Source organism: Elephas maximus, chromosome 2 (genome assembly GCF_024166365.1).
Source record: "Elephas maximus indicus isolate mEleMax1 chromosome 2, mEleMax1 primary haplotype, whole genome shotgun sequence".
Classification (NCBI taxonomy): Eukaryota; Metazoa; Chordata; class Mammalia; order Proboscidea; family Elephantidae; genus Elephas; species Elephas maximus.
In genome coordinates, this window is record NC_064820.1 from 17,777,461 (window position 1) to 18,065,818 (window position 288,358).

Consider the following 288,358-nt stretch of genomic DNA (forward strand, 5'->3'; position numbering starts at 1 on the left):
GAAGTTGGCATCTAAAACTTTCTATTAGAAATTTAGTTTCAAAGGATGTAATTTCCATTGTATTATAAATAAATATTGACATTTTAAAACAAAATTATCATGATTTCTTAGTTTCTAAAAAAAAAAGTTTCTAGTAGGATCTAAATATTTATTAAAAATACTCTATTCATTCAAAAAAAACTGCGATTTTACTTTATTCCTTTTTCTCCTTGAATTCTTATTTACCGCTCCATTTACATTCTCAGAATTTTATTTAATGTAATACAGTCTTTTGTCATTTATAATTATTTAAAAGTTTTCTTATTACAATTATTAGCAGATAGTCCCTGACTTACCACAAGGTTCCATTCCAACAACTCTGTCTTATGTTGGTTCTGACATAAGACGAATACCTCATTCAAAAATTTTTTTCACTATTCTTAAGTTTAATTATCAGTAACTTTATAAATCTGATCTTTATTGGTCTTTCGGGATTAGAAACATTACATTAAACTCACAGATAACATCAACAAATTACGGGCTGCAACACTGTATGGAGTACATATCATTAAGATGTACAAAAATAAAAAAGGTTGTAAGAGTGGTTCGTTGTAACTTGAATACCTTCTAAGTCAGGGACTACCTATAGTAAAAATTTGATCAAAACAGTATAAATTTTGGTAATTATTGAACATAACTTGTTAAATTTTATTGGATACGTCTCTTTCAAAATCTATTGATGAATGTTATTTATTGTTAGGAAGAGGTAGGATGTAATTTCAAATCTATTCCCATTTTTGGATTTTATAGATGTAAGTACTGAGAACACATTGTTCTCACAATTAGGTAGGTGAGCATGGAGTTTTCTTATAGCAAGATGATTCACCTCCTTGAACTTCTGAATTGCATGCCAAAAGTAGTAATCTCTCATTAACTATTATTTTGTGCCATCAGCTGAGAACCCTAGGTTCTCCTTCAAATTTGTTGAAACCAAAGAATTAGAAACCAGGTGAATTACAAAAGGATTGAGCCAATCACCTTGTCAGTTTCTGGGAAGTGCGGTCAGACAGCCGTCATACTTGTAAATCCTTCTAAGACAGAATGCTAAGTAAGGCAGAGAGCTTTGCCATCAATTTGTCTCCCAGATGACATGTAATACCTATATTCTCTTTGTTTTCTTCTCCTGGGACTCTTCCTCAGGAACGATGCTTTCTTTGTGTTAAATCATCATCATCCTTATCACCCAACTCTACAATGTATCTGAATTCAAATACTGGCCAAAACATCTCATTAAATATCAAAATACCACTCTTAAGAGGAGAATAGGAAAGACATGAAGCCTAAATGTATGTTCTTAGTGCCTTATCTTGAAGGCTTCCCTAAAGCAATATTCAAAATGTCTGTATGTTTTGATGCTCTCAAACAGCGCCGACCAACAGAAATGTAATGTGAGCCATACATGTAATTTAACATTTTCTAGTAACTATGCAAAAAAACTAAAAAGAAAGAGGCGACCCAGAAGCCAGTGCTGTCTAGTCACATTAAATTTAATTGTTTAATGCAATATTTCCAAAGAATTATCATTTCAAAACATAATCAACATAAAAATTACTGAAATATTTTGCATTTTCTACTTATTTCAATTTGGTACTAAATCTTTTTAGATTACAAAGGCCTACGGGTGGTATAAACAGTTAAGCACTTGACTATGAGCCAAAAGGTTGGTGGTTCAAACCCACCCAGAGGCTCTTCTGAAGATAAGCCCGGTGATCTGTTTCCAAAAGGCCATGGTCTTGAAAACTCTATGGAGCTGTTCTATTTTGCATGCATGGAATCACCATGAGTCAGGATCGACTTGACAGCCACTAACAGCAAGAAGACTGAAATCCCGTGTACTTTATGCTTACGGCAAATCTTCATTTGGATGAGCTACATTTCTGGAGCTCAATAGCCACATGTGGCTACTGTATTAGAAGTGCAACTCCTGAAGCACACAGTGTAGTAAGATTTAGGATGGGTGACAGACGTCTTTGTGCCCACTCCCAAGAAAGGTGATCCAACAGAATGTGGTAATTATTGAAAAATATCATTAATATCACAGGCAACTCAAATTTTGCTGGAGATCATTCAAAAGTGGTTGCAGCAGTACGACGACAGGGAACTGCCAGAAGTTCAAGCCGGATTCAGAAGAGGATGTGGAACCAGGGATACCATTGCTGATGTCAGGCGGGTCAATTTCAGCCTGCAGAAGTTGGTAAAAATCTTCAGTTTCCTCATTTTTGGCATTGGTGGTTGGTGCATAAATTTGAATAGTAGTCATATTAACTGGTCTTCCTCATAGGGTTATGAATATTATCCTATCATTGACAGCATTGTACTTCAGGATAGATCTTGAAATGTTCTTTTTGATGAATGTGACATCATTCCTCTTCAACTTGTCATTCCCTGCATAGTAGACCATATGACTGTCTGGTTCTGGTTCAGAATGGCCAATACTAGTCCATTTTCAGCTCTCTAATGCCTAGGATATCCATCTTTATAGGTTCTATTTCATTTTTGGCAACTTCCAATTTTTCTAGATTTATACTTCGTACATTCCATGTTCAGATTATTAGTGGATGTTTGCAGCTGTTTCTTCTTGTTTTGAGTCATGCCACATCAGTAAATGAAGTTTCCGAAAGCTTGATTCCATCCATGTCATTAAGGTCAGCTCTGCTTTGAGGAGGCAGCTCTTTCCCAGTCGTATTTTGAGTGCCTTCCAAACCTGAGGGGCTCATCTTCTGGGTATATCAGACAATGTACCGCTGCTATCCATAAAATTTTCACTGGCAATTTTTTTCAGAAGTAGACCACCAAGTCCTTCTTCCTAGCCTCACTTAGACTGGAAGTGCTGCTGAAATTTATCCACTGTGGATGACTGGGCTGATATTTGAAATATCAGTGGCATAGCTTCCAGCATCACAATAACGTGGAAGCCACCACCATACCGCAAACTGGCAGACACTTGGTGGTTATTTCTTGCAGGGTGATGGATGGTATCCTATCACTGACGGTGCCGTACTTCAGGACAGATCTTGAAATTTTCTTCTTGACAACCAATGTGATGCCATTCCTCTTCCATTCATCATTGCTGGCATGGATTCAAAACGGCCAATACCAGTCCATTTCAGCTTGCTAATGCCTAGGATATTGACCTTTACGTGTTCCATTTCGTTTTTGATGACTTCCAATTTTCTTAGATTTATACTTCGTACACTCCACATTCTGATTACTAACAGATGTTTCCTGCTGTTTCTTCTCGTTTTGAGTCCTGCCGTATCAGCAGAAAAAGACCCTGAAAGCTTTATGCCATCCAGGTCACTAAGGTTGCTTTATTTGAGGTGGTAGTTCTTCCCAGTTGTATTTTGAGTGCCTTCCAACCTGAGGGGTTTATCTTCCAGCACTATATCAGACAATGTTCTGCTGCAATCCATAAGGTTTTTCACTAGCCTTTTTCTTTTTTCCAGAAGTAGATTGCCAGGCCGTTCTTCCTAGTGTGTATTAGTCTGGAAACTGCTGAAAGCTGTCCACCATGGGTGACCCCGCCAGTGTTTGAAACACTGGTGGCATAGCTTCCACTATCACAGAAGCAAGTAAGCCACATAATATGACAAAATAACAGGCAAGTTTGGTAGTAGCATGGTGACATTCTTCCCCTTTGACTGTGATGAAGATAAGATGGGGTTATATGAGAATCAAAATGGTTAAGTGCTCGGCTGCTGACCAAAAGTTTTGGGGTTGGAAGCCACCAAGCTGCTCCACCGGAGAAAGACGTGGCGGACTGCTTCCATAAAGGGCACATTCTTGGAGACCCTGTGGGGTGGTTCTGCCCTGCCCTGGAGGGTTGCTACGAGTTGGAGTTGACGTGACAGGAGTGGGATGTGAGAGTTATCCGTGTAATATCAGGCTGTTTGAGGAGGTGAAGGTTTCCTGCGTTAAGGCACAGAAGCGATGAAGAATCCCTTATTTATCTTCATATTCTTGGAAAATTTATATGATTTGCTCCTCTAGCCCTTTCTAAGGTTTCAGTGTACAGTATGAATGACAGGCTTCCTTTCTAAAGGGACCCATATCCTTATTCTAAAAGATAGACGTAAGGAAGTATTTTGTGACACTAAGGTAGTTTATAAGGTAAAAAGGGCATGAAATCCCATTCAGAAGCTCACTAAATGAATGCAGAATATCATCGCCCTGTATGAAATTCCGTTTAGTTGGGAGGAAATGACTGGTTTAACACTTTCCAGAGCTCTAAGACTGAATTATAACAGCACTATTCTCTGTCAGCTCCTTTTGTATGCATGGTTTTATTTTCACGGTAAGACAAATTTCACTATGACCCATACTTTTCCCAAGAGAAACTCTTGGGACAGTTTTGGGGGTTTCCAGGTAAATAAACTAATATTACTGCAAGATATTTTTTTCTATTGAACCATTTCCTCTATTTTTTTTCGCTATAAAATTGTTTCCTCTAGCCTCAGAACTCCGAAGGCATAATGTTTTGAGTTTTTTTCCTAATCCTGTTGGAAAACAATGAGCATTCCACAATCAAGAAAAGAAGCGCCCTGGAAAAAAAGAGTCTTACAGCTCTTCCGACATAATTTCTAATTGTAATTCGTAATACTTCTTTCCAAGCATGAATACAGTACATGAACTTATGAAACTGAAATTAATAAACTAGAAAGTACCTTTCCTGTGAATACATACTTCAGAAATTGGTGTACAGAATACACCTGAAATCTATTTTTTATTTCGGTGGTAACTGGGAAATTCCGGAGTAAAAATACACAGTGCTTTGATCTTGCTGGGAAATACGAATTTATAGTATTTTGTTTACTGAGTAGAAAATAAAAATGCTATAACTGGATGTTCTTCATTATTTTGGAAAGTCTTGGTTTACCGCTTTGCAACATGGTGATTTGAGTTCCATTCTTGACTTTTTTAAAAAGCATTATAGGCTCCTCTTAGCTGTGGTGATGTCTCAGACTTTTCTTGTTTTGATGACCTTGACACACTTTTGAAGAGTCTGGTCAAGTATTTTGTAGGGTATCCCTCTACTGAAATTTGTTTCACGTTTTTTTCATGGTTATCTAATGATAAAATGAGTTTTTGAGAGGAAAACCACAGAACTAAAGTGCCATTTTAATCATAACCTATCAAGGTCACGTACTATCAACACGACTTGTCACTGTTGATGCTGACCTTGATCGCGTATGTGAGGTAGTGTTTGTCAGGCTTCTCCTCTATAAAGTTACACTTTTATTTCCCTCTTTCCATATCAAACTCTTTGGAAGGAAGTCATTACATACAAGCCACTCTCAGAGTGGGGATTTATGTGCCCTCTTACCCCTCCATTAAGGACCCTGGTGGCACTGTGATTAAGGGCTACAGCTCCTAACCAAAAGGTCAGCAGTTTGAATCCACCAGCCACTCCTTGGAAACACTACGGGGCACTTCTACTCTGTCCTACAGGGTTGCTATGAGTCGGAATCGACTTGATGGCAACAAGTTTGGTTTTTGTTGAGGGCAGAGATTTACGTAAACTATTCGGAATTCTTCTGCAAGGAAGATTTGTCTCTTCTTCCCCCTTCATTTACTTATTCATTATTTATTATCAGTATGGGCTTGTTCATATTTATTTTATACTATAAATATAAACTATAATCCAGTCTGACTACTTTATATTGTTGCTCAAATTGTTCCACCTTTGGCCATTGAGCACTCTTTCAGTTGGTTCCTGTGTGCCTGTGACATACCTCCATCAATGTAATGTTTTTTTCTTTTTAATTTTAGTACTTCCTTAGTTTCTGATACTACAAGAAACCCGGGATCATCTTGTATATTTCCTGCCCCAGTCCTAGAATCAGCCATTTCTCCCAGGGCTGTCACTACATTCATTGGAGAATGATATTAGAAACCAAAACCTAGGTACTAAGTGTGCTCACTGTTACTGAGATGTTAATGCTTCTAGATTCTCTCAGCTGGCGGAGGAAGGAAATATGTGTATGAACCCATGTGTGCACACATATCTATAAACATTTCTATATGTCACCATCTCTATCTGTATTAAGCTAAACATGAGTTCATACTGATGTCTCCAGTTCTAATCCATTACTATGTGATCATGCTAGCCTCCTCCCCTCGCTTATTTATAAATTCCCACTCCCACACTGAGAATCCTGGTTTCTCCCACCACCATAGATTTGTTTAATTGTTCAATTCCAGTGTACATGTACAGATAGCACTATGAGAATTGTTAACCCATACCTTAGTGGGGAACAACTTTATTAACCAGAGTGCAGTGCTATGTACAGTTCCTTTTGCCTTTAGTTTTACAGACTCACTCATTTTCAAAGTTACTTAGGTAAGCACCTATTACTCCCATCCCCTCAGTGAGGTTGTTTCATGCATTTGTAATAGTTATGTTCTCTTGTCACAGTCTACATTCTTTCCTGGGATCTCCTGACCACCTAAGTGACTGAAAACATATATACCTACATTAAGGTTGAGGCTTTGTGCTGTAAAACTCTATGGGTTCTGAAAAATGCATGATGTCATGTATCCAGCATTACAGTATCATACAGAATAGTTTCACCTCTTCCCAAATCCCCTGTACTTCACCTATTCAGCCCTTTCCCTAAACCCTTGGCAACCACTGATCTTTGTACTATCTCAGTAGTTTCACCTTTTCCAGGATGTCATATAATTGGAATCAAATGTAGCCTTTTCAGACCAATGTCTTTCATTAGCTAGATACACTTAAGGTTCATCCATGTCTTTTTGTGACTTGATAGTGCATTTCTTTTTATTGCTCAACCCTATTCCATTGTATGGATATACCACAGCTTGTTTATCCATTCATCTGCTGAGGAACACCTTGGCTATTATGAATAAAGCTTGCTACAAACGTTGATGTCAGGTTTTTAACTGGACCTAAGTTTTCAAATCACTGAGATAATTATCTAGGAGCACAATTGCTGGATCGTGTAGTAAGACTATGTTTATTATGTTAGCTTTGTATGGTTATGTTTAGCTGTGTACAAAACTGCCCAACTACCTTTCAAAGTGGCTGTACCATTTTGAATTCCCACCAGAAATACATGAGAGTTCCCACTGTTCCACATCCTCACCAGTGTTTGGTTTTGCCCATTCTTGTGTGTTTTAGCCATTTTTTTTTTAATAGGTGTGTAGTAGCATCTCATTGTTGTTTTAATTTTCAGTTCCCTAATGACAAATGATGTTTAGCATATTTCAGATTCTTATTTGTGATCTGCATACCTTTGGTGAAGTGTTTGTTCAGATCTTTGGACCATTTTTTAAAAAAATCAGCTGTTAGTTTTCTTACTGTTGAGTTTTAAGAGTTCTTTATATATTTTGGGTACAAGTCATTTATCAGATTTATGTCTTGCAAATATTTTCTCCAAGTCTGTGGCTTGTCTTTTCATTCTCTCACTCGTATCTTTCACAGAGCAGAAGTTTTTAATGTTAATAAAGTCCAACTTATTAGTCATGTTCTTTCATAAGCTGTGTTCTTGGTGATGTATGTAGAAACTAATCGAGCTCAAGGTCATCTAAATTTTCTCCTGTTTCCTTCTAGAAGTTTTATAGTTTTGCATCTTACATTTAGGCCTATGATCCACTTTGAGTTAATTTTTGTAAAAGGCATCTTAGTTGCTGTCTTAGTCATCTAGTGCTTCCATAACAGAAATACCCCAGGTGGATGGCTTGAACAAAGAGAAATTTATTTTCTCACAGTCTAGCAGGTTACAAGTCCAAATTCAGGGCTTCGGCTCCAGGGAAAGTCTTTCTTTGTTGGTTCTGGAGGAAGGCCCTTGTCCTCAATCTTTTCCTGGTCGAGGAGCTTCTCAGGTGCAGGCACTTGGTGTCCAAAGGACTGCTCTCCTCCTGGTGTTTTCTTAGTGGTATGAGGTCCCCAACTCTCTGCTTGCTTCCCTTTCCTTTTGTCTCTTGAGAGATAAAAGGTGGTGCTGGCCATGTCCCAGGGAAACTCCCTTTACTTTGGATCAGGAAAGTGACCTGAATAAGGGTGGTGTTACAATCCCACCCTAATTCTCTTAACATAAAATTACAATCACAAAATGGAAGACAACCACAGAATACTGGGAATCATGGCCTAATCAAATCAGTACACACATTTTTGGGGGGACATAATTTAATCCATGACCGATGTGTATCTAGATTTTTTTTTTTGCAAATGGACATCCAGTTGTTCTAGCACCATTTGTTAAAAGGACTATACTCTCTCCGGTGAATTTCCTCTTCTCTTTTGCGAAACATGAATTGCCTATATTTGTGTGGGCATATTTCTGGTCTCTCTATTCTGCTCCATTGATCAGTGTGTCTATTCTTTTGTCAATATCACACTGTCTTGATTACTGCAATTTCATTGTAAGTCTCGAAGTTGGGTAGTATCAGTCCTCCAACTTTGTTCTTCTTAATGTTGTATTGGCTATTCTGGGTCTTTCGCCTTTCTATATATACTTTAGAATCATTTTGTCATTATTAACAAAACAGCTTGCCAGATTTTTTATTTTGATTAGGATCACAATTGAATCTACAGATCTGGAAGTTGACAGATTAAAAATAATCAGTTACATTACAAAATGACAAAAAAAAAAAAAAAAAGAATTGCTGAGGCTGCTTATGTACCACCAAACACCTCATGGGATTTGGCTCCTTGGTTAGGAGGTTTAAGGTCATGGTCTCATGGGACCTCCTAGTTAACTGACCTAATAACACATTTAGTCCTTCTGTTCTACCTCCTAGTTCACTGGGTGGTGCCTGGAGTTTTAAAAGCTTGCAGTCATCCAAGGCAAAATTGGTCTCTACTCACTTGGAACAACAGAGGAAGGTGAGTCAGGAATACGGAGGAGGATATGGAATCTGTAACCAATTGCCTCCATGAAAAATTGCCTCCTTTGTCATGAGACCAGAACTGGATGGTGCCTGGCTATCATCACTGAACATTTTGATCCAAGATTCCATAGAAGAATCCTCATCAAAAGAAGGAAGATGCAGAACAGAATTTCAAATTCTCATGGATTCTAGACTTTTTGGAGCTATGGAAGGTGGATGAACCCCTAAAACTATTGCCCTGAGATAACCTTTGAACCTTAAACGTTAAAAAAAAAAAAAAAAAAAAAAAATGCTCTTAAGTCATCTTAAAACTGAACAATAGTTTACTTAACTAGTAAGGAAAGGTCTGCCTTGACCATTATTTTCTTTTAAGAACTACCTATATGGGATCAAATTGACAACAGCAATTCGAATGATTAGACAGGAACCTTAGGGGCCAGTGAGTTTAATGGGGGAGGAAAAACTAAGAAAAGGAGTATAACAAGAATTGCCGCATAACTTGAAGTAATCAATGTCACTGAATTGTACATGTAGAAACTGTTGGTGTATGTTTTGCTGTGTATATTCTCAACAACATAATTTAGGAAAAAAAATAGTCTCCTAATCCATGAACATGGAGTATCCTTCCATTTATTTAGATCTTATTTGATTTTATCAGAATTTTTTAGTTTTCTGCATATAGATTCTGTACATATTTTGTTAGATTTATACCTAAGTATTTAATTTTTTGGGTGCTGTTATAAATGGTAGTGTTTTAATTTCACATTCCAATTGTCCATTGCTGGTATATAGGAAAGCTCCAGGACTCTGGCTTTTCTGTGTGTGTGATTTCCTACATAGGCATTCATGCCACCTGTGAATTAAGTTTGAATCTCTATTTTCTTTCTTTCTTTTTTGAAACTAACACATATATGGTACATACCAGTTTACTTAATCCTTCACTCACTGAAAGATATCTGGATTGTTTCCAGTTTTGGCTGTTGTGAATAATACTATAAACATTCACGCACAGAATTTTGTGTGAATATAAGGTTTCATTTCTCTGAAATAAATGCCCAGGAGTGCAACTGCTGGTTTGTACATACATAGGTATTAATTGAACTTGGATATTTTTGTGTTATATTATGAAACTTTAGATCTTATTTAAGTCTAGTTTTGACTTTGACACTTCTTCTGTAGAGGAAGGGGGCATAGAAGTCCACGTTCCTCACCAGGCCTCCCCTGAGATCTGCAGAGAGCATCTGTGGTTATGGCTGGGTAGGGGTGCAATTTCTGAGTCTCCACTGACACTGCGATGAGGCTGGCCTTGTTACCACTGGGCACTGGTGAAAGTCCCGGCTCTCCACTACCTCAGGGGGAAAGTGGCACAGGCATCTCATTTTTGGAGGGTAGAGGAGTGGATGTCTAGTCTGGTCTCCCACATGGTTTCCACTGGGGGTAGGAGAGCTGTTGACACTGGCCAGTTGGAATAAAATCCTGGCTCCCTACCTGGCCTTCTCTGACACTACCCTGGTGTGGGCGTTGGGGTATCTCATTACAGCTTTGCAAGGGCGGAAGCCTGCGCTCCCCACTGGCCTTTTCTGGTGTGGGTATGAGCGGTGACCACAGTTTTTTTCTGTGATGTTCAGCTGGAGTAGAGCACTTCTTGTCCAAGTTTTCTGTCTTGCTAGATGGCCCCTTTGCTGATAATTTGGCTACAGTGAGTACGCTTTTGTTGGTGCTTTTTTCATTTGCCAAAGTGTCGGCAGTTTGAATCCACCAGGTGCTCCTTGGAACCTCTATGGGCAGTTCTACTCTGTCTTATAGGGTCGCTATGAGTCGGAATTGACTCGACGGCACTCGGTGTTTTTGGTGGGTTTTTCATTTGTGCTTGCTGGCATTTCTGACTGCCAGATTTTTTAGCTCTAAGTCTGGATACATGAAGTAAAAAGAAAACCCAGAGAACTCACTACCATGTCATTCCTTGGGCACTGAGGTTTCTAGCTAGTCTGTTGTTTTCTTTCCTTTCACAGTCTTGTATTTGTCTTACACATAATGTGCAGATTTTCTAGATGTAATTAGTAGAACATCATACATGAAGAAAGCAAAAGGTCATTTAAAAAAACAGGAAAGAAAAGACCAAAAATGGATGTCAAAACAGACTCTGAAACTTGCTCTTGAGCTAAAGCGAATGGAAGAAATGATGAAGTAAAAGAGCCGAACAGATTTCAAAGAGCCACTCTAGAAGACAAAGTAAAATACAGTAACAAAATACAGCGAAGACCTGGAGTTAGAAAACCAAAAAGGAGGAACAAAGCATTTCTCAAGCTGAAAGAATGGAAGGAAAAAATCAAGCCTTGAGCTGCAATATTGAAGGACTCTACAATATTGAGAAATATTGAATGACGCAGGAAGCATCAAAAGGAGATAGAAGGAATACACAGAGTCACTGTACCAAAAAGGACTGATCAGTGTTCAACCGTATCAGCAGGCAGCATATGATCAAGAACCAATGGTACTGAAGGAAGAAGTCCAAGCTGCACTGAAGACACTGGCAAAAAACAAGGCTCCAGGAATTGATGGAACACCACCTGAGACGTTTCAACAAGTGGAGGCAGCACTGGAGGTGTGCACTTGTCTATGCCAAGAAGTTTGGAAGCAGGTACCTGGCCAACTGACTGGAAGAGATCCATATCTCTACTCATTCCAAAGAAGGGTAATCCAACAGAATGCAGATATTATCCAACAATATCATCAATATCACATGAAAGTAAAATTTTGCTGAAGATCATTCAGAAGCAGTTGCAGCAGTACACTGACAGGAAAATGCCGGAAATTCAGCTGGATTCAGAAGAGGATGTGGAACCAGGGATGTCATTGTTGATGTCAGATGGATGTTGGCTGAAAGCAGAGAAAACCAACAGATGTTTACCTGTGTTTTATTGACTACGAAAAGGCATTTCACTGTGTGGATCATAACTAATTATGGATAACAATACAAAGAATGGGAATTCTAGAAGACTTAATTGTGCTTATGAGGTATCTGTACATAGACCAAGAGGCAGTCATTCAAACAGAACAAGGGAATACTGCATGGTTAAAAACCAGGAAAGGTGCACATCAGGGCTGTATCCTTTCACCATACTTATTCAATCTGTACGCTGAGCAAATAAGCCAAGAAGACGGACTGTATGAAGAACATGGCCTCTGGATTGGTGGAAGATGCATTAACAACCTGTGATCTGCAGATGACACAATCTTGCTTGGGGAAAGTGAAGAGAACTTGAAGCACTTACTGATGAAGATCAAAGACAACCGTTTTCAACACGGACTACACCTCAACAAAAATCTTCACAACTGGACCAATAAACAACACAAATGGAGAAAAGACTGCAGTTGTCAAGGATTTAATGTTACTTGGATCCACAATCAATGCCTATACAAAGAAGCAGTCAAGAAATGAAGTAGTGTATTGCATTGGGTAAATCTGCTGCAAAAGACCTCTTCAAAGTGTGGAAAAGTAAAGATGTCACTTTGAGGACTAAAGTGTGCCTGATCCAAGGTATGATATTTTCAATTGCCTCATATGCATGTGAAAGCTGGACAATGAATAAGGAAGACCGAAGAATTGATGCCTTTGAATTATGGTGTTAGCAAAGAATATTGACTATACCATGGACTGCCAGAACGAACAAATCTGTCCTGGAAGATGTACAACCAGAATGCTGCTTAGAAGCAAGGACGGTGAGACTTCATCTCACTTACTTTGGACATGTTATCAGGAGGGACCAGTCCCTGGAGGAGGACATCATGCTTGGTAAAGTAGAGGGCAAAAAAAAAAGAGGAAGACCCATGATGAGATGGATTGACACAGTGGATGCAATAATGCTCTCAAATGTAGCAGTAACTGTGAGGACGATGCAAGATGGGAAGTTTTTCACTGTTGTACATAGGTCACCATGAGTTGGAACTGACTTGATGGCACCTAACAACTCTATTTTCCTAAAAGCCCTGATTCTTGATTTCAACAGCTGCCATGGCTGAAAAAAGGCTAGCTTACAGAACTACTCAAGCTCAAACGAAAGAAGAGCATTAATGTTTCCACTTGTTAACAATATGTATTTTGAAATTCCAGCTATGAATAATGCAATTTGTTCTTGAAATTCCAATAAATGTCCACATTCCTTTATGTTGATTCTTCCATCTAAAAGATGTTGTATCTTTATGTTTTTAACAAACGGGTTCAAAACGCACAGAGCTTTTTTTTCACCTTCCAGTGCACACTCTGTCAGGGTTCAACTAGAGAAGTAGAACCAGCAGGACACATATATTAAGAAATATTTTAGGAGGAACTGGCTTATGTGACTGCGGGGGCTGGCTAGTAAAGTCATACTTCCAAACAGTACAACTATCCTGCTTACAAACACATCGACCCTTTCCTGGATGAGGCTGCCAAATCCTGGAATGATGTTAATCTTCTCTTCCAGTATTCTGCAACTTAAATTTTGAGATCTAAAGTTAACTATTAATACATCTTATGTTCAATGATAAGGGAATAAGAGAGGGAAGAAAACAAAAAATATTTGGCTAATACAAACATATTCATAGCAAGATAAGAAAGAAATACTCATCAGTATTACAGTTCTGTTTCTGCAACTAGTCATGTGGTCTTCTAGGGTTGACCTGAAGACAGCTAACAAGATCTTTCACTGTGGACCAAGTGCTAGCTCCTTAGGTTGGCTAACATGGCTCTTCACGATCTGGCCTCCAGCATACCTCTTCCAGTTTCACCTTTCAATAAAATGCCGTTACCCACCTCTGGGGAAACCCTGGTGGGTAGTGGTTTAGAGCTATGAGTGCTAACCAAAAGGTCAGCAGGCCCTCCCTGGAAACTCCACGGGGCAGTACTACCCTGTCCTATACGGTCTCTATGAGACGGAATCAACTCAACGGCAACGGGTTTTCCCACCTATGGAAACCCTGGCGGTGTAACCGTTAAGAGCTCAGCTGCTAACTAAAAGGTCAGCAGTTCGAATCCACCAGGTGCTCCTTGGAAACCCTATGGGGCAGTTGTACTGTGTCCTATAGGGTTGCTATGAGTCAGCATCAACTCTACCACAACGGGTTTGGTTTTTTTTTGGTTTACCCACCTATTCCTGCAAATGCCATCTCAAAGTACTTGGAGGTTTGTGAACTGCTCTGTGCTATCCCATTCCTTCTATTTTTGGTCCTGTACTCTTTGAGTAATGCCCCTTGCACCCATGATTGCCACTCATCTGTAGAGGCTACTCCTCAGTCCCCCTCCTCAGAAATGAAACGTTTCACCTTCTGACCTTTGAAGTCTGTTCATGTTTTCCCTTCCCACTTGCTTCTCTTAAATTTCTATTCGAAAAAATATAACCTAAGACGCGAGTCCCTAGGTGACACAAATGATTAAACGCTCTAGTGGAAAGTTGGCAGTTCAAACCACCCAGATGCCTCAGGAGCAGGGCTTCCAACTAGTTAGTTAGGGTTAGAACCTCTGCTGAGAATTTGCATTTCTAATAAGTTCCTACGCCATGCTAATGTTGCAGGTTAGGAACTAAGTCTGAGAACAACTAGTACAGCAGTGGTCCTCAAAATTATACATAAGACTCACCTAGGGATCTTGTTAAAATGTAGATTCTGATTCAGTATATCTGGGGGAGGAAATGCAAATTCTCAGCTGGGGTCGGCACCTGAAAGAACCTGTTCAAAGCCCCGGCAATCTGCTTCCAAAAGATCACACCCCTGAATATCCTATGGAGCAGGTGTCCTCTGCACAAGTGGGGAACTGACTAGAGGGCAACGAACAACATAACCCAAGAACACACACGGCGCTGCGCCTGCTCCCCCGCGTCGAGGTGAACCGGTTCGCCGGTCCCGTCGGCTCCCGGTGTGGAGACGGTAACTCCCCGCCCTGGGGTCACGTGGCCTCACCCCAAGGCCAAGCCCGCGGCTGGGGGCCGGCTGTGGCCAGAGAAGAGCAGCCATCGCTCCTGCCCACATCCCTCGCTCTACAGCCAGTAAACCCCGCCCGCGGACGGCGACGCTCGAAGCGGAGTGTCACTGAAAGTCGCCCAAACACAGTAGCGCCCTTCACGCTCAAAGCCGCCTTCCTCCTGTTGGCTAGGACGCGTCCCACCGCTCTGCCCGGCTCCCTCCCGCTCCCGCTGACACGGATCTCAGGCACCGCCGCGGCGTCCGGGTGGCCGGCGGGGCCGGGCGGAGCATGCGCGGTGGCCAGTGGCAAAGCCTGCGCAGGCGCAGACGCCGGCGCCGCGTCGCAGCCTAGCGGCCCTCGGCCCCTCCCGCCGGGTCAGAAGCCGCGAGGCGCGCGCGGTGACGCGCGCGGAAGCGCCCTGCGGACGCTCTGACGGCGCCGGGAGGAGAGCGGCGGCGGCTACTGCCGGGCGCCGGACCGGAGGGCTGGGACCGCTCGGAGCCGGTGCGGCGGTGGCCGCATGAGTCGGGGGGCCATGCCCCAGCCCGGAGCGTGGCCGGGCGCGAGCTGTGCCGAGAAGCCGGCGCGGGAAGGGGGCGCCGCGTCCCCGGGCCCCGCGAGAGGTCCGGCGCGCGAGGGCTGGAAGGCGGCGGCCGGCGGGCAGCCCCGGCCTGCGACGCGGTGCCTGGCGGAGCAGTGAGTGCGCGTGACGGGGCGGGAGGGCAGCGGGCCCGGGCCCCTCGAAGGCTGGGGCGGGCGGCCCCAGAGGACAGCTGTCGGGGAGCGGGGCAGGTCCGCGGAGGCCGCCTGGGCATCCTCAGGTCTAAGCTCGGTCGTAGGCGACTAAGGAACCAGAGCTCGTGTACAAATGCTTTTCGGAGTGCCCCCTCGGTTCTGGCGACCAGTTGTCCGCGTCTGTGACATCTGCCTATCTGTAAAGTTGCAGAAAGCCCCAGAAACTTGGGAAACAAACCCGAGAAGCGTTATGTAGCTAACTCGCAGTAGATCATTTCTCCAGCCTGGTACGGGAAGAGAGTCAGGTCGCCCCTGTCACAGCCACGTGAAAACTGAGCCACAGCCGTGTTTGTTCTTGGAAGGCAAGTTGGTGCTTGGGGACCGTCCCACCTGTCGGACGGACTTTGGAGCTTGACTGGATTCCTTTGTCTCCTTTATTTTTAAATAGGAACGTCAGTGCTGGTTAATTAAACTCCATACTGAACTGTAAAGAAAAATGACAAAATTTGGAGTGTAGTGTTCTGCTGAAGGTCTGGGGATAGAGATAGGAGCAGAATATAAACTTTCCTACCGTTTGAAGTCCCAGGCACAAGTTTAGAATTCTAAAATTGACGAAATTGCTCAGGTAACTAGTTTGACAGATATCTTAATTGGCCTGAAACTTGAATTGTAAGGTGTGTTCATAGAAGCCTTTTTTCCCCCTCTGTGTTTCCTAATAAGGGGTCTTTGGAGGCCCGATATGCAGATACTGTGTAATAATAACCTTCATTTGCATATGACCTTACAGTGGGCTTTCAGATTCTCCTTTATTGAGCTCCCAAACCCCTTGGGATGGTAGTAGTTACACTTAATAGGCTAACAGCTACTGGGAAAGAAAGTCTTAGAATAGGAGGTCTCCTGCCCCTGAAACTAGGCAGGTAGCCTGAGGTAGTGCAGCTGGCCAGGTGTGGACCTTGGTGACCTGAGGAGCTAGTGCCCATCTCTGTTGGGAACTGGGTTCACTCAGCCTGTTTTTGCTGGGTCATCTATATTTAAATTATCCGGATATCCTGACTTTCATATGAAATCTCCTGACTTTTAAATAACCAAAAAAAAAAAAACAAACAAACCCCAAACAGTTGGTTCGGGCTCACGGTGATCTCCATGTCTGTCAGCTCCATAGGGCCTTTCAGAGGTAGATCACCAGGCCTTTCTTCTGAAGTGGCCTCTGAGTGGGTTCAAACTGCCAACTTTTCTGTTAGTCTTTGAACAGTTAACCATTTTCACCCACCCAGGGACTCTTGACTTTTAAATCGTGGCTGTAATTTTTTTTTTTTTTTTTTTTAGTTGAAAACACTGTGCAGGCCAGGTGTGAGCTGATTCAGCCTGTGGCTACCAGTTTGCTCTCTGGGTTAGACACTTACCCCAGACCCTGCCTGGGGCTGAGTAGGAGAGTCTATGCCTCTGCCATTCCACGCTGGCCAAATGCTGGTTCCTAACTGCTGACTAAGCACCTGGCTGCTGCTGCCTTCCTCCTGTCATATTCCCTTAGGTACTGCACACTCACCTCGGCCTGAACAGTTCCATGCCCCGAGAGACGTAGAAACAGTGATGCCAGGACCGTGTTCTCCAGAGTACATAGGCAGAGTTACATGGCCAGTGTTCTTGCTCAGTGTGGTTCCCGGAATCTGAGTGTCTGGGGAAATGGGCCATGATGGGAAGGAGCGCTCCTTCCTGATAAAAAGTTTTGGTGGCAGAGGTGCCTCTTCTGTCTACTGTCAGTAAAATTATAGACTTAGAGCTGAAGGGAGTCTAAACATCCCAGCCTAGGCTTCTCATTTTACATGTTAGGAAACTGCATCTGAGATTCATTAGTGCAGCTTGTCCAGGGCAACACCAGCAGTGCCCTGATGCCTGGGTGGGAGCCTTTTCCCACCCTCCGCAGCTTCCCCAGCAAAACCAAGCAGAGTGTCATGATTTATTGTGGTGGCATACTTCATGTTTTTCATTCTCGGAATGCCTGTTTGACTTTGTGGTTTATTTAGCAGCTCAATTTCTTTTTCTTCCTGCCTCCGTTGCCTTTGATTATTTCATTCCCCTTTAACTCTCATGGAGCGCTGGTGGCGTGGTGGTTAAGAGTTTAGGCTGCTAACCAAAAGGTCAGCAGTTTGAATCCACCAGCCATTCCCTGCAAACCCTATGGAGCAGTTCTACTCTGTCCTGTAGGGTCACTATGAGTCGGAATCCACTCAACGGCAGTGGGGTTAATCCTCATAAGATGGTAGAAACAAGAGAAAGGAGGTGAATATAATTTTCGGATACTGACTTTTGCATATCACATCTTAAGTTTTGGACTTTCAAACCTATTTCCATCTTTCTGGGTCAGCTGCCTATGGGTATTGGGCTTTTTCTCTTTGCTTTATGATGTTTTCTCAGAAAGACTGTATTGTGTCATGTAAATATATTATTTACTTTGCAATATAGTACGTGTACGTCATTTTCTACATGATGATATATGCAGCCTAATAGTTGAGCGTAAATTTTAAGTAAATAGTACAATGCCTTAGCTGGGACTTAAAATAGTTTTTCATTTCTGTGACTTTCTGTTTTGGAGTCAAGGCCTTACTTCCCACCCAGAGAGTTGAGTTTGCCTCATATGGAAATTGAATAAGGTATTCACACCTGGAAATGTGAAACACCATCTGACTGAAAATATTTTGAGATATCCCACGGAGTCATTTTTAATTCATTCAGTGGACAATAATTATGGATATAAATCATAACCTAGCTTTTGAACTGTTAATACATTTTGAGATGTGACTCTTTGAAGGGTGTGGTGATGGGTAGGGGAAGGGATGGCTCATTTCCTAGGGAGTACAATAGGAGATTCTGGTTCCTTTTGACTAAGCTCACCACATTTCTTGAGGGAGAAAATTAGGGGGAAGAGAGACATAAAAATCTTGTAGACAAGCTGTTTTCTAAATCTCCTTCTTGATTTGCTCATCAGAGAGCTGTGGTTGCTGGCATAGCCGGCACAAGCAGTAAGGATGACTCACGAGATGACTTAGGGTCCCATTTGAAGAAGTCTTAGGTCAGATTTAGTTGTCTTTTCTTCTTGAAGCTCTCTCTGCTCCTATCAGCTGGTCTCCTATGCTCTATCCCCTGCCTCTCTAACCGCCCGTATTTGACACTCATACTGTATATGGGCCTTGCTCTCAGCTAAGCTAATCCATACCAAGTTGCTTGAGGACCAAGATGATCCTTGGGCATCATTGGTGGCCAGGCCAGAAATGCTCAGTGAAGAGAACTTACTTCGATCCTTCTCTGTCTACCTGACGGTGGGACAGGGTTTGAAGCTGGGGTCCAGGGCTGGCTGTGTGTGTGGGCATATGTCTGTGAACCCCATTGAAATTGAAGGCAACCTTTTATGTGTATTTATGCTTTGGCGTGAGGTTCTGATGAAACCTATGGCATCTCAAAGAGACCGTGAACAAAAAGCATTATACCGTGGTTTTTGGTTGTTGCTGTCCAGCTGTTCACCTTAGCAGCCACTGGAGGATGGGGATAAGGTATGTTTGATGTGGAGGTAACAGCTACTCCCTCCTGTCCTGCTCCCCACCCTGCTCTAGAGTCTGCCCCAGGGTCCAGAGCTGCTCCAGGGCCCAGATATCTCTGAGAATACAATCTCATTGTTGAGGGTGGCTGGGTTGTCCTCAGGTACCTCTGGAAGTCACATGGAGTAGCATGAGCCAATCATTGAAAGCCCACTGACAGAAGCGGGGTGGAATTTTGGCCTTAGTGCTGGTACTTTCCTGCATTTGATGTGTTGTTTACCCATCCCTACAACTGCCAAGTGGTGGAGAAGAGCTGGGCTGAGTGGTCTTTGCTTTTCCTGTGCCTGTGTAGGAAGGTGCCTTAGTGTCACCCTGGTTGGTGCTGCCTCATCTATGCTACCTGGGCCATTAGTCTTCTAAGACAGGCCAAGTTAAGTCTCAACTGAAGGATTCAAGTCCAGAGAGCTGAACAAAACCATACTCAGCTTAACTTTTTAGACAACTAAGGGGAATTTGGAAACCCTGGAGGCGTAGCGGTTAAGAGCTACAGCTGCTAACCAAAAGCTTGGCACTTGGAATCTACCAGGTGCCCCTTAGAAACTCTATGGGACAGTTCTACTCTGTCCTGTAGGGTCCCTGTGAGTTGAAATCGACTAGATGGCAACGGGTTTGGCTTTTTGGTTTTAAGGGGAATTTGGTGCAAAGGCTATAATGTTGTGTTATTGTGTGCCGTTGAGTTGATTCCAATTCATAGTGACCTTATAAGACAGAGTAGAACTGCCTCATGGGGCTTCCTAGGCTGTAATCCTTCTGGGAGCACATCACCAGGTTTTTTCTCCTGTGGAGTGACTGCTGGGTTCAAACTGCTGGCCTTTCAATTAGCAGCCTAGCGCTTAACCGTTCCGCCCCCAGAGGTCCTATGATGGTGTTATTAAAATCCTGTCTTGCTAGCTTGGCATATATGTTTGAGTTGATTTTCTTTATATTATATGTCTACTTGAACCAGGAATTGAAAAATTGATTTCATAGAAATGTTTTCTGCTTCACTGAACTCTGTTTTTAGCATATAGTTCATGGGAAAGGTATTAATTTTGTCCATATGTAGTGCACATTGTTTTAATAAGTTTTCAAATATGTATATCAGTTGTCTGTCATTTCGTCGTACTGTGGCGGCTTGCTTGTTGCTGTGATGCTGGAAGCTATGCCACCAGTATTTTCATATACCAGCAGGGTCACCACTGGTGGACAGATTTCAGTGGAGCTTCCAGACTAAGACAGATGGAGAAGAAGGACCTGGCGATCTATATCAGAAAAATAGGCCAATGAAAACCTGATAGATAGCAGCAGAACATTGTCTGATACAGTGCTGGAAGATGAGCCCCTCAGGTTGAAAGGCACTCAAAATACAACTGGGGAGGAGCTGCCTCCTCAAAGTAGAGTTGACCTTAATGAAAGGAATGAAGTTTTGGTACCTTCCTTTGCTGAGGTGGATGACTCAAAATGAGAAGAAACAGCTGCAGACATCCATTAATAATCGGAACATGGGATGTACAAAGTAAGAATCAAGGAAAATTGGAAATTTTCACAAATGGAATGCTTGCAGATCGATACCGTAGGCATTAGTGAGCTAAAATGGACTGGTATTGGCCACTTTGAATCAGACAGTCTTCTGGTCTACTATGCCAGGGATGGAAAATTGAAGAGGAGTGGCATTACCTTCATCATCAGAAAGAGCATTTCAAGCTCTGTCCTGAAATACAATGCTGCCAGTGATAGGATAATATCCATACACCTACAAGGAAGACTGGTTAATATGACTATTCAAATTTACTCAGCAACCACTGATGCCGAAGATGAAGAAATTGAAGATTTTTACGAAATCGGTCAAACATGCAGTCAAGGTGCATTGAAAAGTACTGGTGATTGGAACGCGAAAGCTGGAAACAGTGAAGAAGGATCAGTAGTTGGAAAATGTGGCTTTGGTGATAGAAATGACACAGGAGATTGAATGACAGAATTTTGCAAGACCAACGACTCATTCATTGCAAATACCTTTTAGCGACTATACACGGGGACTCCACTGGATGGAGTGCACAAGAATCAGGTCAACTACATCTGTGGAAAGAGACGATGGAGAATCTCAATATCATCAGAACAAGGCTAGGGTCAAGCTGTGCAACATGCCATCAACTCCTCACATTCAAGTTCAAATTGAAGCTGAAGACAATTAAAACAAGTCAACAAGAGCCAAAATACTACCTTGAGGATATCCTGCCCGAATTTAGAGACCATCTCAAGAATAGATTTGGCCCATTGAACACTAATGACCGAAGAGCAGATGAATTGTGGGATGACATCAAGGACATCATACATGAAAAAAGCAGAAGGTCATTAAAAAGAAAAGACCAAAATGGATTACAGAAGACACTCTGAAACTTGCTCTTGAATGTAGAGTAGCTAAAGCAAAAGGAAGCAATTATGAAATAAAAGAGCTGAGCAGAAGATTTCAAAGGGTGGCTTGAGAAGACAGAGTAAAGCATTATAATGAAATGTGCAAAGACCTGGAGTTAGTAAACCAAAAGGGAAGAACATGCTTGGCATTTTTCAAGCTGAAAGAAATGAAAAAATTCAAGCCTAGAATTGCAATATTGAAGAATTCTGTGCTTGCTGAAAGCAAAGAGGACTTGAAGCACTTACTGATGAAGATAAGAGACCACAGCCTTCATTATGGATTATACCTCAACATAAAGAAAACAAAAATCCTCGCAACTGGACCAATAAGCAGCATCGTGATAAATGGAGAAAAGATTGAAGTTGTCAAGGATTTCATTTTACTTGGATCCACAATCAACAGCCATGGAAGCAGCAGTAAGGAAATCAAACGATATATTGCATTCGGCAAATCTGCTGCAAAAGACCTCTTCAAAGTGTTAAAAAGCAAAAATGACCCAAGCCATATTTTCAATTGCCGCATATGCATGCGAAAGCTGAACAATGAATAGGGAAGATCAAAGAAGAATTGATGCCTTTTAATTATGGTGTTGGTGAAGAATATTGAATGTACCCTGGACTGCCAGAAGAATGAACAAACCTGTCTTGGAAGAAGTACAGCCAGAATGCCCCTTGGAAGCAAGGACGGGGAGACTTCCTCTCACTTACTTTGGACATGTTATCAGGAGGGACCAGCCCCTGGAGAAGGATATCATGCTTGGTAGAGTGTCAGCAAAAAAGAGAAAGACTCTCACAAGATGGATTGCCACAATGATTGCCACAGTGGACTCAAACATAGCAAGGATTGTGCGGATCATGCAGTACTGGGCAGTGTTTCATTCTGTTGTACGCAGGGTCTCTATGAGTCGGAACCAACTTGACAGCACCTGAGAGCAACAACAAAAGGCGAAAAATTGAATGATGCAAGAAACATCAAAATAAGATGGACTACACAGAGTCAGTATACCAAAAAGAATTGGTCCAAGTTCAACCGTTTCGGGAGGTAGTATATGAACAAGAACCAATGATACCGAAGAGAGAAGTCCAAGCTACACTGAAGGCATTAGCAAAAAACAAGGCTTCAGGAAGTGGCAGAATACCAATTAAGATGTTTCAACAAACGGATGCAATGCTGGAAGCGCTCACTTATCTATGCCAAGAAATTTTAAAAAGATCCATATTCATGTCCGTTCCAAAGAAAAATGATCCAAAAGAATGTGGATATTATCCAACGATTCCATTAATATCACACACAATAAGATTTTACTGAAGATTGTTTAAAAAGGGCTGCAGTGGTACACTGACAGGGAACTTTGAGAAATTCAAGCCAGATTCAGAAGAGGTCGTGGAACTAGGGAAATCATTGCTGATGTCAGATCGAGATTGGCTGTAAGCAGAGAAAACCAGAAGGATGTTTACCTGTGTTTTATTGACTGTTGGCTCTAACAGTTGATATGCAGGTCTTTGGAGCAAGAGGCCCCAGTTATAATTTAGTACGCACATCCTATAACTTACTCAGCCTGGTATTTAACCTCTCAGTGGGAACCGACGGCAGTGGGTTTGGTTTTGGTTTTAATGTGAAGAATAAAATATTTCATCTGTAGCTTAGGAGAAAATGGATAAATCCCGTTTGTGAGAACTTGTAAACACACATTTTAAGGTATTCTTCTACAGCTGAATTGGAGCCCTAGTGGCTCAGTGGTTAAGAGCTCAGCTGCTAGCCAAAGTTGGCAGTTCATGTCCACCAGCTGCTCCTTGGAAGCCCTATGAGGCGGTTCTACTGAAATCGACTCGACGGCAACAGCAACAATGGGGCTAAATTAAGAAATTTCTAAGGAGGAGTTTTTAGTATTGTGGTTTTAAAAATTTAACTCTGTTGTGTAACTAGTGTGCTCACGTGCTGGGATCTCCCAGGTACATTTAATGCTTTGTTTTACCTGTGTTCTTTATTACGTTTCTAGCTGCCTTTCCTTTTTCTAGAAGGACAGGTTTTGCTGTCTTATTCTTTCGTTCCTCTCTAGGGAAAGGCAGGAGTACCTTTTGGAGATGATAGAGACTTTTTCTCCGGCTCTCTTCTGTGTCAAATAGCAGGCATCCACCCAGCCCCCACTTGACAGCTACTTGCGAAAGGTTGTCAGATTTCTGAAACTGCTCAGCATCTGTGATTTTATCTTATCTTGTAAATATCCTTTTCCTTTCATTGTTTCACTGTGTTCCCAGAAAAATTCAAATCAAACCTTTATTTCAGATTCCAAACTTTAAATGTAATTTGTTTCATCTTTTTGATACATTTATTATTATAGTAGCTCTGACATCTAAAAATACTAAATTAAAAGTTTATTGGATTATATGTTTTTAAAAGAATTGTATCATTTTAATTTTTCTCATCTTTTTTTCTATTACTTTTTTTTCCACAATTGATTGGCCTTAAATTAGATGTGTGACTATTCCATTCTGGCGGTTAAATGTCTTCCTTTCTGACCATATTGTTTGGGCTTTGTTGCTTAAACTTAAAATTTATCGTTTCTGCAAGGAGATCCAGCTTCGGGATCGTTTTAAGGGTTGCCTTTAAGGCCATATTACAATTTCGGTGTGTGTATGGTGGTCAGGGAAGTTGGCAAACGCTGGTGCACAGGGTCTGAGCGAACTCTAGTAGTGGCTAAAGTCATTTGAATATACCCTGGGCCTTTGCTGATTTCTCTTTTGCTTTTTTGCATACCCTGAATCACTGCTTTCTGTTTCTGATAATCTCCCATTCTACTCTGTCTTCTCTTTGCATTTAGTTTTGCTTGTTCTGCTGTTCGTCGCCCTTCTGTCCCCCCGCCACCCGCCCCACCCTGCCTTGGCTTTTGTGAGACTTTGTGGCTGTCCTGAGAGGTGCCTGCTTAGAGGAGCTCCTCTGGGCACTGGCCTTGTGATTGCGTTTGGGTTACTTTGTGGAGCAAAAGAGGACAGCAGTGGAGCCGGATGTGCACGCGGGATAGCCACGGAATTCTCCTCAGGGCAGCCCTACGGACAAACAGGTTCACAGGCTGCTAGAACTCAGAGCTGAAAGAGAAACCGTGCCGGTCACATAGGTCGTGTCCACTCCTGTCCTTCTGAAAATGAGGAAACCGAGGCCACGATTGTGGAAGTGGCTTGCCGAAGACATACTTCTGCTAGTTATATTATGAAAGCGATCCACTTATGTGCCTACTTGAAAGGATCAAAATTTTCCTCTTTCTTTGATCAAGCTAGAGAGAAGGCTGAAAGATGTCATTAAGTTAGCAAGGGAAGAATTAACACGTTTAGTCACTTTTTATTTTAGGTGTTTGAGGCACGGTTGCTGTGAATCTGGTTTCTGTTTGCTTTTAACTCTGGCACTGGCTCCATGGTGTCATCACACGTTTTACTTGAAATCTCACTGGAGTCAGAGCACATGGAAAGTACCTTTCCCTGACATTGTCACCTCACCCCACCACATTAAAAAAACAAGCATGCTATGCTCATCCTCACGCCTGTACTTAGTGAGGAAAGAAAGTATAAGAAAGGGTCTTTAGCCAATTCTTTAGTTGTACTCTGTACCAGTGGATATCTGTGACGATTAATAACAGTACCTTTTTTGAGGGCTCAGTATTTTATGTGTGTCAATTTATCTCTCACAACAATGGTGTGAAGTGAATACTCTTGCTGTCCTTTTTTTTAGGTGGGAAACTGAGGCGCTGAGAGGTGTAGTTACTTTAGTTACAAGGCTGGTAAGGGCTGACGTGAGGAGTGGTGAAGCCGAGTCCTTACTCGCACCATTGTGGTCCACACAGGGGTCTTTCACACAGCAGGCGTCATGACGGGTTAGGTGAGAGGGGGCTGGGGTATGTGAGCCATTCCAGCAGAGGGAACAGCCAGAGCAAATTACAGGTGTAAAACCGCAGGGTCAGGGGTCTGGACTGAGTGTGGGTTGTGTGTAGGGCAGTGGTGAAATTCGGGCTAGCACAGTGGGTGAGGTCCAGATTTAGGCTTTAGTGCCCTGCATGTTTAGTTCCCCAGCAGGAGGGGGCAGGGGAAACATGTTAGACTCCCTGTCCCAGCCTCTCTCACCACACGCCCTTCTTGTGTCTCTCTCCCCCTTCTCTCTCTTCCCCAAGCTGTGCAGGGTCATGTCCTAGGAGTTGTAGTGATAAGGGAATCGGAGCTGGGGGATCTCAGGTTTCTACTTCATTCCATTTTTTGCAGCCCGGCACCTCCTCCTCCCTGTAGTCCATTCTGTCAGGATCCTCCCGTTCTGTGGAGGGTAGGGGTGTGCTGTCATGGGGAGGAAGTATAGGGAATTGGCGCTGAGAACTCCCTGTGTGACGTCAGCCAGTCCCCTATTTTCAGCTCTGTGTGTCACTCGTAACATCTGAAGTACTTGGTGCCCCCATTCCCTGAGCTTTTTGGGGGTTCTGCTGGGCTTACTGGTTCTGCCTTCCAGCAAATGCCCACCCCACCACCATTGGCATTGAGGCTCCTTGTGCTGCCTCTGGTCTTGCCTTCCAGCAGACGTCCACCCCACTCCATTGGCATTGAGGCTCCTTGTCCTGTCCCTGGCCTTGCCTTCCAGCAGACGTCCACCGCACCCCATCGGCATGGAGGCTCCCTGTCCTGTCCCTAACCTTGCCTTCCAACCGATGCCCACCCTACCCGCATTGAGGCTCCCTGTCCTGTCCCTGTCCTTACCTTCCAGCAGACATCTAGCCCACCCCATCGGCACTGAGGCTCCCTGTCCTGTCCCTGGCCTTGCCTTCCGGCAGACGTCCACCCCATTCCATCTCAGCATTGAGGCCTCCCCGTCCTGTCCCTGACCTTGCCTTCCAGCTGATGCCCACCCTACCCGCATTGAGGCTCCCTGTCCTGTCCCTGGCCTTGTCTTCCAGCAGACATCTACCCAACCCCTTCGGCATTGAGGCCTCCCCATCCTGTCCCTGGCCTTGTCTTCCAGCAGGTGCCCCTCTGCTGACATTTACCATTCCTTTTGTCCACTTCCTGTTTTCAGATTTCAGCAAAGATAGAAGTGGTATTTCTGTTTCCCGTCATTGTCATTTTGGAGTGAATCTTGAAAGGAGAATGGGCCTTCATAAAACCAGGAGTACTGTTCTTCAGCTTTGTTGAGCATCTAGTGGGAGTTTCTTCCTGTCTTGTTAATACGCTAAATGCGATTGGAGGCTCTTTAGGAAGCTCATGGAATGAGTAAGAAGTCATGAGTAGTAATGGCAGTTATTCAAAGGGAGGGGCCGGGTGTGGGGCAGTGGAGATTGACTCCACAGCGAATGGGTCGCTGCTTGAATGTGTGAGGAGGGGACAGGAGGACCCTAGAGGAGGTTTTCAGCTTGGCTTAGAAGAATTGAAGCTCTCTTATCCTTGTTTTCTAGAGTAGTTATTGTAGAATTTGCTTCTGACGTATAAATGCTTTTGTTAGCACGTCTCTGTTCTTGGACCGTGGTGGAATCACTTGCGGAGGCTCGTTAATGAGGCCACATGCTTGGATGCCTGGATATATATTGAGGCCTTAAGAGAGGTTGCAGTGAAAATGGCCTCAGCCATGTGTCGAGTGGAGTGACGTGAGGTGTCTTATTTAAAATAAGAAACGTGGAAGTGGAATAAGGTGGTGAGATAGAAGCACAAGCATCTAGGCCCCTATTTTATCCCATTGTCATCCGCTCATGTGAAAAAAGTTAAAACTTTAGTGTCTTATAAAATTTTTAAGCAGCTGTATATTGTGGTAAGAGGGAAACTGTCAGTGCAACACATTTTTGAAATGTCTAATTTGGTGTGATTTCAGCGAGGAGGACATGTATCGTGCTGCGGATGAAATAGAAAAGGAGAAAGAATTACTTATACATGAAAGAGGGTCATCAGGTATGTCTGGAATTGTTTTATTTATAGAGTTCTTACTGTTTATGATAGAAAAGTGACATTAAATTGGTATTTCCATTTTTATAAAATATTAGGTGTACTTCCTTGGGAACATTTTTATGCATGGTCTTATCTACATCAGATGATTTATTTTGCCAGAGGACGTCGGGGGAAGAGTGTTTCCTGAGGTTTTGAAATTTTAACACCAGTGTTCTTCCTGTGTTCTTCACATTCCTATCTTTTCTGCACCTGTGAGCATTGTTTTCTTTAATGTCTTGACACTGTCCTCTCTCAGTTCTTGATTTCCTTATATTTTTAGAGGGAGAGATGCTTTTTGAAGTACACTATTCATTTCAAATGAAGGGCTTGTTAAGAAGTTGGGCTCGCCCGTCTTTGCATGCAGATGGCCATGTGAATCTGATTGATAAGATGGGACGATCCTGCAGTTGATAGTGCCCTTTCTGTCATTGTTTTCTGATTTAGGGTTAGAGCTCTCCTCTGCCATGCCTTGTCTTCTCACCCCCGCCAGGCCCTGTCGCAGCTAGGGCGGGCATCACTCCTGGCCTCCACCCTGCAGGTTCCGCGGCGAGGGTGCGTGTGGGCAGGGACATTCTCGCTGTCTGGCTGCTTCATGCAGGGGCTGAGTTGGGGGTTGTCCTGATTTGGGAATTGTTGTTGTGTGCTATTGATTCAGTTCCCACTCTTAGATACCCCATGAGCAGAGTAGGACTACCCCATAGGATTTTCTAGGCTGTAATCTAACAACAACAGTCTTTACAGAAGGAGATCCCCAGGTTTTTCTTCTGCAGAACTGCTATGTGGGTTCAAATCGCCAGCCTTTTTGTTAGCAGCCAAATGCATTACCTGTGTGATATATGTGTTCTACTGGATTGTTTTGAGAACTAGCTTCTGTTTGCTTTGTGGTTAACAAAAGCTTTATCACACGTGTAAAGGAACATGGTACGCGGGGGGGTGGTTTGATAATAATTTCCGAGTCTTCCTCATTAGCAGTTCATGAAACTCTTCCCTGTGATAATCAAAGGAGATATGGCTGCAGCAGTGGGTACAAACATAGCAACGATTGTGAGGATGGCACAGGACCAGGCCGCGTTTCCTTTTGTCATGCATGGTCGCTGTGAGTTGGAACCAACTCAACGGCACTTAACAGCAATTTTTAGTAGTGGCCCAAGCTGGGTGTGTCTCCTGGGCCACACTCTTGCTGTCCCATGTCTGACTTCAGAGGCGCTTGTCTCTACTGCTGTGCTTGCTCAGGATTCGCTTTCAGGTGCAGAGCTTTGTTGGTCATATTCCTATGGAGACAGGGCTTCATCGGCTGTTGTTGCGTACCGCTGTGTTGGCAGGGTCTTCCTGTTCCTCTCCCATCCTGCAGGTTCTCTGTCGGGACTCTCTTGTGTCCAGCATTGTAGCCCTACACAGGTGTTTGAGCTTTTTGGTGGCACTTGTAACTTCCAGATTTAGTCTAAGATTAAAACGGAGCCCTTTGCATTCCTTCTTGCATCTCCGTCCTCCTGGGTTCACGGTCCTTCCTGCCGTGCAGCCTTTTGGAACTGCCTGTATCGGGTCTGCTGGTGGTAAGCTCTATCTCAAGATTGATTTCTATCACCTTTTTTTCTTGAACAATAAATAACTCCAGATGAGTTGTTTTCTTTAATCTTTTTGAAGATTTTAATTTCTTACTTTCTGGTTTCTTTTGTAGTTGAAAGTATTGCTGTCAGTTGAATGCGTGGTAGACAGTGCATTTTCCTTCTGTCTTTGCCTTTGGTGTTCTGCATTCTCTCCTTAATGTCTCTAAGAATGGACTTTTTATAAACGCATTGCCTGGGATATTTTTTTCTTCTTGAATCTGAAGATGCATCATCTTCATTAGTTTTGGAAAATTCTCAGCCATTGTCTCTTTGAATATTGTCTTTTTTATACTCTTCCTGTTTACTCCAGAACTCCAATCAGATGTCTGTTAGTCTTCAAACAATCACGCAAAGCTCTTAATCATACTCTTTCACGTACACGTCTCTCAATGTCCCTGATACATTCTGTGAAATAGGATGTTATGTGATTTGGGTGTTGCGTGAACACCATATTATATTCATGTAGTCCGCGGGTTACAAACACCCAACTTACGTACAATCCATAGTTACAAACCAACCCCCATAAAGCCCGTTATATTGGAAATTCAAGGTACATACAATGGTTCGTAACAACAAGTAGGCTTTACTTGCAACGTGCACCAAAATGTTGTTGTATGACTGTATTATTTGTTAAAGATGTTTTAGTGTATTGGGAAGTGTTTCTTTGATTTTTTTAGGCATAGGAAGGTACACTAAAAAACCAAACCTGTTGCCATCGAGTCAATTCAGACTCATAGCGACTCCATAGGATAGAGTAGAACTGCCCAATGGAGTTTCCAAGGAGCTCCTGGTGGATTCGAACTGCCGACTTCTTGGTTAGAAGCCATAGCACTTAACCACTACGCCGCCAGGGTTTCCATAAAGGTTGTCTTGTCAGGAGTGGGATTCGAACCCGTGCCTCCAGGGGAGACTGAGGCCTGAATGCAGTGCCTTAGACCGCTTGGCCATCCTGACATTAGATATGTCCTCTATGTCCCACTCTCGCATCAGGATTTCTGAACTCTGTTATAACCTCAGGGGACCACAGATGGACGTGCAGCTGGACGTTGCCCACATGGACGTTAGATGGCACGTGGCTATATGTGTTTTATCTGCCGTGTCCTGGGCAGTTTCTTTAGATACGTTTTCTTTCTTTTTTAGAGAAGTTGTGTTTTCCCTCCAAATTTGCCTGGTCTTTTTTGGTGGTGCATTGCTTTTCACTCATCTTTCTTATTTCCTTTTTTGTTTCTTTAAGCATTTTAAACACACTCTTCTGTATCTCATAATTCCATTATCTGATTATTTAATCATGCCAGTTGTTATTTTTGCTTGTTTCTATGCTTCTTCAAATTTGGGGTAGCAAGCTCAGCTTCTGCCCCTCTATGAAGAGCCTGTGTGTCCTGGCTTGAGTGTGAGAGAATTTGGCCCTGTTTCTACCAGGCACCCCAGGTGTCACCTACATTGGACAACTTTATGTTACTTTCTAGACTTGAGGGCACACCTGTGATTATAAATTCTCAGGGAAACAGAAGTTTTCTTATCTTCTTTACCAATGAAGAGATTCTTTTCACCTAGTCCGGAGGTCAGCAAATTATGGCTTGTGAACCAAATTCGACCTGCTACCTGGTTTTAAAAATAAAATTGTATTGGAACATATTTTATTAGACCATGTCTGTGACTCTTTCCTGCTACAATGTGACAGAGATCTTATGGTCCTCAAAACCTAAATTGTTTACTCCCTGGCCCATTACGGAAGAAGTTTGTCCATGCCTGCCCCTAATCCACCTTCTGATTGAGACCCTCAGCTTTCCATAGGGGGTCTCAGTTTAACTCCCACCTTCGGAGGGTCTGAGTCCTTGTCTCTCACATACATAAACAGTTAAGGACTAAACCTCTTGGTTATTTCACCTCCTGCTTAGAAGTTTGGTTTTCAGCTTCCGTTTTTTTAGAGTGGGGGTGGTACATTAGAATGTTCTTTTCTGGAAACACCAATCCGAGTCTGTGTATTTTGCAATTAAACAAAAAGAGGAACTGTTGTAGACTGTAAGCTGCTTGAGGTCAGGCGCTACCTTGCCCTGGGCCTCCAGCTCCTAGTCTAGCGTGTGGCATGTCCTCCCGACGGACAGTAGCTACCTGGGAATTCAGGTAGCTTACCAGTAACAGCTGTGCAAAGTGCTGCATTTCCCACTCTACCGGGGGGCCAGGTCCTGTCTCCGTGTGGGCAGGAATGAGGACCGCAGGCCAGGGGAGCCGGAAGCAGGACTTCCTTCCTGGGAGGCCCTTTCTGGGTGCACGTGTGAGAGGTACGCGTGGTGTTGTCCTTTCAGGCTCGTACCCCATCTGCTAGGAGAACGCGGCCACAGATGTCCTGGACCCAGGACAGCTCAAGTTCCTCGTACGTGATGAGGCGGTGCACAGAAAGGCAGATACAGGGAGCACTGCCCTCCACTGACTAGACACTCTGAAAATAGTTCTTGAATTTAAACCTTGACTTTGAGGGTCGGCTCTGCGGCCTGGGTATTTGTGGCCTCTGTATAGTATTATGGAAACCCTGGTGGCATAGTGGGTAAGTGCTACGGCTGCTAACCCAAGGGTTGGCAGTTTGAATCTGCCAGGCACTCCTTGGCAACTCTATGGGGCAGTTCTACTCTGTCTTATAGGGTCGCTATGAGTCAGAATCGACTCGACGGCACTGGGTTTGGTTCTGGATATAATATTGTACCTTAGAGTTTGTTTCACTTGTAAGCCAATCTTGACATATATCACAGATAAATGTATCTGTGCTATCTGCATATGTGTTATTTTCCCTTTTATGTAAAAGGCTTATATGCCTTTGAAAAGGATTCATGGTGAGATTTTTTAAAAAATAGGCAGTTCTTCTAGTTTACTTAAAAAAAAAATTGATTTTCCTCCTCCTGCTGGCGACTGCAGCTCTGTGGGCTTGCCCCCCGACCTGTGGCTGTCATACCTGGTGTAACTGCTGTTGCCTTTTTTCAGTTGTCTGTAAACCCACTCAGGACAGAATCAGTGTTTTCCTAGTCTTCATGTCCCCAGTTTCTAGCTCATCGTTTGGCACGTATTAGACACTGAATAACATTTGTTGAATTGAGTTAAATATAACATTTTCGTTTTGTGTGTAACTTCCTCAGGAGTAAATCTGTTGTAAGCTCTTTCTGTGTTTCTGGCCTAATTTCACTGCTAACACCTACATCTTCAGTTATTTAAAAAGGAAGTCAAGTGTGCCCAAGAGTTTGCCTCACTTTCTTCCTAAAACACATGCATTAACATACCCATGTGCGTGCATATGCGTAAACCACAAAATAAGCCCCAAACCTCAGAAGTTGAACAGGGAAAATCTAACAGCTAATCTTTACTGCGTTATTTGGCTGTCATAAGTCATGTGTTATTAGAGTCAAATGAGGCCTGTGGTTCAGCTGATGTTGAGAGCTCCATGAAAGCTGGTTTATTGTTAACAGCTCAGAACCATTCAGGATCAGTAAAGACAATTCAGTATTACTTTGTTATAGTAGGTATTATATTTTTGTGTAATGAATGTACAAATCATTAAATGTATTTTCTCATAGCCTAGATTATTACATGTTTGATTTGGTAAAAAAAAGTATTCATGGACACCTGTGTGTCAGTGCAGTTCTAGGTGCTGTGGACGCAGCTGAGAAACCAAACAAAGCCCCTGCTCTCGAGAAGCTGATGTTTTACTGTGTGTGTATGTGTGTGTTGGGGGGGGGCAATATAGAAAAATAAATATGTCAGGCATTGATAAGTGCTGTCTTGGAAGAAGTACAACCAGAATGCTCTTTAGCAGCAAGGATGGCGAGACTGCATCTCACATACTTTGGGCATGTTATGAGGAGGAACCAGTCCCTAGAGAAGGACATCATGCTTGGTAAAGTAAAGGTCAGTGAAAATGAGGAAGCTCTTTACTGAGATGGATTGATACAGTGGCTACTGCAAGGGGCTCAAACATAGCAACAATTGTGAGGTTGGTGCAGGACCGGGCAGTGTTTTGTTCTGTTGTGCATGGAGTCACTATGAGTCGGAACCGACTCAAAGACCTAACAACAACAACATTGATAAGTGCTAAGAAGAAAAACAAAACATTGCCAGGGGACTAGAGAGTGCAGGTGTGTGTGTGATGTTGCGATAGAGGGCTCAGGTAACATGTGAACAGAGACCTGCGTGGAGTGAGGGAGCAACCCTGCGGCACTCTTTGTGTGTTGGAGGAGCACCAGGGAGGGCTCCAGGTGAGGGGCAGGAGCAGCTTCAGTGCCGGGCATGGTGGGAGCTGAGGCCAGAGGGGCCGTGGGGGTTAGGCCAGGCCAGGCGGGGCCTCATAGATGAGAACATGGATCTCACTCTGCATGAGATGGGAAGCCACCAGAGTGCTGCACCCAGCAGTGCTAGAGCTCAGCTGACTTGGGTTTTAAGTGGATCGCCCTGCTAGCACATGGAGAAGGGTCTGTAGGGTGCAGTGATGGGGGAGACCCATTGGGAGACCTCCGTGGTTATCTAGGAGAGAGGCGATGGTGTCTGGCACAGGGTGTGGGCAGTGATGGGATTCGGGATTTTTTTGGAAGTGAGGCGTAAAGACTGACCCCTAAGTAAAGCAGCACCTTCTACTGGTGGTGCTTTCTCATTATTTTCCTGTTTTTTTTTTTTCGTTCCATAACAGAACCCAGATTAAGTGTAGCTCCAGAGATGGATATCATGGACTACTGCAAAAAAGAATGGCGGGGAAATACACAAAAAGCAACATGCATGAAAAAGGTATGACAACTACGTCCACGTATCACAGGGCTTGCAGGTAGTCTGTTATCAGTTGTTATTTAATATGTCCTTTTATATTTTATAAAGTTAGCCGTGACAGCTGCTGTTTGACTGTATAAATATTGTTGTTCTAATGGTAGACATAAGGAAACAGACCTCAAAGATAAGGGACTTTTTTTAGGGCCACAGTACAGGCAGTTCCCGACTTAAAACCGGGTTCCGTTCCGACGACTCTGTCATAAGTCAGTTCTGATGTGAGTCAAATCTATTTTTTTTAGTTTTCATTATTATTGCCTTTTATTATCAGTGTCTTTGTGCTCCTTGGAAACTCTGTGGGGCAGTTCTACTCTGTCCTATAGGGTCGCTATGAGTCGGAATCGACTCAATGGCACTGGGTCTGGTTTGGGTTTGGTTTATAAATTCGATCCTGGTGCATCTGCGAGTGAACATCTGAGAATGATAGCATCAGCAAATTATGTGCTACAACACTGTCCATAGTACGTATTACTAACGATAAGATGCACCCAAAAAAGTGGGGTCATAAGTGCAGTTCATCATCACTGAAGTGGAAGTCGGGGGCTGCCTGTATTAATGGAGAGTCAGGACTAGTTATTCAGGAATTGGATTTCTTTGTAGAACACAGAATGATTCTGCAGTTCAGACCTGGGCCAGCCGTTGCTCATCCTCTTGGGGGCGTTGGAGACTGGCCTTCTCCGCCTGGTGTTATCGGAGCCTTGGGTGGGCACTGGAACTGTTCCTGGGACCAGCTGAGTCCATTCCCCCACTGCCCAGCCCCTTTTGGATGCCCTGTGTAGAGGGATCTGGAATTGGCCACCTTCACTTAGGGTGTCCCTGGAGCTGCCCTCCCAGTCCTGTTGCATAGATTGGGACCCTAAGGTCATGCCAGGGGCTGTAGGGCAGCATCAGTGATTCCCAGAGTGGTGCTGCTGTGACTCTTTGGGCTGGTTCCGTTCAAACAGAACCAGTGTCGCTCAGGTCAGACACCTTGCCCCCTCTCACATGGCACAGCCGATCGAGCAGTAGATCCTGTTGGCTCTACCTGCGAGATGTGTCCTGGATCCAACGTTCCTAATTATCAGGTTGAACTCTGTGAAATTGCTACTATTTGACTGCTTTTTATGAAAATGGCAATTTCAACCTAATACTTAGCCCCGTCTTGTTCACTTCTCTATTGGAATTATTTAAATTATGAATTTAAGTGTATTTCTTCTGTATTACAGATACTGATCTGTCATTTTTGAGAGAAATATTTTTCAACTATTTTTTTTGTTTGTTTTTTTAATGCTTAAAATTTTCCATTTTTTTAATGTTTGAATACGTTTATTCTTTTCCACAGAGCTTGTTTTTGTAGAAAATACTGCATCCTTCAGCAGGTACTTCAAGCACGCCTGCCTGTGCGAAGTGGGCTGGCCTGCGTCAGAAGGCAAGCTGCCACTTTTAAAACTCCAAGAGCAGATGTCAGCTCTCAGTCCCTGCAAGTCTGGTGTCTAGACTCTTTGCTTGCCGGGCACTTGCTGGGGGCTCAGCCGTGAAATACCTGCACTCTCCACCCTTGCCAGAGGTTCAGAACGTTTTATCTTTTTATGGCTGTCTGCTAAGTAGGCTCATCAGCCACTCTTAGATGTTCCTCCTTCCTGCCCTGTATCAGTTTAGATAACCAGGAAGCCAAGTATCTGAACTGTTTCCTCAGCTTCCCCAGAAGTGCTTTCACTGACTTGCGATTCTCCTTTATGACCTTAGCCTTTTTAGAGGATCGCTTATAGCAGTTGGTGACTTGAAGACTGTAATTGAAGATTTCTCCTAAATCATCCAGATATTCCACATTCAGGGGCTTGGGCTAAAATCATGCCTCTGTGGGTTTCATGCCAGGAAGACTTGACCCTGTAGGTAGAGTCATTCAGTGACAAGCAATCACCTCCACGTCAGAAAAGTGCCACATCTGGACCCACCAGTGGTGATTGGCGCATCTCTGGTGCCTGACGACAGCTTAGCTCTCGGTTCTGTATTAGTCCTTGTTTGTCTACATGTATAGTCTTTATTTTGGATATTCTTTTGGAAGTAAGCACGTATGGATCCAAATTTAATTTACAGAGTTTGTCTCCCCTCTGACGTAACATGAATAATGAGCACATTTGGAAAGTGCAGTGTCTGTTGAACAAGCCATCCTAAGTCCTCTGGGGGGAATGTGGGGTCCGCCATAGGGAAGGAGTGCATGTGGCAGGTGTGATAGGCCCTCACATCCACAGTGGTTGGATGACTAAGTCAAAGTGCTGCTCTCAAAATGGTATTATTGGAAGGAAGTGCTCAAGGACCTTTCCCTGTCATACTCACTTAGAACGTCATCCTCTGATTTGCATTTGAGCAGGTCCGACTGGAGAAGTCAGGTCGTCACGGGTGCCTGTGTGCCTGTCACTGGGATTTCCTCACGTCCTTTTTTTTTTTTGTGTGTGTACGCCTCGGAATTGTCCAGTTGGTGGCTATCTTTGAGTGACTGAGTATGCCACTGAACATTTTCATTTCCTCATTTCACTTTCAGACTGAGCAAGAATGGCACTTCCATCCACGGTGTTATTTATTTATTTATTTTAAGTATAAGAATTATCTGGATATCTCCTAGCTGTCAAACCAAAAACCCATTGCTGTCGAGTCAATTTCAACTCATAGCGACCCTATAGGACAGAGTAGAACTGCCCCATAGGGTTTCCAGGGAGTGGCTGGTGAATTCCAACTGCTGACCTTTTGGTTAGCAGCCAAGCAAGCTGTTAACCACTGTGCCACCAGGGCTCCTTCTAGCATGTAGACTTCTTTATATATACCATACAGACTTGGGATTTGGTATACAGTTCTTAATTCAGAGATACAAACTTAGCACATTTTTCTCAGTCTCTTCTGCCTCTTCATTAAAGAGGTCAGGGTCAACATGAACACAGAATAAGCCCTTCAGAATGTTAGTGGTCAATAAGTGAATGTTAACAGTAGTTGCTTAGAAAGGGACACACGATTCCATCTTTGGGGTGACAGATGTGTTTTAACAATACTTAGTATATATTATATGTCTAGTCTATCGTGTACATTGCATATGCAGATATTTCATACAGTACTCAGATTTTATAACTTTTTTTGTTATTAAAAAAGGGGTTGGAATGTCCCACATAAAGCCTTGTTTCCATTCTTGCAGCAATCTGGGACAATTTTTCCCCACAGAGTAAAACTCTCCCTGCCATCTGAAGTCAGTAATGACCCACTTTGGATTCTTTGATACTTTCACCCAGGGCTACAAGGAAGTTTCTCAGAAATTCACCTCCATAAGGTGCGTCCGCGGCGATAATTACTGTGCGCTGAGGGCTACGCTGTTCCAGGCCATGAGCCAGCTGGCGGAGCTGCCCCCCTGGCTGCAGGACCCGGAGCTCACGCTGGTACGCTGCCACCGCAGGTTTGACTCCGCAGTGTTTCCCGTAGCTGCGTGAGAGACTTCCCCTTTCTGCCCATGCTTTTGCTGGTGTCGCTTGTGACATGGTGTCAGCTTGTGGGTGTGCTCAGTTCTATGTGGCTGGCACGATTTCACGTAGTAAAATGGCCAAGAATAATGGGTATTTCCCAGATAAGAAAGACAACAAAACCGATTCAAGCAGTTCAGCTGAACTAGAGAGCAGATGTTTAGAGTTTGTAAAAAAAACTTTGGAACAGTTTGACCTCAATGTTGGAGTTTACATCAAGTGGGCAGTATATTTTATAATTTAAGAACCTGCCAGGGGCTTAGAAAACATGTTTCTTACTTAATTCAGGAAATAGGTAGAACCCTCTGCACAACGTTAGGGGGACTGGCCTTGTGAGCAACTGAGCAGCCACACTGGAGGAGAGATGGTAACACCACCTTGGCTTCCTGGGAGTGTGTGATGGCTAAGGCTGTGTGTCAGCTCGGCCAGGTCATGATTCTCAGTGGTTTGGCAGTTATGTTGTAGTTTGGCAGCTCTGTAATGTAATCCCCTCCACAGTGCGATCTGATATAATGCCATCACCTCCATGACGAGATCTCCTGTGAGCAGTCAGTTGGAACAGTTTCCTTGGGGGTGTGGCCTCCATCCAGCATAGGTGGACCTTCTGGCAAGGCTGGCTGGCTTTTGCTCATTCTGGATCCTGTAGCTGACTCGTGTTCATCTGACCTCTGGTTCTTGGGACTGGAGCTAGCAGCTTATCTGCTATCTTACCTCCCAATGCTGGGATTCATCAGCCTCCACAGCCTGTGAGCCAGAGACCTGCTATCTGACCTTCTGATCTTGGGCTCACCAGCCCCTGCAGCTACGTGAGTTAGGAGAAGCCTCCAGCCTGACCCACAGACTTGGGACTTTCCAGCTTCTACAACCTTGTGAGCCATTTCCTTGATATAAATCTGTCTGTGTATATTTATACACTGTACTGGTTTTGCTTCTTTAGAGAACACAGCCTAGGAGGGGAGGAGGGTCAGGGGCTGTGTCCCAGACCTGGCCCTCATTAGTGTTTTAAGTCCAAGACTTGGTGGTGACTGGAAAGCCGTGCATCAGTGTGTCCAGGCCGGAGATCAGACAAAGTCACATCATAATAAGCTGGATGACAGAATATCCCAAAAGATTCTGGTGGGCAGAAATGATTGAGCAGAACTGACAATATGACATTAATTGGAAGAAAATGTATAGTCTGTAGTTAAAAAAAAAAAAAGAATGGCACAAGTGCTGGCTGGAGGAGAGTTGCCTTAACAGCAGTTTATGAAGGAAAAAAAGGCGTCAGGGCTTTAATTGATTGCATGCCCAGCGTGAGTCCGCGCGGAATGTGGTCTCCAGCCCTGCTGACGCGCTGGCTGCATCGGAAGGAGCGCTGGCTGAAGTCCAGGCGGTAGCAGGCCCAGCGTGAGCGCCACTTTCTGCCCTGTGTCTTCACTAGCAGACGGCTGTTGGAGCGTGACCAAGGTGGCTCATCTCATTTAGGGAGTAGTTAGAGGAGCAGGAGGTTCTTGCCTGAGGAAAAGATGACTTCTAGAGGAAACTGGTAGCTGGATAAAATGTTTGAGGTCTGTTAGGTGAATGAGGGGTCCTACGGCTCCAGAGGGCAAAACCAGGGCCCGTGAGTGGAGGGTACCGTGTGCCTGCCTGTCCGCTTTATGATTATCCATTTTATAAATCACTATAAAATCAGCACACGTACATAAGCTGTCGAAGCCTTGTCTGTGAAAGATACTTTTTTCTAAGCAATGACATATGTCATCTTAAGCAGGTTTTTCAGCACAAACTTATTTTTCTATCTATATAAAGGTAAAAGAAAGAAAGGCTGTTTTGTCCTTTGCTTGTCACGGCATTTATTAGTAATGAAGTATTTCAGAAGCCTTGGTCTGTAGGCAGCAGGATGCCTGTGGACACAGGCAGTGCCGGGAAGCCCGTGTGGAGCACCAGCCGCTTGTTTTCACTTCCGTGCTTGACAGCCTTCACTTCATTTACAGATCGTGACCTAAAATCCTCTACAATGTTAGGCTGAGTTTTTCTTCTGAGCCTTTAATTTAAGGAGCTGTTTACATTTGTGGACTTAGTTGACATCATGAATTTGAATTTTTATACTTCCCCAGAAACTGTCGCAAGCAGTGTCCTAAGTAATTAAACATATGAAACACTTCCTGGGAAAGTGAAGCACAGCAGCTCCTGCCTGGAGGCGGTATGAGAAGGCAGAGGGGGACAGGAGCTGGTTGGACGGACACGGGCAGTACGGGGTGGAGAGGAGGAGTGTGCCGTCACATTGTAGGGAGGGCAACTAGGGTCACATACCAAGGTATGGGTAAGTTTTTGTATTAGAAAGTGACCTGGATTGTAAACTTTCACTTAAAGCACAACAGAAGAAAGTAAAGCGCAGCTGCCTTCTGTTTCACGGACAGGGTGCGTTTGGGTAGGATCGTCGGCCTTATTGCTGACGGCCTAGGCAGGCTGCGTCCATTTCTGATTGGCAGGGACGAGTTGTGTGCAGCAGCTACAGGGCTTTGGGGTGGGTTACCTGACTTGCTTTGAGTGATGTGAAAATTTTTTTTAGTTTCTCAGAAATTCTTTCCAGTTTCTTCCCTTCCAGTATCTTCTGTGTATTAGGTAACAAAATTTTTCTCTTGACCAACTAATTAGTTGGTCATAGTGGTGTTATTTTTGTCGTCTAACATTTATCGAAGGCCAGGAGGCCCCAGAAAACACATCATACCTGCCTGTGAGTTTTATAATTAAGCTTGTTAGACTTTGGTGCTGCTACATGACAGATGAAGAAATGACTTTGGTCTTTTCTTGCTCTCATCCAACCGGAAGACTTGTTCCTCTGTTGATTTTTCCCATAATTTGCCATGTTTTGCACAACTCTGTTCACAATTGTTTGTTGCATCACTCAGAGGCTTGCTAAGGTGACAGAGTCACTGGGTGCTTCACAGTCACGTGCCAGTGCAGGTAAGGGCACACAGCTTCACCTGGTTGTGCTTGACCAGACGGTTTCCAGCTCCTCCCAGCAGCAGGCCTCCTCTGATGCTGTGCTGTCCTCTTCTCATTCTGCCCTGCACTGGCCTTGCCTTGTCCACCCTGACAAGGGCCTCGTGGAAGGAGCGAGTGCATGGTGGGGTGTGCTGGAAGACCAGGGCTGGAACCAAGGACAGCAGAAGGGGTGGAGGTGGGGGTGAGGGCTGCAGAGCTGGGTGGTGTGGGTGGGGTACCTGATCCATCACACCCGGGAATGATAGACACTCAGCATCTCCACATATTACTTGTAATACGTGTGCTTGAGACGAGCAGTCAAGTGAATTGTTAATTCTGTTGCCTGTTGTATAGGAGTTTTGGTATGATAGGCAGTGTGCCCCTCTCCTACCCATCTTCCTTGTGGATAGGAATCAGTTGTGCCCTGTCATAGTGAGTAAAATCCTGCTTGCTGTTGGAACTTGGTATAAATTACCTGTATTAAAAAACAGGATAGACTTGCTATTATAAACACTTGGACCAGGCCCACAGTAAATCAAAACCAAACCCATTGCCGTGGAGTTGATTCTGACTCACGGTGACCCCAGGTGTTACAGAGTGCAGCTGCACCACACGGTTTTCTTTTTTTAATTTTTGTTGTGCTTTAAGTGAAAGCTTACAAATTAAGTCAGTCTCTCATACAAAAATTTATATATGCCTTGATACATACTCCTAGTTGCACTCCCCCTAATGAGACAACACACTCCTTCCCTCTGCTCTAGTTTTGTGTCCATTCGGCCAGCTTCTGACCCCCTCTGCCCTCTCATCTCCCCTCCAGACAGGAGCTGCCCACATAGCCTCATGTGTCTGCTTGAGCCAAGAAGCTCACCCCTCACCAATATCATTTTCTATCCCATACTCCATTGCAATCCCTGTCTGAAGAGTTGGCTTTGGGAATAGTTCCTGTCTTGGGCTAACAGAAGGCCTAGGGACCATGACCTCCAGGGCCCTTTTACTCTCAGTCAGACCCATTAAGTCTGATCTTTTTACAAGAATTTGGGGTCTGCATCCCACTGCTCTCCTGTTCCCTTAGGGGTTCTCTGTTGTGTTCCCTGTCAGGGCAGTCATCAGTTATAGCTGGGCACCATCTAGTTCTTCTGGTCTCAGGCTGATGTAGTCTCTGATTTATGTGGCCCTTTCTGTCTCTTGGGCTCATAATTACCCTGTGTCCTTGGTAGTCTTCATTGTCCTTTGCTCCAGGTGGGTAGAGACCAATTGAGGCATCTTAGATGGCCGCTTGCTAGTGTTTAAGACCCCAGACGCCACTCTCCAAAGTGGGATTCAGAATGTTTTCTTAATAGATTTTATTATGCCAGTTGACTTAGATGTCCCCTGAAACCATGGCCCCCCAAACCTCCGCCCCTACTATGCTGGCCTTCGAAGCTTTTAGTTTATTCAGGAAACTTCTTTGCTTTTGGCTTAGTCTGATTCAACAGGGTTTTGTTGGCTGTAACCTGTATGGGAGCAGAACGCCAGGCCTTTCTTCTGTGGTGGCTCTGGGTGGGTCTGAACTGCCAGCCTTTCAAGGAGTAGTCCAGGGCAAACCATTTGTGCCACCCAGGGATCTTAAGACCCACAGTAGCCCTTCTGGAAATGGCTGTGTGTCAGTTTACCTTGTTCCTTGGTCCTCCTGAAGTGCCGAGGGCCTCTTACCACTGCCCTGTGTCCAGTGACAGCTGTGTGTCCTGCTCAGGGCACAGACACCTCTGTTACTCTGTGTGCACGTGGCTTTTGGAAGTCCCGGGAGCACTGGCCGCCGCTAGAACCACAGAAATGCTTCTCTCAGCAGGCAGCTTGGAGGGAATCGCGTTTGAGCGTTACTAACTAGGGTCTGCTGAACAGGGCCAGCTCAGCGCTTACCCATCTACCTTCAGCTGTGGCGATGGTGGGACACCTAAGTGTGTTCAGGAGTCCATAGACCCAGAACCAGCCTCGGCCACGGCTGCAGGCCACACGCTAACATCCGTGACCTGTGGTGCATTTCATCAAGATGCTCGGGTGAACCCAGAGAAGCCATATTTGTCCCTGAGGCATACGTACGCTTTAGTGAGCTGCACCTGGTTCCCTTGGCAGGCTGAAGGATGTCCTGTGTGGATTCTGCCATCTCTGCTCCCATAGAACGTCAGTTGGTTTCAGGACATTAAAGGGAAACAGGAGAGCTAGATGGGGAGGCCTTCCCCTTACTGTGAGCTCAGCGAGAGATCCCAGGCATTCTCTGCTGCTGCCCAGCTTCTCGGCCTTACTCTTCCACCTGTGAGGGGGAGCTTCGTCCTTACCTGCTCCTCAGTCCCTGAGAAGGGGTGACCTGTAAGCAGGAGTCCTCAGGTTTCTATGTACACTACGTGTTGGAATGTCTCTGACTGGGTGGGACCTTGGTGGTGTTAGAGTGGAGTAGGCTATGTCCAGCCCTTTTGTTGAATTAGCTTTGGGGATGACACATTTTTGTTGTTAACCCTTTAGTCATGGTGGTGACTTCAAGAACTGTAGGCATTTGCTAGAGAAAGCAGACTGTTTAATTCCGTCACAAATGAAGTTACACCTAAACTAATTACTACTTTAATCTTAGATTCTACAGAAAATTCTTTATTCCTTACTTAAATCTTTATTTTAACAAAAGTGCAGTCCTTTTGTGCTTAGTAGAAAAGATTAGCTCTTTATGCGCTTCTGTGTGTTGTGACTGAGGAGCCCTGGTGGCACAGTTGTTAAGTGCTCGGCTGCTAACCAAAAGGTTGGTAGTTGGAACCCGCCAGCTGCTTCATGGGAGAAAGATGTGATAGTTTGCTCCATGAAGATTACAGCCTCGGAAACCCTATGGGGCAGTTCTGCTCTGTCCTGTAGGGTTGTCGTGAGTTGGAAACTTGATGGCAGTGGGTATGTGTTATGACTCCTGAAAGGATTCAGTTTTTTTCTTCTAAATAATCTTGACTCCATTGTTCTTTGTTAATCGTCTGTGCTTTTCACTCCTCATTTTTTGACTTTCTCCAGGAGTAGACTGCCCTGAACTGGATAGTTAATCTAGTGCCAGTGTGACCAATGCCTTGAAGCAATGAGGAACAACCTCTTAGGTTCCCCTGTGTGTAGTTAGGGCTCTAGGTCTCCTAAGTCTGCAGCGTGTGGTGCCTGCCTTAAACCCCTACCAGCTGCCCGGCTCTCCTGACCTCATCTTCGCCAGCTCACCCTTGTGGAGCCAGTCTTTTCTGCTCAGTTGCAGTTCTTTGTGCCAGCTGTGATTCCAGCTTGCTGCCACTTGAGGGCACCTTAGGTTCTGGTGATGGACCCAAGAACCCAAATGGAAGGTTTTGCAGCAGAGCTGCCCAAATACTGCTGAAGCGCCAGTGTGGCACTGGGCTGGGCTGTGCGGCTCTGAGGGGGCTGTCGCCTGTCATCCTTCTTATAAGCCGAGAACGTGACCGCCCCCCCGCTTGCCCAAAGTGTGATTGTAGATTGCCATCACTGTGGTGACTTGAAGAATCATGGATGTCCCTGTTGTGGTTCTGTTTTTGCAGAGATGAAACCACCTTAGTTTCACACATGTGTGCTAGCTTGAGCAGGTAAAGCTGGAATTCCCATTCATGAAAGGGCCTTTAGCGTCTTAGACTGCGGTAGAACTGCCTCATTTAGGCTGTCGGTTAAGTAAGCTCAGGTTCCATGTAGCATGTCATAGGATTTAATTATTCTTTAATGATCTTTTAACTTGGAGGTGAACTTTTTTCTTTGTAAATTTTATAGCTTTGAAGTAATATGGCTCTGCCCAGCCTCATTGTGTGGCTTTTCTCCTGACATGCCCAAGGTTGCTAGAAGAGTCTGGGTTCCCAGGCCGTCATCCATCAAGTTGAGTCTCAGCTTGCCTCTCACACTCCATATTCTATGGATAATTAGGGGAAAACAAAATAAATACTATGGGCGAAAAAGAAATGGAGAACGAGCAGCTGGTAGTTCTCTCATAGCTCCCTAAACCCCTGCCTCTCCTTCTCAGGTGTTTCTCTTTTTTTTTTAAATTATACTTTAAGTGAAAGTTTACAAATCAAGTCAGTCTCTCATACAAAAATTTATACCCACCTTGTTATGTTTATTTATTTATTTATTTTTTGTTATGTACTCCTAGTTGCTCTCCCCCTACCTGTATTCCCATGTCCATTCAATCAGCTCCTTTCTCCTCTGCCTTCTTATCTCCCCTCCAGACAGGAGCTGCCCACATAATTTCATGTGTCTACTTGAGGCAAGAAGCTCACTCCTCACCAATATCATTTTCTGTCTTATAGTCCAATCCAACCCCTGTCTGAAGATTTGGCTTTGGGAATGGTTCCTGTCTTGGGCTAACAGAAGGTCTGGGGACCGTGACCTCCAGGGTCCGTCTAGTTTCAGTCAGACCATTAAGTCTGGTCTTTTTACGAGAATTTGAGGTCTGCATCCCACTGTTCTCCTGCTCCATCAGGGATTCTCTGTTGTGTTCCCTGTCACGGCAGTCATCGGTGATAGCCGGGCACCATCTAGTTCCTCTCAGGCTTATGTAGTCTCTGATTTATGTGGCCCTTTCTATCTCTTGGGCTTATAATTACCTTGTGTCTTTGGTGTTCTTCATTGTCCTTTGCTCCAGGTGGGTTGAGACCAATTGATGCACCTTAGATGGCTGCTTGCTAGCTTTTAAGACTCCAGATGCCACTCTCCAAAGTGGGATGCAGAATGTTTTCTTAATATGTTTTGTTATGCCACTTGACTTAGATGTCCCCTCTCAGGTGTATTTTTTTATCCTGCTCTACTGATGAGACAGTTAAACTAGATGTAATGTTGTTTCCTTGAATATTAAAACTTTGAGTATACGTGTTAACATTACTTAACAAAAAGATCTTTTTCTACTTTGTTCTTAGTTGTTTTTTTTTTTTTAAATCAGCAGTGAGGTTTTAATTGTCCTAGTCAGAAGTAGGCTTTCATTTTATCCTGGACCTCTCATGCCCCGAAGTGCCGTCCCGATCATGCTCAGGTACTGACGGTAGGCTGCCAGTGAGCCCAGCCCCTGAAGACGGTTCATGTGAAGCCACCACCTCCACACAGCCTCAGTGTATGCTTTCCAGTGGCTGTGGGATGTTTGCGACTGTGGCCGGCAGCCCAGCAGGGCAGACGGTGCCTTTGCATCTCAGCCAGAACCGCTGTTTCACTCCCGTAGCCTGCCTCTGGGCTTGAGTCCCTGACTTCAGATTTAGATCCCCCCGCCTAGACCCCAGTGATGGGCGGGCATGAGTTAACTCTGGAGACGGAGGTTGGTTCTCTAGGCTCCCATGGTTCCTTATGTCTTAGATCCTGTGGTGGGCTTCTTGGAGTGTTAATGCCTCTTTATCTCTCTGTTCCTTGACGCACTAGTTACCAGAAAAACTAATCAGCAAATACAGCTGGATCAAGCAGTGGAAACTTGGACTGAAGTTCGACGGGAGGAGCGAGGACCTGGTTGACAGGATTAAGGAGTCCCTCACTCTTCTCAAGAAGAAGGTTTGGAACATGTTGTTGTCTGTCTCTGATCACAGTGAAAGCTCTTGCTCCTAATGGCCCCAGCAGACGGCTCTCAGTCTCCACACAGCCAGTTACCCAATGCTCCTGACCGGTTTCTAGGCAAATAATTTTAAATGGACACAAATTCTTCCTATGAGGTTGTTGGTAAAATGGAGAAATGTCAGTATCATATATTCTTGGTGGAGATGTATTAGTCTATTAGAAAGTAAAATGTTTACCTTTCTGAAAAGGAAGCCTTTATAAATATAGTCTTTGTTCTAAGTTGTATTTGTAAGATTCAATTAAGTTATTTAATCCATATTTCTTATGGGATTATCAAATGATACTGACTCATGTTTATTAAATTCTTCCCAATTGTGTTCATGTTTCAAGATTCTGTCTGTATTTGTTAGACTTCTTTTCCTTATGGCTTTCAAGTGAAAAGATTTAATAACTTGTCTTGGAAACTGCCCTGAAGGTTTCTCTGAAACTGAAGTGTAGGGAGAATTTGATCTGCCAGTTCTGTTGGTTTGGGTCTTAGAGTATTGCCTTTCTGGGGCACACCCTGTCTCATCCGGCTCGGCTCATATGGCCTGCACACACTGGCCCACACCCGCCCCTGGGTCGTCTGTCCTGCACACACTGGCCCACACCCGCCCCTGGGTTGTATGTCCTGCTGTGCACTGGCCCACACCTGCCCCTGGGTTGTATGTCCTGCTGTGCACTGGCCCACACCTGCCCGTGGGTTGTATGTCCTGCACACTGACCCCTGGGTTGTACGTCCTGCACACTGACCTACACCCGCCCCTGGGTCGTCTGTCCTGTACATTGGACCACACCTGCCCCTGGGTTGTATGTCCTGCACACACTGGCCCACACCCGCCCCTGGGTTGTATATCCTGCACACTGGCGCACACCTGCCCCTGGGTTGTATGTCCTGCACACTGACCCCTGGGTTGTACGTCCTGCACACCGACCTACACCTGCCCCTGGGTCGTCTGTCCTGCACACTGGCCCACACCTGCCCCTGGGTTGTATATCCTGCACACTGGCGCACACCTGCCCCTGGGTCGTCTGTCCTGCACACTGACCCCTGGGTTGTACGTCCTGCACACCGACCTACACCTGCCCCTGGGTCGTCTGTCCTGCACACTGGCCCACACCCGCCCCTGGGTCGTCTGTCCTGTACATTGGACCACACCCACCCCTGGGTTGTATATCTTGCACACTGGCCCACACCTGCCCCTGGGTTCTAAGTCCTGCACGCTGGCCCACCCTGGCCCTTGGGTTGTATGTCCTGTGCACACACTGGCCCACACCCACCCCTAGTTGCTTGACTTGGAGCAGCCCATAGCCCTCCTCACCAGGAACCCGGGGTAAGGGCCTGCGGATTGTTCCAGGCTTTGTAAGGGGTGAGATGAGGGGGCAGCTAAGGAGATGTCAGCATGGCCTCTTAAGGTTCCTTCACCACACTCACCCCAGGAGTGACCTGTATACTAGTTCGTGATCCTGTTCGACTTGCAGCTCCGTGGGAGACTGTCCTGCTGCTTCCTTCATACCCAGTGCCTGGCACAGAGCTGGCACATAATAGAAATTCAGCATATGTTTTGTTGAGTGAAGGAACAGAGGTCCCTGCCTTGCTGGACCCTAGCGTCGGTTTATAAAGATAAGACGTGTTTATTGGAAAACATACTTTAAAAGGAAGTCTAGTAGTTTCATCTTTCTTCCATCGTGAAGAAGTGAAGAGAGAGACAGGAAGGGCACTCTACTTCCGTTGCCTGTTGGAGCAGAATGCAGGACTCTATCGGCCGAGGCTGCACCTGCTCAGTGCCAGGCTAGTGGAAGGGTTGAGGGCAGGCTCTGGCCTCACTGTGTGGTGGAGCCAGCAGGGGGTGGGGCGGGGGGGCTCTTCAGCTCCGCCCGTGTAACTGTTTCCTCTTTCTCTTTTCCAAATTTTTGTGAAATTGCCTACTTTGCTTTATTAGATTTACCTGCTGTAATTAGACTGTTCATTAGTAATCTGAGCCAGCATTTACGGAGCACTTCCTGTGTGCCAGGCTCTGCACTAAGCTTTCTGTGTTGTTCTCACAACTATCAAGGAGTAGTTGCTGTGGTTATCCTCATTTTACAGATGAGGACACTAAGAGCCTGGTTAAGCACCCTGCAAAACCCTTGGTGATGAAACCTCGATCCCATCCAGGCTAACTCTAGAGCTGTGCTCTTGACTGTCAGTTTGGTAATTCGGTCTACTTCTGAGGACATTTGAGATGCAGGCAACATGTTCAGGCTTTCAGCCCACATTGGAGAGAGTCCTATGGTACAGCCATTGCCATTAACATTTACTCTTGAGGTTTTAATTTTTAATGGTTTTTGAGAGAAATCGTTACTAGTTATTCCTAAGGACTGACATTTGTGTTGGCATCTCTTATTCTCGTTCACTCTAGCTTAAAAGCACGTACACTTACAAGGTTTTCTTGTTCACTTAAAGAGTTTGTCTGTGTTAGCTGAATGCCTAACACTCTGCTTTATTCTTAATCAGGAGTCAGTAAGAATTTCCTGTATGTTGAAGCTCATGTATGTTTTTAAGAGGTTAGAGGGGTAAGTTTAGTAAGCTAATGTTCAGGAGACTCCACCATCTCCCTTGTTCATCTTTTCTTTTTGATGGTTGGCTTTGTGTTTTGAGTGGTAACTGCTCCTGGAAGCCTCTTAAGGGGTGGAGTCACTTGAACTGCTTTTTGCAGCTTCACACACAGGCCTCACCCATGCACCTTAGCTCTTCCATAGGTATTTCTCATTGCCTGGGAAGCTCAGGGAATAGAAAATCACGTTCTCTGGTCCCAGTGCTTCTCCCAATTGCATTGCGCTTTTGTTTTTTTTCTTTCAAATTAATGGGGAGAAAAGGTGGACAAGAAATTTGTGTGGTCCAAGAAGCACCATTACTTGAGCTAAAAATATGAATGCGTGAGCATTGGTGCGTGGCCCGTGGTTTTCTACTTTTGAAAATGATTTCTTACTCATAGTATGGCAGTATACCAGGGATTTGTGGAACAAAAATTCTAATGATGACGTGACTGTCTTATTGTAGTGGGCAGGCTTGACGGAAATGAGAACCGCAGAAGCAAGGCAGAGAGCTTGTGATGAACTATTCACCAACGAGGAGGAGGAGTACAGCCTCTATGAGGCCGTCAAATTCCTAATGCTGAACAGAGCCATTGAACTCTATGATGACAAAGAGAAGGGGAAGGATGTCCCATTTTTCTCTGTGCTCCTCTTTGCTCGGGACACATCCAGTGACCCTGGACAGCTGCTGAGGAACCACCTAAACCAAGTGGGACACACTGGTGGCCTTGAACAGGTAAGTTATGGCTTAGAGGATGTATTACCCCAAAACATAGCTGGTTTAACCATCAGACATTTATTTTCTCACAGTTTCTGTAGGCCAGGAATTCAGAGTAGCTTAGCTGTGTTGGTATGCTGGCTCAGGATTTGTTGAGGTTGCAATTGGATGTTGCCTGGGACTACAGGAGGCCTCAGTTTCTCATGTTAGTTAGCAGGAGGGCTTGGTTCCTCATGGTTAGTTAGCAGGAGACTTCAGTTCCTCTTCGTTAGTTAGCAAGAGGCCTCAGTTCCTCGTGGTTAGTTAGCAGGAGGCCTGAATTCCTCATGGTTAAGTTAGTTAGCAGGAGGCCTCAGTTCCTCATGGTTAGCAGGAGGCTTCAGTTCCTTGTGGTTAGTTAGTTGGAGGCTTCAGTTCCTCATGGTTAGTTAGCAAGAGGGCTCAGTTCTTCATGGTTAGTTAGCAGGAAGCCTGGATTCCTCAGGGTTAGTTAGCAGGAGGCCTGAATTCCACATGGTTAGTTAGCAGAAGGCCTCGGTTCCTCATAGTTAGTTAGCAGAAGACTTCAGGGTCTCTATATAGAGCTGCTTGAGTGTCCTCATGACATGGCAGCTGGCTTCCCTCAGAGTGATTTGAGAGAGAGCAGGGAGAAAGCTGCAGTGCCTTATGTGACCTGGCCTTAGAAGTCACATGCTGACTTACACCATAGTCTTTTCATAAGAAGCAAGCTGCTGAGTCCATCCCACATTCAAAGGGAGGGGATTGAGGCCCCACCTTTTCAGGTGAGGAATATTGAAGAATTGGCTTTCATCTTCAGGAAGGTGGATGCTATCAGTACACTCGGCTCTGGGAGACTGCAAATAAATGAAGCACTTGGAATAGGTACCCAAAGGGTCTTGTTCAGTCTTGGCAGCTCTAGCTTTATTAGGTAGTGTCTTAGTTATTCAGTGCTACTATAACAGAAATACTACAAGTGGTTGACTTTGACAAACAAATTATTTTCTCACAGTTTAGGGGGCTAGAAGTCTGAATTCAGGGTGCCAACTCTAGGGGAAGGCATTCTCTCTCTTTCAGCTCTGGGGGAGGGTCCTTGTTTCATCAGCTTGGTGATTTTCATGTGTGGCATCTCTCTTCCCCATGCTTGCTTGTTTGCTTGTTTAATCTTTTATATCTTAAAAGAGGTTGACTTAAGAAAGCCCTACCCGAGTCCCACCTCAATATCATAACAAAGACAACCCATTCCCAAATAGGATTATAACCACAGATATAGGGGTTAGGATTTACAACACATTTTGAGGGGACACAGTTCAATCCATAACAGGTAGTATCCTTTAAAAATGAAAAGACCATCACCTTGGCCAGTAGAGCCCAGTCTTTCTTGGGTCTTTCACAGATATGCCAGGTTTGGAGTTTTACAGAGACCTAATGCAGTATTTTCCCTGGAGCCAACACTTGACTCACCACACCTAGCACTGTCTTTGGTGTGTTCCATGAAATTCATAATGTTTTCCTAAAAAGTCTTAGGTTTTTTAGTGGGATAGCCGACCACTAAAGTAGCATTTTGTAGCATTAAGGTCATCCAGAGTGCTGCCTTCCAACTTACACGACTGCACTTGTGCTGTCTTTTCCCCCATATCAGGACCCAAGTTGGCAGATACTGCAGGGAGTAGAGAGCTGACGGGATTCAACTCTGAGCCGTGCTTGAGGGTAGAAGTCTGTTCCACTGATCGCTGCTGGGTCAGGCGGGATTGCTGGTCATTATTTTAAAATTATCTGTACTCAAGACGTAGGTTACTTCTGTCTCCTGAACCATAGCACATACCACGCGCTAAAAGCCTGGTGGCGCACGGTTTGTGGATGAGACCGATGTTTGTCTTTTCTGAGACCCACCCGGCAAGGTCTGCTGTGATGTGGAGTTCTTTCTTCTTTTTTCTCTGAAACAGCATTATTGAGATACCATACCCAAAGTTTATACTTTTAAAGTGTGCGATTCCATGGTTTTAGTATATTCACAGAGTTGCTTGACCATCACTACCATCTAATTTTAGACCATTTTATCACCCCAAACAGAAACCTTATACCTGTTAACAGTCACTCCTTGTTCCCTCTTTCCCCCTGGCCCTAGGCAGCCGCTTTCTGTCTCTAGATTTGCCTATTCTGAACATTTCATATGAATGAAATCATATAATACGTGGCCTTTGCGACTGACTTCTTTCACTTAGCATGATGTTTTCGAGGTTCGTCCATATTGTAGCATGGATCAGGACTTCATTCCGTTTTATTGCAAGGTGACATCTCGTGTAGCTGTGCCTCATTTTATTCATCTGTTCACTCCTTGATGGTTGTTTGGGTTGTTTCCACTTTCCAGCTGTCATGAATAATGCTGCTGTGGACGCTCAGGTGTAAGGTTTTTGTGGGGACATACGTTTCCAATTCTCTGAGTATGTATCTAGGAGCAGAGTTGCTGTGTCATATGATAACCCTTGGCTTGACATTTTGAGGAACTCCCCAACTTTCCCACAGCAGCTGCACCATTTTACATTCCCACCAGCAATGTATGAAAGTTCTGTTTCTCCACATCCTTGCCAACACTTGTTACTATCTTTTTTGTTGTTGTTGTTAAGGTGAAGTTCACCATAACATAATAGTAACCATTTTAAAGTATACAGTTCAGTGGCATTTAGTACATTTACAGCGTTGTGTGACCACCGCCTCTGTCAGGTTCCGAAACATTTTCATCACCCTAAAGGAAAACCCTCTGCCCATTAAGCAGTCACTCCCCATTTCTGTCTTTTTCATTATAGGCATTCTGTTAATTATGAAGTGGTGTCTTATTATGGCTTTTATTTGCGTTTCTTTAATGACTAATGAAGGAGCCTTGGCAATATAGTGGTTAAGCACATGGCTACTAACCAAAAGGTCAGTGGTTCAAACCCACCGGTGGCTCCACAGGAGAAGAGACCTGGAGATTTACTCCCTTAAAGATTACAGCCAAAAAAACCCTATGGGGCAGTTCAAGTCCGTCCTGTAGAGTTGCTATGAGTTGGAATCGACTCGATAGCACCTAACAACAATGGCTATGACGTTGGGCGTTTTTTCACCTGCTTAGTGGCATTTGTATATCTTCTTTGGAGAAATATCTATTCAAATCCCTTGCTCATTTTTTAAACTGGTTATTTGTCATTGAGTTGTAAGAGTTGTTTTTCTGTTCTGGATACAAGTTTCTTATCGGAGGTATAATCCATTCTTGATCACCTGCTTTTTTATAATGACCATGAGAAAGCATTAGGGGTGAGCACAAAGGGAAGGAAAAAGTTTATGGGTTGTCAATTACTGTGCTTTCTATCGATAACTGAGATGGAGGACAGTGTTAAGTTACATATTTTCAGTGTGGCTTCCCTCAGAATAGGTTGTCCCTGGGTGGTGCAAACAGTTAAGCACTCAACTACTGACTGAAAGGCCGGAGGTTCTAGTCCACCCAGAGGTGCCTCGAAAGAAAGGCCTGCCGATCAACTTCTGAAAAATAGCCACTGAAAACCCTGTGGAGCACAGTTCTGCTCTGACACACATGGGGTCACCGTGAGTCGGAGTTGACTCCCCAGCAGCTGGTGTGGTTGGTTCCCCTCAGAAGATCTGTCTGCGCTTTCCCCCCACAGGTCGAGATGTTCCTTCTGGCCTATGCCGTCCGTCACACCATCCAGGTGTACCGACTCTCCAAGTACAACACTGAAGAGTTCATCACCGTCTACCCCACTGACCCCCCAGAGGACTGGCCGGTGGTGACGCTCATTGCTGAGGACGATCGGCACTATAACGTCCCTGTCAGAGTATGTGAGGAGACACGGCTGTGAGGGTTCACACACACCCCTGGACAGCCTAGTGGACGTGGCAAAGGCACACAGGTACTTCCTCAGCTTGGGCGTCCGGCTTCAGGGTCTCTGAGGATGATCTCTGAGAACTCTTCCACCTCCTTTTAAGACCTCTGGGACCTCATGCACCTCTTTGAGCCAAGCTGCACTCAGACTGTCTTTTAATCTAAGCATCCACCGAGTCCCTTCCCTCACCTGTGATGCATTGTGTCTCGGTGGGGGCCATCCGAGCACACCTGTGGGAAGGGAACACCAGCTTCTGTGTGAAGCAAATGCTTTTGTATCAGAGGAGACTCACTTTGGAGAGGGATGTGTTCTTTATGTCTCAAATCAAACTCCTTCTAATGGTAAACTGGCTTTTCATTTCTTTTTTTAAGATAATTTTTTTTAAGGTGGTGGTGGGTCTCTGTAGTGATCTTCCTATGCAATCTGCTCAGGTGCTGTAGGTCTGTGCTCATGGTATGGTCACCACCTCCCTCTGTATCGTCTCCTGCCTCCTGTGGAGGGAAGAGCAATGGTTTGGTATTCACTAAGGCTCTGTTAAGCAGATCATCTCATAGAAGGTTAAGAATTGGGTCCGAAAGTGGGTCATTTGAGGCGTTCAGGAAGGCTGGAGAAGGAGCTGCAGAAGGGCGTGCCGCTGGAAAGTGGGGCATCTTGCTCTGCGTGAATGTGGCTGGTGTCTGATGTCCCTTTACCCGCCGGGGTTTGGTGCTGGGCGTCAGGGACTATTAACAACCACAGAGTCACAGTTTTATAGTCGGAAAGGAGTTTATAGCCACCTGTTTTTTTAGGGGAGGAAACCAAGGCTAAGATTTCAGTCAGTCACCAAGTTCAGCGGCGGGATGAGCTTGGAGCCAGGTCTTCCTGTGCCCCCTTCATGCTCTGTTTTTGAGGGCACTTCCATTGCCAAATCCACATAACTCACCTGGTGGCAAGGGCTGAGTAGTGGCAAATTGTCTGAAATCTTTCATGAGTAAGTTTAAGCGGAAACAGGTACTAAGTACAAATGCAAAAATGGCTCTGCGGTCCAGGCCTTGGATTGGCTCGGGAATCCTGGTGGAGGCTGTGTCCCTGGCCAGGAGTGCTTTCCTCCATGATCAGGGGCCGCGGCGGTGACAGCGGGGGGCATCGGAGCAGGGCCTGAGTGAGGGCCCGCATTGTCCCCTGGGTCTTGGATTGGTTCAGAGGAGCCGGACACATCACTCTCAGGAGTGCATCAGCAGCATCTGAACTGCTTCCACGTCTGTGGAAGTGCTGTTTCCCTGATGTCCCGGCCTTTATTTCCTAATAATTGCAATCTTTATTTGGTCCAATTTAATGTAGTTTATAAGCTATCTAATCTGTTGTTTTTGGCAGGCGGGGCGGGGGAATTGTTTTTGAAAATGTAAGTTTTGCTTTTACTTAAAAATGGAATTCTTAGTTAAGAAAACGCACAGGCTGCAGAAAATCCTACAGACTATTCAGTTTTCCCGTTACCTCCTCAGCACTAGTCCCATTTTCCTAGATGTTTATTGCCTGGAGTGTTTGGATCAAAATCTGCTCTGCAGTGTGTGAAGACGCTGGAGAGGCTTGTTTTTTTTTTTCACTGTGAAATGCAATGGTGCATTGAATATGGCACCTAGAAGCCAAATTAAACTAATAATAATGAATTCGTGTTGACTTTGATGCTTCATTTTAATATTTGTAATTATACAACAGGAAATGCCTACCACATCATTCTTGAACTTTTTTTGAAACACAGCTTGAGGCGTGTAAGTTGTGAAAGGCAGTAGGGACTTGGGTCCCTCAGGCACATTGAATCTTGCCACTGGCTCCCAGACACTATAGGACTTTAATAATCCTCGTGAGCATGTAGTTTGGAATTTTACAAGTTTCTATTCTTACTGAAGTTGAACTGAACTTCTGAGCAACTTAACTGTTTACATTTCATACTTTTTTGGGGGTTCCTATGTATGACATTGTTAGAATGTGTGCAGAAATTGTGGTCTTACCCACCATGTTGACAAAAACCCAAAAGGATGCATTTATTTTGCATTGCTGCCGGTTCCCAAGCTATGTTAGACTCTGCTCTGAGACTATTGTTCAGGCTTAGTGGGGCCGCAGGATGAGGGGAGCCAAGGTTCCAGGAAACAGAACTGCAGGAAATGCGAATGATTGGCCAGCTTTAAAATTAACATTTCTTTTTTGGAATTTGCAGCTTCATGTGCCCAGGGTCTTAATCCCATTTCTCATTCCAGGTCTTGAGCCTGGTGGGGTGACATCAGCAGAATAGAAATTGAATTGAGAATAAAATGGACTCCGGAGGATAATCCACTTAGTTCTCTGGAGTGATGAGGTGTTCTAGAAGGGAAGGTAGCAGGAACACACGATGCTGCCTTTGCATCCAGTGGCCCCTGCAGAGCTCCGAGGTATTGGACCCTGAGGCACTGGCAGAAGGGCCGCGTCCTCCTCAAGCAGGCCTGGCTTCTCTTTGAGCTCATTTAAAGGTGCATTTAAACCTGAAAGAATCCCTGTAACGTGTTCCGTGGTATTAACATTGCTCCATCAGAACGTTTTCTATCCCTCGTCACTGCCCAGCTATTCAGTGAGCATGCACACCAGCCATGCACAGGCAACAATGATGGCAGCACAGGAAACAGCGATGGCCGCGTAGGAAACAGCGATGGCAGGGCAGGAAACAGCCATGGCGGGGCAGGAAACAGCGATGGTGGCACTTGAGAACAAGAAGCTAGTCCGTGGCCTTGAAGTTCGGATTTAGGAATTGGATCTGGAATGTTTGCAGTTCCTCGTCCTTCAGATCCGCTAATGTCAGAATGTTTTAAATGCACAGAACAGTATTAACCCTATTTTCTTTACATAGCCATTGACACTTTTATTAAACTATTATATGTTCAGCTCATGTCTAATAATATTTTTCTTTTCATTAAAGAAAAGAGACATTACCTTTGTATTCTTTCATTGTTTTTTTCCCTCCACTTTTAGAGCTAAGCAGATAAAATCTCAGGCCACATGAGGTTAACACCTCTGTTGGGTTAAACAACATTGTGCGCGTTTTCATGTGGGCGGTCTCGGTTTTTCTAAGGGCTCTGTGTTTTGTGGCCCTCCCTGCCAGCCCACGAGGTGCTATTTTATGTCAGCAGTTAGTCCACTGTTTGAAGATCTCCCAGGTCTGGCTGACGTGCTCCGTCCACCGCCTGTAACAACTCCTACCACCTCAGCTTCTGCGTAGGACTTACGGAGACTTTCTGGTTGTGTCTTCTTTGGATGTAAAATAAGGTTTGATCCTTTCCCTCCTTTCCTAAAGAAATACTTTGCAGGCACTCCCCTGTGAAAGCCAGAATGTATTTTCAAAAGCAGAAACCATTGGGGACTCTTACTTGTAGGTATACCTAGAAATAAAAGCCTTCGTTTAAGATCTGTGACTACTTAAAACAAAAATCTCAGCGTGTATGAAATGAGTCTGAAATGTGTATGAAATGAATGAAATCTCCAAATAGTTTAACAAAGGCCGGCGCAACATCAAGTAGTTTAAAAATAACCCAGCAACTGTAAGAAGTGAATGGAGGAAGAAGGAACCGATCTAAGATCTAAGTTAAAAATGCCACTTAAAAACGGCAGATGCCGAGCAGACCTTTGGTGCCTAAGTTATACAGGAATGAACATCTCATCAGGTGTGTGTATTCTGCAAATTCATATTTCTACAATTCCATCCTCTCTTTAATGGAATTATATTATTTAATGCTTAACTGTTTGGAAAACCTCATTCGTGATCCCTTCTCGGGTTGGAGAGACCAGGGAGTCAGCTGGCTGAGTTGTGCAGTGGTTTAGTGAATGCTTGAGTAAAGACAGAAGGCTGATTATGAATGTTTGCCAAATTCAGCTTATAACTTGGAGTCATGAAAAAAACAAAACTGGTTCAGCTGCCTGCCACCTCGGCGTTTTCCTGGAAGTCAGTAGCACTAAGGGCGAGGGGGGCACGGCCGTGACTAGGGACTGTGGGCTGTGTGTGTGCCCACGTGTATGTGTGTCTGCCCACGTGTCTGCCTACGTGTGGGTGTTCCACGCTGCCCTTCAGACACTTCATAATTTAACCTGCACATGGTCCAGCAACATCCTGGAATGGAGGCGAGCTGTCCCATCTGATTGTATTTTTTCGTGATGAATTGGAATTTATTACTGGGAATGGTGGAATGGGATAGTATATGTAAATAAAATATACAGGGCGGCCGTTGAGTCTGAAAGCATTAATTGTATTAAAATGTAACATCAAGAAACCATTTGCTATGTATGTGAGTGTCACCAGACCTTAGGACCACCTGCTTATGTAAACATCAAATGCTTATTCATAGCTGGAGGGAGCTATTCATGGAGGAACACATTGGCTGGAGTTTTCTCTCAGTTTACCATATTGATTTCTTGGGTGTAAATTTGGATGAGGACTGCAGTCACCAAAACATGAGTAACACAAGGAAGAATGGGAAGGACAGGGCTTGAAATAGCCACAGTCTTAGAATTTGCCTTGCTGGGAACCAGGGGTTAGGGAAGTTTAAGCTGACTTCTGAATTTTCAAATAGTTTTTCATACTTAATTTTAGGGAACTTCATTGTTATAATTGAAAGCTACCTTGATCTGTTTTCACATAAATGGTGCTAAATATAGGGTACCTCTACTGCTTTTAGAAGTCCCTGGTGGTTCAAACAGTTAACCTGCTTGGGTGCTAACTGAAAGCCTGAGTCTACCCAGAGGGGCCTCGGAAGAAAGGCCTGGTGACCTACTTCCGAAAAATAAGCCCCTGAAAACCCTAAGGAGCACGGTTCTACCCTGAAACACATGGGGTTTGGTTTTCTGGTTTATTCATTTTCAGGAACTGCAACAGTCACAGTAACGTTGGTCACTTTAAAGTAAGTCAATCCGAGGGCAAAGCCAAAATGAATGTATTTCGTGAGCTCTCATTTCTACTGTTTTTGTAACAGTGGTTTGGTATCGGGCCTGCGTCTTAGCCCGTTTCTGTATTGTGAATTGGGAGAGAACAGCAACCTAATTTGGAAACCTTTGCCATGGAGATTGTCTGTCTTTCCCCTGGGGTTGAGCTGGGGGAGGGACATGCTGCGTGACCTGGCCGGCTCCTTTAGGCTTGTTTAGCAACATCTCCTCTGTTTACACTGTAAAATGTCAGCACTTGTCAAATACTCTGCAAGCCCTGGAAAGTAGGGTTCGAGGCTCCAGCCAGCTTGAGGGTGGAAAGCAAGGCTCCTGGGGGCTCGAGCTCCTTCACTCGTTGGGTCTCCGGTCTTCCTTGTCAGAGGCTGAGCCGGCTCCGGGGCTCCGTTGCTGATTCGCATTAGAAACCCGACTCCTGAGAACTGTAAAAACAAATAAAAATAAACTCAGAAAATAAAATCCAGAAGCCTATCTGTGATTAAATGCCCGCATTTGAGGGCTTTGCTAGATTTGAGTCCAATACTTCAACTTTCCAGCACCCCCGACAGGACTGTGAAGTCCAACGGCTGACGCCACTCCACCACGGCCCATTTCCAGCCAAGAATCAAGGATCTGGAGAGGCAGGGCTGTTGAAGAGTTAGAGGAGATAATGCACATGAAGCAATAAGCTCAGGGTCTAACCCATGAAAAGTATCAGGCAGCTTTGAACAGGGGTCTCTGGATTCAATACTAACCACCACCTGCTAGCAGGGTGAGCATGGGGGAGTGATTTCAGCTCCCTCTACCTTGGGTTCTCCATTTCTGCCACTGGGGGCTCTCCAGGGGGGACTAAGGGAGGGGCAAGCACTAAACAGGCCTAGAGGCAGGTCCCATAGAAGCAAAACTGAGAGGCCTGCTGTGCATGGAACCTGCTGAGGTGCTTAGGAATCACTCACACTGATGGAAATGTACCCAGAAGTATGATAGCAAGAACTTGTATGCATTGTATACGAATCAGACTGTTGCTGAAAGAAGTTAACAAATATGGGGGATGACAGACAGTGTTTAAATGTGTTCTTGGGGATAGAGAATGAAGTGTGAGCCAGCAGAGACCTGACTGACTTCGTCAAAGAACTGCTGAGCCTGGGAGTCTTAGCAAAATGGCGCCGGGCTTCTGAAGAACCCACCGGTTAGAGGTTGGGCGTGCACACACATCCATCAGAAAAGAGAGCCTGGTTGGTACTGGGCAGCCAAAAGACCTCTCCGTGATGAACCCCAACAACAAAGCATTTGCTCCTCCAGTGCCCCGTTCATTTGAGTTAATGACCTGAAAATGTAGCATGTAAATACACGTTCTCCCTCCCCCTGCCTGAATTATGGCCCTCTGCGCAACCGCACAGACAGAGGCAGACACGGACACACACAAACACACAAAACACATAACACACAGACATGGATGTGTTGACACTACACACAGACACGCAACATGACAGAGTGATGGGTGCATACATAAAACACAGCCACAAAATTGGCTGAAGCAACGGCTTCGTTGAGGAGGCAGGACCGTGACCTGAAAACATATCTGGTTGACCTGGGTCCTTGGGAAGGGGGAGAAAATATCTAAGAATCTTCAGAAACAGACCAAGTTAGATTCCACCACCCCATCATGGTGCTGGTTGGCCCCAATTCCCTGGCCGGGACCTGAGGGTCCAAGGTTGGCAGGCCCTGGTGGCTCAGTGCTAAGAACTTGGCTGCTAACCAAAAAGGTCAGCTGCTCGGGAACGCTGTGGGGCAGTTCCACTCTGCCGTCTAGGGTTGCTGTGAATTGGAATCGACAGCAATGGGTTTGGTTCTGTTCAATGCTGACAGCAGCATTCGGGCATTTCCTCCTCCACAGCCCTCCCACACAGCGTAGAGAAAACAGTGGTCCTGGAGAGTTCCTAAGGAATATTTTTACAACCATTAAATGATAGAACAGCCAGTTGCTGTCCAGTCTGATGATGACTCATGGTGACCCCATGTGTTTCAGAGTAGAACTGTTCCATAGGGTCTTCAATGGATGTGACTTTTTGGAAGCATATTGCCAGGCCTTTCTTCTGAGGTGCCTCTGGGTGGATTCAAACTGCCAACCTCTCAGTACCCAAGCACTTAACTATTTGCGCTACCCAGGGACTCCTGATTAAGAGAATACCAACCGTAAAAAATGTGGTTTAAAATGAGAGAGTACGCAGTACGTTTCCACATGCCACCTCAGCCTTGCTGGAGACCCTCTGGGCATTCTGCAGTTTCTATGACGTGGTTGCCACCCCCGCCCCCCTTGTCTGGGCTCAGTATAAGCAGCCTAGAAAGGCGATTCTGGTTTTCTGGGTCGGAACGGTTGATTCCAGACTTCTAGAGAGGCAGCGTAGATTTGGCCCTTGGGGTGGGAAAAGCCCTAGGTGACACTTTGCCCCCTCAGCTCCCCATAGCCCCTCCCTACTCCACCCCTAGCCCAGCCCTCTGGCCTACAACATGGGCGAGAGGTTTGGTGACAATTCTGCTGTTACAGTAATAAAATGCTCATTAAAGCCTATGACAATGCCATCAAATATTCCTGGTGCCGAAAACCGTGCCCCCAAACAAGAATGAGAGTGTCGTATGCTGTTGTTAGCTGCCATCAAGTCGTCCCCCAACTCATGGTGACCCCATGCACACTGGAGCGAAACTGCTGGTCCCGTGCCATCGCTATGATCAACTACAGATAAGACCATTGTGATCCATGGGGTTTTCAGTGGCTGATTTTTAGAAGTCGATCACCAGGCCTTTATTCCTAGTTCATTTTAGTCTGGAAGCTGTGCTGAAACCTGTTCAGCATCATACCAGCATGCAAGCCTCCACTGACAGATGGGTGGTGGGTGTGCATGAGGTACACTGGGTGGGAACTGAACTTGCGTCTCAGGAAAGGAGAGCAGCCTACCACTGAGCCTTCTCTGCTGGCTTAGAATGCGTTTGTTGTTGTTAGGTGCCATCAAGTTGACTCTGACTCATGGTGACCCCATATGTTACGGAGTAGAACGGCTCCATAGGGTTTTCTTGCCTGTAATCTTTATGGAAACATCACCAGGTCTTTGCTCTGTGGTGCCGCTGGGTGGGTTCAAACTGCCAGCCTTTACTCAGGCTTGCAGTCGAGGGGAAACCATTTGTGCCACCCAGGGACCTTAGGGGAATAAAATGCTCGGAAGAGGTGCAGACGGCTGCCGTGAGATGCCTGTAGTTCACAGGATACGATGCCCCTCAAGATGCCAGAAAAGGCTGAGGAAGTACAGAGCCAACCCACACTTCAGTAGACGTGGATTACGGGCGTGGAGATCACGTCTTCCTGTCTTCCAGCGACTCCTAAGGGAGCGTCTTGAGTCATGAGGGATTTGAACTGTGCTCGGTCTTGAGGAGCGTGATATACTTTCAAGGTTTTTTTTTTAAAAAATCTTTAAAAAACATTATATAATTAACATCATTGAATATTTCCATTTTTCACGTATACGTAGTGCTGCAGTGGACGTTCTTATTCGTGAGCCTTTTTCTGCATTGATGTTTGTTGAACACGTTCAGGGCACTTTGAAGCACATTTCCAAACTGCCCTCCTAAAATGTGGTGGGAATTTTCGCTCACCAGCAGGCATTGGAGGGCCTGCTGCATTGTTCTTACAGGAGCTCCAGGCACGGAGTCCCTGGATGGTGCGAATGGAAAGTTTGGCAGTTCAAGTCCGCCCACAGGTGCCTCAGAAGAAAGACCTGTCAATCTGATTCTGAAAACTCAGCCACTGAAAACCTTCTGGAGCATAGTCTACCCCGAAACACATGAGGTCACCATCAGGCAGAGTCGACTTGATGGTTAGTGGTTAGTGGTTAACACCAGACGGAACTTAATTTTAAACTTTGACAGCTAGGAGGGGGGAAGAGAGGGAGGAGAGAGAAGGGAAGAAGGGAGGGACGGAGTGAAGGAAGGAAGGAAGGAAGGAGGGGGCATCCAGTTTTAATTGGCTTTTGATTCCTGAGATGGTGAAATTTTTTTTTTTTAATTAAACTTTAGATGAAGTTTACAGAACGAGGTATTTTCTCATCAAACAGTACACACGTTGTATGATGTTGGTTAACAACCCCACGATATGTCAACACTCCTTTCTCAACCCTGGGTTCCCTATTACCAGCTTTCCTGTTCCCTCTTGCCTTCCAGTCCCTGCTTCAGGACTGGTGTGCTCCCTTAGTCTTGTTTTGTTCCATGGGACTGTTCAATCTTTGGCTGAAGGCTGAAGTGATGGTAAACTTTTAAAAATTTTCCTTTGGTAAAATATATACAGCATAAAATATGCCATCTTAATCATCTTTAAATGTACAATACAGTGACATTAATTACATTAATGTTTTACAACCCATCACCACTATCAGTTTTCAAAACTTTTTCATTACCACAGACAGAAACTCAGTACTCCTTGTTATGGATTGAATTATGTCCCTGCAAAATATGTGTTGTCAATCCTAATCCCTAGACCTGTGGTTATAATCTCATTTGGGAATGGGTTTTCTTTGTTAAGAGGCCATATCAGTGTAGGGTGTGTTTTAAGCCAATCACCTTTGAGATACACAGCAGATTAGGTAGAGAGAAACAGAGATGGAGGAAGATAGATACCACGCCACATGAAGATCACCAGGGAACCACAGAACAAGGAACATCCCCCAGAGCTGACAGAGAGAAAGCCTCCCCTAGAGCTGGAGCCCTGAATTCAGACTTCTGGCCTCCTGAACGACGAGAAGATAAATTTCTGTTTGTTAAAGCCTCCACTTGTAGTATTTCTGTTATAGCAGCACTAGTTAACTAAGATACCCCTTAAGCAGTAACTCCCTGTTCCTCCCCTAACCCCAGCCCCTGGAAGTCTCTACTTTCTGTCTCTATGCATTTGCCTATTGTAGATATTTCATACACGTGTGATCATAAAATACATGACCTTTTGTGTGTGATTTATTTCACTCAGCATGTCTTCAAAGTTCATCCATGTCATAGCATGTACCAGGACCTTATTTCTCGTTATGGCGGAGTAATATTTCATTGTATGGATATGAAGATTCTTTTCAGATGTTGATCAGTCACTTGTATTTCTTCATGCATTGTCTGTTCCTGCTCCTGTCCACGACATGGATCTCTTTCCCTTCACCGACAGACGAGTGGTGGCCATGCATGAGGTGCCCTGGTTGGGAATTGAACTTGGGCCTCCCTCGTGGAAGGAGAGAACTCTCCACTGAGCCATCTTGCCAAATCGTCCTGTGTGAGGTACCATTGATTTACATCATGTTCCCACCAGCGGTGAGTGCCAGTTTTCTGAGGCCCTTGCCAACACCCAGCTCTACCATGCTCTTTAATCTTGGTTGAGCTGATAGTTGGAAGTTCAGTTTGCGTTTTTTGACTTGAGGAAGGTTGAGCCTGTTTTCATTTCTGTAAGCCATTTGCAGACCATTTTCTGGAGCCATCTGTTCATGTCCTTTGCCATCTGTGATATTTTCTAACCAGACTGTTGTAATGTGAGAATGGTATTTGTATGTGTACTTCACAGAAGAGGGATTTTCTAGGGGGTGGGAACATCGAAAAGGAAGGGCAGACTGACAGGCCATCAGGGGTCAGTGTTGGGCTCTTTTGGATGTTAACAAGAACTTGGAGTCCCTGGGTGGTCCAAACAGTTAAGAGCTTGGCTACTGTCAACTTGGCTATCTGTCAACTTGACTGGGTCATGATTCCCTGTATTGTATGATTGTCTACCATTTTGTCATTTGATGAGATTTCCCTATGTGTTGTAAATCCTATCATTATGATGTAATGAGATGGATTAGTGGCAGTTATATTGATGAGATCTACAAAATTAGATAGTGTCTTAAGCCAATCTCTTTTGAGATACAAAAGAAAGAAGCAAGCAGAGGGACCTGGGGTGGGGGGGGTGTACCACATACCACCAAGAAAGCAGTGCCAGGAGCAGAGCGTGTCCCTGCACGGAGAAGCTCCTAGCCTGGGGGAAGATCAATGAGAAGGCCAACAGAAAGAGAAAGTCTTCCCCTGGAGCTGATGCCCTGAATTTGAATTTGTAGCCTACTTTTAGCCTAGGAAATAAACTTCTTTTGTTAAAGCCATCCACTTGTGGTATTTCTGTTACAGCAGCACTAGATGACTAAAACAGCTACTAACCAATAGGTTGATGGTTCAAATCCACCCAGAAGCACCTTGGAGGGAAGACCTGGTGATTTGCTTGTGAAACATCACAGCCACTGAAAACACTATGGAACACAGTTCTACTCTGATGCACATGGGCTGCCATGAGTCAGAGTCAGCTGAATGCCAACTGGTAACGAGAACTGTTACCGGAGAGTGGCCTCAGTTCTTTGGTGTAGGAAAGAATTCAAACACTGAGACAGATAGTGCCAAGCGAACAGAGGTTTGTTACCAAGCAGAGGGTTAGTAGTGAAGTACCCTTGATTAGGGAGTGTCAAGCGGGCTACTCAGATATAGAGAGAATCTGAGAGCCCATAGTCATTTCCTTAGGGTTTTATGCTCCTTTTTCTCTTGATCTGTCTCTACTAACATTTAAAAGCCAGGACAAGAACCCCCTACGAAGACTGTTTTCTTGGCTTAAGGTTTAAGTTTAGAGATCAAGTTAAGGGCTTTATCAAATCAAAGACTCCTGTAAAGATCACTTCTTTGGCCTAAAGTTTAACTATGTAAGGGACCATCTTACTGAGGAATGTCACCACTCCCTGTCTCTTCCTTTGTTGGGATTGTCTTATTGAGGAATGTCACCACTCCCTGTCTCTTCCTTTGTTGGGATTGTCTTATTGAGGAATGTCACCACCCCCTGCCTCTTCTCTTCCTGAGTGCAAACTGCCCCCCTCCCCTTACAGAACTAGCTCAGACTACCTTAATTCATGGAGGCTTAGCTGCCTTTGGGGATGAAGAGAGGGGGTTGAAGATGAGAAGGCTGCAGGAAGAAGGGCTGTTGTTTAGGTGAGGAATGTGGGATGCCTTCATTCAATCTCCAAAGAGGGCCTGCTTTGGGCCAGGCATGGTGGCTCTAGGCTCTGGGATGTGAGGGCGACCTGCCTGGCCCCAGCGCTCCCAGCCTCACAGCCCCGCAGAACTCACGCGCGTTTGTAACAGGTGAGCCGAAGTAGGATGACTCAAAGATGGAAGTGCAAAGCTGCTTGACTGTCCTTTACTGATTCAGTGCTTGGTGGGAGAACTCTTCACCTGACCCTGGAGGAAAGCTGGTGCCCCATGACTTCTCTGAGCTCTCCTGGGTAATTAAAAGACCTTCTAGCCATTTGAAGTTGCCAAACGCTATTTCAGTTCAGAAACTGGGATAACCTGTCTTTGAGTGGGTCAAAAATCGCTGCCTGCCACGTCTGGCCCTCCAGGGTTGGAGCAGGAGGAGGAAGGTAAGACAACCAAAGAAGAAACCAAACCAGCCGCCTTCAAGTCTGTTTTAACTCCTGGCGACCCCATGTGTGCAGAGTAGAACTGCTCCATAGGGGCTTTCAAGGCTGTGACCTTTTGGAAGCAGATTGCCAGGCCTTCTTCTGAGACACCTCTAGGTGGGTTTGAACCGTGTGCACCACCTGCAGACTCCTGAGGTGAGGCAAAGAGGGTGCAGAGTTCTTACTCTTGACAGCTACCATGCTAATCCAGCCTCACGCCAGGCCTGGTCATGTGCAGAGCCGACTGGGGTGCTTTCAAGGACCACTGCCCCAGCTCAGGGCCTCTCGGTGGCAGCTACCTCCATGTGGCTCATGCTGTCTCCCAGGCCTCCTCTTCCTCCTAAGAATCCAGGGATGCCACCAGCTCCTTTTTTCTGAGCCATGCTCCCCCTGCAGGTGGCTCTGGTGGATAGGACCTACGAAGACCCCCAGGCCATCTTGGATCCCGGTGAACCAGGTCTGGTGGGTAGGAAAGACCTTGTACCCTTTGTCAAATACTGCTGTGCCCCTCCCCTGGACTCCTGTCTCCATGGCCGTCCACCCTCCTATCAGGTCTCATAGGTGAGCCAGACTCCAGTCCACGAGTCCTCTTCCCTCTAAGGGTCTGCTTCCAGCTCTCTGAGTGTCCCGAAGACCCTTTTCCAGGCTTGAGGTGTGGCGATCCGACCCCATCCCATGCCCCTCAGCAGGAATGGGTTCAGTGCAGCTCTCTGCAAAGAGCCCACCTCCACCAATTCTCCTTTCAAGAACCTTCTCTTGGTCCTCATGCCTCATCATGGATGGGGAACCAAGGAGTTGGGGTGCAGGTTTGGAGTGGAGCCAAGAGCTAAGGCGCCTGCATTCTGAGCATCCCCATTTGTGTTGCTGCTTCTCTTTGAGCGTTAGCCCCCTGTTCTCTGGCTGGATTCTCATTGTCTGCATGCAGCCCAGCCTTAGCCTGGTGCCCACCATGCAAGCATGGGGCCAGTCTTCAGCAACCCACTGCCTAGATGAGAAGAAGGGCCAGCCTGGAAAAAGGGGCTCATCAGGCCAGGTTGTCTAGAATCATCTCTGCAGTATAGGAGGTGGTACTTGTGAGGGAAGTCAGGTTGCTGCGAATGGTTGCGCTGATTGTGTGTTGCAAAACTTGAGATGTCATTTACCTTTTAGTCTATTTTGGATGCAGCTATATTAGCATCCAGGCCCAAGGCGACCTGGAGCATGGAGCTAAGGTGGGAAGGAGGGGATGGTTAAACGGAGAGGATAAAGAGGGGAGGTGGGCATGAGAGAGGGGAGGAGGTAGAACTGCTGGGGGTTAGTGGGACCCCGCTAGGGGCTTTGGGTGGGTGCTAATGTGATTGGTGGAGACAGATTTCAGGAGAAAACTTGGGTGCAGGTGGTGAAAAGGTGCAGGTGGGGCTGAAGTCCCAGGCTGCAAGGTGACTGGGGACATGGGTCTACAGCTTGGGAACAAGCTCAGGCTGAACACTGTGGGATCAGTTCTGTGTATTTGGAACTGGGAACAGGCCTGGTGAGGTCACCTGAAGCATGTAGAACTGGATTCCCACCTAAGGTGGGAGCAGGGGCACCTCTGGGCCTGGGGCGGGGCCATTTTATTTGCAAATGGAGGTGGAATTAAGTCACATTGGGAGGCAGAGTTGTAGGGTGAGAAAGGCTGCTGGAATCTAGACCGAAGCAGCAAAGCAGCATCTGGGGAGGAGGCTGAGGAAGAGCAGAGCAGCAGGAGCGAAGGGGTGGTGTTGCCAGGAGTGTGGAGAGGTTGCTTTACACCCTGATGAATGCAGCTGACCTGGGGGAGGGAGGGAGAGTGGAAAAGGCCCAGCCGGCTCTCCTCAGGCGGTTTCCTTTACACTGAGAACCAGATGCAAGGGCTGATGGGAATTTCAGGTCTGTGGTCTAATGTGAGGGACCCTGGCGCAGTGGTTAATAGCTCGGCTGCTAACCAAAAGGTCAGCAGTTGTAATACACCAGCTGCTCCTTAGAAACCCTATGGGGCAGTTCTGCTCTGTCCTATAGGGTCACTATGAGTCGGAATCAACTCGAGGACAATGGTTTTTTTTTTTTTTATTATTATAATGTGAAAGGTGTCCTAGTGGCACAGTGGTTAAGCTCTCTGCTGCTAACTGGAAGACTGGCAGTTCAAACCCATTCAGTGGCTTGGCTCTGTAGGAGAAAGACCTGGTGATCTGCTTCCACAAAGATCACAGCCTAGAAAACCCTTGGGGCAGTTCTACTGTGTCACGTGGGGTCCTGCGAATCGAAAATTGACTTGAGAGCACCCAGCAACAACAATATACTGTGAAGTCTGGTCCTAAGGATTGTATTTATTATATTTTGTTCTCTGGATTCAGCTTCTCTGAACCTAGCATGGGACTAGCCTTGTGTTTCCTTTAGTTTTGTTTGGTCTCCGGTGGTTTTGCTCACTGAGAGTTGGCCACAACAGTGTTTATGGATCTGCTGGCAGAGGCTTTTCAAAGCCGCTCGGAAGCTTCGCGATGCAGCATCTCAGCCCGGCTGACCTGCTGTTGACCACGCTGTGAATCCCGGTGTCTCAGCAGATTAGAACCAGGAAAGGCCTGTCACAGGACGAGGGGGCAGATCCAGGGGGATGGGACAGCTGGCCAGGCTCACAGCTAATAAGCAGCAGACCCAGAATGTGGGTCCACAGCTCCGGATTCTTTTCTTCTGTGTGAAGATCAGTGCATTCAACCGTGAAATTAGTATGGGGTTTTCTGGCTTGTGTTGTTCGGAAGGATGGTACTAGCCCTGGAGCTTGTTGGGGCCAACCTTCCCTCTGCCTAGTGTTGCCTTTAAGGGTGACAAAAAGGAAAACCCCAAAGTTTCTTCATGATATCCAAAAAGAAACCCCAAACCCACTGTCGTCAATTCTGACTCAAAGCAACCCTATAGGACACAGTAGAACTGCCCCATAGTGTTTCCAAGGAGCAGTAGGTGAATTTGAACTGCTGACCTTTGGGTTAGCAGCACAGCACCACCAGGGCTCCTCTCCATAATCAAAAAAAGAAAAAGAAAAAAAACCCAAACCTGTTGTCATTGAGTCAATTCTGACTTACAGTGACCCGACAGGACAGAGTAGAACTAACTGCCCTACAGGGTTTCCAAAGAGCGACTGGTGGATTTGAACTGCCTACCTTTTGGTAAAAATCCATGAGCTCTTATCTGTGAATGTATCTGAGCTACCACCACAAGGGGAGGCATTTTGGAAGTTTGCTACCATTGTGTAAGGTGTGGGTGTGGGTGGTTTGGGGTAATGTATAGGTACGCAGAGATTAGAGTCAGGTTTTTCAAACACCGGAACCAGCTCCTGGTTTGCTTTCACTTCTTGCTGGAACACCCTCAGCCCTCACAAATGAAGGCCAGTACGACTAGTGGCACTAGACCCAAAGCCCAGGAGGAACCTGTGGTGCAGATGTGCCCCCTGCAGTGGTAACACAGCCCGCTGGGACAGGAACCACGCTTGCCCAACTCCACAGGGTCCCCAGGCACCCCGGAGTGACTGCGTCCCGACCTGAGAGCCAGGACTGAGAAGGCTGGCCTTACCTTGAGTACCACCAGGAACGGGAAAGGTGACTTCTTAGGCTTCACAACCATGGTCAACATTAGAGGCAGTAACAAGGAGGCTCCACAGAGGGCACCCTGAGATGGGATTTTAACTAAAGGACAAGTAAAGAAAATGTGCAATCTCAAGCAAATCAATAGTGTAATGTTTATAGCCTTATTAATTACAAGTATGTAATTCCTGAGTGGTGCACATGGTTAACATATTTAGTTGCTAACCAAAAGGTTGGGGGTTTGAGTCCACCCAGATGTGTCTTGGAAGAAAGGCCTGGTGATTTGCTTCTGAAAAGTCTGCCATGGAAAAGCTTATGGAGCTTAATTCTACTCTGACATACATGGGGTCACCATGAGTCAGAGTTGAGTCGACAGCAACTGGTATGTAGTAAAACACTTTACATAGCCCCGCACAAGGCTGTAAAAAAAATTAGAGCCATCATGTTTTGAGGTTAAGATATTACTTTTTTTAAGAGAGTAATCCTTCTCACATAAAGATGGACAAGGAGGAGAGCTTCAGATGTGGGACGTGGTGTGGGTAGACCTTTCAGGGTGTGGCCCTCTCCAACATTCCTACCGCTCATCTCATTTGGGGTTCCCATTTGGGAAGGAGTAGGTCCCAGAAGCCCTGGTGGCGCAGTGGTTAAGTGCTGCGACTGCTAACCCAGAGGTAGGCAGTTCAGTCCCCCAGGTGCTCCTTGGAAATTCTCTGGGGCAGTTTTCCTCTGCCTTTTCGGGTGGAAATTCTCTGGGGCAGTCTTCCTCTGCCTTTTCGGGTTGCTGTGAGTCGGAGTCGACTCAGTGGCAATGGGCTTGGTTTTTGGGTTTAGTTTCCAAGAAGGACTAACAGTATTACTAAAGCTGTGGGAGGTAAAAATTCATTCTAACGCGGACTAAAACCTGAAGTAACAGGTTCTATTTAAGGAAGACATGGAGTTTAGAGAAACGTCCCAGTGGTTAGGGTTTTAGTTACCAAGGCAAAGGGTGAGGGCTTGATATCACACGTAAGTTTGAAAAACTTATGTAGGCAGAATTATTAGGACAGTCAAGTAACTCCGGGGTAAATAAACAGAATAATGGTTCGGATAAGAAAATCAAGAAGCTAAAAGCCATTTCAATTGTACGCCAACTGTTTAAGCTTTACTTAAAATGAAATTAGTGTGAAAGCTATTTGACAATATATGAGCACAAATTCCAAAAAAAATAAAGCATACATAAATGTTCTGAGCAATGCAAAAACTTCCATCTCTCTACTGAATACACAAACAGCACTTGTTTAAATGCAACATCCATTTTATACCGACATCCGCGGTCATTTTTAATCAAAGGCTGCACAAATATTTCAAGGCGATTGGCTTCAACAGTTTAAATTGAACCGAGAATTTTCATGTGAAACGGAAAAGCCTAGAAACTGACAGCCACAGCGCGTGTGATGGCTCCTAGTAGACTTAATTTTGTTAAAAAAAAAAAAGCAAGAAAAATCTGGATCTTTGCTAAGGTTCAGACCTGAACTGGAGAAATGAGGTAATCTTACTTTTCCACTGTAGGATCCTGTACCGTGATCTCAAACCTGGGTCGTCCATAGAGCGGTAGAACAGGAAAGAGACTCACAATAATGGCCTCCACCTGTCACTGGATGGATGGACAAGGTGCAGCCGGAGAGGGGCAACTTGTGGGAGGTCACGCCATGGACCCAAGGCCTCCAGCTTAGAAGCGCTCCTCAATGACTGAGCGGGGGCTTGCTGTGTGGAGCAGAACCTCTCGCGCATGTCGCTGGGTCCAGTTTTCTGAAGTTCCATGACGAGGTCCTTGGTCACAGCAGCTCGAGATACTTGCCTTATCGGTACCTCACCAAGAGAACCAAAATATACCACTGAGTCCAAGGAGCAACCTATTGACCCCCGTACGCCTGGGGTACGCACGCAGCGCCGCTGGGTAATGAATGGGCTGCTTCATGGTGACGTAGCTGACGCTATGGGATGGTGGGTGACTGGCGTGTGATGTGTACCCTGTCCTCCTTTGTCACATGAGGGAGGTCTGAACTTTGCCTTCAGTAGAGGCTCATTCAAACCATGGGTCCTGCATACTCACGGCCCCACCTCCAGGGAACCAGGGGTCTGCCTGGTTGTCATGTCTCCAAGCTGCAAAGGCACCATTTCTTGTTCCGATTCAAGTTAGGGAACATCTGCTTCTATACCTTCGGGTGAAGACCTACCTCCATTCCACTGAATCCCCACAAAGTTGTACAGTGACCAGTAGAAGCGCTTTTACCTGGTCTACCCCCATCTCCCTGCTTCTTTAATCTTCTTAAGAAACCACTTCTATTTCGGGCGAGAGACGGTTCCTAGTTCTTGTGCGCTTTTGTTTAAATATGTCTATCGTAGAAGCTGATGTTAAGTCTTGTTGGTAAAGGGCACTTGGAGTTACAAGACCTAACTTAAAAAGGGCTATCATAGGAAAAACTGAATGTGTGTGTAGCTGACAGCTCTCTGTAAAAATGCATATATATCTTAGCAGTCTTTAGAGACCCTGGTTGACTGCAAATGAAGCCGAGGGGAAAATTACCAATAAGGTAAATAGTTTTGAAGGTTTTGAAGGCTATCATTCTCCTAGAACCACTTGGGCTTGGTAACTTGTATTTTTTAATGATTTGGGAGGCTCACCTTTGGTGCTGTGCTTAAAACCTGTTGCCATCAAGTTGATTCCGACTCATGGTGACCCTGTAGGACAGAGTAGAACTGCTCCATAGGGTTTCCAAGGCTGTAATCTCTATGGAAGCAGACTGCCACATTCTTCTCCTGAGGAGTGGCTGGTGGGTTCAAACTATGGACCTTTTTCTGTTAGCAGCTGAGCGATTAACCACCACGCCTGCGGGGCTCCGTGCTTGGGGAGCTGTTAGGGCTAATAGCTCTAACCTCCTCTCTTACAGAAGAGAATGAAGTCTACCCTAAAACAAGGTCTCACCATCTTCCCTTCACTAATGTTCCATTTTGCGATCAGACAGGAAGCCACATAACTTCTTAGACCTTTTCTGACTTGTGAGTGGGAGTTAGGATTGTTTTGATAACATAATAACATCTATCTCATTCTGACCCTTTGCGTGGTCATTTTTGGACAGCTAGCCTTTAAAAAGGCAGGCAATTGGGCCCTTAAAGTTTTCTTGACATCCTGTTTTACCTGCGGTTGGATCAGCTGACGGGTCACGTGATGTTTTGCTGCTTCGAAGGACCGAAATAGAGATTCAAAAGAACCACATGGAGGAGTATGGTGAATGTTTACCAAACACACTGCTCAAAAACCTGCTTCCTCATGGTTCACGTGCTTTTTACACAAGAATAGTGTGAGGGCCGTGGGTGAGAGTGGCTGTCTGCGGAATGCAGCAGGAGCAGTGGTGTTAGGAAGTGGCTAACATGTGCACAGAGCCTTCGTCATGTCCTGCACCGCAATGTTGGTTAAAAAAAAAAAAAAGGATCAGGACATAAAAGACCCTTCCTTGCTATGTGGCCTGGTTTGGTTGATGAGGTTGAGAGATCTGCCTGCCAGCTAAGGAAGAGACCAGAAACCACGGCTAATGGGTACAGACCAGCACATGCTGTCCTGGGCATTGGCCTGCTGGGAAACTTAGTGAAGTAGAAAAACTTTTAAATACAAGAACGTATTTCTCAAGGTGGTATAACTACAACATACAAATACTTCCTGTTTTGCAACACATTTTCACTCTCTCCCTCCCACTTGGGTGTGAAGTAAGGGAGAGAAGTCCAGCCAGAGCGCTATGGAGTCTTCTAGAAACCAAGGCTATGGAAAAAGTTATTCTTCCTCTCCCTGCAGCAGGAAAGACCACAAAAGGGGAAACAGTTTTGAGGGTAGGAAGCCCTTTACTTTTCTCACTTCTTGCTCTAGAGAGACATTAAGTAACTTCTCTGATACTTGGGAAATGTTAACTATTATTCTAGGACGCCCTGGGTGGTGCAGTTGATTAAGCCCTCAACTACTAACTGAAAGGCTTGCGGTTCGAACGCACCTACAAGTGCCGTGGAAGACAGGCCTGGTGATCTGCTTCCGAAAGGCCACAGCCTTGAGAACCCTATGGAGCACAGTTCTACTCTGCATACATGGTGTCATCATGAACCAGAACCGACTCAATGGCAACAGGTTTATTGGTTGATGATTATCTAACTAAAAGAGAGATCTGGAAAAGGCTGGTGGGGGGGGGTGTGGGGGGAAAGACCGCTGAGCTCCCAGCAACTGGAAGTGGGGGATCTCATCGGGCCTCTGCTCCTCCAAGGTCATCGTGAGGACTTGGGGGGCTGGGTATAAAGTAGCTCTCACCGCAGTCACAAAGCTTTACTGTGCCCCATTCTGACATATCCTAAGCCACCAACATCAAGAGCTTCGGTTTCTGAGGGTATCGGCCAGCCAGGGACATTTACAAAGAGAAACCAACTTGCTAATGCTAAAAAAAGAAAACAAGGAGAAGAGTAACTTTGGCACAAGACAAGTCCGACACAAGCAGTGTGGGGGCGTGGCTGGTTTTTGCCCAGCAATGCAAACAACTGGTGTCCCATACCCACAGCAGAAAATCCACAGATGGGTGAGGGTTCCTGCCCACACGCAAATGACACCGCACGCCCTGGGACGCGCGGCTGCAGGTCCAGCCTGATGGTGAACTTCTGGGCAGCCTCATCTGGTTCTTGTTGGTCAGTCCTCGGGGGTCTCACTGATTCAGCCCAGTGCCACTGAGACCCCTCTAGGCAGGGGCAGAACAAATGGCAACTGGACATTTAGAATTGACCTACCACATGCCCTTCTGAACACCAAAAGACCCTGTGAGAGGAGAGCTCTGACATGGCTGCACTGAGGACTCCCGCACTCCAGGAGGCGACGTTCCAGCTGCCCAACCTCGTTTCTCAGCACTGTGCTGAAAGGGCCTTTCTGCCCTTGCGCTTTTCAGTTCCATTTGTCTACAGTCACTCCACACGGAGAGCATCTCTTCAGGGTCCTGAGCGTGAGCACCTCACAGGCAGCATGCCCTTCCGGATACGTCTATAGCCAAACGACTTGCAATGAAAAATAAACGTGCTGGGGATATTATTTGGTCAGCTGAGTCAAAGGATGGTCCCTAACTACTCTACAAGGGGGAGGAGCTGCATCCCCATCCTTGGTGAGACCCGCTTTCCTGCCTTCCTGGATGAGGGCATTCTGGCTGCAACAGGTGCAGAAGGGGATGCCAGCTTTAGAATTTAAGGTGTCGGCTAGCTCGTGGTTTCAGCAGCCCCAGCGCAGGAAATGCATGATCGTGTGCTTCCGGGGGCAAGGTTCATTGATATGAGTCCTGTAAAATCAGCTCTGCAGTCACGCCGGGTCTGGTGCTGTCCCCTGAGCCCGCAGAAACCCCAGCAGCACACAACGGCCACAGTTACAGGTTCTGGTTGCAGGATGAAGAGTCTCCAGTAGATCTCTCCTCAGTTTCGGGGGAAAGTTTTCAATTTGCTCTTTAAGAGCCCACCCCATAAGCATGAAATAGTCACACATGTTAGAAAATACTGCTGTTTAATTTTCTACTCGTGGACTTTTAAAAAGTCAATACAGTTAGATGCTTTTTCCCCCCAATTCCACCCCAAACTTTGCACTCATATATCTTGAGGAAAACTGTGAGCAGCGACTCACAGGGACATGAACCGAGGCAGTCACACCCACGAGTCACTGGGTACCCAGAGGCACGATGCAACCTTGTGGTATCCACAGTCGACTTTATGGCCTTACATTTTTTGTCTGCGAGGAATAATACGGTTACACAGCACTGAAAACAGGGAACACGAAATGCTTGACTTTTTTTTTTCTTCTTGCCCTTCCAGTTTACATTTCCATTTCCACAATCTTCGACACCAGCCAACTAATTTATACCCCCAAAAGCAAACCAAACCAGTTGCTGTCGAGTTAATTCCGAATCACGGTGACACCCCAGTTACCCATAATGAGAAATAGTTCTCTTGTAATTTCCTTCTACATTTACGCACAAATGACAGGCTTTGTGGAATGGTTGCAAATCAGGTACAGTGTTCACTGATACAAACACGTTTCAACCACAGGCGGGCTGAGTATGCACACAGGCAACCGCCGTATTGTATTTGAGACATTTTATTGAAAATGTGAAAATAGGAAATGTATTATAGCCTAAAATAAATTACATAACATATACAGTATATATTTATATCTTTAAAATATTTTTTTTTCGTTTAGGTTCTTTCAGTCTAGGAATTCCAACTAAATCAAGAATTTCGTGAACAGTGTCCATAATTTTGAAAGAAAAAAACCCGCTTTCCAAAACTTAGAAAAATATACTGCACTAAATGGGTTTCCGATGCTTCACTTTCAGGGAAGATCACATAGTGACTTTGATACCGCTTATAAAATGTCTTCCTTTATTGTGTGGCATGAGAGGGAGGTACCGTGGCATATGGGCCGATGGTCTGTCTGCAGAGTTAGGACTAGGAACGGCAGAGCCAGGGGATACATCTACTTCCAAAGTTACAACGCGGCGGCCCGGCATTAGAATGCTAGATTATGACTTAAAGCTTCAGTTCACTTTAAACTAAAATGTCAAGTTAGAATGCTCCGCTTAACTTGCGCTGGCGCCATCTTCAGGGGAGGTGAGTGAAAAGCCAGCCTTCGGGGAAAGGCACGCCAAAGGAGGCTACCGCCTGGAGACACAGTGAGTGACAACTTTCAAAGGTTAGCTTATGTATATACATGGTGCGGGGGGAGGGAAATGGGAACTGACAGCTCACCTGAAATCTAGGAAAACGCAAAATGAAATGCTGTTGTTGAATTGTCAGCCGGATACTCCCCTGACGTCTCAGGCCTTCCTACGTGAGGCTGTCTCTGTGCGTCGGTGCATGCTCACAACGCCCGTTCTTGGTGGGCAGGCTCCTGGCTGCAGCCTGAAGCTCGGCCCTCATGTTTGTGCAGTGGAGTTTATAGCTCTGTGGCTGAACGGGTGTAGAAGAGGCTGTTGGGTCCCATCTGTCTGTACAGCCATGTCGTCGTCGTCGGTTGCTGTCAAGTCGATTCATGGCAACCCCGTGTGTGCAGAGTAGAACTGCTCCATAGGGGTTTCAACGCTGTGAACTTTGGGAAGCAGATTGCCAGGCCTTTCTTCCAGAACACCTCTGGGTGGGTTCGAACCGCCAACCTTTTGGTTACTAGTCCAGCACTTAACCACTTGCGCCACCCAGGGACAGCCATATTACTGCCAAGCAAACTGAAGACAGCTGGGTTTCAGCCTGTTGATTTTTAAGAAAAAGGAGAAAGAACGGAGTCTGTGGCCTGCTGGGGAGCGGTGGCCCACAAGGAGGTGGCACAGCCCCAGTCCTTTGGTTACGTGTGCAGATTGTCCAATGGAGGAGGAGGAGGAGGCAGCTCCTATTGTGAGGCGGCCGTGTCTTCTGGGTTTTCATGAAGCAGGCGAATGAATTCAATCGTTTTGTTGGTCTGTTTTTACAAAGCAACAGCAGAGACCTTCCTCTAGGCCCCACATCTGCGTAAGCATACCCAGTATGCTAGAGAATTTACAGGAAACCTTTAATCAAGGCCTCTTTCGTTTCCAAAAAAAAAAAAAAAAAGGAAAGGAAAAGAACGAAACAATGGGAGAAGAAACGGTGCTGAAGTCTGAAGTGTTGTCCCTGCTGTCCCTGAAGTGAACGGCGACATCCGTGGCCTTACTGGTTCTCTTCCCGCATCTCCACAATGTCCGTCACCTCCTCGGCCGGGGGCATGTCTGTCATGGCGGAGTCTTCCCCCTCGGTGGCAGACTCGTTCTCCTTCTTTTTCTAGACCAAAGAAAATCCGTCACTAGGGGGCTGTGGACAGGGACACAGCACAGCAGGACCAAGGGCCGGGGGAGGTCGCCTGAGTCTTGGGGCCCCTTGCTGCAGATTTGGGGTGCCCTCATCCAGCCACCAAGTCCTGGCTGCATGTCAGACCAGTCTGCTGCCTGCCTGCACTGTGCCGGGTGCTCTGGGGGACACAGTCCACCCACCCTCCACTGTGCCCTCGGGAGCCCACCATCACCTGGCTGAGAACCTGGCTCTGCGGAGGACTTCGGCCTGCGGCCCCTTCCGCCAGTGCTGGGCTCTCCTCCCCCCCCCACTCCTCATGGCCACCACCAGCAGATTTCTCTCTCCTCTTCCCTAAGACCCTGGTTTCACAATGCTCTCCCTGCTCTGTCACTGTCGCCTCGGGGGCCGCTCCGGGCTGGCCATCCTTGTCTCCAGCCCTCCTCCTCGGTGGGTGGTCTCGTGGCCCTGTGCCCCTACTCTCGGGAACGGCTTCGCCACACCTTGCCCTCACCTGTTTCCGATAGACGTAGCAGGCGGCTATGGCGACCATGGTGGATTCGCCGACGAACCCCGCGAGGAGAGAGCCCACGCCCAGAGTGGCTCCATGGACCCTGGGGACAACAAGGCGAGTGCGATTGGTCTGTTACAGCCGCGTCGCAGCTCAACTGAGTCAGCACCCGAACCCAACCGACGGCTCAGACTCTACGTGGACAACGGGGAGGGACGAGACCCAGGGTCTCACTCTTCTGGCTGGGTGGGGGTTGCACCTAGCAGCCCCCCGTGCCCCCTGTGATGCAGGAACCCTAAACTCACAGCCTAGCGGTCCCCCTCTCATGGGGAGCTCTGGTGGGTCCCCCTTCTCCAGATCTCAGCCCCACCCTGCACTCTTCTCGTCAGCCTCCAGCCCACCGCCCGACATGCAGATTTTGGGCTCGTCAGCCCCCCGCAATCCTGTGAGCCAGCAGAGGTCTCCAGCCTGTTGTCTGACCCATGGACTGGGCCCTGCCAGCCCCCACAACTGCCTGGGCCATTTCCTTGAAGTCAGTCTCTCTGTATTTATGTGTACACACAGGGCTCACTGGTTTTGCGCCACTAGGGAACACACACTAAGCCCCTCTCTGCTCTCCCACCCCCACGGGGGTGGCTGACCAGGGGGAATTCCATGTGTTCTGGAGACTGGCCACTGCCCCCTCCTCCAGAGGCCTGGGGGCTCCCCAAGGGCAGGGCTGCAGCCTCCCTCCTTGTGCCTTGTCTCCAGTGTGTTCCGTGGAGCCCAGAACGGTGCCTGGCTCACAGCTGTTGGGTATGTGCCTGGCCCCGGAAGCACCTGGTGCCTGGCAGACAGGCGGGACATCGACTCTGCATTTCCAATTCTAGAAACACTTGGCGGTTTCACCCGAAATGCAGTTTACCCCGGACAGGGTCCCTCAGGCACAGGACCAACCCCCACCCGACGACGTACCCCAGGTACGGCAGCACCACGAGGCTGGTGATGAGGACAATGATGCGCAGCACGGAACTGGGGGCCAGGACGAAGGTCTTCTTTAACGTCATCAGCCACCCGGTCAGATGGGCCCTCACGGTGACTGCGGGGAAGAGCAGAGGCCTGTCGGCAACACCGCCCCCTGCCGGCAACACGGCACTCTTTTGGCAACACTGCCCCCTGTCAGCAACACCTCTCCTGCCGGGAACACCACCCCTGCCGGCAACACTGCCCTCTTTTGGTACCACCACCCCCTGCCGGCAACGCCGCCCCCTGTTGGCAACGGCTCCTCACGGCCAGCTTAATGGGACCTGAGACCAGGCTCCCGGCCCCAGTCTGAAGCTGGCTTCCGAGCTTAATAATTTTTTTGGTGGGGGGGAGGACACTGGGTAATTAACTTCTGAATAGGTAATAATTACATGCTCTTGGTATAGAATTCAAAAGGTGCAAAAGTAGAAGACCTTTTTACTATATTCCCTTTTGCACCTTTTAAATTCTATATACAGAGGCAACCATTGTTCTGTTTCATGAGTTACTTCCAGAAATGGAATATAGATACACAAGTGTTTAGTACATACATATTATATACAGATACACATATATTACACCTTTGTTATACAAATGGCAGCGTACTTATCAACCATTCTGCGTGCTGCCTTTCTCATTTAGTAGAGAACTACCTCATTTTTGTAGCAGCTCTATACCCATTTGGCAATCTTCCAACTAGCTTATGTTGTGGCTATCAGCATTTCCCTTTCCGGCCATATGCTGTCCAGCCTCAGCTCTGCCCCCGGATTCTTCTCCCTCAGCAGTCCTCTTTCCGTGAGCATCTCCACGTTTTAGTGGTAAGCTCACTCTACTTATGGTGTACAGTTATATGAATTTTAGTATACGCATTGCTTTGCGAAACCACCACCACAGTCAGGATACAGAAGTTCCCTTGCCCCAACAGGGTCCTCAAAAAACTCCTTGGGATGTCCCCTTGGATCTACATTCTTTTGACTGTGTTTGCAGCCTCTGTACTTTAAAAGACAGATTATTCCTGTTTGAGTCATTTCTTGTGCTTTCAACCTACTTTGTGCATCTTTCTGATCCTTTGTGAAATTTTCCATTTTTGCTTGTGATATGATTGCACATGTTTCCAAAGAAGGAAGATCTAATCAGGCATGAGGGTAAACAGGAATTTCTCTTTCATTCCTTTTTCCTTTACCTGGGACTGGGAAGAAGGAGAAGATCCTCAAGGGAACAACGCAGAGTTCCGCGAAGGCAAAGTCCACGCCGATGATGTCTATCAAGATTTTCTCAGAAACGTTGGGGGTCCAAAACATCACAAAACAAAGCTGGGGTGGGGGGAGGGGGAGAAAGACATTGAATAAGGCTGTAAGGCAAGGGTATAAAGGAGTGAGATGGGACTCTGGTGTTACATGAACCACAAGGAGTTCTGAAAGATGGCGCCCAGTCTGGAGGCTGCACACTAGTCCCAGGCTGCCCCCTGCCTGCCACCCTCACCTGCCGACAGAGGCCCCAGTACAGGTGCATTTGCCACATCTTCCCCGAAGGGACCCCACAGTGGGGCAGATGTGGTACATCCAATGGTAGGTGGGTATCTCAATGGGGAGCTGGACCAAGGGGGAGGCCAGGGTGTTCTCAGGAAAAGGTTGACTAGGGTGTGAAAAAGCTCAGTCAGTTCAGGGTGGCTGTGTTTGTTAACATAACCTTTACAGATTTGATAAAATAATTAAAAGTGACCTAGAAGCATTTGGATGTATGTATAACCACAATGAATAAGCACATACAATGAAAAAGAAAATACAGTATTTAGATTAATTACAGATTTGTAAACTTTTCCGTAGTCCCTAAGTGGTGCCAATGGTTAATGCGCTTGGCAGATAACCGAAAGGTTGGAGGTTCAAGTTCACCCAAAGGCACCTCAGAAGAAAGGCCTGGTGATCTACTTCCAGAAAACCAGCCACTGAAAACCCTATGGAGCACAGTTCTACTCTGACACACACGGGATTGCCGCAAGTTGGAGTCCACTTGACGACAACTGGTCACCTGGTTTAAACTTTTCAAACTAAACTAGTTAAGAGAATAAGAGAAGAGATAACAGCAACATAATTGCTGGGAAACTTGGAAAGGCAGATGGGCAAATGAGAACTGATTTAAGAGACTCCAGAAAATGGAATCCTAAACCGACAGGAGAGAGTCAGTAGAGATCATCCCCCTGGTCTGTCCACAGATCAGGAACCGTGGTGCAGGCCCTTCTGGAAGCGAGGGTGAAGGTGGGGCCAAAGCCAGGGTGACTGAACTTCTCTTTGTTAGAGCCATCCACTTGGGGTATTTCTGTTATAGCAGCACTGCATGACTAAGACACATGTGAAGTACATGAGAATAGGTTTAAAAAAAAATAAAGGACCAGTCTAGGAGGTCCAGCATTCAAATAACTAGAGTCTCAGGGACAACAGCGAAACTCTCAGAGCTGAAAGATACAAGCATTAAGACTGAAGGGGCCCCTCACTGGAGGTAGCACAGTGGATGGAAGGAGACCCACCAGGCACATCACTGAACACAACTGGGGACAGAGAGAAGATCTTAAGAGCAGCCAGCTTCAAAAGTCTTAAACAGCATTAAACAGTAGAAGACATGGTGTGATAGCTTCTGAGGGAAAATGATTTTGATCCTAGGACTTTAAACCAAGCAATCAATCAACTGTGAGTTTAGCAGAGAGTGACTGTCAGATATTCAAGGGCTCAAAAACTTGACCTCCGACACACACTTTTTCAAGAAGCTATTGGGGTGTGCTCTGCCAAAACAAAGGAGCCATAAAGGAAGAAAGAGAAAAACACAGGATCCAGAAAATGTCAGAAAAAGACAAGGGGAATCCCTGGGATGGCAGTTAGGGTGAGCCCAGCATGGCGGTGACAGGCCCCCTGCCAGCCTACAGCACTGGGGCAGGTCTAAGGCTCTGAGAGACTATTTTTCCAGAAGATGAAACAACAGAATACCCAATGTGTTTGAACACACGAAAGGGGATTAAGACAATTCCGAAATTAAGGAAAAACTAATTTTTTTGTTTGTTTGTTTAAGGAAAGGCAATCAGGGCTCAGCTGTCAGAGTTAACCAGAGTCACGGTCCATCAAAAGAGCTGAAAGGGGTACCTCTAGGAGTAGGGAGGGAAGAGGGTAGCCCGGGAGAACAGTTATTTTTGGTAACAATCCTTACAGAACTGACCTTTTAAACTATGTGTGTGTGTGTAACTGGCTAAAGACAAAACAAACAAACAGAAAACCCTGAATTAAAAAGTATAAAGCTAGAACTTTGGAGGATAATGCTAAAAACATGCCAGTGTCATCAAATGTTTCTCCCCCTTGCTTAAGATGCAAGTAATTCTTTAAAATCCAAGTGAATGTGTTACAAAATGAATTTTAGTCATGCAAAAACAGAACACTGAAATTTCAGAATACAACACCCTCTAGGCTTTGAGTAATTTGAAAGTTTTGTGGAATAAGGCTGGTCCTATTTACTATCATGTTGAAATATTTTAAAAATACCTTAGGGAATCTATTATAAATATGCTTCACTTTATAAATGCAATAGAGCTTTTTTTTTTTTTTCTATTATGTATTTTTCAATACTGGGAAGTACATCCCACTGGTTTTCAAAAATGACAAATGTACTATCATTTAACTCTATTGCTTGATGCCAGGACTCACATCCTGTCTTTGACATGAAGGGAAACATACTTCCTTAGATCTAGCAACTCAGAGCTCAGGGACTTTATTATCCTTGGGCAAGTGGCCCTGCCATCTTTCCTACTGCGAAGCGGCCAGCCTGTAACAGGGAGACATCACTCATGCCTACAGGCCAGGAATGACAGCCATCTCATATACAACTTCAAAAGAACACCACGCACGGCATCAGGACACTTCCCTGTCTATATCCCCTCCCAAAAAGTTGACGGATAATCTCTCCTTCCAGCCTTGCTTTACATCAGGCCCTAAACAAATAACTCTGTGAGCAAGGATTGGCACAAAGCTGGCTCCTGGAGGCGGAGGTTAAGTGTATCTCCACTGTCCAAATTCTCCATCGCCTCCGACACCAGCCGCTCCCTTCTCTAGTTCTCTGCTGAGTTGGGTAATTCGCTGCCACATCACACAGATCTCACAGGCTATAATTATGGCTACATGGTTTATTATGGTAAAGGATACAACTCAGAAGTAACAGGATAGGATACAGTGCAGGACTAACACAAGAGCAACATGAAGAGGTACTCAGGCAAGGTTTGGAAAGGGCCCCAAAGTGGAGGGCAGGTCCATTCCCCAGGAAGCTCTCCTTCCTTCTAGGATTCTTTCCCTCGGGAAGCTTCACTGAGCCTTAGTGTTTCAGGGTTTATCGGCCTGTCCACACACTCATTATTGGTTACCAGGTGGGTTCACAGACCAGCTCCTAATACAACAGGAGCATTAACAAACACACGTCCTCAGGCGTGGGCAGTGTAGCCCACCACTCTAAGACTTACTGCACAGAGGCCAGGGACAAAGTTCAAACTGCCTGAGGTAAAGTAACTCTTAACCCCACAGCCCCCAGGTATTTTCCATAGCAGTGAAGTGATAAGGAATTTGAGATAAGTGAGCAATGCCCCCACGTCTGGACAGGATCTGGACCTTCAGACCTGCTTCCCCAGTGGTTAGATTGAGGGACACTGAGATCATGTCCTGGTAAAAACAAACTTCCAGGAGACTCATTAACGTGCTTTCTTTATTTTGCACGCAGTGACTTTCTGAATGTGAGATAATGCCTCAAATGAATGCTGCAATATCTCGGATTTGCAAAATCATTATAAAGTGGCCTTTAAATTACACCACCATCACCCGTCTGTCAGCTTGTACTGTGGTGGCTTGCGTGCTGCAGTGATGCCGGAAGTCATTCCAGTGGTATTTTACAGACCAGCAGGGTCACTCATGGTGGGCAGGTTTCAGCAAAGCTTCCAGACTAAGACAAACAAGCAACAAAGCTCTGCCAATCTACTTCTAAAAATTAGCCAATAAAAACCCTGTGGATCACAGAATATTGTCTGAGACTTCAACTTGCTTACTCTGAACGTGTCATTAGCAGAGATCAGTCGCTAGAGAAAGGACATCATGTTTGGTAAAGTGGAGGCTGGCCAAGGTGAGACAGACCAATGAGACAGACTGACACAGTGGCCTCAACAACAGACTCAAATATACCAACGATTGTGAAAACAGCACAGAACCAGGCCACATTTCCTTCTGTTATATAAGGGGTCATCATGAGTCAGAACTGACTGGACAACAACTAACACAAGTTACAATAAACCAAGAAAAAAGAAGGTATAACTGCAGGTTAGAGAGAAGGATGGCACAAGCAAGCACCTGAGGCAAACAAGTTGGGTAGTTCTTTCCTCTGGCCTATCTGCATGGATACTGTTTACCTGGGAGCTCTTCTGCCTTTTAGGAGATGACCATTTAGCCTTTGGAGAAGGGATACAATGATCACGAGCCTGTCCAGACCACTTGAAACATGTACATCACAAATACCAAAGCTTAGCCTGGGTTGGAGCCCTGGTGGTGCAGTGGTTAAGAGCTTGGCTGCTAGTCAAAAAAGCGTCAGCAGTTCAATTCCACCAGCCGCTCCTTGGAAACCCTACTGGGCAGTTCTACTCTGTCCTATAGGGTTGCAGTGAGTTACAATCAACTTGATGGCAATGGGTTTAGTTTTGGTTCTCATACTGGATCAAAGGCACCATAGCCTGAGTCAGCTCTGACTAGAACCTCAGAAAGGGGCATCTTTCCCAAGACCTGCTTCCTCACCCACTTGGGTGGGCGCTGGGGCCTTGTTCATGTGTCATGATCCCAGCCCAAAGCCAGAGTTGGGTCAGGGAGAGTCCCTGACCTTCACTGGGACAATCCTAGTCTCTTTCCAAGAATCTGGGATTGGAAGAAGCCAGCTGTCTCTGCCTGCACTTGAACTCAGGGAATCCAGCTCCAAGGGGATGACCATTTCTGCATATCCTAAGGGTTTCTTGCTACAAGGGCTCTAGTTTTGAGTTAACTTCTATAAGCTGTTGACTACCCTTTTTAGGAACTCACAAAGCTTTCCCAGTAGCCTGACTAATCAGGATTAGCAGTAAATGAGAGATCCTTAACCCCCATGCAGCCAGGAAAAGTAAAATACATGAAGCTGTTTTGAATCAAAATAGTCAGCTGTGGGCATCATCCTACTTTGGAACTTTTCCTTCGAAAGTATATATTTAGGTTTAAGTCCCCACTGGGTAAACCCATAGCTAACCCTCAACAATACTGAGTACAAAAAGGTGGTTACGAGCTTGGCTCTGAAGCCAGGCTGCCTGGTTGGAATTCTTTTTGGCTGTCTCCTTGTTATCTGACTTGAGTTTTTTAAGCATCTCAAACCTCAGCTTCCTCAGCTTCGAAACGGAGCTGTACCTACCTCATGCACTGCCCAGAGTCGCTACCTGCCAACTGTTTGGACGGTCGGTGCTGAGATGAGAAGCTGGCTCCATAATGTAATCAACACCCTGCTTCCTTCATTGAGAAAGTCTTGCTTTGGACATAATACCAGCTGGGCCAAACACTGTAGGCTTGGGGAATAAGCTGATTTACCTTCTGAGGCCAGCCCCTCATCTCATCTCGGGCTGGCCGGACCACCAGTGCCGACCTGGGGACCCCACTCAGAGGAGCAGTGTGATGTGCCAAAATGCTCAGAACTGCTGGCATACAGTCTGTGACCCATCTTCGTTAGGTATTATTATTGTGGTGGGGTCCTCTGTAGGTGGAGTGATGAGGTTTGACTCTATTTTCCTCTTTGTACTTTTCCATATTTTCTACAAACATGTACTCTTTTTAAAATCAGGAAACCATTTTTTAAATAAAAAGGTCCCTGGATATATCTTCATAGATAAAGTCAACCTTAGCATGTGCTGATGACGGCATGTGACGAGTCTTGCTTCTGAGGTAGGGGCAGCTTTTGGAAGATGACTTACAGCTCGGTGTTAACCGCCACCATCTTGGTAAACTGTGTCCTGCATCACTCCATGTGGGAGGCACACTGATTTGGTTTCCTTGGAGGTGGCTGGGCCGAAACAAGTAAGGACACTATCAGGTAACACGCACCTGCCTCTCCTGCTTAGGTTTTCAGAGAGAGCTGATGTGGACTAAGGAACACGAGTTGGCCATTTAGTTCTTGGGATCAAACGGGATTGGCTATGCATGTGTGTGGGGCAGCTCAGAAGCTGTGCAGGTCACGGCCAATCATACGGCGGGGTATGTAAGGTGAGGCTAGCAGGCATCTTAGTAGGCTGAAATAGATGCTGTAAGCTACATCTGTTACTGAGAGAGGGCAGTGGTGGATCAGTGGAGAAGTCTCACCTTCCAAGACGGAGGCTCGGGTTTGATTCCTGGCCAGCATACTTCATGTGCAGCCACCGCTTGTCTATCAGTGGGGGCTTGCTTGTTGTTATGATGCTAAACAGGTTTTGGTGGAGCTTCCACACTAAGATGGACTAGGAAGAAAGGCTTGGTGATCTACTTCTGAAAACCAGCCAATGAAAATCTTACGGCACACAATGGTTCAATCCACAACTGACCGTGGGATGGCGCAGGACTGGGCAGCCCTCTCGTCCATTGTGTGTGGGGTTGCCGTGAGTTGGGGGCTAACTCAATGGCCAACAACAACATTACTGAGAGAAACAAAGCTTGGTTTTCTGTGGAGCTTAGAGAGCTTGGGAAAGCAGATCACAAAGTCTCTATGCAGAGCTTAACATTATCCACGTGGCCTGTAGGTAATGAGCTCTGGTCACACGTCTATCTTCGATACTTCCGTAAAGGAGATGACAAACCTAGCAACTGTTACAGCACGTTCATGGTAAAAAATTAACACTTCTAGATGTAGCTTTTTAATCAGTTACTTTTTTCTTAGAATATGAAAACTAACTCATCCCTGCTATCATTCAGATTAAATGAAAATGCCAAATACACACACTCAGTGAATGCAACAAGTGTGTCTTTCAGATGTAAGGATGCTACATTCTGAGTAAGGTACAAACTGTCTGCTGAAAAAAAAAGAAATCCACTTCCAACAGCAGGTGGCGCCCTGCACCCGGCCAGCAGAGGGCCCTCTGGCCGCCCCCTCCATCCGGCAGCAGAAAGGTCAGTTCATTCCTCTTTGTGGTAAGCTCATCCTTCCGAGGGGATACTTCCTTGGCCTGAAGAATTGTTTAGAAAGTCCCACACTCCAGCTTCTCTGTAGCCCTGACTTTTCCTTGAACGTTAAAATAGTCAAATGGACGAAACTAGCTCATAACAGCGCAATATGCTTATTTGTTGGCTAACTGCCTTAAGAATGTGTGTCAATTTGTACGGCATTTTACTACGTGAACTTAGGTACACAGAGTTGTAGGGACCAGTCCCCCTGAAACCAACCAACCAGCTCCTCAAATCTACAACATGTCATGACTTAAAAAGCAAATGCTGGACTACTGAGGCTTCTGGAGAGAAGCGTGGAGGGAGGCAGAAGTTCAGTGGGAAGGAACTAACCCTTAGTAATTATTTCTACAGCCGAGAGCTTTCCGTGTCATTTCACCCAAGCGTCCGAACAGTCCTGGGACACTGGCGTTAGTTTTTGCTCCCCTACAGACAGGGACACCAGGACCTAGAGGGGCTGTGACTTGCCCCACTCACCCTACTGTTAAAGGGTGAGTATTTCACTCCAGGCCTTGGTGACTCGGGAGCCATGCTCTCCTCATATTTCTGGGGTGCCTTAAACTGCTGAAACGTTCTGGCTCACTGGTACGCAGGACTTCGGTACCGTGAGGGGCGCCAAATCAGGAAGTTTTGAGTTCCATTTATTTACCTTTGTCCCCTATGTACAACAGAGTGATTTTCTTCTACTGGCTGACGGGGAACAACGGACAAGGAGGCAGCAGTCTCCACCTCATGGTGCGGGGGTGGGAGAGCCCCAACCCGAAACAAAGCCTCAAACAGGCTGTCCTTGTTTCCAGACAAAGGGTCAGCATGGTACCACGGCTGGAGGCCTCGCTGGCCGGATGACAGCGAAGGCTTGTGGGTAAGTTTAGCAACAGGAAAGTGAGACTGGATCATTCTCATGAACTTTTATCTGAAAACATGGCTGACCGGACAAGGTCCTGCTGGATAGCAGATTTTACTATTTAGCAGCTCAGATCCTGTAGCTTTCTAGCACACAACGGAAGGACTTAGAAATAACATACTTTCTGGAGGTGCAGCTTCTAATAACGGGATGTAGGCAAGAATACGGAATTCTTGGTCAGCTTTGCAGATACTGAAACAGGCTCTCCTATGAGGCAGCAATATGGAAGACGTAATATGTTGACCGGGAGACCCTGGTGGCCTAGTGGTTAAGTGCTATGGCTGCTAACTAAAGGGTCGGCAGTTTGAATCCGCCAGGCACTCCTTGGAAACTGTATGGGGCAGTTCTACTCTGTCCTACAGAGTCGCTATGAGTTGGAATTGACTCGACGGCACTGGGTTTGGTTTGTTTTTTTTAATATGTTGACCAGAACACTTGAGTCAACATTCTATATTGATAGTATATAAAACTACATTAAAACAAACAAACAAAAAAACGTTGCCATCATGTTGATTCTGACTCATAGTAACCCTACAGGACAGAACGGAACTGTCCCATAGGATTTCAAAGGAGTGGCTGGTGGATTTGGACTACTGACCTCTTAGTTAGCAGCTGTAGCTCTTAACCCCTGCACACCAGGGCTCCATAAAATGATATACACAGCATAAATCCTGTATTATTCAATATATGCGGCAGTGGCAGTTCAGTCTTCCATGCGGGAGACCTGGGTTTGATTCCCACCTAGTGCACGTCAAGTGCAGCCACCACCCGTCTGTCACTGCAGGCTTGTGTGTTTCTGTGATGCTGAATAGGTTTCAAAATAGCTTCCAGACTCAGACTGGGAAGAAGGCCCTGGTGACCTACTTCCTGAAGTCCCCACCCCATCCCACTGCTGTCAAGCTGATTCCGACTCAAAGGAACCCTGTAGGATTTCCAAAGCGTAAATCTCTGCAGAAGACAGCCACACCTTCCAAAAACCAGTCAGTGAAAATCCTCTGGGTCACGGAAGTCTGGTCCTGTTGTGCATGGGGTCACCATGAGGTGGGGCCTGCCTCCAAGGAAACTAACAAAAATCCATTCTACATGGATAGGATATAAAATTGTATCTGTAGCAATATTATGTAAAAAAAATCCAAACCACACCTGCTGCCGTCAACTCTGACTCAACACGAACCTGTAAGACAGAGTGGAGCCACCACGTGGGTTTCCGAGGCTGTGCATCTTTACGGAAGCAGACTGCCACGTTTTTCTCCTGTGGAGCGACTGGTGGGTTCAAACCGCCGATCGTTTGGTTTGCGTTCAAGCGCTTAACCACTGCACCCGCAGGCTCCTCTAATATATATGGATAGTATATAAAATTATATACATTTATCCTATACACTACAATATGGATATTATGTAACATTATATATAGTATATGTTATGTACTACTCATCATATATGGATGGTATATAACACATGTATAGTGTATATACTATGCACTACTCACCATATATAGACAGTATATAACATTATAAGAAAAAAACACTCATTGCTGTAAAGTCAGTTCTGATTCTGACTGCTAGTGATCCTACAAGACAGAGCAGAACTGCCCCATAGGGTTTCCAAGGAGTGCCTAGTAGATTAGAACTGCTGACCTTTTGGTTAGCAGCTGAGCTCTTAACCACTGAGCCACCAAGGCTCCATTATATATAGTGTCTATGTTATATAAATGTATAGTGCATATATTATGCACTACTCATCATATATGAATGGTATATAACATTATATGTATGGTATATAACATTATATGTATGGTATATATTATGTACTATTTATCATATATAGATAGTATAAAACATTGTACGTTTAGTGTATATGTTATGCACTACTCATCATTTGAGGATAGTATATAACGTTATATGTATAGTGTATATTAGGCACTACTCAAAATGAGAAGAAACAGCTGCAAACATCCATCAATAATCAGAACCTGGAATGTACGAAGTATGAATCTAGGAAAATTGGAAATCGTCAAAAATGAAATGGAACACATAAACATCAACATCCTAGGCATGAGTAAGCTGAAATGGACTGGTATTGGTCATTTCGAATCACACAATCATATGGTCTACTATGTTGGGAATGACAACTTGAAGAGGAATGGTGTGACATTCATTGTCAAAAAGAACACTTCGAGATCAATCCTGAAGTACAATGCTGTCACTGATGGGATAATATCCGTATGCCTATAAGGAACACCAGTTAATACGACTATTATTCAAATTTACGTACCAACACTAAGTCCACAGATATAGAAATTGAAGATTTTTATCAGCTTCTGCAGTCTGAAATTGATCAAACATGCAATCAGGATGCAGTGATAATTACTGGTGATTGGAATGCGAAAATTGGAAACAAAGAAGGATCAGTAGTTGGAAAATATGGCCTTGGTGATAGAATGATACCAGAGATTGCATGATGGAATTTTGCAAGACCAATGACTTCTTCATTGCAAATACCTTTTCTCACCGACATAAATGGCGACTATACATGTGGACACTGGGTTGGGTTATACATGTGGACCTCGCCAGATGGAACACACAGGAATCAAATCGACTACATCTGTGGAAAGAGACGATGGAAAAGCTCAATATCATCAGTCAGAACAAGGCCAGGTGCTGACTGTGGAACAGACCATCAATTGCTCATACACAAATTCAAACCGAAGCTGAAGGAAATTTGAACGAGTTGACGAGAGCAAAAGTACGGCCCTGAGTATATCCCACCTGAATTCAGAGCCGATCTCAAGAATAGATTTGACTCATTGAACACTAATGACCAAAGACCAGACAAGTCGTGGGATGACATCAGGACATCATACATGAAGAAAGCAAGAGGTCATTAAAAAGACAGGAAAGAAAGCAAAGACCAAGATGGATGTCAGAGGAGATTCTGAAACTTGCTCTTGAACGTCAAGCAGCTAAAGCAAAAGGAAGAAATGATGAAGTAAAAGAACTGAACAGAAGATTTCAAAGGGCAGCTTGAGAAGACAGAGTATTATAATGACATGTGCAAAGAGCTAGAGATAGAAAACCAAAAGGGAAGAACATGCTCAGCATTTCTCAAGATGAAAGAATTGAAGAAAAAATTCAAACCTCGAATGTGATAGTGAAGGATTCTATGGGGAAAATATTAAACGACACAGGAAGCATCAAAAGAAGATGGAAGGAATACACAATCATTATACCAAAAAGAATTGGTTGACATTCAACCATTTCAAGAGGTAGCATATGATCAGGAACCGATGGTACTGAAGGAAGAAGTCCAAGCTACACTGAAGTCACTGGCGAAAAACAAGGCTCCAGGAATTGAAGGAATATGAATTGAGATTTTTTGACAAACAGATGCAGTGCTGGAAGCACTTACTCGTCTATGCCAGATTTGGAAGACAGCTACCTGGCCAACTGACTGGAAGAGATCCATACTTACACCTTTTATCTAAGAAAGGTAATCCAACTCAATGTGGAAATTATCGAACAGTATCATTAATATCACATGCAAGTAAAATTTTGCTGAAGATCATTCAGAAGCAGCTGCAGCAGTATATTGACAGGGAACTGCCAGAAATTCAAGCTGGATTCAGAAGAGGACGTAGAACCAGGGATATTATTGCTGATGTCAGATGGATCCTGGCTGAGAGCAGAGAATATCAGAAAGATGTTTACCTGTGTTTTGTTGACTATGCAAAGGCGTTTGACTGGGTGGATCATAACAAATTATGGATAACGTTGTGAAGAATGGGAATTCCAGAACACTTAATTGTGCACATAAGGAATCTGTATGTAGATCAAGGGGCAGTTGTGCAGACAGAACAAGGGGATACTGCATGGTTTAAAGTCAGGAAAGGTGCATGTCAGGGTTGTATCCTTTTGTCATACCTGTTCAATCTGTACGCTGAGCAGATAATCTGAGAGGCTGGACTGTATGAAGAAGAACGGGGCATCAGGATTTGAGGAAAACTCATTAACAACCTGCAATATGCAGATGACACAACCTTGCTTGCTGAAAGTGAAGAAGACTTGAAGCACTTACTAATGAAGATCAAAGACCACAACCTTCAGTATGGATCGCACCTCAACATAAAGAAAACAAAAATCCTCACAACTGGACCAATGAGCAGCATCATGATGAATGGAGAAAAGACTGAAGTTGTCAGGATTTCATTTTACTTGGATCCACAATCAACACCTATGGAAGCAGCAGTCAAGAAATTAAGAGACACATTGCATTGGGCAAATCTTCTGCGAAAGGCCTCTTTAAAATGCTGAAAAGCAAAGATGTCACCTTGAAGACTAAGGTGCACGTGACTCAAGCCATGGTATTTTCAATTGCATCTTATGCATGTGAAAGCTGGACAATGAATAAGGAAGAGTGAAGAACTGACGCCTTTGAATTGTGGTGTTGGTAAAGAATATTGAAGATACCATGGACTGCCAAATGAACAAACACATCTGTCTTGGAAGAAGTACAACCAGAATGCTCCTTAGAAGCAGGGCTGGTGAGCCTGCATCTTACATACTTTGGACATGTTATCAGGACGATCAGTCCCCAGAGAAAGACATCATGCTTGGTAGAGTACAGGGTTAGCGAAAAAAGGGGAAGACCCAAAATGAGATGGACTGACACAGTGGCTGCAACAACGGGCTTAAGCATAAAAATGATTGTGAGCACAGTGTTTTGTTCTGTAGTACACAGGGCTGCTGTGAGTTGGAACCGACTCAACAGCAACTAACAACAAGAACAACAACATACATGGAGAGTATATAACATTATACGCACAGTGTATATCAGGCACCACTTGTCATATGTGGATAGTATATAACATTGTATGTGCAGTGTGTATCAGGTACCAGTCACCATACGTGGATAATATATAACATTATATGTACAGTGTATATCAGGCACCACTCATCATAGGTGGGTAGTATAAAAATGGGAGCGAAGCCCATAATAATCTCCAAGATGCAAAACTGGCCCTTAAATTATGAAACAAACTTCCTCATTGAGGTAGCTGGGGCTGCGTGAGGCAGTGTTGGGCCAGAAGTCCAGGCTGGGCCTCTGCCCTCATTTGTCAGCAGTGCCCTAGACCTTCAGGGAGAGCAGGTGGCTGGAGCCGGCCTCCATGGAATTAAGGACACTATAAATACACTGTCGGTAACCTTGCTGCCTTTCAGAGGCGAGACAGGCTCTGGAGGGGGAGGTGGAGAGGGAGAGGTCTGTTCTGTTTGTATCTTTGGGATTTGTGCTTCCTGAGAACTTATCTAGTGAGAACAGCATAAAAAACATTTCAGGATGAGCTGAACTTCACTGCGAGGGATTATCACGCATGTCACAGAGAAACGAGCTGAGAGTGGATTTTTCAGATGCTCCCCTGTGCAGCGGCTGTGGCCTCTTGCTCTCTCTCTCTCCTGGGAAGGTCTCTCTGAGGTCTGGCGTTCTGAAGCTCTAGGACTAAGTGTGAGATACCAAATATCTGAATCTTATGTTCTGCTGGGGCTCCATTTCCTGGTGGCCTTGGGACACAGTCTCCAAGGCTCTGGCAGGCAATCAGGCACCTCAGAGGTAGCCATGCTGTGTTGCAATCCCAGTCTGGATCTTTCCAGAAGTGGGAGGTGAGGAGAGGACCTCAGCAGATCCCTTCGCGGCTCTCCCCCTTACTGCAGGCTCCAGCCTCAGCCTGCCCAGACAGGCCTTATCATCTCCTAGCTCAGGAGGCTGGGGAAGCTGGACAAGCGACCTAGTCACTGGATGTAACTCGGTCAAAGAGGACACTTGTGGCTGTGGGCTTGGGAGACAGTGACCATGTCATCTCTGAATTCACAGTAACCAGGGAAATTAAAAAACAAAAAGGGATTAAGAATTCGTGAGAAAAAAAAGGCTAATGATAGTGATTCTGAAAGGGTGGTTGGGAAGCTCTCAAAGTGAAACCCTGTCCATATGACCACGAGAGGCCTTGAGGAGGAAAATGGAGGTGCCTGGAGAAGTCAGCGCAGCCTGAGGAGAAACACGCTGTGGCACGGAAGGGGACACTGAGGACATCTGCCAACGCGCATCTGTGCTCCGTTCCCCGCTCCTAGACTCTCCTGCGGCCCAGAGTCAGAGCTGCCTCCAAGGACTGCTGCTCTCAGGGAGGACAGACAAGTGGACATGATGTGACCTGGGCGTCTGGCAGCGAGAAGCTGGTGCTGGGGAGCACAGGTGGACAGGGACACCTGGACAAGGCAGCATCTGCCAGCAGAGAGGAGGAGTGGCACCTGAGGCAGAGCCCGAGCCAGTGCAGGATGGCCTGAGAAGGCCGAGGGGCAGATAGGCCAGGGCAGGGGTGGGAAGGGTAGTGCTGGGCTTGGACAAGGGACTCTGGGAAAAAGGCCAGAGGGAAGGGAGTGGGGAGGTACCCACAGGGTCTGTTCCTGAAGGCTCTGTCCTTTCTGCCTCAGAGATGCCTGGGGTCTGCATCTGAAAGGGACCAGGGCAGGACAAGGGTGGAAACCTGAGGACAGTGGTGCCAAATAATGTATCCTAAACCATAAAAGCAGAATCAGAAAGGTGGAAGCTGGAATGGGTAAAAATGCTAAGATTAAAAGGAAAAAACCCATTACCGTCAACTGGATTCCAACTCATAGCGAGCCTACAGGACACAGTTGGATTGCCCCACAGGGTTTCCAAGGAGTCGCTGGTGGATTCAAACTGCTGACCTTTTGGTTTGCAACGGTGCTTTTAACCACTGTGCCACCAGGGCTCCAGATTTAAAAGAAAAGCACTTTAAAATATATATTCAAAGTAAGAAGAGAAAAACACAAAGAACTGCTAGGAGCTCGGGGTATGTTCGAAACATCTCCCTCTTCCTGGCACAGGACATCATCTTAAAATTGAGAAGGGAGAGCAAACGTGACTAGGAGAAGACCAAAGGCGATGCCAGGGGACAGGGTGCTCCACCGCAACTTTAATATGCTGAGGACTCCATTAACATCCTGCTGTAGGAAAACACTTGTAGCTGTGGCTGAGAAAGCAGAGGGAGGTGGAGGGTAAGGATTCTAGAGGGTGCTGGACATGGGCGCATGTGGATTCTAGAGTGGGGAGATCCCTGACTGCCACAGAACATGGCCCGCTGGATCTTACCGGATCTAGGGTTCGATCTAGTAGCAGTGCCCTGTTTGAAGAGCTCATGTGAAATATCCCTGAAGTCTTTAAAACCAAACAACAGCTTAGCTTATCTAGTAAAGAATGTCTGCCTTCAGCATTGTGCTCTTTCTATCTATACGGGATTAAACTGACAACAACAACTTGAAAGCTTAGATAGGAGACTTAGGAGGCTGTGAGTTTGTTAATGGGGGAGGAGTAACTCAGAAAAGGAGGGTGAGAATGACTGCATAACTCGAAGAATGTGATCAGTGTCGCTGAACTATACGTGTAGAAATTGTTGAATTGGTGTGTATCCGCTGTGTACATTCTCAACAACAAAAGTAAAATTTTATATATACGTATACATACATGGAAACTCTGATGGCGTAGTAGTTAAGTGCTACAGCTGCTCAACAAAAAGTTCGCAGTTGGAATCCACCAGGCGCTCCTTGGAAACCCTATGGGGCAGTTCTACTCTGTCCTATAGGGTCACTATGAGTTGGAATCTAATTGATGGCAACAGATTTTTTGGTATATGTATATACATGTGTGTGTATATAGATAGATAGATAGATGGCACCCTGGTGGTGCAGTGGTTAAGTGTTTGGCTGCTAACCAAAAGGTCAGCAGTTCAAATCCACCAACTGCTCCTTGGAAACCCTACGGGGCTGGTCCACTCTGTGTCCTATAGGGTAACTATGCGTCCAACTGACTCAATGGCAACAGGTAATATATACATATATATGCCAATGTAGCCTTAGGCTGCATTCATGAGAAGACATTTCTAGTCCACTGGACTAGGCCCAGGTCAGGCCCGGTTTGGAGTTTGTGTCCCACATTTTCAGAGCAGCACTGATAAGCTGAGGCCACATCAAAGAGGGGAACCCAAACACCAAAGGGTCTGGAAGCCAGGCTGTTAAAAAGATATAAAAATGGCCTTCAGCTGACTCTGGTGGTGTAGTGGTTAAGAGCTACAGCTGCTAACCAAAAGGTTTGCAGTTCGAATCCACCAGCTGCTCTTTGGAAACCCTATGGGGCAGTTCTACTCTGTTCTATAGGGTTGCTATGACGGCAGCAGGTTTGGATGTTTTTTGGCCGTGTGGCACAGGGGTGGGAGTCACTCTGTGACAAAGAGCAGAGAGGATCACCTCCCCATCCCTCTGTCAATGAGAAGTGACAGTGCAACCTAATGACCTCTATCTCCCTACCCCTCTAGTCCCCTGCTTCCATAGCTCTGATTCTCTGGGACCTATGAGATTCCTATCAAACCAGGTATTAGTTTGATTATTATAACAATGTGCTTATTTTATGCATTCATTCAAGAGACAATTATTGGGCACCTGTTGTGTGGCAGGCACCATGCTGGATTCAACAGCGTGCACGGCAGACACGAGCCCTGCCCTTGCGAGGCTGCAACACTCTCTGGCTGGTACATTTTGTTGTTGTTAGCTGCCAGCGAACCGGCCCCCAACTCATGGTGACCCTTGGCACAACGGAACGAAACGCTGCTTGGTCCTGTGCTATCCCCAGGATCAGCTGCAGAGCAAACTATTGTGGGCCAGACGGTTTTCAGTGGCTGATTCTTGGGAGTAGGTTACCAGACCTTTGTTCCTAGTCCGTCTTAGTCTGGAAGCTCCGGAGAAACCTGTCCAGGCTCACAGCAACAAGCCGGCCTCCACTGACAGACAGCGGTGGCTGTACTTGAGGTGCGTTTGCCAGGAGTCAACCTGGGTCCCCTGCCTGGAAGGCAGGAATTCTAGCACTGAACCACCACTGCCCTGTGGCCATTATTACACGGTGCTAAGTGTCAAAATGCAGGATGTGGAACACTTAAAGCCACCTTGTGGGGATGAGAGCAACTGGCTGATAGCATCTAAGTTGACATATAAAGAGTAAGTTGGAGCTGCATAAGCTGAATGAGGAGGAAAGAGGGTGTGGAGGACAGAGAGAGTGTTGCAAAAAGCAGAGGGGTGGGAAAAGGCCTGGGGTGAGAGAGACACATAATGGCCCGAGCTCCAAGTGCCTCACGTCACTGGAATGGAGCGCGGAGGGCAGTTGAGATGAGGGAGAAGACAAGCAAAGGTTTGCTAAGGGCCTTATTCCCGCTGTTGTGGGCTTGGGCTTATCTTGTGGGTGCTGGAGAGCCAATGAAGGGTTTTTGTGCGGGTGATGTTTACACTGACCACAGCGTAAAGACCTAGCTGGAGAAGGACAGGCCAGTGAAGGGCTATTGCATCCATCAAGGTGGGAGCTGTGGAATCCGAAATGAGAATGATGACCAGAATGGAGAAATGGGTGATGGAAAGGCGTTTAGGAGGCAGAAGAGACAAGGCTTTGCTAGTGAGTAGGCGCTGGGTGAGAGACGGGGCGGAGCCCAGAGGACACCCAGGCAGCTGTGGTCACTGAAACAGGGGGCAGAGCAGAGAAGCCCTTGGGGGTTGCAGATGTGGGTTCCCTTTTGGACAGGTTGAGCTGTATATCCCTGTGGGAAACCAAAGTGATCTGTGCAGTCAGCTGTCAGACATCTGGGCCTGAAGCTCAGGAGAGAGATCTGGGTCAAAGACAGCAATCTGGAAACCAGCCAAAGATGGCAGCTGAAGCAATGGAAGCCATGGCCTTCCAGAGCGAGGGCGTAGGAGTGAGGTGGCTGGGACCAGAGTCTGAGAAAGGAAACAAGGATGGGGGAGTCGGCGATATCAGATGCGTAAGGTCAGAGCTGATGGGGGCTCACCAGAGTGGGAACAAAGAGCCAGTAGGGGTTTCAGCAAGTTCCATAAGGATATAAAAGGTAATGTGGCAAAACCAGAGATGGAAAGAAGGGTCCAGGAAGACACAGGGCTCCCTTACTCCCTGAGGAAGGAGAGGAAGTGGCCTTGGTGGGGGGACAACCAGGTGGTGTCAGGTTAAACAGGAAGCAGGAGGACTGGGCTTGTGAGTGTCTGTAGGCAATTCTTCCAGGAATCCTGGAGGCCAAACAGGAGAAATGCGGGGTGCTTCCACACAGCTCTGCCCATCAGGCAGTACCCCCCGTGATCAAGTTTCTCATGTACACACAGGTGTTCTTCTAGTCTGGTCCAGGACCCAAAAATGCAAGCATACTTAACAGGTGCAGGTGTAACTCAGAATCGTTCCTTACTGGTATTTCTATTATCTGACTGAGGTCTACAGCTACATCAGACGTCTAGCCAGATGACTAAACATATTAACTTCTCTCTGCATGCACAACACCTTGACACATCACTGGCACTTCTGAATTCGCAGGGTGACCCAGGGCTGGGGTGAGCACTGCCTGTCCCGGCGGGGAAAAATGGGGCCCACATGTGTCAAATGTATGTGTGGGGCTCTGTCTAGGGAAGGTGTGTACATATCTACCATGAGACTGATTTTCTTAAAACACCAAATAATCTCACAGAAATTTAGAAGGATATACATTTCCACATATATTTAAATACGTATATATTTTAAACTAAAAATATTATAATTTTTTTTAACAATTATTTGTTGGCATTGAATATACCAACAGCCTTTTATTTACACACCCAGCTGCCTATTCCTAGCTCTGACTCCCACATGTTTGGGACTCCCTGAGCGAGCACCCTGGTGGCGGAGCTGATAGCATTCTTTGCTTAAAGGATGCCAGGTACTATGCTATTATCCCTTTTAAAGTCTTATAAGGTGGGTATTCTTATCATCCCACGTGGCAGATAAGGAAACTGAGGCTTACAGACTTTTAAGTGACTTTCCCAAAGCCACCCAGCTGGTGACTGGTGGAGTTGGGATTTGAATGTGGCACTGTGGCTCCGAGGCCCACCTTTCTCAGCACTGAACTGCATGGCCCTGGATTCAAGCTTGAGGGAATCCCTCTCCCTCTGCTCTCCACCCCCTTTTTAAACTAGAAAACACAAAGAGCCCAGTCAGACTGTATGAGGGCCCCACAGACATTACTGTGTAACACGCAGCCCTGAATCTGAACCCATTCCTGGTTTTGAGCGCACTGATTCACAGGGGGAGTTCAGAGGTGTTGGCCATGGTGTAGGCACCATGACTCTGTGGGAAACTTCTGGTTTTGGTGAGAGCTGAAACATTTTTCATGCTACTTCTTAGTGAAGGTTCAAGACAAGCCTGAACACAGCCTGGTACTGATTGTAGAGACTGGACCGTTGAGGCACTGTTACCAGCCTCACGTCAAGGTTCTTTCAGGGTTCTGCTGGGCTCAGAAGGTATGAAGAGACCCCCGGAATAATTTCATGTCATGGTGGAAGTGTGTTGACATCACTGCGCCTGAACAAGTGGGCCGTCTGACCCAGTGCCGGAAATTCAGTCATTGGCTCTTTCAGGTAAAATAAGGATGCTCTGAGCTCAGGCCGTGTACCACTCAGTGAAGGAAAAATTTAAAAAGGCTCCGAGGTTAAGTCAGCTTAGTCAATCCATATGGCCCTAATTGATGTCTAGAAGATTCCTTGCTTTCAGAACCACTGGGACAGAAGGTGTAGGTAACTGCAGGTCAGTGTCGTGGCTGAGCACTGCAGGGCTGGCCACCACGGATGCAGGCCACAGCTGCACACCAAGACAAGCACCGTGATGGTGTTTGCAGGAAGCCACAGGTTCATGGTCTTCTTCTAGCACCCACTGACCTCAAAAAGCAAGGCTCAGAAAGGTCCAGAGCAAAGACCTATTTAATTTTTTTTTTATAAAGAACCAGATCCTTCAGCACCAACAGCCACTGTCTACAGATACCCTGGTTTGACGGCATGGCTGCAGGCTTCCTTCTCTGTGCCTGAAGTGACAGCAACGCACACACACACGCACACACACACACGCATGCATACACACACACTCATGCGTGCACACACGCATGCACACACGCACGCACACACACACAGAGCAGCCTCTCTACGTTGAGGCCAAGAGGGGCCAAATAAAAAGCACCATCTGCCAAGGAACTAGGGTGCCATCTGGAGGCCCCGGCACAGCCCTGTGACTGGGCAGAGCCAACTCTGGAGAAGTCTGGTGACAGCGTCACTCCGCTCCCGGCTTCCTGAAACAGGCCCGTTCACCAAAGATAAACCTGTGAAGTAACCCATTTGGCCAATGGATAATTTGCCAAATTTACTGATTTAAAAAAAAAAAAAAACAAAACTTACCTGTTTTTAACTTTCATGAAGTTCACAGCAATTTTTGCTAAAGGGCTGACAGGGCCTTGGAGGGCAGGGAAGGCTCTCGGTGTCTTGAGCGGTCAGGCTTGCCCCCATTTCTCCCACCTGTCTGTACCTCCACCTCTGTCCATGCGCCCCACCCTTGCCTGACTCCCAATCGCCCCTCTTTTTCAGACCTTAATCTTCCCCTTCTTCCAACTCTCCTGCTACCCGTCTCTCTGAACTTCAGCCTCCCCCTTTCCTTGACCCTCACTCTCGGCTGCCCCCTCTCTGACTTTTTCTGAGCTCAGCATCCAGGGGGGCTGGGTATTGACTGTGTTGGTTGTTCACTGCACAAAAGTGCCCGGATAGCTCTCCTCACCAAGATCCATCTGGATGGAGACACATTTCTACTGTACACCAAGGGGCTGAGGAGGCCTATCAGCCGCCAAGCCTTCATCTGCATGGATCCTTCCTCACTTCTCCAGGCGCAGACCCCACCCCCGCCCCGCCGCACCCAGTTCCCCAAAGCTAGTGCATCATGGAGCTTGAACAGAGAGAAATCAAGCGTCCTTAAAATGCTACTGTGGAGTCAAGATGGGAAGCGGTCAACTAAAATCACTGAAAGCTGTTAAAACCTCCCCATTTAATTTGATTTGCTACGAACTTTAACCCAAAACCAAACTCACTGCTGTCGAGTTGATTCCAACTCATAGTGACCCTACAGGACAGAGGAGAACTGCCCCATAAAGTTTCCAAGGAGCACCTGGCGAATCTGAACTGCCGACCTCTTGCTTAGCAGCCGTAGCACTTAACCACTACGCCACCAGGGTTTCCATGAGCTTTAAATAGAGTTTACAAAACAAGTTCTGAGTAATCAGCAAATTTGGTAAACCTAGCAACGTGATCCACTCGCTTCTGTGAATTGGCCTAGCATCCAGGACAGGGAGGCAGGCCCGTTACCCTTCTGGGATGCATCTTCCTCACCAGAAGGGCTGTTGGGAGGACAGGTCCCACGCTGGCTAGTGGTTTCTATTTTACCCTCAGGTGTAGGATCCCAAGGGAATTAGGACAGAGCTGAGGGTTTACACGAGGCAGAGCACTTCCTCAAGTTCAGCATTCCCAGTTCCTTTCCCCAAGAGGAAGATGGCTGTTCCTGCTCCCTTGTGGTGAGCTCATGGCTGCCGCCCTCAGCCTGTGGTCACCAGGACTGTCCAGCTAGACAAGCCCCACCTTTTAGGACATCCTGGTTATCACTGTGGAGTCCCCGGGTGGTACAAACAGTTAACACGCTTGGTTCCTAACCAAAAGGTCGGAGGCTTGAGTCCACCCACAGGCACCTTGGCAGAGGTTTGACTCAGTCATTGAAAACGCTATGGAGCACAGTTCTACTCAGACACACGTGGGGTCACCATGAGTCAGAGTTGACTCAATGACAACTGTTTTTTTAAATTATCACTGTACTTTACAGTCAGGCACATACCTGATGGAGACCAGGGCTCTGTGGAAGGTTCTGGGCCAAAGCGGCCACTGGCCTCTGCTCTCAGCACCAGCTGCAGCTTTGGTCCTGGCAGTGCTGCCTTCTCGCTTGCATCTCTGGTCACTAGCTGGCCACGTACTCTTTTCTGCACGGCCACTATGCTGTACATTTGCACACTCAGGCATCCTATCTGAAGCTGTTCTTCCAAATGGTCTTAAGCTGTATGTGTTTTGGGACTGCTGGTTTACCGTCCCCCAACGCAGCAGCTTGTCCAGCCACGCTCACCTTCCTAGCCTTGGTCTGCATTATGTCCACCCCTCCATTGCTACTGAGCGGATTAATTTTTATCTGACCACTCTACCATTTTGAATCTTATCTTCTTGATTGACTACAGCTACCCTTTTTCTCACCTTGCTCCCATCAGATGGTTGAAGAAATCAGCGCTCTCCTGCTGAGCATGCTGACAGGCAGCTCCCAAGGACTGAAAGCAAGATGCTACCAGTAAGAGCAAGGACTTCTATTTTTCTTCATTCCTTCAAATTCATCTCTTCCGAATGGACGGGGAACTTTTGTTGCCCTTCGAGTCATTGGTTAAAAATAATCCTTCAGGACAAGAGTATGAGGGGAGAACTGATTTTTAGAGTAGAATAGATACTCTAAATTTAAAATCTATGGTAGGGAATACATGAATATATGTCACTGAAGCATTTCAGAGACTGGCAGAGCCTACCCAGTGGCACCACGGGAGAAAGACCTGCCGATCTGCTTCTGTAAAGATTATAGTTAAGAAAACCCTTTGGGGCAGTTCTACTCTGTCACATGGGGTCACTATGACCAACAATAACAACACTAATTGTAACCACCACCATCACCTGTCAGTTTGTCCCACTGTGGTGCCTTGTGTGTTGCTGTGATGCTGAAAGCTACGCCACCAGTATTTCAAATACCAGCAGGGTCACCCGTGGTGGGCAGGTTTCAGACTAAGACAGGCGAGTGAGAAACACCTAACAGTCTACTTCTGAAAATTAACCATTGAAAACTCTATGGCTCCCAACCGAATATTGTCTGATATACTGCTGGAAGATGAACCCCCAGCTTGGAAGGCACTCAAAATACACAGCGGCCGTAACAATGGGCTTGAGCATACCAATGATCACGAAGATGGTGCAGGAGCAGGCAACATTTCGTTCTGTTGTACATGGGGTCGCTATGAGTTGGAATTGACTTGATGGCAACTAACATCGATTAATTGTAAAAAGTGACTTAGCCATATTTTTCACAGGCAAAGACAGATACATTGAACCCAAAATGCCAGAACCCAAGGACTGAGCCCATTCCAATGGGAAGAATGGCTGCTTGTCCTGGATAGTAAAGGTCTCCCTTTGAAAAGAAGCTACATCGCAGAGTGTCCACAGGATTCAAGGAGTGAGCTCTTCTCCAAGACGCATGGAGAAGATCATCACAGAGTTTCTACTTTGCGCACAGTTATCAACCACTGGAATAGCACCAAATATGCTTCTCTTGAGTGTTTCAATGACCTCTGCTACATTAATTCCCTAACATTAGCAATTTTTAAAATTAAATAAAGAAAATAGACTTGAGAGTAAAGAGCCTCTTAAAAGCTTTAAATATAGGATAAACGGAGTCTAAGTAAGGAGACTGTCGCTCACCAGGGGTGGGTGCTATGGGTAGATGTCTGGCCCTTTATCTCATAGCTGAGATTTGGTTGATTTTTGTGTTTATGAAACATTTATTGTGCAGTTTCTATGTGTCAGGCAGTAGGCTAGGTTCTGGTGATAAAGATGACTATGACACAGACGCTGCCTTAATAAGTTCAGAACCTTAGAGTAGAAGTAGAGGTTGGTAAGTGCTAAAAAAGGTATACGAAAAAACCCCCAAACCAAACCCAGTGCCGTCAAGTCAGTTCCGACTCCTAGCAACCCTGTAGGACAGAACAGAACTGCCTCATAGGGTTTCCAAGGAGTGCCTGGTGGATTCGAACTGCTGACCTTCTGGTAAGCAGCTGTGGCTCTTAACCACTACGCCACCACAGAAAAATGGTATATATGCATTAAAACGAACAAATCAGCCTTAGATGAAATATAATCAGAATGCTGCTCCTTAGAAGCAAGGATAGTGAGATGTCAGACTGCTTCCTTTGGGGATGTCGTCAGGAAAGGCCAACTGCTAGAGAAGGACATCATGTCTAGTAGAGTAGAGGGGTCAGCAATAACAAGGGAAATCCTCAGTGAGACGGACTAACACAACGGCCTCAGCAACGGACACGAATATACCAACAGTCACGAAAATGGTGCAGGACCAGGCGACGTTCCGTCCTGTCGTACACAAGGTCGCCTGGAGTCGGAGCTGACCACGCAACAACTGACAACGGCACACCAGAAGGGGAGTTCAACATTTTAATTTTGAAAAATCCCTTCATTTTTTTCTAGGCTTCTTTGAATGACAATTCCTTTAGCCAAGATGTTGGGTCAACTGAATCATCACAAAGACGACGGATGGAACACTTCGTAAGCTGCAGACTCAAACGCCACTGGTTTCAATATTCTAAGAAACCACTATTTCCACCATTCCGGGGCACTAGGACCAGGTGTCTGTCCTGACTTTCTGGAAACAGTGTGGCCCAGAGCAAAGGGCACTAAAGAACGACACCAGAAAGCTGAGTTCCAGCTGGCTGGTTCTGTTACTGGGTACTTGGATAAGCCACTCATTCTCTTCATTTCCTTTTCTGAAAAATTATGGTTTTTGACTAGCTCATTTCCAAGGTCTTTTCCAACAAAAGATTCTGAGTCTCCGTGGTGACTATCTACCCTGAGACACTTCTAGCTGGAGATGGTTTTCGATTTAGGATTAAAATCCTTACATAAATAAAATCTCTACATGAGACATACAGGCATTTCCCAGATCTTCAGCAGTTACAATTCCAAAACAAACTTGTTGCAGGATAACTTTTTAGAGGTATAAATTACTGCCAGCAAACTGAACGAGAGAAGGAACACCCTTACACCCAGTGAAGTAAAGTTCTCCACTGGACCCAACTCTTGCTGTGGGAAGATGCTTCTTGAAAAGAGCGAGAGAAGACAGAGGAGGTCAGGTCAGTATCTGGACCGCCGAGCAAGCAACAACCAATAGCTCTAACTTTCTACGCTGATGAGGTCCAAGTCACAGAAGTTGGCATCAGAGTCAACTCAACCTCCAGTCACTTAACAGTCTCCAAAAGCTGAGGTCTGTTCCTGGAATGGAAACTAGCTCTGTTTTTCCTAAAATGTTCTTGAACAGTTTCAAGGTTGCTGGGTGTTTTGTTCATGTTTTAGGGAACTATGGAAAAATTTGCACACCACAGAGGGAGCAGCACGAACAGGCAGCAGGGTTGCCTGGGGTAGCCTGACCTGCCTTGCACAGCAGGCTATCAGAATGCCTCCTTGCTGAGGTGGCCCTGGAATGTGCCAGCCACCACCCCGGGTTTTATGGGAGACAGCACGGTGGGAGGCAGGTGACGACACAAGCCATGACTCAGCGGCCTTGGTGCTGTTGTGCGATGGGCTACTATCTCATGTTGTCTTGCTACATCTACTCAGGGGGAGATCAATGGATCAAGTATTAAGCTCTGGCCTTTGAAAAAAAAAGTCCACCAAAAGTTTAAAAAGTGTGTAGGGCTTGATTTTAAAGGACCACTAACAGTGCTCACCAAGAAAAGGGCTCTTTTGATAATGGTGGAAAGACAGATGTTCCTATTACCAGCACGACCCAGCACCTTTTGTTGCCTCAAGCCCACTCAGTTACTTACTTATAAGGAGAACTGCACACACCCAGGTGTTTCTGTAACATACTTACATTGTCTGATATAAACGGAGATTTTTGATGGGACTCAACAGGAAATGTGTAACCATAACTACAAACAAGCAGAACCCAACCGAGTTTATCCCATTCTCATCTTCACATTTATACTCCAAAGAGTCCCTGGGTGGAGCAAACTGTTAAAGCACTGGCTGCTAACTGAAAGATTGGAGCTTCCTGTCCACCCAGAGGCGCTTGGAAGAAAGCCTGATGGTCTACTTCCAAGAAATTAGCCACTGAACACCCTATGGTGCACAGCTCCGCTCTGACACACGTGGAGGTGCCACGAGTCAGAGTCCACTCGATGGCAGCTGGTGGGTATAAACAAATGCTGTTTTTTGCTACTGTTGATACATGTTATAAGCAAGCCTTAATAACGTGCCATGTGCTTCGGATGATACAGCAAGTAAACACTTTAGGTTTTCTGAACATTACCCTGTACGTGTGAGCTGGATGGCTGTAGGTTAGCTAGGCTATGCACATGGCCACTGGCCATTGTGGGTCACGTCCGTGCTTGTTCACAGCTGTGTCCGTGGCACACACACAGGGCCTGGGATCTAGTCAGTATTTGCTGAATGACAACTAAGTAGGATACATTTGCAGAAATGTAACTAGGAAAGGACCATTTAACAGGGAGACAAACAACACCAATTACATTTGGAAAAGGGACAGGGATGGTTATAGACTGTGGATGTTTGAAATGGGCTGGAAATTATTCAGCAAGACAAAATTACGCATAAAAATCACAGGCAGCCTGCCTTTCTTCAGGGCCTAAGAAGTCCTGAAAACGGCCAGAAGAGATGCTGTGTGACCAGACTCACTGCCCTCCTCGAATGACAATTGTTCATATTTTGGGAAGAAAATGTTTTGAGGTGGTTGTTGATGAATCTGCATCACATTATGGAATACAAGATCGCGCCCTTTAAAACCGCAACTCCCCCTTGTCCTTACCGTCAGCGACAAGGCCATGCAGACGAAGGTGAACTTCTTGATGTGGGCCGCCGTGACGGTGTTGCTGGCGCTCACCAATTTGTTGCTGGGGTTGTTCTAGGGGTAAGGAGAAGGACAGTGGTGACGACGGGGTTCAGGGTTACCCTTGGCTGACCACACGTGGATCTGCAGGAGCAGTTCTTTCCTGTTTCATCTGATGTGTCTAAGGTACAGATTTTACCAAATGACAGCTTTGAGGACGGCTGTCACATTGAGGCTCTCTCAGAAGGCCGTCAAGTTTCTGTACATGACTATTAACCAGAGAGGATTCTGGACTGAATGCCCCTTGGAACCTCCTGAACCAGCCCCTCTCCTTGGTGCTAGGCTGCTCATCTTGCCTGGTTCAGGGCTCCAGCTCCGAAGCCTGTTACCTGTCCCAGGTATCCCCTCCCGGCCCCAGTGGACCCTGTGTCTGGCCACCACGGATAACTCCCTAAATGCCATGGCCCTTCTCAGTGACCTTCAGGGCCGTTCCTCCCCTCCAAAGTGGCATAAGTTCGGCAGGGCACTCCAGGCGCTCTTATTCTAAAGTGGACTCACTTTTCCCACTGTTACACTCAGCCCATATTCCCGTCCCAGCCAATGGGGCGTCTTTCTCTTCCCCAACACACCTGTGCTTTCATTTCTCTGTGCTTCTGCTTCCCCTGCTGGATCATCTGACATGCAAACACACCCCTTTCTTCCAGGCCCATCTGTTCCTGAAAGCCTTTCTGATCCCTGACCTCTCCACCAACACTGGACCCCATTTCCTGTAACGCCTGGCGTCTGGACCTCTCCAAGGGCAGGTGTGGCATCCTATCCTGCATTCAGTGGGGCACGCGTTCAAACCCCCCTGCAAGCTAAAGGACTGTGGGTCCTACCCATCTCTGGGGCCCCTGTAGCACTTAGCACACTTGTTCTTGAGTAGACAAGGTCCTAAAAAACCATTTGTTACATTGAATTTTAAGCAAACAATGCAGATGGCTGAGAAGGCCTCTTCTGTTTCTCCAAACCTGTGGCCATCACGGCTCCATGCTGAGCACATCCAGCTCCCAATCAGAGCGCCTGGCCTCTCAGCCGTGAAAACCAGCAAGAAAAACAACCCCCACCTCATTAGGGAGCCAATTAGTCCTGGGGCTGACTTAAACAAACCCTGCACACCTGGCTCCATACACCACCTAATAAGGACACAGCAGCAGAGCTATCACATGGGCCACTTGGAAAGCGCTCTGACTTGTCCTTTAAGAGGAGGATGAGGCAACCTCTCCAGGCCCTTCCCCTTAGCAATGCCACCAGCTCGAACCTCTAAATGATCTTACATTTTCTTAACTCTAGTCTCTAGGGCAAGGGCCCTTGGTGCTGCAAATGGTTAGACTGCTAACCTAAAGGTTAGTGGTTTGGGCCCACCCAGCAGTACTGCGGAAGAAAGGCCTGGCAACCTGCTTCCATTACAATTACAGTCAAGAAAACCGTATAGAATAGTTCTATCTGTGATACACGGCGGTCTCCACAGTTCTATCTGTGACATACGGGGTCTCCACGAGTGGGAATCGACCTGCTGGCAGCCCACAACAGTCTCCAGGATGTATCTGTTTTCTGAATACTAGACTGTGGACATCACAGAGTAAAAATCACAGTGGGCAGGAGATCTCTGTGTCCATATCACCCCAGGAGTCTGTAAGGGTGGTGAGCGGCTGGTGGGGTGAGAAAGAGGCCACTTTGGAGGGAGTTAAGCAATCTCACAAAAACCCAGACGCCACCCAGGTGAGATGACAGTGAGCTACACCTCTTCAGGTGCACTAAAACCTGCGGCTGTTGAGTCAGTTCCGACTCATAGGGACCCTATAGGACTGGGTAGAACTGCCCCATGGGGTTTCCAAGGAGTGGCTGGGGGATTCGAACTGCTGACCTTTTGGTTAGCAGCCCAGCTCTTAACCACTGTGCTGCTGGGGCTCCTCAGGTGTACTATCCCATTTAAAATAGCAAACATTTTGCAAATATGGCTGGAATAAACTAAAATGTGTTATTAGATTAGCATCTGTGTTTCCGTTTGTGTGCCCAATCTGCTCAGGAACACCCTCTCTCCTAGATGATAACTGAAAATGACAGAGAATCGGTACTAGAGGAAGTCTCAGTTCATATTTGGCTAGAACCATCAGGAGTTATGCAAGGAAATTTAAATACTTTATTCTGCAGCCCACAAAGAAGCCAAGGATTTCAACTGTCATGTAGCAAATCCTGGAAATGCACACCAGAAAAAAAAAAAGAAAAGAAAAAGCCAAACCCATTGCCACAGAGTCGATTCTGACTCATAGTGACCCTATAGGACACAGTAGAACTGCCCTATTGGGCTTCCAAAGGAGCAGCTGGTTGATTCCAACTACCGACTTCTTGGGTAGCAGCCGTAGCACTTAACCACTACACCACCAGGGTTTCCAGAGTGTACACCAAACCAAAAACCAAACCCACTGCCGTTCAGTCGATTCCGACTCACAATGACCCTATAGGACAGAGTAGAACTGCCCCATAGGGTTTCCAAGGAGCTCCTGGTGGATCTCAACTGCTGACCTCTTGGTTAGCAGTTGTAGCACTTAACCACTATGCCACCAGGGCTTCCAGAGTGCACACCCAAAACCAAACCAAGCCTATTGCTGTTGAGTTGATTCCGACTCATAGCGACCCTATAGGACAGAGTAGAACTGCCCCATAGAGTTTCCAAGGAGCACCTGGTGGATTCGAACTGCCGACCTTTTCGTTAGCAGCTGTAGTGCTTAACCACTACACCACCAGGGTTTCCCGAGTGCACACCAAAACCAAAAAACCGAACCCAGTGCCGTCTAGTCAATTCTGACTCATAGCGACCCTATAGGACAGAGTAGAACTGCCCCATAGAGTTTCGAAAGAGCGCCTGGCAGATTTGCACTGCCATCCCTTTGGTTAGCAGCCATAGCACTTAACCGCTACACCACCAGGAGTGCACACAGAGGGGTCTCAAACGCTGGCGAATAGACAGCAGTCACACAAGTGGCCTGGGGGAGCTCACCAGCAGGCATGGAAACAAAGGGTGGGGCTTTCAAAGGGTTCCGAGTAATCTGAGTTTCTGGCTAGAGGTACGCTTGTTAGAGGAATTTTTTTGTGGCTCCTAACCTCTGTGAGCATGAATAAGACACTGCTTTTCTTGGATGCTTCTCCAGAAACTGTACAGTGTTGTATTGTTAAATTTTATTATTCCGTGGGAGCCAAAGCCAATTTCAGACGTGACTTTCACAGCGAGGAGGTTCTAACACTTTAGTACCTGCTATTCTTTTCCAGTTTTATTACATCATCTTATTCTCCGAGAACTAGACTGAAATTTAGCAGGAAGACCTATAGACAGTTCGATTTTCCGGGATTTTCTTCTATACTCATGTTCCTTAAAAAGAAAACACTCGGTTCTGTCACTAGATTGAATGAAACTCAAACATGGAGGTTGGCTCTCCTGAAAGTGACTCAGGCGTCCTGACGTCCACTCTCTAAGGTCTGCAAAGCAGGAGTGGAAGCCGTTTTTGTAACTAGACGTTTATAGTAGGTTGCGGGTCCTTACAGTCTACACACAGCTGAGTTTGGGCTAGACCACGACCCATCACGTTAGGCTGCGTGGTGGGAAGCCCTACTGTGTTCCGAGGTGAGCTAGCTGCATGGCTGAGCAGGGATGAAAAAGGAGGAGGAAAGCAATAGAGATGAAAATGAGCATGGGGGCTGGGTGGTGTGGAAGAACGCCGTGGCTAGGGGTGTGTGAGCAGAGGTGTGTGTGTATGTTTGCATGAGCTTGCACTAGTGGGAAAACTGCCTGTGAACCCTGGGATCAGAGAAGAGGAAGTACTGATAGTGGAGGGCATCTTTCCAGACCTGACCTCTACCTCATCCCTGTCAGGAGTTGCCCATGGGGATACCCTTGGGTCAGGGTGAAGGTGGGGTGGGAGGCAGGTCAGACACCCCTCCTGGCTCCCACTCCAGAGGTCTTGCCCCTCCCAGAGGCCCACAAACAGTTCAGGGTGGCCTTTTAGATGCCAGTGGCCATGTGAAGAAGTAGGAACTCCTGCAGTCTGTGGCTGGCCTGGATTTGTGTGGCTTTCCAGGGTTTCATGTGCCCATGGGGTGTCAGGAAAGAGGAATGGGGGAGCCCAGCGTTAGCCAGGCTCAAAGCCACAGGGCCCAATCTTCCGGAGTGGATCTGCTGGGACCCCCGACAAAGAGGCTTCCTTGCCTCACCTCACAGGACTCTTGTTGGGAGAAGATGAACTGGTATCAGCAATGCTCTGAGTTAACAAGATCAACAAAAAAACCCCAAACCTGTTGCTGTCAAGTGGATTCTGACTCATAGTGACCCTATAGGACAGAGTAGAACTGCCCATAGAGTTTCCAAGGAGTGCCTGGTGGGTTCAAACTGCCAACTTTTTGGTTAGCAACCATAGCACTTAACCACTACACCACCAGGGTTTCCTGCTCGGAATTAGTTCCATAGAAAACCAAGGCAAAGAAGTCACTATTCAGAGTACAAGTAGCAGGGTATCTCATCTTTCCTAGTTTTCATGACAAGATATTGTATAATAGCTTTTTTTTTTTCTTTTGGTGTGCTTTGCCATGCATTCATTTTAGGTCAAAAGTCTACAGGTTCAAATAATTAAGCTTTAATTAAATGCAGATTTTATTAAATAGCCGGTAGGACAGCCCACCCTGCCACAGGCTGCGGGTCAGAAGGCTTACGTGCCTCCCTGGGCTGTGTCAGCAGAGGGGTCAGGGAACAGAGCTGCTGTTCACAGAGGTTTTCAGCTGGCGTAAGCTGGCCACATGGAAACCAAACTGGACCCAGGCTTGCTTTGTGGACAACTTGTGTGGGATGTACACCACCACACCGAGACACGCCTCTGAGCTCAAGCACTGAGCTGTGAGCTGAAGCAGCGGGTTGTCAGTAAGCTAGTGCTGTAACTGTAAAGACCACAGAAACAAAAGCCATATTAAAAACCATCTTTGGAGAGCTTATTTTCCCCTTTGCAAACAAATAATTTCTCAGTTGGAATATCCTAAAGGTGACAATGGGGAGGTAATTTGGAAATGCATTACAGCAGCGGCATCACCGGAAGCCTAAATGTGCTCATTTGTTTTTTCTGGAGGAAAAGATTCCATGGTCTCCTTCAACACTGCCTGACAAAGGGAGGTGAGGCTGAAAAACGGCACCACACTCCTCGCCAGTGACCCAGACGAGTGTTTCAGACATCACACCACACAGGTGCTCACCTTGTCAAAAGCAGGATAGACAGCGCGGATTTCCGTCAACCAGCCATATGGCATGTGACCCACGGGATACGTTGCTGTCAAAATCGCCACCGCCTGTAACAGGAAGGAGAGTCAGTGGAATTGGCATTTGCATCAGCAGAAGGCACCTCCAGTGCTGCCGTCAGCCACGTGGCAACAAGCGGTCTCAGCTGTGGTCACAGCTGACAGCTCCCCCAACTTTGGGTGCCAGAGGGCCAGCCCCAGGACAGGAGGGAGGGGGTAACAATAACACAGAGCTGCGCTTTAAGGCACAGGTGCGGGCTGTCTGCGGGGGAGTGCCAACAGAGTGGACCTCAGAGAAAGGAGGATGCGTCTTGCTTTACAAGAATCCAGTGAGAAACAGGCTCAGAGAGCTGGCTCAGAAGCCAAGATTTCAACCCAAGGTCACCAGACTCCAACATCTTTGTTCTTTCCATTAAGCAAACCCAATCCTCTAGTCTAGTCTAGCCCAATTCTTTTTTTTTTTTTTTTTAACTTTACTGTGTTTTAGGTGAAAGTTTACAGCGCAAATTAAGTTTCTCATTCAAAAATTTATACACAAATAGTTTTGTGACACTGGTTGCAATCCGCACAATGTGTCAGCACTCCCCCCTTTTCCCTTCCTACCCCCAGGTTCTTTGTGTCCATTTGTCCAATTTTCCTGGCCCTTCCTGCCTTCTCATCTTTGCTTTTGGGCAAGTGTTGCCCATTTGGTCTCATATACTTATCTATGGAGCACATTCCTCAGGGAGGTTATTGTTTGTTTTACAGGCCTGTCTAATCTTTGGCTGAACAGTGAACTTCAGGGGTGGTTTCAGTTTTGAGTTAACAAGGTGTCTGGGGACGATAGTCTCAGTGGTTCCTCCAGTCTCTGTCAGACCAGCAAGTCTGGTCTTTTTTTCCGTAAATTTGAATTTTGTTCTACATTGTTCTCCTGCTCTGTCCAGGATCCTCTATTGTAATCCCTGTCAAGGCACTCAGTGGTGGTAGCCAGGCACCATCTAGCTCTTCTGTCTAGCCCAGTTTTTTTTTTTGGACATTGATTAAAATTATATTTGAGTAGAATATATAATAACATGAAAATATCCTTGCCATTTCATTAAAGAAAAATGGAAATGAGTAGTAGTATCTCATATTTGCATAAAAATGTAGATACACAAAAATATTGGAACGATACACACAGTCAGCAACTCTGGGTGATGGGATTGCAGATGGTTTTTATTTTCTCAATTATATTCTACTCTTTGTTTTCTAAGAATTGTGCAATAAATATGTATTATATATATCATAAGAATATTTTCTTTTTTTATTGTGCTTTAAGTGAAAGTTTACAATTCAAGTTAGTTTCTCGTACAAAGACTTATACACACATTGTTATGTGACCCTAGTTGCTCCCCCTGTAATGTGACAGCACGCTCCTCTCCACCCTGTATTCCCCGTGTCCATTCAGCCAGCTCCTGTCCACCTCTGCCTTATCTCGCCTCCAGACAGGAGCTGCCCACATAGTCTCATGTGTCCACCTGAGCCAAGAAGCTCACTCCTCACCAGTATCATTTTACGTCTCATAGTCCAGTTTAATCTTTGTCTGAAGAGTTGTCTAGCCCGATTCATCTCAAAGTGAGAAGTACAGCCCTCCCCAGTCTCTGGATACCCTTCGTCTGGCCTCCACCTCTGCCTGCATCCCATCCTTAGGGAGCTAATGTTACATGTTTGTCTCTGGCCTTGTGGCACCCCCAACTCAACTCCCTTCCAACCAGTGCAATCAGAACAGCCCACTGGTTTTTAATATAAGAAAACTGAATACTTCTTACATGAAGCTATTAACTTTCCTCCCCATGGAAGGGAGTGTCTTTTCTCATGTGAATCAAAAAAAAAAAAAAAGAAAACCAAACAGCAAAAACTTCAAACCTACAAGTTGGCAGAGTTCAAATCTGTCACCTAACAGCCATGCCCAGCGGTGCTAGGAACATGAGGTAAGTCCACCATGAGGGAAGTGGTGTGGTGGCAGAGAAAGGCTGTGGAACCAGGCAGACCTGGATTCCCTGGATCACGTCCTAGCTGTGCGAGGCATGAGCTCTCAGGGCCTCCCATTCCTCAGCAGAACAACGAGAATAATGATACCCCTGCACAGAGTTGTTGGGGAGTCGACATGTATGTAAATGCTGGCCACATAAGCAGATGGTCCATAAGTGTGGTTCTCCACCAAACGCGCGGCTCTCTGCCCTTGAGATCAATTTAGAAACTGCTTTAATATATAATTTGCCCGACTCTTTATTTTATTTCTTTCAAGGAAGACGGACTCTTAGCACACAGATGACGGGGGTCATATTCTCCTTCCTGGGCAACTTAAACTCAACTCCTCAAGCGAAAAAGTGGCTGTATTGCAGAAGCCACCCAAGAAGACATTCATGATTAAAAAACAAAATTCAGGAACAAACTGAGGCAAGAGTGGGCACTCTGCTTTTGATTTATGTGCTTCTCTTTCCAAGCCAATGTGAGCTGCTTCCCGGGACATGGAAACTGGCAGGAGACCGAGGCCGGAGACTTGCTGACGGTGCATTCATGGCTCACGGGTGCTCTCTTGCAAAGCACCGTGTAAACAGGAGGCCCTGATGAGCAGACACCGGCCTTCCGTCAGGATCAGCAGTCCCAGGGACAGGATGAACTCTCCAGAGGGCAGTTGTAGGAGGAAGCAAAATGAAGTCATTCTATTTGTTCATGTCCTACTTGAAGGAGGGAAAAAGTGATGCAAATCTTTCTTTAAAGAAGCTGCCAGTTTCTGGATAGATTTGAGTTCTGAGTGGCTAAATAAAGAAGCTCCTCAGTGGATGAGGGCAGACTGCTAAAAAGCACACGAAGTCATGACAGGTTGGGTGGTACAGAAAAGGTGTGGAAAGAAAAGGTGTGAGGAGGCTGGGTCAAAATGGAGGCCCCAGCCCTTCACCCACGGATATTTTCATTTCATCTGTGGCCGTGTGGTACATTCCACCATCTGCTGCAATTGCAGCCAAGCGGTGACAGGCTGAGTTCACGGAAAAAGTGGAAGAGCCACTGGGTGGGAGTCAGAGAACCTGGATCCTCAAATTAGCCCAGCTTCTAGCTAGTTTTGGGTCTCTAACCTTGCTGTACCTCAGTTTCCTCATGGTAAAAGAGAAGGATAGACTAGATGTTTTCTTCCACAATCATGTAAGACATGAAGACGCTCAATGAGATCCTCACGGCTTCTTAGTATGAGTGTATCTCATAATTTAACATATTGAAATGCTTGCACTCTCAAGATCAATTGGAGGCAAATTTGTAAAGACACCTCCGCTTTCAGAGTGCCACATACCCAGAAACTGCCCTACCTCCGTAGCTGCAGAACTGCCGCCAAGATCACGGGAAACAAAGAGGTTGACGATGGGCCTACTGATTCTCTGGGTAGCCAAGATGAGGGCCAAAGGCCACCAGAAGCTCAGCATCTTTCTGATTGTTGCATCTCCCTGCGTCAAGAAATAGAGAAAAAAGTTCACTCGACTCAAGAGACAGAATAGGGAAAAAAAAAAAAAAAAAAATCAGAGCCAACACCTTTCCTTTTTTGTCAATCATCAGTCAATTAACTATTAAAAATAACATAAGGAAAAGCCTCTATAGACAGGCCAGGCTGAACTAAAATAACTCATACAGCTTTATTAGAAATTAACTCAGATGGCTGGCAAGTGCCTATGAAATCAGAACATACACTTAAGCCTGATGGATCCACACTTTTTTTTTTTCATTCAAGGCCACTCTAAGCAAGGTAAGACCCAACGCCATGGGCCGAGAAACAGGTCTGAAATTACTCTTTGTTTCAATTATCAAACTGACTGGTTAGAAGCCAGTCAGTAAGAGGTAACTCTCAGGAAAAAAAAAGACTTTAATTTATTTTGGAATTAGTGAGTGCCTATAAATGTGCCTAATTATTCGGACACTCTATGAACCTACTGCAGCGGTTCTTACTCACAAAGCTCTTTGTCAAGTCACGTAAATGGTTCAGAAGAATAAGCAAAATAAAAGCATGAAAAGGAAAAGCAATTCATTATGCAACTTTGGTTTTGATTCCTCATGAGGACAGGAAATACATTATGGAACCCTCTCAGCCACTTTCATTTGTTTTCCTTTCCCGTTGGCTGAACGTTAACAGATGGGCTGTCAAACCAATTTGATGTGGTTGTCCTAGTGATGGGAATAATTAGATGGGATTTTATTGATGGCCTGACCTCGGATGGAGGTAAGTGGTCAATAAATACAATTACTGCATTGACATGATGAAAGTAACATGTGGTCAAAGGTGGGATCTGGGGGTGGAGTGTGGCAATTTATTTAGCGATGTATGTCATCGTTCAGATCTGTCTTGTAGCTAGATGGAAACAAACCCAAATGATGTCTAATACCTATGGGTAGAAAAAATTTGCAAACTCACAAATCAGATACTGTTTGTACTTATGATAAAAAGAATGCTTTGGCCAGTTATGTAAGATTATGCCTTCCTTGTAGCTCATTCAGCTTTCGAGGCACGTGTCAAGCTCCACCTCCTCCGGGGCAGCTTCCTGGACTGCTGCAGCCTCCAACAGTATCTTCCTTCTCTCAGCCCAGTGGCTCTTGTACTCTCATTGCACTTTATGCGCGGTCTTGGATTCATTTCTAATTGTTGTTTCAGTGTTGGTCTTAAGTGTCAAATGAGACTCAAAGCTGCTTAAGGGTAGACACCGTATCTTAAAATGTTCTGTGTCCTCCTATGTACTAATGCTCTACTTGGTCCACAGAAGGCACATGAATAACAGATTGAGATTGAATAGTACGGGTAACATATAAACTAAGCTTGGATCCCTGCTGTGAAATTAAAAATATATAAAATATGAATTTAAGGGTGTCAAACCCCAAAAAACCAAACCTGTTGCCCTCAAGTTGGTTCCAACTCATGCTGACCCTAAAGGACAGAGTAGAACTGCTCCATAGGGTTTCCAAGGAGCAGCTGGTGGATTTGAACTGCTGACCTTCTGGTTAGCAGTCATAAATCTCAACCATGGTGCCATCAGGGCTCCTCAAAGGTGCCAGGGTCCTAAAATGTTTGCCGACTACAGAATACCTTACTTTTGGCAACAGAGAGTAGGAAGAATCATGAATGTTGTCTCTACTCCTTGGCCTGACATGACTCACTGTGCCTTAGTCTCCTCATAAGAAGATAAGGAGGCTGAGTAATGACTTCTAAGATCTCGTCCATGTCTAGAATTCATTAGTTCTCTGACTGCTCTTCCTGTGGGTGCTACCTAGCATTTGGCTTTTGGGTGTGCTTATCATGCTAATGCCTCACTGTACAGAGGGCTGGAGTGAGCTTTCATTTTACTCCGAACGCGCTGAGAGCTTGCTGTCGCATTGGTGGAGACATACCCCCAGCTCTGGCCCACTGCGGTCGGGGATGATGTCGTGAATGTTCCTGTAGTAACCCAGGCACAAGGTGGTGCAGCGGACGAGTGCGCCCATGTACAAGGACAGGATTGGAATGAGCAGAGGCTCTCTGCATTCCAGATGACTGTGCAGCAAAATGGCCACGAAAACAACCTAGAGAAGGGAAGGAAGGACAAGTCACAGGAAGAAGACAGGAGCAGCCACACAAAGCACAGGCCCACCCTCTGGCACCCAGGTGAGACACCGCTGAGCGAAAATGTCAATTCTGATGCAGATATAGAGACCGGAGCGTGGGCTCTGACTCAGTGCTGCTCCGGCATGACTCGGGTTCAGGTGTTTGGGATCTCTCGGAAAGGCACGCCGATCGTTCTGTCACATTCACTACAGAGATTCTTTAACGGTGGCTGTGCATCTGGTTAAGGCTATCACTGAAAAAAGTCGGGGACCTTTGGAGCTTCTCCCCCCAAATGTGGTAGAGCTTCTGCCTGTTGAGGCTGGGAAGCTGAGGTGCACATGTAATTCACCTCCGAAAGGACGTAAGTTACTTTCCACTGAGGAAAAAACAGTGTTGATCAATGATGACAGAAAAATGGACAATAATAGTTATAAGATCAATTCAGTAAAAATGCTGCAAAAATACTGACATTAATTATTATAATACAACCTAAATCAAAAGGTCAACTATAACTTATGAAAGGGTAAGTTGAAATAACCAGAGTCAGGAGAGACTGAATTAATAATAAAGTGTCAATCTCTACCCAACAGGAGGTCTCTAGAGCAAATTCAACAATGTATGAACCGCCCAGTCCTGCGGAAACCAGAGAATCAGCCCAGCCTTTGTCCCGAGTCCTCCCGGACTGTCGGAAGACCGCTGACTGCAAAAGTAGGGACGTGGGTCTGGATATTCCTGAGCCAGATCAACCTTAACGACCAGATAATCATGGCAAATAGGCATGTAGAATATACTACAACTGAGCGACCCAGAGCAGAGAAGGATTCTCCCGATGGTTCTATCACCAAGAAATCAGCCACGAAGAAAAGTAAGAAAAGCAGCAGGCGAATGAGCATGATTCCAGTATCAGGACATCGACTGCTGCAGAGTACAGAGAGCAGGACAATGCAGACAGACGCCTCTGAAGGAAATAAAGTATTAGGTGCTAAAGGCGATTTGTTCTCAGCGTAGACCGACACGTGAGCCCAGGCTGTCATTCTCAAACCCAGTTAGTGAGACGGACCTGAACACATACATCCTCAGGGGACTAGAGTGGCCAGACGGGCCAGACGGAGGTGCGGCTTTGCTGTGTGGAAGCAAGGCTGCTGGGAGCACCGCCAGGTGAGCGGCCACAGGCTGGGGCGCACTCACACGCCAAAGCCCCTTCCCCACCAAGGAAACAGCAGAACTCCGTGATGGAAACAAGATAGATGACCTCCCTGTGCTTTTCATCTCAAGGACACCAAGAAGCGATCTCTAAAGCAGGCTTTAAGTAGGCGGTAAGGAGCCCTGGTGGCACATATGGTTAAGTGCTCAGCTGCTAATGGAAAGGTTGGCAGTTTGAACCCTTCCAGCGGCTCCACCAGGAGAAAGACTTGGTGATCTGCTCCTGTAAAGATTACAGCCAAGACAACTCTTTGGGGCAGTTCTGCTCTGTCACGCTGGGTCGCTAAGCGTTGGAATTGACTCCTTGGCACACGACATGAACAAGAAGAAGCCGGTGGTGGGAAGGCCAGAATTCTACTGGGAAAAGATCCTGGTGGCTACAGGGGCACATGGGTGGAGGAGAGGCAGGGCAGATGGACGGGGTGAGAGGAGGCTTCTGTAATAGATCAGGTGGGAGAGGATGAGCCCTGGGAGGTGGGTGAGGGCTGCAGAGATGGGAGGAATTGGGCAGGTTCGAGAAAAGCCTGGACTAAAACCTCCAAGGCTTGGTGATGCAAAGAGGCGCTCTGAGGGTAGCTCCTTGGTCTGAGCAGCTGGTTGTGCCAGGGATTCCCTGAGATGGGGACTCAAGGATGAAATGCTTCCTACAGAAAGATCATTAACTCAGGCCTTTGATGTATTTAAGTGAGAACGTCAGAAACACAGTTCGGAGCTCTGAGGGGATGGCTGTCACTGTTAGTTGCCATGGAGTCTATTTTTGAATCATAGTGACCCCGTGTGACAGAGCAGAACAGCCCTATATGGTTTTCTAGGCTGTAAACTTTATAGGAGCAGATTGCCAGGTCCTTCTACTATGGAGCAGCTGGGTGGGTTCAGATGGCCAACCTTTTGGTTAGCAGCCAAGCGCTTAACCAAGCGCTTAGCCACCAGGGCCCCTTAAACCAAAAACCAAACCCAGTGCCGTCGAGTCAATTCCAACTCATAGCAACCCTATAGGACAGAGTAGAACTACCCCATAGAGTTTCCAAGGAGCGCCTGGGGGATTTGAACTCCCGACCCTTTGGTTAGCAGCCGTAGCACTAAACCACTACACCACCAGGGTTTTTATTTGGAGACCATAAATCATGTTATGGATGGTATAAACCTAGGGCACAAATTAGATTCTTCATGAATAAAACAGTGTAAGAAGAGAGGAGGAACCTCGACACTGACAAGCCCATGGAGGAGGCTGAGTCACAGAGATAGAAGAAGCACCAGGACCGCAATGCGGAGAGCCAACGGCAAGTGCTGTCTCATGGAGGAGGTAGCCCTCAGGTAGGGTAGAGCTGTGAGAGGCCAGGTCGGATGACAGAAGCTGCACTGGACTCGGTGTGGAGGTCACTAGTAAGAACCGTGTGCAGGTGGAAGCCAGCCTCGAGGAGGTAGAAGAGTGAAGAGGAAGTGAAAAAATAGAAGCGGTGAGTAGAAACCACTCTGCCAAGAAGTTAAACTATGAGGTGATAGAGAACTGTCACTGCAGAGGTCTGTAGGATCCTGACAGCTTGTTATCCTTGCTGTTCCTGCTGTGTGAAGATGGTGGGTCTCTGAGCAGGCTGGCATGCCAAGAGAAAAGATCTGGGAGAGAGAATGGGTCATTGATAATCCGTTAATTATCGATGGATTATCAAGGCAGGACAGGGCAGGACCCAAGGCGCAGGGGGCGCGTGGCCCTTGCGGGAGGAGGACCACTTCCTCTCTGACAAGGACGGCAAAACCGGGAGGATGCTTGGGGGTTTCATGGCCAGAAGTTGAAGAATTTGTTGGCTTTAATTTTCCTACAGAATTGGGAAACGAGGCCATCTTTAATTTTCCTAGAGAAGTGGGAAACGAGGCCATCTATGGGGTGGGTAGAGACCCTCTGAAACAGTTATTACAGAGAATGAAGTGAGATAAGTGACCAGATTCTGAATTGATTGATCAGTTTGCCATGCTGTGTAACCTTCCACGGGAGCACCTGCTGCCTGGGATAGAAGGTACAGAAGGCGGGGCTGGTTCAGGACTGGGGTTTATCCAGGAGGCTGAGAGGAAGCAAAGGAGCTTAAAGCAGTGCTGGAGGCTTACTGAACTGACTGTCTAGGGCTGGCGGCTGAGTTCAGAAGGCAGGGTCCAACGACAGCAGGTAGGTCAAAGGCTGGAGGTCCCAGCGAGCTCAGAAAACCTCCAGGAACTCTCGTTCTGATGTAGAGTCCAGACGATCACGGAATAGGACAACAAACGGCACTAAGTTCATTAATCCCTCGACATGTGACTGTTAACAATAACGGTGGCAGAGAAAAGGATGCCCTGTTTGGACCAAACCAAGAAGTTTTTTGTACTGCTGACTCAGGTGTGAAATCAATTCGTTTTGTAAAATTAAAAGGGAAAAAAAGTCATCTCTGAAATCTAGGGTATTGTAAACTAGAGTTCATTTTATCAATGGCAATTACTGGCTGTCTACCTATGCCATGGTGGTCTTCCAGAGTACTTGGCACAAGATCTATTTACTCATCACCAACTTAGGTCACTTACAAATGCCTTCAGGGACTGAGAGGAAAGAAGGCTATGACACGGCTAAACCATCAAACTAGTTATTATGCAGAAAAATGCAAAAGCCGTGATGATGGAATCAATAAAATAAGAGCTTTGGTGGAAACGACTTAAGCACAAAAAATGAATTTCTATCCCCAACCAAAATTGTAGTAGAAATTCAAACTACAAGGTTTAAAATAACTACCCTGCCAGGAACAGCCCGGGGCCAGATGGCATCTGAATTCAGCTCCCATCACTTCTACTCACCAGATAGATCTGTTTACTCTGAACCTGTGAGCCAGGCCTCAGTAGGCAGAGCCAGGACCAGGTTTACATGGAGAAGGAAAACAGCTATAGGTGGGACTAGCAAAGAAATCTTCAGCAGGATAGTTTCTCTTCCATCCTTGGATGCTTACTATTTTTATCGTATGCAAAGTTTTTTTTTTTTTTTGTGCCTTTAAAAAGAAACACATCTACAAATGCTCACTGAATTGGTGGTGCCAATTTTTTAATTGTGGTCCAAACATATATAACAAAACATCTGCCATTTCCCCATTTCACATACAATTCAGTACCATTAATCACACTCATCATGCCGCACAGCCATCGCCACCACCCGTGGACCCGGTTCCGTGATTTCAAATTAAGTTGATTAGAGATAACTGAGTGGTTTAGCAGTTTAGTTCATATCTTAGAGGATGAGCTACAATAAGACCAGGTACAAAAATCCCCAATAACTCACAAAGAAGACTAACAAAGAAACATCCGAGGATGATGTTAGCTAGCTTTCAGACACACACACACGAAGTGTTAACAGGAATTACATTAAGTGACATTTAATAGTCATTTAATTACAGATTGATGGAGTAAATACCATTGCTTTGAAAATGTAATTCCTGGCCCTCAGGGAGGTACTAACGGTGCAATAGGAGATTGTTTCAAAAAGGTGGCTCAAAGACTGGGTGTACAATAGGGAAAAACACGGAAGAAATACACAGGCATATTCATAGTCCAGAACTGAGCATATGGTGGGAAGCTGATGGAGCCCTGGTGGCACAGTGGTTAAAGCGATCGGCTGCTAACCAAAAGTTTGGCGGTTCAAAGCCACCATCGAATCTGTGGGAGAAGGATGTGGCAGTCTGCTTCCATTGAGACTTACAACCTTAGAAACTCTATGGATTTGCTGTGAGTTGAAATCGAATCGACAGCAGTGAGTTTGAGGTTTTTTTTTTTTTTGAGAAATCACCGTATAACCTCCTCCTCTATGACAAAGTCATTCCCCAAATCCCTGACTATAGGAACAGGGTAGAACCAGGGTTCCATCAAATTTTCATCTGAAATTTTTCATGGGGTATCCTTGGTGGAAGAAGAAAGGAGACTAGAAGGTCAGGGCTGGGCGCTAGGCCCTAGAGAATTGGACTAAACAGAGAGTGAAATGTAGGCCTTCTTTCAGAAAACATGCAAAGGATAAGGGAGACTATTTCCGGGGTCTTTTACAAGCGAGGAAATGATGTGTGAAGAGCAGTGCCTTATGGCAACAACAACACTGAGTTATTCCTGAAAAAGAAGATGAAGAAGAGTAATTCCTAAAAGTGCTCTCTAGAATGGAGCGACGGACTGTATATCATCAGGCCCCCCAAAGAGGGTGCTATGGCAAGTGCACAGTGATCCTACAACCACCCTAAAACCTACGGGTGTGACTTTATAGTCATTCCATATGCAGTTCTTTAAAAATAGAGATCAGAATCTCAGAGACTAGATTTAAATTCATACAACTCTCATTTTAGCAATATGATACATCCTTTTATTACAGGAAGTTTCATTTACTCATTTCATTCAACAAACATTTACTGAAGGCCAATTTTAGTAAAGCAACAGATCTGAGGAACCCAGGATGAACGAAGGAGTACAGAGTACAGGGAAAGGACGTGAAGAAGGTATTAATGGTTCTGTTACAGACGGCGGCGCTCACTCACCAGAAAGGGACTCCGGTTGACCCCCAGGGGCCATATTTACCTGAGCTATGACATCTGAGATTGAGGCACATCCCACCAGGAAACTGTATTTGTGTTTTAAAAGAATGCCAGCATGGGTCCATGCCTGCAAGGAAAAAAAAAAAACAAAAAAAACACCTGGCATGAGATGCACCTTCAGGTTTACATTGTTTCTGAGCACTGATTTTCTGGGAGTTCCTGAAGCACGTTTTAATCCCCCAAAAGCATCGCAAAACAGATCTGGTATTGTTTGGTTGGTAAAATTATTCTAAGTTGGTCTGGTGGCTGGGTCTACATTAGATTTTTAAGTGGACTAGGTTACCACACAATGTTTATTTTGTATCAATTACATGCAGACTAGCGTACGTGTTAGGTTTGTATGCCTGGCAGGAAAACTGGATGAAGACCAAGGCGGGTGGAAACACACCCTCTCCCTTAGGACAGCGTGAAGCACAAAGCAGCAGCAGCAGCAGCAGACCGCTGATAATGAGGGCTTTCATTTGGTTCTGGCTTACTATGAGCATCAAGCGTTCTCATTCACGGATCAGGGTTCTACTATTGTCTTCAAGTTTGGGCAGGATCTGATCTGATACTTTGTGTCTTCGTGGGGAGGTTAAAGTGGAGGGTGGGTTTGAGGAAGGTTTAGTGTTCATGATAAAAGCTTTGTAAGGCTCATCCTTCTTGCCTTTAAAGGCTGATCTGAGCTGACACAGAAATAACATTTAATCTAAGCGAGATGCAATCAGACAGGTATCATTTATTCCCTAGTTCTGTGTCAAAACTTTGTATAGCAGCTGCTATGTCTAACTTCTTTCCTAGGCCCTGAGGTGCCCAATGTGAGAAGAAATGTAAACTGGAGATGATGTTTGCAAACAGCAGCTTGTGGTCCGGACTTTGATGTCTGAAAGCCATCTGGATGGTAAGTTTTGTGGTTTTCAAATATCTCCCCCACCAACATGTCAGGGCCATGCTGGGGCAAGCCAAGGGAGGAGCACAGGAAATGACCTGCCCTTTTTAAGTTTTCATTATTTTGGGCTTTATTAGCAGTCTCTTACTGCTATAGTGGAGTCTTTGGGGGAAATTTTTAGATGAAAGAGGGGAAAGGGGTACCAGTCACAAACGTTCTGGCGTTTGGCTGAGTTTTAGAAACCCCGAGGGAAATAAATCCAGCTGAAGGGAGGTGGAACGCAGGGTACTTCCCAGACTATGATTCACTTTTACTAGCACTCCTGAGTTCCCTGAATTCACCGTAGCACTGTAATTCTTCTATGTGTTTACAGAGGGTCACTTTCAACACAGATGGGACAGCGGGTGTTAGACCAACACCATGGACTCTGTCTAGGATGTTGAGCTTTGACTCTTTCAGGATATGAAAAAAGACACTTCCTCCAGTTCTCTAACGGGTTTAAAAGCTTTGGAGCACCACTGTAAGCCAATCTGGTTTTAAGGACTAAAACCCAATCTGGTTTTAAGGACTAAAACCAGATGCTTTCTTTTTTCTGAGTATGCCTCAACTACTGGAGTAGATATACCCAGCGATAAGTAAGGAAAATCCAGGCACAATTATTCAGAGGGTCCACTTCTCCCCCCTGAAGTGACAAAATGACAGAGCTAGAACCATCATGTCACAACTAAAATAGTTTAGTGCTTAAGGCCACCGTGTAAACCAGCAGAGGTTCCATGAAGCTATACCAACAATCTAAGTATAGGCAAATGAAGACTTTGAGAACCTTTCAGGATTGGAGGCTATTGGTTCACCTGGAAACTGATGTCCACTTGCCTCACGTGTCTAATGTCTGCAAAACTCGGACGTTTGGGGTGGTAAAACACTGCATAGACCAACATACGTATTTAAAATAGAGCCCAGACAGTTTATTGTCCAGCATTGGTTGTTACTGGCAATATTTTTCTTTGCTAAGACTCTCTATGACCTGGATAAAAAACAGAACCAAAAAAAAGCATTGGCTGAGCATCCTTCATGATAAGGGCAGTTTAATCTATAAACGTGAGCAGCTCTGAGCTAATGTAGTAAAGCTGGTCATTCAAGTAATGAAATCCTATCGGTACATTCTAGAAAGCTGCAGGTGCTTATACCACAGAGGCAGAAAGTGTGTGAAAAAAATCTATCCTGACTCCTTGATCCTGAATGTATTAGAAAAGGACTTTCTATTTGAATCAGTATTTTTTAAAACGGGCTCTCTTGCCACCCACCAGAACCTGTGGCAAATGCAGGCATACATCGTAAAATAAGCCAACGAGCCAGCCTGGCTAAGAGGCAACTGTGTTCTCTACTCACCATGGCGTCCATGAAGGGGAAGGCAGCGAGGTACAGGAAGGCCCTTCTCGTCTTGCTCCCCACGGACTCATCCACGTGGTGCAGCTTATTGATGATGTAGTAGCCTAGGTCACTATACGCTGCAGGAGATCGAAAGACACACACAGAGAGGTTCAGAAAGCGGTAACCTCATGTGCTTTTTACCGCAAAAGCTTAAAAACAAATTTAAAAGGTAATATTTGTATGTTGTAGAAAATTTAGATAAGCCAGTAGAAGAAAATCACCTATAATCTCATCCCTTCACTCAGGAGGGTCCCGTGGACTTTGGGTTCTAATTATGGGTGTGTGTGTGTGTGTGTGTGTGTGTGTGTGTGTGTGTGTGTGTGGCGTGCCTATGTATTTTAACATCAAAACGGGATCATACTCCTAGCCCTCTCCCCCACATCAGAGGTTTCACTTTCCCACATTGGCGGTTTCATTTCAGTTACCTGCGGGTCAACCTCAGTCTGAAAATGTTAAATGAACAGTGTGATGAAACCTCACCTTTCCCACCCCATCCTGCCCAGGGACCACAGTCACATAACTTTTATTACAGTATATTGTTACTATAATTGTTCTCTTTTATTATTAGTGATTGTTGTTCATCTCTTACTGTGCCTCATTTGTAAATTAAACTTTATCACAGGTACATATGTACAGGTCAAAACATAGTACACATAGAGTTTGGTACTATCCGGGACTTCAATTATCCATGGGGGGTCTTAGAACAGATCCCCCTTGGACATGGTGGGGCTACTCTATGTGTAAAACCTGTTGCCATCAAGCAGATTCAGACTCATGACATCCCCACAAGTGTCACAGTAGAACTCTGCTCCAAAAGATTTTCAATAGCTGATTTTTTGGGAAGTAGATTGCCAGGCCTTTCTTCCAAGGCATTTCTGGGTGAACTGGAATCTCCAACATTTTGGTTAGCACCCAAGTGCGTTAACCTTTTGCCCCACTCAGGGATTCCCATACGATGTGTACTCCTTTGTAAGTCTTTCTCTTGGGAAGCATCTACATTTTAATGGCTGTCTAGACTTCCCTTTTGTAGATTTACTTAGTATCAATTTATTCAATCTTTTATTGTACATTTAGGTTGTTTTCATCATTTTGATATTATTTAAAAAATGCTTGATGAATAGATTTGATGCTAAATGTTTACATGTATTATTTACTAAGAGAAACATCTTAGATAGTAACGTGCCTTTTCAATAAAAGTTTTAAAAGCTAGCTTTTTACCACTTGTCATTCCTTTTAGTTATTTATTTGAGAAGGAGGGCTGGCAAGCTTGGGTGTAGTCCTACCCAGAAGAAAAAGAACATCTGAGAGGTGCTTTGGAAGTCCCTCCAGTCTCAGGGCTTTTTACCAGTGCGTGACTGGAACAGAGCAGGCACTCAGTCAATACAGGCTGGATGAATGTGCACGTGGCTAATAGGAAGAAAGAGAAAGGTCTCCCACCCTAACGTACTAGTAAGGCATTTAGAAAAATACTATCAGCAAACACTAAATAAGATATTTAGCTCTGTTCTACCTCACTGGTACTTGTTCAGACTACATATGAAAACAATAATTCCTTATTTTTTCATAGTGCTTTTACATGGTGCTTTATAAGAGAAGGTGTACCTTCTGTTTTTGTCCTTTTATAAATACGGATATGAATGTACTTGGCAACTGAAATCAGAAAGGCGACAGAGGGCAGCCAGGGTCTCACTTGATATGAGATAATAAGCCCTCCCCAATATGTCCAAGTTTGGGGGATGACTTATTACCACATTAACTGGTAGAAAGAAGTAAGCCTCTATCCGCTGTGGAAATTAGTCTTGAACCACGGGCATTTTGAGTTATGTGAGGGCTTCAGGATAACACCAAGGATATTTAAACGTACAGATAGGAATCCCAGGAGGAGGGAGAGATGCAAGTGAGTGATTTCCAGGGTCAGAGGCTGTCATGGCTAAGATGTTGGAAAGCAAGGCAGGGCGGGCAGATACAGGAGGAGGGGTACCAGCCCCCAAGGAGGGGCAGACATGAAAACCCAAAAGGTGCGTAGTCAGGTGTGGCATATGGAGGGGCCGTCTGAGCCACTGAGGCAGCACGACAAAGAGAGAAACTCAGGCAGGACCACATCCTGTGACAGGGAAGGAAAAGCCCCGTAAGACGGGATTAGCTACAGCGGGGACGAGGAGGGCAGGAGCTGCTGTGATGCACCGTCCTTCTGACCCAAAGCCTCAGAGAAGAAAAGTGGATTAGAGAAGGCTTGGCGTGAAACCAGAGGCAGGGAGGGAGGCCACATCCGATTTTGCTTTTGCAGCAAGGTCACCAAACGCACTCAGACATATGCTGAACTGACTGACAACACAAGGCCAGAGTGAGAATGTGGCCTAATTGGCCACATGGTCCACTTTGGTGCCACACCTGGGATCTGTGTCTCCAAGTTTGTTGTTGCTTGCTGTTTATTTGTACTTTTGTTTTCATTCAGTCAACAAACGTTCCCCGTGCTGCGACTGCATGGACATGTCCCGCCCTGCACATACAGTGTTGTTCCTGTTCTACCCGGGAGGGCCACAGGCGTTGGCACAGGCGGCCATGCTGGGTGAGCAGAGCACTGCAAGGGCAAGGGACTGGCTACAAAGAGTCTGGGAGTGAGAATGCCCTGGCCATGGGGCAAAGGGAGAGTCAGCATAAACAACAGGCCAGTGCATAAGTTTGTAGTGGCAAGGGTGGGGGCACCAGAACCAGTGAAAGGCTGAGATCCAGAAGGTGGCTAGAGAGAGAGGGAAACCATCTTCACATTAGTCTCTTGGGCAGCTGCAAGAAAAGATGGGACATGGGAGTTCGGGTCTTTGAGAGTGGGGTATGAAGTTTGCTTACGTTGCTGAAATCCTAGCCTCTGTGCCTGTGGCAGAAACCCTGGTGGCACAGTGGTTATGTGCTATGGCTGCTAACCAAAATGTCAGCAGTTTGAATCCACCAGGCACTCCACGGAAACTCTACGGGGCAGTTCTATGAATTGGAATCGACTTGACAGTAATGGGTTTGGGTTTTTGGTTTGGTACCTATGGATGTAATGTAATGTAATGATCTTCCATAATGCAACCTAATGTTATGTTAATTAGGCCATGCTGGTGTAGGGCGGGTCCTAAACCTAATCACTTCTGAGTGATAAAAAGGACAGATTAGACACAGAGGCAGGTGCACAAACTGGGGAAGACAGGTGCCACTCGAGCATCACCAATGAACCAAGGAACACCCAGGGCTACCAGTGAGGGAGGAATTGACAAAGCTGAGACCCCCACTTGGACTTCTGGCCTCCAAAACAGAGAGAAAATAAATTCCTGTTTTTTAAAGCCACCCCCTTGTGGTATTTGTGTTTTAGCAGCACTAGGAGACTAAAACATCCAGAAATGTCAAGATCAACATAACTGCTCTTCTCTTTGTAAATATACCTATCACTGAGCCCAGTTTTCTGATTGTGAGAATGCTTGCCCTCCTCCCTCCCCCACCTTGGACACACAGCTCGAGCTGGCTCTTCCCACTCCCCAGACTTCTCGGCACTTTGGGACCTAAGGACCCCAGGCTGCCTTTGCTGCTTCCTCCCAAGCTGTCTTACTCCCATTCCTCTCCTACGGAGCAGAAGAGGAAGAAGCTGACTGTAACTACAGAGAATCTTTCCAGGCTATGAGGGTAAAATTCCAGCACCTGATTTTTACTCAGACTCTCCCCTCTTCCATCAAGACCCAGACCCCCTCCCCCAAGTCCACGAGCTACTTCCAGCAACAGCTGTTGGTTGGGAGTAATTTGTTTAAAGCGCTTTGCATACAGCCCATAATTACCAGGCCAGCTGCCTTGGCAACATTTAGTAACCTTCAACTTCTATAAATTGCCTTACCAAGATTGTCCTGAAACAGCTTGTATTCCTTAGGAAGAGCAGAATGTTTTAAAAATATATACATTAAATGTGGTTTCTGAACAGATGTAAATGGATTTCATGACCAGGACGGCACGAGGACACTGACTTGCCCTATTTACAGGTTGACAGCTTAAGTAACCTAACTAACCAGCTGCCGAGGAATTGACTCTGACTCACGGAGACCCCATGTGTATCACACTAGAAGTTTGCCCCATAGGGTTTTCAATGGCTGATTTTTTGTAAGTAGATCACCAGGCCCTTTTTCTGAGGTGCCTCCAGGTGGACTCAAACCTCCAGCCTTTTGGTTAGCAGCGGGTTAACTGTCTGCACCACCCAGGGGCTCCTACACAGCTTCAACCCTGCCCAACCAAACAAGGAGAAGTCAAAGGGTCATGCAACCTCGGCTCTCCCAACCTCAGCCAATACAGGTGACAGACTGTTTTCTGAATCAGTCATTCCCAATCTTTCAAACTTGTTCACCCAGTAGTTAGTAACACTTGCTGCAAAATGCCATGAAATATTAATATTAATTGAAACAATTCTATATACATATACTTTCCATGGGTTCTGAGGAAAATGAACTTTTTCCTTTTTTTTCGTATTTTAATAACAGGATAATATGTGTATTTCTAAGAGGCAAATTTGAGAAACCTTATTCTAATTCAAAGAGTCCCTAAGTGGCACAAACAGTTAATGCTTGGCTGCTAACCAAAAGTTCAAATCCACCCACAGGCACCTTGGAAGAAAGGCCCAGCAATCTACTTCTGAGAAATTGGCCACTGAAACCCTGTGGAGCACAACCCTACACTGACACACACGGGTTCGCCATGAGTTGGAATCAACTTGACAGCAACTTATGTGCTTTGGTTTTGGTTTTATTCTAATGAAAATTCCCAAGCTCTCAATGCCTAAAGGTCTCACAAATACTATTTATTTGGAAACCTTGGTGGCATAGTGGTTAAAAGCTACAGCTACTAACAGAAAGGTCAGCAGTTCAAATCTACCAGGCACTCCTTGGAAACCCTATGGGGTAGTTCTACTCTGTCCTATAGGGTCGCTATGAGTCAGAATTGACTCAACGTCAACTGGTTTGGTTTTTTGGTTTTGGATGTTCTATTTAATAGGCTTTTCACAGGAACAGGTAACGTCACACCTGGAAGTGTATCAGTTCCAAAGTGTGTGCTTATATATGGCTGATAGCCACATCTAATTCACTTCAGCAAACACGTGTGGAATGACTTGCATCAGGCAGCATGACAAGTAACCCAGCCGTGAATAGGCTGGTGTCCTCCACGAGGGTGGGGACACAGACACATGACATCACTCATCTGTACTCTGCACTGTGCAACTTCTACCTGGAAAATATGGGGACGGGCATTGCAAACATTGCTTTGGCTCCAGGGAGATGTCAAAACCCATACATAATGTAAGTTAAGGAAATGTAAGATTTTAACACAAGAGTAAAAATTCTATCTTACTGGTGTCAAAACTTGGTCAAGTGGTGTCCATAATAATTTACTGTGTACCGTCTACTTCTTTCTAGGGTAACACGTCTTATTCACATTGGAACACCGAGACCTACCCCAGTAGGTGTTCAATGAGTGCTGACTGAATAAATGCAGGAATTCACAATCCCCGACAGAAGTGATTACATACTTGGACATGTTGTAAGAAGGGATCAGTCCCTGGAGAAGGACATCATGCTTGGTAAAGTAGAGGGTCAGAGGAAAAGAGGAAGACCTTCAATGAGATGGACTGACACAGTGGCTGTAATAATGGGCTCAAGCATAACGATTGTGAGGACAGCGCAGGACCGGGCAGTGTTTCATCCTATGGTACATAGGGTTGCTACGAGTCAGAACCGACTCGACAGCACCCAACAATAACAACAGAAGTAACTGGGGTAGACTGACTGCAAAGACGTCCACATTCTTTCCTCCTCCCCATATCCCTGCTTTCCGCACCGTGATTTTGCAGTTTTTCCCGTCAGGAGCTGGGGTCTATCTCCCTACCTTGGAACCTGGCCTGGCCTGTGATTTGTTTTGATCAACAGTGTGTGGTGGAACTGCTGGTGGGCCAGTAGAATTCTTGGCTTTAAGAGGCCTTGTGCGCCTCTGTCTTCTCTCTTGGAGCCCTGCCACAGCCATCTAGAAAAGCTCAGGCTACGCCAGTGGAGGACGAGAAACTATGTGCAAGGGAGCTCAGAGGTCCCAGCAGTGGCCACCACCCAGACCAGCCCACAGTCAGCCCACAGTCAGCCCACAGCCTGCATTGAGCCTGCCAAGATCGGCAGAGCCACCTCCTGACCCTTGCCTGACCACACAGTCCTGAACCCAGTCAAGCCCAAAAGAACCGCCAGCTGACCTGCGGTGTGGTGAACAAAAATAAATGCTTGTTCTTTCAAGCCACTAGGATTGCGGTACTTTCTCACACAGCAATAAACTGTGAGCCCGTACTTGAAAACTGCCTGTTCATTTCTCACACCCTTGTTGGTTTATTGTATTGAACATACCAATTCGCCTTTAAAAGGCTGCTTTGTAATCCATGAATAATGGAAAGGTTTGTTGAGAAGGGAAGGGTGGCAAACAGAAAAATCACTTCAATTGCTGCAGGGGCAGGGAACTCACAGAAGTTTTGTTCCCCTGAGCCCTGCTGCCAGCCTCCGCTGCTTCAGAACACAGAAGAGGTTTCAAAGGTCACTGCTGAGAGGAAATGGGTAAAGAAATCTAAAATCCACAGCAACGGTTCTTTCCAAATCAGTGTAAATTAGGAGTTCAGTCAATACTAATTTCCATGCAGGTGAGAGTAACCCAGACCCAAATGAAACCAAATACAAGGCTGGCAAGTTTTCCTTGCTTTTATAAATGAATTAAGAGGCAGAAACAGGATAACACTGCCCCTGGACCACCAGCCTAAATTAAGGTCTGGTGGTGGCAAACCCCACGCCCTGTAGCTTTTAGAAAAGGTGTCTCAGAGATGAGCCCACGACAGGAGTCCACGGCTATCATTATGCTTAAAAAGGGACACTTGCAGGCAGCTGCCCAACAAAGGCAGAGAAAAACACGACCAGAAATAGTCCAAAGACTCCAGCAATTTGAGTCCCCAGCACAGGGCAATGGGTGCACATGGAATGGACAGTAACTTTGGGCTGGGTGGATCTGGGGCTCTTCCCCTCACAATTCCTAGGGAAGTGTCTGGGCAGTCAGTGGAATCCCATCCAGCTAGGTCTTGAGGAACCCACAACTATGGGCAAACATCTCAAGGACGGGAAGATGCCCCTCTCACCACCAGGGTCCAAAAGAAAAAAAAAAAAAAGGCAGAGAAAACATATATGAAATGAAAAAGAATTCCTTAACTACTGCAAATGTAATGAAAAGGACCTAGTAAAATGGTTCTTCTTTTATTAAGGGCATACACAATTAATAGCAGATGATACCACAAAAGAGCTTTTAGTACTCTTTGACCTGAGCCTATTGAAAATGCCCCATTGTGATCCATTAACTGATGCACAGAGATGCCACCGGGTTAGTGGAGGCAAGCAGCTGGACCTGAAGCTTGGTTTTCAAAGCCAGTGATGTTCCAATGTGAAATCCCTTAGAAGCCAAGAAGACCCAGGGACTGGTGGATTAAGCGATGTGGAAATGTATGGAATGCTGAAGATCAATCCAGACTGGGAGAAAGCCTAAAATGGACGATCAGTCTTGGATCAGGGTAGCCAATGCCTGGAAGCATCATGGAATACACAACCCCTGAAAAAAATCTTACGAAGGAGATTATGCAGATAGATTAAATATATAATTGTTCTACATATACTGGACTTAAGCATAACGACGACTGTGAGGATGGCGCAGGACTGTGCAGTGTTTTGTTCTGTTGTATACAGGGTCACTATGAGTCGGAACCGACTGGACAGCACCTGATAACAACAACAACAAGGAAATTATGCAGAATGATAAAATATATCTATTTGTTCTAAATATTAAACAATGTTTTTAGAGATCATGAGGTTATAAAGAAGCAAATAAGTTGGAACATAGACTTTTTGTTGTTATTAAAACTTTCTTAAACATGCGTATATGAAAATCAGTGTGTTGTTGGTTCCCACTCAGCGACTCCATGTGACAGAATAGAGCTGCACCATAGGGTTTCCTGGGCTGTAATCTTTATGGGAGCAGACTGCCAGGATTTTTCTCCCTTGGAGCCACTGGTGGGTTCAAAATGCTAACCTTTTGGTTAGCAGCCAAGCACTTAACCATTGTACAACCATGACTCCTTGAAAACCAGAATAAATCTGCTTTATTTAAGAAGGCTGTCCCTTGGACATGACAATAAATTCCCACCAGTGTGGGTGGATCTTGGCGTACTCAGAATAAAGCCGCAGGCTCAGGGGTCTAACTCTATCTCTGCCTGCTGCCGCCCTTCCTCAGCACTCCCTGCCCCCTTCTCTTCACCGTACTCCTCTCTCTGCCTCCTACCTTCCGATGTTGTCTGCTGGGTTCTAAACCTACCTACCCCAGCCCAGTCCCAGTGCAGGGCATCCGCCTCTTAACTGTTACAATCAGCACCGTGCTCTTTCTTGTTTTATATTTTTTTCCTAATTTATAAATGTGTGGCTACATTCTGTCTTCCACATTGTTTCTTTATGGGCAGCGCTTTCACTTCTGTTTCCTAGCCTTCACTACGCTCTGTCAAGTCCCGGGATGGTTTTAACTCCCTGACTTTGAATTTGGTCTCCTTCTGCCTGCTCTCAAAACATCTGGCTGCCTGAAAACAGTTCTCACCAAGGTTCTTCTAGAAATCTGTACTGAAAGACACACACACTCACTTTTCTGTGAACTATGTCTACTCTACAAGAAGTGTGTATGGGGTCACCACGCCTTCTGTACCTGTGTCACCTCTATTCCCAAGTTTTGACCAATAGGACCTGGAATGACATGAAAATACCATTTGTTCGGTAAATATTTTATTGAGTCACTGATGGGATGGGTGGGCTCACTTAAAACACAAATGAAACAAAGGGTAATTCTTATTCTTTCTCTTCTTTAGGCGTGGGAGAGATAACTTATGGAATAAAATCTCCCAATACTCCAAACAGGAAGATCAGCTCTAACTAGAGGTGTGTCCCTTTATAGATAAAATGTCTCATTCACATTAATGACGACATCAGTATGGGAAAATGGATGAATTTTATCAAAGTTTGAGAATATCTGAAAAGAGAATTGTATTAGTTAAATGTACAGAAGGCGCCATGCTGGGAAAAGTAACTAATGTTTTAAAGGATAAAAAGAATTAACAGGTAACGTAGGAAGCCAAGCAGCGGGGAACCAAGGGATTAGACATTAAACCAAAAAAATGCACGACACGGAGGCGTCACTAAAACCACAGCCTGAGACTAGACACAATTAACAGACACGCTTCAGGCAAGATGAGCCACTGTGTGGAATTTTATTTGACTGCAGTAAAATGTTAATTTAGAGCACAGGCTCAGATTCTTGATTCCACCTTTGAATGGAGGATCCGGAAAAAATCAGAAAGGGCTGTGCTAAAATGCAGCTCAGCCTTTCAGATCTAGTTAAGAGATGAGCCACTCCACGAGGCCTCTTAGTCCCCAACTCCCAAAAGAATTCATCTCTTTCTCTTCTGTGCTCTCACATGGCCTTACAGAAATGTCATAAAAAAATCAGATGAGATCTTGATAAAGGGAAATAGATTCATGAAGGCTATGGGGAAATGGCACCTAAAAAAGGAAAGCTTCTGGCAATCGGACTAGTTTTGCCTGGACGAAAGATCAGAGAAATGAAGCTTCCAATCTAGATTACTCTGGTTCATGCTTCCATCCTGTGAATTTAGCATGATGGGTCTGTAACACGCGGCTTCTTGTACTTACTCTAGGCCCCGCTCGGGAGCGGTTCGTGCTGGGAATCGATGCTATTGAACGTCGGCCTGAGCAAATATAATCAGGAAGACTGCCTGAGAGCTTCTCAGGCCAAATGTATTTGGAATATTCATTCTTTTGTTTTATCTCTATTGCTCTTTCCCTGTCAGGAGCAGGGTGATCTGAGAGCTGACTATTAAAGTTGATATGTAAGCAGTTGTTTTCGTCATCACTAAGATGTGAAAATGGGTTGAAGTGTCTAATACAGGTTACACGTAAAGTAGAAAGTAGCAATGGGCAGGGACATGAATATTAAGTTTGACGGTAGGAGAAGGTGGGGGATGGGTGATGACATTCCCATCATGGAGCTTGTGGTCAAGATGATGGGAAACACAGAATGGGCAAGGTCTGGGTATAGCAAAGCTAAACAAAAAGCCCAAACCAAACCCATTCCCATCAAGCTGATTCCTGATCATGATGACCCGAGGTGTTATGGAGTAGCACTGCCCCACAGGGTTTTCTTGGCTCTAATCTATACGGAAGCAGATTGTTAGGACTTTTTTCTGTGGCCCCACAGGGTAGGTTTGAACTGCTAACCTTTAGGTTAGTGTTGTTGTTGTTGTTAGGTGCCTGTGAGTTGGTTCCAACTCATAGTGACCTATTGCACAACAGAACGAAACACTGCCCGGTCCTGTGCCATCCTCAAATTCGTTGCTATGCTTGACCCCACTGTTGCAGCCATTGTGTCAATCCATCTCAAAAAGGGTCTTCCTCTTTTTCGCTGACCCTCTATTTTACCAAGATTTAGGTTGGTAGTGGAATGCAAACCATTCGCATCACCCAAGGACCTCAGAAAAGCTTACAGGACAAATAAAAAAGGAAGGAGGAGGTGAGCAAAGACAAGGTGACACAGCAGATACCAGAAAGCAAGAGAGCAATTAAAGAGTTAGGTGGATAATTGAAAAGATGCCAACAAACCACAAGAGGAAAACCATTAAAATTTGAGTTTTTGGTGTTCAAAAGAAATTGACGTGGCTTTCTCAGCAATTGTAGAAAACATTTCTTATTTTGTAAAAGAAAAGAAGCTGTAATTATAAAAATGTCAAAATTTTAAATCTATCTGGGTTACAGAACCTTTCTGGTTTAAATTTAAGATTTTATTATTAAATTCTAAAACTGAAAAAATGAGCTTGAACTTGTAAAATGAGGTTGATTTTTATTTCAATGAGCACATTTCTTCAGTACAGCTTCAGTAACACGGCACACTTAGCTTCTCTCCCGTAATTACTGACAGCCAGTGATGAGTTATCAACCTCAAAATCTCATTTGACCTCGGCTCAAACAGGAATACTACATTTACTGAGAAGCCAGGTAAAAAGAAGAGTAACAAAGCAGAGCCTAGACAAGCCCCTTATTAAAAAAAAAAACCTGGAATTTTCTCAAATATGTACATTCTCTTTGAGAATGGCCCAGATCAAGTCTAGCTGCAGAAATCTCCTTCAAACAGCAGATACACGTGCAAACACTCCCTCCCGAAGTTGCCACTCGGGGCATAAATTGAGGGAAAGAAAGGCATCTCCTCCCCACCACACCCCCAAGAGCTGAGCACAAATTAAACAATTAATATCAAAACTTTGATGGATTATTTGGCCGATTAGCAAACATGCTACTGTCCGCACTGTTAACAGTGCAAAATTGTATGCTACATTAAAAAGGAAAACCATAAAGGCCCTACCTTGTTTACTTTAGCTTTACAGCTACGTGAGTCAACAGTGGCTGCCATCCATACACTGTCAGTGGTTTGGGTGACTCTTCTGGCTCCTCTGTGCACCACTGACATTCGTGGCTCCCATACAACAGTGCCAGCTGTGAGGGACACAGCCTATCTGTGAGCTGTCACTCACAGCACTTTACGCAACTGGGTTCAATAGATGTACACGGTTTTTCTGCCAGGGAAGCAAAGCTGTTCTAAAGCCAAGGAAATCACGTCCTTGGGGGTCTTATCTCCACCAAGAAGGAAGATGTAGAGGCCCCCTCTTACAGAAATGTGCTTTCCCAAGGCCGTGGGGAAACTGCTGGTCGGTCACTGTATGTGTAACACAGCTTTCCTGTTGTTTCATGGGAAGAATGTTACAGCAAGAGTATTTACTCTGGTCTTTAATAAAATATAATAACGAGGCCCTGGGTAGCGCCAACAGTTAAGAGCTTGGCTGCTACCTGAAAGATTGGCAGTTTGAACCCACCCAGAGGTGCCTCAGAAGAAAGGCCTGGCGATCTGCTTCTGAAAGGTCATAGTCGTGAAAACCCCAAGGAGTAGTTCTACCCTGCACACACGGGGTCGCCATGAGTTGGGACTGACTTGACATAATGGATTTGGTTGTTTTTATGAAAAATTAAATTAAAAAAATAAAAAGTCTGTCAGTTGTTCTCACTAGCAAAAAGCATTAGTTTTAAATCATCACAATATTTTATTCTTCAGATTAAATAAGTCTGTATAATAACGCACGTCTCTAACAAAAGGCACTTGACATTTTGTTGATTTTAACCAAAAACCCCATTGCTGTCTAGTCAGTTTGGACTCATGACGCTAAAGGGCAGAGGAGAACCGCCCCTCGGGTTTCCAAGGCTGTCGTTTTTATGGGAGCAGACTGCCGTATCCTTCTCCGGCCAAGCGGCTGGTGGGTTTCAACCACCAACCTCCTGGTTAGCAGTCGAATGCTTTAACGACTGACCCACCAGGACTCCTTTAACTTTACTGGGTGCTGATCCTATATACGATCACCTACTAATGAAATCACTCCCTCTCTGACACACGGTTTGGGAATCAGAGACACAAAACTACAGTTTCCCAGAGAAAACAGATTTCATTTTTTTGATCGAGGAGCACAAATTCCATTCCTTCCGTCCCCCGAAATCTTCATGGGGAACATGTGATAACTACTAAAGAAATCCCATATTACAACAAACATATTTAAGTAAGTTAAAAGGAAGAAGACGTGACCACAGCTAGATTCTTCCAGGATGGTGGGCATCCTCACCTATCAGGGTGTGGAAGACAGCTGCAATGGCGCCGGCCACCACCATGCAGAGGACGGCTTTGGTCCTGTCCCGCTTGCTGTTCACGAACACCAGGCCCACGTTTTTAAAGTCGCTCATGGGCCCTGTGAAGAACTTCATTAGGGAGTACGCCAGCCCATAGCTGGCCAGCATTTCGACTGCATCTTCCTTTACGGCAGCAATACCCCGGTTCAAGGCCTGTGGAGGCGGAAAGAAAACACACACATGTGGCATTAGGAACGTTGTGCCATCTCAGGGGAACTGCGCTTCTAAAATAAAACTCAGCAGGTCACGTTTCTACAGAAACTCTAAGCAGCTTATAAGGGAAATCTCACTGTAATTTGATAAAGGCTATTGGTTTTCATTTTTATCCACATTAGCTTCGGCATGGATACCCGTATGTTGGAGTTAAAGTAACAGAAAAAAATCCAAGTATTTTATGTTAATATCAGAATGTAACTCCAAAAAGTTTTGGTTTAAAATTGATTTCAAAATCCTAACAGGTTTAATTTTATTTTAGACTGAATCTACATAATGATAGCCAGCAATCTAGAAAGGAGTGACCAGTGAGGTGGGTAATGGTTTCTTTTTTCTTTGAAAAGCTGTGTGTGTGTGCATGTACACATCATGTATACTTAAATACTGTGTATGCGGTATGTATGTATACTTTGTGTGAGAGTGCATTCTACACTCTGAAAAAGGTATTCAAGGAATTTATAGCAAAAACCTGTGAACTGGGTACCAAAGGGTACTACTGACCCAGTTCTTAATGTATTTTAAACTTCAAATATACTTCTGAGCTCTGCGCAGACAAATGTGAAAAGAAAACCTTTAGACTGAAAACAACGCTTTCGGGTAACACCTGCTGCGGGAAGACGTGGTCACAGGCGTTCTTACTACTTTAACCAGCCTCCATGAGACTCGCTGGGGCCCTGGAAGCCTGTCTAGACGGCATTACCAAACTAACTCTTCCACCTACTAGACAAATCGATTGCCTCTGAAATGGCATAAATGGAGGTCTGAGTAGATTTTTATTAACCAAATGTTGCCAGAACACTGCCTCCGTCTTTGGGCAACAGGCAACTGATGAAACGGGGGCGTGAGATTTCTGTACAGTCATATTTTTAAAAAGAACATAGCCTTTTGTTACTACAGAAACACAGTCACATTTATAAAACCCATACTCCACCTCTGCTACATGAACTAAAGGTGCAAGCCATGCATTTCCTCTCTGGAGGCTATTTCTATTCTTCAGGTAGCTGTCCATTTTTTTCTATGCTCATATGATTCACAACCCATAACCTGAGTACTACCTTGCTAGGACTAGTTAAAGCTAATCAAACAACACTGTGGTCAGCCAACGGGTGCTTCAAAGACGAAAAGTCTGAGTGCGACAAAATAATTCAAGAATTAACCGTCAAGCACACATGGTGTATATGAACCATACTGTATTACATCACAACGAGGTAAAGGCAAGTCCATCTATTGTGTCCCATTGAATCTCAGGCACTATCCTTTGTAAGATACCTTATTAGCTTATTTAACACTCAGGCCCCTGGTGGCCCAAGTGGTTAGTGTGCTCGGCTGCTAAACTGGAAGGTTGGAGGTTTGAGTCCACAAAGAGGTGCCTTGGAAGAAAGGCCTAGTGATCTACTTGTGAAACATCAACCCCTGAAAACCGCAAGGAGCACAGTTCTCCTCTGATATGCAGGGGCCGCCATGAGTTGGACTCATGAGCACTGGTTATTGGTTTAAAAAGAAACGTTCTCAATGGTCATTGTCGGATGCCATTGATGGTAAAATGTATCCGGGTTTCAGAGTCGCTAAAATGTGTGTGTAGGGGGGAATGTGCCTGTGAAATGGGGTATTTCATTTTACACTTAAAATTAGTCCTTCGTTTCAAAGGGTGATCTTGGTTTTGGCGCCTAAATATAACCCAGCGTCAGCAGTCTCAGCATAAGTCAGGTAGAATTCATTAGCAAGACTCAAAACCAAACCCAGTGCCGTCGAGTCAATTCCAAGGGGCCTCGAATTCAAACCCTCTGCTAAAAAAAAAAAACAGCTAGGATGTTTTATTCCTTTCACCTCAGGAGAAACAGCTGACTGACAGAATGAAAACTTAAACAGATAACATTCTATGCAAAGCACTTTTAGAAAAAAATGTATTTATGACAAGATTAAAAAAAAAATTGCCGTTGAGTCGATTCCGACTCACAGCAACCCTACCAGTGTGTAAAAATGATTTTAGAAGAATCTTGAATAAATATGCACGATAGCTGGAGGAATCCAGTTATCATTCTCCAGAAAAAGTTGGTATTATTTAAGCTAGTTTCTGGGAACTGTTTCTAATTATCTAATTCTCTTTTTCTTTTTTTCCAGCAACAACTTAAAAGCTTCTTAGCTCTGCAGAGCACGTACTCTGCCACGGTGCCTTAGAAATTAATTTTCTCTTTTACCAAAGCTGATCTAAGACCTTAACACCCTAAAACAAAGCAAATCCTCTATTCAACAGGTGTATCTGCCAGAGGGCCCCTGCTATGTATCAAAACCCAACACTCGATAATCTAGTAAGTTAATGTCCTACTGAACTTCCGTAGTGAATGTTGGTCCCTTTCCTGAGCAGTGCACCCATCCTTCTCTGGAGAGTTGCCCCCAACAACTCTGGGTTGGTTAAGCACTGCCCTCCCCCCACAAGCAGCAGTGAGTGACAGACACGGGTGTGAAAGATCAGCTCCCTCACCCCTATTTGGGCCCACTCCACAGCTCCCCATGGAATCAGGCTGACGTGAGTCTCCAGTGGTAACCAGCTTCTTCTACTGCCCTGTCCCGCCTCCCTCACTCTCCCAAGAGCACTCGCTCAATAAATCGCTTGCACAAGAATCTCCAACTAGGTTCTGCTTCTGGAGGAACCCAACTTACTACAACTTCTAATTACAGTTTTTCTCAGCCACTGTGAAAAGTGTATGGTTTGTTCTTTTTCGTTCCCATTCTTTCCCAAGTTTATGGTTGTAAGTGGTTTACTGGTTTTTGTAGTAAACCTATGTTTCTGAAATTTAAATAATAAATATCACTTAGCACACGTTGAAAAAGCATGTAATTGGGCACCCAAATAATGCAGGACTAGACTTGCTGCGTGTCTTTTTGACAAACCCTTATTCTTTGCTAAAGAGATGTCAGCCCTGGCTGGAGAGGTGGTCCCCTGCACCGCTTTCTGTTTCCAACGCTTCCTGAGTTAGTCTTAATCCTGCTGCTGAGGCAGGTGAGAAGAAAGAAGGGCACGGGTAATGATAGCTTTGCCAGCAAGGCTGAGTGTGAAAATTTCATTTAGCTCAACAATTATGGTAATTGAGGAAAGAGCACAGGTTTTAGAGCCAGGCTGACTTTGGCTGGGATGCTAACTGCTGAGTGGCTTGGGCCAAGGTACTTATTCTCTCTGAAATACCCCAACCTACCCTAGATTGGATACAGGTAGAATACATGGCGCCAAACAATGGCTGGCATAGAGAAGGCAGTCAAAAGCAAGGATTTTTGTCTATTTTCTTTGCCAGTGTAGCCCTACCACCCTGCTACACAGTAAACACTCAGATATATGTTAAATCAATGAGTGAATTAGCAATTAAAAAGAAGTTCATACTAATTTTTACAAACTTTTCTAAAAATCACCTTTTGATTGTAAGATGCTATTGTTTGTAAGATATGTCATTGACTTAATGTTTTCGATGACTAACCACATTTAATGAACGCATTAGTTGAAAAACATATCCCGATTTCAGAAACATTAAGATACAAGGAAAAAAATGCACTCTGGAAGTGAAGACGTGATATATTGATGTCATTAACTCTTCATTATTCCCACTTGTGGCAAGTATTTTTCCCTATTTGTTAGCCTCTTAATTTCATGATTCTCTCTTAATTTCATGAAATTGGAAATATTAAGTTATTATGTAGTCTGTCATTTTGTGGAGTGTTTCTGTTTTTTTTTTTTTTTTCACTTTTGCCATTTTTACCCATCCAGAGGTGAAGTAATTTTATTCTAGTTTATGGTTTCGTTACACCCTTAACTTTTTTAATCATTCTGTAATTTACGGATGAAAATTAATTTTCTCCAAATAGTTCATTTCTTCGAAACCACTACTGAATAAATCATTTGTTCATTTGTGATGCTTTCTTATCATTCATTAAGTTCTTACACGCCCTTCAGTAACCTTGTAGTGCAGTGGTTAAGTGTTCGACTGCTAACTGAAACATCAGCCGTTTGAACCCAGCAGCCGCTCTGAGGGAGAAAGATGTGGCAGTCGGCTTCGGTAAAGATTACCACCTTGAAAACCCTATGGGGCAGTTCTACCCTGTCCTATAGAGTTGCTGAGTTGGAATCGATTCGAGGGCAACAGGGTTTTTGATTGAAAACCACTGTTTGGTTCATCTGTCTCTCGATTTGCTCATTCTGTGTTTTTTCATAGCATGTTCACTACCTGACAGTAAACTTGTCTGTGTATTTGTTTTTCCTATTCTCTGCAGGATGTAAGCTTCAGGGGCCAGAGAACCCTGTGTCTGGTTCACGGTTACATCCTCAGACCTAGCACACGCTAAGGGATCACATGATAGGGATCAACAAGTATTTGAAAGAATAAAGTAAAACGTACACATACAATACAAACATTTATCATGGCAGAACTGGAGAACTGAAGAAACATGTTAACAAGCTAGAGGCTCCTTGGAGGAGCTGACTTAGACTAGTCAAGAAAGCCTCTCTACAGAAGTGACATTTGAGCTGAGCCCCAAAGAATGAGAAAGAAGCTGCTAAGTGAAGAGCTGGAGGAAGGCAGAAGCCTGCAGGACAGCTTGGTGTTTGTAAGGAACGACAGGGAGGCCAGTAAGAGAGGTAGAGAAGGGTCTACGTTGAGCTTAAAAAAGCAGGCAGAGCTGAGATAATCCCAGGCCATGGTGAAAAGCGCTAATTTTGTTCTAAACTCAGAGGGAAACCATTAAAAGGCCTAAGCAGAGGTGTGGCAGGGGCTCATGCTAGCTGTGCAGTGGAACAGCTGGAGAGGGAAGGGCAAAACCACAAAGTCCAGACTTTAGTGGTCATCGAGGTAAGAGAAGATGGTGGCTTGGACTAGGGTGTAGTAGGGGAGACAGAGAGAAGTGGACTGATTCAAGAGTTTTTGGGAGGTAAAATAAATGGATTTGGTGATGGACTACATGGTGGGAGCGAGGAAAAGGGAGAAATCAAGGACGAGTGCTGAGTTTTTTGGTTGGAGTCACTGGGCAAAAGGTACAGCTATTTCCTGAGCTGGGGAGACTGGTAGAAGGACGGTTTGGGAGGAAAAAGCTAAAGTGCCATTTTAGACAATGGGTTTAAGCTGCCTATTAGAATTCCAAATAGAGAAGTAAGATAGCTGGCTATGTGGGAAGGGTATCTTAGTTATGGATATACAATTGGAGGTCATCCGCATACAAAAAGTATTTAAAGCTAGGGGACTAAATGAGATGATTTAGAAAGGATACAGACAGAAAAGAGAAGCGAGTCTAAGATCCAGCCCTGCAGGGCTCTAGAAATAAACTGAGAGTGCTCCAGGGCTCTGCAGCATTTTAACTCTATAACATTATAACTAAGCCATTGTTGTTAGCTGTCATTGAGTCAGCCCCCAGCTCATGCTGACCCCATGCACAACTGAACTAAACAATCCGTAGGGTTTTCACTGGCTGGCTTTCAGAAGCATCCTAACAATGCACAAGCCTTCACTGACAGACAGGCGGTGGCTATGCAGGAGGTGCACTGGCCAGGAATTCAGTTTGGGTCTCCCGCATGGAAGGCAAGAATTTACCACTGAACCATCATTACCCTCTAACTAAGCTACCAAACCAAAAAACCAAAGCCAGTGCCGTTGAGTTGATTCCGACTCAGCGCTACAGTTCAGTGTTAATTAGCTGGCTAGTATTCTTCTGGCCAAAAGAATGAACAAATCTGTCTTGCAAGAAGTAAAACCAGAATGCTCCTTAGAAGCAAGGATGACGAGACTAGGTCTCATGTACTTCGGACATGTTATCAGGAGGGACCAGTCCCTGGAGAAGGACGTCATGCTTGGTAAAGTAGAGGTTTGGCAAAAAAGAGGAAGACCCTCAACGAGGTGGATTGACACAGTGGCTGCAACACAAGCTCAAGCATAACAACGATTGTATAAGGACGGCATAGGACCGGGCAGTGTTTCGTTCTGTTGTACACAGGGTCGCTATGAGTCGGAACTGACTCGACAGCACCTAACACAACATTCTTCTAGCAGTATCACTTCCAAACCCTGATGAATCACTAGCCAAGACCAGAAAGAACTGTTCCTGTGGTTGGAATCGGTCTTAAAATTCAGCTAAAAAAGTGTCAGGTAAGTCTTTCACATGAGTAAGGCACTGAAATCATAATTCTGACCCAAGACATTCTTAGGTACAGAGGTTCACCTGCTGTTTAAGGGCAAGTTTCTACTCATTCACACGCTTTCCAAAGTAAAGATACTTTAGATTAGGGCCAGATCCAACAGCACTCCAATGACTGTAAATATGAAGCTGCCCTTTAATCCCAGCCTGGCTCTGGCCCAAGATGACATGGTGCGAGGCCTCTTTATACTTCAGAGCAGTGTCCCCAATCTAGAGGGCACTCACCCACATGGAATGTCTGACTTGAAGACACGTGGGTCCAGAAGGTGTTGAGTGGGCCATACATGCCTTTACATCTCCCACATACATGGTGTTCTGTTGCCTGATTTATTTGTTCCCTAGGAAGTTAGCAAAAACAAACCTCGAGGGAAATGGTTACTAAATCCTACAGATCATCTCCCTGGATGGACTGTCATAGATCATTAAACCCTAAAAGAGAGCCTGATATTTAAAACTTGTGATCTAGAGACCAGAAAATCTCTGTACTTCAGACTGAGATTCTTCAGACCAAGGGTCTCCAACTGATCCCAAATCCTGCCAGTCTTTGCATGCCAATGTCACCAGCAAGTACTCCTTGCTGGCCTGGAAGAAGGTTGTGTCCCACAGGGAAGGAGTCCCAGGAAGTGAGTGAGCACAGGCCTGGGGCACAGGCAGCATAGCCTTTCTCCTGTCTAGAAACTGGAGAGGTATTGATGTGTACATACATGATTTTTCTGGGTTCAGTACAAAAAGTATACCACTGGGCCCCTGTCATGGCCACACTAATAGAGTGGAACGCCAGGTCTGAGTCTCTGGGCTCAGGACGTCCCACTGGCACTTCACCTACCTTTCCTTAACAGAATTTACCAACCAGTAGGCTACTTGGGTTCTCTGGATGAGTGCATACAGGGCCTCCCACCCTAAAACCTGAGGATCTTCGAAGGTGCCTTTTTATCATCACATACATGAATTTCCTGGCCCTATCCAGAATCCCTCCTCACGCACTGTTGAATCTGTGCGGCTCTTCCCAGCCCCACCATCAGGACTCAGGTCGGTCACTAAGGATCTTCCTGGCCCCAGTGTCCCCTCCAGGCCTCCATGCTATTGTCAGATCATGAAGACCCCATGTGGGCACTCTCCTGCCCAAAGCTCTTCAATGACTCCCTGTTGTCCTCAAGATAAAATTCAAAATCCTGAGCATCACATGCATGGCCCATTGGGATGCACCGCTGTTTATAGACCCAAGGCTCCACAAACACCATTCTCAGTGTCTGCGAAGGTACCCAGCATGTGGCCAGTCGGCGTTCAGGAAATATTAGTGGGAGGAGCAAATGGTCACAGAGGCCCTTCACATGCTGCCCTTGCTCAGCTCTCTAGTCTCACCTCTCTATTCTTCCCCTTGTACTCTATGTTTTTTGAGGCCTAGATAAGCCACAGTTTTCTGGACATACATGCTGTCTCTCACCTAAGGGCCTTTGCATAAGCTCTTCCCTCCTCATGGACTCACCTTTATCCAGTCCCACCCATTCACCTGGTGAACTCATTGTCGGTTTGGAAATCTCATTTTCTGGAAGGTCTTCCCCTAGGCCTGCCCCTCCACCCCCCGCCCTACAGCACCCTGCAATGACCCATCACTGCCCTCCTAAGATGTGGGTGCCTGTTTCCATGACTGCCCATCTCACCTCACTGCCAATCCCTTGAAGCAGAGGTTGGACTTACTTGTCATGTGTTTTCCTGCATCTCCTTAGCACAATGCCTGACGTATAGCTGAAAGTCATGAACAAATGAATGGGCTAACTGTAATATACAGCTTATGTCTGGTCATTCATAAAATCCTTTAACTCCTGGTTTAGTTTTCTGGGTAAATGAACCCATTTTTGGTAGAATTTATGTACTTAAAGAGATGATAATGCCACTCTGTCACTAGATAGGTAGGGACATCCACTGATATTTCTACTGTGCCACACTAGACACCTAATAGTCACTGGGTAAGAAGTTGGCTGCTTAACTGTGGACATACGGACATAAACAGGATTCAACACGGGGCCACCTAATCAGCCTCTTACATGTGAAGCTCAAGCAAAGTTTTTTTTCCTGACTCCCTTGTTTTCACTTCCTTTGGGTGCCAACATTGGATACAGTACAATCTGTTCCCCTATGGAATCCTGTAAAAGAAGTCAGCTGCTATATGAAGACCAAAGTCAACAGCTTAGATTAGAAGGGTAGGAGGTCTTCTCTGACCAGCCCCTGGAGAAGCTGAGGAACCCTTACTAAGAACTAAGAGTGCCCCTGACACATAAGCAAGGTGGTCATCTCCAAATTCTGAAAGATGGATGCCTGGAAGGGCAATAAGCCATACAAGAGAGACGGCTCTGTAATTCAGGAAGTACAAGGGTTGTCCGACTCTGAGCTTGTAACTGACATTCACGGCCACGTGGCTGAAAATGATCATGTTGCTCACATGGAAAATTGAGTTTTCAATTCTCCCACAAGAAGGGGCCGAGCTGAAAACTGGTACTGTACCCTAAAATAGCAAGAGATTATATATGAAATGCTGGAAGTCCTATTTTTTAAGTAAGATGGATGCTTCCTCCATTTGCCTCACCCTGGATTAGAAAAACCAATGGAACGTAAGGGCTAAGTAATAATTTTCTCTTGCTAGGAAAGAAACAGCCCAGACTGTTATCCAATCCCTTTGATAAAAGACAATTCTTCTGTCTACAGCTGCAATGATCCTGTTGCACTGATCAAGGCATGAAGTAAACTGACCATGGTAGCCGATGAAAGAGAGTTTAAAATCCTTCTCAGACCAAAGGTTCCCAGAAAGTTTACAGTTGTGGCAATGTGGATAGTCCAGACGTACACGTCGGGGCACAGCCACCTGCGGGAAGAGGTTCTTGCAGTGACATGTGTGATTCCCACGTTGGGACTTCAATCATCTCTGGGAGTCTGGGTTCCCGTAATTTTCCACTGTTATTGTTCTGTGTGTCTGTATTTTAAAAAGTGGCTTGGGTTAAATTAGCTCATTTGTCTTCCCAGTAGTTTTCCAGCCATGTTTTATTTTCTTAAGGCTCTATACCACTCTAGATGAAGACACCCTCGCCCTGTTTAGCTGGAGTGCTGGCCAAGAACTTAACACCCACACATGAGGCTGTGGCTTCAAGGGCGCAGCAATAAAACGAAGCACCATCTCTATAGTGGTCAACCCACTGCTCTGCACGGAATGTGCATATTTAAGTGCTTCCTGAAAACAGCTCTGGGTGAGTCCAAGATATGCCATGCATTTTTCTGTCACTACCTGTACCTGGAGAGGAGTTTCCATGAAGAATAGGGATGGACTACCAAACAGAGCACTACCCCACTGTCGTCGAGTCAATTCCGACCAACAGAACACTAGATGGCTAATTCAGTTTTCTGCAGTCAGTTTGTTCAATATTTTAGGGGAAATGAAAAGCACCTTACTTTATGGTTTCCTTATCTGGAAATGTATTAGTGCATTAAGGATATATTTTGATGTCAAAGGACCCTCCTCAAATCCTCCTGATCTTTCATTTAAATATGATGCTTATTCACCTGGCTAAACTTAACTGTCAAGGTGGTGGGAGACTTGACAAGGATGAAACATTACTCTGAAAATTCTAGCGTGCTTTGAAAACTAAAGGTCTCCTTCTTTAAAAAATCACCTGTACGAGACCAAATCGTCAACAACTACTTTATAACAAGGATAAGAACATAATGGGGCAGGAAAATTAGACTGATGAAAATGGAACAACCAGAACAGAGAAAAAGAGAACCTTCACACATTGTGAAGAACGTGACCAATGTAACTGAACACCTTGTGTAGAAATTGTTGAATGGGAGCCTAAACTGCTGTGTAAACCTTCACCAAAAACACAATAAAATATTATTAAACAAAACAAAACAAACAATATCAATAACAACAAAAAGCCAAAGCTTCTCACGCCACTGAAGAATCTTTGCCCATTCCGCATCTTGATGGCCGGCTCAGTCTTTACTATCACTGAAATTCCCACATTCCCTACTAAGTCTTTATACTTACAAAGACCTATGGTCCCCAAATGACAGAAATTTTTTGGTTAATATCTCAATTACATTTCAGAACTAAGTTTACAATGACTTTTTATCAAATAAAACTCCATAAACGATAGTCTAGAATAACAGATTAACTCTGGGATTCTGGGAGTCATTTTACTAACTCTCTCTCCATACAACCCTCTGCTTAGTTTTATATATATATATATATATATATAAAACATTTTATTGTGCTTTAGGTGAAAGTTTACAGAGCAAATTAGTATCCCATTCAATAACTGATACACAAATTGTTTTGTGACACTGGTTGCAGTCCCTGCAATGTGCCAGCACTCTCCATTTCTACCCCTGGGTTCCCCGTTGCCATTCATCTTATTTTTCTGCCCCTTCCTGCCTTCTCATCTTTGCTTTTGGGCAGGTGTTACCCTTTTGATCTCGTATACTTGATTGCGCTAAGGAGCACATTCCTCACAGGTATTATTGTATGTTTGATAGACCTAATATTTGGCTGAAAGGTGAACTTGGGGAGTGGCTTCAGTTCTGAGTTAGAAGGGTGTCTAGAGGCCACAGTCTCGGAGGTTCCTCCAATCTCCGTCCGACCAGTAAGTCTGGTCCTTTTTGTGAATTTGAATTTTCTTCTATATTGTTTTTCTGCGCTGTCTGGGGCCCTTTGTTGTGATCCCAGACAAAGCGGTGGAATAGTGTATTTTTTTCTTGATTACTCCAGTATCTTAACTTTAGCTGCGGATCTCTGAGAGATTCAGAAGCTCCATGCCTTTTTCTGACTCAACCGCATCATTCAGACATATCATCTGTCGCCTTCCATTGACATTTATAAATGCATTTATATTAAATGAAGGAAAACTCAATGCCCATTTGCATTTGGACCTTATGAAATCCACAGACCGTGATTATAATGATAATGAAAATATACAAGCAGCTAACAGTTACTGAGTGCTTGCTCTGTGAGAGACACTATCCTAAGATCTTCACTTCTCCCAACAACTCTGTCAGGGAGGTACGGTTATTTCTCGGTTTATTGGTGAGGTAACTGGTGTGGGGAGAGGCTTAAGACACTTGTCCAAGGCTACCCAGATCTGGGAGAAGACTCCACACAGCTTGACCTCAGAGCTTAGGACTCTGACCATCATCACTCTATTAAACTGGAGCCAAGCCCTCCTTTTGCTGTGAATTAGGCATTGTAGTTAGTGCCAAATGCTGGCTAAAGGCAATTTACCTTAAATGAAGGAGACTGGCTGATCAGATTAAAGAGAACTTTTGGCTGAAGACTGTTTTTATAAAAATGCTAGAGACACTGAAAGTAAACATTCTTTTTTTAATAGGCATGTTAACAAGCACTACCATGTGGACGTGGAGAATGAACTGAGCGAGACATACATCTGAGCCATACCAAGGAAACGAGGATAATGAAATCGTATCAACACGTTCTCCAGTCAGCACTATACAGCACAGCGAAACGTAGGAAACCTACGAATCTGGCACCACGTGGAATGTCCTGCAAAGTTCAGGCGCCTGTTCGACTATCACCAGTGTGGTGGGCATGCTGAGAAGCTCCCTAGAATGGCCTTCTAAAGATGCAGACAAGAACACTTACGAGCTCCTTTTACGCAGAGCATCACGCGTCCTCCCAGTATATTTAACATGTTCAAAGCTTTTATTTATTCGCTTCTCAGCTGCTATAGCGTCATTTATTTCTGTGTACGGTTCAGTTGTGATGCGCTGTTGGTATTTCAGTGACGGGCACACACCAAGTTTTGTGAAAGATTTTAAGGACCTGGGGCTTTTAATCTGATTGTTTACAGGAATATGAGTGAGAAGCTAAAATTAGTCATTAAACAAGTTAGTCCACTCAGCTTGACTAGTTTTACTGAGCCCAGTTTGTTAGGAACCGGTAATACTGCCAATAACTAAAAAGGGTAACAGAAACACTGCAGCACAAAATAAGAGTCACCAGCATTCCACACACACACACACACACACACGCACAGGAATCCACCAAATTTCAAATGGACGATATTCAATTGTGCCAATGCAGTCCTCAGTGTTTGCTTTGCTGTGCACCCAACCACTGCTGTTATTAATTATTGACCTGATTTATCATATTCTAGGTTAAGTGGAATCACCTTTCTGAATTAAACTGTTTACAACACAATACAGGAAAGAGCAAAGGTTATCATTGTGGCACAAACAAATTAAGAAAGAGTCGAATGGTGTCATTAGCTAAAGTAGGGATTTAAGAATTACATATTCTGAATTTATTTCGATTTTACAACTATAGCCATGATTTATGTCTAATATTTTTCTCCTAGAAAAGTGATATGATAAAGCAATAAGCTATAGGATGATGTGGGTAAAATTAAGGTGCTTTGAAAGTCTCTAGACTAAACAGAAAAATAAATACATTTTAATCATTCTTACCATTTCATACATACAGTACCAAAAAAAAAAAAAAACCCCAAAATGAAACCTGTGGCCGAGTTGATTCCAGCTCACAGTGACCTTGTGTGTATGCTCCAGGAAATGCACACGCTGAGCTTCACCCTGTAAATCCAGATTCACTATGATTCAGACTCTCCGTATTTCAAGACCTGAGTAGCCCGAAGAGCTGCTTTCACCTACATGGGCAAGGGGATGAAGGGGACCCAGTGGAAGGAGATATCTGCATCCTTACCCTCTGATCCCCAGAACGATGCTGCTGCCAAAGAAGGTGTATCTGTTTATGGAGAACAATAATTCATTCAAGACACGTTTACGTGCCACATGCAGAATAACAACCTCTCACATGTGCAGCACTGTAAAATCTCGAACATGCCTTTACATTTTATCTTCTTAGTTTTAGCTAACACTGCTACAACAACAGGGTAGGTGAGGCTAACTGAGGCTCTGTGAGATTCTCTGACTTGCCCAAGGTTACTCGGTTAATGCACCGTGCAGCACAAACCAGAAGCCAGTTGGACTCTTTCCTCCTCCCTTCAATACTACGCTGATGATGGTGGAAGGATGCAGGTGGGATAAACACCTCTCCCCATCATCATCAGATAACAAAGCAAATGAAGTGATGTGCGTATCCTCACGTGTAAATGTTTTGTTACATTTCCAGACATTTAGAAAGTATTAAAAGTAATTACTAAAGGAAGTCATTATTATGATATAATAGCTATACATTTTGGGAAACTGTAATGCCCTTATAAAAATGTATCTCAAGTTAAAATTTTCTTGGAGGCTATTCCCATTGAAAGGAGTAAAGCGTAGGCTGATGGCCTCTAATGATGCTACTGTACCTGTTAAGTGTAGGCCTGGTCAACCTCTACCCTGCAGTCTGGGCAAAGACTGCGTGGTAGTGCAAGCTGCTTGGTAAAGCTTCCAGGGAGATGACTGAAGAACGGTGAAAATATCTTAGTATGTTGCTCTTCTGTACCTTCTAATTCTCTCTTACCTAAAATGGGTGACTAAGTCCCCAAGGCCATCTGTTAGTACAACCCCAATCAAGGCCCTAATGATTCCAAAACAGTTGGGCAGTACCTCTGGTTATCATCTGAGCCCATGAGGGTTACACCCAGGGTCCTTTCGGTGGTTCTAGGATACCACATTAAATATATGTAGTGGGCTTGGAGTTTTCTTTAGTTTCTGTTCTCTTTCTGACAGCTGAAGGCTAATGCAACTCTCCTAGCACAAACTCAGAGAAGAAAACTGAAGCACGCACGCACACACACACACACACAAACCCCATAGCCCAAACAGGGTTATTTAAATATTTAAACCTTTGTACCTAATTCCTGTGAGACTTCCACTCAGAGTAGAGACCCTGAAGCAAAAGGTCTACTACGTAGTAGAAGTACTAAATCTTACTAGTTGACATTGAAATTGTTATTTTAAAGCATTACTTAGGAAGATACTAATACAGATGTGTGTTAAGAGAAAAATTACTTTCTTGGTCTTCTCATAAAATTCCTTAATGTTTATTATTTAGAAGTAACCTGTGACAAAGAAAGGAAAACCTACTCTCTTTGTTTCTGAAGACACAGTCTAGTCTCTTTTTAGACTCTCTCACCTGCCTCTCTCCCATTACAAAAGAGACAAAGCTATAAAATTCTTGGGAATAAATTCAACAAGTAGTTACTAAATGAAGAAAACCATAGAATTTTATCGAAGTTCATAAAATAAGATCTAAATAAATGGAGGAGCAAACTTGATGGAAAGACTAAGTGTCTTCCTGAGATCTTCCTGAATTCATCTGTAACGTAATAGAGTTTCAGTCAGAATTTTGGTGATTTCGGCTTTCATTTGGCCCTGGGCAAAATGATTTTAAACTTCATATAGAAGAAGAAACAAGACAAATTTGATAAAGAAGACTGGTGAGGGCATGTTTGTCTTACCAAGTGTTAAAACTTGTTAGCGAGAAGGTAGTTCACAGAAGGAGAACTGCTAATGAAGAGTATACATATGTGAAGATACTTTGCCTCAAGAGTAGACAGGAATATAAAAATGGAAACAATGAGATTGCCATTAAATTAAAAAAATTAAAATAAATGATAAAATCTAGTATTGGGGAAGATAAGGGGTTGGAGTGTGAACTGAAAATCTAATATTGGTGAAGATAAGGGGTAATGGGAAATTTCATACAGTGTTGGAGTGTGAACTGCTATAAACTTGTGGAAAAGGAACACGTCAAGGTATTAAAATTAAAAGTGTACCGATGCCTTGGTCCAGTAAACTCCCTTTAGAAATACAGCCAAACACAAGAGGCAGAGCCAACATGGAGCTATAGACAGAAGCACTATGCCGTCTCTCTGCAGCAAAGACCCAAAAAACTAAGTAAAACAGATACAAATGTCAATCCTGGAGCCCTAAGTACCAAATGAAGGAATAAAGAACTTGATCAAGCACTGAACGAAATAAGAAACTGACAGAGAACACAGAATGATGAGAGCTATGGGGTGGAGGTCCCATACCAGTTAATGTGGCCAGATTCACCATCTTGGGTTATGGCTGCCAAAGAACTCGGGCAGGGAGTACAGGAAGGCAACTCCCAGCAGGAGACAGAGCACCCGGTAACTAGGGATACACACTTTCCCACTCCCCATCTTTGTTCCCTCTTTGCAGCCTCTGCTGCTTGCCAACAGGCCATGGTTGCTTGGCCGAAAACACACTAGTTCACTGCTGCCGGGGTCCGCCTGGCCCCCAGCAGCTGGCCCCACCAGCGCTGTTTTTTTATTGTTTTTTGGACTTTTTCTGTGGCTTCTCTTTCTCTCTCTTTCTCCCTTTCCTTTCTCTCGCCCAGCTGGCCCCATGTGCCATCCCCTCCCCTTCTTGACAGGCTGTAATTTTTTGGTTTGTTTGGTTTGCTCTTTTTTTTGTGGTCTGTTTTTTGTTTATTTGTTTTTTGATGTTGTTTTTTGGTCTTTCTTGTTGCTTTTCTCTCTCCCTTCCTTCCTTCTCTTTCTCTCACCCAGCTAGCCCTGTGTGCCATCTTCTCCCCTTATTGATGGGCTGATTTTTTGGTTTGTTTGCTTTGTTCTTGTTTTTTTTTTTTTTTTCTGTTTCTTCTCTCTCCTTTCCTTTCTCCCACCCACCCAGCCTTATGTACTGTCCCCACCCATTCTGAAGGGGTTGTTCTGCAAAGCTCAGTTGGAGAGTCACTGCATGCAGCCTCCCTGGGTTTCTCCCACCATCACTGACCGGCTTCCTCAGTGCCATTTTATTTATTTGTTTGTTTTTGTCTTTTTTTCTGTTGTTGTTGTTATTTTTCTTCTCTCTCTCTCCCCCTCCCTTCCTTTCCTTTCTCCCATCCATCCAGTCCTGTGCACTGCCCTCAACTTCTTGGTGGGCTGTGCTGTATACATGTTCTGGCACACGGCCTCCCTGGGTCTGCCCCACCCCCACAGGCCAGCTCCCTATTTTATATTTTTCTTTATCTTTCCCCTCCTCCTTTTCCTTCTCCTTCGCACTTAGACCCTGTGCTGCCTCTGCCCCTTCCTGAAGGGCCGTGCCGTGCCACTAAGCAAGAGAGACATCAGCTCAACACCACCAGTTCTGCCCTGTCCCAATGGCTGGCACCCCCACCACATTTTTTCATTGTTTTTATTTGTTGGTTTCTTCTCTTTCCCCTCTTTTGTTTCTCCCGCCCACCTAGCCCCATGTGCCATCCATGCCGCTTCTCAACAGGCCGAGTCACACCACTTGGCTAGAGAGTCACCAGCACATGGCCTTGCTGGGTCTGCCCCCCCACCACCAAATCCTACTGCCCCACCATTTTATTTACTTTTACTCTTTATTTTTTTCTACTTCTTTTTGTTGCCTTTGTTTCTCTCTCTTCTTTCACCCACCCACTTAGCTTTGCACATCACATCATCTCCTTTCCCTCCTGCCTATCTGCACTGTGCACCAAGTGCCATGCCCCTGAGTGGTACTAATGTGGTCCCCCAGGCCTCACCCTGCACTGCCCCCCAGTCCCACCCCATTGCCCCCAGATCATGCCTCAAACTACCCATCCCCACCCTTCCACCCCTGCTGGACCCACCCTGCTGCACCACAGCTGAATGACTGGCCCTGCCCAGCTGGACAAGGTGGTGAGAAGTATCATGTGCACAGGTGAGCAAACAACAAAAACACACCCTGCCCGCCTGACCAGACATAATCATTAAAAAAAAAAAAAAAAGCAGGACAAGACAATCAAATCTACAATCAATAAACAAAGAAAAAAAATTCAGAATGTCCCAGAGACAGCAGACAATATTAAAACATATTAAAAAAAAACAGGAGATGATGGGTCCAGAAAGTGACAAAAATAAAACACCAGATGACGTTCTGCTAGAAGAAAAGGCACTGGAACTACTTGACACCGAATTCAGAACTCTGATATTCAGGGTTCTTCAACTGATAAAGGAAAATGTAGACAAAAATAAGGAAAAAATAGACAAGTCATGAAAACTATGGACAAAATTATGGAAAAGATAGACAAAAAATAGAAGAAATCATGAAAATAATACAGAAAAAAAGGTAAAAATAAATAAACAACTAGAAATCATACAAAAACAGCAATTAGAAACCCAAATGATAAACCACAAGATTTCAGAAATGTACAGTGCAATAGAAGGTTTTAAGAACAAATTTGACACAATGGAAGACAGGATCACTGAAATTGAAGACAAATCCTTGGATACCACTTTGAGGAAAAAATCAGAGAAAAGAACAAAGAAAAATGAAGAAACCCTGAGAACAATGAGGGGTACAGTCAAAAGCAAAAATCTGTGTGTGATCAGAGTTCCAGAACAGGGGGAGAAAATGGAAAACACAGGGAGGATCATTGAAGATTTACTGACAGAAAACTTCCCTAATATCATGAAGGACAAAAAGCTGACTATCCAAGAAGCTCAAGGAGCCCCATATAGGATAGGCTCCGAAAGAAAAACACCAAGACATATCATAATTACACTTGCTAAAACCAAAGACAAAGAAAGAATCTTGAGGACAGCTCAAGAAAAACAAAAAGTCACATACAAAGGGGAAACAATAAGATAACTCTGATTACTCGGCAGAAACCATGCAGGCAAGAAGGCAATGGGATGACACGTATAAAATCTTGAAAGAAAGAAACTGCCAAACAAGAATGATATATCCTGCAAAGCTCTTGCTCAAATATGACTGCAAAATTAGGACAGAAAGTAAGGGACTACGTAAAAACCAAACCGAACTTACAAGAATTATTAAAGGGAGTCCTTCAGTTAGAGACCCAACAACCTGCATCTAGCACACAAGGCAGCATCAGCCAGATGCCAACCTAGACAATGAACTCTCGACGATAAAACAAAGCGAAAAGATTTACAACAAGAAACCAGAGACATCAATCTGTAAATGACAACAACGTCAGAACAATAAAAGAGGGAATAAATGGTGTAGGGATAGAACTTTCAAATGGAGAGGAAGTCAAGGTGTTATCAAGTAATAAAAGAATGGTTTAAACTTAGAGAGATAGGCATAAATTTCAGGGTAACCACAAAGAAAATTAACAAACCTACACATCAAAATAAAGAAGAAAAACAAAGTCTCAGTAAACACAAAATCTACAAAAATGAAAGAGAAAAAAATACATAAGCAAAAGAAATTCAGCACAGAAGAATAAGAGAAACAAAGAAAACACCAGCACCACAAAAAAAAGACACTATAAAATAACAGTAATAAACTCACACCTACCAATAATCCTACTGAATGTAAATGGCTTAAATGCACCTGTAATGAGACAGACAGTGACAGAATGGATAAAGAAAAAAAAAAAAAAGGACCCATCAATACGCTGTCTACAAGAGATACACCTTAGAAACAAAGACACAAATTTATTAAAAATCAAAGGATGGAAAAAAATATATCAAGCAAACAGTTACCAAAACCCAGCAGGAGAGGCAATACTAATCTCAGATAAAATAAACTTTAAAACAAAATCCACCATAAAAGACAAAGAAGAGCATTATATAATGATTAAGGGGACAATCCAGCATGAAAACATAACCATAATAAATATGCTCCCAATGACAGGGCTCTAAAATACATAAAGAAATATAGCCAAACAAAATAAAAGGACGAGCACATAATGACATGCACACACAGATGTTCATTAAAGCATTCTTTACAATGGGAGAAAGTGAGAGCACTCTGTAAGTCCATTAATATGGAAAGGTTAAATAATTACAGTACATACATGTGTGTTAAGAAAAAAGAAAGGAATGAATGGAAAGGAAAAAGGCAGACTGACCCTCAAAATAGGGAAGTATATTTGTGTGCGCAGAAAGCTGAAGAGTGACATATACCAACTATTAATATTGGTTATTTTAGGAGAGGCAGAGCTAGGAGGGGGGAAATCATTAACTTCTTTGTTGTTGTTAGGTGCGGTTGAGTCGGTTCTGACTCATAGTTACCCTATTACGACAGAATGGAATGCTGCCCAGTCCTGCATCATCCTCACAATGGTTGCTACGCTTGAGCCCACCATTACCCACTTCTCTGTTGTTTTATTTATTATAAAGAGCATATGTTACTTTTATAAAGCGAGAAAAAAAAAAAAAGGCAACCTTATCATTGCACACAAAATAAATGAAATGCCTAATTCCTAGGGTGCAAAGCCAGCTAACCACCTCAGAAAGTCAATGCTGCTATGTAACTGGCATGCATTTTAGCGCTCACCCTGCAATGGTACCTCGTAGCAGAAGTGCCTGTTATTTCTCTTGAAAAAGTCCATAATTCCCAGCACTTCTCAACAGGAGGCTGTGCCCTGGCCAAATGACAGCTGCGAGTCTCCAAAATCTAGACCCTGAAGTCTGCGCACAAAAAGAGGACCCTTCCTTCTGCTGAACCCACCATCCCGTCACCTGTTCAAGCCTTTCATGTCTGATTTCCACCTTTTTTTCACTTCAGCACCTAAATCATGGTTTGTTCACAAACAGGTAAAACAACAACTATAGCACAGTCTGCTTAGAGCATAAGGGCATTTTTTTTTTCCTATGGAGTCAGAAAAGGGGTGGGGGTGATGGAGTCAGAAAAGCTTCTTGGAGTGCTAAAAACCTAACAGGGTGATTGATAACGCCCTTGTTAAAACTCTAGATCATTCTAAGTCCTCAATCTTTGAATCTCCTGCGGTGCTATCCCTCAATCCCAGCTGAAATGCCAGCGTCTACCTCTCATCTCCTGCGCATCCTTTGAGAGCCTTTCCTTATCTAGGAAACCATCTCCGATCAGTCTGAGCCGTGTGATCGCCGCTGTTCCCGGTGTTCTCTACATCACTTATTCATTCATGGCACTATTTCATCCACTCAAATGTTCTGACTGAGTAATGGTGTATTTGCCGGGCACCCTGCTCCTTAGTGATCAATCCACAAGACCTGGCAGCCCCACAGACGGTTAACTTATCACAAACAGAACATTTTTTTTTTTTTTTTTTACAGTCCCTCACGAACCTTAAAATTTGGGGCTTCTGGGTAATAGTTGGAGTCCCCGGGTGGCACAAATAGTTAAGTGCTCAGCTGCTAACCAAAAGGTTGGCAGTTCTAATCCATGCAGAGGCACCTCAGAAGAAAGGCCTAGCAATCTACGTCTGAAAAATCAGCCTCAGAAAACCCTATGGAGCACAGTTCTACTCTGACACACACAGGGTCATCACGAGACAGAATCTTTTCTTTTTTTGGTAACAGTTACTGACTGAAGAGCTATCATAAATATTAGGATACTTTCGTGAGATAAGGATGACAGACTCAAGGAGCTGAATATGGAAAAAGTGGTGGGAAGAAGGCCCATCGCAGAACTATCAGCTGAAACACACTCTAGGACATGAACACAGCAGAATAACTAGAAAAGTCCTACAGAATAGGATCCTACTACTAAATGATGAAAAGGAGTGGAAAGGGGGTTTGGACAAAGGCATATGGAAATTGCCCTAAGTAACTGTGCCCTCCACCCCTCCCCCCCCAAAAAATGTTTCACATGTCATGATGTGACTTGGGGTCTCTTCAGTATAACTAGATCTAAATTCATTTATAGATAATCAGCCAGCTAGATATGTGATAAACAGATAGATATCTGCATTTGCATTATCTAAGAATCATTTCAAATCTCAGTGTTAGAACTGATTTCCCAAGTCTCACTCTTGTGCCAATGTAACACCCTCACATCACATTCAGCGCCAGCTCCATGACTCTAAACGCATGCTGGACTGCCCGAATGGACGTGGTGAAAAAGCGCAGTTCCCGTTCTAGGCAGTGCTCATCCGGAAGCTTTCTGAAGTGTTCAGTAGTTTGGCATGGTAACTTCTTAGCACTAATAAATCAAAGTGAACATTTCTTCCTATTTTACTGAGAATACACGTTATTTGCTAACTGTCAAAATGGCAAAGTGCAGATTATTTTTATTGGATTGTAAGGATTAAAAACAATGACAACTGTAGACTTTGAGTAGTTATATTTTCTTACTGTGAAAAATTAATAACTGACAGTGTATTATAATCTGCTTTAAAGGAATCTTTACGACATCTTTCAGTTCCCCAACATAGAATATATCTCCTTGCAGGTTAAAATGCATTTAGGATCAGTTTCCCCCGGTCTTTCTAAAACTACAGAACGAAAAACATTTCTCTATAAATTACTTACTTCCATGTAAAGACGAAAGTACAATAAACAGATAAATATGACACAAACTTTTAGATCATCTAATTTTTAGGTCTCTCAAACACATATGGAACCCAGCACTAGTCTTGCCTGATGTAGAAACGGAGGAATTCAAAGAGAAAAACACTGGTCAGGGAAAAACAGGAAGTCGAAACTTTCACAAACACTGAATCCACCTTCTATGCAAACCACGAGAAGATTAGACAAACTAAGTATTTGTTGACATTGGCTCTAAGTTTTGAAAAGGGGTGGAACCTTAAAATAGATTTGGAATGAGACTCAAGTCACTTATTCATAGGTTCTCTTTCTTCTTTTTAATCATATTTTAAAGGAACTGCTAAGTAGAAACCTAAATTATTGTCATATTCATCCCAATATAAATATGCAAAGTTGTACAAAGGTCCAACTGTTTTCAAGTACCTCCTAAGTGTGTACAGGGGTCTGCAGTGGTTATTTTCACTTCATCCTCTTGTTATGCCTGGAAGGAAGGGGTTCTCAGCTCTCGAGATGGGGAAATGTAGGCTCATGGAGAATAATTTACCCAAAGTCAAAAAGCTACTTAGTGGCTGAATTGGGACGCTGGCCTCTAAGTCCAGCAAACCAAAAAACAATACAAACCCGTTGTCATTGAGTCGACTCCAACTTATAGTGACCTTATAGGACAGAGTAGAGCTGCCCCATAGGGTTTCCAAGGATCAGCTGGTAGATTCGAACTGCTGACCTTTCGGTTGGCAGCCAAATGGTTAATCACTGTGCCGCCAAGGCCCCGAAAACTATGGGATGTCTGGTTTGGATGTGAGTTTCCCCAGGTACTAGCTGTGTTGACTTGGGCATATGGCCTCACCATTCTAAGATGGACAGTCCTCTATAAAATAGGAACACTCACCCAGACGTGTTGCCTGTAGAACAACAGATTTCAGGAGTAGCTGAGGTAATGAGTGTGAAAGCGCTTAGTTCCAAAGAAGCACACCACAAACGTTCTCTTCCTTTTTCCTCCTCCGAATAAGAACACTGGAGATATGATGGTTGGATGGGTGAGTCCCTGAACTAAACCAAATCCCCTGGCACATGAGAAAACTTCAAGTCCCCCTTGGGACCTCTGGGTGTAGTTTTGGTTCAAGGCACACTGAATATTAGTCCTAAAGACCCCTAGCAACTCTAAGAATCTTCTGGAATTTACTTGCTTTTGAAAATGGCCACAGCCTGTGGGCAAATTCATGCCAAAAATTACTTCCTTGATCAACAGGGTCCTACCTATATGGACCCTTCATGTGATCTGGTGGAGAATATAGGCCAGCCAAGCCAGCTGCTGTTGAGTCGATGCTGACTCATGGCAACCCCATGAGTGTCAGAGTAGAACTGTGCTCCATAGGGTTTTCAATGGCTGAGTTTTCAGGAGCAGATGGCCAGGCCTTTCTTCTAAGTCACTTCGGGGTGGACTTAAACCTTCAACCTTTCAGTTAGCAGCTAAGCATTTGAAACTCCCAGGGACTCTAACTCTGGGGTGGCTGGATGAGCTCAGTGTTCTAGAAGTAACTATGTGTTATAGATTAAATTGTGTCTTCCAAAAATGTGTGTCAACTTGGCAGGGCCATGATTCCCAGTATTGTGTGACTGTCCACCATTTTGTCATCCGATGTGATTTTCCTATGTGTTGTAAATCCTACCTCTATGATGTTAATGAGGTGGGATTAGCAGCAGTTATGTTAATGAGGCAGGACTCGCTCTACAAGATTAGGTTGTGTTTTAAGCAACCTCTTTTGAGATATTAAAGAGAGGTAAGGAGAGACATGGGGGACCTCACACCACCAAGAAACAAGAGCCAGGAGAATGGCATGTCCTTTGGACCCAAGGTCCCTGTGCTAAGAAGCTCCTTGACCAGAGAAGATTGATGACAAGGATCTTCCCCCCCAGGCAACTGAGAGAGAAAGCCTTTCCCTGGAGCTGATATCCTGAATTCAGACTTCTAGCCTCCAAGACTGTTAGAGGAAAAATTTCTCTTTGTTAAAGCCATCCACTTGTGGTATTTCTTATAGCAACACTAGACGACTAAGTCAGAATTTGGTACTGGAAGAGTGGGGTGCTGCTCTAACAGATATCTAAAATGTGGAAGTGGTTTTGAAACTGTGAATGAGTAGAGGCTGGAAGAATTTTAAAGTGCCTAATAGTGAATGCCCAGATTGCCTTGAAGAGGCTGTTGGTGGAATTACGGACATCAAAGGCAATTCTGGTGAGGACCCAGAAGGAAGTGAGGAGAGCCATTACACTGGAGATGGCACTGCTGGCAGAAACAGCAGCAGAGAAGTGGCAGCAGCAGAACCAGGAGACCAGCGTGAGATGGTGCTAGAGCTGACCCATGGAGCAGGAGAGCTGAGTGCCTTTCGGTTAAAGTTTACTGGCCGAGTGGGGTGCCCTGAGCATTGATCGGTGGAGCTAAAGAGCTTTGGAACACTTGCCCCACCAGGGTAGACGTGCCGGTGAGGCCCGAGGGGCCGAGAGGCCAAGGAACCAGGAAGCAGAGCTGCCTCAGTCTCAAATAATAGAGCCATGAACTCTGGGGTCTCAAAGGGTGGAGCAGCCATTCAGGTAAACCAGGAGATTGGGGCTGCCTAAAGCGGTGTTTCTGGTACAGCAGCACTAGATAGCTAAGACACCATGCCAACCCAAACTGTCTGAGATTCGATGATTCTCTGGTCAGTGGGGAAGACAGGGACAGCAAGAACAACAACTGTGGTAGTTATTTGCAAAGTACATAAAAAATGCAAAGAATCAGTTCAATGAAGTAGTTCTGAAAGCACGTTCTATACACCAAGTCCCTCTGATCCCTTGCCACGCTCCCCCAGCCTTAATAAACCCTTTCCGCCTCTTGTTTTCTTTTTATAAACATAGTTCCCTTGCTAAATAAAGAGAGAGGGAGGGAGGGAGAGAGAAAGAAACTGGTTTTGAATAGATTCAGCCACCCAGTCAAAAGCAGTAGCAGGTAACCAAAATCAAGTAAACTTTTCATTACTCAATATTTATCCTCATTAATTTGATAGCTTAAGAAAGACAAGTGTATAGTGCATACAATGAAGCACTGGTTTTACATTTTAAAAGCAGCTTTCAATCACACCTCAAGTCAAATATCTACCTGGGCCTCTACCTTGGGGTCCTCCCAAGCCTCACCTGGCACTCCAGCAAGTCTCTTCCCCGCAGGTGCTACTGCGGAACCTGCCTGTCTGGCACTACTTGTTTAAAAAGTATGTGTTCTGCCCCTGAAGTCGTCTTTAAACCAGACAATACTTCAGCTTCTTAGTAAAGAATGCCTACAACGTTGTGCTCATTTAAAGAATTATCTATATGGGATCAAACTGACAACACCACTGGAAAGATTTGATAAGGAGCTTAGGGGGCAGTGAGTCTGTTAATGGGGGAGGAATAATTTGGAAAAGGACAGCGAGAATGGCTGTGCGACCTGAAGAACATAATCAATGTCACTGAACTGTACGTGTAGAAATTGTTAAGTTGTATGTTTTGATGTACATATTTTCAACTATGACAACAACAAAAGAATTAACTAAAAAAAAGAAGAAATATTTGTTCAGTACCCATATGTGCCTGAGACAGCACTAGGCAAGACCCCTGTGGCATATAAAATAGGTTTAAGAGGTGGTCCCTGCTTGAAAGGAGGCTACAAGGACACTGTGGGACAAGTAAAAAACAATCCAGATGTTAAACAGTGGTGGTGACTAGCAGGGAAACAGACGATGTATAAGCTGTGTGTGCTGGAGAACCGGGGAAGAACCCTGAGTAGGTGGAAAGGAGGGCAGTGGGCTGCAGGGAGTGCCGAGTTCAGCCTGGTCAGGGTCAGGGGCGAGACGAGGCCAGCTCAGGGGGGCGAGGTGGAATGGAGTGCACTTAGGTTAGGTGCCTAGAGTGGGGTCCCCATTACAACGGGAGTTTTGATGAATCCAATAGGCAGTAAGAAAGACTGTGAGCTTGTGAGTGCCGTGTATACAAAGAGTGATTTGGCAGGAATGTGCTTAAAGAACTAGAATGGCAAGTAAGCAGAGTTAAGAAAACCAGCTCTTGTAATAGAACCCCAGGTAAGAGACGCGGATCCAGGCCCCACGGTGTTGTTGGTGGGAAAGAAGGGCAGGAGCCAACATGTATTTTGATGTAAGAAGATCGGTTTTTTCTCCGTCTCCAGGATGCTCCGCCCCAGGTTAATCTCCTTGAAGGCACTGTATATCTGGGCTCACCACCGTGTATAGGTTGTCAACGTTGTTGCTGGCTGCTGTAAAGTCAGCTCCCGACTCATGGCAACCCCATGCACAACGGGATGAAATGCTGCCCAGTCCTGTGACATCCGCCATGATCAGCTGTGGGCTGGACTGCTGTGATCCATAGGGTTTTCCCTGGCTCATTTTTAAGGAGATCACCAGGTCTTTCTTCCTAGTCTGTCTTGTCTGGAAGCTCCACTGAAACCTGTCTAGCATCCTAGCAACATGCAAGCCTCCACTGACGAACAGGTGGTGGCTGCACGTGAGGCGAACTGGCTGGGAATTGAACCTGGGTCTCCAGTGTGGAGGGCAAGAAATCTTCCACTGAACCACCACTGCCCTTACACAGGCTGTCAATAAACACTGGCTAAATGAAAGAGTTTCCAGCTGAGAAAGCAGCAGGGGCGTCACTGCCTGAAACCATGTACTTGAGAACACAGGCTGAAAACACTACCCGTGACTCTCCATTCTGGAAATTACATAACCAATAAAACAATACTTTGTTACAATGAAGACTAAAATAAAAGAGGAGGACATTCTTACCAAAGTTTAAGAACTATGGAAGGCATAGGGAAGGAAGTTTCCCCAGACTCAGGCTACCTCAAACTTAGTCTGCCTTATGCTGGACAGCAAAGGTTTCTGGACTTGAAAACCCCACAGGAGTATTCTGAGTTGTGGAGACCCTAAGGAGGGCTCACCACAGGCAGCCAGTCACACACTGACCCCACACTGGCCATGTCCCCTGTGCAGGAAAGAGTACACAGGATCCCACTGACCCCTAGACCGTGCCCCTAAGTGCCCCCTCCTTCTGCTGGCTTGCCCAGTATTCACGGACAGTTCCCTGTCTTAGTCATCTAGCGCTGCTGTAATGGAAATACCACAAGTGGGTGGCTTTAACAAACAGAAACTTATTCTCTCACAGTTTAGGAGGCTAGAAGTCCGAATTCAGGCCGCCATCTCTGGCGTAAGGCTTTCTCTGCTGGCTCTGGGGTAATGTCCTTGTCTCTTCAGCTTCTATTCCTTGGCTCCTTGGTGATCTTCACGTGGCGTGGCATCTATCTTCTCCCATCTCTGCTTGCTTGTTTAATCTCCTTTATATCTCAAAAGGGATTGACTCAACACACACCCTACACTAATCCTGTCTCATAAACATAATACAGAAAACCCATTCCCAAATGGGATCATAACCACAGGTGTAGGAGTTAGGATTTACACTACATATTTTGGGGGGACACATTTCAGTCCGTGACATCCCCCAGCCTCAAAGGGGTCGTGCCTGTGCAGAGCCTCCTGGGAAGGTCTGAAGGGGATCTGAGGATGGCGAGATGAAGGGTTATCTGGCAACACAGCTCCTGAAGGTCAGCAGGGTAAGAGGTTCTAGCAACCCAGAGAGGCCCAGGGGAGACAGAGGCAGAACCAACAGGCAAAGGGCCAGCAGTGAGAGCCAGGAAACTTGCAGGAACAGAGGAACAGAGTGGCACGGAAGGACAGGTTACTGGCAAAAAAGAGCCTTGGTGGCTGTCCTCACCTTTGCTGCCTCATCTCCTCTATCTTGGGTGAAACCCGATCCTAAGTCAGTTTGTCCTGAAAGTCTGCAGGTGGCATCTTGCGGCCCAGATAGCTGGGTGGCTATGGCAGGGCAGAAGCAAGGCCTGGCAGAAGTGGTTCCTGCCCCATTTGATCTCTCCCGGGGCAGCAAGGCCTCTTGGTCTTGACTTGTTATTGCTCAATTTCCCTGTTGCTGACCGTTGAACAATGCACAGGGCGACCGCCCACTGGAGGAAAAATGTTTTTCTCTCGGTGGAAGAAGTAATGCTAACCAATGATCCATTCAGCCTGCAAAGCAAATGTGTTTGCTAAGCCAACACTTATCTGATGACAAACGTTTGCTGGGATACACACAAATATCACTACGATCTGTGGTCATGGATGAGAACCAAATCCCGGAGGATGTAGATGAGTTGATGCGTGGGGCGTGGACGTACGAAGTCCAGCAGTCCAGGGCAGGAAAGCATGGTTGGTAAGAATACTGGCAGAACTGGCCTGTTCCAGAACCTTCTTTCGAAGCACACTTATTTTAGCCATTAGAAGAGACCTGGGAAACTCAAGGTGGCACTGCAACCTGCAGGGCTCACTGGGCCCAGCTCTGACTATGAATCCCTGGTGTAGTTGTAGTAGGGGTGGACAGAGAGGAGGAAGTGGAGCTGGGCAGCAATGGGCCTGAACCTGAACTGAAGACTCAGCTTTATAGGATGTGGGAGGACCAGCCAGGACATCTGGGAGTGGGGTCAAGGGCAGTTGAGGCAAAGAACTGCTTTTAGAAATAATATATCAGTTTAAAGATAACTTCCCCGCTCTCAGACGGTTTTACTAACTGCTCTAATTTGGAAATGTTCTGTGGTTCAAGGCTGACACCCATAAGCCGAGCACTTCTTAAGGTACAGTTTAATTCTTTTCTCTCATGAAAGGATAATAAGTTTGGTACAAACCATATAATATGCTTGCTGTTTAACAGCCATGACCTGAAGACTTGAAACCCCAGGCTTGGAATGGACCAGTCTGCTTTCCTGGGACTTGTGTTAAGGTTGCATTTAGCACTACGCTGTTCCAGGACTTTGAAGAAACACACGTTGCTGTGGCACAAGGTGAGGCAAGAGAAATAGAATTGCTTTTGTCCTCTGGACTGTGTGCTCATGGGTCCCTTTCTGCACTGCTCATGCTCTGGAGGGATGGGACTAGAGGGTCGTGCACAGAAACAACGTGGGCCTTATACTACGTGGCTGGGTGATACCTGTACCCAAGCCTGGCCCAGTCTCCCCTCCACCCCCATCTCACCCATCACACACCACAGCGAGCGTCACTCTTTCCCAAGCTTGGGTTTTCATGTTTGCTCACAGAAACCTTGTCCATGTTCTGTGGCATCTGATGGCAATTGGCCACTGACTTGGAGCCATTACCACCAAACAACAAGAGGATGGAAAACTGTACCTCCGTCAGTGATAACACAACCCAACTGAGACCTACTACACACACTGCTCATTACTTGGACGGGTGGCACTTCCTGCAATTGAAAAAAAGAAAAATAGATGCAGCTTTTCTCCCAAATGAGAATTCCCTAACAATACTTTGCAGTTGTTAAACTCATTTTACATGAAAATTATTCCAAACTCATGTGAAACTGACTAATGAGATAAGACAAAACCAGGAAAGATGATTCTGGATTCTTTAGGCAAACCTTCTCTTTCACACCCCATCAGCCACCATTTAGAAGAGACTGCCATTTTCAAATTGGAACTATACAAGGATGTTACAAAAGCAAATATTTTAGAAGATTTATGGAGTGACTGGGCCACTGTTAGTCGGAATTGACTCGGCGGCAGTGGGTGGGGTTTTTATTAGATGCCTTCTTTAACTCTTTAAATTCTCCGTGACCTTCCAGAAAGCAGGAAACCCTGGTGGCATAGTTAAATGTGAGAGCAGCTAACAAAAAGGTCGGCAGTTTGAATCCACCAGGTGCTCCTTGGAAACGCTATGGGGCAGTTCTACTTTGTCCTATAGGGTTGCTATGAGTCGGAATCAACTCGACAGCAGTGGGTTTAGTTTTCTGGTTTTCCAGAAAACAAATTCTACTAGTTCCAATTTCTCCCTATGCCTGACTTGGTGATCACACTCATTCTGATACCGAGATACGGGAACCAGCAGTGTTTCTGAAAGTATATCCTAGGAACACTATTTCTTCCAGATGTGAATAGGTGCTATGTGCAAAAGATGCCTTAGGTATTCAAATAACTCTAGGAAACAAAGTTAAATTTCTTGTTTTTAACTACAGAGGCTCTCAATGTGTGTGCTAAGTCTCCAATGAGGACCGTGGCAGTAGAGATTTCCCCAAACGTCTTTGTGTGGAGGAGTTCTGAGGTTCATGTCACACATTCCTCCAACGGACATTTTGCAAACGGAAGTAGGGAGGGGAAAGTGGGTCCAATGGGGAACCAAGTATGCAGAGTGCCTATGCCTGTCCTGGGCCGCTCCCTCTACATGTTTTCTAAGACATGAGTGTGTCATGAAAACAACTCGGAACATTCCAACCAGCTTTTTTATTAAACAGAGTACAGGGCTATCAGCTAGCATGCGAGCAGTGAGGATAGGTTGTTTTAGTCATGCGTGTGTGTGCACGTACACATGTGTGTATATGGGGTTGCAACGTAATGAGTTTCCTACTGTGGGTTGCTGTCAAAAAAGTTTTGGCAGCCACTTTCCTAGGTAATCTCATCTATTCCTACAGCCTCTATTCCTGTCTCCATGTTGACAATGTCCCAACCTATGTTTCTACCTGGGACCCCTCTCCTTAGCCCCAGATAGACAGTCAATCACCCACGGCAGGTACCTCAATCTGAACGTGTGCAAAAATGAATTTATCATTTTAGTCTCTGCCGCCCCCCAAGGCTGCTCCTTCAATGCTCCAATTTTAATGGCCATCCCCACCAAAGACTTGGGGTGTTATCTTTAATGGCTCTCTCTTCATTGTCCCTCTGTTTCTAATCAATCGTCTTGTCCGGTTGATGCAACCTCCTAAACATCTACCAAGTCCATTCATTTCTTTCTGCCCCCAGCCTAGTTCAGACCAGTATTATTTCTCACCTGTCTTGCAGAAGCCCTACTACTGGATCCCTCTCTGCCTCTGTCTTGCTCTCTTCCAGTCCACTTCTGTTTAGCAGCTGGAGAGAACTTCTGAAGATGTGACCCTGTCACTCCTTCAACAACTTTTCATCATCTCAAAGCAACGCCCGACCTCCTTAATTTGGCTTTTGAGGTCCTCCAAGGTCTGGCCCCTCATCTTCTCCTCTCCTTCCCACTCCATGTTCCAGACAGTGCATTTCCTTCATGTTCCAGATGCTTCCCTCGCACTCAGCCTCCCCACTCTCCCTCCTGCCTGCTTTCCCCTGGCTACTTCTACCCATCTGTCAGGGACTGAACTGTGTCCCCCCAAAATATCTGTCAAATTCGCTAGGTCATGATTCCCTTGTATGATTGTCTACCATTTTATCATCTGATGTGATTTCCCTGGGTTGTAAATCCCAACACTATGATGTAATCAAATGGATTACCCAGTTAGCAGCAGTTATATTGATGAGGTCTACAAAATTAGGTAGTGTTTTAAGCCAATCTCTTTTTAGATATGGAAGAGAGAAGTGAGCAGAGACATGGGGACCTCATACCACCAAGAAAGCAGCACTGGGAGCAGAGTGCGTCCTTTGGACCTGAGGTTCCTGGGCTGAGATGCTCCCAGACCAAGGAAAGACAGATGACAAGGACCTTCTTCCAGAGCCAACAGAGAGAGAAAGCCTTCCCCTGGAGCTGGTGCCCTGAACTCGGACTTCAAGCCTACTGGACTGTGAGAGTAAAAATTTCTCTTTGTTAAAGCCATCTACTTGCGTTATTTCTGTTATAGCAGCACTAGGTGACTAAGACAGCATCCTCCATCTCAAACGTCACTTCCTCAGGAAGTGATCTCTGATCCCCAGGCTAGGTCAGCTCTTGCCCTCCCTCCAGCCCCCAATCTCCCCGATGATTCCAACCATAGCTTGCTGAATTACTTGGCACATAGTAGGTGCTCAATAAGTATTTGCTGAAAGACAGTATGACTCACCCATCTTCAAGCAGTGATGTTGGACTAACCAACCTGTTGGCTCTGAAGCCAAGTTGCAGAGTGATTTTGGTAAGTGTTGTAATCAATCTAGATCAACATTTTCCATGCTGTGGATGACAATCCATAGTAGGTTGGAAATTAATTTGATGGGTCATGTTCGGCATTAAAATATCCTTTAGTTGTTTGCGTGTGAGTGTATGTATACTGGTCTGTGATATAAAATGCATTTCTTACTGTGTTCCCCAGTCAAAAAGTTTGAAAGCCCTACCTCTAAATCTCTTTCCCAAGTACGGATGAAGGCATTGGATTCTATGTTCTCTAAAAAAAAATTTTTTTCTTTTTTTTAACACCCTCAGTCTCCTTTTTAGGTTCTTTTTTCTGTCTTAAACTTTTGTATTCCACAACTCTTTTTACTCTATACTCTCTAGACCTTAGAGAAATCAAGGTTTCAATTTACTCTACGATCATGGCGGCTTTCAAGCATATCTCCTTCTCCAGCTGATAGCTCTACCCTGAGCTCCCTACATGCCCTCTTCAACCAAAAACCAAACCTATTGTCATCGAGGCAGTTCCGACTCATTGCAACCCTAGAGGACAGAGCAGGGCTGCCACATAGGGTTTCTGAGGAATGGCTGGTAGATTCAAACTGCTGACCTTTTGGTTAGGAGCTGGGCTCTTACAGACACCTCTAACTCTACGTGTCGAAACCAACAACAGCAGCAGCTACCATTTATTGCTGATAAAGTATGTATGAAGGGCTTCATTGTTTGGTCCTACAAGAATCTTATGCAGCAAATCCTATTATTACCTCTTATGACTTCTGTTTTATATAGATGAAGAAACTCTGAGGCACAGGGAATTTAAATACTTCCCCTCCCCCTGACCACACACCTAGCGAGTTCACAATCTGAATCCTGGAATGTCTGACGTCCATATCATATTTCTGCAATGTTTTCCTAACTGCACGCCCCCCATCACCACAGTTCTTAAACCATCTTGTAATTGGTTACTTGCTGTAGCCCCCAGCAGACTGCAAGGTCCACGAATGCCAAGATGCCACCTATCCTTTGTACTGCCAGCACCTAGCACAGTTTTCGACTCCGAATTTATTTCTTGAATGAAAGGAAGAGTGAATGAATTTTAAAATTCTATGACTGGCTAGCAAGTAAGGCAAGCAGGGAGAGAGCCAGTCAGAGTGAGGACATGCATCTACTTAACATTTTGTGTTTTCAGTAAATACAATGTAATTGTCTGGGTGGAAGGAGCCCTGGTGGCACAGAAGTTAAGGTGCTCGGCTACTAACTGAAAGGTTGGTAGTTTGAACTCACCAGTTGCTCCGCAGGAGAAAGGTGTGGCAGTCTGCTTCCATACTAAAGATTACAGTCTTGGAAACCCTATGGGGCAGTTCTACTCTCTCCTATAGGGTTGCCATGAGTCCGAATCGACCCAATGGCAACAGGTTTTTTTTTTTTTTTTTTGTCAGGGGTGGACACATAATTGCTTTTGGAGCCTTACAGGGATAGAAGTAAGATTGAAATAAAATTTTGTGAAACTACTGACTTTTCTAGATAAGATGCACTCTTGCTAGGTGCGCACACACAGTTGAGGAAATGGACATGTGTTTTTTTGAACATGGCAAAAAAGACTCATTATCAGTGTTCAACGATGGTTCAAACAGGGCGACCCTGCTGCGGCACAAGTGGCTATGCAGCACTGGGACGTTACCGGGTCACTGTGTGGTTCTGATGCCCTCTGAGGGCCTTTAGTTCTGTGACTCTCAATATAGCTGAAGCAGCCTTAGGCTATCAAGGTCCAACTCCTCCCTCCTCTTACTTCTTCAAAAAAAAAAAATCAAAAACCCTAAACATCCCATCAGAAAAATGTATTTGGGGGGACAAAAAAATCTACATAAGTCTACTGCTTATTTGGGGTTAAAACAAAGAACTTAATGTTTGAAGTGCAACGCTCTTTACTCATTTTCGTAATTACCATTTACCGATAATCTCTGAGCCCAACGGAACATTCTCCTTACCCCCCTTATGGCAGTCTCTGATGAGCTGCTATTTAACAACACTGAAACTACAAAGCCCTTTTCCCAGGAGGTGAAGGAAAAGCGCTGTGCTGTGGCAGGGGCAGAAGGTCACTCTCCTGCGGGGAGGGCAGGGTGGCTGTGCACCCCTCAGGGACACAGGGAGCAGGGTGAGTTCCTGTGTGTGTTGTTCTTGGAGGCTCTTCTGATGGGAACGGGCCATGGTGGCTCTTCTGACAGATGTGTTCTATCCTGGGGATCCTTGATTTTAACTGACCTCTTGTGAACTTGTGTATGTGTGAAAAGGACATGCCAGAAAGGGCACAAGGATTCCATGAACTTACACCTGATAAACAAACACAGGAGCTAGAAACACAGTCTGCAGGACTGGTGAATTCTTCCCTTTAGGGAGCCCATGCTATCCTAGATATAACATGAATTCCCCACCTTCTGAACAGTATTGACTATTGTGAATTCAGAAAATACAGTTCTACTTTAAAAAAAGGAGCCCTGGTGGCGCAATGGTTAAGAGCTATGGCTGCTAACCGAAAGGTCATCAGTTCGAATCCGCTCCTTGGAAACCCTATTGAACAGTTTTACTCTTCTTACCAGGTTGCTGAGTAGAAATTGACTTGATGGCAATGGTGTTTTTTTTTTTTTGGTACTTTGGAAAAAAAAAAACTTTCTTTTTTTATTCCATGTGATGAAATGTTTCCCATGCCCTGTTCGCACTAGCCCAGTATTAAACCAGCTCCACAGAGTGTCAGAGCTTATTATCTGTATGGTTTGCATGATATTCCTTACTACGTTAAAGAGTCAGTGCAATGAATAGATAGGGTTTAGGGGTTATAATGTTTGTTGACACATGGTTCCATCAGGTACCAACCCCTAACCTGAACCCGTTGTGAAGAAGTCAAGTCGACTAAAATATATTCAATCCTTGTATGTGTGTGTCTTTACATGTATCTGCACTGGTGTCGTCTGTTGGAGATTATGAACATCTAAAATGCCGGCACTGTGAACTGCCCCATAGGGATTCCAAGGCCGTAATCTTCATGAAAGCAGACTGACACATCTTTCTCCCACCATGTGGCTGGTGGGTTCAAACTGCTGACCTTTTGGTTAGCAACCGAGCGCTTTAACCACTGAGCCAGCAGGGCTCCCTCGTGTCTCCCTACAGTAAGTCTATGCGCCAGCAAAGTGGCACATGTCAGAACAAGTGTGAAAGCGCTCTGAGGAGATGTGTATACAAGCACAACACAGAGCCGAGTTTTTCCTCCACAGCTTTGTATTTCTCACTGATATAAGCTCTTCACGGTATGACATGCCATCAGAGCTATGAAATGCAGGAGCCAGAGGTAAGCCTGCAGCTGTCAACCCTCGTCTTTCAGAGTTTCCCAGACCTCTCAGGCTGAGGCCAGGGGCCATGTAAAGGGGAAGCCTCCAAAGAAAACTCCAGGCCTGCAGGAAGTGGATGACTCAACAGGAGGACGCCTTCCTCTGAGTCAGCCGGGTCTTGGTGTGACCGAAAAGTGGGCACTGGGCTCCCAATGCCAAGGCAGAATTAAGATCTGAAACCAAGGTTTTGCTTACAAAAGAGCCTCAACAGGAAGTTAGTTTTTGGATGCCGTTTTGAATTTCAGCCACAGACACAGAAGCTTGCTGTTTTTCTTCTCTGGTCGCCGGGGTGCCTCCTAATCTGACTTCTCAGGGCTGTGTCCCCTCAACAGCTTCTGAATCCCAGCTAAGGGAGGAGCGGAGCCAGAGCAACTTCGAAATACATGGGTGAAGACAGTAACTATTGTGAAACTGTGAAAATGTAAAGCAGAATAACGATGGTCATGTTTGTATGTAGCTGCACTGACAGATCTGTCCAGGATTAACTTTCATTGCCGATCAAATTAACTATGAACTCAATGCCTGGCCATTTATCCCAGCCTTCTCCTGTTTCTGGAATTTCTCCTAACGCTAAGAAACTAAAGAGACACCGACGGGCAGGCTTAAGTTCTACCTTCTGCACCTCAGAAGCCACCAGTTGTCTTCAGCTCCCTGGCTTATTAATCCAGAATGAGTTTATTGTTTCTGAATATAAAAATCTGAAGGGAAAGTATGAGATCAAACCTTGTGGGTCTTTGTCAAGGTCATTTTTTTTTTTTTTTTTACCTCTTCTACGCCCACACTACTGGACCTTATGGTGCGTTCATAAATTCCAGAGTCAATACTCTCATTTCCATGGCAACAAAATGACATTTTACAGGGAATTATGATTTCACCAGGGCACTGTGGGGTGGAGAAGGGAGGTGGGAAATAAGTGGACTACAAAAAGCAAAAGATAAATTGTGTGAGCGCAAGTACAGTTCCGAGTCCTCTGGAACGGCCCACGCAGCCTCCTCAATAAGTTAACCTCATCGCCCTGAGCAGCCAAGTGCTGTCTGAACATTCTACCTCGGCTGTAACAAAACAGCCTCTCTGGCTTTCAAGAGTCTTGGTTCTGCCAGTGAAACAAACTCACCCACTTCATGCCCTTGCTCACACATGAAAGACAAGGCTGACGGATAACTACAGGGCAGAGACAGAGAAGGGGCAAAAAGAAGGAAAGCCTATGGTCGTAGGTGCTGTGATCTTCTGTGACCACTCCGCTGGCCATCCAGACACATTTTCCTTTCCAGACGAGGCTGCCGTGTGCGTGGCGTCAGTGGGAGGCAGGATTGCTGGCTTCAGCTCATAGAAGCCCCACTGTACTGTAGATTCCTTTGAGTTGCCCTGTGGGTGTATACTCTTGGAACTAACAGCTTAAGAGCATTCTGCTTATGTTACACATTGTCCTCGAAAAGGAGCAAACAATTAAACTTGTGTGATAAAACAATAACAAAAAGAAGATGGAAAGAAACTTCAATTTTCAACCCATTGAATTTTTAGTTTACCAGTATTTTAAACACATTTCTAGTTTGTTTGAAATCTCCTTTTTCCTGTAGTTCTAGAGTTAAAAAGGAACTTTGCTACTTTCTACGAAGTTCCTGTTTTCTGTTAAAGAAATTCTTGGCAGCTATTAACCCCTTTCCCAAGCTAAAAACCCAGGTCAGCCACAGCAACAGGGCCCTAAGGCTGGAATATCTTATTTGCTCTTTCATTAAAAAGTTTGTGCTTGATATTAGCCATTTTATTCAATTTTTTCTTCTCATCTTCCAAGTCTGAAGGCCAACGAGAAAAATAAAAGGTACCACTGTGGCTCATTAGAAGCTACCTTTCAAGTTTAGATATAGAAAATAATATATTTTTCTAATTCCATTTGTGGTATATCATAGGCCCTTTGTTTTAGTCATCCAGTGCTGCTATAACAGAAATACCACAGGTGGATGGCTTTAACAAAGAGAAATTTATTCTCTCACAGTCTAGTAGGCTACGGGTCCAAATTCAGGGTGCCAGCTCTAGGGAAAGGCGTTCTCTCTCTGTCAGCTCTGGGGGAAGATCCTTGTGGTCAATCTTCCCTGGTTGAGGAACTTCTCAGCACAAGGACCTCGGGTCCAGAGGATGCGCTCTGCTCCAGCACTGCTTTCTCAGTGGTACGAGGTCTTCCTGTCTCTCTGGTTGCTTCTCTATTTTATATCTCAAAAGAGATTGGCTTAAATTGTAGATTAATTTTGTAGATTGAGTCTACATAACTGCCTCTAATCCTACCTCATTAACATCATAGAGGTAGGATTTACAACACACAGGAAATCACATCAGATGACAAAATGGCAGACAATCACAATACTGGGAATCATGACCCAGCCAAGTTCACAGATACTTTTTGGGGACACAATTCAATCCATGACACCCTTCTCTCTATATATTTAGCAGGGCTCTATAAAACTCCTGATTCCATACTTTTAATTATTTGGTCCTGAAAGTATTTAAGAGTATTTGGCTTTTTAAAACATTGAACAAGCAGTACAAGGGCTTGCGAGGACAATAAAAAGATGAACAAAGTTCAGTCCTTGCCCTGAAGAAATGGGCTGTCTAGAGGTGGAGAAAGACACACAATACAGCCAGCCTTAACGCAAGGCTGAATGAAATGAGTACCATGTACAGCAAGCAGGGTGGTAGGTTTTATTTGTATTCTGTGTAATCCTCCTGCCCATATTTATACATGGTTGAATCAGTTTTTATTAGCAAAACACATTTTTCAATGCATGTGAAAGTTTTAGGATGTTATAGGATCGTGTTGTTAAAAACAGGTTCACTGATGCTCAGGGAGTATGAATTTGGGCAAAAAAGAAATGAACAGATGAATTATTTAAATAGTCACCTGAACTCCCTAGAGAAATGGAAAGACCTGGTGGCTATTAAAGGGTTATTTTGGCCAAAATAAAAATTCAGAAAAGTCACAAGAAGAAAGAAGGAGAAAAGCAGATTAAAATATGTACCGGTCTCCTCAGCTTTGTACTATTAAGGTGATCACAGAGTTCAGCGTTATTCTGGAAATCCCCAATGTGAGCAGGCGTCTGTATTTACGTGCACTGGGCCGCTCATTGATGCCTGGATCCTCCCCATGGCCCCTGGGCAGGGCATCTCTCAGCAAGAAGCTCAGCTTCACTCGTCCTTGGCCCCCAACCAGTATATCTGCCCCAGCTTCTCAACTCCAGTGCTAACCTCTTGGCTCTCCAACTACTTCTCCATACTGCCCTAGAGTCCTCATCTTCTCAGATGCATAAGATCATGCCACTTTCGTCTCCAAACCACATTAATGGTTCCCATCACCTACAACATACACCTAATTCTATCCATGTAGAGTTCCTTCTAGCTTCCTCCTTCACTTTCTTCCTGCCTCCCATTTTTTTTTATGTTGCAGCTATCCCGGCCTATCACCAGCCTCATCTGCCATGTTGCCTCATCTTGCTCAGGCCAGACTATCCTCTCCCCCTTTTCTGGCCACACCCCAGCCCCACCTATCCTTCAAGGTTAAGCTCAGATACTAAGGTCCTTGAGACACTGTTCCCATCTCTCACATCAGAATAATCATTCCTTACTCAGTGTTGTTCTCATAGACAACTGTTTGTCCTGGTCACGACATTTATTTCATTCATATATACCTTATCATGAATGAAATATGAGTGAAAGAAAAAATGAAAGAAATGAAATAAATTACTGGCGATTGGAATGTGAAAGTTGGAAACAAAGAAGAAGGATCAGTAGTTGGAAAATATGGCCTTGGTGATAGAAACAACGCCAGAGATCGAATCATAGAATTTTGCAAGACCAGTGACTTCTTCATTGCAAATACTTTCTTTCATCAACATGAACAGCAACTATACACATGGACCTCGCCAGATGGAACACACAGAAATCAAATTCACTACATCTGTGGAAAGAGACGACGGAAAAGCTCAATATCATCCGTCAGAACAAGGCCAGGGGCCGACTGTAGAAAAAAGAAAGACCATCAATTCCTCATATGCAAGTTCAAGCTGAAACTGAAGAAAATCTCAGCAAGTCCACGAGAGCCAAAATATGACCTTGGGTATATCCCACCTGAATTTAGAGACCATCTGAAGAATAGATTTGTCGCATTGAACACTAGTGACCGAAGGCCAGACGAGTTGTGGACTGACATCAAAGGCATCATCCACGAAGAAACCAAGAGGTCACTGAAAAGACAGGAAAGAAAGAAAAGACCAAGAAGGATGTCAGAGAAGACTCTGAAACTTGCTCTTGAGCGTCAAGCAGCTAAAGCAAAAGGAAGAATTGATGAAGTAAAAGAACGGAAAAGAAGATTCCAAAGGGCCTCTTGAGAAGATAAAATTAAGTATTATAACGACAAGTGCAAAGACCTGGAGATAGAAAACCAAACGGGAAGAACACACTCGGCATTTCTCAAGCTGAAAGAACTGAAGAAAAAATTCAAACCTCGAGTTGCAATAGTGAAGGATTCCATGGGGAAAATATTAAATGATGCAGGAAGCATCAAAAGAAGATGCAAGGAATACACAGAGTCATTATACCAAAAAGAATTAGTCGATATTCAACCATTTCAAGAGGTCGCATATGATCAGGAACCAATGGTACTGAAGGAAGAAGTCCAAGCTGCTCTGAAGGCACTGGCGAAAAACAAGGCTCCAGGAATTGATGGAATATCAATTGAGATGTTTCAACAAACAGATGCAGCGCCGGAGGTGCTCACTCATCTACGCCAAGAAATATGGAAGACAGCTTCCTGGCCAACTGATTGGAAGAGATCCATATTTATCCCTATTCCCAAGAAAGGTGATCCAACCGATGTGGAAATTATAGAACAATATCATTAATATCATACGCAAGCAAAATTCTGCTGAAGATCATTCAAAAACGGCTGCAGCAGTATATCTACAGGGAACTGCCAGAAATTCAGGCTGGTTTCAGAAGAGGACGTAGAACCAGGGATGTCATTGCTGATGTCAGATGGATCCTGGCTGAAAGCAGAGAATACCAGAAGGATGTTTACCTGTGTTTTATCGATTATGCAAAGGCATTTGACTGTGTGGATTATAACAAACTATGGATAACACCGCGAAGAATGGGAATTCCAGAACACTTAATTGTGCTCATGAAGAACCTTTACATAGATCAAGAGGCAGTTGTTCAGACAGAACAAGGGGATACTGATTGGTTTAAAGTCAGGAAAGGTGTGTGTCAGGGTTGTATTCTTTCACCATACCTATTTAATCTGTATGCTGAACAAATGATACAAGAAGCTGGACTATATGAAGAAGAACGGGGCATCAAGATTGGAGGAAGACTCATTAACAACCTGCGTTATGCAGATGACACAACCTTGCTTGCTGAAAGTGAAGAGGACTTGGAGCACTTACTAATGAAGATCAAAGACCACAGCCTTCAGTATGGATTACACCTCAACGTAAAGAAAACAGAAATCCTCACAACTGGACCAATAAGCAACATCATGATAAACGGAGAAAAGACTGAAGTTGTCAAGGATTTCATTTTACTTGGATCCCCAATCAACAGCCATGGAAGCAGCCGTCAAGAAATCAAAAGACGCATTGCATTGGGCAAATCTGCTGCAAAGGACCTCTTCAAAGTGTTGAAGAGCGAAGATGTCACCCTGAAGACTAAGGTGCGCCTGACTCAAGCCATGGTATTTTCAATCACATCATATGCATGTGAAAGCTAGGCGACGAATAAGGAAGACCGAAGAAGAGCTGACGCCTTTGAATTGTGGTGTTGGCGAAGAATATTGAATATACCATGGACTGCCAAAAGAACGAACAAATCTGTCTTAGAAGAAGTACAACCAGAACGCTCTGTAGAAGCAAGGATGGTGAGACTGCGTCTTACACACTTTGGACATGTTGTCAGGAGGGATCAGTCCCTGGAGAAGGACATCATGCTTGGCAGAGTACAGGGTCAGCGGAAAAGAGGAAGACCCTCAACAAGGTGGAGTGACACAGTGGCTGCAACAATGAGCTCAAGCATAACAACGATTGTAAGGATGGCGCAGGACCGGGCAGTGTTTTGTTCCGTTGTGCACAGGGTCGCTATGAGTCGGAACTGACTCGATGGCACCTAACAACAACAAACATACCTTATCAAGTAGGAGCCCTGGTGACACAGCAGTTAAAAGCTCAGCTGCTAACCAAAAGGCTGGCAATTCGAATTCACCAGACGCTCCCTGGAAACTCTACAGGGCAGTTCTACTCTGTCCTATAGGGTCACTATGGGTTGGAATCAACCTGACGGCAACAGGTTATAAAGTTAGCTGTTTACACATTGGCCTCCTCCACTAGATCATAAATGATGTGAAGGCAGAAGACTGTATGTACGTGTGTGTCTGTGGGAGAGAGAGGAAAGACTGATTTAAATCTATGAGAGAGAGAGAAAGAGAAGAGAGCGAGCGAGAAACTGATTTAAATCTACGTACTAGCCCAGCCCCAGGCCCATAACCAGGTATCAAAAAATGTAAATGAATGGACCCCAAAGCAGATGGATTAAGTCAGATCATTATTATTTTTTAGCTCAATAGTCTGTTTTCAACACCAGTGTACATTTTATGGCATTCCTTGGCTCAGATTCAAGGGTGAACCTTGGATCTCTCCTTCTAAGCCTCCCTCTGGATAGCTCTTACTGCCAATCTGCTACACCTCCTGGGGTAATTAAGTCCACTACCAGGCACCCAGTCTGCTTTTCTCTCTAAATGTCATTTTACTTCCTTCAAATTTCATGGGGCCTTCTAATTCCAGAATGCTAATATTTACTAAAAACCGGGGCCATTTTTACTCTATCCATACACTTAAAAACAGAACTGGAATTTCTAATTGACCTTTAGTCTTTCTAGACTCTAAGAGTTTCAACTTTTTAAAAAATATAATTGTATTTATTTATTTTGTTGTTGTCATTGAGAATATACACAGCAAAACATACACCAATTCAACAATTTCTACATGTACAATTCAGTAACACTATCTACATTCTTCCAGTTGTACAACCATTCACACCCTCCTTTTCTAAGTTGTTCCTCCTCCATTAACGTAAACTCACTGCCCCCTAAGGTTCCTATCTAATCTTCTGAGTTGCTGCTGTCAATTTGATCTCATATAGATCTTAAAAGAGCATAATGCTTAAGGCAGACATTTTTTTACTAGTTAAGTTAAACTATTTTTGGTTTTAAGAAGATTTCAGGGGACATTTTTGGCTTAAGGTTTAAAGATTATCTCAGGGCAATAGTTTAAGGGGTTTAACCAGCCTCCGTGGCTCCAGAAAGTCTGGAGTCCATGAGAATTTGAAATTCTTTCTGCATTTCCCCCTTTCTGATCAGGATTCCTCTGTAGAATTCTTGATCAAAATGTTACTAATGGTAGCTGGGTAGAGTCTTAACTTTTGTTACATGTTTTTACACACCAGCCTCCTACCCTTGTCCTTTTGAGCATTTCACTTGGCTCTCTCTGCAAGTTCTGTAATTCTGCAGAGACAAACTATTTATAATATTCTGGTCTGTAACTTTCTAGAAAAGTAAGGAAACATTATCTGTTTCATTTTTAACATCCTTCACCTAACAGCTGTAGCAGGACCTCTGGGCTGATGTCTTCAAGATTCACAGCCTCCTGGGGTTGTGCTATATTTGAGGATTTACAAATTGAAGCCCAGTGGGCTACAATTGTAAGGATTTTCCCCATCAGTTCACTAGTTAATATGTGCCCAGACTGAAGTTCATCTGTACGTATGTATATATGTTGGTGTGTGTATGTGCACATGTGTGCCCACATGCACACGTATGTGTATCAAGGGCATAACCACAGTGAGAAAATTTCTCGATGGTTATCCTCCACGGTTTTATCATGTTGTTACTCAAAAGGGCGCAACATCGCCTGCGGCCGTAGCTACTTTACCTTGTACTTTCTTCGTAGGTCATTATCAAAGTACAAAAGATCTTGAGGTTCCGCAACGATTTTTAGAGAAACTCATGTTCTTTGTTTCTTGTGCCTAAGTCAGTTCTCATAGATAAAAAATATTCACTAGCCTCTACCAAGGTGTATGCTTCATGTCTACGTTAACAAGCCCAGCCAGGCCAATTGCAGACATAAAGAACGCCACGCATGTGAACCGAGCAGGGCCACAGGCAGACAAAAACAAGTGCCAGAGAGCCCGAGGCGCTGCAAACACAGAGCCCAAACACTGCTGAACACAAATGGCTGGGAAGCCTTCCTAATTCAACTGGTTGATCTGGCCACTCCATTCTGAAAATCGGCTGCTTGGGCTCTTCAGGTCAAGAGGGGCTTCAGCCAGTGAGCGGCAGTGACCCCGTGGATGTGCTGTTGTTGTGAACAGCCAGTTCTGAATTCTGGCCCTGACATTCTCCTGTTGGCCCAGCCCACTCACAAAGCTGCCCAGTCCTGGTTCCAGCTAAAGGTATTTTTGGCAAATCTGTTTGACAAGCTGGTGAAAATGCGTCCAAAGGTGTTCCTGACCTACACAACGTCCCTGGTCATTATTGTATGGGGAGAGCATGCTATGCCAAATGTCTTCCTTTTCCAATCCTAAAAACATCTTCCTTGGTTGCCCTAAAGCAGGTGAAGGAAAGAGGAGGCTGTCTCGGGAGAGAACATTCCTTTTCTGGACCTGTCACATCTGAGTGTGCAGCCGTCTCAAACAACCTTCCCTGGCCTCAGTTTCCTCATACACAAAATAAAAATGGGCTGGTCTAGAAGCTCTAAGAAAACAGGAGCTACCTTAAACTGGCCTATGTTTAATTTCCTCTGAAGCTCAAATAGCTGAACTGATGATTGTCTCCTCATAATAGGTTCACTCCCAACATCTGATTCAGCACCAGAGATCAGCATGTGAGGAAGAGAATGGTTTAGGTCAGAAATAGTCAAACTTAGATGTGAGACCTGCCTTACAAAGGTGATGTAAAAGCTTTATTGATGGCTAGTTCCTTGGGATCTATTGCTTCACAAAAGGTTTTTATTCGGGTGTCAATATTTTTGAGAGACCCAACGGTTTCAGCTGTCTTTCTTGGAACATTAACGTCAAGGATACCTGACTGTTCCTCAGTGGAGTCTCTGTAACGGGTTGGCCTGGCACCAAGAAAAGCTTCTCAAAAATTCACCCAACCAAGAGGCAGGTCAGTCAACACGACATGCCACAAGCTCTGGCCAGTCTGCAACGTGATGGCAAAACAAACTCTCCCACAGGGAAAAGAAAAACACTCATTCGGGATGTGAAGAAAGGAAGGGCCACAGGTGGAGAAAGAGTGGTTTCATCTGATTCTATGGATCTGGGCTTTCCTCCACATAACGTCATGCATTTCTGTGGGATGTATTTCTCAAATTAAGAAATAACATGAACTCTGCTTTGATGATTCTGTGGCATGTGACGTTTTCTAAATTCAATATTTCACTGGATAAAATGCTTCAATTCCTTTAGACATGGGCTCTCATTTTTCTGTTGTTTTTGCCAAATAGACAGATGGAAAGGATGTATCGTGTATGAGTCTAGGATTGGACACCGCTGGGCAGAAATGATGAATCAAAGCTCACTGATTCCGTTTGGCTTTCTGTGGTGCGTTCTGGCAGCCTGTGCTAATGTGTCAGAAGCTGTCTCCCTATGCCTGGTGTTTGCTGATGGCGGATGATGTCTACGTGTGACGCCAAAACCAGTGGGAAAAGGATGACGGAAACAAACATGGGTGGACATAAGTGAGATGGAATGGTGGCAACAAGAAGGTCAGAGAAAAGGAAAAAAACAAAGAGCCCAAATGAACGTAAGAAAGAAGGTTTCTGAAGCACCAAGTTATTTCTTACATTCACTAACACAAGTCATTAAGTATTAATCAATTAGTCCTCTCCCAATTATACATGCTATGTTCAGCAGAAACTGCCTAACCGCCTTTCTTCTTACTTCTCAACCCTCCCACTTTTATTTTTTAAAACAACCCAAATTTATTATCTTACAGTTATGTACGTCAAAAGTATAGTACAGATCTCATCAGGCTAAAATCAAGGTACAGGTAGGCTGCGTTCCTCTCTAGAGGATAATCCATTTCATTTCCTTGTGGTTGTAGAACTGCTGTTCCTGATTTCTTTTTTTAATAATATTTTATTATTAAAATAATAATAAACACAGCAAGTTAGGTTCTCTTTTGACGATTTCCACACAAATTGACCAGTGACACTCATTCCATTTTCCACATTGAGTGACATTCTCATTAATTGTGTTCCGGTTGTTCCATTTCCAGTACTCTAGCTTCCCTGTCCCCTTATCTCTCATCTTCACTTTGGATTAAATGTTGACCTTTTGTACTCATACAGATGTTTTAGTAGAGCACCGATTTAACTTTAACAGGTGATATCCTTTATCTGGTGTGTCACTTTGCTTTTTTGTTAAAAGGTGTCCTTGGGATAGTTTTGGTTCAAGGTTTAAAAAGCATCTCAGGGTGGTAGTGTCAGGGAGTCCTCTGGTCTCGGGTGGTCCAGTTAATTTGGACTTCTTTAAGAATTTGAGTTTTGTTCTATATTTTTTCTTCCATTCTAACCAGGATCACCTGTTGTGCCCCAGGTCAGATAAGTCAGTGGTAACAGCCAGGCACCATCTAGTTCTTCTGTCTCAGGGTAGTTGAGGTCATGGCTTGTGTAGGTGATCAGCCTTGTAGATGTGTTTCTTTTCTGAGATTTGGTTGCCTTCTTACTCTTTTATTCCTGGTGAGTAGAGACCAACAGTTGGATCTTGGATGGCTATTCACAAGCTTTTTAAACCCTAAACGCTACTCACTTCACTAGGATACAGAACATGAACTCTTGTGAGCTATGTTATGCTAACTGACTGAATTGACCCATAAGACTATGGTCCTAGGCTTTCAAACCTAGAAAACCTATCTCAGAAGGTGTTCAGTTATGTTTGAAGAGTATCTGTAGTTGTGTCTTCAATGAATATATGTGGCTGCTTGGAAACTCCATGGGGCAGTTCTACGCTGTCTATAGGGTCACTATGAGTCGGAATCGACTCGACGGCACTGGGTTTGGTTTTTTATAGATACTTCCATCTGTTCTCACATATGTGTACACCTTTGACTCTTTCACTTTATTTATTTTACCTAGAACCCGTCAAGAAGCCTTACTTGGCTTTAGAAAGGGTGACACTTGACAGTCTTTTGCATGTTTAGATTCGCAAGTGCAAAGAAGCAAAAGGTTGCTTATTTCCCAGGGGTATCTTGTTTATAAAGCAGTTACCAGGTTGCAACCGAAAAGCCAGCAAGCAGCCAAAGAGGTTTTACCTGGACAGAGATGCCAATACATGCTTTCATTGTAAAAAAATACAGAGTTCGTTATAATAGTAGCAGTAACATTTTAAATTTGAAAGCAGATATAAAAAAGAGCAAGATTTAAAGAAACCAATAGCTGGGTACATTCTGTTACCTATCTCTTTAGGTACCTTATGATTCATACGTATCCTCAGGGCACCTTTCACTTGTTCCCCTCACCCACCTTATCCACATGGAAGCCCGAGTTTTACCCAAGCTCCATACTTAAGTCTTCACAGCTTTCCAGCAGAACCAGAAAAGGGGGGGGGGCAGGAATCAGTCTCCCCCCCAACACCCCCCATCTACTTCTCCATAACTGCTCCATTTTTTTTAAAGAGCAGAAGCAGAAAAAGGATAAGACTTATGTAACCCGCCGTGCCCAAAGGCTTCCATGCTACACCTAGTCTCACGGCTGCCATGTTCCTAACGAGAATGTAGCAGTTCTGTCCTCTCTCTCCCACAACGAAATAGAAGGCCTGGCTGACACCCTAACATCCCGGTCTATGACTTACGTCAAGTGTGCACGCAATGGACACTCAGCAGGGGGTACCTTTAGCAGAGTCTTTCACATCACCTACACTGCTTCTGAAGAGCTACTTTTGGGAGAAGCTTATTCTTATTGGTTTTTAATCATGAAATACTCTATTCTAAAAACAATGAAAAATTTATTGAGGTTTTAACATGGAGGTTGAACGTGGCTCCACTATAAGGCACTAAAGACTCAACTCTGAGTAGAGAATTAATGATCGGGTGTCCAGTGTGAGCTGCCCCTTGCTGTGACAGACAGACACCAGGGTCCAGTGTCTTAAAGGAGCTGATCTAGTCCTGGAAAGTAACTCTCCAGGGAGTTTCCATAATTATCTTCAGAAATATGAAATACTGAAACTAATTATTCCTCTGACTTCATCTCTCCCTTTCTTTTGCACAGCATGTAAAATAACTACACACTGAGGAAAGATATTTTGGCAGGAAGAGACCGACACACAGGTCTATGCGTTAATGTCTAACATGGGGACCACACTGCTCTGACATTGTGATGAATGCTTGACACATGGGCCTGGGTTTCTTCATGATATAAGTCCCCCTGTTAGGGCCTACCATTTATATAAGGAGGTCCTCTTTGCAGTGAAAGTGTTTCGATGAGTTTGCAATGTAACTCTTTATCACCGTTAGTTCAGTATGCTTTCTCTGCCATAAAAAAATAGGGAGAGCCATTTTCCATGAAACTCCTATTGACTTCCTGCGAGCGGGTTAGAATACCTCAAGCCGTAGCTCTAACCACCTTTGTAACTCTGTATAGGACGTCAATGGGAGACACACTGTAGGTCAAAAACTATGGTATAAATTAAAAACTTCACCCCTGGATTAACGGCTGTTGTTGTTAGCTGTCATTGAGTCAGCTCCAACTCAGAGAGACCTTATACATAACAGAACGAAAAGTGCTCAGTCCTGTGCCATCTTTATGATCAAGAATATGTTTGAGTCCATTGCTGCAGCAGTTAAGGAGCAGTTAAGATTAAGGAAATCCAGTATTTTATAGAAAAACTCTTTATAAAGTATTAGGCCAGTTTTTACATTTCAGTTGTAAGAATAATAAAGCGCAACCAATGGACAACAAGAACTATGGCTTCCACCAGACTGAGTCCAATACAACTAGATGGTGCCCAGGTACCACCAATGACTGCTCTGACAGGGATCACAACAAAGGGTCCTGGACAGAGGTGGAGAAAAATGTAGAACAAAATTCTAACTCACAAAAAAAGACCAGACTTACTGGCCTGACAGAGACTGGAGAAACCCCGAGACTGGAGAAACCCCAAGAGTATGGCCCCTGCACACCCTTTAAACTCAGTAAAGGAGTCACTCCTGAGGTTCACCCTTCAGCCAAAGATTAGACAGGCCCGTAAAACAAAACAAGATTAAAGGGGCACACCAGCCCAGGGGCAAGGATTAGTAGGCAGGAGGGGACAGGAAAGCTGATAACAGGGATCCCAAGGTTGAGAAGGGAGAGTGTTGACATGTCATGGGGTTGTTAGCCAGTGTCACAAAACAATATGTGTACTAACTGTTTAATGAAAAGCTAGTTTGTTCTGTAAACCTTCATCTAAAGTACAACTAAAAAAAAAAAAGAATAAAATACATACATAATAGAATAACTGAAGTATGAATTTCAATTCTAACCACAGAATTTACTGCCTAAAGTCATGCTTCTTAATTTCTCAAATGGGATAAAATAAGAATTTACTGTGTATCATTTTATAATAATTGTCCTAAATTTTTAATAAATGGGCTTTCTATGCCACTTCTGAGGCGCTCTGGTGGTACAGTGGTTAAAGCACTCGGCTGCTAACTGAAAGGTCAGTGGTTCAAACCCACTAGCCACTCCTCGGGACAAAGATGTGGCCATCTGCATCCGTAAACATTTACAGAGTAGAACTGCCCATATAGTGTCACTATGAGTCAGAATCAACTTGATGGCAATGGTTTTGTTTTTTTAATGCCACTTATTGTTTCTATCATACAAAAAATTCAAGTTGTTAAACTTCAAAGCATGCAAGGACTTTATAAGAGCCAGACATCATAAGGACAGATTTGTGGCCTTGTAGGTACATTCCAAATTAACTCCAAGCACATGCCTCTATCACTAATCCCTTGAGGGTAATAATACAACAAAACCTCCATTTCCAATCAACAGTAATAAACTCAAAGGTCATAGTGTTTTTTTTAAAGTGAGGGCCATCTGGCATCACCTCACATAGAGTTACAATAACAGCTTTTTACTCTGAAAATGGGGTGACATAAAATAGCCTTTCCAGAGGAATACACTGAGGGAGGGAAGCGGGTACAGGTACAGGCTCCTTGGCATGTTCTGGTTGTGAGTTAACAGAAAGTGTTTTCTGGTAACTACTGCTTGTACTTACCGTAAATGAGGGCTTCAAAGTACTTGGAACAGCATTAAAGCACCATTTTTCCACTGACCACACTAAATAAAAACATAAGCATCCACTAGGCAAAACTTCCACCTTTTCAGGGACAAAAAGCTCAATACAATAACAAGAGCCGTTAGCTGAAAAGTAATCTGAGAACTAAAAGTGTGTTATAACTAAAAGTGCAGTCTTTAATTACTACTGTATCCCAGCCACATAGTTATTCCAATGACAGACTCAGATAAATGAGTGAAAAAGGAATCCTTTACATTGAGGTTCTCGGATGTTAATTTTTAATTTCCTTTAGGAAATCATGAATATTAGATTTCTCTTTTTTTTCTTCTTCATAAAAATAAAATGAACTGTGTTAAATAACGGCATTTGACCTGTACGAATAAACAACTCAGAACTAGTTACATTTTTCCAGAAAGTTCTGTCAACATCTTCCTTTTCAAAAACTGTTACTTGGTTCTCTGCAAATGAACAGACATTTCCCATGATCCCTTTCTTCCTCCTCTCTGAAGCTTCAATCAAACCATGAATTGACTTATTTGGGCAGCTATGAGTTGAAATCAACTCGATGGCACCTAACAACGATAGACTTGTGCTGCCTAAGGTGGCAGCCATTAGCCCGGTGTGGCTCTTGAGTATTTCAAATGTGGCAACTGGAGCTGAGATGTGCTGGGGGTGTAAAACACACACTGAATTTCGAAGACTTAGTTGAAAGGACATTTCGAATATAATTGGATTAAATAAAATAACTTATTAAACTAATTTCACCTGCTTATATTTACTTTTTTAATAGGGCTACGAGAAAATTGAAAATTACTTATGTGGCTCCCGTTACACTTCTGTTGGATGGTGCTGCGCTAGAGAGCTTTTGCGGGGAGGCTGTTTTTCCTAGTCGTCTGAACAGAATGAATATTTCACAATTCAGAAACAGCACATGAGCAGAATCACATAATGACCCTACAATGGACCCATCTGCACAGCTACTAATTTAACTCTGTTATACAATCTTTTTGCTGCATATGAAAAGGAAGTAGCCTTCATTTTTCATGGCATTGAACATGCATTCAGAAGCAATGGTAACGAAAATAGCAGAAGCTCTGCCAATAAGCAACAAATTCTGTGACCAAAAATATTCAAATCTAGGAAATACATGAAAACCCCTTTTGCCCTATTTTTGTGTGTGTGCCCTAAGTACCCACTCTGGGTAACATGCCCTAAGTGCCGTCAGTAGCACTAATAACTGTAATTGGAGCCCTGGTGGCACAGTGGTTAAGAGCTATGGCTGTTAATCAAAACGTCAGCTGTTCAAACCCACCAGTCGCTCCTTGGAAACCCTATGGGGCAGTTCTACTTTGTCCTGTAGGGTTGTTATAAGCTGTAATTGACTTGACGGCAATGGGATTTTTTTTTCTAATACTGTAATTTGAGGTTATCTGGGCTTGGTGATATTAAGTATGCCATTATGCACTTGTACAGCACTAGATAAAACCAACCACTGAATTACATATCTGACATTGGCTGTATTTGTTCCAAAGGGCAAAGTAAGCCCTTCAGAGATTACTGGTGAGAGGTGACTGAGCAGGGAGAAAGCTGAAGCTACACTATTTTGCACCTACAGTGTAAGAAAATAATTTTAATTTATTTGTTTTACTGGGAGTGAGCCTGTTTATAAAATGAACAATCTGCTGTAAAAATGAACCACTGACAACGCTGAATGGCAAAAAAGCAGTCACAGCATGGATTTGAGTGGGTGACCCTCCTACAAATAAGTCAATAATTGGAGGCTGAAGGAGAAAAAGTGGGTTATTTTCAAGCAAACTGCAGATCAAAACTAACAAACAACTTTCAAGTTCACAGCCTCTGACGCATACGAAGTCATTTCCACATTTAAAAATTCCTTTCTTCCTGTGTGCTGTTGCCCAGATAAACAGGGAGCAGACAGAAACCCACTGACGGGAGTAGGTGGTATGCAAGAATATCTTATACTGGCGGAGAGACTGCAGAGCCCTCAGGCTGCCTTCACTGAAGGAAAAAATACGTATCCATTACATTTTGTCTCCACAGACACAAAGGCCCATTCTGTTTCTAGCAGGATCATCCTTCCTTGAAGGAGGGGAAAAATTGGTTCTGATGAAATATGAATAGGGAACATTTTAAATGTGATGAAAAATGTGATGAATTTTTCTGTCTTATTGAGGGGGGAAAAAAAGAATTGGAATTGAGCAGACCTAGAAATGATTTGTCTGCCGTATACCATCTATTCTTGTTTGGAAATCAAAACCCAAACTGGGATAGAACCCTAAAATAGGTATTAAAAAGCCCTTTCTTCTTTAATGTTAAAATTCAGCTGTATTTGCATGAGAGAGGAATGACAACGCATGCCCACAGTCACGAAATCTAAAACATAACAGGCCCAGGCCAATGTGCCTTCGACCCAAACAATACCCTCGACGTTAGCTCTTGGAATAAGAATCACCATATTCTGTTAATCATGATAAAAACAGCCATTTCCAAACAATGCAAACTAATAATAACTACAACAAAAAGTCCTGCAGTTTGTGGGATCCTTTGAACAGCTGATCTGATCGTGGACACGCCTGGCTTCTGACGTGTTATAAAAGGTACTGGGACCTCGAGGACCTCCAGGTCTTAAGTCCCTACTAAATTACCAAGTGATGCGGAAGACCTCAAGGAGTCGGCCTGGCTACGTCTATTTTCTGCCGGACCCCCGATTTGAGCTCTGCAATGCTCCATGGCTACGGTTACACACCCCGAAAGGTGAGCAGTCTCACTTTCTGAACTCAATGCAAACTACCTTGAAAAACAAATGTGATTAAGCATATTATAACTTTGCACAGTGAAAATGTTTTAAGATCTAGAAGTAAAAGGCATGGCGTGGAATTGTTGCCAACTAGTAAAGTTTGGAGGTTTGAACCCATCCAGCGGCTCTGTGGGAGAAAAGACCTGGTGATCTATTTCTGTAAAGATTACGGCCTAGGAAACCTTATGGAGCAGTTCTACTCTGTCACTTGGGGTCGCTAGGAGTCAGAATGCCCTGGAGGGCACCTAACGAGTAACGGACAAATCAGATGGTTAGCTTAATTTTTCCTCTTGTTTTGGTGAGATCAGAGCAAGTAAGTATGGGGATAAAAACAAAACAAACAAGAAAGCACATGGCCATAGCACACCAATGAGGTGCCTTCCTCATTCTGCTGCCATTACCGACATTTTTCAAAAGGGAGATGAGGCCACAAACAACTGGGCAAAATGTCCAACCATCTCCTAGCTTAGCCAAAGCTGTTTAAGTAGATCTGCTGGCACACAGAAATTCTAATTACTCAGCTATTCCATGGCCTATCAAGACCTTCTGGACCATTACACATCTGCTCTGCTTCCATCTGACATCTGTTAAATCTCAAGTTTTCAGTGCTTCCACAAACATATCTTAGTTCCACAGTGGAACTAGAAATCCACGGAGTTGATAAAGACGGTAATGAGCTGACTCATCATAACTGATCAGGCAGAATCACTTAAGAACACAAGTGTCTAATTCAAAGCTCACTGTTGACCCTTGACCCTGCCCACCTACAGGGGCTCAGTGAATATCTGCTTTTATCTTTTTCCTCTATGATACTATTCGCAAAAGATGCGAGCACAAATCCCGGTGACATCAGATTAGTTAATCTCAATGATTCAAGCAGTAACTGCAGATCCAATAGAAGTAAGGGACCTAATTATTTTGATTTTTCAAGGAATTTCTAAACAAACACGAGAGGTTAAGACGCTAAAGCTACTTTCCAGACGAATGCAATGTGTGCATGACTAACCTGATAAAAACCACAGCATGTTTAGCTAAGCAAATAAAGTAAAGTAAACCAAAGGATAAAGTACACACTGATGTGTGTTTTTCCAGTCCAGGTACCTTAGGTTTTCTTGACAAACCACCCAGCTGGTGACAAATTAATGGGCACTGTATCAGGTACGTCTCTCCTGTTGTACATGTGGGTTTGTTCTTCCTAAACAGAAATCAGTTTATGACTGTAAGTTCTCTCTCTACTAAATTTTGTCAGGTTATGGATTTGTTAATCCTGTCTGTGATTCGTCGTCAACTCGTATTCGTTCACTTGGATTAATAACTTCTCTGTAACTCAGTTTTTTTTTTTTTTTTTAATCCGGCAAATGAGAATAATTTTGGTACCTGTCTCACAAAGAGTGTCCTGGGGATTCAATAAATTAATATTATTTTATTAAGTAAGATGAAATAAGCATGTAAAATAGTTAGTATTTTGGTACTACATGCTCCATAAATGTTAGCTTTAATTATTTTATTCAGAAATGATAATGTTTGAATTTCCACAGGAACATTAGAATTTGAGTGTTGCATGCCAAATAAGGCAGCAGATTCTTATATTCTTACAATCAAACTAAAATATGTATATGCTTCATAATGAAACCACAAAACAAAGTCAGAATCATTGATTTGCAACTTTACTGGCACACAGCTAGCTAGTACTCACCAATATCTGAGTTCTTCTCCACTTCCTGGGCACACAGCTAAACTACATATCCCAGATTCTCTTGCAGGTAGGTGGGGCCATGTGACCAACTCTGGCCAATGTAATGTGGGAGAAGTGATGACTGCCTCTTCTGGGTCTGACCCCTAAGAACTCCTGAAGAAACCTTCTCTTCCCTCACCTGCCAGGTGCCAAAAATCCAGTGAAAGACTCAAAGGCGCACATGGACTCAGCTATGGCACAAGCAAGAAATTCATTATGCCAAGTCACTGAGATGGCGGCATTGTTTACTCCAGCAATTAGCACTCCCTCCTGGGAAACCCTGGTGGCATAGTGGTTAAGTGCTATGGCTGCTAACCAAAGGGTCGGCAGTTCAAATCTGCCAGGTGCTCCTTGGAAACTCCGTGGGACAGTTCTACTCTGTCCTATAGGGTCGCTATAGTTGGAATCGACTCGACGGCACTGGTTTTTTTTTTAACTGAAGAAGAACTGATGCCTCTGAATTATGATGTTGGTGAAGAATATTGAACATACCATGGACTGCCAAAAGAACAAACAAATCTGTCTTGGAAGAAGTACAGCCAGAACGCTCCTTAGAAGCAAGTATGGCGAGACTATGTCTCATATACTTTGGACATGTTGACAGGGAGGACCAGCCCCTGGAGAAGGACATCATGCTTGGTAAAGTAGGTCAGTGAAAAAGAGGAAGACCTTCAACGAGATGGACTGACACAGCAGCTGCACTAATGGGCTCAAACATGATGACTGTGTGGATGGCGCAGGACCAGGAAGTGTTTCGTTCTGTTTTACGCAGGGTTGCTATGAGCTGGAACCACCTCGACGGCACCTAACAACAGCACTACAACGACTCTAATGTACCTTGTTCGATGACAGCTGATCACCTGGCAATTTGATACACTACACCAAAGTTCTCCTCTTCTCAGGTTACCTTTTTAATAATACAATAGAATAATAAAATAATAATAGAAGCTTTCAAGAGACAAATCTGTAATGTAAAATGGGGATTTGATTGCTGATGGTTTCCAACATTCCCAACAGGGGCAGATTAACCAATAAGCATGATATGCACTGGCTTGATGAGCAAGGTATGCATGGGCTTAACTGTATTTGCTTGCTAATCTGTGGTGAGCAATTTCACATGGGTTTCACCTCATCTTTGATGTGGTGAGGAAACCCTGGCGATGTAGTGGCTAAGGGACAGCTGCTAAACAAAAGGCTGACAGTTCAAAATCTGCCAGGCACACCTTGGAAACCCTATGGGGCAGTTCTACTCTGTCCTATAGGGTTGCTATGAGTCGGAATTGACTCGACGGCAAAGGGTTTGTATTTTTTTTTTTTTGGTTTTCAGGTGGTGAGGGACGGGTGAAATTGGGCACTGCAGATTGGTGTGAAGGCACAGTTGGGCCTGTGGATACCTCGCTTATCAGGTAATCTGGCCCTGATTCCTCAGGTGGGGCCGTGGTGGTGCACTGGTTAAGAGCTTGGCTGCTAACCAAAAGGTCAGCAGTTTGAATCCACCAGCCACTCCTTGGAAACGCTATGAGGCAATTCTACCCTGCCCTATAGGGTCACTATGAGTCAGGATCAACTTGACGGTAATGGGTTAATACTTTCACACCATATCACGTGGGCAGCTACTTTAGCTCAAGATAAGCTGCAGACAAACTTTAAAACCCATTGCCTTGTTTCTAGGCTTTTGCTGCAAAACCCTACTTTAAGTACTACCCTCTACATTGTTATTTAGAGAAAGGAGCCACAATAATCCCAGCACACAATTAGAAGTAAAGCAGAACATGATTGATCGGCTCGGATACCATCCAAGGACACCTTCTAGCCTGGGGTTCTTTGGGCCTATACCATGAAATCAAACCATCAATAATGTGCCTTCTCATCAGGTCTTTGTCATAAGTAAAGGTTGTCATTACATGGAAAACTTACTTGTGTAATTGTTTCATGGCCTGGCCTCTAAACGTGGTAAAAATAAAACATCGGCTTATTAATACCACCCTTACGGTACCCAAATGAGCGGTAAAAGAATAAGCTAGTAAATGACTTTGCCGAAGTCCAATGGGCATTCCCTACAGGGCAATTGTTCAGAAGAAGCAGTCTCAGAGCCCAGGCCTTTTTACTAGTTTTGTCTAACTGATGACTCTCATTGTCCGTTATAGTGAAGGAAAACATGAGAATCCAGAAGCACTTCTTTAGGGTCAGGCTCTGTGCTAAGCATGCCACATGCTTTATCTAACCAAACATTAACAAAAATATGTTTTATTATCATGTGCACACTTGACAGAGGAGGAAGAAGGCTGAGAGACGTTACTGGCCCTATGATACAGTAAGCGGCAAAGCTGGAGCTGAAATGCAGGTTAATTCATCAGTATCGTTAACTACTACCATACTGTATACAACCAAACCCACTGCTGCTGAGTCGGTTCTGACCCATAGCGACCCTACCGGATACAGCAGAACTGCCCCACAGGGTTTCTGACGTTGAAATCCTTATGGAAGCTGACTGCCACGTGTTTCTCCCGTAGAGCGGCTGGTGGGTTTGTACTGCTGACCTTTTGGTTAGCGGCCAGGCGCTGAACCACTGCACCATCAGGGCTCCTTGTATATAAGCAGAAACACTGAATTTGATACAAAGATGCCTGAGGATCCACTGTTCTCCTTCCTCAGTCTTGGTGGTCAGATTTCTAGACACAATCCAATCAATCAGTCAAAAGCTGAACATACTCTACAGTTAGTGTTTGGCTTCTATTGGAAAATGTCAACGTTCTACAAATAATATAACCTTCTCTCTGAGATTGGGGAAGAAAAAATGTCAAATCCTTATTTTACAAATAAGCTACCAAATGCCCGGGAAGCCTGCGTTTAGGCAAGTTGTCCGTTCTCGTGCAGCAAACGCACAGGAATGCCTGATGTGTGATCTGGAATTCACTCTGCCAGGCCTGTGCCGCCTGCCATCACACATCACGCCTGCCCGATCGATCCATCTTTGCCGGTGCCTCCTCACAAAATCAAATCCAGTTAGAAGAGTCGTTCTCCATTTACTGTGTTTCAGGCAGAGACCCGAAACAAACATAAATCGTCCTCCCCATCCTCGAAATAAACAGAAGAGGTAATGCATAATTAGCCCATCAACTGTCTCATAACTGAATAATGATTCCAGTTAAAAAACATCAACCCAGCCTCTAAAACCACCCTTCTTGAACGTCTGCCTTGCGCATCGTGCTCTTTCAAGATCTATCTATATGGGATCAAACTGACAACAGCAACTCAAAAGCTTACACAGGACCGTTAGGGGTCAGTGAGTTTATGTTAATGGAGGAAGAACAACTCAGAAGAGGAGGGTGAGAATGGCTGTACAACTGGATGAATGTAGTCAGTGTCACTGAACTGTATGTGTGGAAACGAACCGGTGTATGTTCTGCTGTGTTCTCGATGACAGCAAAATAAATAAAATTGAAAAAAAGAAAAAAAAGCCATTCTCATTACAGCAAGTTGGCCACGTTATATAAGTCAAGGAATAATCTGCACTGGATCTCTGACCCTGGTTTTGCAATTTCTGGGTTCAGGCGGAAAAGTCACGGAGCTCTTGTGTGTTTGTTTATCTGTAAGGCAGCTGAACAGACAATTAGTGTTAAGAAAGTACTGCGTTTTAAGTTGAAAAGCACCTCTTAATGATCCTCTGGAAACCCCGGTGGCATAGTGGTTAAGTGCTATGGCTCCTAACCAAAAGGTCAGCAGTTCAAATCCACCGCACTACGACAGACAAGTTCGCACTTGAGGATAACTGCTAAGTGTGTTACCTAACATGGAGGCAGTGAACAAACTGTCACACCGAAGTCTTCCTGTGCATGTGACGCCCTTCCACGCTTATCCTCCTTCTTGCCTGGGCCTCCTGGGCAACCCTGCTTTCCTGACACAGAGCCGTGTTGTACAGAGAATATATTACCTGTGGCTTGCCCTCATTGGGGGCACTACCTCACGTCTGTTTACATACACCCACGTGTGCTGGAATAACCAAAGGTGGACTGGACACGAACAGGAAAGTGAGGGAAGCGCTGCCCATGTAACGAGAGATGAGGCCAAACTCAACAAACCACCCCGCCTGCGGAGGAAGGGACGTGGCTTGAAATCTATTCCCCCTTGGCTGTGTGGGATATTTAAATGATATGGGCTGGGGAATGAGTGAATGAGTGGTGGGGGGGGGGCGGGGGCGGAGGTTGCTAGGGGTAAAAAAGCAACAGAGCTAACTGGGAAAAACAATTTGGTCACAAGTAAAAGATAACAGCATTGTGCTCTTTTAAGATCTATATGGGATCAAGCTGACAACACCGATTCAGAAGATTAGATAGGAGCCTTAAAAACAAAAACAAAAAAAATTTTTTTTTTTTTAGGGAGCAGTGAATTTACCCAAACAAGCTTATCCAATCCAAGCTGATGTACTTATTATGCAATCCAAACAAGTTAGCAAAGAGCTAATTAAGAACTCCAAGTCCTAATGTTGATTTTCCCAAACTGCCTCTCCACTGGCCACTTTCATGAGCCCCACCAGAAAGGACTTGAGTTGTCCCTACTGGTAAAGCACTGGACTTGACTCACCACTGCACCGTACACCTCCGGGCATTTAGAAGGTACCACCATCCTGGTTTGCCCAGTACTCTCCTGGCTTCAGCACTCAACATCCCATGGCCTGGGAAACTCCTCAGTTGCAGGAAAACTGGGGCAGCTGGTCTCTCTGAGGGCATCCAAAGGTGAATCTTTTCCTCAGGATGCCTTAAGGGAAAGGTGGTTAAACTGTTCTCTCTCCTTGTTTAAAAAAGACACACTTTTAGGTAAAGTGACTGTCTTCTTACAGGTAGAATATAATTCAAGGGAAAACTACAACTTTGAAGATTCCAAATGCTGACCCACACCAAATGCATTTAAAGCTGTTCTTAACGTCATACAATGGCAACCTCTGACAATTTTTTTTAAATGGTTCAGTGGCAGAATTCTTGCCTTCCATGCCAGAGACCCAGGTTTGATTCCCGGCCAATGCACCTCATGGGCAGCCACCACCCATCTGCTGGTGGAGACTTACTTGTTGCTATGATACCAAACCAGTTTCAGCGGAGCTTCCAGACAGACTATGAAGAAAGGCCTGGCAAGCTACTTTCAAAAATGAGCCAAGGAAAACCCTATGGAACACAATGGTCCAATCCTGTTGTGTATCGGATTGCCATGAGTCAGGGGCAACTAACAGCATCACCATTTATGGTACACTTAAAGGTAATATTCTTCCAATTCAAATTTGCACAGTTTTACAAATCTGTGGTTGGCCAGAACTCTTCCCGTGGAGTTGTAACCCTGGGAAGCCACTGGGCCCAGAACATGGAGCTCCTGGTAGAACTCTGCCTCAGAGGGGAGACGAGGCAGGCACAAAGAAAACCCTCCCGGCCCGCACTATCTGCTTACCGACAGGTGACAACGTCTCTGTTCCTTACTTCCTTCACTGGCTCTCCCGAGATAGAGGCAGATGACCAGTGGGAAATCACAGGCTCCCGCAGAGGGGTGGACATGGTGGGGCTGCAGGGCTGCAAGGGCAGCCACATCCACTTCCCCATCCTGGCAGGACCAAGAGCTGGCCGGTGTTGCAATAAAACGCCTGGGCCACTCAGCAGGTGTTTGGTTCCCGAGTGTGCTCTGTGACCCCGGGCTGCCTGCCTGCTGGCATTCTTGCACAGTTCACTGCTTCAGGGTTCTGCAGATGCAGGGCCAGGCTGGGATCCATCATTGCTTATTTGCTAATTTAAAGTCACAGAAATGTATTTTTGTCAATGGGTGTTTAAATAAATGCTAAGCATTTGCAAAGGTCAGGGGTTTTTTAAAAAACTGAAAATGCTTCCGTTCCAAAGGGCTATTTCCCACGTGAGTTTCAGCACAAGGTGCTTCCTCTACAGTCGGTCAGAATGGTTCAAGGACAACATCCACTGAACAGTTCCTGGCTGGGTGACAAATGTAGCTTTCCACGGACGGGGCTGTGGGGCCTAACTCAGAGGACCTTGGAAAGACAGAGGGGGCCCAAAGAGGAAGGGTGTGAAAATGACACAGAACCAGAGCCCAAGAGATACTGAATGCTATTAAGCAGCATTTCTTCTTGGAGGAATTTTAAAGTTCCTATATATATTCAATCATGCATGATTTTATAAGTATCTTACTTAAATGAAAAGCTGCCTAAAAACTCCCCTTGAAATAAACCAAACGCATTACCATAGAGTCAATTACAACTCTTAGCTACCTTAGAGGACAGAGTAGAACTGCCCCATAGATTTCCAAGGAGTAGCTGGTGGATTTGAACCACCGACCTTTTTGGTTAGCAGCCGAGCTCTTAACCACTTTGCCACCTGGTCTCCAAAGATTCCTCTACTTGCCATTATTATTATTTTTGCTGCTCTTAATTGAGTTACTAAACGTCTACTAAAAGACTTTTTCTTTGCTTCTCATATCTCTGTGCCTTGGTGTGGCTGAGATCACTACCAACTCAAGGCACTAGAATGGTATTTACCAGGATCACCACGAGCCCAGGAGTTGATGGCAGCTAACAACACAACAAACATCTCTTACATGGGTTTCAGCAGAGCTTCCAGACTAAGGTGGATTAGAAAGTAAGGCCTGGCGATCTACTTCTGAAAATCAATCAATGAAAACCATATGGATCGCAACAGTCCAATCTGCAACTGATCATGGGAATGGCACAGGACTGGATGTCTTTTTGTTGTATTTGAGTTCGCTACAAGTCAGGGCAGCTAACGACAACAACAACAACAACCAACACCTCTTACACATTTTCATGAGTCCCTCTCCCTTGCAGAAACCTTTTACAATATTTATAGCCATGACTGGAGTCCCTGGGTGGCACAAACGGTTACGTGTGGCACTTCTAACTCAAAGTTTGGCAGTTTGAACCCACCCAGAGCTGCCTCGGAAGAAAAGCCTGGCAAAGCAATTTCTAAAAGTCACAGCTTTGAAAACCCTATGGAGCAGTTCTACTCTGCACATGCGGAGTCGCCATGAGTTGTAATAGACTTGACGGCAACAGAGAACAACACAGCAGTGATCACCATGGTGCAAAAGGCGTCCATCCATGGTCAGATATGCTGGGGGAGCCCTGGACAGGATCCTTTCCTGAGAAATCCTACAGCCAAGGAAACTGTTTTCTACTCGAGTTAACCCAACATTGCCCAACTTATTTGATCACAGGTTCCAATGTGCCCTGAAGTCTTCTTAACTGTCCTGTAGCATAATCTGGGGAAACTTGCTCAACTAAAGAATTCACAGAATTGAAAACGAACGGATCTTTTCTTCAACTGGCATGCTGATCTTGCTAATTGAGCAAAAGCAGTTCCCAAGCCACAGACTATTTCCCACAGGTTAATCTTTTTCATTGCCAAGCTAAATGTTTAAGAAAGATAACGAAGGCGGATAACCTTTTATGAACACAAGCTTAATCATTTACGAGAGATTTTTGCTTTTAATATCCTAAATTTAGAAAAAATAAATAAAAAAGTCCTTGCCCACCCAGCAAAATACCCAGTTCACTACCACTATTTCTCAGCAGCTCAAATTACCAACAGTGTACAGCTCCAATCACCAACAGTGTACAGCTCCAATCAAAATGACAGTGAAATGTCCTGGCAGCTCCTTTCCAAGAAAAGCAATTTTTAGATCAATAACCTCCCAACACAGGTTTTTAAAAAACGTTTTCTGATCTGGAAATTATACAAAGAAATGGGTCTTTAAGCTGTTACCTTTCTACAATTCAAAAACTAAAAACACGGCAAAAAGTTATTAAAAGGTTGCTGCCACAGACATAAGTTTTATTGTCTCAGTGGAAATTCTGACAACTTTCCCTGGGTGAATAAATTTTATTTCCACTATCGTGATTTGTTACACAGTCTCAAAATAGCTGAAATGACGAAAAAATCCTAGTTTATAAATAAGCAGTATCATTTCCAAAACGTGCAATCGCAAAGTTAACTATCAAATTGCTAGTTAACAGTCCTGTTGGTCATTACACGGGAAAGTGGAATTCAGAATAAACAGGCTACATTCAATGAGTAAGCGTATCTATACAATTGTTTTGAGTCACCTAAAATACACAGCATGAGAATTAAATTCTAATAGATTTATTTAAAAGTGCTGGAGGAGGATTTGAAGAAGTAAATTTTCAATAAAGATTAAAATAAGTTTTAACTATGATTCATGCTTCAGTTTTCTGGCCTTAAAATGGAGCTAAGATAAGAACAGGGCTGTATCCTTTCACCATACCTATTCAGTCTGTATGCTGAGCAAATAATCCAAGAAGCTGGACTATATGAAGAACAGGGCATCAGGACTGGAGGAAGACTTATTAACAACCTGTGTTATGTGGCTGACACAACCTTGCTTGCTGAAAGAGGACTTGAAGCGCTTACCAATGAAGATCAAAGACCACAGCCTTCAGTATGGATTACACCTCTACACAAAGAGAACAAAAATCCTTACAACTGGACCGATAAGCCACATCATGATAGAGAAAATATTGAAGTTGTCAAGGATTTCATTTGACTTGGATCCACAATCAACACCCATGGAAGCAGCAGTCAAGAAATCAAAAGATGCACAGCATCGGGCAAATCTGCTGCAAAGGACCTGTTCAAAGTGTTGAAAGGCAAAGATGTCACCTTGAAGACTAAGGTGCACCTGACCCAAGCCATGGTATTTTCAATGGCCTCATATGCATGCAAAAACTGGACAGTGAACAAGGAAGACCAAAGAACTGATGCCTTTGAATTGTGGTTTAGCAAAGAATACTGAATGCACCACAGACTTCCTAGAGAACGAATAAATCTGTCTTGGAAGAAGTGCAACCAGAATGCTCCTTAGAAGCAAGGATGGTGAGACTGCATCTTACATACTTTGGACACGTTGTCAGGAGGAACCAGTCCCTGAAAAAGGACATCATGCTTGGTGAAGTACAGGGTCAACAGAAAAGAGGAAGACCCTCAACGAGATGGACTGACACAGTGGCTGCAACAATGGGCTCGAGCATAACAAGGATTGTAAGGATGGCACAGGACCGGGCAGTGTTTCATTCTGTGGTACACAGGGTCACTAGGAATCAGAACTGACTGGAGGGCACCTAACAACAACAAGATAAGAACCAAAAATAGCCAAACCCACAGCCATCGAGTCAATTCTGACTCATAGCGACCCTATAGGACAGAGCAGAACTGCCCCATAGAGTTCCCAAAGAATGCCTGATGGATCCAAACTGCCAACCTCCTGGTTAGCAGCTGTAGCACTTAACCACTATGCCACCAGGGTTTCTAAGATAAGAACAGATAAAGAGTATTTGTTCCCCACCATAAAAACACTGAAAATTTTGGAAAAAATATGGCTATTGAGATTTGAGTCCATGGGTGGTACAAACGGTTAAGGGGCTTGGTTGCTACCCAAAAGACTGGAGGCTGGAGTCTACTCAGCAGAGCCTCAGAAGAAAGACGTCATGATCTACTTGTGAGAAACCAGCCACTGATAACTCCAGGGAGAACGGCTCTGCCCTGGGATACATGGGGTCGCCACGAGTTGGAGTCAACTCCATGGCAACTGGTTTGTTTTTCTTACTGAGATACTGAAAAACATACTAATACTTAACCTTTCTGAAAAGGAGAAATGTAACTAGTCCACAAAATTACATCCAGCCTACCTTCCGCCTGATAATTAAAACATGTATCTAACTACAACTGAAAGAATGAGTAGCCAGAGACAATTTTTGGTGCTTCATCTGTTTTCGGAAACCCTGGTGGCGTAGTGGTTAAGAGCTACGACCGCTAACCAATAGGTCGGCAGTTGGAATCTGCCAGGTGCTCCTTGGAAACCCTATGGGACAGTTCTACTCTGTCTTAGAGGGTTGCTATGAGTCAGAATCGATCCAGTGGCAATGGGTTTGGGTTTTTTTGTTTGTTTGTTTTAATCTGTTTTCAGTTTCTTGATGCAATCACAGGGCCACTTCGGAAGGGCCCAAGCTTGCCTAGCTCGCCTTTGGGGAGGCTCTGTCAACTTGCATTATTCTTCCTACTGTCTCAGATGCACCAGGGAGGCAACAGTAAGGTCTCGCTGAGGCTTGTGATGGATGTTATCCGCTTCAGATGTCCCAGAGGCAAGTAAATAGTCATTCTGTGCTTACATCACAGCATAGCCAGATATTCTGAAAGTTCTACCCAGGAATTAAGACCGAAAAGAAGACCTGGCTTGACATGTTCACTACAAAGTTAAACACAGAATTACCGTATGATTCAGCAATATCCAAGAAAACTGGAAGCAGAAACACAGATACTTGTACGCCAATGTTTACTGCATTACTTTTTTTTTTTATTGCAGCACTATTAATAGCCGAAAGATGGAGACAACCTAAATCTCCATCAACAGGTGACTAGATAAACAAAATGTGGCACATCCATCCAATGGGACATTACTCAGCATAAAGAGAAACGCAGCTCTAATGCACACCACAACACTGATGAATCTTGACAACAACATCCTTAATAAGTCAGTCACAAAAGGACAAATATTGTATGATTCCACTTATATGAAATATCTGGAACAGGCAAGTGTACGTTGACCTAAGTTCATTGGTGGTTACCAGGGGTGGGCAGGAGGGGAAAGTAGGATTCGTCGCTTAGGGGACACTGAGCTTTAGTGGAAAAATCTGGAAACAGAGTGGTGATGGTTGAACAATGTGATGAACATAGTGTCACTGAATTGTACAAGTGAAGAACAGTGACATGGCAAACGTTTTGTTACATATATGTTTACCACCATAATAATTTTTGAAGAGAGGTATCTGTGTTGATAGACTCTAGAACTCCCTGTTCTCTGAAGCTCAGGCTTTGACAGGGCTTCATTCGCACACAAGGGTGCTAGCTATTCACAGTCAAGGTTAAAGACTGGTAAACGTGTAGGGAGCCCTGGTGGTACAGTGGTTAAGTGCAATGGCTGCTAGTCCACCAGCCACTCCTTGGAAGCCCTATGTGGGGGCAGTTCTACCCTGTCCTATAGGGTCATAGGGTCACTATGAGTTGAATCAACCTGAAGGCAATGGGTGTGGACTGCCCCATAGCTTGCCGGGCTCTTAGAATCACCGATTTTTACAACACTTGCAGCAAGGGAGGCTGACACAAGACTCTTGCTTGCTCTTTCCCTGGCCTGGGACGCGGTCTCAGGATGGATTCTCAAGGCTGTAGTAGTCAGAAAGGGTGAGCATGACAGAAGCATTCAGGACTGAAACGGCTGCTGCACAACTTTAAAGGCAAGTGCTGAGATTTGCCAGAGGCCTCTCAAAGCAGCCAAGATGCGATCCTTTACGGCCTGGCTTCCGCTGGGCCCCAGGGAAATGAGGCGAGGTGACCTGAAAGCTCTGCCCAGCTTATAAAATCGTGCAAAGTGGAAAACGACCTCATTCATAATGACATCCCCTCATAAAGACCACTCCTTTATTCACATAACAAGTATCTATGTGCAAAGGGGCTCTGTGCTTTACCTCTCTCTTGCATTAAAACTCTTTTCAGTAACACAAGCCCACCTCAGAGTGGGCAGCAGGAAGGCATCAGAGAACCAAACAGAAACAAAGATGTGCTTACATGGGGCTCCCGCTGACGCGCCGAGTCACCCACTGACCCAGCCTCAGCTCAGACCACGCCTTACCTTCCCCCAAACTCAGGCACATCTCTTAGGTACAGGGGTGGATTACAGTGATTTTATATCACATTGAGAAGTGCCGGGAGAAAACGATGAAGGACATGGCAAAGAACATGAGCTCTACGTTTGCTTTTCTGCACACAGATAACAGCCCTGGTGTCTGACCCTGGACAAGTTTAACATCTTTAGCCTGAGTTTCCTCATCTGTAAAACGGAGGTAACAACAGGACCTGCATTGTAGGGGAAAGCAGCCATTCGAAAAGCTTAATCAATGCATGGCTAGACTAATCAGCCCTCCATAGGGATGATGGCTATGATTACTACTATTGTTAATTCTATTACTACTGTTGCTAATTACAGAAACGGGAGCAGTGGCAGCTCAGTGATGGAATTCTTACCTCCCATGTGAGAGACCCAGGTTCGGTTCCCCGCCAACGCACCTCACGTGCAGCCACCACCTGTCTGCTGGTGGAAGCTTGCATGTAGCTACGATGTTGAACAGGTTTCAATGGAACTTCCTAAGATGAACTAGGAAGGAAACTCTGGTGGCCTACTTCCAAGAATCAGCCAATGAAAACCCTATGGATCACAAGATCCATGGATTGCAACCCATCACAGGACCAGGCAACATCTTGTTCTGCTGTGCATGGGGTTGCTCTGAGCTGGGGACTGACTTCACAACAGCTAAACAACAATTACAGTAGGCTTGCTGAAGGAGTACTGGGGGGAAATGACAGTTTTAGGGGGGAAAAACTCATACACACTGCTGGTTTATCAGGGAACTTCTTGAGATGCTTAAAAAATATAAAGATCCAGTATGTGGCCTTGGGCAAGTCACTTTTTCCCTCCATGTATTAATTTCCTCACTTGGTGTAAGGGGATAATACCAGTAGCTGCTACAGGGTTATCTAGAAGGTTAATGAGTTAATACCCATAAAGACTTAGAACAGTTACTGGAACATAGAGTCAGGGCTGTAACTGTTTCTCTTTATTACCATTAAGACAAAGAAAACCACTGTTCTCAAAGAAGACAACCAAAGTAGCAAAGAAAATGTAATTTATTTCACTAATATTAATGAATCAAGCAGGGTTATCAATGCCTCTTGATACTACTAGTACAATTAATTTTAATTTTTATGGTGATAAAAGCTTTGCAAGGCTTTTTAAAAAATTCTGGACTTATACAGAGCTTGTTAAATCTTAAAGTGTTTCCATATACATATTTTCAATTCTGTTACTAAAAGAGGCAAAAAGAGACTACCATTGCACCTCTTATTAATCGTTAGAATAATTCATCTCTTGGAAGAGTCTGCCCCGTTGTAAAAGGAAACCCTGGAAAAACCTGACAGTCCATGCCCACAGCCAGCTCTATACATGGTAAGATGCTTCCGAAGCCCAACACTATTTTCTTTGAAAATCATTTCTACCATCAGGCTGTTAATCCTCCCAGTTTCTTGTTGTGTTTGGTGGTCAAAAGCAGCAGGAGTCTTGACTTGACCCTGATGGCTTCTCATCCAGCTGACCATCAATCCATCTCAAGCCTTCCACACATTCAGACACCGTGTTTCTATGCATTTTTGCCTTATGATATTCTGGCAATTGCCCCTGTTGGCTACTTATCTTGTTTGTCTTTCTACATAACTAGCCACCTTCTCCATCTCCTGAAGGAATCACACTCCGGGGCAGCCCTCTCCACATCCAGAAAACCACAAGTATCTTTTGCTCAAGAGCACCGCTCTTGTTATTTGTGATCCTGATATTAGAAAGCTCAGCTCGGGGGCCGCTTGGCTATCGAAGGGAAGGGAGACAGAGGAGTGAAGGAGAGGCTGCCACACAAACAACTGGTCCCCAGGGGGCTATTTGCTTAATCCCAACTAGATTATTTTATTTGGCAGATGACTCTTTGAACACTTTCTGATAAAGGAAAGTTTAAAACAGCTTATTTTTTCAATAAATCACTCAATGAGCATAACACAACTCTCCGTGGTGTGAATTTTTCTGCCAGTATATACAAACCGCAGATGTACCCAAGTGAAACCCAGCCAAGTCCCTTCCCACCCCCAAGGTGTGCGCACGCTGGCCAGGAACAGAATTTCTACCCACACGAAGGCACAGAACACCAGGGCCTGAACACGGCGGACTCGGTAAACAGCATGAGAACCTCCTTGAGCAATAACAACCTAAGTGAAAACTATGCACCAAGACCTTACCAAAGACCCTTAAAGTGATCTTGCTCTTGTTTATTCCAATACACCATTACTTCACTTTTAGCAAATTAAGCCTAGTGCCATGTTAGCCTAATAGAAAAGTCTTCAAAGTAGAACTTGAGATGTATGAGTGGGTTGCCATAGTGACTATGCAAAAAAAAAAGACACGTCACAGGGTTGGCAATCAATGTCGCCAAACAATACCTATATGAATTGTTTAATGAAAAACTAATTTGCTCTGTAAACCTTCATCTAAAGTACATACACACACACAAACACAAAACCGCTGCTGTTGAGTCAATTCCTACACATTGCAATGCCATGTGTTACAGAGCAAAACAGCTCCACTGGGTTCTCTTGGCTGTAATCTTTATAGGAGCAGACCACCAGGCTTTCCTTTCAAGGTGCCACTGGATGGATTGCCAATCTTTAGGTTAGCAGTTGAGCACAAACTGTTTGCACTACCGAGGGACCTTATAGTAACCACAGAACTATACATTTTTTGCTTCCTTATCTGAATTCTTAGGTTTAAACCTAAGTATTGAATCTGGAAGTACACAGACTTATTTTTCAATTACGGAAAAGAAAAGATTATGCTATTTCATTCTAGACCTTAACACAGAGAGTAGTGAAGACAGGTAAAAAGAATGCTAATATAGGTAAGTGAAAGCTTTGTAATTTGGAAAACCACCCACTCAAGGCTTTGGCTGTCTGTCCGGTGTGGCCCTCTTAAAGGACAGTATGCTTGGGCCTCCTGCCAAGGTCAAGCACCTAGCCTTAACTCTTAGAGTTTTATCAGTTGGGAGCAAAAACCAGAGATTCTTTTTTTCCCTTTAGAACAAAAAAGGGGTTTTGTCTTGTTTTGTTTTCAAGGCTGACTAGATTTTGATCAGTCTCCAAACTCATGTTACCTTCAGGTGGAAATCAAGAATAGAAAATGCCAAGCCCTAGACTTTCTTTTTCCTCGAAGAAACTACAAAACAATGCAAAATGGAATGGAAGTTTTAATGGTGGTCACTTTTTAGCCTTTCTTTCTCAACATTCTAATTGTACACCATAAATCAGACATTTTACAGGTGCTGTGGCTGTCTGCGGGACCCAGCGTTGATTTTGACGTGTGTAGTGATGTGAAGACAGAACGTTCACCCTCAGAGGTGGGCACTGTCAAAGTGCCATCTAATAGGAAGCTGACCCATAGGGGATGACCAATATCTGACCTTTCTGTGGTCTCACAGAGTAAATGCCTGGCTGGCCCTGTTCAAGAGGTATAGCCACGCCCCTCTATGAGCTTCACAGGGATCTTCTGAGAATAAGAAGAGACTATATGAGACATTTTTAGTGCTTTTCAAATGTGGCGTTTGGCACGGGGGTGATCACATTTTGCTTTCATCTGTACCACATCTCCAATAAATATGTCAGGTTTGCTCACGAAGGGATTCCCACCACTCTTCTCAACCAGTAAAGTGTTGTCCAGTCAGGACCAGGAACTTCCCCAAAACTTTGCTATAAAAGCCTTCCCCAAAGTCTTTCTCTTCCTGTTACACGTCCACCATTTTCTATTTGTCCTAGGACAGAGCCACATCAAGAAAGCTCCTTCTGCTGTAATTTTCCAGAAAGGAAGTGACTGTTCAAGATGAAAAAAATCACAAACACGGATTATTCTTTCTGGGTTTACACCTCAATCAAATTCTAATGTTTACAATTTGGTTTTTTTACCATATTAGATTTGGGATCCAATGTAAATTGAGGTCTGTAACTTTTTTTTATTTGTGACAGTTTACTCTAAATGCTTTGTCTAGTTGCCAGTTTCAAGCTTACTTCTTCTTCATGACCGAAAGTAGATGCTCATGAATTTGGTTCATAAGATGGTTTCCATAAATTACAAATGGTTTCTACAAATTACAGATGATTTGATTTAGTAGGTACTGAATTTTCAAAGCATTTGCTTCAAAATTCTACTGATTTATCAGTTTAAATTAACTCCCACTGACTTTCTAAGGATGCTGACCAGTTAACGAGAAGATGGTTCTAATGCACAAAGACAGCCAAGCTGTGTCCTAGAAGGTGACTCCAAGGTTATCTATGAAAATGGAAGATGAATAGAAAACAAGGAAGTCCCCGTTTCATGAAGCCTCAGAAGAATCTACAGTTGCTCCAAGTTAGTATGCTTTTTGATTTTGTCACTTGATGGGCTAGTTCCTTAATCATAATTTTTCCTTCTCTACCTTATAGAATTTATCTGGAACTGCCCTGAAAGTTTTAAAGGGAAATGTATACGACTCGTATGTATGAGGGTACTGACACTGCTGATGATACAAGGCTTTACCTCCATGTGGTAGAACTGGACAAACAAAATGTTTAGAGGTATGGAGCAGTAACATACAAAGTTTCCAAAAAACAAAAGAAAAAACTTACATCTCTTCAATCTAGATAAATAAGTGCTGTCATAATAAATACATAGGTTATTTACTGTAAAAAAAAATTAAAATATACCATTTCGACCTGTTTTACTTAAGGCGGAGATAGTAAACAGCTAATTAGTGTTTTTTTTTTGTATATACTGACCACCCCTAAGAGGCTGTTTGATGACAAGGGTGTGGCTTCTGACCAGGCTGATTGCCTTGCCTATCATTTCAGCACCTGCCAAGCCAGGAGACTGTTGATGTGTCTCTGGTAGAAGAAAACACATCTAAGGCACAGCTCACGGACAGATCTGAAGGCCAAGGACAGAGGCCAGCTCTGACCCAGCAATACCCCAGAGGCTGGCCTGAAGGGTGGTTCTGGCTGCTCAGTCTTGGCTAGCATGGTTTGGCTTGTAGAGACACAGATACTTCAGCCTCTTCTAGGGCCTTCCTTAGGGGTCAGCTGTGCCTCACTCTGCATGAGACACAGGGGAACGAAAATGAACTGACTGTCCAGGTCCGTAGAGTGCCAAAGCCTTTAGTTTATAGCATGCCGAGGAAACAATCAGCTAGGTTTCTCGGACTGCAAGGTTAGGGTAGGGAGTGGGAATTTTCCTGTCTAGCCCAGGTCTGAACAACAAATGTCAAACTGTCTCCTCCATTCACCAAGTGCCCCTGAGCCACGACTGAGTAATCGTGTCGCCCACGGATGGTCATTTTCCTCCATTTCTTCTAATAACACCTAAGGCAGAATGTTCCGGACATTGCAAGGGAGAACACAGAATCCAAAACAGGAGATTCCTAGACAGAAAACCTGTTCCACCCAATCGCTTCCTACGCTCGGCGCGCTCTCTTCCGACTAGAGCTCTGTGTAGGACGGCCAAGCCTGCTTTGAGAGCTTGGCTGCAGGAGGGGTCTCTAAGTTGTGGCCGGAAGCACTGGGGTGATGAGAACATCCACAGACATTACTTCCTGAGTATGGTGACTGCCTCAGCAGCAGACAGCTGATCTGGACCATTCGGCTCCCACCAAACGAGGCCTTGGCAGGGTCCTTGGGGTTCTCACGCCCTGCAACGCAGCAGACCTCAACAAGTGAGGCCCCTCCCAAACAAATACTGAGGGTTAGCCAAAAAGAAAAAAGACTCCACCTGACAGTAGCAGAACTGATGAACTGAGCGACAGCCGAAGCCAGAGCAGATCAGCCAGGCTGCGTGGTTAGAGGATGGAACCCGCGGAAGGAGGAGACAGGACGACACACGGCCTTCGGTGGGTTTCCCTCCTCTACCTTGTCCTAACAGCCCTTCAGTTACTGCCTCAGTGTAGCAGGGCTCTTGGCTCACACTCTGGCTGGGGGAGGACATGGGCCCTCACTAAAGCAACGTTCTGTGAGAGCAGCAGTAAGTATACCACTCAGGGTCACAGTAATGAAGTCCTACTCAGCAGTCCACATTTTGCATCCTCAGGTACAGAAGTATCTATTTTGGACACCTGATTGTGACTCCACACTTTTCCCTTCCTCCTATAAAGCCAAGAATACTGTTCCTGAATCATCCACAAGATTCTGACCTGGACTCAAGTTCACATGTGCAGCAAAGCAGACAAGCAACTTGGCTGCAGAGCAGAGCAGAGCAGAACGACTTCGTTAGCTGGGCTGCAGGACTGACCTTGCTCTGCCTTATGTCTTAGTGCCCCTGAACTTGGGAAGAGCAGAATGCCTTTTAAAAACCACAGGTACAAGCTTGGCAGTCTAGGACAACTCTGACATCTTCCTGTATCTCTCCTACAGGCCATTCTTTCTCTGCACAATAAGCAAAAAAGCTTATTTTCTTAAAAGCACAACTACATTTCACTTGCCAAGTTTCCCTGACCTTACTTTTGGCCTAAGGTGTTTCCAGGAGCTACATAATTTCAGTGCTTTCACTAAATTTCTTGGCTACCAGCTCAAAAGCAGCAGTAAAACGTTCACTTAGAAGAGGTCTTTAACCTAAAGAAAGATGTGTGTGTTATTTCTATCTAAACTGCAGCCCCTTAACTTTCTGACTTGCTTCTGGTTTTGCTAAGCTTTTGCCGTGGCTATTTAGATTTCAAGGAAGCCCTGGCACAGTGGTTAAAGTGCTTGGCTGATAACCTAAAGGCTGGTGGTCCAAACCCACTAGCTGCTTCGTGGGAGAAAGATGCAGCAGTCTGCTTCCGTAGAGATTTACAGCCTTGGAAACCCTACGGGGCAGAGTTGTAGTCTGTCCTGTAGGGTCACCACGAGTCAGAATCGACTTGACAACGACGAGCTTCGTTTCCTTTTTTTTAATTTAGATTTCATTGGGGTGTCTTTGCTACAACTCAGAGAACTAGAGAAACAGTAGGGGTCAAACATCACTTCGTATTTTCTATATTTCCAATCGCAAAGTCAGGCCATTTGGACGTAGGTGGCTGTATAAAGACCAGTCCTTCCCAAACCAAGAGTTTGCTGATGAGGTGTTTGTTTGTTCATTGGCACACTCCTCACACTTTTAAAGATTTTTCTTGTTTGAGTTATTTCTGTCTTTCGTGTTTTGTTTCCCCCCTTTTTTGTATACAACCAGCTCTTTGTCTTGGCGCCTGAGAAATCTGGTGCATCTTGGACAATCTTCCAGGCAGGATTTGAGCCAGAAAGGTATCAATTTTCTACTTCAAAATGTTTCCCTCAGAGGGAGAAATTACCTACCAACCTATCATATTATCAACTTCTTCCTGCCTTCTAAGCCTGTTTACTGATGCATGCAAGAAAAAGAAAAATCCTTTCTCTACAACTGAACTTTGAAAGGAGATTTTAGTGACGTATCTTATTAACATCGAGAGTAACGATGTTGACAGAAATGTGCTTTCCAGTAACTTGCCTCTTTTGGTAAAGAACAGGGTATTATGATATGGCAAGAGTCTAGTTTTGAATATAGGGATATATGTGTCTTCCATCTATCCCGTGCTGAAAACCATCACACTGAGGTTTGAAGGCTTTGCTGTCAGCACAAGAAAATCTGCAGCTGTTTTTTTGTTTTGTTTTTTTTTTTAACCCTTCTGATCGACAGCAATGGGTTTGCTTTTTGGGATTTCATTAAGAAGAAACAAGAAGATAGTACAAATTAACCAGTGCACCTGTGCATGGAGTGGGGTTACATCCAGGAAGGATTATCTTGGGAGTTTTTAATAAGATTTTAGTATCTTTTGCCCTTACCATGAGGAGCCCTGGTGGCACAGTGGTTAAGTGCTCGGCTGTTAACCAAAAGGTCGGTAGTTTAAACCCACTAGTCAAAAAAATTCACTCCACAGGAAAAAGATGTGGCAGTCTGCTTTTGTAAAGATTGTAGCCTTGGAAATCCTATGCGGCCATTCTACTCTGTACTGTAGGGTCACTATGAGTTGGAATCAACTCAATGGCAATGGATTTACCCTTTCTGGTAGGCCTCTGGGTAGCACAAATGGTTTGCACTGGGCTTCTAACCAAAAGTTTGACAGTTCCAATCCACTCAGCGGAGCCAAGGAAGAAAAAAGCTTGGTGATCTACCTCTGTAGGATTACAGCCATTGAAAACTCTATCAAGTGCTGTTCTACTCTGCAACAGGTGGGGTGGCCATGTACTGGAACTGACTTGACGGCAACAGGTTTGGTTTTTCGCCCTTACCATATAAAAAAAAAAAAAAATTACCATATAGTGCCATAAATTTACAGGAAGGATCTCCTGAGTCCCTGTCCAAGTATGTGAATTGATGGTGGGGAATGAGGTGACTGGAGAGGAAGTTACTCTGAGTCCAGACCTAGGACAAGTGGGAGGGGGGAGGAGTTGAGAGGGAGGGAAGTGATGGAGTTCCCACTGGTTCCAAGGCACAGTCTCACGTGACTCTCCCCAACCTGAGCTCTCAGAGGTGCCTTTAATGTCCTGCCATGCTGGCCAATGGCCAGAGGCACAAGGAGACCCAGTGTAAGTCTAACTGGATGGGCTGTGGCGAGAATCTATTCCTTGCCCCTCCTGCCCCCACTTCTCCTAGGTCTGCACTCAGAGCCCTATGTCCTTCACCAGCTAAAAGATTTTAGTAAAACATGGCCAAATTCTAACATTGCTAATCTCATCTGGTGACTCCAACTTAAAGCAGCTTGTGAAGTGCCTACCACTGTGTACATTATTTAAGTTTTGAGGATGGCATTCCCACCGCTTTATTCAATTTTCCACTCATCATTCTGTGACAGACACTTCTCACACACAGAACAGTGGTAAACTAGCAATACTTCCAACTCCATTTAAATGTGTACAGTTTAATTGGAGACTCTGGACTATGATAAGAAATGGACCACACAATTTATACAGTAATCAACTTTACATGATTTTTAGTCATTCAGCTTTAGAAAGGATTTCTTTTTAAATTAAATTACAAAGCCATAGATAAACAACTGGTTATTATTTCTTGGGCTATTTCTATTGGAGATCTTTTTGTTGTTGTTGTTTATTGTGCTTTAAGTGAAAGTTTACAAATCCAGTCAGTCTCTCATACAAAAACTCATACACACCTTGCTATCTACTCCTAGCTGGTCTCCCCCTAATGAGACAGCACACTCTTTCTCTCCATGCTGAATTCTCTATGTTCACTCAACTAACTCCTGTCCCCCTCTGCCTTCTCATCTCCCCTCCAGACATGAGGTGCCCACACAGTCTCATGTGTCTACTTGAGCCAAGAAGCTCACTCCTCACCAGTATCATTATCTATTATACAGTCCGGTCCAATGCCTGTCTGAAGAGTTGATGTCAGGAATTGTTCCAGTCTTGGGCTAACAAAAGGTCCAGGGACCATGACCTCCAGGGTCCTCCTAGTCTCAGTCAGACCATTAAGTCTGGTCTTTTTGTGAGAATTGGTGGTAGCCGGGCACCATCTAGTTCCTCCGGTCTCAAGCTGATGAAGTCTCTGGTTTATGTGGCCCTTTCTGTCCTTGGGCTCATCTTTACCTTATGTCTTTGGTATTCTTCATTCTACTTTGCTCCAGGTAGGTTGAGACCAATTGACGCATCTTAGATTGCCTCTTGCTACGTTTAAGACCCCAGACGCCACTCACCAAAGCGAGATGCAGAACATTTTCTTAATACATTTTGTTATGCCAATTGACCTAGATGTCCCCTGAAACCATGGTCCCCAAACCCCTGTTCCTGTTAATCTGGCCTTCAAAGCTTTCAGTTGCATTCAAGAAACTTCTTGGCTTTGGTTTAGTCCAGTTGTGCTGACCTCTGGAGACTCAGTTCATGTCATCTAATACAATTCACTCGAAAGAGGGTACACATATTTGACATGTGGTGAAAAGTAGTGCTAAGAATGAATCGCAAGCTCAGTGATTTTTCAAACATAGTCTAACAGGTTGTCTTGTAGGATGAAGGCTGCTTCATCAAAAGCAAAGCCTTTTCAAAAAGAAAAAGGGTTTTTGAACTACAGGTAGTCCCCAACTTACGACAGGGGTTCCATTCCAACAACTCCATGGTAAGCTGGTTCTGATTTAAGTCAAACAATTTATTTATTTAGTTTTCATTACTGCTGCCTTTTATTATCAGTATCTTTATAAATCCAATCTTCATTTGTCTTTGGGGGTTGGAAACATTACATATAAATTTGTAGATATGATGACATCAGCAAATTACATCCTGCAACATTATACAAAATACAATTTACTAACAAATACAAATATACAAGTTGTAACAAAATACAAATTACTAACGATGATAAAAAACAAAAACAAAAAAACCCGATGGTCATAGTGTAGCTTGTTGTAACTCGAATATGTCGGGAACTACCTGTATAGTCTTACAGGTTGTCTTGTAGGATGAAGGTACCTTCATCAAAAGCAGTGTGTTGCTCTTAGGGAGGAAAAGGGAAGCAGTGAACCAGGAAAGACACAACATTAGTTGACCAGAGACAAATCTTTATTTTATTATTTTCATCCATATTGGAGAAAAGAAAAAGAGGGAAAAGTAGGCAAGTCTCAATAGATGATCATATGGCCAGTAAAGAAAACGTGGAGATCACTGTGGGGGAAAGGGCTGTTACCGGTCTTGAAATGAAGCTGCCTTTGCTGCGTGGCCGACAAGTGGGGTCTGCACACAGCTGTGAACCACCAGCCTTGGGGGTAGAGGACAGGAACATGCACTGCAGTCCTCGGGGACATGCATGTTTCACCAGAGAAGGAATAAGTTCACAGCGCTGCTGAGCACGTAAAAGGGCTGTAATCAAGGAGGATGGGGCAGAAGAACTGGATGGTGCCCAGCACCAGGGCTGAGCAGTCTGATCAAGGTTCTAGACAAGAATCCTGATCAAATGGGATAAAATGCAGAACAGAATTTCAAATTCTCATGGAATCTGGACTTTCTGGAGTCATGGAGGCTGGATCAACTCCTGAAGCTATTGCCCTGAGATAATCTTTAAACCTTAACCAAAAACATCCCCTAAAGTCTTCTTTAAACCAACTAACAGTTTTGTTTAATTAGTAAAGAATGTCTGCCTTGAGCATTGGGCTCTTTTAAGATGTATCTCTACGGGATCAAACCGACAAGAAGTCAAAAGGTTAGACAGGAACCTTAGGAGGCTGTAAGTTTAGGTTAATGGGGAAAGAACAATTCAGAAAATGAGGGTGAGAATGGTTGCACAGCTCAAAGAATGTAATCAGTGTAACTAAATTGTACATGTAGAAATTGTTGAATTATTGTACGTACTGCTGGGTATAGTCTCAACAACAAAATAAAATAAATAATTAAAAAATAAAAAGCAGGACAGGGTTCTCAAGGGCTCTGTCTGAGCTCATGTGAAACAACTCTGGACGGGGCTAATTCTTTCATTTTAGCTGTCCTTTGGAGTCATAACAACTGCCCAGGGCCAAGCCAGCTGAGTGACAACCTACTGCTCAGGCTGCCAAAACATACAGGTCGGCAGGGTAAGAGCCGTTTATTTTGTGCATATAGGTATGTATTCAATCTCTCCAACAATCTGAGGATACGGGGATTTTCTACTACTCAGTATGAGAGGGCCATACGTTTTCCAATAACCACTGCTCACTGTGACCCCATGAACATGATGGTACCAAATTCAGTCAGGATTTCTGTTTGTTTTTTTAAATTTTTACATTTTTTTTGGTTCTATAAAGAAGAAAAACTTCAAGTGTCACTATTGCACCTTTCTGCAATAAAGCAAAATTAATTATTCAGACAACAAAATGATACTTTATCATGGGAGACAGTAAGTTAGAAACTATTTTTAATGGTCTGTTAAAAGAAAAATAGTGATTTATTCCTCTCTATCTTCTCCCCCATCACAGGCCTCCCCCACCACCAAGAAAAAAAAAATCTGAAAGAGAAGATAAAAGAAAGAAAAATGCTTTCACGCCTAGGAGCTGAACACCCCTGGAAAAAACGAATAGCACATGATGCTACATTTTAGCAAACCACAATGACATGATGACTGTACCAAGCCTAGCACCACTAAGGGGGCATTGGTGAATCAGTGATAGAATTCTTGATTTCCATAAGGGAGACCCAGGTTCAACTCCCAGCCAATGCACTTCATGTGCTGCCACCACCTGTCTGTCACTGGAGGCTTGCGTGTTGCTATGATACTGAACAGGCTTCAGCGGAGCTTCCCAACTAAGACAGACTGGGACGAAAGGCCTGGCGATCTGCTTCTGAAAATCGGTCAGTGAAAATCCTGTGGGCCACAATGGTCCAATCCCTAATCATTCATGGGGGTAACGCAGGACTGGGTGGTGTTTTGTTCCGTTGTGTCTGGGGTCACCATGAGTTGGGGGCTGACTTGATGGCAGCTAACAACAATGACAGAGTTACTAAAAGATTAATTAAATCCCCATCTAGTTTGGATTGGAAGCTGTTTTAGAAGCCATGGACTTTGTAGCAAGTCCATGCTTTGCTTTCTAAGGTTTTTGTTTAAATTCCATTCCATTTTTATTTTTTTAATCAGGCTTATTTCAAGAAGTTTTTAAATATTTTTTTAAAAGAAAGCTTCAAACAACAAAACATTACCAAAATGTTGCCAACGTTATGTAATCAATTATTTAACAACCTCAAAAGGGAAATATCTGACTTGAAAATAACCCAAACAAGCATGTACCAAGGTTCTGGGGAAAGTGTTTCAGTTTACAAAACAGCCTTAGGTTTTTATAAACATCTCCTCCTTCCTCTTCTCTTCCCCTTGGCCTTACCCCTCAGCCTCAGTTGCTAAGAGACTGGTATGAGACCAGAGATCAGATTTCTTCTTCGCAAGCATCACATGGCAGGAAAGTTCCTGATCTATTTTCTCTTCTATCTTCTCATGTGGATTTTGGGGAAGGAAAGGGTTCTAGTTTTATTTTTAAACATATTCTCTCACTTTGTATCATGGGAGTGATGTAACAAACGGAGAATCCCTGAAGCAAAGAGTGTTTTCTCTTTGAAAGTGTTGAATACACATAGACATTCTGTTAACTATGATTGTTAACGTAATTTACATAGGAAGTTATTATAGGTTATTAACCTATGTATTAGATAAGGAGAGGGGAGGTGGGCTTCATACCCATTTTGTTTGCTAGCTATTAGATTACTATTACTTCAGTGTAATCCCATTGCTATGACATATAATATGACATATAAGATGGCACATTAAAAGCTTTTTGGTTTGGCCACAGATCACTCTGATAATCAAAAGTGGAAAGTGCAGAATGCTCTTTACTAAGAGATAATAGTTAATAGAAAAAAAGTCTTACTAATGTTGCTCTTCACTTCTGGTCTAGTCAGTTCAATTCCAACCACAGCTGTACAGCGGAACTTCTCTGCATCGGCTGACCAGTTGCCGTTGAACCAATTCGATTCATGGTGACCCCGTGTGTGTCAGAGTAGAGCTGTGCTCCACAGGGTTTTCAATGGTTAATTTTTCAGATCGCCAAGCCATTCTCCCAAGGCACCTCTGGGTGGATTTGAAGCTCCAACCTTTCAGTTAGTAGTAGCTGAGGACTCCACCGATGGCACCACCCAGGGACTCCTTGCATTGGTTGAAGACACACTTTTCCATGAGAGAAGACTGCCATCTATTAAGACACTGCTTGCCACGGTGCTTTGCAGGTATATCCCCAGAGAGAAGCTGGTCTTCTTTGTGAACTTTCCAGGCTGAGGTGAGGGCTCTTAACTAGGGGTGGTCAGGGAGACCTCTCTGGGCATCCAGCCCAATCCTGACCTTGCACTCTCACCTCCCTGGGTGAGACGGGCAGCTCTAGGATCATAATACACCCTCCAGGACTAAGTCCTTCTCCTAACCAGGGAGCAAGTCCAGAATACTCAAGGCAACCTGACCTTTCCCCTGAGGTGAAACCACCTCCCAAGAAAGGCATGTTTTTGCATGTTTACTTTCATTGGAAAATGATTTCTCACCCAAATACAAGAATAACTCTTTTTTAAGGTCTCACTGATATCTACATTCTAATCGGTTTGACAAAGCTGGATATTATGTCAATGCCACCACTAACTCCCTCCCTGACGTGTTTCCAGATAAGGTGTTTGAGAAGAGCTGCCTTCCTCGCAGGTGGGCAAAGCCAGGAAGGCTGTCTGCTTGCACAGCAGTACACCGTCTCTTCCCTGCCACATATCCCAAGCTTGGTTCATCTACCAAGGTGCTATTTTTAGGAAGAAGCCTAATAAACCCAGTTTGTTGTCCTTCCATTTACAGGGAAATGTGCTTCAGTGGACAGATGACAGGGGAGCAATTCACATTTGGTTGCTTTTGTCGTTGGGTACTCATTCGCTTCATTTATTTAGTTCATTCAAATGTTTCTTAGGTGTCTACCCTGAGCTGGGAGTCCCTGGGTGCTGCAAGATGGTTAAGCGCTCAGCTACTAACCGAAAGATGGGCAGTTTGAACCCACCCAGAAGTACCTCGGAAGAAAGGCCTGGTGATCTACTTATGAAAAATCAGCCACTGAAAGCCCTATAGAGAGCAGTTCTACTCTGGCACACATGGGGTTGCCATGAGTCACAATCGACTCATTGGTAAACCGCTTACTCTGCTCCGTACTGTAGGGAAGAGAAGCCAGGAGACTGGGACAGTCAGCGGAAGCACATACCAGGTATGCTCTCATGGGTTCGGGGTTAGGTGGGGGGACAGCTGTGCGGGTGCGTACTTCCAAGCCCGGGCAGCATGTCACAGGCCCCTGGTTCCTCAAGGAAGGGGGACTTCTGGAAGAATGCGACCCTCTGCCTCTTCTGAGCTGGCTACTGTGAAAAGGAACTCATCCGAGCAGCAACCGGACAACTTAATCTGAAACTAATGAATGTTTGAAAGAAAACACATGTTTAAAAAAGACACCTGACTAACGAAAAGGTGCTGAGAAGCAAAAGAATTTGCAATGTTCGCCGGAAGGCACAGTCAATGAAAGCCCAGAGAATTTGTTTTCCATCTGCTCATTAGCTTTTAAGTTGCAGATAAGGAGAAGGAACTTCGAGGGGCTCCCACTAGTTTAGGGGAGGGCAGAGAGGACAGGGGAGAGGCCGGGTGAAACCAGGCCCGATGGTTACCGTTGTGAATGTTCCAGAAGGAAGAGCAATGCATGTAAGAACAGAATTCCAGGAGGACTGGGCAGAACCTGCAGGTGACACTGAACCCTGCTAAGACTCTGCCGTGACCTACGCCTCTATCCTGAAAGAAAGCGTCTCATTCTTAGTAGAACAGTGCATGGCCTCAAACAGGGGAGGGGGCTAGGACTCAGAAACACCCAGAGAAGGGAAAGCCCACCCACTGGCTTTGATCCAGGCACGAGGCTGAGGCTCTCAGCAGCCCAGAGCTGCAATGCCTCTCTGCTCTCCATCTTGGTACACCCAGATTGTACTCCACACCGCTCCTTGCTCCAGGAGGACACCCGCAAAGAAACATCACCCCGGGTGCAGAAGAAAGGTGTGCCCATCTCAGGAGAGGAGACAACGGGGCCACGGCCAGAGTGCTCTGACGTTCAGGTGTGTGCCTCTAACAGAATCTGAGGGCGGTGGCCATGCTCTCCTTCTGGGCAGTGCCTGTGGATGGGGAAACAACTATTACAAACTGCGAACCACCCGACAAACGTGAACCGTGCTCCAGGCAAGAAAAAGACAATGTTCATTGTTTTCCATTCAGTTGCTGCGGAGTCGATTCTAACTCATGGCGACCCCATCCACGTGCGCAGAACAGAACTGCTCCGTAGGGTTTTCAAGGCTGTGATCTTTCGGAAGAAGTTCCCCAGGCCTTTCTTCTGAGGTGCTTTTGGCTGGATTCGAACCACCAACCTTTCACTTAATAGCTGAAAGCAAACCATTTGCACCACACAGGAACCTAGGCCATCATTCCAAGACCGAAACCCAAACTCACTGCCATCGAGTCAATCCCAACTCACAGTGACCCTGTAGGATAGAGCAGAACTGCCCCATAGGGTTTCCAAGGCTGTAAATCTTTACAGACACAGACTGCCATATCTTTCTACTGCTAAGTGACTGGTGGATTTGGGCCACCAGCCTTTCGGTTAGCAGCCAAATGCTTTAACCACTGCACCACCAGGGCTCCTTGGGATATCACTGAAAAAACAAACAAAAAACCCCCACTGCTATGGAGTCAATTCTGACTCGTAGCTACCCCATAAGGTTTCCAAGGCTATAAAGCCCTATGGAAGCCGACTGCCACATCTTTCTCCTGCTGAGTGGCTGGTGGGTTCAAACTGTTGACCTTTCAGTTAGCAATCGATTGCTTTAACCACTGCACCACTAGAGCTCCTTAAAACAAACAAACCCATTGCCGTCAAGTCGATTGCAGTTCATAGTGACCCTATAGGACAGAGTAGAACTGCCCCCACAGGTCAGGGTTTCCAAGGAGCGCCCGGTGGATTTGAACTGCTGACCTTTCGGTTAGCAGCTGTAGCTCTTAACCACTAGGACAGCAAGGCTTCCCCAAGGATCCTTAAAAAAAAAAGGATCCTTAAAAAAAAAAGGATCCTTAGGCCCCAATAAATTACAGGCCAGGGAACACAATTCTTAAAAGTACAGGCAGCTACTGAGTATGGCTATTAGAGCAAGCATTTCTCCAACCAGAAAGAAACCAGTTATATTTAGTGGTAAAACACATAAGACTCCCTTATAAGTAATACATTGACCCAAGAGGACAGAGTAGAACTGCCCTACAGGGTTTCCAAGGAGTGGATGGTGGATTCAAACTGCCGACCTTTTGATTAGCAGCTGAGCTCTTAACCACTGCACCACCAGGGCTCCGCAGGAAACACTAGCAGTGGACAACTCACCAATGCCAGACTTTGCATTACAGCAAGGTACAGGCAATGTCTTGTGATCCCCCAAAAAGTGTCCCTCACAAGCGAATGGCTGAATGTACATTATCTTCCTCTTACCCCACTCCCTACCGTGAGCCCGACCCAAGCTGTCCTGGGTCCAAGGTATCAGAGTCCTGGAGCACCCCAAGAGAATCCACCCCAGCCCTACCCGTTACCACCACCCCAGGAGATCTACTTCACCTCCATCCTCTCTTCCAAGTCTTGTCAGGTTATCCCTTGGAAACCTGCGTCCCACTCATCTCCCACTTGTGAGTTTTCAAATTACTGTCATCACAGCTGATGAGTCAAGTACACCCAGAAGAAGTTTTGATTTTCAATTAATCCAATCTCTAAGGTCCTGGGTACCCCCTCTCCAAAGTGCCACCACCTGCCTTATACTATAATCAAACCAATTGTTCTTAAAAAGTTTCATTAGTCAAGACAAATATTTTTCAGTGTTACGGCTTTGCCCAAGTACGGCTCTTCTACAGGTGTGGTTTTCTACTCCTTTCGTTGCAAATATATAATATTTTAATAATATCATGGGTTATATAACTTGGTGGAGTGACCAGGCAACCTAACCACAATTTATATTAATTCTATAGGAAGATGTATTTGAAATAAGTTTGTAAATTACAACCAAACTGTAAGCTGCAGACAATGCTGAAAACAAAAACACCATGAAGGGATACTCTCTAAGGCTAGTCCACTCCCTACTGGCAGAGCACTCATTCTGCTGTAGACATTTCATATACAGAAAGAGCTAACCAAGTTGTTGTTGTTGTTAGGTGCCGTCGAGTCGGTTCCGACTCGTAGCGACCCTATGCACAACAGAACAAAACACTGCCCGGTCCTGCGCCATCCTTACAATCATTGTTATGCTGAGCTCATTATTGCAGCCACTGTGTCAATCCACCTCGTTGAGGGTCTTCCTCTTTTCCGCTGACCCCGTACTCTGCCAAGCATGATGTCCTTCTCCAGGGACTGATCCCTCTTGACAACATGTCCAAAGTATGTAAGACGCAGTCTCGCCATCGTTGCCTCTAGGGAGCATTCTGGCCACACTTCTTCCAAGACAGATTTGTTCATTCTTTTGGCAGTCCATGGTACATTCAATGTTCTTTGCCAACACCACAATTCAAAGGCGTCAACTCTTCTTTGGTCTTCCTTATTCATTGTCCAGCTTTCACATGCATATGATGGGATTGAAAATACCATGGCTTGGGTCAGGCACACCTTAGCCTTCAAGGTGACCTCTTCGCTCTTCAACACTTTAAAGAGGTTCTTTGCAGCAGATTTACCCAATGCAATGCATCCTTTGATTTCTTGACTGCTGCTTCCATGGCTGTTGATTGTGGATCCAAGTAAAATGAAATCCTTGACAACTTCAATCTTTTCTCCGTTTATCATGATGTTGCTCATTGGTCCAGTTGTGAGGATTTTTGTTTTATCTTGAGGTGTAATCCATACTGAAGACTGTGGTCTTTGATCTTCATTAGTAAGTGCTCCAAGTCCTCTTCACTTTCAGAAAGCAAGGTTGTGTCATCTGCATAACGCGGGTTGTTAATGAGTCTTCCTCCAATCCTGATGCCCCGTTCTTCATATAGTCCAGCTTCTCGGATTATTTGCTCAGCATACAGATTGAATAGGTATGGTGAAACAATACAGCCCTGACACACACCTTGCCTGACTTTAAACCACGCAGTATCCCCTTGTTCTGTCTGAACAACTGCCTCTTGATCTACGTAAAGGTTCCTCATGAGCACAGTTAAGTGTTCTGGAATTCCCATTCTGCGCAGTGTTATCCAAGGGGCCTCGTCAAATTTAGCTCCAGATGGCGTCTCTCCGCTGTCACCAGGTACCCGGAGCACCTGTAATATTATCCTTAGCCCGATGAGGATGCAGATACATTTGCTTCCCCCAAAGTCCCAGTGCATTCCCAAGCCAAATATTCATAAATATTTTGGAATTTTCTGTATTGTGATTTCATTAAAGCAAATGGCTGAGAACTGATGCATTTCAATAAAGCATTTTTACATTAAAAACCAGTGTGCTTGTTGTTTTAAAAGAATAAATGAATATTCATAGCATTTGCATTTGGGTAAAAATGGACTCTTGAAAATCTATTAACAGAAAATACACTGCAGCTGCTGCAGAGAGAGAGAGGGCCTATTGATTGTATTTATTGCAGTTACCACTGCTTATTCATAATGTGTATTCTCTCTCAGGCAAACAATTGAAAACATTTCACTAAACCTAAATTAACACAACTGAGATGGAACTTTTTTTTTTCTCTCCCCAAATCTGCTCTGTTAAAGTTTGGTGCCATCATCATCCTCTCCCCTCTCCCACCCAATCGGTGGCCAGGTCCATTTAATTCTAAATCGTTTTCTGTCAGCCCCCCCCCGCCCCCCGCCTCCCCACGACCCTAATCCAGGCCACCACCATCTTGCTGGTGGATTACCACAATAGCCTCTTAATTGGTTTCCTTGCCTCACCTCCCTCTAATTCAATAGCCACAGTGAAACCAAAATTATCTTTCAAGTATGCAAATTCGAATGCACCACACCCCACTGAGAGTCCTTTAAAGTTCCCACTGCACTCAGGATCAAGTCCAAACTCCTTAACCAGACTGACTAGGCTCTTCCCAATCTGGGCTCTGCTTAAGGCCGGTCCTCACCTCTTGCCACTCCCATTCCTGTTCTCTGCTCCAATCATACTCCGCATCATTCCGTCCTCAAATGGGATGCTTTTACTTTAGGTCTCAGCTTGAACAGAAAGCTTTCCTGACACTAAGTGGGCTAAGCGGTCCCTCCTATGGTATCCCAGAGCAAGCACCCTGCTCTCCCCCATCTCAGCACTTAGCATGTTCTTTGTTGCCTCTACTAGATATGGAAACCCTGGTGGCATAGTGGTTAAGTGCTATGGCTGCTAACCAACAGGTCAGCAGTTTGAAACCACCAGGTGCTCCTTGGAAACCCCATGGGGCAGTTCTACTCTGTCCTGTAGGGTCACTATGAGTCGGAACTGACTTGACAGCAAAGGATCTACTAGATATAATCGCTGTGAAGGTGACAAGAAGACTGCTTTGGTCTTTTTTGCCATTCCATCTTCAGTGGCCAGCTCTGTAGGTGTCCAAAAAGCCTTTGAACAAATTCATGACCACACTCTTACCCCGTGTTCCATATTCCCCTGTATTTAATATTGAAAACACTCCCAAATAGTAGTATCCTAAGCACATGGGAAAGTGAGCTACATACAACTTTCAGCTCTTTAGGCAGCCACCATTAAAAAAAAAAACAACAAAGAACCACTGCCTTCAAGTGGATTCCGACTCACAGTGACCCCACAGGACAGAGGAGAACAGTCCTGTAGGGTTTCCAAGGCTGTAATCTTTACGGAAGCAGACTACCACATCTTTCTGCCATGGAGCAGCTGGTGGTTCGAACCGCCGATCTTTTAGTTGGCAGCTGAGTGCTTTAACCACTGTACCACCAGAGCCCCTCAAGCCAGCCATCAGGCACTGTTTTAAAATCACCTGCCATAACTGTCAAGCAGACTGAGAAAAGCTTGGTCCCGTTTGTATGTCTAGAGAAGGAGTCAGTGGTACACGCAGCTCCCCCTTCAACCTCACGGGAAACCAGTTGGAACAGCTGCTGTCGAGTCGATTCCAACTCACAGCAACCCCATCTGTGTCAGAGTAAAACTGCTCTAGAGAGCTTTCAAGGGCTGATTTTTCAGAAGTAGATTAAATTACTAGGACTTTTTTCCAGTTCACCTCTGTACACACTCAAAACTCCAAAACCTTCTGTTAGCAGTTGAGTACATTAACTGTTTGTACCACCTGGGGCCTCCCTCGTATCAAACTCCAGTTTATACTTAAAAGAAAATGAAATTTAATCCATCATTTCAAAAAGCACATGTTTAAATCCTAATAACACAACTTTTTTAAAACACATCTTTGCTGTGTGCAGTAGAGTTGATGCCAACTCATAACGACCCTATAGGACAGGGTAGAACCGCCCCATAGGGTTTCTAAGGCTGCAAGCTTTACAGAAGCAGACTGCCGTATCTTTCTCCTGTGGAGCAGCTGGTGGGTTTGAACTGCCAACCTTTTGGTTAGCAGCCAAGCGCTTAACCGACTGCACCACCAGGGCTCCTAAAACACATCTAAAAAAAAAACCAAACCCATTTCCGTGGAGTCGATTCTGATTCATAGTGACCCTATAGGACAGTGTACAGCCGCCCCATAAGGCTTCCAAGGAGTGCCTGGTGGATTCGAACTGCTGACCTTTTGGTTAGCAGCCGTAGCTCTTGACCATTACACCACCAGGGTTTCCAAAAACACATCTACTACAGAACCAATCCAGTCTTAAATGTCTTTGCCCCAAAGCACAAGAAAGGCAGGACCAATGCCAATGCATATACTCTAAATCCATCTGCCATTCAGCAGGTTTCTGCTGGCCCCTAATGGACAAGCGATTCATCTTCCCGCTCTAGATTCCTCGCGTTGAAAGTGGGGAAGGTGACCCGCTCCCCAAGGTGCACGCTGAGCGCCTAGGGCAGGACCTGCGCAGGAGGCTGCAGGAAAGCTTTTCTGCTCTCTCACATGGTTACAGGGAAGCAAAAACTTCTTAAGCATCAGTGCACTCAGGGACTGAAAGCACTTACCTGTGTGCCTGGAAACCTGCAGAGACAGGTATCTTCGCAGGTGTGCACACAGGAAAAACCAGTACAATCCTTCCCCTCCCCACTCTCTGGCCTGACCCCATGCAGGGGACATACTGGGTCTAAGACTTACTTATTGAAAAGGAGGAAAGTCTAGAAACTGCTGGAGAGTGTTACATGATGAAAAACTTAACTGATCTCTCAGCATAAAAATGCTTTTACTAAAAGAAATTATTGGCTAGACTTTGTCACCATGAGATTTTACGAGAATTAAAAATGCAGCTTTTCAACAGCAGAGGTCACAGGACAATAAAACCAAACTGAAAAGGAGGGACTGCCTGCTGTGGGTCAGGGACACTGCTAGTACTGCACCTTCAGGGTCAACTGGAGTCACTTTCTACAGAGAAGAGTGGCATCCTACGGCAAAAGTTTTGAAAAGATGTACGTGGGCAACAAGGATTTCTAGGTATTAATCCAAAGAAATAATCAATATGCACAAAGATTTCTACACAAAAAAGTTTCAGAGTGTTATTTATAATAGGCATGAAAGAGAAACAACTTAAGTATCTAACCACAGAACACTGGCGGATAAATTATGCTATATCCACATGATCCAACGCTCAAACCAAAACCCACTGCCGTCAAGTAAATTCTGACTCACAGCGACCCTACAGGACAGAGCAGAACTGCCCCAGATGGTTTCCAAAGAGTGGCTGGTGGATTTGAACTGCTGACCTTGTGGACAGCAGCCGAGCTCTTAACCTCTGTGCCACCAGGGCTCCGACAGAAAGCTAGGACACCGTTAATAATCTCATTGTAGGAGAATATTTAAAATTAAGGGAAATAGCCTGATAGAGTGAAAAAAGGTCACAATTTTGTTTAAAATATATGCAGGGAAAACAGATGAGAGGAATATGCCCTAAAATAAGACAGGGAGGTTATCTCTGGGGAGTAGACTTGCATAAGATTCCTACTTTCTGTTTGATCCTTTTCTTTATTTCCCTTTTTTTTTAACAATGAAAATGAGTTACATTTATAATTAGAATAAAACAATACATTTTTTTTTTAAGGGAGGTCCTATTTAAAAACCATAGGCTTTCCCAGTAGCCAATGATATTATATTTTTAAATGGACTTGAAACCTGTCTGAACATCAAAACGATCAGCCGTTCACAGAATTCAAGGGTGAATGTCATCAGAAGAATAAAAAACACCAAACGGTACAAATTAAGGAAAAGGTTTTTTTTCTTAATATATACGTATATAGAAAGTCAAGTTCTGTTCCTATTTGCCATTCACTAAAACGTTTACTAGTAAGCCACACTCTGAACAGGAAAGAACAACAGTGCTTCGCGCTGTAACAACAATGACGACCAAAGGCATGCCTGTCATTCTGTGTCGCAATTAAAAAAGGCTCACCCCGGGAATCAGACTAGTGGTTGCCTCTTGGGGACGAGGACAGGATGCCTGCAAAAGGGCCTGGGGAACTTTCTGGGCTAAAGGCAATGTTCTATATCTTGATCAGGGTGTGGGTTACACAAGACTATGAGGACCCGCGATGGAAAAATTTGGAAACGAATAATGGTGATGGTTGCGTAATGTGACGAACATAGTTAACGTAAAAAAGCTGAAATGGCAAATGTGTGTGTGAACATACACACATACTCTTATATACATACATACACACACACATATATATTTACCACAATAAAAATAAATAAAGCCTATTTTTTAAAGTTAATAACACAAACAAAAAACTCATGGACCTGCCACTTAAGATGGGTGCATTTCACCATATGTAAATTATACCTCAATTTTTTTTAAAAAAGGAATGAAAGCAGGCTCACCAGCCCCTTCTCTGAAATTGGAGTCACAATGAGAATTCTGCAAGAACAAAGTGGCCGTGCGCCACAGCTACTCACTGCCGGAGCCTGCTGGAGGACCCTTCGTGGGTCTCTACTGTCCTCAGAAGTAAGTCCATGCTCCTTTATAGTCACTGCTGAAGCCTTGGCTTGTCCTAGAAAGGCTGATAACACTTGGAGGACCACGTACTTAAAGCCAGTGTACTGCCATGTTTGGTAAACAACCCAATGGGTGTGAGCCCAGCACTGGGTGGTATAACACCCAGTGGCGGTGTGTCCCAGTGTGGGAGCAGAAACAAGGTCCACCCTTCTTGTATGTCAGGCTCCACGGCAGCTGTCCTCCCAGGTGATGCAACTCTGAGGTGGAGAGGAAGTGGCAGTGACCATAACCCATCCCGTAGGTAGGACAAGAGAAGGTCTCTGAGCAGCCTCAGTGAATGGTGGACGGAGGTGAAGGGTGAAGTTGGAGAGAACCTTGCTCTGACTCCCTGGTTTTGGGTCAGGCTGCTGTAGGCTGTCTTTCCGGCTCCTGCGGCCTTGTACTTGGCTGGAGTCCTCGAGGTGAAAGTTACCTCCTTCTTGTTAAGCGTGGTTATTTGTTACTCTCCTCTGGGCAATCTGTCTTTATGAATGTCAAGTTTAGGTCACACGAGGTATGAAACCTCAGTGTCCTTGCCAACTGCTAATCTCCTGCCAAACCACTGAAAGCACTCAGAAGGCAGGGGACTTTTTGTCATCTGCTATTTCAGATTCTCCACACTACTATCCCCTCTATCAGAATCAGGGATGGATTACCCAGTGAGCAAGGTAAGTGGGTACTGAGGGCATCAACAGAACAGTGGCACCAGGTACCCAAAGCAAAGACCCACTGATGTCAAGCAGACAGGGCACAAGGAAAAGTGAGTGCTGCAGTGGAAGGGAATGGCAGGGTGCTAAATGAAACTGAGACCAGCTCCAGTGCATGAGAACGTGCCGACCAGACATAAGGTTCACGCGGGGTCACCAGGGTCCGAATGTTCAAGACTGTTTAAGCTGTGAGGCCCCTACCACTTCAACAGCTTTGGTGACATCTGTCACATTTAAAAAGAAATTACATCATGGGTAGCTAACGCACTCACACACGCGTATACATACAACTTACATATCTCGTTCCAACATGTGAGTAAGCAGAGGAGGGGGACACCACAGATTATCAGTGTTTAGGGCCCTCACACACCTTAATCAGGCCCTGATTAAGTTGCATGAGCCAGAGGCCACCAGATCTCAGGGTTATCTAGGAGCAACATAAAAGAGCACACAAACTTCTTATCGTATTAAAAGCAGCTTTCAAAATGTAAACTGGCCACATCTAAGGCAAATGACAAGTTAGGAAATGAGAGAAGTCAAATACTTCCCTATAGGCTTACATTTTTCAAAAGCTGAGCAGGGATTCTGAAAAGCTTATAGATGTGGACTCACTATGGTTTCAGTCAGAGACAACACCTGGAGCAAACCGGCTCTCATGGCGTGTGCATCACACAGGACCAGTGAACCTGGAAAGCCCCCGATTCAAAATATTCCCCTTCGGGCGTCACACAAAATAAACATTCTTCACTTCTCACACTCCATGAAGACTAGTTGAGGATGGTGGTGGCTCAGTGGTAGAATCTTCTCCTTCCGTGCGGAAGACCTGGCCAAAGCACCTCATGCAGAGCCACCGCCCGTCTGTCGGTGGAGGCCTGCATTTTGCTATGATGCTCAACAGGTTTCAGTAGAGCCTCCAGGCTAAGACAGACTGGAAAGAAAGGCTGGGAGATCTACTTCTGAAAATCGGCCAAAGAAAACCCTATAGATCACAATGGTCAGATCAGCAACCAATCACAGGGATGGTGCAGGACCGGGCAGCGTTTCGTTCCGTTATGCGTGGGGTTGCCCTGAGTTGGGGCCAACTCGATGGCAGCTAACAACAACAACAACAGGAAGATCTGAGTCACAAAGCTGGCTTCTGCCCTCCTAATTATTGGGTCATCTTGCTCACTGGGAAAGCCTCATTAACCCACCAGACTGGTAGTACCAGTAAATATTCTGTTTTCCGGCTGCTGAATTCCAACTAAATGTCCTGATGAGCCCCAGTCTCACTTTTTGGACCACCTTGGAAGCTTCCACCCAGAGGTCTCCACTCTTTCTTTTAATTCTCTCCAAGCCTCAAGACAGAGGCCCATCCCGGTGGGATTTATGGCAGAGAAACTGATGAGGCACAGGAAGCAGGCCGGTGAAGGTGGGCTTGGTAACATGTGGCCAGTGCCTCTCATCGCCTTATGGAGTTGCCCCACCCAGCCACTCTGCCCCTGCCCTGAGGTGGGGGACAATGATGGAGGCCCACCTTGTGAGAGGACTGCAGATTCCCATAGACTCAACACATCGTTCAGCACGACCTTTGTATAAAAAAGGCAATCCTGGAATAGCACCCAAGGTGTCCGAATCACCAAAAGCCTCATCTAACGAGTCACAGCAAAGCACTACAAAAATTTAAAATCCAGCTCTGACCTGGGAATTAACTTACCCCAAGATGTGCTCCCTCAATTAGAAATGAAGCTGATCAATCTGTCCTGGGAGCCTCGTGTGATTTCCTAAACCAGATATACAACTTTTTCTTTGACAGCTCTATATGAAACCAAACCCCATCCGCTGACATCTAGTCGAGTCTGACTCAGAGTGACTCTATAGACAGAGTAGAACTGCCCCACAGGGTTTCCAAGGAGCGCCTGGTGAATTTGAACCAATGACCTTTTTTGTTAGCAGCCATAGCTCTTAACCACCATGCCGCCAGGGTTTCCTTAACCACTAAGGGGGAATAAATATCCCCTTTGCAAGGAGTCCCTGGGTGGTACAAATGGTTAGCACACTTGGCTGCTAACCAAAAGGCTGGAGGTTTGAGTCCACCCAGAGGCACCCAGAAAGAAAGACCTGATGATCTACTTCTGAAAAATCAACCACTGAAGACCCCCTGGAGCACAGTTCTACTCTGACGCACACAGGGTTGCCATGAGACAACATCACACTCATCGCCAACCGGTTTTTGGTTTTGCATTGACAAATGATACCAAGTTATACTTCCCAGGATGGACCTGAAAAGCATTTTTGGTGTGAAGGAGCAAAAAAGTAACAGTAAGAATAAGTTGTGACACATAAACCTCCTCGTTGACCGAGATAACTCCTGACGTTGGTGTAATTTTAAGCACATCTGTTGTTACAGCATCATGAGTGTTATTTGGTTGTTGGAAGAGAAGCTGAATGATCCTGAAGCCATAAAGATGGCAAAACAAGCCCTGGGTTGTACAGCTTAATATGAAGCCTGCTAACATCCCTATGGTGTGACTATATCTTCACCCTTGCACACTGATTCTGGTTCTGTCCATGCCGATGACAGACAAGAGCATTAGAGAGAAGGACATCATGGACTGCGACATCCAGATGAAGAACTATGTCCAAGCATCATGCTGTTTCATCGCCAGGCCCACAGACTGGCTGCTCCCCTGCAATTACTCAGCACCTCGTCATGGGTTATAATAAGCTATGCTGTATGATCAGACATTCCACCCTGTGCTGCTGATTGCAGAAGGGTTTCACGTATGTTTTCTTAGCCAGGATCTAAGCAATTCTGGGGCAGGGGCCACGTCACATACGGCAAAGCTGTTCTTGTGCGAAGATGGATGAAATGACTAATTCTAGAATCTCTCTACAATGGCAACAAAATCAGGGCAGCACAGAAAAGCAAGTGTCACAAACTGCATACACTATTCCCAAGGGAGGCCTCCGAAGTTATTTACTCCTAAATTTTCATAGAATTTGAATGAATTTTTCATACAATTTTAATGAATTTTAGTTTCCCAGGCCTGGAGCAGAGGAAGCAAAAAATTAAAAGTACTCAGTGTACATTAGCTATGTTTCTTGTTGGTTTTGTTGTTATTATTGAAGTGGTTGGACAGGCTCACTGAACAGCAAGGAGAGCAAACTGACAGCAACTAGTTAGTAAGAAAACAATGAATGCTGATACGTGAACTAAAAAAAAGAAACAGGGACAAAAAAAACCACACAAAAAAATCCACTACCGAGAACGAAGAAAACCAAAGACACAGAGAAAGATGCGTCCAAAACTACCACAGCCTCCACCAGACTGATTCTAGCACAACTAGCCAGTGCCTGGCCACCACCACTGACTGCCCTGACAGGGATCACAATAGAGGGCCCCAGACAGAGCTGGAGAAAAACGTAGAACAAACCTCTAACTCACACACACACACACACACACACACAAAAGACCAGACTTACTGGTCTGACAGAGACTAGAGAAATACCAAGAGTATGGCCCCTGAACACTCTTAAAAAAACTAAAAAAAAAGGTTTTTTTTTATAGCTCAGTAAATGAAGTCACTCCTGGGGTTCACCCTTCAGCCAAAGATTAGACAGGCCCATAAATGGGCGAACCAGCCCAGAGGCAAGGACGAGAAGTCAAGAGGGGACAGGAAAACTGGTAACAGGGAACTCAAGGTCCAGAAGGGGGGGGGTATTGACATGCCGTGGGGTTGGCAACCAATGTCACAAAATAATATGTGTATTAATTATTTAATTAGAAACTAGTTTGCTCTGTAAACCATCTAAAATACAACAGAAAAACATTAAAAAACTACTGTACATCTAAGAGTCTGAATAAGCCCAGAGGACTAGTGGCCAGCGGGCATGCAGAGCTCAGGTGGTGGGCCATTCAGCCAGTTCTCACTGGTTAGTGTCAGGCCGGTCCTAAAGTATTCTGAGTATCACCTGTCAATGGGTATCACTGACTGCCCAGCACAACTGACATACAAAGCGACCAAAAAATGTTAAATCACTTTTTGCATACTGTATTTATTTAGTAAGGCAGAGTAATACGAAATAATAGGTTAAATTAAAAAAAAAAAAAGTTTTCATACCTAAAAAAATTATACTTAAAGGGAAAAGCTTCTGTTGTCAAGAAAATTCACTCATGTGGGTAGCTTGTATCCGGATGATGCTGCATAAAACAGGGTTTTCTGTATTTCTAGTGCATCTCCAGAGCGACTAATAGTCACAGGTATTCAGAAAATACATGACTGATGTATTTTTAATGTAGATGCAACAAAGTCATTCTGGTATGGTATACCAGTACCAGCTGCTGTCAAGTCAGTTCTGACTCACGGCAGCCCGATGTGTTTCTGAGTAGAACTGTGCTCCACGCAGTTTTCAACGGCTGAGGTCTTTTGCAAGTAGACCGACAGGACTTTCTTCCAAGATGCCTCTAGGTGGATTTGAGCCACCAACATTTTGGTTAGCAGCCAAGTGCTTAACTGTTTGTGACACCGAGGCAATCCCTGGTATGTTATACAAAACCAAAAAACCAAACCCAGTGCCGTCGAGTCGATTCCGACTCATAGAGACCCTACAGGGCAGAGGAGAACTGCCCCATAGAGTTTCCAAGGAGCGCCTGGTGGATTCGAACTGCCGACCCCTTGGTTAGCAGCCATAGCACTTAACCAGTAGGCGACCAGGGTTTCCTGGTATGTTATACCAGGAGTTTAACGAAGTTTATTTCCTCAGACTCGTATTAGACATTAAAGGAATGATATTACAACCCTGGTCTCTCCCCCTTCCACCCACATAACCTACCCCACCCACTATCCCAATTCAAACAAGGAAGACAGAAAAGACATGGAAATTTCCAAGACTGTGGCCCTCGGACATTCTCCTAACTCAGAACTAAAATCACTCCCAAAGCCCACCTTTCAGACAAAGATTAGACAAGCCCATAGAACAAACAGTAACAGGTGTGAGGAAAGTACTTTTTAGTTCAATCAAATATACGAAACCAAATAGGCAACTTCTGCCCAAAGGCAAGACAAGAAGGCAGGAAGGAACTGGAAAACTTTAAGAATGGACACAGGGAACCTGGGGTGGAAAAGAGGAGAGTGCTGTCACATTGTGGAGATTGCAACCAATGTCACAAAACTTTTGAATGAGAAACTAACTTAAGCTGTAAACTTTCACCTAGAGCACGATTTAAAAAAAAAAAGAAGACATGGAAACCAAATTACTCACCACTACTACGAAAACGGCTCGTCACATCTAAAAAGTGCAATCAAACAAAACCTGTTGCTGTCCAGTCGATCCTGACTCATAGTGACCCTACAGGACAGAGCAGAACTGCCCCACAGGGTTTCCAAGAAGAAGCTGGTGGATTTGACCTGCTGACCTCTTGGTTAGCAGCCAAGCGCTTAACCGATGCGCCACCAAGGCTCCAAGAAGTGCTGCAGTACCATAAATTACACTGTACACCTTAAAACTGCTTCTTAAAGAATTTAATCTATTACTAGAGATTCAGACCTTGTTGTGCTATATGAAGCATTTTAGAGAATTCAATCTACCACCAGGAAGAGATTTAGACTTTGCCTCAATATATGAAGTATTTGATTATATTTTGAAGGATATGCTTGGAGAGAAGGATTCTGACAAAGTCATATTCAAGCAGGTCTTCAGGCCACCTCAGTAAGTAAGTGAGGAAACCAACCAACCACAGGATTATACCTCTGTGGCTCCCGAAAGAAACTACTCACCTACGGGGACATCCAAAGAGAATCGAGAACTGTGGCAGGAAAGTGTGTATCAATAGGACCAAGGAGGTCACAGCGTCCTTAACTAAACATGGACTGCAAGGGACACTGACCTCACTTTCCATGTACGAATGAGAAACCGAAATAGGTACCAAATTACACCAGGCATGCGGCCCGAGGCAGGCAGAGAAAAATATTATCTACTTACTACACAAAGATGCTCATTGGGACTTGATATTGCAGACATGAGCAGAAAGCCTCAGCACTTAACCACAGGGTAGTGCATAGCAAAGGAAACTACAGCGTGCTCATATCACCAGGTACTATGGTGCTATTGAAAATCATATTTAAACACTTTTAAACGATATGAGGAAATGCATCTGTGTTCCGCAAAAAACAGATCAAGACGCAAATGTGTGTATATGACTTCAGTTAAGCTAAAAAAGAAAATAAAAGCCTGGCAGGAGCTACCTCAAAATTTTAAACAGGTTTTCAGAGTGGCATTTAGTGGTATTTTTATCTTCCTCTTTACTTTTTTGTTATCTTCCAAACATTAAACAATTAGCATATATTACTTTCATAATTTGAAAAAAAAAACATTATTTTGAAATGCATCCCATTAATCAGCTGCTAACAGAAAGGCTGGCAGTTCAAACTCACCCAGTTGTAGCATGGAAGAAAGGCCTGGTGATCTGTTTGTAAAGATTACACCAAGAAAGCCTGATGGAGCAGTTCTACTCTGTGACTCTGGGGTCACCATGAGTTGGGGGCCGACTCGACGGCAGCTAAGGACATCATCTACAGTTACTTAGCAACTCAGCTTTGGGATTTACATTTCTGTCTTTAAGGACTTTAGAAAGTGGATCATACAAGGGGCACTTTTATTAGTTAAGTCAAGCTCTGTCTGGGGGGGTCTCTTCCAATGCTTAGTGACCTGAAGTGATGAACGCCCTTTTCAAGAGCGGCCAGTGCCATATACTACATTCCCTCCCTCCCCCCCACCCCCTCAGACTTTTTTTGTTGTTGTTAATTTCTGTATCTTGTGCTCTAATGTAAAACTATTTTTGGGGACAGGGGTGCATTTCCCTACTCAACAGAACAAGTGGTCCTTCACTTATTAAGCTATTTTTCGTAGGTTCCTCTCCTTTCCATTTCGTGCTGTTAATCATTTGAGACCCCTCTTATACTGTGGAAGTCCAGCTCTAGGCATTAAGTTAGAAGGGGCCCCACGGCGGAAAAACATCTGAGCGTTCCTGTTACACATCTTACCCCAGTAACCACACCAACCCACATGCAAAACTCTACATTCGCAGACAAAGACCCCGGGTCTTTACATTTTGATACTTGACCCAACCGAATGCAAAGAATCATTCCGTGCAATTTGAAATTGCAAAAGCTATCATTTGAGGGTTGAGACAGTAGATTATCTGGCACTAAAAAAACACGTTTCTTCTTAAGTGAGAATACTGCTTTCTTTTCCCCTCCAAAGTCTTCACAGAAAAGCTGTCCTTAACGTTTTCGGTGTCCTTAACGTTAAAAGGTCTCTGGTAGCGCAAGCGGTTGGCACTTGCCCACTAACCTAAAGGCTGGTGGTTCGAAGCCACCCAGTGGCACCATGGAAAAGAGGCCTGGTGATCTGCTTCCTTCCATAAAGATTACAGCCAAGAAAACCCTATGGAGCAGTTCTACTCTGTAACACGTGGGACTGCCATGAATTGGAGTTTTTTTAAGTACCTTAAAAAAATCTTCACTGATTTATTCTACATAATTTGGTGAACTTGGCTTTTCAGGAACTCAAGGACTTTGCACCAAGTTTAAACAGAAATAACAGTCCTTTGAATATTGTGGGGCCCAATGTACACTGCAGATACCTTAAGAGAAATATATTGTTCAAAATATACCTCACAACCATCTTCCTTCTTTCCTTAGAATTTGTACTGTTTTAATAATAAAGACGGTGATTTCTAAATAATTTTACTGTGAGGTGTCCTTTCTTATCTTTTTTTCTTCCCCTGACCAAAGGCTAGGCTACCCTTGTCAACATTAGATACGCTGTTGATTTAATTAGCTGGATAATTCAGCTCTTCTTACATGGACTTCATAGTCAAAATGTCCTTTTCCTCCCAGGTGGGGGCTGGGGGATCTCCTAATGATTGTCAACGTCTGCTGAGTCTGTAAAGTTCAAAATATGACAGCTAAAATTAAATTTAAACCTAGTGCGGGAATTAGAAAAGCTAGAACTTTTTCCCAAGTTTCTAAGAACTCCTGGGCAGGCTCAGTGTGTATACTTAACAGGCGGCAGAGAGCAGAATGTGTAAGGGTTAGGCAGATACAGCCTCTGGCTCTGCTGTTTACTACCTGTGTGATCTTGAGCAATGGATTTAACACTCCTAGGCCTCTGGTTCTTTCCTCATACAGAATATGTGATGCGATACTGCAAGCACACAGTTAAATGCTCAATGAATGGAAGCTCTTAATACTTTTGATTTGCAATCTTTAGAAATGAAGATAAAAGTAATTGTAACGACCACACATGACAGAGTAGAACCGCTCCACAGAGTTTTCAAGACTGTAAATTTTTACGGAAGCAGACTGCCATATCTTTCTCCTGCGGAGCCTCTGGTGGGTTCAAACCACCAATCGTTGGGTTAGCAGCTGAGCACTTAACCACTGTGCCACCAAGGCTCCTCAATTATTCTATATATATACCATAATTATCTTCGAGTACTTTACATACCTACAGGATTCTACAGGCATTAGTTTCCGCAACAATAGATGTATTCTCATTCTTTTCTACAGTGCCTATGTTTAATATTGAAAAGCAGGTCACTCTATTCCATAGAGCCTTTTTTAATTGTAGAATTCAACTTCTCTTTCTCCTCCCCCACCCCCGCAAATTTACCACCACCAAAGCTGAAAAATATGATAAGTTTCGCTAGTCATGTTACAATACTCCATAATATTTCCATTTTTTTCCTTGACTGAGCTATAAAATTACAGGGAAATCTATATACTGCATGGATTGGTACAGTGTATATTCGGTGTGTATTCTTTCCTAGCCCGCACCCGCTAGCTGAGATAACTAATGTACAATTCCTCTACCCGGTCACATATGTGCAGCCTACTCTGATTTCAGTGGAATCTCGTGTACAGCTGAATTCCCATTTTAAAAGCTCTGTCCATATTATTTAAAGAAACCACAAACTGAGATGTTTATTGTCATAAAAGGCTCATCTATGAAACATTTAAAATGATTTTCTATTCTTTTGTTCTTGATGAGTCAGAGACTCAAAAGCTAATGAGATGCTTTCTTTTCCAGTTTTGTGTTTCTTTATCATCTCAAAAGCCTGCGAACCAGAGGCTCTGTACTCCTTTATGCTCCTGGGTTACCTCCCCATGGCAGGATGGTAAATCACTGAGACATAGGTCATTCATTCCCGGCAAGGCGTAATATACCTGTCCACTGTGACAGAAGAATGGCAGAGACCTCTATGTGCCCATCTATCTAGAACTGGAGGAAAACTGGTGAGAGCTGCATATTTTCCCAAGTCCAACACAGAGCTACTTTTGCAAATAAGTTTATTACTGTTCCTCTTTACTGTGCTTCAAAGCAGCTGGGCGTAAAATGCCTTCTATTCATTACCCGTTTACGATCAGGTAACTCTTTAGCTTACACTGTAATTCCAAAGAGCTTGGCTGCTAACCAAAACGTCGGCAGTTCAAATTCACCAGCCACTCCTTGGAAACCCTATGTAAAAATAGGGCAGTTCAACTCTGTCCTACAGGATCACTATGAGTTGGAATGGATTCAATGGCAAAGGGTTTAGTTGAACACTAAGGAGTTCTGGTGGTGCAATGATTAAGTGCTCAGCTGCTAACCAAAAGGTCAGCGGTTTGAACCCACCAGCCGCTCCACTGGAGAAAGATGCGGCAGTCTGCTTCCGTAAAGATTACAACCTAGGAAACCATATGCGGCAGGTCTACTCTGTCACGTGGGGTTGCTATGAGTTGGAAAGCGGCACCTAACAACAACAAGTTTAATACTAAGAACAAGTAAGTCCCGTTCTTCTCACCCTGTACCATTTGGGAGAATTATCATCTGATACCAGAAGGGTTAAGTTAGGTTTTGAAAACCTATGAATTCCTTTCCCCATCTCTGCACCTCCACCTCTGAGATACAATCTCTCTCCCACCAAGCAGCCTATAACCTCATAAGTACACTGGCATTTCAGGGATACGGACCTCAAACCAACCCTTGTTGATAAAATTTGTATCTGGGCAAAGACAACTCTTCTAGTACTCTGCTTACGTTCTCTACGATCATCAGGTTAGCAATGCTTTAGGGATGAATTGGAATTACCAGTGTTACTAGGATAAACCATCGAGATGGTTGGCTCTTTGGTCTGGTCTCCCTTTTGTCACCTCAGGAGATCATTTTCCTTACACGACAATCCAATCCTTAGTTACATCAGCCTTCTATTTAATCAAGGCAAATGGGAAGAAGACTATGGTATCTTCAGGTCATTTAATTTTGACAAAGACTACTCTTATTTACACCCATCATTCCTATGAGAATCTTACACACACACACACACACACACACTCAACAGCTCAGGGAGAAGCGCTCAGAAGAGCAGAGCAGCCTGGGCTTTCTGACTAACCTCTGGAGCAGCTCCAAGAAGATAAGCCTTAAAATAGAGGCTCAGGTGACCGTACGACACTTGATTTATCTAAAAATTGCAAGGTAAAAACTCTCCCACAGATTATTGGCAATGCTTAAATTCATCAGTTAATGATGAAAGAAGGAACAGGCAGCGGCAGAGAAGGAGAAACCCTGGGGGTATTCCTTGTGGGGTTCTGCCAGGGCCGAGTGGGAGGAGAAACAAGCAAGTTTTCAACAAAAGGATCTGATATTTCAACAAATGAAATGAGCTGGCTTACTAGACAAAGGTCTCTGGAGACTCTGGCATACTGTGAACACCCATCATCAGCAATGAAATTCAAAGTAAAAAGGAGCTTATAAGGTGGGCTAAGTATTAAGAAGCAGGAAGATTTAAGGAGTTGCTATCAATCAAAAGTTTCGCACACTGAGAGACAAATGCAGGCAGCTACCCAACAAATGGAAGAGTAAAACAAACCTCTGGTTTGCAACTGCCTTGTAAAAAATTTTATCAAACCACGTACATGTCTATATAAACAGCCTTGGAAGTCTCTTGCCACCCCCACCCCCAACATCAGGAATGCTGTTCATCCACTCGCCCCTGGCCAGTTCAGACACTTGCCCATCAAGGTGGCATGCTACTGCCCCCCACAAATCCTGTCCTCAGCTTTAGAAGCAACTGCATTCTGGTGGAGGCCCCGCGAACACGGTGCCCATGGGCACAGCCCAGGGTACCAATGCCCCGCTGCTGGAGAGCCTGCTGCGCTAGATTTGCAATGACGCCACATGGAGAGAAGAGGGTGAAACATAAAGAAACGGGGAGGGGAAGGCAACACCAAGCAAAGATGTGCTCCCCTCTTTCAGCAGCCCAAGAGGGGGAAAAAAGGGAAAGAAAAATTCCAAACTGAGAGATGGCCAATGGTCGGTTTATCAAGACCCATCTGGGACACCTCTAATCCGTACCTGGGCTGCAAAACAAATTGTAAAAAATTAACAGTACCTGGGAAATCAACTGGGACGTATTGTAAGAGGAAATCTCCCCCATCACCACCAAGCCCGGCTAAATAAAATCCCAGGGGTATGAGACATCAGAAACTACACATTAGTTACAGAGCTAAGGTTTACATAATCACAAATTACATAATGCCCCTCCTGTGCACTAAAAATCCTTCTATAGGTGAAGCTCCTCATCAGCCTATGTTTCCGCGTTTCCCGGAGAGAGCTCGAAAAGTCTGCGGGATAACTGGGAGGTGGGAGAAAGGGTGCTGGAAAAGTCACCCTTGACAATCTGCAAACCCAACCAAATGTTCCAGGGTGACAAGGAGCTCGGAGCAGGTGACTCTCCCCGCGCCCCCGACGCCCCGTGCGTCCGAGGCCAAGGCAGGGTGAGCAGGGTGTGGGGCGCAGGGTGCGGGGGACGCGCCGGGCTTACCTGCTCCCCGAAGTCGATGGCGATGTTGGTGATGCCCAGGGGCACAAGGAAGCGGATCAGGGGCCAGTAGTGCGTGAGCGCCGGGAATTTCACCATAGTCCTCGCCGTGGGCTGACCCCACACACATCTGCCGCCGCGAGGGGACTCTGCCGGGGGGCGCGGGGCGCAGGGCGAGCGGGGCTCGGGCGGAGGAGGCCGCGGCCGGCGGGGCCTCGGGCGGCGGCGGCGGCGGCGACTCCTAGCGGCGCGGCGCCCTCTCCGAGCGCGGCTGCTCTAGCAGGAGATCCGCAAGCTGAAGTCCATCCCTGCTGCCCTCCCACACAACAAAGATCTGCCGGGAAAAAAAAGAGGAGGGACGGCGGTGGCAGCAGCAGCAGCGGCGGCGGCGGCGGCGGCGGCGGCACAGGGCTCTGTTGACAGCGGCTCCATTATAAGCGCTCCGAGGCCCGGAAATAAATAAATACCCGCGCGCACGAGGCGCCGCCGCCGCCGCCGCCGCCGCCGCCGCCGCCGCCGCTGCCGCGCTGAGGAAACCAGGGGCGGCGCAGAGGCCGGGCCCGCGGCGGTCCCGGCGGGAGGGCGGCCGGGCGGGGAGGGGCGGCCGGGCCCAGCGCCGCTCCCGCCTCCGCGCCGCCGCCGCCCCGGCCTGGCCGCGGGGGGCGCTGCGCAAGCACAGGCCGCGGGGCTGCCCTCGCCCTCGCTGCCGCCGCCGCCGCCGCGTCCGGGCCGCGCGGGGTCGCACTCGCCGAGGGGCGGCGGCGAGCCTGAGGCGAAGCGGCCCGGCGTGCGGCCGGAGCGGCGCGAGGGCCGGAGGGGCGGCGGGGCTGCGGGAGCGGCCAGGCCCGGGAACGTGAGGGGGCGGTGATTGTGAGGCGCGGCCGAGCTGTCTGATGGGGAGGCGGAGCCCGCGACGACCTCGTGCACCCGGCGCCGCCCTGGTTCCTCGGCCGGACCCTGTCGCCCGAGCCCCGCGGGGCCCAGGTTTGGGGTCCCCGCGCCGGGCCTGGGCCGGAGCGCCGACCCGCAGGGAGCGGACCGCGAGGTCCCCGGGCCCCATTCGCGGCGCCGCGCGGCCCTAGCGCACGGAGCCCGGCCTCGAGGAGGGCGGGACGTGCCGGGGAGGCAGCTCCGGCGGCTGTTTCGGGCCCGCTTTGGACGCTAGGGACCCGGGGAGTTGGAGGTGCCCTGAAGGGAGCATCCCTCTGCTGGTTTCCAGGGGCGACGGCGACCCTGTCCCTTGGGGGGGGGGGAATGCGCAGAGGGCAGCAGGGAGGGGTCCCCGCAGGCTCCAGGCAGGGCCGCAGCCCTCTCTGGGCAGCCAGACCTGCGCCAGCCAACAGTGAGCAGAGTCTTCAACGCGCTACTATCGTAGAAAACAACGAAAGGCCCGCCTCGTTTAAATAAGGAGAAAAATCGGTTCTGCTTCATAATATTGTGCCCCAGTGATTTCTGGTAATTAGCTGCTGTGCCGATTTTACCTAAAACTTGAAAGAACAGCATGACGGCAAACCAGCTTCCATCCAGGCACCCAACCCCATTACTGGAGGGTTGACCCAGTGGCCTCGTGTTCCGGTCTAGCTTTGCGAATGTGCCGCTCACCGCAGCGCTCAGAAACTGTCACCCTCTTAATTTTTGAACAGAAGACCCTGTATTTTCTCTTTGTACTGGCTCCACAAGTTATGCAGCCATCTTGCTGGTATCATTTTGTACTCTCCCCTTCGCCCCCGCCCCCATCTTTTTTAGTTTAATAAACCTGAAACCCTTTGGAGTCAGTAAATTCTGACTCATGACAACCCTGTAGAACAGAGTAGAACTGCACCACAGGGTTTCTAAGAAGTAGCTGGTGGATTCCAGCTGCCGACCTTTTGGTTAGCAGCCAAGTTCTTAACCACTGCACCATCAGGGCTCTTTAATAAGCTTAACAAATTAATATAATTTATTATTTGAAATAATACAGTAATTTTGCATCTAGGAATGAGTCTATTATCTCTTGTTTAGTTTTGTAAATCTTTGTAAAGCTTGTGATAATAGTGAGCTGGTGACTTCAAGGTCCTGGGTTAAGGTCTTTCACAATTGCTTTGAAAGTATTAGAGTTTCCGTATTTTGTGCCTTTTAAAGGTTCCTTTGAAAATTCCACACAGGCAGAGCAAGGCTTTGAGAAATAGGGAGCTCGTTTACCTTGTAACCTCAAATTACGTCCCCTATAATTAAAATGATGGAGACTGGGTGGCTCAAATGGTTTGCAATCAGCTGCTAACCCAAAGGTTGGTGGTTTGAACCTACCCAGCAGCTCTGTGGAAGAAAAGCCTGGCTATGTCTTTCAGTAAAGATTACAGTCAAGAAAACCCTAAGGAGCAGTTCCGATGTGTACACATGGAGTCGCCATGAGCCAGGGGCCAGTGCAGTGGCAGTTACCAACAACAATATAATTAAATTGAAACCTTGGTAATTATTTACTGTGTTAAATGTGTCAAACAGTAGTAATATTTAAAAGATTTCCCAACAAACAGGAAGTTCTTGTATACAGGATTCTCCTCCAAGTTCTTGAAAGGTGGGTTTTATATAGTTGAAGCAGATTTTAAATACACTAAGGGAGCTTGTTATTTAAAGGGAATTCTCTTGGAAGGAGTCCTTTTCTAAAGCAAATATCACCTCATGGTTTACCTAGTCTGTTATTCTAGGTTTTCATAGGCTTGTTTTACTTAAAGCAATCTAATGACACTGACCTTTAGCTGGAATGTGGCGTTGATGAGGTCCTTGATCGATCCTCATCAAGTCCAGTTTGCTTTCCTCAGTCCCTGGATAAGGGAGGACCTCATCCCAGATCCTGGCTAATGCAAATACATACCTTCAGTCTTAAGGAGGAATGGTGAGAAAATCCCAGTTAATCAATGAAAGGTCATCATCCTTGTTTGAGTATTCTAAAAGGACATTCTTTAATGAGTGACTTGGTAGTGTCATCTTTGACTGGAAAGAAGTTTTTTTGGATTGCAAAGGCCTACGAATTTCAACAACACTTTATGGCTATTGTTGTTGTTAGGTGCTGTCCTGTTGGTTCCGATTCATAGCAATACTGTTGTACAACAGAATGAAACACTGCCCGGTCTTGCACCATCTTCACAGTCATTGCTGTGTTTGAGCCCATTGTTGCAGCCACTGTGTCAATCCATCTCATCGAGGGTCTTCCTCTTTTTCACTGACCTTTACTTTATCCAGCATGATGTTCTTCTCCAGGGACTGATCCCTCCTGATAACATGTCCAAAGTACAGGAGACAAATCTCACCATCCTCGATTCTAAGGATCACTCTGGCTGATTTCTTCTAAGACAGATGTATTTGTTCTTCTGACAGTCCATGGTGTATTCAACATGCTTTGCCAACACCATAATTCAAAGGTGTCAATTCTTCTTTGGTCTTCTTTGTTCACTGTCCAGCTTTCACATGCATAAGAGGCCACTGAAAATACCATGGCTTGGGTCAGGTATACCTTAGTCCTCAAAGTGACATTTTTGCTTTTTTAATACTTTTTAAGGAGGTCTTTTGCAGCAGATTTGCCCAAATGCAATACATCATTTGATTTCTTGACTGCTTCTTCCATGGGCATTGATTGTGGATCCGAGTAAAATGAAATCCTTGACAACTTGAATATTTTCTCCGTTTCTCATGATGTTGCTTATTGGTCCAGTTGTGAGGATTTTTGTTTTCTTTATGTTGAGGTGTAATCCATACTATGGCTACATGGAAGTAATTGGGACATTTAATAAGTATTTCTTCTGTCAAAGAGTCAAAATCAGATAATAGATTTTTCAGGGAATTTTTGTCTTTTTTTTTTTTTTAACTTTTGTTTTTGAAAATTTGTGTGAAAAGTCAGCTCCAGAACATGTGATGATAATGAGTAGGGAGTTTTCTAAATTACCCAGAAGCTAAGAGGAGATTCCAAATTCATTGTGATTAGCTTCCAGGGTGTTATCTTTTGGAGAGTCCAGCCTTATCTTCTATGGCTTTTGGAGGGTGCAGCCTTATCTTCTATTTACTAAGACTGTAGGTTAGATGGGACTGCTATTAGTCAGCCACTGTCTGCAGAATTGAAGTCCTGGCACCGCTCTTCCTAGACGATTTCAGCCTTCCCCAAATAAGGTAATATTCACTCTTTTGTCATGTAAAGTAACATTTACAGGCTCCAGGGATTAAAAAAAAAGTAGATATTGTTGGGTGTCATTAGTTAGCTTACCACAAGTAACTTCATTAAAAAATTAAAATGAAACCTGTGAAATTAATTTTAATACTAGATTTTACTTAACGTAATATATCCAAGGAAACCCTGGTGGCCTAATGGTTAAATGCTATGGCTGCTAACCAAAAGGTCGGCAGTTCGAATCCGCCAGGCACTCCTCTGAAACCCTAAGGGGCAGATCTACTCGTCCTATAGGGTCGCTATGAGTCGGAATCGACTCGACGGCAGTGGGTTTTTTTTTTTTTTTTTAACATAACCAAAATATTTCAACATGTAATCCATGTAAGAAATATCAATAAGATATCTTACTTTATTTCTTTTTCCTAATAAGTCATCAGAATCTGCTGTGTATGCCCAGGTTCCTGGTTCTCTGGCCATCTTGTGGAAAGGAGGTTTTGGCCTGGAGCACAGCTGTATACGCGGTGGGGTCATGCTCCAATAGACAGACCCCACCCCCGGGCTCAGTCCTGTTAGGGAAATGATGGCTTTGCCCAGGGGTATAAGCATTTTAGTCTCAGTTGCCTAGGGTGCTGGGCTTAGGGGCCAGCTGTTTAGGGGAGAGCTGAGAAAGGCCAGCCCTCTGGCACTTGGAGACCTCATATGCTCCTTGCCCCATGGAAAGTTGAATTCACGTGCAGCCCCTTCCTCTGGTACCATGTGTGGTAGGGAGAGGGCCTAATGGGGCTGAGTCCTTGCCTTCCTCTACTGCTTTGCTCCCAGGAAACCCAGAAAAGTACCGCTAGTGGGTCGAATGGTGGTCCCTCCCAAGAAAATATGTCTCCTCTGATGGAGCCTGTGAATGTGACGCTATTTGCAGATGGAACTAAGGTAAGGTAAGGCTCTCCAGATGAGATCATCCTGGGTTAGAAAAAACCAAGAACCAAACCAGTTGCTGTTAAGTCAATAGTGACTCACGGGGACCCCATGTATGTCAGAATAGAACTGGGCTCCATAGGGTTTTCAGTGGCTTATTTTTTAGAAGTAGATCACCAACCCTTTCTTCCATGGTGCCTCTGGGTGGTCTTGAACCACCAACCTTTTGGTTAGCAGCAGAGTGTGCTAACCTTTTGCACCACCTAGGGACTCCTTCCTGCATTAGTATGAGCCCTAAATCCACTGACAAGTGTCCTTACAAGAGAAAAGAATGGGAAAAAACACACAGAGGGGAAGACCATGTGAAGAAGGAGGCAAAGATTGGAGCTTATTGCTTCTGTAGGCCAAGGAATGCCAGGATGTGCTAGCAGCCACCAGAAGCTAGGGGAGGGACACGGAATGGGTTTCCATAGACCTCCAGAAGGAACCTATGGTGCCGACATCTTGATTTAACACATCTGGCCTTAGAAACGTGAGAGAACACATTTCTGTTGTTTTGAGCCACCCATACCTAAAAAACCAAACCCATCGCCACTGAGTTGGTTCTGACTCATAGAAACCCTATAGGACAGGGTAGAACTGCCCCATAGAGTTCCCAAGGAATGCCTGGTGGATTCGAACTGCCAACCTTTTGGTTAGCAGCAGTAGCACTTAGTCACTACACCACCAGGGTTTCCTCAGGCCAACTAGCTTGTGGTAATTTGTTACAGCAGCCACAGAGAACCAATACGATACCTATAGTTGATTATCCTAGAGGCCTGCTTGAATCCGCAGCTGGAAACGGTGGAAATAGTATTTGAGTCTGTCTGATTTCAAAGTCAGCACTCTCAGCTACCACACTCTTCTGCTCCTTCTGACCTGAACATATCCATGCAGGCCTTGAGCCAGGGTCACTGTCTGAGGTGGGACTGAGATAGGGATGCTTAGGAGGCCGGTTCCAAATAGGACTGAGGTAGGGCAGCAACAGGCAGGGGCGGGATCAGTGGCAGGTCAGGAATTGGGACAAAGCAGGGTGTGGTCTCATGGCAAGGACTGGAGCCTCAGGAGAAGCCCAGACCAGAGCCTGAGGAAATGATGGCTGGGGCTGCTCACAGAGACTTGTTTGGGATGTGGACGAACTGCTAGATTGTTTGTTTTTCTGTGTGGTGCCACACCCAAGAATGTTCCAGTCATGTCTTAAGAGGCTTAGCCCCTCCAGAGAGGGGCTGGTTTCCCTGAGTCAGTGATTTTGTCTTCTTCTAAGAGCCCTGCCAGTTTGTCTCCAGAATGTGTTTTGCTCTTAGGGTGGATGAAGCTCAGGCAGCTCTGAACCAACACGGAAGTCCTCTTAGCCTTCAGGTCAGTAACTTTCCTAGCACTGGTGCCATAGGTGGGCATTGGACCTGAACCTGACATTGACACCATCAGCTCCAGACACCGTGGGAGTCTGTACATAACAGGTTTTAATGGATGTCGCTGATGGACTGGCCTTATGTCGGGGTTCCTTGGCTGCCTGCCAGCCCAGGGGAGCTGCTTGCTCCAGTGCTTCCCAAGAACTCTGATAAGTGGCTTTAAAGCCTGTTTACAGTGAATGTGTTTAGTGTGTGCTCACTTCTGCTTGATGTATTCACCCAGAATGTATAGCACAAAACTTAAAAGTGGGTAGACCACTGTCATGGATTGAATTATGTCCCCCCAAAAATGTTTGTATCAACTTGGTTAGGCCATGATTCCCAGTATTGTGTGGTTGTCCTCCATTTTGTGATTGTAATTTTACATTAAGAGGATTAGGGTGGGGTCGTTAACACCACCCTTACTCAGGTCACTTCCCTGATCCAACAAGGAGGGAGTTTTCCTGGGGTGTGGCCTGTACCACCTTTTCTCTCTCAAGAGATAAAAGGAAAGGGAAGCAGAGAGTTGTGGACCTCATACCACCAAGAAAGTAGCACCAGGAGCAGAGCGTGTCCTTTGGACATGGGGTGCCTGCCCTGTGAAGCTCCTTGACCAGGGGAAGATTGAGGACAAGGACCTTCCTCCAGAGCCGACAGAGAGAAAAACTTCTCTTGGAGCTGATGCCCTGAAATTTGGACTTGTAACCTACTAGACTGTGAAGAAATAAATTTCTCTTTGTTAAAGCCATCCACTTGTGGTATTTCTGTTATAACAGTACCAGATAACTAAGACAACCACTAACAAGTTAGATGCGGCTTAGATCTACTGTATGACACCATTCAATGCAAATAACAATACAAGTTCATTTGGTTTGCTTTCCCCAGGGTTTACCTAACTTCTTCCCACAAAATGCCACATATTCAAATTTGCACAGTCTCCCAAACAGCATAATAATAATTAAAGGTAGAATTAACTGTTTTATGAATCAAAAACATTACTTCTGGCTACTTTTCAAAGTCAGCCGGGGGGGGGGGGTGATGTAGTTTGGAGGCAGAACTTAAGTTTTGGGTGAGATATCATAACAATAGAATGCATTATTATGGATCTCTTCCAGTTGGCTGGCCAGGTTGCTGTCTTCCAAATTTCTTAGCATAGATGAGTGAGCGTTTCTAGCACTGCATCCATGTGTTCAAACATCTCAGTTGCTATTCTGTCAATTCCTGGAGCCTCGTTTTTCACCAATGCCTTCAGTGCAGCTTGGACTTCTTCCTTTAGTACTATCAGTTCTTGATCATATGCTACATCCTGAAATGGTTGAAGGTCAACCAGTTCTTCTTGATATAGTGACTGTGTATTCCTTCCATCTTCTTTTGATGCTTCCTTTGTCGTTTAATATTGAATCCTTCAATACTGCAACTCAAGGCTCCGTGTCATGGATTGAATTATGTCCCCCCAAAAATCTATGTACCAACTGGTTAGGTCATGTGTGGTTGTCCCCCATTTTGTGATTGTAATTTTATGTTAAGAGGATTAGGGTGGGATTTTAATACCACCTTTAATCAGGTCACCTCCCTGATCCAAGGTGAAGGGAGTTTCCCTGGGGTGTGGCCGGTACAACCTTTTCTCTCTCAAGAGGTAAAAGGAAAGGGAAACAAGCAGGGAGTTGGGGACCTCATACCACCAAGAAAGCAGCACCAGGAGCAGAGCTCGTCCTTTGGACCTGGGGTCCCTGTACCTGAGAAGCTCCTCGACCAGGGAACAGTGAAGGACCTTCCTCCAGAGCTGACAGAGAGGGAAAGCCTTCCCCTGGAGCTGACATCCTGAATTTGACTTGTAATCTACTAGGCTGTGAGAGAAAATTTCTCTTTGTTAAAGCCATCTATTTGTGGTATTTCTGTCATAGCAGCACTAGATGACTAAGACACTCCAAAAAGATTACAGCTAAGAAACCCTATGGAGCAGTTCTACTTTGTAACACGTGGGGTCACCATGAGTTGAAACCGTCTAGTGGCTACCAGTTTGGTTTTTGTGGTTTGGTAAAGCCTTTGGACAAATAATAATTAATAATAATAAAAACAAGGTCAGCAGCAGGTAATAGTTATCAGTCACACTATGTGGCATACTGTGTTCAGTGTTTACATGGATAACCTCATTCATTCATTCAGTTATTCAACAATTATTACTCTATCGAGCAGCGTTCTAGGTACTGAAAATATAATAATGGATAAAACAAAGTCCCTGCTTTCACGGAGCTTACATTCTATCAGGAGGTAGACAATAAATAAATACATACATGTGAAGCTGATGCGTGCTGAGAAGAAAAACAAATCTGAGCATAGGGACAGAGGGTGGCCAGAGGAGGCCACTGTGTTGAGTAGGTATCTGTCTGCTTTCCAGGCAGAGGGAATACAGGGCCCTGACCCTGGAAAGAGCAAGGTGCGGAGTAGGGAGGATGAGGTCCGTGCAGTAGCTAGGGATCCGAGTGGAATGGGGAAGCCATTGGAGGTTATGACATAGGTTTTAAAGGAATTGCTCTGCCTGCTCGAGGCAGGTAGCCTCAGAGGCCAGCCTTTCAAAGAGACACCTGCTCTGGCTCATCCTCCTACACTGAGCAGAATAGGCCGCACATTGTTCTGAAATTGTTCTGGATAAGATGGCCACAGAATGGGCCATAGATGGCCTCAACCAGTTTTAGCAGGTTTTCAGTGCCATTTTGGCATTTTAAGTGAACTATTAGCTCGTTAAGTGCAAAATACACCTAAGCACCCCAACTCTGGGTGGAGACTTAACATGTTAACGAAGGTAAATCAACCTCTTCCTCCATCCTGGAGAACTGAACCCTTGTCTAGAGAAAATGCATAGTCATCCCTAAGCCTCGAGCACCTGTGTGAAGGTCAATCCTGAATATTCATGACGAATTTGCTTGTTCTTGTCTGCTGTCTGTAAAAGCCCACCTCCCCAAGCTGCCTTCAAGCGGTCTTGCAGGCAGCAGCTCAAGCTGCTCCTTTCCTTGCACAATGAAATAAAGGCATCTTTCTGACCTCTCACCATGGCATCTTGTTTACTGGCTGTAACAATTCGTGTTGAGCAGAGCCTGGGGTTTCCACCTGTCAACATGCTGAGTGGAGAAAAGGCTGAGTCGGGGCAAGGGTAAGGATAGGTAAGCCTGTGAGGAGGCCACTGCAACAGTCTAGAAGGGGAATAATGTGGCTTGAAGCTGGAAACTGAAATTGGAGGAGATGAGAAGAGGGTGGATTCTGGATGTACTTGGAAGTTATGATGGCAGCATTTGCTGATGGATTTGGATGAGGTTGTGAGAGAGGAGGCACAGATGACATCTTCTAAGTTTTTGACTGTAGTCCAAACTGGTGGTATCATTTATTGACATGGGCAGTATGGGAGGAGAAACAGGCCTGGAGATGGAACTTAAGAGTTTGGTGTGGGTTTTCCAACTTTGTGGTGGCTATTAGACATCTGTGGAGATGTCACAGAGAGAGTTGGGCAGATAAACTAGTCTGCAGCTCAGGGGAAAAGGCTGGTGAGTTAGATTTGGGAGTCATCAGCAAAAAGATGAAATGTGAAGTCATGGGACTAGAAGAGGCCACCAAGGGAGTGAGAAGATAAGAGGTCCAAGGGCTAAAGCCTGGACACACCATCATTTACCCCTAGGGAAGGGAACAAAATGGGGGGAGTTTAAGGAGGTAGGAGGAAAACCCAGAGAGAGGGCTTATCTTGAAGGCAAATTGAGAAAGTGGCTATCATGGATTGAATTTTGTCCCCCCGAAATATGTGTCAACTTGGTTAGGCCATGATTCCCAGTATTGTGTGGTTGTCCTCCATTTTGTGATTGTAATTTTATGTTACAGAGGATTAGGGTGGGCTTGTACCACCCTTACTGAGGTCATACTGCCTGATCCAATGTAAAGGGAGTTTCCCTGCACCCCCTTTTACAAGAGATAAAAGGAAAGGGAAGCAAGCAGGGAGGGTGGACCTCAACCACCAAGAAACCAGCATGGTAGCAGAGTGCATCCTTTGGACCTGAGGTTCCTGTGCTGAGATGCTGCCAGACCAAGGGAAGACTGATGACAAGGAGCTTCCTCCCAAGCCAAGAGAGACGGAAAATCTTCTTCTGGAGCCAGTGTCCTGAATTCAGACTTCTAGCCTACCGGACTGTGAGAGAATAAACTTTTCTTTGTTAAAGCCAACCACTTGTGGTATTTCTCTTATAGCAGTAGTAGATAACCAAGACAGTAGCCAACTGTACAAGTGCACAAAGTTGTCAGGTGAAGACTGAGAACTGACCATGAGGCTTAGCAACATGGACTTCATCTCAAACCCTTATGAAGTTGGCATTAACACTATTCCCATTTTGTTGCTGCTGTTAGTTGCCATCAAGTTGGCCCCAACTTATGGCAACCTCATGTACAACAGAATTAGATATTGCGTGGTCCTGCACCATCTTCATGATTGTTGGTGTACTCAGGTCAACTGTTCAGCCATTGTGTATTTTGAATGCCTTCCAACCTAGGGGGCTCATCTTCCAGCACTACATTGGACAACATTCTTTAGTGCTCCTGTCATGGATTGAATTATGTTCCCCTGAAAATGTGTATACCAATTTGGATAGGCCATGATTCCCAGTATTCTCCGGTTGTCTTCCATTTTGTGATTGTAATTTTATGTTAAAAAGGATTAGGGTGGGATTGTAATGCCATCCTTACTCAGGTCACATCCCCGATCCAATGTAAAGGAAGTTTCCCTGGGGTGTGGCCTGAACATCTTTTATCTCTGAAGAGATAAAAAGGAAAGAGAAGCAAGCAGAGAGTTGGGGGCCTCTTACCACCAAGAAAGCAGCACAGGGAGCAGAGAGAGTCCTTTGGACCTGGGGTCCCTGCACCTGAGAACCTCCTCAACCAGGGGAAGACTGAGGACAAGGTCTTCCTTCCAGAGCTGACAAAGAGAGAAAGCCTTTCCCTGGAGGTGACACCCTGAATTTGGACTTGTAACTTGCTAGACAGTGAGAGAATAAATTTCTCTTTGTTAAAGCCATCCACTTGTGATATTTCTGTTACAGCAGGACTAGATGCCTGAGACAGCTCCATAGGGTTTTCACTGACTAATTCTCAGAAGTAGATTGCTAGGCCTTTCTTCTTAATCTTTCTTAATCTGAAAGGTCCACCGAAACCTGTCCATCATGGGTGATCCTACTGATATTTTGAAATACCGATGGCATGATGTTATAGATTGAACTGTGTCCTCCCTCCCAAAAATGTGTGTCAAGTTGGCTAGGCCATGATTCCCAGTATTGTATGATTGTCCACCATTTTGTCATCTGATATAATTTTCCTATGTGTTGTAACACCTACCTCTAGGATGTTAATGAGGTGGGATTATCACCAGTTATGTTAATGAGGCAGGTCTCAATCTACAAGATCAGATTGTGTCTTAAATCAATCTCTTTTGAGATATAAAAGAGAGAAGCAAGCAGAGAGACATGGAAACCTCATACCACCAAGAAACAAGAGCCAAGAGAATAGCTCATCCTTTGGACCCAGGGTCCCTGTGCTGAGAAGCTCCTTGACTAGGGGAAGATTGAGGACAAGGACCTTCCTCCAGAGCTGACAGAGAAAGAAAGGCTTCCCCTGGAGCTGGCACATTGAATCCAGACTTCTAGCTTCCTAGGCTATGAGAGAATACATTTCTGTTTGTTAAAGCCAACCACTTGTGGCATTTCTATTATAGCAGCACTAGATAACTAAGACACATGGCTTCTAACATCCTAGTGACATGCAAGCCATCACAACACAGCAAACTGAGGGGTGGTGGCACCACACCCTATTTTACATGTGGAGAAGCCAAGACTCAGAAAGGCTTAAGTAACTTCTCCAAACTCACACAGTACATAACAGAGGGTGTGTACCCCAGAGGTTCCCGGCTCTGTGATGAGAGCTAATTCTTAGACAAAGATTTCTTTTCCTACCTCCAGTTTGCTGGTCCTGGGGCTTTTTACTTCCCCTCCCAGGTAAACAGCACCAGTGCTCCACGGATGAAGCTGATCTCAGCTCCATTTGGAGGCTAACAAATTTTTGCAACATTTTCTGAGAGAAGAATTCAAAATATGGAGAGAGGAAAGGTAGTGTAGAGCATTTAAGAGCAGCCTGCCTTTCCACTTATCTTCAGTTTTTTGCTCATGATTGTTTTAAAACTTTATTATTAGCATGAGAGGGAGGTAAAAAACAAAAGCTCAAAATAAAAATGGTTAATACCAAGAAAAGTGGTGGGAGATTTGCAGGCTTGCTGACAGATTGCAGGCTACAAAACAGATTTGTGGGTGAAATTGAAGCTCTGAGTGTTTGTTCTTTTGCGTTTCGTTTTGTTTATGCTTAACGCACATTAAAGAAAAACTAATTAAGAAACTATAGGAATAGCATAAATACCCCTCCTCACTACTTAATGTTATCTATTCACTGCAAATGTAGTTTGCAAGGAAAGGCATTTCCTTGAGGGGGGAAAAAAAAAAAGGAGCTAATGCGCTAATCTACTTTCAATATTTTTTCACTGTATGTTCTTAAAAATTTATGAACACTCTGAAGATGGATCCTCAAGTCTGAATTTCCAAATCCAGAGCCAAGGGGACTTAGAGTAGGTCGGTTTCATATGGTTAATACAGCTGGCTGCTAACTGAAAAGTCAGCAGTTCAAGGCCACCCAGAGGTGCCTTGAAAGAAAGGCCAGGTGATCTACTTCCAAAAAGTCAGCCATTGAAAACCCTGTGGAGCACAGTTCTACCCCGACACTCAACAGCAACTGTTTTTGTGTGTGTGTGTGTGTGTGTGTGTGTGCCAATACACTTTTAAGATGATATTACAAAACAAAAGATTGGCAAATTCATCATGATACCCTGAAGTGGTGAAAAGAAATTCAAGACTTAGCGCACAAATTTTTTCTGATGTCCACACTGCTGTTTATGGATATAATGGGTTGAATAGTGTCTCCCCAAAATTCAGATCCTTCCAAAACCTCAGACTGTGACCTTATTTGAAATAGGACCTATGAAGATATAATAAGTTAAGATGAGGTCACGTTGGATTAGGGTTGGTCCTAAATCCAGTAATTGGTGTCACTATCAGAAGAGAGAACATGCAGAGACCCAGACACACAGAGAGAAAATGGCCACGTGAAGACGAGGTAGAGACTGGAAATGCCAAGGGTTATTGGGAGCCACCAGAAAATAGAAGAGACAAGGTATGCTGTTCCTCTAGAGCCTTCAGAGGGAGAACAGCCTGCTTTGTTGTTGTTGTTAGGTGCCATCGAGTCAACTCTGACTCATAGCGACCCTATGTACAACAGAAAGAAATATTGCGTGGTCCTGTGCCATCGTCACAGTCTTTGCTATGCTTGAGCCCATTGTTGCAGCCGCTGTATCAATTCATCTCATTGAGGGTCTTCCTCTTTTTCTCTGATCCTCTACTGAACATGATGTCCTTCTCCAGGGACTTATCCCTCCTGATAACATGTCCAAAGTATGTGAGACGAAGTCTTGTCATCCTTGCTTCTAAGGAGCTTTCTGGCCGTACTTCTTCCAAGCCAGATCTGTTCATTCTTTTGGCTGTCCATGGTATATTCAATATTATTTGCCAATACCATAATTCAAAGGCATCAATTCTTCTTCAGTCTTCCTTATTCATTGTCCAGTTTTTGCAGGCATATGAAAAAGGCATATGAAGCGATTGAAAATACCAAGGCTTGGGTCAGGCACAACTTAGTCTTCGAGGTGACATCTTTGCTTTTTAACACTTTAAAGAGGTATTTTGCAGCAGATTTGCCCAATGCAATGTGTCTTTTGATTTCTTGACTGCTGCTTCCATAGGTGTTGATTGTGGATCCAAGTAAAAAGAAATCTTTAACAACTTCAATCTTTTCTCCATTTCTCATGATGTTGTTTATTGGTCCAGTTGTGAGGATTTTTATATTCTTTATGTTGAGATGTAATACATACTGAAGGATGTGGTCTTTGATCTTCATCAGTAAGTTCTTTAAATCCTCTTCACTTTTCAACAAGCAAGGTTGAGTTATCTGCATAACCAGGTTGTTAATGAGTCTTCTTCCAACCCTGCAGACACCTTGATTTCAGACTTGTAGCTTCCAGAACTGTGAGAGAATAAATTTCCATTGTTTTAACCACCCCCTGAAAAACTCATTGCCATGGAGTCTATTCCGACTTAGGAGTTAAGCCACCTAGTTTGTGGTTATTTATTACAGCAGTTTTGGGAGATTAATACAGTGGACAACACCATATTCAAGAGATAATAACAAACATGTGCAAGCAGTTTATAGGAGTCCCTGAGTGGTGCAAACAGTTAAAGTACTTGGCTGCTAGCTGAAAGTTTGGAGGTTTGAGTCCACCCAGGGGTACCTGGGAAGAAAGGCCTCACAATCTACTTCTGAAAAAAATAAGGCATCGAAAACCCTATGAAGCACATTTCTAATCTGACACACATGAGGTCACACATGGGGTCTCCAAGAGTCAGAGCCAGTGTGAGGGAAACTGGTTATGTGAATGGTTGAGGTGGGGGGAAGGGGATAGGGTGGTGGGGAACACTGCCCAGGAAGGCAAGGTGTGCTTGAGGGAATAGGGTTAGTGAAAGCAAGTCTTAAATAATGGAAAAACCAAGAGTGATGTTGAACAAGAGTAAAGTGACACATGATAAGAGGATGAGGAAGTCGGAAAGTCAGATTTTACCTTTTGCTCTACCTTGAAACAAACAAACTAAAAACAAATGAAAAACTCAAAAAACAACCCCATTTGAAGTCTTCAGAAGTGGGCCAGTTTCCACACAGAAGTGGCAGCTGAGCTGCTAGAATTCTTTACTACTTGTGTTAATTCAGGAATGACAGTCAGATAGGATCTCTTTCTCACTGTGTTCTGTATCATTGTCTGGTGATTAGAATGACTGACATGATAAATATAGGTAACTACAATCCTGTCCTTCCCCACATTTCACAACATGCAGCCCAGAGCTACAGAATCGATCTGGTATCCATGACTAAAAAAAGAATATCTTTGTATGAAGGGGGTTGATCACAAAATCTAATGCACGATTATGCAGGTGACATGGCCCCAAAGAGGGCTTGGTATGTGACTGACCTCATCTTTATTGTCCCCTGGGTGAGTCATGAATCACTAAATAAACTTTTTTTTTTAATTGTACCCAATAAACTTTTTTTTTTTAATTGTGATTTAAGTCAAAGTTTACAGAGCAAATTAGTTTCTCATTCAAAAATTTATACAAAAATTTTGTGACATTGGTTGCAATCTCCGCAATGTATCAGTGGGAATTTTCCACCCTGGTTTCCCCACTTCTATTCATCTAGTTTTCCTGTCCATTTCTGCCTTCTCATCTTTGCTTTCGGGGAAGTGTTCCCCATTTGGTCTCAGTATACTTGATTGATCTAAGAAGCATGTTCTTCAAGTGTTTGTTTGTTTGTTTTATAGGCCTGCCTGAAAGGAGCCCTGGCGGCACAGTGGTTAAAGCGATTGACCGCTAACCTAAAGGTTGGTTGGTTCAAAACCATCACCGGCTCCACAGGAGAAAGATGTGGCAGTCTGCTTCTGTAGAGAGATTTATGGCCTTGGGAACCCTCTGGGGTCACTGTGAGTGGGAATCAACTAGAAGGCAGTGGGTAACCTTTGCCTGAGAGGTGAACTTCAGTAGTAGCCTCAGTTCTGAGTTAGAAGGGTGTTTGGGGGCCATAGCCTTGGGGATTCCTCCAGTCTCTGTCAGACCAGTAAGTCTGGTCTTTTTTGTGAATTTGAATTTTGTTCTACATTTTTCTCCTGCTTTGTCTGGTACCGTCTGTTGTGATCCCTGTCAGAGCAGTCGGTGATGGTAGCTGGGTACCACCTAGTCCTTCTGGGTTCAGGCTGGTGACGGCTGTGGTTCATGCAGTCCATTAGTCCTTTGGACTACTATTTTCCTTGTTTCTTTGGTTTTCTTCATTCTCCTTTGCTCTAAATGGGATGAGATGGGACTAGTAGATGCAATGCACCCAATAAACTCCTGACATACTTTCTAGGGCAGCAGTATTCACCATGATGATAGTAAAACTAGCCCCCACTGTGAAGTAGCTTAAAAGTTATGGAATGGGCATTAGAGCAATATCAGATAGATCAAATGTGATTATAACTTCTGGAACTATCCTGCCATATAATAAATTTATTTTGTCTCTTGTATAATTGCTTTTTCTGAACCAGATAATGTTGAAATTAGCAATGGTCAAGTATCAAATCTGGTGTTATTTCACACCTATATAATTTTAAAATAAATTATAAGGAGATAACTTAAATGTACCAATGATCATGGAAATAGCACAGGAATGGGCAATGTTTCATTCTGTTATACACAAGGTTGCCATGAGTTGAAGCAGGCTTGATGGTAATTAACAACAACAGCAACAACAACAAGCACTTTCAGTTGGCTAAAGAGGGAATGGACCAGGGATATTTCTTCACTATAAGAAGAATTGACCCAAGAATTGAGCCTAAATATTTATTAGTGTCCTTATTCATTTGTGGGGGAGAGCAGGAATCAAGTTCTTGGTAGATTTTGAATACAGGTGAATCTCTCAATTCAAAATACCAAGCAAATACCCTTGGTGTCTGTCTCCCAGGAAAACACCTGACATTTGGCAACATGGTGACAAGTTAGATGGAGCCCCCTATTCTTAGTATAGTATTCAAGGTCCATGAGATATGTATGTGCATAGCTCTTGTGAAAGGCAGAAAATGATGAAGTTCTGGGGAGAAATACAGAGAAAATGAAGAAGGAGTTCAGAGAAGAGAGAGATTTTTCCCACCCAACAGGGAGCGTGGGGGGTGGAGGACAGTTTCACAAAACAGGTGGCATTTGCGTTGGACCTTCAGGGATGGGGTCCAGAAAAGGACCTAAAAACATCTGATAATAACTAAGATTAGCACACATCAAGAGGTAGGGAAGTGCATTCCTGATGATGAAATAGGATGAGTGTGAAAGCTTAAGGATTTTTCTGCGGAGGAGCTGGAGCACTTGGAATGGAGGGTTCAGAGTGATATGCAGGAGTGAGTTAATTGGAAAACAGGCTGTACCTAGCTTGTGGAGAGCCTTGGAAACAAGACTGGAGAGTTTGATTTTTATTCTGTGCATGATTATTACAGGCAGACACAATTGCTTGCCTACCCAACATATAATACTTCCTTTTTTTCTTTGCTAATAGAGTTCCTAGATGGTGCAGTCAATGTACTCAGCTGCTGACTGAAAGGTTGGTGGTTTGAGTCCACCCAGAGGCAACTCAGAAGAAAGGCCTGGTGATATACTTTAGAAAGATCAGCCACTGAAACCTATGGTCAGATTGGCTCACGAATTAATGAAGATTACCCACAAATATTGTACTTGAAAAAAGTCACCCGTATAAGATCAAATGGTCAACAATTACTTTAAAACAAAGATGAGAATGTAAGGGGGAAAGGAAGCTAAATTAATGGAAATGGAACAACTATAATGGAAATAATAAAAATGTTCAAATGCACTGTGAAGAATGTAACCAATGTCACTGAACAATTTGTGTAGAAATTGTTGAATGGGAAGCTAAACTGCTATGTAAACCTTGACCGAAAACACAATAAAATATTAAAGAAAAAGAAGAAGAAAACCCTATGGAGCACAGTTTTACTCTGACACAAATGGGGTCCCCATGAGTCAGAGTCGATCTGATGACAACTAATTTTTTCTTCACTAACAGAGCCACAGTGATCATAAACTTTGCATTTGATAGGCTGTCAGGATTTATGGAGTGTTTCTGTAGGTGTTTGACCAGAGGAAGAGGGCACGAACAGATCTGTCCTTAATAGGGACAACTCTAGAGAAAGGGTAGAGGAAGTTGAGGGGTGGAAAGGGTGAAGACCATCAAAAAGACAAAATGAAGGCCATGAAGGGTAGTAGCAATATGACTGGACACACCTGACAACCTTCCAGAATAAAAAAGAAATATACAAAAGTCATTTCACAAAATACTGAAAAGACAATAATCTCCTGACCACACATGAGTGATGATAGCAACACATTTATTTTGATTTGCCTCATTCCAGTCATTATTGAGTGCTGTGGAGTCTATATCGACTTACAGTGACCCTTTATGACAAGAGTAGAATTTCCCTGTAGGGTTTATTAGGGTGTAATCTTTATGGGAGGAGCCCTAGTGGAACAGTGCTTAAACTACTCAGTTGCTAAAGGAAAGGTTGGCCTTTCGATGTGGCAGTCTACTTCCATAAAGTTTCACAGCCTTTGAGCAGTTCTACGCTGTCCTACAGGGTTGCTGTGAGTCAGAATCGACTCGATGGTAGTGGGTTGGAATCTTTACAGGAGCAAATCGTCAGGTCTTTTCTCCCTTGGAGCTGCTGGTGGGTTTGAACCACCAAACGTTTCTGTTAGCACCCGAGGGCTTAACCTTTGCATCACCAGGGTTCTCTAAGTTGGCCAGCTTAATTCCACCATGGAACCGACAGGGTCGAAGCATGGCTTCTTGGTTCCATAGCTCCTATTTGTAATAACCAAGCAAAATGGCCAGCTGAAAAGGTTTCACCAAGTACTTTGACTTGTGCTGTTGGCAGAGATATTTTGCCCACAACGGTGTCAGCAAAAACATTAACTATAAACAGACAGTTATAGGTTGCATCATGGCCTCCAAAAAGCTATGCTGAAGTCCTGACACCTGTAGCTTGAATATGTCCTTACTTGGAAATAGGGTCTTCGCAGATGTGATCAAGTTAAGACAAGGTCATACTGGATTGTGGTGGACCCTAAACCCAGACACTGGTGTCATTATAAGAAGGGGAAATTTGGACATAGAGACAGAGGAGATACCCAAAGAAGATGGCCATGTGAAGATGGTGGCAAAAACTGGAATTATGCTGCCTCAAGCTAAGACATGCCAAGGGTTGCCGGCAGCCCCCAGAAATTAGAAGTGGCAAGACAGAATTCCTTCCTAGGGCCTTAAGAGGGAACATGGCCCTGCTGACACCTTGATTTCAGACCTTTAGTCTTCAGCACTTTGAGACAATAAATTCCTGTTGTTTTAAGCCATCCAGTTTGTGGTAATTTGTTATAATAGCCCTTGGAAGCTAATACATGGACCAAACACTGCAATTAAATGACAAAGACTGTCATACTAGATGAAAAGCAACTTACATGGTGTTAATAAGAGATACACTTTAAATGAAAGGACACAGATAGGTTGAATGTAAAAGATTGGAGAAAAAGAGATCATGCAAACACCAGGCAACAGAAAGCTGTTTTGGCTATATCAGTATCAGACCAAGTAGACTTTAAGATAAGGTTTTACTAGAGGAACCAAAAAAAAAAAACAAACAAAAAAAAACCAAACCCACTGCTGTCGAGTTGATTACAACTCATAGCAACCCTATAGAACAAAGTAGAACTGCCCCATAGAGTTTCCAAGGAGTGCCTGGTGGATTTGAACTGCTGACCTTTTGATTAGCAGCTGTAGCACTTAACCACTACGCCACCAGGATTTCCTACTAGAGGAAAGGAAGGACATTCCTTACTGACAAAATAAATTATTCAACAGAACACATAACAACCCTAAATTGTATACACCTAACAATATAGCCTTAAACTATATGAAGAACAAATGAGCAGAACTAAGTAAAAGGAGAAATAAGCCACAATCATATATATATTTTTATAGATGTTAACAACACACCTCTCCCAGTAACTGATAGAATAAAGAGAAAAAAGAAATCAGTACACATGAGAAAAATATTTGGGCAACGTAATTTACCAACTTGACCTTGTGGTAGTGGTGTTAGTTACCTTTGAATGGATTCCCACTTGTGGCGACTCCAGGTGTGCAGAGTAGAACTGCTCCACAGAGTTTTTAAGGCTGTGACCTTTTGGGAGCAGATCACCAGGCTGTCTTCCCAGGTGCCTCTGGGTGGGTTCGAACCACCAACCTTCCCACTAGTGGTTGAATGCTTGATCATTTGTGCCACCCAGGGACTAAGAGAGCAATAAACTGAACAACTACAGAAAATCTCTCCAACCCACTGAAAGATAGATGTCCATGGCATGCGGTGTCTCCCCAAGGGCTGGCAGATTTTTGTCCTTGCTCTGTTGCACAGACTTTTTTAAAAGGATAGAACAAAAGTGGCTTGAACTTTCCCACAGTATTTCCTTCTCCCAGATGCTTTGGTGGCACAACATTAGCTCCAGAGGAGAAAGAAGGGGTCCAGGGAAGTTAAGATATGAATAGCTCAAGAAATACTTAAATGATGATAAGACCAGAATGATAAATATAAAGGTTTTTTAGGAGAGTGGTGGTTAAGAGGCCTAAGCTGTGTGAACCCAGGAGCCGGTGTGATTTACAACTAAGGAGAGAAGGCAGAGTCCAGACCTAGGGAAGCAGGACAGCCTTTCTTCTCTCCCTAGAAGCAGGGGAGCGGCAAGGCTATAAAAAAGGAAATGAGATAAGGAGTGGGTCAGTGGAAAATGCAGGAGGCAATAGAGTCCATGGGTTAAAAGTGTGGACTTTGGAAACACACTGTCTGGGATTGAATCCTGGCTCCACCTCTGACTCCCTGTGTAACCTAAAGCATATTACCTAACCTCTCTGTACTGCATTCCCTCAGCTGTTAAAATGAAACAACAATGGTCCTCAATCATAAGGTCGTCATGAGGATTAGAGGGGTTGATAAGGTTGTTGTGAAGATTAAACAAGATGATAAGATAGTCCTGTTCCTGGAACATTATTCAAACATTCCCTGCTTTTGGGAAGAGGCATTTCAGGAACACTTCTCTAGATGTGGAAACCCTGGTGGTGTAGTAGTTAAGTGCTATGGCTACTCACCAAAAGGTCAGCAGTTTGAATCCACCAGGCGCTCCTTGGAAACTCTATGGGGCAGTTCTACTTTGCCCTATAGGGTCGCTATGAGTCAAAATCGACTCATCGGCAATGGGTTTTTCTCTAGATGTAAGGAGCGCTGGTGGTGCCGTGGTTAAGCACTCAGCTGCTAACCAAAAGTTTGGCGGTTCAAACCTACCAGCTGCTCCAGGGGAGAAAGATGTGGCAGTCTGCTTCTGTAAAGATTACAGTCTTCGAAACCCTATGGGCAATTCTACTCTGTCCTACAGGTTCACTACGAGTCTATGGCTGTAGCTGTTAGGTATCACACTTTGAAGGTAATGAGTAAGAACAGAGGTTGCCTAGTCAAGTACTTTTGGACCTTGGGTCTTCATAGCATCAGAGAGCGTAGCAGGACAGGAAGTCTCTGCAGGACCTTAAGATGCAGAGAAATCTGAGTCTGGGCAGCAGAAGCGACCCTTTCATCAGACTTGGCACCATGCCTCCATCGTCTTTGCTCCAACGTATACAGTGGAAACCTTCAGAGCTGGCGCGTGACAGGATTACCACGTTTTTCTGGGTCTCACGAGTTTTCCGCCTCTGACAGGACGCAGTGTTACCACTTTCCTATTGCTCGTTTTAGTGGAAAACTCCCTTGAAAGAAGAACCAGGAGGGGAGTGTGTCTTTTGGACCCCGGTTACCTGTGCCGAGAGCCTCCCAGTCCCAGGGGAAGACTGGTGCCAAGACATATGGAGACGTATAAGGAACACAGGGTCTCCGGTGGTTGAAAAGAGATGAGGACCTTCCCCCAAGGCTCACAGAGAGAGGAAGCCTTTCCCTACAGCCAGTGCCCTAATTTCAGGCTTCTAGCCTCCTGTGAGAGAATAAATATCCACTTGTATTTCTGTTATAGCAGGATCAAATAGGTAAGATAACTAAGACAGAAATCCTAGTTCTTCTTTCAAGGGGGTACTGTTGTTAGGAGCCATGGAGTCGATTCTGACTCATAGCCACCCTATGTACAACAGAGCAAAACACTGCGTGGTCCTGCATCATCCTCAAAATCCTCGTTATGGAAGGGGCTACTGCGTGCCTTTAAGTCAGGAAGGGTGTGAATCAGAGTTGTATCCTTACACCGTACTTATTTAATCTGTATATTGAGCAAATAATCCAAGAAACTGGGCTATGTGAAGAAGTACGTGGCATCAGGACTGGAGGAAGGAAGACTCGTTAACAACCTTTAGTATGCAGATGACACAACCTTGCTTATGGAAAGTGAAGATGACTTGAGGGATTTACTGATGAAGATCAAAGTCTACAGCCTTCAGTGTGGATTACACCTCAACATAAAGAAAACAAAAATCCTCACAACTGGACAAACAAGCAACATCATGATAAATGGAGAAAAGATTGAAGTGGTCAAGGATTTCATTTTACTTAGATCCACAATCAGGAACCATGGAAACAGCAGTCAAGAGACCAAATGATGTATTGCATAGGGCAAATCTGCTGCAAAAGATCTCTTTGAAGCGTTAAAAAGCAAAGATGTCACTTTGAGGACTAAGGTGTACCTGACTTAAGCCACGGTATTTTCAGTTGACTCATATGCATGAGAAAGCTGGGCAATGAATAAGCAAGACTGAAGAATTGATGCTCTGAATTACGGTGTTGGCAAACAATATTGAATATGCTATGGGCTGCCAGAAGAATGAACAAGTCCGTCTTGGAACAAGTACAGCCAGAATTCTCCTTAGAAGCGACGATGGCAAGACTTTGTCTCTAGTATTTCGGACAAGTTAATAGGAGGGACAAATCCCTGTAGAAGAACATCATGCTTAGTAAAGTAGAGGCTCAACGAAAAAGAGGATGACACTCAACGAAATGGATTGACACAGTGGCTGAAACAACGGGCTCAAGCATAGCAACAATTGTTAGGACGGTACAGGACTGGGTGGTGTTTCGTTCTGTCATACATAGGGTCCCTATGAGTCAGAATCGACTCCATGGCAGCTAATAACAACAACAGCACCAGCAGTGTATGAGATACTTCCTCATTTTAAGGTACTTTAATTGATTAAGGTACTTAATTGGTTAAGTGCTACGGCTGCTAACCAAAGGGTCGGCAGTTCGAATCTGCCAGGTGCCCCTTGGAAACTCTGTGGGGCGGTTCTACTGTGTCCTATAGGGTCGCTATGAGTCGGAATCGACTTGACGGCCCTGGGTTTTTTTTGAGGGGGGGGTTTAATTGTATATTAAACCAAAAAAACCAAACCTGTTGCCATTGAGTCGACTCATAGCGGTGGTGTTTATGACATCAGAAAAAACTAGCTCCGTTGCAAAGAAATTGCATGCCAGGATACTCAGCTCCTGCACCAACCCCGCCAAGCTATCAGCCATATTAAGTCAGTATCCATTTATTCATTCGACAAGCATTGATTTGGCACCAATCTGCAGGGCATTGGGTTGGCAGCAGGGCTTACAAAAAAACCAAGCCAAACCCAGTGTCACTGAGTAGATTCCGACCCATAGCGACCCTATAGGACAGAGTAGAACTGCCCCATAGAGTTTCCAAGGAGCGCCTGGTGGGTTCAAACTGCCGACCCTTTGGTTAGCAGCCTAGCACTTAACCACTGTGCCACCAGGGTTTCCCAGCAGGGCTTACAGAAGTAAGAAAACGACACTGTTCCTTCTCTCATGGAGCTCGCACACCAATGGGAGGGGCACGCACTAACCGATGACAACACAGATAAACATAGTATTACAACCAAAAAACATCACAAGAAAAAACACAAGGTGTTACAATTCTATACATCAGAGGGACCAGGTGTAGTCTGGGCATAAGGGATGGCTTTTCCTGGAGTTGAAATTTCTGAGCTCATCTAAAGATTTCCAGAAGAACTGGGCAAAGGAAGGTGTTATGGTGGGAACTGCTGGGGAGGGAGCAATTTCCAGGAGGAAGCCAAGTATCCCAGGCAAAGGAAATAGCAGGTGCAAAGGCCCTGAGGCCGGAGGGAACATGCTATGTTTGAAGACTGGAAAGAAGGTCAAGGAGGCATGAACGCAGAGCTTTTGAGGAACAAGATCAAGCAGCCTTGTGGGTCCTGGCCAGGATGCGAATACTTCTAAGAGCAGTGAGGCTTTTTTGCCTTAACTGTTGGAGGATGGGCATCTTATGGTGATAGTTGGGTATGCAAATAATTCCTGTTTCATATAAATTTAACTTTAAAAGCAGTGCAGTATAACAAGTTGGAATGTCCTTCAAAATAATGGTAGCTTATGTCCACAAATACTCTGAAGGAAATATGACGGCAATGGGTTATATCAAATACATGTTAGAACAGGAAGAACGCTTGCTATCCCAGTCTATTCTGACTCATGGCACCCCCTAGTGTGTCAGAGTAGAACTGTGCTCCATATGGTTTTCAATGGCTGATTTTCCAGAAGTAGATGCCAAGCCTTTCTTCCAAGGTGCCTCTGGGTGGACTTGAACCTACAACTTTTTGGTTAGCAGTTGAGTGTGTTCACCATTGCACTATCCAGGGACTCCCAAATACATGTTACCTGTAAGTTAATAGGCCAGAACTAACTCATTAGTCTATCTTCTGAACCATAGGACACATATCAACATTCTGTTATCAATTTCAGATAAAGAGAGGTGATCCCGTGTGGGAGGAATTCTTGCCAGTCAGTGAACATCAGGACTGCACTCTCATACTTAGAAAGGGACAGCTAATTTTAGGGAATCTGTGTTTTGGCTAAGAGTATTGTCCTTGGCTCTCTATTGATATAAGATAGCAACAACTGCAAAATAGCTAGGTTGTCCTTCCTCTAGGAAGTAGGACTGTAGGGTATGTGTTAGCCACAGAGTAGGAGGCGGTGAGCAGGAATAAGACTGGCCTTCAACCAGGTGGAAACCCTTATGGCATAGTGGTTGAGAGCTACGGCCACTAACCAAAAGGTCGATGGTTTGAATCTACCAGGAGCTCCTCGGAAACCCTATGGGACAGTTCTACTGGGTCCTAGAGGGTTGCTATGAGTCGGAATCGACCAGACGGCCTCAGGTCTGTTTTTTTTTTTTTTTTCAGTCAAGTTACTGGAAGTGACTCTGGACTGAATTCATCAGAGGGAATTGGCCCTGAAGTTCCCCGAGGAGCAAATATTAGGGAAATTGCCCGCCATGAGTGTGCTTCAGCCAGAAATCAGTCCCTTCCTGAGGTTTGAACTACCGCTAGAGGAAATCCAGATAAAATAGGCCTGGAGGACCAGGAAAAATAAAATTTCCGTAGAGGTAGTGTGAGTTTAGGAGTCCTAATATCCAATTAAAGGAACTTAAAGCCAGCACAGCAGCCATTGTGAGGATGACGCAGGATTGGGCAGTGTTTCGTTCTGTTGTGCATAGGGTCACTATGAGCTGGAACTGACTTGATGGCACCTAACAACAACACAAAGTCAGCAAATATCTTATACACTGTTGGTTGGAGTGTAAATTGGTCCAATCTTTCAGAAAACCAAGTTGGCAATGTGTATCAATAGCCTTAAAAATGCCCATACATTTTGAACCCATAATTCTATTCCTAGACACTTACCTGAGGGGAGTAACTGCTAATATACAATGTTCTCGGCCCTGTTATTTATCACAGCAAAAAGTTGGAAGTAGTTTACATACCCAGCTACAGGAAAATCGTTGAAAAAATTTTAGTATGTGCATAAGATGAACTACTTTGCAGCCACTGAAAATCACGCTTTTAGAGAATATTTAATGACACAGAATAACACAATACACTCAGTTTAAAAAGCATTTTACAAAATTGTATGTATAGTATTTCAAATACACCTACATGCACATAGCAATAGACCAAACTGATGATGGTGATTTTATTTGAATGCTAGTTACTTGCTTCTTTTAATAATTTTTTTTTCAAAAATTTCTACAGTAAGCATGAAAAGAAGTGCGGCCCGAATGCTCCTTAGAGGCAAGGATGGCGAGACTGCATCTTACATACTTTGGACATGTTGTCAGGAGGGATGAGTCCCTGGAGAAGGACATCATGCTGGCAGAGTACAGGGTCAGTGGAAAAGAGGAAGACCCTCAACGAGGTGGATTGACACAGTGGCTGCAACAATGAGCTCAAGCATAACAATGATTGGAAGGATGGCGCAGGACCAGGCAGTGTTTTGTTCTGTTGTGCATAGGGTCGCTATGAGTCATAACTGACTTGACGGCTCCTAACAACAACAACAACATAGGAAAATAATGGGCATCCACCAAGAATTAACTGTTGTTCATGCTTCAGATGTTTAATAAAAAAATTAAAAAAAAATTTTTTCATGCTTCAGATGCTTAATAAAAGGGCTAAAATATATAGTTTGAGCCCCCTTTGTTTCCAATTCTGCCCCCTCTTCCTGAGTATACATTTATCTAGTTCACCTTTGTGTGCTTTTCTACAAACCTATGCTTTCAAATATATATTGTGTTGCTCTCTCTGTCCTTCAAAATTCAAATGAATTTTATCACAGTGAGACTTCATTTTTTTTTTTTTTTGTTAAACGTTAGACTTCTGAGAGCCATTCATATGGTTGTCTAAAAAACCAGTCTACTCATTTTGACTGCTATATAATTGTCTTAGTAATCTAGTGCTGCTATAACAGAAATACCACAAGTGGAGGCTTTAACAAAGAGAAGTTTATTTTTTCACAGTAAAGTAGGCTATGAGTCTAAATTCAGGGTGTCAGCTCCAGGGGAAGTCTTTCTCTCTCTGTCAGCTCTAGAGCAAGGTCCTTGTCCTCAATCTTCCCATGGTAGAGGAGCTTCTCAAGCGCAGGGACCCAAGGTCCAAAGGAGGCGCTCTGCTCCAGGTGCTGCTTGCTTCCCCTTCCTTTTATCTCTTTAGAGATAAAAGGTGGTGCAGGCCATACCCCAGGGAAACTTCCTTTACCTTGGATCAGGGAGGTGACCTGAATAAGGGTGGTGTTACAATCCCACCCTAATCCTCTTAACATAAAATTATAATCACAAAATGGAGGACAACACAGAATACTGGAAATCATGGCCTAACCAAGTTAATACATATTTTTGGGGGGACATAATGCAACCCATGACAGTCCACCCTTTGGCTCCCCCAAAATCACACCCCTGCAACACGCAAAACATATTCATCCCGTCATATCATAGCAAAAGTCTTAACTCCAAGGCCAAAATCCAAAAATCCCTCTTCATCTGTGAAATCTAGAATAGGAGTTATCTGCTTTCAAAGGTACAATCGCAGAACGGGCACAAGCTAGACATTTCCATTACAAATGGGAGAAACTGAAGGGAAAGAAGGCAAAACAGGCACCAAGCAAGTCAGCAGAACACATTACGTTAGCCCTCGAAGCCTTGAAAATAATCCTCTGTTCTCTGAGACCATTTACAGAATAGCCCTGCCCTCCAGCCTTTAGGTACCGGCCACACTCTCCAGTTTCTGAGTGAAGGCAGCTTTGGCCCTGGGCTTCAGCTCCATATTCCAGGCCCACCGGGACAGCAACTCTGCTTCCTCAGCTTTAGACTTAGCATTCTCCTTGTCTATCTGAGTGGCCACTCCACCCTTAGAAACACCAGAGGCCATGGCTCTACCCTTTGAAACCCCTGAGGTCATAGCCATACCTTTTGAGACTGAGGCAGCTTGGCTTCTTGTGTTGTCTCTTCAGCTTCTGCTTCCTGGTTTCTTGGCCTCTCGGCTCCTCCAGCCTCACACCTGCATCTGCCCTGCTAGGGCAAGTGTTCCAAAGCTCTGTAGCTCCACTGATAAGTGCCTGGAGGCATCCCACTCCTCCAGGAAACCTCCTGCGCACAGGCACTCAGCTCTCTTGCTCCGTAGGTCGGCAAGCCTAGCTCTACCAATAAGTGCCTGGAGGTGCCCCACTCCGCCAGGAAGCCTCCTGAGCACAGGCACTCAGCTCTCTCGCTCTGTGGATCAGCTCCAGAGCTGCCTCGCACTGGTCTCCTGCTTCTTCTGCTGCTGCTTCTCTGCTGTTCCCCCTTCTCTGCCACTGCATGTTCTCTGCTGTGCTGGTCCTCTGCTGCTGTCACAACTCTATCCATTCAGTTTCAAAACCGCTTCCACATTTTAGGTATCTGTTAGAGCAGCACCCCACTCTCAGTACCAAATTCTGTCTTAGTTATCCAGTGCTGCTCTAACAGAAATACCACAAGCGGATGGCTTTAACTAAGAGAAATCTACTTCTTCACAGTAAAGTAGGCTAAAAGTCTAAATTCAGGGCATCATCTCCAGGGGAAGTCTTTCTCTCTCTGTTGGCTCTGGAGCAAGGCCCTTGTCCTCAATCTTCCCATGGTCGAGGAGCTTCTCAGGCTCAGGGACCCCGGGTCTAAAGGATGCCCTCTGCTCTGGGTGCTCCTTTCTTGGTGGTATGAGATCTCCAAATCTCTGCTTGCTTCCCTTTCCTTTTATCTCTTGAGAGATAAAAGGTGGTGCAGGCCACACCCCAGGGAAACTCCCTTTATGGTGGATCAGGGAGGTGACCTGAGTAAGGGTGGTGTTACAATCCCTCCCTAATCCTCTTAACATAAAATTGTAATCACAAAATGGAGGACAACACAGAATACTGGGAATCATGGCCCAACCAAGTTAATGCACATATATTTTGGGGGACATAATTCAATCCATGATGAGAATAGTCCATCCTACAAAGATGCCAGCTAATTCATCCACTCCCTATTGACAGACATTTAGGCTGTTTCCAAGTTTTTGCTATTACAAATAATGCTACAATGTAATACTTTCATAATCAGTAAAAGTCATTAGGTTTGAAAAGTCAACAGGTACAATAAAACCTGCAAAAGTTGAGCCTGTGTAAGGCAGAAACCTGTCAGAGAAGGAAAACTCAAATATTTTCCGCTGTTGTTGTTACATGCTGTTGAGTCGATTCAGACTCATAGTGACCCGATATACAACAGAGTGAAACTGCACAGTCCGGAGCCATCCTCACAATAGTAGGTTTGTTTGAACCTATTGTTGTAGCCACTGTGTCAATCCATCTCGTTCAGGGTGTTTCTCTTTTTCCTGACTCTCTGCTTTACCAAGTATGATGTCTTTCTCCAAGGATTGATCCAAAGTATGTGAGACAAAGTCTCTCCACCCTCTCTAAGGAGAATTTTGGTTGTATGTCTTCCAAGACAGATTTGTTTGTTCTTTTGGCAGTCCATGATGTATTCGGTATTCTTTGCTAACACCATAATTCAAAGGCATCAATTCTTCTTAGATTTTCCTTAGTCATTGTCCAGCATTTGCATGCCTATGAGGTGATTGAAAATACCACTGCTTGGGTCAGGCACACCTTAGCCTGCTGGAAGGAATGCAAATTGATCTAACCTTTTGAAAAAATAATCTGGCAATTTTGAACCCATAATTCTATTCCTAGAAATTTATCTTGGGAAAATAATCAGAAATATCTTTAGAAAAGTGCTGGATACTGAGTTCAGACAGTCTGAGAAAGACCAGCTCCCCACCCCTGGAGCTGAGAACAGGGTCTTCATGGCTCACATTTCTCAGTGACTCTACACCACAGATACACATCATGAATTCACTGCATTTTACTGAACACTAGAGGGGTCGCTTTTAAAAAGAAATGGAAGACATGGATCCTCTAATGTAATTGGGGATATACAACCCACAGACTAAAACCAAGTTAACCCTTTGAAAGTCAAATGATAATAATAATAGTAATAGGATTAATAAAACCAAACCAAACCTGTTGCTGTCGAATTGATTCCAACTCAGCGACCCTTAGGACAAAGTAGAACTGTCCCACAGGGTTTCCGAGGAATGGCTTACCCAGTGGCTAGTGGATTCTAATTGCTGACTTTTTGGTTAGCAGCTGAGCTCTTAACCAGTGCACCACCAAGGCTCCAATAGAACTAATAGTAGGTCTTATTTTTAATGAGTATTTATTAACTGCCAGGCATTTAGCAAAACATCTAGCATACATTAATCTCTTTTAATTTTCACAAAAATCCTTTGTGTTAGAAAAAGAAAAAAAAAACTTTTTTTTTAGGTACTGCCAAATTTTGTCTAAGTTCAAAAATACTCTTTTTTTTTTCATGCTAGCATTTCAGGAATTAGGTTTGTTTTTCAATCAATATGTATACTTGATGTGGTAGCAATGGCATTTTTTGCATGTCTATGGTTTTTCCCAAAGTTATTATTAAATGAATGGCCATCTTAGAGTATTTTCAATCGTCTCACGCATGTGAATTCTGGCCAATGAATAAGGAAGACTGAAAAAGGATTGACACATTTGAATTAAGGTGTTGGCAAAGAATGTTGAATATACCATAAATTGCCAGAAGAATGAACAAATCTGTCTTAGAGGAAATATAGCCAAAATGCTCCTTAGAAACAGGGATGGCAAGTCTTCATCTCACTTACCCTGGACATGTTGTCAGCAGGAACCAATTGCTGGAGAAGGACATCACGCTTGGTAAAGTAGAGGGTCAGTGAAAAGGAGGAAGACCCCCTCAATGAGACGGATTGACATAGTGGCTGCAACAATGGGTTCAAACATACCTAGTACTGTGAGGATGCCCACAGGACCGGGCAATGTTTTGTTCTGTTATACATAAGGTTGCTATGAGTTAGAGTTGACTGGATGGCACCTAACAAGAACACCACCACCAGCAGTGTATGAGATACTTACTGATTTTAAGGTTCTACTCGACGGCAGTGGGTTTAGTTTTTTTTCAATTGGATATTAAATAAAAAAAACCAAACCTGTTGCGGTTGAGTTGATTCTGACTTTTGGTGACCCCACGTATTTCGGATTAGAACTGTTCCACGGGATTTCTAATAGCTTCCATGTTATAGAAGTAGATTGCTAGGCTTTTCTTCCATGGTGTCACTGGGTGGGTTCAAACTGCCAGCCTGTTGGTTAGCAACTGAGAGTAAACCATTTTCGCCACCCAGGGACCTGAGGCAAAACCCATTGCCTTCAAGTTAATTCCATCTCATGGTGTTAAGTCTCTAGGTGCTGCAAACAACTTACTCTCAGCTACGAACTAAAAGGTTGGTGGTTTGAATCCACCCAGAGGTGCTGTGGAAGAAAGTTCTGGAAATCTGTTTCCATAAAAATTACAGCCAAGAAAACCCCATGGAGCAGCTCTACTCTGTAACACATGGTGTCATTATGACTAATTGGGTACAAAGGCGCCTAAATTCATCATGCTTGGTAAAGCAGAGGGTGAGTGAAAAGGAGGAAGACCCTCAATGAGATGGATTGACACAATGGCTGCAACGGTGGGCTCAAACGTAGCTACTACTGTGGAGATGGCTCAGGACCAGGCAGCATTTTGCTCTTTTATACATGGGGTTGCTATGACTCGATGGCATCTAACAACTACTAACTCACCCTACCTCTATTGCATGCCTTCTCTCTGTTGTGGCCAGGATATTATCGTTGTCTTTTCTGTTGCGGAGGAATTTTCCAGATTGAGGTGCCTGACTGGAGCAGGATAGCTAACCCCTGTTTGAATCAAACTCCATATTGATACCTGGACTCCGTTTTGAATCAGACATTAGCTTGACCAAAGCCTCTGCCTCTGCGTTCCTGAGAATGTAGCCCATGACTTCCTTAAACTTTAACCTCTCTTAGCAAATAAGGGTGAGAGTGAGAATGTGGTTGTTCCAGGAAGAGTTTGTTGAGGTAAAGAGAGATTATGGTGTTGGTAGTCTCTTGGTACCCCTTCCCATCTTACTGACAGTCGTGTGCTACATCAAGCATTTATCTTCTTCATTTTACCGTATAAAAGGATTACCTCTCCCTCGGAATGCTGGAGCACTTGGTCCATTCCTCTTTGCCCTGTGTTTCCCCAATTCACAAATTTTATTACCCTCAATAAAACTCTTTGATTTTTTTTTTTTTAAAAACAGATTCAGGGGTTTTACTCTTTGACACTGTGTTTTCATGAAATAACATTGGAGATGCTAACTATATATAAAAAAAATTATAAGGCAGAATTATTGGGCATTTCTACGTCCCACTGCCATCACCTCAACCAGGGCTTCCTTACTTCTTGCCTACCCCAAAACAATTGCCTCCCAACTAGTTTCCTGGCTAACTTCCAGACTTTCCTTCTGCAACCCATCTTGCTTTAATTCAATGCAGTACAAATGAGCAAGGTGCTGTCACTGGAGTCATCCATCTAAAATACAGATATGCTCGTTCACTCCTCTTGACATCTATAGAGTGTCTGTAAGATAGGGCTAGAGCCATTTTCTTAAAATCATTGTCTCCTCAGGACAGCCCCTCACCCAGCCCATTTCCTGAAGTTGTTTTTTCCATAGAACTTCCTTGAAAAGAAATAGCTGCTGGTTAGGCACAATTGGCTGAAACAGGTCCTGCCCTCCATCTTGGCACTATAGATGACCTTTAGCTCATTAATTGCCTCATGTGTGGTGAATTCTCCACCCCTGGGTGGAGAGTTGACATGCTAATAAACAAAAATGGCTAAGTTCCTCTTGTTCGGGGGAATCGAACCCAGGCCCTAGAAAATGCTTACTCATTCTGGAATGCTCTGCACTGGCAAGTGTGCCATCTTGTATTTTGTAACTGATCTTGCCTACGTAAACCAGCCTTAACAAGCTGCCTTCGAGCAGTCTTGGAAGGCACTTAGCCCCCTGACTGTCTCCTTTCTTGGCCAACCAATAAAGTTGCCTTTCCTTTTCCCCAGCTTGGTCTCTGTCTTTTGGCCCCAATGGAGCTGAGCCCAGCAGAACCTGGAGTTCCCTGCTATATCTGCATAAGCTGAAAAGGCTGGTAGTCATATTATTAACATACAGAGAATAAAGCCAAGCTTCTTAGCCTGTCTGGTGTAGAAAGCTTTCCACAGCCATGTCCTACTGTAGCCATCCAGGCTTCCCTGATCCATACTGGTCACTGTTCTGGACTCTTGTTTGCAGGAAGCCTTGCATCTTCCCACCACCTGGCCTCTGTTACTGATACCCCAGCTTCCTGGAAGCAGGTTAACCCTTTTAAGTAAAATGATAGCTGTAATTGTGCTAAGGCTAATCATAGGTTCTTTGTTTCTGACTCACTCCCTGGCCACAGGTACAAATCTTATCTCTTCAGTCAAGCCTCAGTTTCCTCTACTTTCCCTCCTAGAACAATCTCCCTCAGGGCATTTCCAGGCTTAATCCTGTAGTATGCGATTCTGTCTTTTTATCTTGGAATACGGTTAGACATGAACAAAGCTGATTTCCCTTCTGGATAGCTAACTCCTTGAAAGCAGGGGCTCTACGTTATTGATCTTTATATTGTAATGATTTATATATAATAGATGTATTGTTGTTGTTAGTTGCCTTTCAGTTGAATTGGCTCTGACTCCTGGAGACCCCATGTGTGCAGAGTAGAACTGCTCAATAGGCTTTCAAGACTGTGACTTTTCAGAAGTGGATTGCCAGGCTTTTCTTCCGAGGTGCCTCGGGATGAGTTTAAACTGTCAAAATTTCAGTTGGTAGCCAAGGGCTTAGTAGATATAGAATGAGTCAATTACTTTTTGGTTACTGAAACTGCATAATAAATTTGTAATGGATTTCGACTCATGCTCCAAAGGGCAATAATAAACCAAATCAATCTCTAGAGCTGATTCTGACTCATGGTAACACTGTATGTTACAGAGTAGAACTGTTCCATAGGGTTTTTTGGCTGTAATCTTTACGAAAGAGGATCACCAGGCCTTTCTTCCACAGCACAGATGAGTGGGTTCCAAACACCAAACTTTTAGTTAGTAGTTGAGTGCAAACCATTTATGTGACCCAAGCACTTAAATTGCAATATTGTTGTTGTTGTTATTAGGTGCCTTCAATTTGGTTCTGACTCATAGCAACCGTATCTACAACAAACGGAAAAACTGTCTGGTCCTGTGCCATCCTCATGATCATTGTTGTGCTTGAGCCCATTGTTGCAGCCACTGTATCAATCCATCTTGTTGAGGTTCTTCCTCTTTTTTGCTGACCCTCTACTTTACCAAGCGCGATGTCCTTCTTCAGGGATTGATCCCTCTTGATAACATGTGTAAAATATGCGAGACGTAGTCTCATCATCTTTCGTGGTTTCAGTTGTGTGCCCCCCAAAATATCTGTCAGCTTGGCAGATTATATGACTGTCTACCATTTTATCTTCTGATGTGATTTCCCTATATGTTGTAAATCCTATCTCTATGAGGTAATAAAGTGGATTGGCAGCAATTATACCGATGAGGTCTACAAGATTAGGTAGTGTCTTAAGCCAATTTCTTTTGAGATATAACAGAGAGAAGCAAGCAGAGAAACATGGGGACCTCATACCACCAAGAAAGCAGTGCTGGAAGCAGAGCCTGTCCTTTGGACCCAAGGTGCCTGCGCTTAGATGCTCCCAGACAAAGAGAAGACTGATGCATCATGAGGACCTTCCTCCAGAGCGACAGAGAGAGAAAGACTTGCCCTGGAGCTGACGCCCTGAATTTGGACTTGTAGCCTATTTGACTGTGAGAGAATAAACTTCTTTTTGTTAAAGGCATCCTCTTGTGGTATTTCTGTTACAACAACACTAGATGACGAAGACACCATCCTCGCTTTTAAGAAGTATTCTGGCCGTACTTCTTCCAAGACAGATTTGTTCGTTCTTTTGGCAGTCCATGGTATATTCAATATTCTTTGCCAACACCATAATTCAAAAGCATCAATTCTTCTTCAGTCTTCCTTATTCATCGCCCAGCTTTTGCATGCATAAGAGGTGATTGAAAACACCATGGCTTGGGTCATGTGCACCTTAGTCCTTAAACTGACGTCTTTGCTTTTTAACACTTTAAAGAGGTCTTTTGCAGTAGCTTTGCCCAATGCAGTGCGTCATTTGATTTCTTGAGTGGTGCTTCCATGGGTGTTGACTGTGTTGTTGTTAGGTGCCATCGAGTTGGTTCTGACTCATAGTGGCCCTATGTACCACAGAACGAAACACTGCCTGGTCCTGCATCATCCTCACAACTATTATGCTTGAGCCCATTGTTGCAGCCACTGTCAAGCCATCTCATTGAGGATCTTCCTCTTTTTTGCTGTCCCTCAACTCTACCAAGCATGATGTCCTTCTCAGGGACTGATACCTCGTGCTAACATGTCCAAGGTATGTGAGATGAAGTCATGCTATCCTCACTTCTAGGGAGCATTCTGGCTGTACTTCTTCCAAGACAGATTTGTTTGTTCTTCTGGCAGTCCATTCAGTATTTGTGAATTTCTTGTTGTGGATCCAAGTAAAATGAAATCCTTGATAACTTCAAACTTTTCTCTGTTTATCTTGACGTTGCTTATTCATCCAGTTACGAGGATTTTTATTTTCTTTATGCTGAGGTGTAATCCATACTGAAGGCTATAGTCTTTGATCTTCATCAGTAAATGCTTCAAGTCCTCTTCACTTTCAGCAAGCAAACTTGTGTCATCTGTGTAATGCAGGCTGTTAATGAGTCTTCCTCTAATCCTGATGCTGCATTCTTCTTCATATAGTCCAACTTCTTGGATTATTTGCTCAGCATTGGACATTGCAATTTAGGCAATACTAGGTGTTATGTAAATTAAACCTAAGAAAGAGAAAAGGTACCCAGTGGAGGGATCTTTCTGTTGCAACAGCCATTTCTTCCGTTGCATGATCTTCTTTGAATTAATTTAACAATGCAAAGGGGCTACTATTTTCTGAGAAGGGCAGAGGGGGGATGTAGTGCTGTTAGATTATGCTATTTTAGCTATGTGTCCATTTATGTAGGTATCCAATGCTCAGCATGCAGCCAGATACATTTTTTAATCTACACTGGTGCTTTGTTTTATGAAGGGTGGGTTATAAATCTAGGCTTGAATTTGGATATGAGGATGTAGAGAGCTGCAGATGGGTCAGCTTTGGCTTGGTGGCCTGGATTTAGGTAATGACTGGTTGAGGCCATGCCTCCCCTCGGACTCTTTTCTTAGCTGCAGTTCCTGGGGCACAGAGCGACCACTGGGCAGCCTCATCCTTAAGAGCTGAACTGACTTTACCAACTTTCAAGCTAGTAGGTGTCGTAGAGCATTATTCTAAGACAATGACCTGGTGGTACCTGGAAGTGAAAATCTATGACATTTTAGAGTACCCTCCCAAAATAATTCCACAAGCAACAGAACTTATTGGGTTTTCTATATTTTATGGACTCTTCAAGTCTTAGATGTTCTTTTGAAAATAATGATTTTTTGCACATTTTAAATGCTCACTGATTTTTTATTTTCAGTGGCCAAGTTACACTCATCTCTATCTTGTGGCAGATAATGTTCCTAAGTGCAAACGGACTGAACAATAAAAGTAAATGATTCGATTTTACTACTTCATAGATGATTTTCAGATTTCTTTTAATCATAAAAAACTCAAAAAAGCAATTTCAAATATAAAAATTGAAGATCTCTGTAAATGTGAAAACAGGCAGAGGAGTCAGGGGTTGTGGGTTCCAACTTTGGTCTGGAGTTGACGGAACTTGGTGACCTTGAGCAAGTTACTCCTCTCACTGTCAGTCTCTCCAGCTATGGGGGAGAGACAAAGATGGCAGCTCCAACAATGTGAAGTTAAAAGCAAATAATGTGCGAAACATATTCCTAGAATAAAGTTCTTATATAAGTTTGAACTGTAGAAGCCCTGGTGGTGCAAACAAGTTAAGTGCTTGGCTGCTAAACAAAAAGTTGGCGGTTCAGACCTGCTCAGCAGCTTCACAGGATAAAGACCTGGCAATCTGCTCCTGTAAAGATTACAGCTTAGAAAGCCTTATGGGGACACTTCTACTCTGTCACATGGAGTTGCTATAAGTCAAACATTGACTTGATGGCACTTAACAACAATAACATCAATTTGAACAGTGAGTCTAAAGAAGCCCTATTGGCACAACCGTTAAAGCTCTCCACTGCTAACTGAAAGGTCGGCAAGTCTCTGAGGGAGAAAGATGTGGCAGTCTGCTTCTGCAAGGATTACAGCCTTAGAAACCCTGTGGGTTCTACTCTGTCCTATTCGGCCACTATGAGTCAGAATTGAATCTATGGAGGGTTAGTGAGTCTAAGTTGTTTTAGGTGCTTATCTGTGTATAAAACAAAAAAAAAAACCAAACCCAGTGCCGTCCAGTCGATTCCGACTCATAACGACTCTATAGGACAGAGTAGAACTGCTCCATAGAGTTTCCAAGGAGCATCTGGTGGATTCGAACTGCCAACCCTTTGGCTAGCAGCTGTAGCACTTAACCACTACACTGCCAGGTATGGATTCCTTATAAAAAATCTCCATCTCAGTAACAGGTGACATAAACTATTTGGCGGAAATAATTTATATTCTTACTTCTTTACGTCATGCCCTTCATTCTTAGGTGCTGCCAAAATGGCCTTGTTTCTGATGACAGACAGATTATCTGAGCGGTCGTTCTGTTTGAGCATTCCACACCACCCCCACCTCCTGGTATCTACAAGCTAGTCCCAGGTTCTGGCTCGAAATTCATCAGCGCTTTTTCCCTCCACAGTGCTGGCCTCTGAGGTAACACTAACCAGGAGAACTGCTCCAGGGTAAGAGGTTTTAGGGCCAGTTCTCCTAAGTCTAATTTTCCCTGCAATATTTTAACCAGATGTTTATAGAAATAGACAGGTTCGTGACCTCTCGTCAAGCTTTGAGAAATGCCTACCTGATTTCTTAGGTAGAAGCTCTTCACCAAGAAATGCCATTCTCCAGCTCTTTCTGGAGAATAGAAGTATTTGCCTTAAGGATTTTCTAAACTCATTACTTTCCAATAAAAGATTCTCTACTGAAATAATACGGTTCTCATTAAACAGTTACTTTCATTGCCGGAGACTCAAAATTCTTGGAAAGGATTTTAAACTCCTATTCAAGGACCTTTCTATCATTGCAAAATTCAGATATAGTGATATACAGTGACTATTTTAATATCTTGCTGCTGTATTAATAAAATCCAGACTTAATAAGAAAAGAAAGAACCCTATACCTTAATAACAGCACAGCACTCTTTGAGAGGAGCTGAACCATCACTCTGTCTGGAATCGGAGAGGTAAGGGCATTGCATTATTTGAAGAACACCAGAGGACACCCAATGGCCTAGAGAAAATGTGACTGTGCTCTCTATCATATCTGAAAGGAACTTGTCCATGCATGGACTGGTAACGTGAAACTTGTCTCTAAAACTGGAGGGTGCAGAAAGACTGAAGAAAGAGGTAGGCAATTCCAGTATGGCAGCAAAGGAGTTTATTAGGGAGACCTATAGATGAGGCAGTCCTGGGTGGCTGCAGGATCAAAGCAGACCCCTGTGCCCCTCAGTGGGAGGGCAGAGGTTTTATAGCGGCAGTGGACATAGTGGCTACATGCCAGGGACTTACATAAGAATGACTTAGCAAACTGTAGTGAACTAGGGGACCACATGAGGGTGCTCATGTTTGGCCTTGCAAAGCCTATTTCCCATCAGGACTCCTCCTTTAGACTGGTTTTGTGGGGGTAATGCTTCCCATGGTCACCGTTTCTCATTTGCTATTTTCTTACATTTACAAGTAAAATGTCAGTCTTAGGTTGTACCTCATATAATCACTGGTGGAGTATTGCATCTCCATCCCTTCCCCCTAGATTGCAAAGTCCACCTTTGAAGGGTTGAAACCCTCTCTGTTCACCAAGCCAAAAAACCGAACCCATTGCTGTTGAGTCAATTCTGACTCATAGCGACCCTATAGGACAAAGTAGACTGCCCCATAGGGTTCAAAATGCTGTAATCTCTTCAGAAGCAGACTGCCACATCCTTCTTCCGTGGAGGGGCTGGTGTGTTTGAACCGCAGACCTTTTGGTTAGCAGCTGAGTGTTTAACCACTGCACCACCTTTATCTATTCACAGGTCTGCTAAAGTCTTTGGAACCAACCTTGGGAGTAATTTGAGGGCTTAGTTAGCCTTGTGCTGTACATTCCGAACCAAAAATCCAAAGCAGTTGCCCTTGAGTTGATTCCGATTCATGGTGACCCCGTGTACTTCAAAGTAGAACTGTGCTCCATACGGTTTTCCATGTCTGTGACCTTTCCGAAGTAGATCACCAGGCCTTTCTTCTGAGGTCCCCCGGGTAGATTCAAACAACCTACCTTTCAGTTAGTAGCTGAGCGCTTAACTGTTTGATCTACTCAGGGACTCTAGCCTGACTAAAATGCCGCCATCATTCAGAATAATACTTTGTAGAATTTCAACACCTTTTATTTAAAATATTTAAAATTGTTTTGTAACAGGTAATTTTGTAGCCTTACATGTAAAGAGAGGAATTGCATGTTCTGTGCAAATATCAGTTGTATAGTTAGAAAAAGAACCTTCATTAGGACTTGCAATAGCAAATAGGCTTATCTAGAATTGATGTCTTCACTCAAAAGTAGCTGATAAGTCAAAGTTTAACCCCCAGGGAAGGACTACCTGGGTATTAACAATAATATTATTTTAGGGTTATGTAGTAATTGTTTTTCTAAGATTTCAGTGCTGAAAACAATCCATTATGGTAGGTAGGGAACATTTCTGCCCAGAGGTAGCAAAAATGGTTAAGTTATTTGCTTAAGATTTTAATAAAGTTCATGGTAATTGTGTTGATGAAATGCCTGGAGTCCTGTATGTTTTTATCATGCATTTCAGCAAAGATATCATATTTCTCCCAGTATTGTTGCCCAACTGGTATATCTTTTGCCCCACCCACCAGAATATTAGTTGCTAGTGGGTAAGGAGGATATCTTAAAATTCCTCTCCAGGTTGCCTTTCAGTACACGGAGGGGTGGGGGTGTAGTAATCACCCACAGACAAATGAGTCAGGTGTTCTGAAATGGACTGCGTCACAGATGGGCCTGTTGCTACTCCTGAACATTAATGCTCAAAGAAAAACTGTGGTGTGTGTATAATGGGTTGTGTTGTTAGTTGCTGTTAAGCTGGCTCTGGCTCATGGTGACTTTATGAATAAAAGACCAAAATATTGCCCAGTCCTGGTCTGCGAGAGGATCACAAGCTGATTGATAGGGGGCCAGGGTCTGCTGGTGCCTCCCAACCAGAGGCCCAAGGTTATATGCACATGAATGGGAAGAAGTCAGTCTCCTGGTTCCACCCAGTCAGGGGCCCAGGGCCATATGCGTATGAAGAAGTCAAGGTTGCATTCTCAGGAATGGAAAGCAGAAGCCACAAAATGGAGTGGGGCCTATACCTGAGCCAGCCACCCTAGGCATGCCAGGCACCTCAGTTTTTGAACATTGGACAGAGTGGAAGAATTATAACTGTCACCAGGAAAGGGAAATGCCTTCAACTCAGCTGCTGCCCAGGCAGTAAGAACATTTTGGCTGCATTTTAAGCGAACTGGAACGGATGCCTGTTTCTGGGGCTCCCTCCCTGGAGGGAGTGGCCGGCTTGTGTGGCTCTAGGTAAGGTCAGGCTGCACTCCCTCCTCCTCCATTTTAATGGCAGCCCAACTGGCTCAGAACTCCCCCCATTGGCATTGCTCAACACCCCCAGCTCTGCTCCAACTAGTTTTGCTAACATTTGCAGGCTGTTGTTGCTTCTGTGCATTTTTAATGGCACTAGGGCAGCCTCCAGCCAGGCTGTGCCGCCTAGCCTATCCAAGTTATCACCCCAGGAACCAATTACTGTTTTTGCTAGTACTCTGGTTACAAAGGTGGGTAGGTTTTGAGTGGTCCACCACACCCCAGCTTCTCCTAAGCTCTGTAATTTTAGGGCATGATTTTTGAGAATGTGTGGTTTGTTCAGGTACAGATATGTTGCAATCTAGCGGAAATGCCTGAATCTTTTTGCAAGTAGACATGAAATACTTGTGGAATGAGTAAGACGCATTTTAAAAATTATTTCTGGGGATATGGAAAATGACATCCCCATAATATCATGACTATTTTTTAGTCTTCTGTTTATAAACAACCAGTTGCCATGGAGTGGACCCCATGGGTGTCAGAGCAGAGCTGTGCTCCATGGGATTTTCTTTTTCTTCCTTCTTCCTTTTTTTTTTTTTAAATAACTTGTTCTATTTTGTTGTTGTTGCTCCATGGAATTCTCAATGGCTGATTTTTTTGAAGTGGATGCCAAACCTTTCTTCCAAGGTGTCTCTTGGTGGATTTGAACCTCCAACCTTTCGGTTAGCAGCCAAGTGCATTAACAATTTATACTACACAAAACCAAAAAAACCAAGCCCATTGCTATTCAGTTGATTCCGACTCATAGTAACCCTATGGGACAGAGTAGAACTGCCCCATAGGGTTTCCAAGGAGTGGCTGGTGGATTTGAACTGTCAATCTTTTGGTCGGCTGCTGAGCTCTTAACCACTATGCCACCAGGGCTCCTTATATCACTTAAAAAAAAAAAAAAAATTTTTTTTTATATCACTTAAGGACTGGTATTTAGAGCCCTCAAAGTGTGTTGTTGTTGTTATTGTTAGGTTCTGTCAAGTTTGTTCCTACTCACAGTGACCCTACATACAACAGAATGAAACACTGCCGGGTCCTGCACCAGCCTCACAATCCTTGCAATGCTTGAGCCCATTGTTGCAGCCACTGTGTCAATCCCTCTTTTTCGCTGATTGTCTACTTCACCAAGCATGTTGTCCTTCTCCAGGGACTGATCACTCCTGATAACATGTCCAAAGTATGTGAGATGTAGTCTTGCCATCCTTGCTTCTAAGGAGCATTCTGGTTGTACTTCTTCCAAGACAGGTTTATTCATTTTTTTTGGCAGCCTATGGTGTATTCAATATTCTTGGCCAACACCACCATTCAAAGGAGTAAATTCTTTTTTGACCTTCCTTATTCATTGTCCAGCTTTTGCACGCATGTGTGAGGCGATTGAAAACACCACGGCTTGGGTCAGGAGCACCTTAGTCTTTAAGGTGACAACTTATTTTTCAACACTTTAAAGAGGTCCTTTGCAGCAGATTTGCCCAATGTAGTGAGTCTTTGATTTCCCGACTGCTGCTTCCATGGGTGTTGATTGTGAATCCAAGTAAAATGAAATCCTTGACAACTTCAATCTTTCCTCCATTTATCATGATGTCGCTTGTTAGTCCAGTTGTGAGGATTTTTGTTTTCTTTATGTTGAGGTGTAATCCATATTAAAGGCTGTGGTATTTGATCTCCATCAGTAAGTGCTTCAAGTCCTCCCACTTTCAGCAAGCAAGGCTGTGTCCTCTGCAGAACACAGGTTGTTAATGAGTCTTTCTCCAATTCTGATGCCCTGTTCTTGTTCATATAATCCAGCTTCTCAGATTATGTGCTCAGCATACAGATTGAATAGGTATGGTGAAAGAACACAACCCTGACACACATCTTTCCTGACTTTAAAACACACGGTATCCCCTTGTTCTGTTCGAACGACCGCCTCTTGAGCTATGTACACATTCCTCATGAGCACAATTAAGTATTCTGGAATTGCCATTCTTCACAATGTTATGCATAATTTGTTATGATCCACACAGTCAACTGCCTGTACACAATACAACACAGATAAACATTTTTCTGGTATTCTCTGCTTTCAGCCAGAATCCATCTGACATCAGCAGTGATATCCCCAGTTCCACGTTCTCTTCTGAATCCGGCTTGAATTTCTGGCAGTTCCCTGTTGATACACTGCTGCAGCTACTTTTGAACGATCTTCAGCAAAATTTTGCTTGCGTGTGATATTAACGATATTCAATAATTTCCACATTCAATTGGATCACCTTTCTTAGGAATAGGCATAAATAATGATTGTCTTCCAGTCAGCTGGCCAGGTAGTTGTCTTCCAAATTTCTTGGCGTAGATGAGTGAGCACCTCCAGCGCTGCATCTGTTTGTTGAAACATCTCAGTTGGTATTCCATCAATTCCTGGAGCTTTGTTTCTTGCCAATGCCTTCAGTGCAGCTTGGCCCTCTTCCTTCAGTACCATTGGTTTCTGATTGTATGTTGCCTCCTGAAATGGTTGAAACATTGACCAATTCTTTTTGGTATAGTGACTTTGTGTATTCCTTCCATCTTCTTTTGAGACTCCCTGCATTGTTCAATATTTTCCCTGTAGAATCATTCAGTATTGGAACTTGAGGCTTGAATTTTTTTCTTCAGTTCTTTCAAAATGTTGCCAACTAAAAGAGCAAACTTTCCCCCCACTGCAAGAGTGTATAAATGGGTAATGAGGTAAGTATCTTGTGCTGAATATCTTTCTTCACCCCTTGAAGGCCACTGTCCACCCTTTATTATGCTCTGCGCCTTGGAAAGCTGGGCTTAGTGAGCTACATCAATGGCAGCTCTCTTGTCTTCTGGCCTTGTCTTGGATGTAGGCAATCAGAGGCATGAAGAAGGAATCCAAGGGTGGGATAAGAGTGAGGTGGGGTGCCACACTTTTGTTAAGTTCACCCATGCCATCTGTTTCCTGCTGGAATTGTGATGGCTGACCAACTTTCTTTGATAGCTCATGTGTTTTACAAACTTCAGGAGGCAAATGACTGAGCTAACTTCATTCACTCTTGTTATATTCATTCTTGACTAATTGGAAATTCACAAGAAAGGGGGGAAGATCAAGTTTCACTATGTTTTCAAATACAATTACAGAATATCTCTTCCTTAGCAAATATTTCTTCCAAAAAACAACACATGCAATACATTTGAAAAAGTGCCATTTACGACATAATCCAATCTATCTTTTGATGATTCAGAAGACACTTCAATAGAGGGCAGAGTCTCAGGAGTCATGGTTATGAGCAACAATTATAATTGTTCTAAAGATGTGTGGAAGATCTGGTTAATGGAATACCAGAGAGCAGAATTTCCTATACTTTGGGTGTAATGATCCCAGAGGTCTACTATCAAAGTCCCCTGTGAACATCGCTAAACTAGTAATAAAACACAGATTCAGAAAAATGACCCCATTGAAAGTTTTGTACTTTTAAAATAAAAGTCAGAAATATGTGCTGAACATCTCCTACTTTCCAGATACTATTATGCTTTGTTTGCCTTACTTCCGTTCATCTTCAGGGCAACTCGATGAAGTGGGTTGTATTATGGCTGTTTTATAGTTGAGGGAACAGGCACAGAGCAGTTAAGAAGCCCAAGATCACACCTGGTTAGGGGGCAAAGCTTGGATTAGAAGCCAGTTTGCTTTGATTCTAAAGTCTACCCTCTTTCATAGACCAACTGCCCTTTCAAGGACTGTCAAATGTGAATTCAAGAATTCACTCCTTTGTGGCTTTTCTGTGCTTCCGTGGCTTTGAGCAATTCTGAAAAGGCTCGTCCTAGCTGGCTCAGAGCTCTCTTTCTGCCTTTTCCTCCTAGGTGGAACTGCTTCTTAGGATTTGGGCATTGCTGTGTGTCATTACCCGGGGCAACAGCACGATGCACAGACATAAGCCTGTGAGGCCATCCTTTATGGTAATGGCTGGCGGCTGTTCAGCTGCGTATCCTAGGCCTGAACTTTTCACCTGAGGAAATGACAGGAAGCCATTCTGCCAGGCAATCACTCAGACTGCTGTGCATCAAGTCACAGGATTTTAGAGCTGAGGGGAGCACTTAAAATGGAAGCCATAATTTTTTACTTACTTTTGTAGATTGGTCTCAAAATCGTAGGCTATACTCAGTGGGCAAAAAGGCAATCTTCATTTTTCATGTCCCATAAACAAGCAACAACTTCCTTTGGGAGAAGGTAGAATAAAGGCTTATTTTTCACTATTCTATGTTCCTCAATTTTATGTTAGAATATGTGTTAAATACTGATGAGGGACCTGGACCTGGAAAGCTAATTCTGGCTAGTCTGATGAATCTGGCGGGCAGTGGCTGAAGGGCAGGATGGCACTCAGAAGCAGGGTGTGTTGGTGGGTTTCTGCATGTGCTTTGCCTGGAGCCTGGTGGACAAACCAGTGATACAGTTGCGTTTTTAAGAGCGTGGGCTCTGGAGAGAGACTTTCTTAGTTCCTGTGCCATCCCTGCCACGTCCTTCTCTGTGCCTCATTTTCCTCACCTGCTGTTATGGATTAAATTATGCCCAACCTGTCCAAAATTTGTGTTGGAATCCTAACCCCTATACCCGTGGATGTAATGTCATGTAATCACCTTCCACGATGCAATGTAATGTAATGTAATCAATCCAACAGTTGAGGGCATAGGAGGTGACCTCATTAGGGTGGATACTAAACTTAATCACTTCTGAGTTATGTAAAAGCAATACAGACACAAGTTTCTTGGGTAGCAAAGATTTGTGTTAGACCACTAACCTCAAGTTCGGTGGTTTGAAGGCAGTCAGCAGCCCCTCAGAAGAAAGGCCTGGCAACCTGCTATTGTAAAGATTATAGCCAAGAAAACTCTATGGAGCACAGTTCTACTCGAATACATGGTTTACCATGGGTTGGAGTCAACTTGAGGGCAATGGGTTTGTTTTTGATTTTATAGATACAGAAACACAGGGGCAAGGTGGATGCTGTCCAAAGATGAAGGCAGATGAATCTATAAGCCTAGGAACCCCAAGGATTGCCGGCTACTAGGAGCTGGTGTAGACAAAGAAGTATCTCCCCCTAGAGACACATGCTGAATTCGGACTTCTAGCCTCCTGAACCGTGTGAGAAAATACAGTTCTTTAAAGCTACCCACTTGCGGTATCTGCGTTATAGCCACACTAGAGAACTAACACACCTGCACATGCACCTTCAGGACTGTTGAGAACACTGAGTCAGGGAATGTATGTGAAACACTTAGAAGAGAGCTCTGTTAAAGTAAGAGTAAACTCTGTTAAAACCAAAACCAAACCAAACTCAGTGCCGCCGGGTTGGTTCCGACTCATAGCAACTCTCTAGGACAGGGTAGAACTGCCCCATAGAGTTTCCAAGCAACACCCGGTAGATTTGAACTGCTGACCCTTTGGTTAGCTGCCGTAGCACTTAACCACTATGCCACCAGGGTTTCCAAAATTCTGTTAGCAACGATTATTACAATTCTCATTTTTCAGAGGCTCAGAGATGTGGATCAACTTGTCTAAAGTCACACAGCAAGTAACTGAGTGAATTGGGACTGGAACCCAGGCCTGTACAAAGCTTTTCCCTCTCTCATGCATAGATAAAACTACCCAAGGAGAATGCCTGTAAAAGCTAATAATGGTGCTCAGCTGATGTCCCAGGGGTGATTTTTTGTGTCTAAAAAGGGGATGCCCTGTGTGAGATAGCACCAGGAGCTGCCTGGGATGGGTAGAGGGTTGTGAGTGCCTTACCCCACCCAAGACTCACCAGGAGACCCTGACGTTAGACAGGGGAAACCAGGGACAAATTTGGGATGTGAAAGACAAGAGTCAAGATTGAAAACCAGCCCCATAATGCTCACTCAGGAGAATACTGCAGACATGTGGCTTCGATGTGGCCAGTTTTGAAATATTCCTACTTTCTGGTTCCACCAGTCTTGTTTTAAAGTCTTTGGGGTTTTGCTGCTGAGAAATGCTGTGGGTGTGGCCATGAGGCATCAAGGATAAAGACATTTACAGTCTCTTCCTTACAGGCATACATTGGAGACGTTGAGGGTTCGGTTCCAGACCACCAAAATAAAGCAAATATTGCAATAAATCCACTTACATGAGTGTTTTGGTTTTCCAGTGCATATGAAAGTTATGTTTACACTATACTGTAGTCTATTAAGTGTGCAATAGCATTATATCTAAAAAAGCAATGTACTTACCTTAATTAAAAAATACTTTATTGGAAAAAATTCTGACCATCAACTGAACCTTCAGTGAGTCATAATCTTTTTGCTGATGCATGGTCTTGCCTCAGTGTTGATGGCTGATGACTGATCAGGGTGATGGTTGCTGAAGGTTGGAGTGGCTGTGGCAATTTCTTAAAATAAGGCAGCGACGAACTTTGCTGCATCACGCAAGAGGTTTTTCTGTAGCACATGATGCTGTTTAACAGGTCCTTTGCAGCAGATTTACCCAATGCAATGCGTCTTTTGATTTCCTGACTGCCACTTCCATGGGTGTCGATTGTGGGTCTAAGTAAAAATGAAATCCTCGACAACTTCAGTCTTTTCTCCATTTATCACGACGGGGCTTATTGGTCCAGTTGTGAGGATTTTTTTTCTTTTTTTTTTTATGTTGAGGTGTAATCCATACTGAAGGCTGTGGTCTTTGATCTTCATCAGTAAGTGCTTCAAGTCGTCTTCACTTTCAACAAGCAAGGTTGTGTCATCTGCGTAACACACGTTGTTAATGAGTCTTCCTCCAATCCTGATGCCCCGTTCTTCATATTGTCCAGCTTCTCTGATTATTTGCTCAGCATACAGATTGAATAGGTATGGTGAAAGGATACAACCCTGACATACACCTTTCCTGGCTTTAAACCGCTCGGTATCCCTCTTGTTCTGTCCGAACAACTGCTTCTTGATCTATGTACAGGCTCCTCATGAGCACAATTAAGTGTTATGGAATTCCCATTCTCTGCAACGTTATCCATAATTTGTTATGATCCACACAGTTGAATGCCTTTGTATATTCAATAAAACACAGGTAAACATCCATCTGGTATTCTTGGCTTTCAGCCAGAATCCATCTGACATCAGCAATGATATCCCTGGCTCCACGTCGTCTTCTGAATATGGCCTGAATTTCTGGCAGTTCCCTGTTGACATATTGCTGCAGCCACTTTTGAATGATCTTCAGCAAAATGTTGCTGGCATGTGATATTAATGATATTGTCCAATAATTTCTGCATTCATTTGGATCACCTTTCTTGGGAATAGGCATAAATATGGATCTCTTGCAGTTGGTTGGCCAGGTAACTGTCTTCCAAATTTCTCAGCGTAGACGAGTGAGCACTTCCAGCGCTGCAGCCATTTGTTGAAACACCTGATTTGATATTCTGTCAATTCCTGGAGTCTTGTTTCTCGCCAGTGTCTTCAGTGCAGCTTGGCCCTCTTTCTTCAGTACTATCGGTTCCTGATCATATGTTACCTCTTGAAATGGTTGAAAGTCGACTAATTCTTTTTGGTATAACAACTTTGTGTATTCCTTCCATCTTTTTTTGATGCTTCCTGTGTTGTTTAATATTTTCTTCATAGAATCCTTCTCTATTGCAACTCGGGGCTTGAATTTTTTCTTTAGTTCTCTCATCTTGAGAAACGCTGAGCGTGTTCTTCCCTTTTGGTTTTCTATCTCCAGTTCTTTGCACATGTCATTATAATACTTTACTTTTTCTTCTCCAGCTGCTCTTTGAAGTCTTCTGTCCAGTTCCTTTACTTCATCATTTCCTTTTGCTTTAGCTGCTTGAAGTTTGAGAACAAGTTTTAGGGTCCCCAAAAAAAAAAAAAATTTTTTTTTTTTTTTTCT

At 44.6% G+C, this 288,358-nt stretch overlaps 2 protein-coding genes and 1 long non-coding RNA gene across 7 annotated transcripts; 2 read left to right on the forward strand and 1 right to left on the reverse strand.

Moving 5' to 3' along the window:
• Positions 1–15,203: 15,203 nt before the first annotated feature.
• OTULIN (OTU deubiquitinase with linear linkage specificity) lies at positions 15,204–54,735 on the forward strand. Of its 2 annotated transcripts, XM_049861296.1 has the most exons (7): positions 15,207–15,529; positions 27,386–27,462; positions 33,775–33,869; positions 37,163–37,306; positions 45,752–45,877; positions 48,963–49,232; positions 52,871–54,735. In XM_049861296.1, exons 1-7 carry the CDS (start codon positions 15,354–15,356, stop codon positions 53,063–53,065), a joined length of 1,083 nt encoding a protein of 360 aa, XP_049717253.1. In that variant the 5' UTR covers positions 15,207–15,353; the 3' UTR covers positions 53,066–54,735. The 2 variants fall into 2 exon arrangements, with proteins under 2 accessions (XP_049717258.1, XP_049717253.1); XM_049861301.1 differs by lacking the exon at positions 37,163–37,306 and having other exon boundaries at positions 15,204–15,529.
• A 15,440-nt stretch (positions 54,736–70,175) lies between these two features.
• ANKH (ANKH inorganic pyrophosphate transport regulator) lies at positions 70,176–240,046 on the reverse strand. Of its 4 annotated transcripts, none has more exons than XM_049861323.1 (12): positions 239,634–240,046; positions 137,916–138,132; positions 125,075–125,193; positions 122,801–122,884; positions 116,842–117,012; positions 114,780–114,914; positions 111,415–111,507; positions 106,120–106,215; positions 79,601–79,730; positions 78,370–78,493; positions 77,419–77,518; positions 70,176–76,898 (listed from the first exon to the last, which is right to left on the reverse strand). In XM_049861323.1, the coding sequence occupies exons 1-12, from the start codon at positions 239,727–239,729 to the stop codon at positions 76,788–76,790; spliced, it is 1,476 nt and encodes a 491-aa protein (XP_049717280.1). In that variant the 5' UTR covers positions 239,730–240,046; the 3' UTR covers positions 70,176–76,787. The 4 variants fall into 4 exon arrangements, with proteins under 4 accessions (XP_049717280.1, XP_049717272.1, XP_049717285.1 ...); XM_049861315.1 differs by having other exon boundaries at positions 78,370–78,532; XM_049861328.1 differs by lacking the exon at positions 239,634–240,046 and adding an exon at positions 197,214–197,883 and having other exon boundaries at positions 78,370–78,532.
• On the forward strand, positions 123,420–131,758 carry LOC126063152 (uncharacterized). The gene is made up of 3 exons (XR_007514219.1): positions 123,420–123,697; positions 127,572–127,685; positions 130,546–131,758. It is a non-coding gene; the product is annotated as an uncharacterized LOC126063152 (long non-coding RNA).
• Positions 240,047–288,358: the final 48,312 nt, after the last annotated feature.

What these genes read in the sequence shown, in the direction of transcription:
- OTULIN (XM_049861296.1), top strand. Translation starts at nt 15,354, where the DNA reads ATGAGTCGGGGGGCCATGCCCCAGCCCGGAGCGTGGCCGGGCGCGAGC. An exon ending in ACGCGGTGCCTGGCGGAGCA is followed by an intron (nt 15,530 to 27,385) that starts GTGAGTGCGCGT and finishes GTGTGATTTCAG; the next exon opens with CGAGGAGGACATGTATCGTG. An exon ending in ACACTGGTGGCCTTGAACAG is followed by an intron (nt 49,233 to 52,870) that starts GTAAGTTATGGC and finishes TTCCCCCCACAG; the next exon opens with GTCGAGATGTTCCTTCTGGC.
- ANKH (XM_049861315.1), bottom strand. Translation starts at nt 239,729, where the DNA reads ATGGTGAAATTCCCGGCGCTCACGCACTACTGGCCCCTGATCCGCTTC. An exon ending in GCATGGCCTTGTCGCTGACG is followed by an intron (nt 79,731 to 106,119) that starts GTAAGGACAAGG and finishes CCCCCACCCCAG; the next exon opens with CTTTGTTTTGTGATGTTTTG. An exon ending in GTGGTGCTGCCGTACCTGGG is followed by an intron (nt 77,519 to 78,369) that starts GTACGTCGTCGG and finishes TGTTGTCCCCAG; the next exon opens with GGTCCATGGAGCCACTCTGG.